Consider the following 251747-nt stretch of genomic DNA (forward strand, 5'->3'; position numbering starts at 1 on the left):
ATGTCTATTTTAATCTCACCTGTCTTTTACTCTATGTAAACAATGGAGCTATCACTGCACTCTCCCAGCAGAGTTTTTGCAAATTAATGGCATCAAAGAAGAATGGAGAGTTCTGCGCTCACTCATGTTTTCCTTTCTCTGCTTTTTTTTTTCTCAAAAGCAGCAGGAGAATAGTCGCATCATCACCTTTTTGTGAAGGTGATGGTGTGATGATTGTTGCTGATTGTGCGTGTGTGTGTGTGCGTTTGTGTGTGTGTGTGTGTGTGTGTGTGTGTGCACGCACCTGTGGTATGTTATTCCCTACATTGATTACAGGCCACATGTCTGTCATCACATGTCTGCACTGTCCCCCTGATGATTCGGATTAAATAAAGAATTGCATTGTGCAGTAGGCATGTGTTTCCTCTGACACTGTATATTTTTAAAAAGATTAAAACTTAAGGACAGTTGTGGCAATGTAGTGGTTAAGGTTTGCTTACGAAAACAATGTTGTTAGGGGTTAGGCAGATATCCTGATTTTGATTAAAATAAGTACTTTTTTAGTAAAACATCATGGTTTGGGCTAACATCCATACTTTGTTATGGTTAGGGAACCTCCGTAGTCATGGTTACAATAACATCTACAGGGTTATGGTTAGGAAACTATCAGTCAAACAGTCCTGGTTAAGAGAAACCAGCGGTTACTGTTGAAGACAAACAGCCATCTCCAATGTTTGTCCAGACATTTGTCAACCCACCCACCCCGACCTCCTCCCTCTGCAGCTATTGTTGTTCTATAATACGTCACTTGATTTACGCCTTTGGCCTGGAGTCATAATTCCCACTAGAGGGCTTTGTCACCTGAACGTAAACACATGTCATTTTGAGGCACTTGGTGAAACCACTGATTCTATTGTTTTTCTAGGGAGGACAGAAATGGGGGGAAAAAAAACATTTGTAATATGCTGTGAGTCCAGTTTAAAAGGTTCAGACTACAAAATCAAGTCTGGAAAATTTCCCCATTGGTTTTAATTATCTACATGAATAAAGCCAGAAATGGCTGTGTTGACATTTGTGCCACCAACGTCACAGAAAAGAGTAATGCTGTAATGGTTGTCACTTGAAGGTCCAGTGTGTAGGATTTATTCTATTGACAGATATTGAATATAATCAGTGTTGGGCAATAACGCGTCAGTAATGTGACATTTTCGTGATGGTCACACTGGGCAGGCACATCACAAAGCAGCAAGCTAATTAGGAAGATGGAAATGCTTACCATAGCAGCTGGAAATATTCTCATTACTTTAATTGACGTCTGGTGGAAAGATGACAAGGACAATGTTCCTGCAGGTAGAGGCCTACCCTCATGCAGGCCTACCCCCAAATTCCACCAGATGCGTGTTGGTTGCGTCTCCGCTCTGGCATGGCAGCGGATAGCCGATACATTTCAGTGCAATTTTGTTGTGCACAGAAACAAAATTAAACATCCGGTTAATTTTCAAAATAAAATACACTATGTTCACGGCGGATCATATTTCCCTGCACTACACCTCGAAAACGTCATAATGGGCGGAGGCAGGCCTGAAGTCAACAGGTCAGAGGTTTTCAGGCGTCATTTCACCCTGTTGACACAATGGATGAGGAGATGTTAATCATGGAGGTGCACCAAGATGTCTTCCTACTACTTTGGTTTTGTGGTTCTGTTTATAGAAACTACATCTTGTTATTTCGCGTGATTATGCGTGAATTTGCAAGATCTCGTGGGTCCTTGTGACTCCCACTGTCCAGCTGAGCTGCACCGCTCCGCACAGCAAACGTAGCCGGTGGGTGTTGACAGACGGCAGAGCACGCAGCGGATAGCCAGCGCAACTGTTCCGCAATGGATACGCATCCAGTCCGGAAACTACACACGACCAAAGGTGAGCCCTCCTCAGCCGCAGACATTGTAGCCCTACGCTAGCTAAACAACCAAAGCTGGATTTTACTCTGCAGACTACAAAAATGTAATGAAGCTTTTGGCTTGATGTGTTGTGGATGAAATGTTGCTCCACGAGTGACTTTCCATCTTTCAGACTCTTGGGAAAATACCGGTCACAGGCAACTGAAGACACCAGGTAAATGAAAATCATTTGCAAGTGATCCAGCCTTAGCTACACAAGTGATTACCCTGACATTCACACAGAGACACACATCAGAATTTTGGGGAGACACAGTGTAATGCAGAAGTAATATAACGAGTAGTGCAACACTGAATATAATACACATACCTATTTTTAATATGTGTATAATAGCCTGAAAATAAGAATCACATTCTAGTTACCTTTGAAAGAGCCATTTATATCCACGTACAGAGTGGGTCTTTCATGGAGTCCACCATGTTGTTTCTACACTATCAAACACTGGCTCTAGGTAGGGCAATTTGCATTTTCACGTTGCCCACCTTATTTCTCCTACATGCTTGTCTCATGGAAGGAGTTTCAGTTGGTTGCAATCTGCAACCTCACCACTAGATGCCACTAAATCCTACACACCAGTCCATTAGAGTTCTGACAAAATTGCAGCTGCTGCAAAAGTGCAGTGTTGAGAAACTAAGACTGAGATACATTTTACTTAGTTGTCTTGTGGCAGAAACTTAACTCCATACATTTGCAGAAGGTATGCACCCATCTGACTTCTTCATCCACCCACTCAATACTTCATCATCTGATACTGACTACTGATCTTAGACCACTGCTCCTTTTATCAACATGTTTTTATCAGTTTACCTCGCTGCGTGTTATCACTTTTATGTGAGGTAACATGAAGCCAGGCATTAATGTGGCACTTAAAACTGTCAATAGCTCTCAGTAACTGACTGTGATTAACTGATAGCAGAGACACTTAATATCCAATGTAGTCAATGACAGTGACAGAGACATTGTAGAAGAAGCTTTGACTGGTCAACACTGAATAAAGTATTGGGATAGGATCACATCAAGGCTGCCGGTGTTTTGCTTACATTAACAAATGCTAGTTTAAAATTCAGTTCACACAAATTAAAATGAAACTCTTTCACAGCCATAGTTCACAAATTGACTTTTGATCTGACTATGTTCCCAAAAATGAATTAGTTAATGTTTATTTCTTCCTTTTTAAAAGAAATAAAATCTTGTGGTCATTATTCACTTTCAGATATTTCCCAAGACTGGTCAGATGCTTCAACTCAAAATGTCATTTCAGATTTATTACCATTATTAATGACTTTTGGACTTGTTTTTTTTTCAGACCCGGCAGGCACAGCTTGCATAAAATTGTGAGATGTTTTCCATTAAAATCTGTACTGATTTGTTTATTCAAAAATACTTTAAATATACATATGAACTTGCTTCAGCAGTACCAGTAGCTGCATTGTCTGAATAGCCAGTTGCCCTAACCATGACAGTGTTGTGTTGAAGTCCTATCCCCTGTCAAATAGTGTTTCCCTCTTGTTAAAATCCATAGCGCCTCATGTGGTTAGGTAAAGGAAAGGTTTGGTTTCAGTGCAACACAGTGCACCTTTAACCTTGCATACCGTGGATAAGAGTTTGGTTACCTTTTGCTTATCTTATTAAGCGGATGCAACATTGCTTCATCTAAAATAGACAAACTGTTTGAATCTAGCTCAGTTTCTAAATATTTCCGATGTCCCATTAAGTTAGGAATGACAGATCATGCTTTTAAATGTTCAACCTTGTGCTGGCATTGAAGTGGATTGAATCATTATTTTTAGCACAACATTCACTGTGGCCCCTCTACAGACCACTCTTTTTCTTAATTTGAGAACTAGAATGTGACTCATCTCATCATAATCTTTTAAGGCGCTCCAAATTACATTACAAACAAGGTCAGAGCACATTCAGAAATAATAAGATTTCGATAATCATTTTTAATCCCCCCCGCTGTTACACCACAAGACAAATTGCATTGTTTATTTATTTTCCATCAGTGCTGTTGCATATAAACAGTTTTGGTTTCCACTCTCAGCGCAGGGATTAAAGCTTGGCCCCCTCCCTGCCACCCAGAGCCTGTGTTGTTGAGTTGATCTTGAATCTGTCTGCCTGTGAGACTGCAACGTCAGACAGTGAAGACAATCTCACCCCTACCCTACTATGCACTTGGGTCAGGTTCATTTAGGTGTGACCACGGGATTGGTCCCTTTGGGAGCAATTAGTTTTCACTAAAGGATCCGGGATAGTGGGAGCAGCGAGATGTCAAACAATGGCTTCACCCCTCGTCAGCTAAATGCCTGTTACCCTCGGCTCCTGAGAGGGTGAACTGCCAGTGTGTTGTGTTTCTGCGTGACTACTCCCCAGCTGCATACACTGCGGCTCAGAGTGATTTCAGACTTCGTTCAGCATAACCTGCTTCACTGTGTAAAGCCATGATGGGAGGAGTTGTGCATGTGTGTGTGTCTAAGTACACATGTGACTGAGCTGCTTAAGTAAAACTGCCAAAAAACATTGTTTTGTGTTAAAATCCATTCACCCATAAACCACAGGGTGCCTGTTTGTTGATAATCGAGCTCTCAAACATGCATCAGACTTGTTTTCCTTTTTCTTTCTATCAAAACTTTGACTTACGGAGGCACATCAGGTCTGAGCTCGCAAACTAACTACAGGCTCTTAAAAAACTAATGCAAAGTAGATGAAACTTTTTTGAAAACAATGCCTGCTATGCTCTTCTTCAAAGTCTCATTCATCTGTGCCAGTCACCCTTCAGCACTGCCAATTTATTCATCACGCAGGAACAAAGTGCTCCAGATTTGTTTCTGGGATTCAAAAGGCGATGATTTCACCGGGATGCTCTCTCTATAAGATAATAATGTAAATCCCTGCTAATAGTTGCAGTTATCACCATTAACATGTTGTGAGAGTAACATTGGCTTTGACAACGATGAAAGTTTTGGCATGCTATGATATTCTTTTTTTATCTGAAGCACAAAGACACCTAGTGACAGGAAAAGACCAGAAAAGAGCAGTTGTTATGGTTACAAGTTATAAATAGAGCAGCTAGGAGTGTAGGTGACAAGGGAACTGAGAGTTTCAGGATGAAAGACGCAGATGAAATCCACCCCACAATCCCTTGCTGCAGATCTGCTAACTTACAGGGGAAACATCAATGCAGTCAGTCTCGGAAACATCCGCTGACAAAAAGAAACTTGTGCTGCATCAATTAAAATATGCATATAAGCGCACCTGAAAATCAAATTACCTTTTTTTATTTACTGTTGCTGCATTGCCGACTGAAATCTTTGGCAAGAAATGCGTTAATGACTATTGTGACACTGCCATGTTAAAGTTTGGTCTTGAAATAGAGTCACAGTGAGATATGGATGGTTTCTCTTGTCTGCTGAGGCTTGTGTCCCCAGCCTCCCCTGTGATTTTTGGCATTTGTGTCATGCACATTGTTCTCTGCCCCAGTGCCCAGCACCGAGGGCCTCCTGATATAGTCCGTAATTAGAAGCAGCTCAAGGATTTAATGAAGAGGCGCTCACTTGATGGCAGCAGCGCTTGAGACATTGCCAGTGGCTCTGACTTCAAAGCCGGAGATATGGCTCCTCGGCAAAGGCCGGGGAAAAGCTGCAACGAGATAACAAGTCATGGCTTTCTTTTGATTTGTGGCATGCCAGGGCACTTAACTATATAGGTTTGCAGCCAGCAAGGGCATGCAAATGGTTGATCAGTGTGGCATTGCGCTACTGGGCAATGCGTATCATCGGCAATAGAGCCCAGTAATGATGCGAGTGGGAGGCGAGATAAGATAGGCTGCATGAATTTCCTCCTCCTGCTGATTCCCAGTCAGTAACTACCAGGATCACTCCCAATCATCCAGTGCGCTGCCTTCCAGAAACAAACTCTGGAGGAGCTTTGTGATCAACCTAAAAGGCTCAAAGGGAGAACATGTGTTTCAAAGTCATTTTCAACTCTCTTTGACTGCTGCAACACTGAAAACTGTTGTTTCTTTGGGAAACGTTACGCGACATTTGTAATGTATGAATGAATATTAATAACAGTTGTCTGGCTATACCCTATCACTGTTTGCTGATAAGGTAGGTAAGTATTGGCTAAGTGCAATGTTAATCACACAGTACATGGTGTTGTGTGCTGGTCTGTGAGGATTAATGAAGATAATGTCCTCAGTTGCATTGCTGAAGGGTTTCCACCCCCGCATTCATTTCATATTAACTACAGTATATTCCTCCAACTTTATCCTGCTGATAAGATACTTTCTTTTTCACTTTGAGATGCCCTCAGATTGCATTTAGCTATTTCATAATTCCCTTTTTTAAACTGTTATATAAGATCTTTCCATAGGGTATATATACAATGACTTTAAAGCATTTTGAGAAAGGATTTAAGAGATCAGGGTTTTTTTTACATTATAAATCCCCAGATCTGATTGCAAATGTGCGTCCTAAATCTCAAATGAGGAACAAAAAAAGCAAATGACAGAAGATTTCTTCTCTATTTCATGGTGTTCAAATAGTATAAGTAACACCGTCATTATCTCTCCCACTAGTCCCTCAGATTCCCCCTGTCACCAGAGAAAGACCTCTTGGGGTTTTTAAAAACTTTGAAGGCAAAAGTCTGTCTGAATAAGATACTACATCTTCAAACATGGAATTATGCTCTATCCAACATGATTAAGTTCAAAGAATCAAAAGTTGAGGTAGACTTCGTTAGTTTACTTTCTTTTTCTTCTGTTGGCTGAAGCCAGGTCTTAAGGAATTGTTTTTATATTCTAGACCCCTTTGAGGATCTTGCACAACACCTTAAGTTCTCAGCCGTTTTAATCTTTGATTACATTAAACAACTAATACTTTACACCACTGAAGGTAGATCCATGATGCAAGAGACATTTTCATGAACAGATGTTTTCCTGTGTGTAGTCTACTTTTCCCATCGCAGCAATCATTGTGGATTAGAACATTACATTAATAAATAAATCAAGACGATTTGCAAGCTATATCATCTCATGCCTGATAAGTAGCTTAGCTTTCACCCTCCAATGGAAATACTGACATTTCCTCTGCAGCAATAAACGCAGCGTCAGGTTTCACTCTTTTCAATCTTCTTTTAACATGTTTTGAAATGACAAACATTGCCTATTTTCAAATGCACAAAGTAACATGTCTAACACATACTGCTTAAGCCCATTTACTGTCCAGAACAACATGTTACCCTTAACGTGAGAGGCCCATTTGTGTTTTCTGGCATCCTGTGTTTGGCTTTTTAAAATAGACTCTATCATTTAGTCCATTAGGAGGACAGGAAGTGGCACCTGTGTGACTTGTTTGAAGCAGAGATTGAAACTCATTTTATATTCTTTAGTTTACTGTTTCATGATGTTTGAGTTAAGCTTTTTCTTGATGTGTGTCGGACATCCCAGCTTCAGAGCCAGAGTACCAGTCTGAACGACACATAGACTGTAAAGAATGATGGACATAGCTAATGTGATGTCAGTCATTGTGCAGTCCCATTTTGAAGCTTTGGGTCTGGCATTATAGCTGTTGCTGCCTTGGTGTTCTGGAACTAGAAATGACCATATTTGGACAAGTGGGTAGATACCCTTAGTCATACCTAACTTTAAGCATTAATGAAATGCCAATTGGAGAGTTGAAAAATCACCCCCCTACAGTTGTCACAAATTGGGAAATTAGCTACAGAGATCAAAACCATTTTTGTACCAGGCTGTAAACACATTTATTTTTGCTTTTGCATTTGCTTAATTTATCAGCCCCAGAGGATGAAGCTTGGTTCGACATGACTGATAAAGGTAGACTCCAGTGCATAATTATATACCAGGGTTTTGATTTGCTCAGTTTTTTGTTGTGCTTATTTGTTTAATGACATCAACAGAAAAAGTATTGCAATTTGTTAAGTTAAAAAAGTGCTAGCAATATACAATATACTAAGTTTTAAATGATTTGTAGAACTGCACCTGATTATTTCATCATCAGTTAATGTGCAAAATATTTGTTAATTAATAGTTGATCAATAAAATGTCAGAACAGCTCCTCTGTATTACAAGAAATGATTTTTTTTTTTTTTTTGAATAATTTATTTATTGAAATTTTTCAAGAAATGATATTTTATGAGATGATGTGGTCTGGCAACTCAATGGCCAGAACAAATGTTGGCATTGTACGTTTCTGCAAACCATGAATACATTAGATTTGCATGTTATTGTGTAGCAGATACAGTGAAACATTTCAGCAACACTGTGGTTAATGTGTGGTTAGGTTTAAGCACAAAAACCACTTGGTTATGGATAGGGAAAGATCATGTTTGGAAAAAAATAAAGCAGAAGAGAAGAAGAAGATATACCTTGTTAAAAAAAAAGAAAGAAAGAAAGAAAGAAAAAGAAATTCAATTTTTTTTTTCACTCTGTAGTCATATACACACAGGCCTGAAATACACACACATGCACAAACAGGACCTATACATGCATGAAATGGAGAGATGTCAGAGTGAGGGGGCTACCAACAGACAGGCAGACAGGTGCCCTGAGCAGTTGGAGATTTGGTTCCTTGCTCAAGGGTACCTCTGCAGGGCCCAGGAGGCAACCTGGCCCCTCTCAAGCTACCAGTCAATACTTCATATTTGGTCTGGACGGAGACTTGAGCTGGCAAGCCTCTGGCTCCCAACCCAAGTCCCTATAGACTGAGCTACTGCCGCCCCAGCACTGGTTCGGTAAAACAAACTTTTTTGTAGCACTATACAAGCTGGATAAACATCAACGGGTCGCTACAAAACACTCACATCTGACACTGTCTGAGAAGCCACTGGAGACACAGCAATGACTTTCCAAATTGCAACTGTTTTTTCTTGTTTGTTAGTCTCGAACAGTGATCTGCAGCATGGTGGGCATCTCACCAAGGTGTCACACCATCCACAAACTCCTCAACTTCCTAAGTCAGCTCATGTACTAGAGATAAAAAAATGTTAATGTGATACGTATGAAAGGTGCAAATACAATATATTCATGGTTTTCAGAAAAGTGCAAAGTCAACATTTTCTTCTGGCAACTGGGCTGTGGTTGCGCACCCTTAAATGTTTGACATTTGAATAAAGCGTTCTGCATTCAGCATCTGCTGGTCTACTGAATTACATTTTAACTTGATCACATTCTGCCAGAGTGTCCCTATTTACATAAATCAAGTGGCAAAAGATTCCTATTCACTTGTGGAGTCCACCCAACAGAAAACAGTCCTAAAGTTTAAACCAGAGCTAGGTGAACTTCTCTCATTTATTTTACATGTTGGTGGGGAGTAACTAGATTTGGCTGCAGGTTGCACAGCTAAAAATATCTTCCCATGGACATATGATCATGATTAAAAAAAAAGTTTGCATGAATTATCTTGCTAAATTATATTAATATTTTAATCTCATAATATCCCTGGCAGGAGAGGCAATTATTTTGTGGTGATGGAGTGTCACAGCTAAATGAATAACCAGTTGTCACAGCACACGGCTGAGGACAGGGGGCATCGCTGTGTGAATATAAAGCCCAATATATCCGCAATTAACTTCTACCCTCCATTCCCCTCCAAAGCGTAAATAACATTTATGTTCCACGGTTTCTATCAGTTGAGCCTGTTCTGCAGGGTTAGATGTATTATCAACTCATTACACTGGCACACACACAGGCTCCTTTATTCTCATTAATCTGCCCGTCTCCTCCAACTCTTGCTATCGAAACCTAATGAGTATTTATGACCTAGGACTATGCAGTGTGATATGAGAAACTACACATACAGTACATTTGATATTTGGGGCACGATGTTTAAAATAGCACAGAAATAAAATTATCTGAGTCAGTATATTCCAAATGCAGAAACAATGCCAAACTTCAATGGTTACTTCTCATTACGTTGTAGCTCACCGCACATCGGGTGTCCAAAATTATGATGTATCGGCCCATCACGATTCATTCGCGGCTTTTACCCACATAGCCATCTTTCACCTTCTTTGTTAGTCTGCAAATCGCATCCCACCAAATGAACAAGGCAGCAAGGAGAGTTTCTGTCTTAGGTTTTTCAGTTTTGACACTGCTTTCACATCATGGAGTTAATCGATCTAAATGAGTATAATTTTCTCTGCAGTGTATCGGTGTTCACACTCTCACAGCTGTGCAACCTTTCAGTCAAACTACTAGGATGTTATATCAGCAAAGACTGGCAACACTGCATCTTTTAATGTCATACTTTCTCCCTTTTTTTGGTCAATGAAAACATAACCAACCTTCAGACTGCTTACAAATATTTGTGCGTACAGTATTTAGAGCAAGGAGAAGAGCAGATTAAAGCACTGGGTGGCCTCCAGATTCTTCCTTTTAAATTCACAGGAAGAGAAAGAGGAAGGAGGAGAGACACAGAAAGACTCTTTGTGAGCACATGTGTTTGCTCATGTGCTGCTCAAGGACTCCTGGAGCTGTTCGCCCATGTAGTTCGTTCAGACAGAACACCTGGCCTTTCCAGCCTGATGAAACCAACACAGGAGGAGCTGCAGTTGATCTGCTGCAGTCTTTTCAACATTTTTTAAGGTCAAATAATACTAGAACATAATTCTGTTTTGCCACTCAATCCAAACATAGCTCTGTATTTTGTACAGCATGCATAATGTGGCTGGATTGAGTTTAAATTATGAGAGTAGCCAGATTAAAATGTGCCTGGTGTCAGCAAATGAGAGCAAGGCACCAATGCCCAACATGAAAAAAACAAATACTGTACAGTAGGCTGCCATTCAATTCAATTCAATTTTATTTGTAAAGCTCAATACCATAAATCACAATTTGCCTCAGAGGGCTTTACAGCAAATGCCATCCCTCTGTCCTTAAACCCTCACAGTGGATAATGCGTTCTGAAACAATACACAGGAGTGCTTTCTGATTTGATGCTTTAAATCAACCCCATTGTCAGAATAAATATGGTATTGTGTGTTTCTGCAAAATCTGGATAAGTTACATTTGTATGTTATCATGTGGCAATACACTGAAACTCCATGTTTCTTTATGTTTCAACAACATAACATGCAGTTAGGTTTAGGCACAAAAACCACTTGGTAATGGTTGGGATAAAAAAACATTTCTGGCTTAAAACACCTGTGCTGTGTCTCAAATCACATACTTCCATTAGTACACTTCCATGTAGTATAACATGTGCACTATGTACTTATTGGCGTAGTGCGTGAATTATGGCAGAGTAGTGTTGTCTCAAACCAAACACTGCCGTTGTGCACTTATCGGAATTGATGACAGCAACTGTTAGCTAGTTAGCAAACTAGCATTAGCGTTCGCGTTATCGTTTGTGGTACCAAATCATTACAGACTCCTAAATTAACCCAATAAACATACTGCTGGCTTATACCCGACAACAGTATAGCGGTGCTCAGTGCAAAAAACACATGTATTTGTACAATGCAGTGACGTTCACAGTCGCACAGTCCTCGGCCGCCATTTCCAGTTTGAAAAGTGGTCCCCCTCCCCTTCAGCTACGTAGCCAAGATGGCGACCATTGAGGGCGAGAAGTGTCCATAGTTCCACACTCAACTTCTTGACCATTTTGAGTGCACCATCCAGGTACTCATAGCGCACTGCATTTTTCCCACACTTCTCAGTGTGAACACACTTATGCACTCAGAATATTAAGTGTAAGTACAGAAGTACGCGATTTGAGACACAGCACTGGTATGGAGGCAAACGGAGGCAGCTGGAAAAGCAGCAATTTCTCTGCAAAAAACAATTGCTTTTTGTGGCACTATCCAGGCAGGAAACACAGTGACAGTAAGCTGTGGCTCAGGCTGTGGATTAGGAGGTAGAGCTGGTCACCCACTAATTGGAAGATTGGATCCCAGGCACCTCCAGTTGGCATGTCGAAGTATCCTTGGGCAAGTTGCTGAACCCAAAATTGCTCCTGATGGCTGTTCCATTATTGTGTGAGAACATGTGAATGGTTACTGAGTAGCGGCGTCCACCATTGTGTGAATGTGTGTGTTAATGGGTGAATGTGACATGTAGTGTAAAAGCTCTTTAAGTTGTCAGAAGACTAGAAAGGCATTGTACAGGTGCAGTCCTTTTACCATTTATCATTTAAAAAAACAAAAGCTTTTCGCTGTGCTACTGCAGCAGGACACACAGCAATGTCTCAGTAACATTTCAAACAGCTTATTCATGGCTCTATCCCGGCAGGAAAAGCTGTCTTGGTAAAAAAAAAAAAAATGCTTTTAGTGGCTAAAAAGCAGCAATACGTTGCTAAAAACATCCTCGTTTGGTGGCTGAAAAAATTGCTTGAAACACACAAATGGCTTGATAAAAACCAACCACTTTTGTGGTCTGTTGGTCTCGGACAATGGTCTGCAGTTTGGCAGGCATCTCATCTTGGTGTCACGCCACGCACCATCCACTACACCCTCTGATGACAAAGCCAGCTACTATACTTTATTACTTAAAGCAGCTGTGCAGAACTTTACATTTTCGTTGATTATAGCGCCCCCTGTGGTCGAAGCGGTACAGCCTGGTCTCGTAAAATTCCGACTGCAGCGGCCATTCGGCTTCATTTGTAAAATCTCAGCAACCAGCAATTACCTCATGCATTTGTTTTGGAGAGCGAGAGGATTAATGTTACTAACGTCAGGTCAGTCCATTTGGGCTCGAGCCCTATCACTGTCCCGTTTAGCCTTCTTCTGTTCTTCTGTTCTTTTTCTTTTAGATGGTGCTCCTTCTTTATCCGCCATGACATTGAAAGTACAACCAAGTCCTTATAGATACATCTGGTAAAACTGTTATGTGTTCAGCAATGCCCGTTGCGTACCGCTTATTTGAAGAACACTCTCTGTAAACATGGCTCCTTCTTCTTCTGTGGTTGAATGGCTGTGGGCTGCTGTGGGCGTGCAGACTTAATTCCGCCTCCGGGTGCCGTATTCTGGTTTGCTGACTTCCACTGTGTCCGACCCGACCGAGGCTACGCTAAATAGCCATATAGAGAAAGGCTTTTTTGTCGCTGTTGGGTTCAAATAAATATGTGGATCGTCAAGGGGGGGTGATACGAACTAGGGACAGTTTTATAAATGGTAGAAAGTTACACACAGCTGCTTTAAAAAAAGGTAATATAATACGTATTAAATGTACAAACGTAATGTATCCTTTGTTTGCAGAAATGTACAGTGCCAACATTGCCTTCTGGCAGCTGGGCTTGCTTAAAAGTTACCAATGATGACTGTAGGAAGAAAACAGGATGCAAACAGTATGGTCACAAGAGGCACTTGTTTTAGGTCATTGTTGGCATTTGAACAAATAATAAGTGCTGTACCTCTTGTGATAACAGCCTCGTAAAAACCACCTGCCAAATTAACTCTGGTGTGGTTTGTCTGGAGTAACACACTAATATGAATCAACTACAGGGAGCAAGCAGCCCCATTGAAGGTGTTGTGGGTATTGGAAGAACAATGGGACACAGATGGTGTGAGGCAGGTAGGTAGGTAGTGCTTTTTTTAGTATACACTCAAGTGTTTAATTATGTACTGAGAGCTAACAGGTTATTCTATTCAAGTTGATTTAAATTAAGACTTGTGCATTCTGATACATGTGCACTGTGTAAGGAGATGAGTTGAGTTGAGATTTTCTGTGAGCTGCCTCTGCACCACACCCATTTCTGCCAGCCGTGTCTGCTTTTGTTAAAGGCATACATGGAAAATGTTAAAAAAAAAAAAGAAAAGAAAACTCCTTCATTACAATATTATAATAGCTTTTTAAATGCAATTTTCATTTGTAAGCTTTTTCATTGTGTCTTTTTTGTTTGCAATTTTACCTTGCATTTTCCAAGCACCACTCCACCATGTGTGTGTCATTTAGTTTTTGGTGAATTTTATTTTTCTCTTAAAATTTGATATTGACTCGATTAACACCCGTATAAGAGTTCAAATTTTCATTCTGGGTTAAATGACGTGCCACTTATTCAGCGTGCCGTGATGTTATTAGATGATAAAAGCTGCATTAAACAAACCTCGACCCCTTTCCTCCGCCTATCTCTCTCAGCCTAATGAAACATCTCTTACAGAAAACTCTGACAGCTGCGGACAATGAAAGGGTCCTCACAATGTAGTTAGTCCACAACAGACTCAGGGTCACAGTTTTTCTATAGCTCCCCTCTCTAAGTCCTTGTATGATGATTTTGATTGACTGTGCATCTAGAAGGAGCATTTGTGTCATTTTGAGATGAAAACAGACGCTTTCCATTCTCTGCACCCCTGCACTGTTAAACCTGAAGGACATCTGAGGGTAATAATGACTGATGTGCCAAATACCTAGGACACTAGCAGAGCTGACCTCCACTGGAAAGAAGTTGCATAATAATTGAAATTATTTAGCAGCTAAAGTGAGAGGCTTTAGAGCAATCCAGTTTTAAAATATGACGAGGATAAATCCTGATGAAATATCTGTGCTGTCCCTAATCCTTTTCAATCATAAACAGCTGTCCTGGGTTATGGATGTGACTGTTGCTTAACCTGCCGGGAGAGCAGCGCCTTTGATCTGGATTTGGCTCTGCCCACACTAACCGGATCCCTTTTTGCCCACCATCTGTCATACTTTCATTACTCTTGTTTTTTAAAGTGCATTTGGAAGCTAAACAGCATCAAAAAGAGGTTTTATTCCTTTATGAGCCTTAATTTGTTTTTTAAGCTTTGTTTTAAGCACACTTCACTGAGCACATACGCGTCCTGGATTTTCACTCACCCCCCGCTGGCATCTGGGCGCTGCTGAGTGCAACTGCAGTCATCACCTTCTTTAAGTCAGATACGGAATGGTTTAATGTATGCCAATTTTTGCAATCCGCAGGGATACATTTTTTTCTGTTTGAGCTAATTATGCTGGCATGAGATGATGTTTACATGTGTGAAGGTCAAGGCTGGAGTTTACCCTGAAGACCCTGTGGTGGGAATTTTACATGCAGAGGATATAAAGAATATGAGCATTATCTCACTGTATTTATTCCCTCTCTCAGGGAGCAACAAATGTCTCATAATGCATTCTGCCTTCAGTTTCCCACTATTCTACATTCAGCTCACATAATTCTGCTATTAAACTAAAGGCTTCTCACTCGAACTATGCAATTTTCCCAAAGGACTACCTTTTGTGTTCCCATATTGTCTCTTGTGCCATTTTGACAGGGCTCATAAATATAAGTTGCTGTATTCAGATATGGTGGGTTTCCACTTACAGATTTATTAACAGTGCATAACAACTGCTGTATAAAAGATCAGCAACAAGAACAATCATTTATAGAAATATGCAGCTTCATCATTTTTAAATTCTTGAATAAAATATTGAAGCTGTTTACATCAGTCATATTTCTTACACCCTTCTATACACTGTGGTAAACCCTGTCTCAGTGTTTGTATCACAAGTATGGCAGGAACCTGATGTTGAACTGTATGTTCTTTAGTTTAAATCCACTAACCTGCTGTGATTACTATTACTATATCATTTGCAAGTCATTTTAAAAGTCTATGGCCATTTTATGAACTGAAAAAAACTATTATTCCTCCCTAAGCAGCATGAAGTGTTGAATTATCGGGTGCTTCATTGTAACTTCAGAGAAGAAGAAGAGAAGAGAAGCCTCCTCTAAGAAGGATACAAACCACTTCCTATCACACTGGTTAACTATTTTGACATCCTTGCTTAATAGGATGGGCTGCAGCTCCGGCAGCATTAGCATTCCAGTCAATAAAGTCTGTCTGGAAGAAGATACCAGCCAGGGAAAATAGGAGTGAAAAAACAGGTGGAAAATACTGCTACTAATTTGACTTGTTAGGCGTTTCTAATATTTTTCTCCTGAATAATATTTCAATGGAGTTCTTAGAAAGGTGTGAGATGAAAGTTTCGCTTTTCCTAAAAAAAATATATATCTTATTATTGTGAATTAATCACTGTGTTACTGAAACTCAATGTTGACTTGCACGGATTTAAAAAGAAAAGGCTGTTCTATTCATTTCATTATAGCGAGGCATTTTATACAGTCTGGAGGGATGCATTATGGCATAAACTGTTAAAGGCAACTATTAATGGCAAATTTTGGGATGCTGTAAAGAAGACGTATAAAAAAAATATCAAATCATGCCTTTTTGTAAATGTACCTGATCTTAGTTTTTTGTTAGACAGGGTGAAAATCTATCACCATTGTTGTTTGCTATGTTTGTCAGTGACCTAGAGGATTATCTACTACAGAATAGTTGTGAGCCCATTAATTTGATCACATTGTCATAGATAGTTATATCCAGTATATGGTACTGATGTACAAGGATGACAATTATCTGGGCTTAGATAAACGTTCTTTGCGGCGTCTGCAGCTAGTGCAAAATGCTGCTGCTCGCCTTTTGACCAGCACGAAAAAACGTGACCACATCACACCGGTTCTGGCCTCTTTGCATTGGCTTCCTGTCCGCTGCAGGATTGATTTTAAGATTTTGATGTTTGTTTTTAAGATATTGAATGGTCTGGCCCCCCAGTACTGATAACTGATAACTGATAAAATTGTGGAACAGCTTACCATTGTATATTCGATCTGCCCAGACTCTTGAGATATTTAAGTAGTTGCTGAAGACCCATCTCTTCTCGTTAGCATTTGACGCATGGAGAGCGGAACATTGCCGATGTATGGACTGTTTTTATTGAATTTTGTGCCTGTTGTGCACTTTATTTTGTTTTCTATTGTTACTCTTAATATTTCTATGTACTGTGTGCTCTAATACTGTATTTTTCTATTTCTATAGTTGTATTTTAATAATTTAGTGCTTTCTAGATTGTACAGCACTTTGGCAAACCTCGGTTGTTTTAAATGTGCTATATAAATAAATTTGACCTTGACCTTGACCTTGACAATTATTATAATTATTAGAAAGCAATAGATTATATGTGCAATTTCTGCGAGGAATTGAATTTAAAGGTTAATAGTGATAAAACTCAAGTTACATTGTTTGGTAACAGAAAAGCTGACATTACCATGCTGAAGTTTGTGTGCAATGGAGAAAATTTAAAGATCGCTCATTACTTTAAATATCTCAGGGTCATCAATTATAATGGTTCATTTAAGATCACCACTGAAGAGCTGCATAAGCAAGCGCTTCATGCAATGTTTGCCATTCTCTGTAAAAAAAAACAAACAAACAAACATTAAAATTTGATTTACCCATCGATATCATAATTGATCTTTTTGACATGCTGGTTGCACCAGTTATGTTGTATGCATGCAAGGGCATAGGTTTGATTTTCACACTGGTAGGGACATAAAAGTGCTCCATGGTGGCAACCTGTACGTTGATGATTTTTTAATGCAATTTCACGTCATGTGAAACTGACCACTGCTTTATAATGCATATGTACACTAAATACAATAATGTCTTGGTTAATGTGTTCTCTAATGTTATCAGTTACATGAATATACACTGATAACTTCACCACATCTGTCTGTATGTGCTTCCCAGGGTAAACTATAATAATAACAATAACAGTATACTCTGAAGGGGCGTAAATTCAGTACCAGCCTGCGGTCTGCAGTTGGGTTGGTAATAGTGATCCGAATTGATATTGATATCGGGTAAAAACATATATTATGCATGAATCAATATTTTTACTTACCCCTAGTCACAATGCTGAATCTCACTATCAACATATATCCTTCACAATTCAATCTCATCTGTGAGGCTCCTGTCTCTCCTCTATCTCCTCCTGTCTCTCTTCTCTTTCCTTCTGTCTCTCTTCCTGCCTCTCCTCCTCCATCTCCTCCATCTCCTCCAGTCTCTGTACTACTTGTCATCTGACAAAAAATATATTGATGCAAGACATGTGAACAGTGGGACAATTTGAGATGCAGCAGTCAGATTTTGATTGTTGTAGCCTGAGGAAAACATACTGTATGTTTACAATTGTGTAATTCATTAAACATCTGAATGTATATAGGCTAAAGAACAGCCATAATGTCAACACAAGTTAGTCAGCTTCATCATGTTAAACATAAATAAAATAAATCAACAAAAATGTAAATGCTCCAAAATCATTATAATACAACTGTGTGCAAAATGTTGCACTTACACCCAATATCTATTACATGAATATGACTCAGTGTTCTTACTGGGTGTTTTTACTGGGAGCAGTGGAGCTCTATTCTCCTAAGTCTCTCCTTCACACACCATGGATGCTGAAGACTGTCACTGAAGGAGCTATTATTTATAGTGTTTACACTTTATTTATTCAGACTGTTTCTATCATGTCATCTTACTACAAACATTAATTTGAACTGTGCCATCACTACATGACATCTATGATTGCTGATGGAGCATGTGAAGTGGAATTTCATGTTCTCTGGCATATAATATTGATCTAATAGTTGCCAAACTTAGCTCAGCTAGTATTAGCTCGTTAGCATCTCATTATCTAGCAAAGAGTTGACAAGGAACGCTATTCAGTTAGCCTAACATCAACAGGTGTTTTTTTGTTTTGTTTTTTTAGCTTATTTACTGAACCAACCGACTCACCGTTCACACTCGGCGCTCCGGTGTGGAGCGCTAACGGTGACACGCGTGTATGTGTCGTTCCCTCAAGAACTGCCGTGAACTGTACGGTGACGCGCACCCACAAAGTCAGTGGAGAGAGCGGCGCTGGGGAGGACCAATCACAAGTTACCAAAATAACGGTAGAGCCAATCGATGAGCAATACGAGGTTAGAGGTGGGATGTATGGTAGACACCAACGATTGTTAACCCTTTGTGTACCATATTGAGCGGATGCCAACAGCCAGTGTTTATATTGGTAGGGAATGTACAGAAGGGGCTGAATATTGGTAGGGACGTGTTCCTAACGTCCCTACCCAATCCTACGCCTATGTATGCATGTGAAGTGTGGGGGTTTAATAGAATAGATATATTGGAAAAACTACATCTAAAATTAATTGACAGAATTAATAGACTAGTCAGATACAGAAGAAAAATCTGATACAGCTCAGGATAAGGGCAAGGTTGTTCTCACTGCAAGTGAAATTAAAATGTTGGAAACAGACAGCAATAATGTTACTGGCTCAGTCAGCACAGATCTAGTTTATCATACTAATGGGCTTTTTGCATGAGTCCATTTTTTCACACAGTGCTAATTTATTGTCAGTATTGGGATTGAGGTGATTTTAGGTGAAGATGAATAAAGGTATGACCTGACAAACAGTCTTTTGTTATTTCAGCAGTGGATTGTACAGTCTAATGAGCGGCTGTTCCTCAGGTTAGACATGCTAAAATCTAACACCATTAGTCAACATTTCTTCAGTTAGAAGTGGTCTAATGCTGATGTGAAGTCTAATAGCTGCCACAGGAAGCAGGTCTTTAAAACAGAACGTAAGAGATTATATTAACGACAAGTGATTTAAGTACATTAAACCCCTTGAACAGGCTGTACCACCGCACAGGGACCTGAGCGGAGAATGATCAGTTGAATTTGGCTACATGAGACATTGGTAGCAGGCACCTCTCAGGTGTGAAACCTGCCTCTCAGTGCAATTAATTTTCCAGTACATAATATATTGTACATTGTGCAGCTTATGAGTTAGTTTCAATTAAAGCCACATTGAGCAATATTTTTTATTAATATTGAACAAAGTGACTCTTGCTAATGCGAGGCTGCTGACTGCTGATCCAACTGAGGAGTACAAATCCAGTATGCACCTCTATGCAGCTTTCTTGCCACTTTCAGCTCTTGGTCCAATAAACTACAAATGCTGACTCACAGGAAATAGTGGGAAGCTGCTCTCACCCACAACTTCACCCAAGCAAATTGTTAGCTACCTGCCCAGCATTAAGTGGCCAAGTGAACCAAACCAGTGTTCAAATGGCAATGAAAATTCAACTTTTCAGATGGGCTGCTCGCACAGTATTTCTCTTTTTCTGATGGATCCTTAAGTTGGGCAGTGTTTGCTAACAAGTCAGCCATAAGAACCTGAATGGCTCATATTAGACTTCTTGTTGACTCGCAGCTTAATGCATCTCTAACTAGTTCCATCTGTGCAAAAAGAGCAGACTTGTCCTCTACTCTGAACAGGGTTATTTCATGCAGCTCTGAAGGTCTCCGCTGCCTCCTATAGCAGTGTTTATCTTGTTCAGCTCTCTGGAGATCAGCCTCTAGTGGGTCTCCTGACTACAGCCGGCCTCTCAGAGGCATATTAACAAGATGGAAACAAGCAGAGCCGACTCTAGTAGACCATTCATCTCTCTCTCTGGCATCTTGGCAGATGGAAAGGAATTGGCACATCATACTTGTGCCACCAGCATTGCACCCATGGGGATGCAAACGTAGTGACTGTCAAACTTTGAAGGATAGAAGTCTTACAGTAAAGTAAAGATGACAACACACTGTTTTTGCCAAAAATGCAAGACTACAAGTATTGATAAACACATTTCAGTAAACTTTATGTAGGAGTGACTGTTGGTATGTTGATTTTTTGTCTGTGTGCATGTGTTTCAGTTGCCAATCCCCAAGGTCACCTCATGGATGGTCATTTGGTCTTTTGTGTGTTGGGAAAATTATGTCCCATAGGTTTATAAAAACATATAAACCCACTTTATCATCTAATGCAAGGAAATCAATCAGAAGATTTCCTTAAGGGTTTTGTCATGCAGTCTGGACATACCACACATGAGTGAATAGTTGGTGCAGGTGCATGAAGATGAAAGTACACTGACCTTGGAGTGGTGTACACATGGCCGCAATAGATCAATTCCAACTGCCAAAGCAAGATTGATTTGCACTGTTGCACATGTAGCCACACATAATGTTTCCCAACCTGCACACACTGTGCAACAATTTAGAAAGAGCAGTGTTAAAGGAATATTTCACCCACAAAATCATCTTTTATAAACCAGTTACTCAGCTAGTGTGTCCAAAAACTGTAAATGGATGTTTTGCTGTTGTTAAAAAATGTGGCCCCCTTTGACTCTGATTCATCCATTTTCTAACTCTCAAACAACTCATGCAGTGCAATATTTGTCTAATTTATCCAGTGGTATCAGAGCCATGCACTTCTGCTAAAACCTCACTACTTAAGACACTTCAGCACGCACTGACCAGAATGCCCGGGCAAGCTTGTGTTTGACCTCTGCTAGTGTATTCCATTGAGCAGAGTTTAATCGCCCACACTTGCCTAGGTGCACTTCTCATCCATGCAAGAGACTGTTAATGCCAAAAATGTTTTTAATAGTAAGATTTATGTTTACTGCATGAATTGTGTAAGAGTTTGTAAACTATTTTTTTGATATACTTGGCCCCCTTTTAATTCAATTTATCAAGACTTTTCTCCATCTCTTGCTTCTTTGTTTACTGTGAAGGCATGTGACAAAAATGTTTTCACGTCAACTCAACATAAGACAGGGTGAGTACGTGATATTCAAGTGACCATTTTGGTAGGTGAAGTATGTCTTTAAGTTCCACAAATATTGTAGAAAAATTAATAAATAAAAATAAGGCTGAAATCAAAGCAAATGTGACTCATCAATAAATAAGCCAATCCGATACATTTCAATCAAATATACTGAACCGGTGGCTGTTTAACACCTCCTGAATCCAGTCACGCACACACTTACACACATCACATTAGCCACAACTGGACTGGACTGGACTGTGGAATGGCTAATTTTATTTTAATCCAATTTCTATTTGTGGACATATTTTAACTTATTTCATTTTATGTCTATTTTAATACCACTGTGTTGTTGTTGATAAGGGGTACTGTGGTTGTTGTATTTTGTCTTTTATGAGCTGCTGGACAGCTGAATTTCCCTTCGGGGATGAATAAAGTTCTTTCTGTTCTACTCTATTCATTATTATCTTATCTTATTATATAATGACGAAAACTCTGTCTGTGTGTGTGTGTGTGTGTGTGTGTGTGTGTGTGTGTCTGTTCCACGTTTTTCTCCTCACTGACTTGGTCAATCCCTGTGAAATTTGGCACAGTGGTAGAGGGTCATGGGAGGATGTGAATGAAGCAATATTACATCAATTGGCCAAAGGGGGGCGCTATAGCAACTGATTGAAATTTCCCCGTATGTCGTAGAGACATTAAACTCTGCACAGAGATGCCTCTCCTCATGAGGAACAAATTTGCCTCAAGAACCCATAACTTCCGGTTATATAGATTTTCCGCCATTTTGAATTTTTTGAAAAACACTTAAAATCGATCTCTTCCTAGGAAGTTTGACCGATCTGCATGAAACTTGGTGAACATAATCTAGGGACCAATATCACTTACTAAAACTGAGCTTCTATAAGGCAATGAATATTGCGGAGGGCGTGGCTCATCACATAAAGATGTATAACATCTCAAGGGTTTCACCAATCACCACGCAACTTTGTAGGCATATGACCACACATAATCTGAGAGGACCCCTCCGTTACTGACCCAATCAAACAAAATGGGGGCGCTAGAGAGCTAATTTCTTATCTAGGCCTAACCGCCATATTGATTTTTACTAAACTTGGTAGATATGTAGAACAGGACGCCTCAAGGTGACTGGAGAAATTTAACTCTAATTGGCAACTGGGTGGCGCTATAACAACAGAAAAATGCTTAAAAAGGCTAAAATATGACCGATCGCTGTAGCTCCCCCTGTGGCCAAATGTTGTTGGTTTTTTTCTAATTTTTGGTATGACTAAGTCATGGTATGGTATGCTGTACATATTCACGGAAGCTGTCAGTGTGTCATTCTGTCAGTGTGTCATTCTGTCTGTCCCACATTTTTCTACTCACTGACGTGGAACTGATGTGAAACTGCATATAGGCATTGAGGATTGGCATAGGTAGAAGGTGACAAAGCTACCAATGGGTATGGACTAGTCAGTTTAACAGAGCAGAATTCTGATCAGTAGGCCTACTGTGGGTTCACACGAAATCAAAGAAGTCCAAGCACTTCCCCCTGTGGGACACCACATGTAACAACACAGGGAAACCATACCACTGAGATCAAAGGTCCACAGAATGAAATACAGAACACGAAAATTAGCAAGACAGATCAGGAAGCATGAAATATGCACCATACTAAATTTACCACAAAACTACATCCCCTTCACTGTGAGAAAAAGTGGGATTTTTCCTTTACTGTTCTCATATGTATAAGTTTGTCGAAACAACTTTTCTTTCTTTCTGGAGTGGAAGGTGTTACAGTAATTAGCCTACTACTCATCTGCTTCAGGAGCAACTAATCAGCGCAGCTCTACCTCAAATAGACCCCCTACTGAGGGAGCTTTAGCTGTAATTTTCATTCTTCTGTTAACTCAGCTCCTTTGTGTGGTTGTTCAGATAGTAATCAGTGTTTCCATGAAGGTAGATGTCTTTGCATTATATAGAACAATATCCAATCAGCACTGCTCTCGTTCCTTACTGTGTGGAGCAGATTGTTCTGGTAGCAGTGAGCTCTGAAAATGTAAGCATTGTATTGACGGGTTTATCAGAATAATTTGTCTTAATAATTAGCCTTGACCTACAACCCACTGTGCTACATGTTATGAGCCCAACTTCAGAAATTCCCTGGCTTTGTCATTAGTAGATTACGGTCTGACAAATGTAATTAATATATCTTTTTGTCTCAAATTAGTAGAAAAGTTCCAAGGTCACATCAGCACACAGGACCAGGCATGTAGTGCAAGAGGACTATGGATATCATTCATTCATTCACATCTTGTAGAAGACATACTGATAGTAATTTGGAGTGGTCAGAACAGCAGAAGTGTTTGATGTGCCTGCGTGTGTGATGATTAGAGACCACTTTGTAACATCATAAAGCTGCAGACTAAGAAAGGAGGGGTAAGGAAGGAAGAAAGTGCTTCAGATGATGAAGATGTATAAGACAGCTCAGAGGTGATTAGCATTTCCTCTGATCCGTGACTGCTGTCATCATAAACACAGAGTTTAAAGTGTGTCCTGTTTCTCACCTTAGACCAAATTTTATGTCATCTCAAATATCCTTTTTCTTCTGTCCACAGAGTTTATCTCCTATAAACTGAAATCAACCATCTGATATTTTTTCATTTGATAAAATTATAGTTTAATTTAATTAACCAAAGCAGTTTTCACCATAATTTCACAGCAGAGGGATGTATTTGTGCCCACAAGCTATTTTAGATTTCGAGTTTTTGTGTATCTGTTTATTTTTCACCACTCCCCTTATTCACATTCATATTCTTGCTTGCATTCACACCTGAGTTCTCCGGTACAAGTACAGCTTTACACTTTTATCCAGCAGCTTGGGAAATGTGCCTTCTGCGTTGCGTTTTATATTTCCAATAGGCTGATGGTCATGCACTAACTAAAACTGAGAGATTGGGAGTATGACTAAATTTATCAATGAATATGAAACTTGCTCAAGGCACACTGGTTATACAAAAAAAGATACTAAGTCTTAGGAAAGACGCGTAGCTTTGTTATTAACCATTCCCACCCATGCTCTGATCTAGACACTCTTGTACTATTGGCATAATAATAATGATGTCAGTATCATGAAAGCAATAATATTTAAGAGGAATGAAATATATTTGAATAATTACATTTTTGTTTACATGATGATTTGATGCCTTGAGTTCATGCTTTACCCAAATCTGTCACAGACACATGTCTGAGACACACTCACACACTCAAGGTATTACAGTAAGAACCCACTCAGCAGAATCCATTTGCCTGCAGGCAGTTTTCTGTGTTTTAATTAAACCCTCTTCTGGTCATCTGAAGAGAGTAAATAATCTGAGTCAATAGTGCTTCTTGCCACACTCCACTATCTGCCTAATTGACCGAAGCATTTTTGCAGGAGAGGGACTGGGTTCATTTCTACAGGAATCTTAAAGTCACCTGCTCTATCTTTGACAGTCTCAGCCCCTGCCTGCTTGGATGTCGGTATCTCAGTCATTCACAATGGTTATAATTGATTCCAGCAGAGTGTAGGCATTGAAATGGATCAAAAGTATCAAAATGTTTACAGGCCCTTGTCAAGTGACTCCTGAATGAGAATTCACGCCTTTTTTCCATCCATATGCAAATAGTCATATGTTCTTTTTAGATAAATACACTGCTTTAGAGGTTTTCTGGGCACGTCCAATTGGTAGGAGGCCCAAGGGTAGACCCAGACCGTGCTGGAGGGATTATACATCTCGGGATCCCACAGGGGGAGCTGGAAAGTGCTGCTGGGGAGAGGGACGTCTGAAGTACCTTGCTCAGCCTGCTGCCCCCACAACCAGATAAGCGGATGAAAATCGCTGGATGGATGGATGGATGGATGGATGGATGGATGGACGCTGCTTTTGTCTCAGTTTTTACACGAGAGGTGAAAACTGCTGCTCCATCAACTACTGTGTTGCTGTGTAGTCTCCTTTCAGTGAGCAACAGAGACGCATTACCAACATTTTGTATTCAAAAGACAGGCAACTTTCCAGGCAAAAGTCATCACTGCTTCTCTCATTTCTGTAAAACCACAACCAGAAAATGTATCGTAGTGTACCTCCAGCTACCCTACTTTCTTCCTGGCCTACACGTGTATTTATTTTGGCCCCTCTTTCTCATGAAAGTCCTAGTGTCTTTGAGGATGCTCCTCCTTCCATTGCAAACGTCCAACACCCATAAGGAGAACACTGAAGAGTTCAAAGCCGAGCAGTACAACTGTATCAGCAAAACTTACAGCTGGCACTAAAGATAAAATTTAGGATGCAGGGGAATTGGCACTCAGTCTACAGTGACAGTGGTGGCTTGACGCCTGGTGTCCCAGAGTCTTTCTTTGTACTACCAGCAGAAACACTTCCTCTCTGCCAGGGGGCCACTGAGGGGAAACAACAAAGTTATGAGTGTGTAACGTTAGGATATTTTCCTGAGGCGTGTCAGGACAGAGTGTGAACCAAGCCACTGATTAGTCTGTGAACTAATTTGACTTTCCTGTAAGTTTACTGTATTTTGCAAGAAAAACAAGGATGACTATAATTGGATTGTACTTTGGCCTTTCAAAGGTGTCCAATATATGCACAAGAATATAATGAGCGCTGAGGAAAAACTGCCTCTTGTTCAAATTAGGCAAAACTTTCTGAGAGCAATGGCCTCATTTAACTGAGACCACACTGGCAGAAAGGGTGATGGAAAGGTTAGGAGTCTTATTAACAATATCTAGAAATCTAAATAAGTCTTCACTGTTCATTTCTCAGCAAAACATTAAGTCCAAATAACGAGTGCACACTTTAAAGGGTTTAAACAAGGACAAATGACATTTGCAAACACTTCATACTCTTATTATTATTGAGCATTTAACTATCTTTCAGTCCATAAGCTCCAGCAGTTCATGGTAATTCCCCCATCCACCTCTATTGATGTAAAAAATAACCTCCACCTCCCTGGATTAGTAGATTATAATGTTTATGAAACTATTAAAAACTTTATTTTTGCAGAAAAACAAGCAGATGTCAAATGTCTTGTTACCATAGCTCCCTGTCATCTCAGTGAACACTACTCATGTTTCATTGTAAGTGTGTCAACCCTCTTGACAGTCTGTCATCTACGTCTGGATGCTGTCTTTTATGACACATTGTTTAAAGTTACCTGCATCGTGTATCTGCAGTCACTCATAATAATTAATTATTTCTCAAGTTCTCTCCCTGCATTGTGACAAAGGAGAGTTGCATCTCCCCCTACTGTTTTTACTGTAAAAGCACCACAGCAAAATCAAATCAAGAGGGACAGTATACTACACTGTCCTTTTGATATGTGACTCTGAAGGTCTCTCATCTTACTTTGTTTTCAGGATATTAGGGGTTTAATAGTGACAGGATCTTCTGTGCAGTATCTGGCTTTCTCTTACCAACTGGGTGGAACAGATATATGACAGTATATTTATCTGCAGTTTTAAAGGCAAGTAAAAGCCAAATGTTTGTCAGAGTAGTCACTGCTGTCTGGAAAAAAAGAATAGTTATGTTGTCTCATGTTACAGCTGAATTAGAGGCTGCCTGTGTTTAGTGGGTTTCTTAACACCAGTGCACTTGATGGTATAAAGATTGCTCCTTTCTTAGTCCATTTCTAACCTGTAAATGATGAATTTAGTAGAGTACACTTGGTATAAACCAAGTCTTGCTTGGAAAAACTCACTGACGAAGCACCAGAAACAATTTATGAATGAATAATTAATTAATAGCGTCTGGTGTACAGTATATGCATGTGAAAGTAGCCTATAAACACACTGTGTGTTCCCTGCAGATTATAGTACACATTCTAATTGTGTTAGTGTGGACTTATTTATATTCATGACCATGGATAATTTCACTTCCTCAGCACATGACAAAAGAAAAAAATAAAAGAGAACTGAAACCACATCTCCTGTGTGACTCCACAAGGTCACATCACCTCTGAACTGTTTTATTCCTCTTTGGATTAGAGAAAAATAATAAATAATCAAATGGTTAACTGTAGATGTAGCTCAAATGATAAAGACATAAACAGGGATCTGAGAGGTGGTCTTCATAACTCTGTAGCTATATTATAGCCTTTTAGAAAATCATTTTAAAGGGTTGTTTTAGGTACATTTATAATAATAACATATCAAAGCAACAATATTTACATGTTAAGGCATTGTAGCTCTCAGTGGACTTAACTTTATACCTTAGCAAAGCATTACAGTTGTTGCAATATATGTAAAAACTAATATGGTAGCATATAAAACATGAATCATGTGTCAAAAACCTTAAACTGTGTACATTCTGTCACAAAAATATATTGCATTTTGTTTTTGTATTACTCTCTGCACTTGTTTGTGTACTGTTGCCCCCTATTAAATACCACCAGTTTGAAAATTGCTAACTACAGGAGTGCAGGCGATAATGTGACATTCAGGGGGTGAGGGATTGTACTGGTTTATTCATTAGTAGCACGTTGGTCTACACTGTTCAGACCCCCTCCATATTTTAGCGCTCCATTTTAAGATTTATTATTTATTACATGGTGTTTTGTTTTGGGGGTTTTCTTATTGACTGCAGCACTTTTTAACGACACTCGAAGTTGAAAAAAATAACATCAGAAGGACTTCTCAATGTAACTTTACTGTTGAAGCTGGAGTTTCCCGAAGACATGAATGCAGCACAATGCCACGTCACCTGATTGGCGAAAGACCGTACAAAAATCACGTGACTCTGTCAGCACGTGACAGTCTGGACCAGCGCATGAACATGGCTGCAGCGCCACAGTGAGTTGAGTTTTCTGATTTATGACAGCGCTATGACTGACTAGAGTGTGTGTTTATTTTATAGCTTCTGAAAATTAATAGAGTGGTGTTTGCATGTGCTGTTATAAAGCTGTTACGTCGCTGAGCTCGCGAGAGTGTCTAATAATAAAGCTGTTACCAGGCGGATGTGTTGCCAGTGTCAGCACTGTCTCTGTCAACCTGGCTGCTACCAGAACGTTTTTAAGTTCAGTTTGGGGGGTTGTAGTGAACTTTTTACACGACTGATGTCTGAGGAGGTATGCTACAAGACATTTTCGAAACAGGCAAAATAAAAAGCACTGTCAATTTCAAAGAAATAAACTTTTACCTTCAGTTTCTTAAACAAAAAACTGGAGCTAGCAAACTCTCAGCTGTGTTCAGTTAAAACTAACTGTACAGGTATTTAGCTAACTTCAAAATTCTTAATGTTAAAAACTGAAATAAGCATGCTTAGCTGCTTTGAAAAACCCATTATTTTCTACAGTAAATTCACATAGCTTTTTTTAAGACATGAAAGTATCCAGTATTTCCCCTTACATTCATCTTTGGATCCCAACCCCCAATTTGGGAATGTGAATATGTTACCAAAAACTGCACCAGCATCCTTGTGTGTATGTATTTATAGTTGGTGTATGACTGTCAGCAGTACCATTGTCTCATCGCTGTAGTTAATTCTTCCCATTAGTGCACCTACATGTCATAGAGATGTTTTGTGTTTAAAAAGTGCAGTATCTGGTTAGGTAAATAAACCAGAGGTTAAATGATTAATTGATAATGTTATTACAATAATTTGGACCTACAAAAACCTACAAAAATTGCTGTATTGTTGGTGAATGGTAATGCAGCAGTTTACATGCATACAGTATCTGCCGAACCTGTTGTAAATGTGCACTGAAAGCTTTGAATCGCAATAGTACGGAAAGCCAGCAGTTTAGTTATGTATTATATGAGCATAGAAAAACCATTGCTGAATCATGGTGCGATCAGGAAATTATTATCCAGAGATTTCAAAAGAACAAGATTCAGTTTCCAATGACATAATGCAATATTACCATTAGATAACACTGTATGAGAATCTGCTACGGTAATCAAAAAGTTGTCAGCAATCAGCAGATATAATGTGATGTCTGCCAGAGGTTGGAACACACATCACACACATGTTATGACATTATGTAATCCGTTAACATCACCACAAACTCATCCTTCGAAAATTAACATATTGTAATAAGTATCTCACTGACACAATCCTTAAAAAAGTCAATATAATACATTTCACAAGGCTTTTTTTATTTTTGTCCCTGAGCTATTCCCCTGCAGGGTATTTGGATTGCAGTGCAGTATGTGATTGTGTCTACCTCCTCCAATAAAAAACATAATTTAGCACCTCACTGCGGCTGATCCGTCCTCACAGATACACAGCTACACCTGTATACTCAGCCAGCAGTGAATGATACCGAAATCCTTGAGCCATAAAATACTAAGAGGTTATGGATTAACCTTTGGTACAGTCCTGGCTGAATCAGATATGTCAGGTTTGTTATCTTATCTCCAAAGCCATGGCCAGAGACCAGAGATTTATAACCAAGACCTATCAGTTACAAGGATTTCTATCTGTCTACATCTCTGTCTTAACTCTCTGTGAAGGCAGGCTGGGCAGCAGTTCACCCACCTCTTAAGCTGAAATATACTGACTAAATCCTGAGGATTACCTCCAGAGAGAACAAAAAACATATGGGTCCCCTTTCTTTGCTAAATGGATAAACGGTTTTCTTGAATTTGCTTACAGGATTTGCTATCAAAGCTTTGATTATCATATTTCAGAAAAAGGGGTCAAATTGTCAAATTATTCAAGTGGAAATAATATCAGCACTACAATATTGGAGAACAGTTGAACAATGGAAGGGACAGTGTGGAAAAAAATATGTTTTTTTAGGCTTGTTTGTGTATGACAGGGCAATTCTAATCTTGACCTAGAGTACTTCAGTTGAGAGTCAGTCGCCCCAACCAGTATGCCACCCTATCTTCTGTCTCCCTGTCCTTTCAGACCTGTATACTGGCTGGGTAACGACACCCTGAGGGTGTCTGCTGCCCTGTTTGCAGAGAACCGTCGACGACTGTGCAAAGGGCTGAAAGATAAAGACGGAGTGGTGGCGCAGTCAGTGGTGGTGCTGCAGGGAGGAGAGCAGAAGCAGAGGTACTGCACGGACACAGACCTCCTTTTCAGACAGGTTGGTGGTCTTAAGTTGACAGTGGAATTAGTGCAAGATTAAGGCTGACATGGGGGCAAGGTCTTGCTTTTATTTATCACATCTATCCATGAGCCCCAAGCCAGCAGTTAGTTTAAGTCCCTCTGGCATGTCCTGTGTCAGTCTCCTTTCAGTTGGCTGTGCCCAGTCCCTAAAGCTATTGAGGTGTAATAAAAAAGTTACCTGGCTTCTCCTAAAGTAAAGTCCAGTTCTCAGCTTCTCTGGTAATGCTAATCTTCTCGCTTTGTCAAAATATATAGGCCAGCCACTCTGCAGAGAAATCACTTGTGTTCATGATTTAATTTTTTCAAACTCTCCCATCTATGCATCAGACTATAATAGGTTTTGAACAAAAAACAAAGTACATTGAAAGTTTGTTTTGATGTTGAGCTCTGTGTTCACCTCCTTAAACTGGTCTAAGCAAGGTCACCTTTTTTTTCTATGTAATAATCTGACCAGACTTTTTATTCTGGCTGACTATTATAATCTCCCTCACTAATACTGTGGCTGATTCTTTCAATTCTGCAGGAGTCTTTCTTCCACTGGGCTTTTGGAGTAACCGAGCCTGACTGTTATGGAGCCATTGATGTGGACTCTGGGAAATCCATCCTTTTTGTTCCCAAACTGCCTGAAAGCTATGCTACTTGGATGGGAGAGTGAGTCACACTAATCTTCAAAGAGCTGTGTGCAGGGCCGACAATCGTCATAGCCGCGAGCTGTAACTTGAAGAAAGGGTTGACAAAGTCATGTGCTACACAGTTACATCTTTTACACGCAGTATGAACATGTTTTCATATGAGCGTTTTTATTTCTTAGAATTTATTGTAAATGCCACCAAGAACCATTTAAGATAAAAAAAAAACCAATGAAGATAACTATTAATCCTCTTGCAAAAGGCAAAAAATACAGCTTTAAAATGACACAAACTTTTTAGATGACAAAGACTTTTACACATGGACATAATGATCTTGAAGTAAGACATTTGACCGTGTTACGTGTTTGCTATAAACCATAAAAGTTCCTTTTCCACTCAGGAGTTACTTGATCAGCACTTTAAAGTGCTGGCTTCTTCATTAGTTTTGCTTCTCCCTTTTGATCTTTGTCCTGAATACTTAAGTTCTGCCGATGTCTCTCGGAAATGTAACATAACTCATCTGTTATGTTTTCAGAGATTGACTCCTTTACCCCCATGCTACAAACGTATTTACGTAAAATACAAGGACTACCGACTTGGGTCCCTGGGGACCCTAAGAATAAAATACTCAGAGAAACAACCAAAGCGTTAACTTATTTCTTCTCAAAACATTATTAGTTATGTAATATTGTCGTCTAACAAAAAAACCTAAAATATTAACATTAAGTTAGGAAAGTAACAGTTAGTTTGCATATTGTAATGGTAAATATACATCTTTCTTTACTACAAATTGCAGCTTTTATCCCAAGTACAATCCACATTAGTACTTAAAGGGTTAATTATCATCCTTTGATTTTGGTATCATGTAGTTTTCAGTCATTTTAAGTAAACATGATTTGTGTTATATTTGCATGGTAAAACTTTTATCTTTGCTTTAATGGGAGGACATTTTGGCACATCCAATCACAGTTTAACAGAAGAGTCCCAAGACTGGAGCCTTGGGGAACTCCACATGTCATTTTGTCATTTTCACTCAGATGTATAAATACCCACTGACACAAAGTGGTCCCTGTCCTGCAGATGGGACTACTTTTATTATTATTAGTATTATTATTAGTAAGCGTTTCACCTTTTAATCAGGGCCATTTTTTACCCCAACATGAAATATTGAAATAAACCCACAGTCATTCAAACTTCTTTGTTTTTTAATACAAAAGTAAAAAGAGACCTTGGTCTCAGTATGACCCCCTGTCAAAATTAAGGTTGGATACAGGTAATTCAAATTTTATATTTTTCAAACTACAGTCTTGTTATAGCACACAGCTTGGCTCATGCTATTTTCAGGGCATACTGGCGTGTGTCAGGAGGAGCAAACGCTTGCCTCCTTCCTGTCTATTTGGGTTCAAAGGCAACATCTTTTTCGAGTGGTTTTTCCAGCCGAGTGTTGGATGTCTAGAGCAGCAGGTGGAGTTTTACATGAAACGATAAACTGAATTTGATAGTCATAAAACATTTTGATATGAAGTTTTGCAATGTATTTCTGACTTTGTACATCATCTTACTGTAGTGAAGAGTATTTTGGGCCATCAAAAGAGCACATGAGGAAATCTGTGTGTGTCTGTGTCTCCTTTAAAATGACCTGTACTGACTGATGAGTGTCCCCACTCCCCCCGATTGTGTTTGTTACTTTAAATTAGGGCCCATGGCAAACATGAACAAAACATGAACTGCATATGCGGAATTGGGTGTTTTGACCAGGGCCATCCAGGACCCCAATATGTTGGTACATCAAAAAAGCACTAAAACAAAACAGGAAACAGGGAACAATGACATGAAGTCATCATGAGCAAATTGACTGACGAAGTCCTGAAAAATAGAAATGATTGAATAAAGCACCTGTGAGATGTGATGTCCCCTATGGAGTGTAAGGCTTTGTTTATCTGTTCCTGTCTTTACCAGTTGTGTCTTTTGCATCTGTTGACAGGATCTATTCAAAAGAGCACTTCAAGGGGAAGTATGCTGTTGATGAGGTGCATTACGCCTGTGATGTAAGTCTGCCTGTGTTGCTGCGTGACTCCACAGTGTGCATGTGTGACCTTTTTTCTGTGCAGTAACTGAACCTTGATGTTAAGTCACCTTCCATGAAGTTACAGTAAAGGACACGAGTGCCTCCACAGACAGTTTTTAAAGGTGAAAGTCATCATTCTTTTATGTGAACGTCCTGGCAGAGATATCAGTGGTGCCAGGTAGTAGCACCAATATTCATTTTGTATTAGGACCTTCTATAGTAAAAGGTGTCATTGCCTGATTAGGCAATGATTGTAGTACATAGCATGCAGTCTGTTACATCGTGGCTATTCACTGAGAAAATGTGGAGAGTAGTTGGGCTCACACAGAGCACATGGAGTATCACACTGATAATTTATTTGTTAGAACAGTCATCATTGTGCATACTCCTGACAGAGGTCAGCCACCAGCATTCCCTGAGGACCTTTATTTTGAATTCTGTTTTAAATGTGTAACCTGAAGCTCCATTCTGTTCATTATAATCTAGCTAACAGATACATTCCTGTTCACACTGTCCTTATTCGCTTATTTTGAAAGTTTGGGAAAATAGTCATGTATATAAATGTTGACAGCAGATCCCCAGTGGAGCTATATTTGAGGGTTGGCAGCTCCAGAGCTATTTCGGAGGTGTGCATGTTGACAAATCAAAACAATCAGACTATTCTATAACAGCTTTCGCTGGCCAACAGATCACTTAGAAGTTTGTGTTTGAAAGGATCACATACAGTTGTACATTCATTTCTATATTTACACTGTGACCGCTTGATGACTCATCCTGCTGATATTTCAAGTATTTTTACATCTCTGCGTTTGCCTGAGGTGTTAGATTTCCTAATTAGTCACAGGTTAGGATGCTAATTATCACTTCAATCAACAGACAATTCTGCCGTGAAGCAATAGCAGTTCAACACTGCAGTATATTATTAGAAAACATTGAATCAAATAACTGCCTCTGCATTTGTTTAACCAATACTGTCATCTCGTCAAAGACATCAGTTGCCGGTGTTCAGCATTCAGCTGGCGATGCTGCCTACAGAAGAAACTAAAAGAGAACAATATTTCTTTTCTTTTTCTATATCAGAACCAGGGCATGAATATTTGAGTAGTTGTCTATTTTTTCAAACATTGAGACATGGAGTGTGGTGTTGCACACACACTGTTATATCAGCATTCCCCTGCTTAACATGCAAACAGTTCTCCTTTAGATTCTTGAATGCAGCAGTTCATGGAGGAAAAAAAATGTGAATAATGTGTTTTTCATCCTTTTTAAGTATCAGGCTGGTGTTTAACTTCATGATTTATTGTTGACAGAGTTTTGTTATAACCTATATTTTTTGATTTTTTTTTTTTTTAAAGTATGTGCTGGTAGTCACATTTACATCCTCAACCCTATTTTGTTTTGCTGCAAGTAAGCTCTTTACTTTAGAAAACCCCAGGAGTGTTCACATTCGTTTTGTATTATACTCCAGAAAAATCCTCATCACCTTGCAATCTTTATAGTTCCTCTGTCTGGCTTCAGTTGACTGACAAACATGTTTTACTCAAGTGGTTCACAGCTCCTGCACACACGAGCAAATCTTATTCATGCATGAAATACATTGAAAGCTCAAATGTCTCGTAATGAGATATTTTCAAGAAAAAAAACAGTCAGGTTTTTGATTAAGTGGTTGAGGCAACCTCTTTTTTAAAGGTTGAAGTTATTTTTGCAGCTAATAGCCAGCTCACTGAATCACTGTTGAACTGAGACTGATATCCTCACAACGGCGTTTAAAACTTTTAAGCTGAATAATGATTATTCCAACATCTCAAAATTAAGCTGCAATTTAGATTTTTGGTGTTAGTGAGGGCTTTTCTGCAGTGAATGTTAGGAAGTCAATTTTAGTGGTGTTATTAATGATAACAATTCTCAAATATCACCAGTGTCTGTGAGCGCTGAGTCGGGGATCTGTTATCTGGCATTTAGGCCGTTGGCAGAGGAGTTATAAAGTCGCTTGAGGTTTGTCATGAGTACCAGAGAGACCACGTAGCCACGGTGGTGTCTGCCTGAGTGACCTTTATTCTGCAGACTGAGAGCAGAAAGAAACTGGTGCTTGTTGTTGCTGCTTCTCCACTGTGTGTCTCGGTCTTCTAATTAATCCCTGTCTGCTTCCTTGCAGGTTGCTGATGTGCTGTCCAACCTGAGACCAGCAGTGCTCCTTACACTGGTATGCTGTCAGATTTTATGTATTGTAGAGTGTAGTTAGAATGGTGCATCGCTCATTTCTACCCGATTACAGCAAGTGATATACAGTTTTATTTAATATCAGGTGACTGGTCACAGGACCAATTATTCAAGTACAGTATGGGAGTATTTTACTGAACCACCTTTAAGGATGGTGGTTTGTAAAAGGTCCAAATAGTTCTGCCTCACCCTTCCTCACCATGCCTGACGTTTGCTGCCACCTCATTCATCATATCAAAAATAAAAACAGTGTCCCTTTCATTGTCAACTCTTTTTACCAATTATACAGCATTCAATAGATTGTTCATCTGCCATTATAAAATAGATCATCTACCTGAATATAAACTGGTGTAATGTACCATAGTGACATTTGCATGCACTTGGTGTTGATTTCACTTGTTCTTGTGTTTGTTTTTCCTCCATGCAGCGAGGTCAGAACACAGACAGTGGAAGCATCTGCCGTGAAGCCTCCTTTGAAGGAATTAGTCGGTATGTTTTATTGGCACCACTTTGCATTTACACAATTCTACTTTGTTTGGGGAGGTTATTATCTTTTGGGTTTTTTTTTTTTTTTGTCTTTTTTAACCAAGGACACAACAGACTCTCATGCATACTGATTGTTTCTGATTAACCTAATTCTAAATAGAATTTAATTAAGCAAATAATCTTGCTTTTGCTTGTTAGTTATCAATTAATGGCAATGCTACTGTTGTTCTTAGCACTGGTCTGTGTTGTTTTTTACATGACTCCATTTTATCTATTCAACACTCTGACCCTAGCTGCTTTGAAAAAGAAGTCTTGTGTACTTATTTCAAAGCTAATACACTCATTTGCATCAAATTGCATTTGATTTGCAAGCATATAAAATTATCTATTGAGGTATTGCCATTCAGACTCCATCATTATGAAGACCCTTTATTAAGTGTATGCCCAACCAACAGGTGGTTGCTGGCCAGTCATCGGGGAATTATTTTCCTTGTGAACCTCCCTGCTGGCAGGGCTGGGTGGAAACTTTCAGTTTGGACTTTCCCCTTGGACATCCTGTAGTTGATGGTGGTTATGGAGAGAAGGTTGGTTGTCGGGGGTAACCTTGGTATTTTTCAACCTGGCCTCTATATTTCCATGTTGTGATGTCTAAGTGACTAATAGCAACAACCCACCAAACTTCACTTAAACAATAATTTTATCACCCTAAAAAATACTTGGTAACACTTTACTTGAAGGTATCTACGTACAGTAAGAGTGACATGATACTGTCATAAACCTGTCATTCGTTTTTTGTAATGACAAGTTGACATTGTTTGGGTTGTCTTGATTATGACAACTTGACATTAACCAGGATGACATTACCAGAAGATGTCTTTGTCATGACAACTTGACATTAACAAGAAATGCACCTCTTTTTGTGTTAATGACAAGTTGACATAATGATTATTATTGTTATGACAAAGATATCTTCTGGTAATATCATCCTGGTTAATGTCAAGTTGTCAAAATAAGGACATCCCAAACAAATTTAATGTCAACTTGTCATGACAAAGACATCTTCTGGTAATGTCACTTTAATTAATATCAAGTTGTCATAATCAAGACAACCCAAACAATGTCAGCTTGTCATTACAAAAACCGAATGACTTAATGACAGCAGTCATAAACGTTTATGACATGTACATAATGTTTGACAAGTTCTGGACAGTGTCATGTCACCCTTATGTTGATGCCTTTAAGTAAACTGTTACAAATACTTAATTAAAAATCAACAGAAACAAAATAAAACTCACAAAAGCCATTTTGGTTTGTTTTTCCTAGTATTACCATCTCTGGTTTGGTTGAAATTAGTCACCCAGTCAGGTGTGACAATATGCTGGCACTATTCATACTAAAATATTATTAATTTAAATGGAGTCTGGTGGGTATGGCGATTGCAATTATGGGGCTGTTTCTGGTTAAACAAAAAGCATCTTACTCTTTAATAAAAAGGTCTATCACTGTAGGGATCCTTTCCATAAAGTTGTCAGACACTTAGCCTGAGCCTGTCAGTGGCAAAAACAAGCACTTTTAGTTGCCCCAATTGGTTACATTCCAGCCCGTTTCATCATTGCCGGCTGCAGCCCCATCACTCAATATTGGACCAGTTTCAAAAATTATTGTTCCCATCAAACACTTAGACACAAGAACATGGGAAAATGCGGCCCAGGTTGAAAAAATACCAGTTACCCTTGGAAATTGGGAACTGATTGGATTTAGAAACACAGGCAAAAAGATCAAGTGATGATGTCAGAATTGTGAATGCAGGGATTTTGACACCAAAGGAAGGAGGAAGTGACTGAGAAAAACAGAACAGCAGGACATGGCAGACAGTCACTCACACAGGAATAAATGCAGAACATGGGGGTAGAGATATCTCACTGAACCAACGCTTCATTTATGTTTTTAATGTGACTATTTCTTGTTCTTTTTTTAGCTTCCAAGTGAACAACACCCTTTTACACCCAGTCATTGTGGAATGGTAAGTGATTAAACAAAGACTGAACTGTAGTCTCTCCCTTAATTGCCTAAAAGTTCTCCAGACAGATTTTGCCACTTTTAACTCACAAACCTTAAATATTACTGCTGCCCACTCAGGTAATTGTGTGTCTGCAATCAGAAACAGGAGCTTGTCTTTGGCTTGTTATTTTCCCTCGCAGAGTGAGAAGCCAGTCCGCACAGATGTAATGGACTTCGTGCTTGCCTTGTTGTCCTTGGCATTAGAGTTTGCACCCTCCAGATGAATTGACATTTTCTGAAATAAGGAGGAATGCTTTTCAGGCACACCTCCTGGGGAGAAAGACTTGATTGAACCCCTCTGCCCCCTTCTCTCTGCAGAGCTCACATGGCTCTCTTTATAATGGGCTGAGTTTTTTTTTAACTTTCATTAGCGTTACTATTGGTTACCACTGCCTTGTGTTAGTTGGTTCTGTTATTTTAAAAATTATTAATATGCTCCAGTATCATGCCACCCAAGGTGCAGCTATTGCTTTCCTAATGACTGAATGTGGAATGGTAAGATCACCAGGCAACAAAACTTCAATTCTAATATGGTCTCATTCTAATATGGCATTTTTAGCAGCCCTGCAACAGTAGATGATGGGAGTTTTCCTCTGGAATTTCAAGAAACGACAGGTTTCATTTATATACAGTGTTCCTGGGAGAGATAGAGGACCATCTGCTAGACATTTGTTCTCTACATCAGTTACTGTATTATCATAGTAGAAAGATGAACTTCAACAAAGTCTCTCTTTCTTCCTTTAGCTCAATGTGAGAGTATTGTGATTTCTGTATACTCTTTGTCTGTACATTTGAAATACTGGCAGTTTATTGATCGGAAAGAGAGAGCAGCTCTCTCACGTCTTGTTTCTGTCTTCCTGCAGCCGTCTGATTAAGACTGATATGGAGCTGGAGGTCCTCCGCTATACCAACAGGATTTCCAGTGAAGCCCATAAAATGGTAAGACCATTCTTGGATAGACGGAGCATCTGAAAGGGTGCTCAAATTGGTGTGTTTTAAATTTTCAAACAATAAAGAAAGGAACAGAGAGAAAAGAAATGTTCAGAGCATGAAATTAAACGCCCAAAGTATGGAATTATCACGCAGCTTATTGAGTTTAAAACTTGCCCCAAAGGATTCGAGATGTCAGGACCCTCTTAGGCTATAAACTGTTTAAATGTTATCGATTTTAACTCCATCCAGTAGCTCGGAGGCCAGCAGTTACCAGAGATAGCCTTTGACCAATAAGCTGTAACATTAAAGCAATGTTTTACTTCTGCACAGGATTTCACTTTAACACCACCAATAACCTCTTCAGGGGTTTAGCAGCAGTTTAATATCTCAATGTCTGTCCTCTGAAGCCACCGACCATGAGCACTCTACTGTTTTCCTTCTGTTGTTCCTCCATTGTTACGAGTGTGATCATGAGACATTTTCAGACACCCTTTCTGGCACATACTCAGGTATAACCTTCCCGTAGGTGTGAACAGAAAATGTTCTCCCAAATCAGCAAGTGCTTGAGGGCACTCTCGCTGACTTTTGAGCTCTTTATGCCAACTTTGCATAAATCCTGCAGAATGTGCTTGAGGGAATAATTCACATTTCATTTTGTTCATTGTGGTTTTTGTGTTGTGTTAAAAGTGGGGATGCCCAGAAGAATCACATAAACAAAGGAGGGGGAAAAAGAAATTTACAAGAGCTCCACAAAGTAACACAGTACCTCAGAAAAAATGTTTTCACCTACTTATAAACTAAAAGTAAACAGCATATAATTAATAAATCATTACATTGCAAATTGACGTGTCATGTCAGAGAGGAGCTTTGGGTGTGACATTCTCAGGGAGTCATGCATTTTGAGCCACACAATAATTAGGCTTTTGGTGCTTTGTGCATACTGTAGGGTGAACAATGAGATCAGTGACAGTTTTATCAAAACACATATAATCCCACTTTGTCTCTGTAGGTGATGAAGAATGTGAAACCTGGGCAGAAGGAATATGAAATGGAGAGGTAAGTGGTCCCTTTTGTCATTGGATTTTCTTTTTTGTCTACTCTTTTACATGTACAGTTACATTTACAGTAAACATGGAGATTAAAGCAGCCCTTTTTAAAAGAAATATTTTACTTTCAAACAGTCTGATATAAATAATTAAATAATCTTTAGCATATGGAGTCCAACTCTTCCCTCGACACTTTCATTTTAATTTTGACATTATGCTAACACAGTCACTTTATTCACTAAGTCAGTATCACTTGGTTAGGTAAACTCTTGATTTTGACATGTGAAATGACAGTGGGTGATGAACTATTTGTCTGGATTACACCCCACTGGGTCAGAGAGAGAACAAAAGGAAACATCAGACCTCAGTGCATGTTGACGCTCCAGTAACTATATTATTGTTACTATAAGTGCATTGGAGTGAGTACTATGGGGCTCTTGCTTGTTGGCACTTTACACTGGTAGACCAGGCCCTGTCAGGTGCAGTTAGCCCTTTCCTTTATACTCTGGAGTAAAAAACACATTGTGAAAAGTGTATGAAATATAGAATGAAATGCCAGGTAGATCAAATATTACAGGAGCTGGGTTATAATCAAATGGAAGATCAATTTAGATTCAGTTTTTGTCATGTTGGAAATCAACAAGAGTGACATTTTCTGACTCACCAGAAACACATCTAACCCATTATTGGCTGCTTGTAGCTTTTAAAGTCAAGCTGGGAGCAAAACACATAACGAGTGATTTGAATGGTAATTTAGTAGTATTTGTTTGTTTTAGTCTGTACTGTATCTCAGCTGTCATTTACGCTCATTTTCCTGCGCTGCGTTAGAAGCACCAGAAAACGCAAACTCGTCGTCTTACACAACTTAGTGATGCTGTCCAGATCCACAGACATGTTTGATGTGCTTGAACGTGCGATGATTAAAGAACGTGTGCTGAGTGAATGCTAAAAAGGCACGGAGTCAGGGAGAGGGCAGCTGAAGTCCTTCAGCTAATTGCTGTTTTCTGTGATCTCTGCTGTGCTGAAATGGTTTAGTTTCCTTTCTCTCACTGGGGTTTTACTCTGAAGGACTGCTTTTTTTTCCTTCTTTGCAGCCTGTTCCAGCATTACTGCTACACTAAGGGAGGGATGCGCCACACCTCGTACACCTGTATCTGCGGAACGTAAGGCTTTGTCAGTTCATTTTGAGCTGTTGAATTTGTTACTGAAGCTGAAATTATACATGTAAACAAAGTAGAGTTTAGGATGCAGAGGAAGTTGCATTATCCAGGCAGTAAACAATACATCAACGTTCTCCTTGTTGCAGGCTTACTGTTAGCTAGCAGCATCATTATGGATGAAGTATTTTTGGACACTGTGTAATCACGCTTTGGCCTTTTGTATTAAAGGCCATGTGTAATGAGGACTTCCTGGGGATTAGTGGTTAGTGGATGAAAGATATTTCCCTGTTTTAAATTGAGACCTGATCATCACAGTGATTCTTTAAAGGAACATGTTGGTAAAAGTAAATTGATGAATTGATGAAACACTCCTTTGATGCTGCAGTAAAATATGTTATCTAATTCAAATTAGTTTTCATGGTGGCTTTATTTATGTCACATTCAATGCAGTTAGCACCCTGTAGTGTTGTGGTTAATCATATTTATACTATTTATATGTCTTTTCATATCACGTATGGTGTTATTGTTTAACAACAGGGGCCATAATTCCTCCGTTCTCCACTATGGCCATGCTGGTGCTCCAAATGAAAAGACAATTATGGATGGAGACATGTGGTGAGTAGCTCTCAATCATTCTAAACATTAAGCTGATTTATGCAACTCCTGGAGCTGCCTGCTAACTGCTAAAGTGGGAGCTGTTGCGCACCTGTTGTAATGCTCTTTGTTAAAGTGCCACCAAGTGGCATTAGTACTTTACTGTTTCACCTGTGATCTGTAGTGTTTCACATTTGTAGCTCTGTGAAAAAACTCAAAAACACTTGCACACAAAGCCCAAAGCACTTTGGAGATAAATGTGACTGAATCAGTTCTGATGTTTTGGCCCTGTGCAGTCTGTTCGACATGGGCGGAGAGTACTACTGCTACTCCTCAGACATCACCTGCTCCTTCCCAGCCAACGGCAAGTTCACTCCAGACCAGAGGGCCATCTATGAGGCTGTGCTCAAATCCTCCCGAGCTGTCATGGCTGCCATCAAACCAGGTTATCATCTTTTAGTCTTGTAGTGACAATTGAGTAAGCGTCACTGTAACTACTTGTGTAAGTAAAATGTAAACCTGTTAAAATCATACCTACATTTAGAGAGGCTGTCCGATGGAAAAAATATCAACATGGATACTTGCATTTAAAGTCCAGGTCAAAGAAACTTCTTTTGTGTGCTTGTGTTAAAGGTGTGAAGTGGACCGACATGCACCGCTTGGCTGACCGCGTTCACCTGGAGGAGCTCGTGAAGATCGGCATCCTGACTGGCAGTGTGGAGGACATGATGAAGGTCCACATGGGCTCCGTCTTCATGCCCCACGGCCTGGGGCACCTCCTGGGTATCGATGTGCACGATGTGGGAGGATATCCTGAGGTGGGCAAAGAAGGCTTAATTCTGAGATTGCCCCCATCACAACCAACCATTGTTAGAGCTGTAACAGTCAAAGTCTCCAGGCAGAAGAAGATAACACATTCCTGTTCCTCCAATATTGATGTGTCATCAATAATGAAGAAACTCTGGGTGCAGAAGTGAGAGCGGAACAAAAAGAGGCCAAGCTGCAGGAACAGGTTCAGGATGAGGACAGGAGAGAGGGGGAAAGTAAAATGTTGTCTGAACACAGACGGTTCCAGGTTGTGGTGGGAGGATTTTGCACAGTTGTGCGCTTCTGACAACTAAATAGAGAAGACAGTTAACCTCAGAAGCTCCAGTGGAACTGCTGAGTGTTCAGCAGCAGAAAATGTCAGTATGTGAAGAACACCTTGAAGCAGGGCTCGCTGAATGTGAACACAGTGCTCAGGCAGTCTGTGCATACACAATAAACAATACTGTTGGCTAGTTTCAGTGAGATAGTCAGATCTACAGCAGATGACTTAATGAACTGGCATCATTCATCTTTAATCACAGTCTGAACTAGAATTGTCTGTCTTCCTGTCTGGGTAGAAAAGTTTTGAGCAGTGAACAGCTGAAACGCCATCAAATGAAAGTCTTTATTTGAAGCTGGCACAGAAACTTTGATATATGTTACAGTCCTACGAACTGACTGACAAAAAACATTTAGCACTTGAAAAATGTTTCCTGTAGCAGAGTCTGGGCTCAGGGAGCATTTAGTCCAGCCTGCAGATATCCTTCATTAGATTTCATGCAAAATATAAATACTGGCTCAATGCTGTTACCAAAAAATGTTAGTACAGAGTCTTTTTAACTGTGTAGCTGTAGTTTTCACAAGCTGTACTGTTATCCAGGGGGTGGAGCGTATTAACGAGCCTGGACTGAGAAGTCTTCGGATGGGCCGCCTGGTGCAGGAGAGGATGGTCCTCACCGTGGAGCCTGGCATATACTTCATCAACCACCTGCTGGACCACGCCCTGGGCGACCCTACCCAGAGCTGCTTCATCAACAACCAAGTTCTGGCTCGCTTTCGTGGCTCTGGAGGGGTCAGTCTGCTTGCAGAGTTTTATTTAGTTGTTTGTTGGGTTGTCTACAGGATAGTGTTGTAAATTTCTAACTTTGATACAGTACCTTGAAAAATATCAATATTTAGTACCATGGGGAAATGTTTAGGGTATAAAATTTTAATTTTTAATTATATTGATTATAACAAGGCTACATACAGACAGGGGTTTTTTTTCTTGGTCAATAATAGTAAACAGCACAATGACTGTAGTAAACCAACAATAACAGAGAGCTGACTAAGTCATGGTATGGTATGCTGTACATATTCACGGAATCTGTCAGTGTGTCATTCTGTCAGTCAGTCATTCTGTCTGTCCCATGTTTTTCTACTCACTGACATGGTCAGTCTATGTGAAACTGCACATAGGCATTGAGGATTGGCATAGGTAGAAGGTGACAAAGCTACCAATGGTTATGGACTAGTTTAATTAAAATTCATAACATCTGAGATCTGTTAAAGTGGTAGCTCTAATAAGCCTCTTGCAGTAGTGTTGTAAGGTTTATGATACAGACATATAACAAGGACAGTTTAACTTAAATGTCTGTATCTGATCTCAGCTCTTGGGTTGGGGAATTATCACAAATAATGTGCTGAGAAGAATCAGTATTTTGAAATGATAGAAGATAAAGTTGAATCTTCTTATAAGGGCTGTGATAAATTTACACTTAACTAAATGATATTCAAGGAAAATGTTGTGTTAAAAACTTCTATGTGAATACAGATTCTTCTTTTTACATGTGAATTCTTATGTGTGTTGACATTTGTGCATAACCTTTGAAAGTCTCCTCCTTTGATTCCACCATGTTTGACTGACTGCTGTGTCACTGCTGTGTGCAGGTTCGCATCGAAGATGACATTGCAGTGACAGCTAATGGCATGGAGCTGTTGACCTGCGTCCCTCGCACTGTGGAGGAGATCGAGGCCTTCATGGCCGACTCTGCAAAAGCCTTCAGCCCCATCCTCAGTGAGAAATTCTGAATGTCTCACAATAAGGAGCTGTATGCTGCGATGTCATTGACGATTACAGATAAACACCAAAGAATATTCTTTGGTGAAAGTCATTACTCTCATTCTCATATCTCACATATATAACAGATACACAATCAAGAATTTTATTACGCAGTAGAATTAACACACAAAAATAACCAAAAAAATCTCTTTTACAGCAGTCATAATGTTTTGCGAGTTATGATGTCAGCAGTTGCTTTGAAGGACAAACTACTTTAACACATTAAAAGTCTCCATTTGACTGTGCCTCCTGGACAAAGAAACATTTCACAAGAAACATTTGATTTTTAAATGAATACTTCTTATTCTTCTATGTTCCTTTTTATAAACATTGATTCACAAAAATGCTGTAAAATTATTATATAAATAAACATTTTTAATTTGCAGCTCTGTGTAGAAGAGTTTTGTTTATTTAGTAGGTTTATTGTGTAAGTGTTCTGTCAGTATTGTAGGATCAATCTTTCATACAAGTCAGTACATCAGACTATAAACTTCATGTGATCAGACAGTAACCAGAGGAGCCTGTCTGTCCCCTAAAAGACGTTAATTTCCTGACACTTCCCCTTAAAGGTGAAAGAGCATTAAATTAACACGTACAGTAGATTAATATAGGAAGTGAAACTTTTAAATGTTTGTTGTAAGGCTGCCATTGGCCTCAATATGGATGACTTACTGGACAAAGGTCTCCTACATGTAAAATACACACTTGCAGGTATTGACCACCAGAGAGCACTGTCATTCTTTAATGAGAAATGATAATTAACTGCATGTTACACAGACTTGCTGCAAACAGAAACATACCACAAATATTTTAAGGTTAAACTACTGCTCCAAAGCCATATCACATCTAAATAGACAGACAATACATGAGCTAACGTTCATGATTTCCAAATGATTGCCACTCAGAAATAAAAGACTTTTTCAGGTGGGAGGTTTTGCTGTTAAATATTTACTCAAGCAGATCACAGCCAATAATGCTGATGGCCCATCTGATCAACAGGGCGAACAAAGGCCTTCCCTCAAACTGACTTTGGTCTGATAAGATTAAGGGGACTATCTTTACTGCTTACCTCCGAATGCATCTTGACATAGTCCACAGTTTTGAAATAACAGCTTGGCCAACACCAACCATGTAAATTACAGCTGAAATAAAATGTTGTTCCGTGACGAAACAAGAGACAAAGATCAACCAAAAAAAAGACATCTCAATTCATCATTTTTCACGCAAGATGCACACAAAAGTGATGGTGAACAGAACAAAAATACAGGCACAATGCTGGACAACAGGCACCCAGAAACCACAAGTAAAAGTAAACCAAGCTAAAGGTTGCCATGCAGAAAGGACAGTGGAGACATCAGGTGGGACACAAAGAGAAACTGGCCCCTAGATAAAGTCATTTCACGATGAAGCTTTTCATTATAGTCCAGCTGTATTTAAAGGGCTCCTAAATGGTCCTCGTCTCAGTGACTGTTAACTTTTTCTGGCCAATCCCATGTCTGACACACTCTCCCTCTCTTAGTCACCTGCCAGACACCATTCTCAGATATTTCAGTGCTTGCTCAAATATGTTTCAAATTGTCATCTCACTAAATATGAAAGGAACAGAAAGAAAGGAAACGTTCAGAGCATGAAATTAAACGCCCAAAGTATGGAAGTATCAAGTAGCTTATTGAGTTTAAAACTTGCCCAAAGAATCCAAGATGTCAGGAACCTCTTAGGCTATAAACTGTTTAAATGCTATCGATTTTTTACTTCATCCAGTAGCTCGGAGGCCGGCAGTTACCACAGATAGCCTTTGACCAATAAGCTGTAACATTAAAACAATATTTTGTTGTCACAGTTTTTCAGTTATGACTGTCTGGAGGTGAGCACTCAAAATACAAGATCAGCAGATGCTCGAGGGCTCTTTTACTGACTTTTTCAAGCCTTTATAAACACTGTTCTCCACCTATTTCTTAATGTAAGGAGGAAGATATGGGAAACCTTTTTCACAATGGTATATGATGAAATTGTCTAGATGAATTGCACTACATGAGATGTGGCCCTCGAATGACCACAGAAATTCTTGTGCCCCAGGTTTCATTTAAATGTTATATACATTGTCAACATGATTGTGTATAGGATTGAAATGTAAATACTCTGGCGCCATCATGTGGTAGTACATAGAATGACACTATGGTAGACGGCAAAACATGCTTTGAAAGCAATCCACAGAAGGCACCGATTTTCATCGGATTTTTCCGTTTAATTTATCTGCAAATGAAAACTATAATTTGAAAGATATTATAATAACATAATTATTATTTACTTAATAACTGATGACTTGAGAGTTTAGAACTTTAATAAATCAGTAACAGTTTGGCCCAGTTGTAGAGGAAGTAGTGTAAGGAAGTTCTTCATATTCTTATTCTGTGTAGGTCATGAAGCATGTGAAAGCTGGACAAAAAGAATATGAAATGGAGAGGTAAATGGAGCATGTTGTCAGTTGAACCTCCTTTTTTCATGCCAAAGATGTGTATACACCCATGTTCTTGCATTTGTAAGAGAAACCAGGAAACGTGGATTCGTTATCTTTGCAAAGTGTTTGATGTACTTGACCGTGTGATGATTAAAGAATGAGTCCTGAATGAATTCTTAAAAGGGCATGGAGTCAGAGGGAGGGCAGTCAGTGACTGATCCTCAGCTAATTGGTGTTTTATGTGATCTCTGCTGAGCTTTTTATTTGCAGCCTGTTACAGCACTACTGCCACACACCTCATACCCCCATGTGTGTGGAACGTGGCTTTCAGCTGGCAGCATCATTATGGATGAAGGACTCTGAGATGGTGTTGCAAATCATGCTTTGGCCTTTTGTATTAAAGGCCATGTGTAATGAGTGCTGCCTGGGGATCAGTGGTCTGTTTTCATGTCCATGTTAAGAGCTTGAGCAGTTAGCACCTGGTCATCACAGAGCCTCTGTGTCTGGGTGTCTGGTCAAAAGGCAAAGTAAAAGGAAATTGGTGAAACACTGGAAACACTGATGAAATGCTGAAAACATGGAGTCCTTTTGATATCCTACAAAGCAACAATTAAAACAAATTTGACCACCCCTGTAATGGGTTTGCTCCAGCTATGATACAGCAATCCACAACTTCAAGCAAGTGTCAGCCAGGGGCATAAAGTTAGGGGGCCAATATCTCCTTCCCTACTTCCTACCTCCTAATTCTGGCACCCTTGCTCATAGTGTACCCATCTTGGAACTCGACCTTCATTGTGACCTCAACAACATACCTGGAAAGTTTTGTGAGCAGTGGGATGCCAATAGCATCTATCATACTTTCTACCCTCCTACTTCCAGCCCCTTTCTCGGACCACACCCATCTTTTTGTCCACTTTAATTTGTCCACAGACAGACACCTGCCACAGTACGATCTCTGCAGTTGTTCTCGCTGCAATAGGTGTCTCTAGGACTGCATTTTGCCCCGATGACTATTACTTTGTGGTCTAATAAATCATTCAAATATACTGTAGTTTCTATTTATCTCTCTTTTTTATTCTAGTATTGTGTCATTGTTCAACACCTGGGGCATTTACTGTTCTGTTATCTTCTATGATGGTGATGCTGGAGTGCCCAATGACGAGACAGTTTTGGATTGAGACGTGCTGAGTAACTTCAGCAGTTTGTAGATGCAAGCATGGACTTGTAGCTCGATCACACAGGACTAATTCATGTTGCATTAAATTATAAATGAGTTAACAGGGTTAACAGGTTTCTGGTGCTTTGTATTAATGACACTGTGTGTGTCCTTGTATAAAACAGTTGTTCTGGACTTTAATATTCATAAAGCTCTTTGATAAAGTGTCACCAAATGCCCTTATATTCATGAAACTTTTGAACTGTTCTGTTTTTTAGTGCATGTCTGTTGAAATCACTCAAAAACCCAACGAACACAGAAAGTTTCTTAAACTATTTTTGGTATGGTATGGAATGGATGAAAGGACAACCCGAAAACATAATGCCTCTGGCCACAGTATCAGAGGCATAAAAGCAGTTTGCCTAAATATGTTGGGAGAATTTTCTTTAAACTTTTTTTTTTCACTTTAGCTGTCACTTTAGCTATCTTTAAAACTGTTTCATTTATTATCACATTGTGAAATGTAATAAGATTTCATGGGCCATCCACTGCATTCGATCAATGGTGGTTGAAAACTGGGTCCCGAGGCAGACACATAACATAAAATAACTGTAAAAACCTGAGGACTTCTGAGAATAAAGTTCATTTAGGCAAAGGCACAGAAAGATCAATCCAATCAGCTGCAGCGTGCGTCCAGTCAATAACTGATTGATTGACACAGCCACAGATTTCCCCACTGAATATTATCCACCTTCCTTTTTCCACATGAGGAGCCCCTTCAGAAGAGGATGAAGGACAAAGGACGTCCAGACACTGGCCAACCAGGACACGTCCCCCAACAGGTCAGTCCATGAAAATAACAAAAATAGGGCCGAGTTTTGGAGCTCAGGACTTTTACTGGTGCCAACTGAAATGTGGCTGTAGCAGGCCTCCCCAGTATTGTTTTCCCTGTATGTAAATGATAAAGCTCTTCAAATGAAGACTTCTAACTTGGGAGTTAAAGTTGATGATCAGACTGTAGGCAGAGTATTATATGTGCATGACCAAGTTTGGCTTGTTGAAGAAAATGAAGAAAATCTGCAGAGTATGCTGAATACTGTTGTGGAATGGCGCTGGAAAAGGAGATTAGTGGTAAATCTAGACAAACCACAAATAGTACATTTCAGAAGAAAAACAGTGGTGAGAAGTTCAGTTGTTCTTAACTTTGGTTCAGTAGTGTTGTCATGTGCTGACCAGTATAAATATCTTGGCTTGACGCTGGGTGAGCACATGACATTTAAAGAGGCTGTCAGTGTTCTAGCTCAGTCAGTGGGTAGAGCACCAGGATCAGTACTGGACAAAGCTAAACAAAGTGGCAATATGGGATTTCATACTGATACACAACTCTAATATTCATGTGTGTGTCTAACTGTTTGTGATGGTTGGGGCTTCTGCGAACAAACAAGTTGTAACACTGTGCATCACAGAGCGATTCAATCCTTTTTAGACATCCATAAATTTACCTCAGTTTTGGCAGTAAGTGGAGATATGGGATAGGAACCTCCAAACATCAGACACAAATGTCAAATGCTTCGACTTTGGAATAGACTTGTGAAGATGTCTGATCAGAGACTCACTTAAAGGCTATTTAACAGGGACCCCTCCCATGGTTACCCCTGCTAATGAGTTAAATTTTATCTGAACAACTTGTCATTTATTTTCCATAACAGGTTACTTTGTGATATCCATGAGATTGGGAGTCAGATGTTATTTGTATATGATGAATGGTATACATGGTATAAACCAAAATTACAAACTTATCTCATGAAGAAAAGCTCCAATGCAAAGCTTTATGTGAAGTATAATTCAAACAAAAGTCAGAGATCCCTGTGTGCACAGTTAAGCACAGTTAAGCTCAGGAACATTACCCGAAAGACCAGTATGGCACTCCAGAGGACGAAGATATAAGGAATGTACATTACGGTAAAATTACCTCCATTTATGTTGATTTATATTGGTTGGATGACTACTACTACTGGTTTGGACTGATCACTGCAATGCTCTTGTAAACCCATGAAGGTTTGGCACATGTTTGTGTGTACGACACAAAATAAAGAAATCAATCAATATATTTATTGATTAATATTGTATGTAATTTATACTGTATCTTCAATAAACTACTAATCGACCTTGGAAAAAAAGAGTTTTTTTTCCAAGGTCAGGCTGTGGCTCAGAGGCAGAGTGGGTCGTCCACTAATCAGAAGATTGGTTGTTTGATCCCAGGCTCCTCCAGTCTACATGTTGAACTACACTTAGGCGAGATACTGAACCCCAAATTGCTCCCAATGGCTGTTTCATCAGTGTGTGTGAATGGTTACCACCGGTGCCTGAAAGGGTGAATGTGACAGTTACATTTTTCTAAGTGACTATTAAGAGTAAGTAATGGTTATCATTAAGTCTCACATAAATGCAGCATTAACTGATGATGATAAAGTAATCAGATTGTTGACCACAATTAAGATAATCTACCAATCTATATCTCTGCTGATGAGGATGGTGTTGTGGATGAAGGGGAACTCATTCCCCCACTCTCTTCTGACGATGAGATGAGGATGAGTTTGCGGAAGACTGTCTTCATCTACTAAATACAGACAACATGTTTGTAAAGCACAGAACAGACAGTTTTTGTTTAGATTGTCACAGATTTGTGTATTAAATTCAGTGGCAACTTTTCAAGCCTCACTTTTGTCGCCTTAGCTCTCGATGAGTGACACGTGCCTCGTTGTCCCCTCTAAGTGTGTACTGAGATGAGAGTGGAAGATCGCCCCCATCACAGACCACCAGTAGATAAATGTTGTAATGGTAAATGTCTCCAGACAGAAGAAGAAAACACATCTCAAACACACGTTCTCAGATATTGATGAGTCGTCAATAACGGAAAGATCCTTGGTGTATAAGTGAGAGCGGAACAAGAGGCAAAGCTACAGGGACGAGTTCAGGATGAAAATCCTCTTGCTAGTTGTTTTCTGGAGCTTTCACTGCATCTCGGTGAAATAATTTTTACCTACCTCACTACTTTAAAAGATTAATAATTATGACTCCTAGCGAAATAAAACACATATATTTGTAAGTTCTTATTCTGGTATGAGCCTATTCTTTGCAACTACTGATTCATGAAAAATGCTGTGTTTTGTTTGTGCAGTAAGAAATACCATCTTGTTACAAAAAAGGCACTGATATACAAATCAGTACATTGGACCACAAAGTCTGTGTGAGCCAGACAGTCACTAGTAGACCTCTGTCAGCAGATAGTTTCCTGTCCTGAAGATGTAGCAGTGCATATCATAACAAGAGGTGAAAGTCCTGCTGTAAATCTCTATGTTGTGATACCTCATTTGTCCTCTAGATGGATGACTTCAATCAGAGACATCATTTTCTCATCCTCTAGGTGATGTAAAACTGAATCTACTCAGAAATCACACGGGCAAAGTACACTGTAAAGTGTACAAATAATTAGTAATTTTGTTTATTTCAGAAAATCTTTGCTTGTGAAAATCAACTGCTGTAAAATAAGGCAAATACAGATGTTTTATTAGTTGCAATCATATGTTGAATACTGAATTATTCTCGTATTTTAGTTCCACTCTTTTTGATTGTTTTTGCGAAAATCAAGAATCATGCTGTCATGCTGGCTATCAGCACATATTTTTCTCAACCTTTAGAGATCAAATTAATTGCATACTTAAAAACATTAAACATTGACACATATACAGTACTTGTGTATCAGAGGTAAGTTTATAGTGCGTGAAGGGAAAGGATAACATATAATACAAAAATAGTTGAACACTTGAGAGGTACTTTGTGCAGGTTGTGTATGAAACTGGAAAAAAAGGGGGTGATGTGGCAGGAAAGGCTGGTTCATGAACAAGGATTTACTATTAGTGTAAACCTCATACATACTATATCAGATCAATAGCTGTAAAATACTGTCATGATTTATCTTTACAATCAAATATTAATAATATTGCATGGATAATTGAATGTATTTATGATTGGTGAGTTATCAGGGATTGCACAGTTGTGGAATGATAATCTCCCACAGACAAAAAAATCCATATATGCTGTTTGTTTCACCTCTCTAAAAGCATGTTGATTTTTTTTTTTTTTTTTTGGACCATCTGCTTCTACCATCCAGCAGGCTGTGGAATGCCTACATTCAGTTCAGAGGCTGTGATTGGTGGAGAGGCAGCAACGGTTTTAGCCCCACAGCCAAAAAGGGGCCACCGGTGGCCGATAAACCAGTAACCTCCCTGGGGAGCCACTCAAATAAATAAAGAGAGGGCCTTTTTCTCTTCAGTTGCTGGGAGGACTGTCTGAGAACCCTTAAAAAGACCTTTATCATTCACTCTGTCATACATACATATGTACATACATATTACACAGGCTGCATTTACACCTCGTGGCTGTGCAGGCAGGAAAAAAGGTGGTTTGCCACTGCTTAGGCAATCAGAAAAACCTCATATGTGCGACAAAGAATTAACAATGTGTGCTGCATAAAATACACACCATCAGCACCATGGAGGGTTTGAGGCACCATATCTGTTTCATAGGGATGAGTGTTAATTTGTCACTGTCTTCAGCTTGATGAGGTTACACATCTTTGGTCAACAAAGTGGGTGTTAAATAGTTGATTATAGGTGAGAGACTGCATCGACTTCATATGACATCACGCCATAAATCTGAGCATTGAAGTGTAAAGAACCATATTAGAACATATACTTTCTATATATAGTCCAACTTAACCTGTTTACATGTGCTGTCCTCTTCATATCATGTAATCCACAACAGCCATTACTGGTAAAAGACAGCTGCTTGCCTTGAAACAAAAACAGATGAATTCTTTATATCAGACTCGGTGGTTAAAATCCATAAAGTGTTTTGTTAAGTTCCTCAGTTTGCTACTGATCTCTGTCACCCCTCCAGGGCTCCGTTTATCCAGTGATTGGATTCCTGTCCTCTGCTTTTCTTAGGTATTCCTTTCTCCAAACAGCTGCCTCCAAATGAACCAACAGAAATGTTCCTTCTTCAGTTTCCATCCTTGGCAGTCCAAACAAGTGTCCATTTTAGCCAAGGTCAAGCTGGTTCACTCCCCTGGCTGGCCCAGGAACAGAGTGCCTGCAGTGGGTATTGAGTCTGGCCCAACATGGAGCTGAGGGACCCTGGCAGAGAGTGCTAGCTGCGGCCCCGGTGAACTGAATGTCTGTGGGTCACTCGTGAACACGAAGCACAGCACGTCATCTTGTAGTAATCGTACACGCATAGGCGAGCCTGGACCACCACGTTGCAGTTGAAGTATTTGTCCCTGCAGTTCTCATCTGAAACAAAAAGAGGGGTTGAGCTTATATGTCTTCCAGCAAATAATATGACCCGTATTTAAGAGCTGACTAAGAACACATGACAATAGACCCTGGGTAAAGTTTTGCACGAGAATGGGAGAGTTCCCAACATTTAAAGCTCCTCAGTGCTGCTTGAACTTTAATGTTTGGGGTTCAGTGCCTTACTTTGTTTCCATTTCAAGAATTCAGAGATGGCACAGTACCCATCCATTCCTCATGCCAAGAGTTCCCCAGCTGAGCGTTACAGTCATAATAATGATCCCTGTGCCCCTGAGGATGCCAGAATCATTCGGAGAAGTCAGTAATATTCCAGATAACATCACTGACCTATTGTAGGTATGCAGGGCTCTGGGTTGCAGTCCTCCTTCTCTGCTGGTCTCAGCTGCTCGTCACAGCCCTCGCTGGACAGCATGTCATCAGACAGGCAGCGCACCTCCCGCACGCGGAACCCTCCCTCACATGTTTTCGAGCACTGAAAGGACAGGGGTCAGTGACAGCAGTCAGTCCCAGGTTAATAAAACTCCACCTTAAAGTTGGTCTACTGCTGACACTTTACAAAAGTTGTGATCTGAACCTTTTTAAGGCCTGGAAATGTATGTTCTCAATTAGCTCCTTAAAGGAACACCTCACTCCAACGAGCATCTGTATATTTATGTGTTACGTTATGTTGACTTTGTAAAAAAGAACGTTGTTTTCCCTCCCACGCCTCCAGGGTGAACGAAGAATCCAACAACAGAGAGAATTCTTGAAGCACTATAGTCATAGGGGTCCAGGTTAAACAGCAGCAAAACTATATCAAAACATCTCTTTACAAACTGTCACACAAATCATGCAGTATAATCCAGGTCTTATTTATGCAGCTGTAGGCTAAGTAATTCCCAAACATACAACCCTTTCTGATGGGAACTTAATTAAAAGTGAAACTTATCTATGCTTTCTTTGTAAATGACCTTCTTCATGCTCTGTTATAGTCATATAATCTGCTTTTATTGTGTAAGTTAGATTGTAAAGGCAGGCGCTCTTATTTTGAAAGGGTTTGTTGCCGGTAGTAGGAGAGAAACCGAACAACTGTTGCACACAGCGTAAATGCATCTCCACACCGAGAGTAAAGTTTAGCACCCGGCTGATAAGGGCACAAGGTTTGTCTGCATTTTATTTCATATTGTGTTTAATATTGTGTTGCTTTATAATTCTATTATAATACTTCTCTCGCTACACACCGGTTAGTCCAATGTGACTATAGCTTGTTATGCTAAGGAAGAAATGTAATATTATGTTTTTCTTTTGTTTAATTCTAGCTCTTACGGTGCATTCATTGTATGTTTGGAGCTACAGCCAGACCATTAATCAGCCGGGGATGCAACACTCTTGACAAAAAAGTGATTTTGCCTCACTGAACACAGGAGCTGTTGGTCTAATGCTGCCTCAATCAGTAGTTTATTTTCTTTTATTGTGTGATTTTGGTGAATCCTAACTTACCCTTTAAAACACCAAAGTCACACAATAACAAATGAACTAACTGAGTGAGGCAGCATTAGACCAACAGCTCCTATGTTCAGCGAAGTAAAATTACTCAATGGACTCTGGCTTTGGAGAGAGCATAGATAAGTTTCACTTTCACTTCAGTTCCCTGTCAGAGAGGACTGTCGGTTAAGGATATATCGAGTATACAGTTGGATAATTGAGACTTTGCTTATACAGTACGAGTCGTGTGACAGTTTTTAAACATTTGTTTTGAAATAGTTTTGCTATTGTTTAATGCAGTCACCTACAACATTTTTAGATTCTGCATTTACTGTGGAGGCATGTGTGAAAAACACAGTGATGGGACTCAGTATAGACAATGTAGTATTTTCTGCCAAAAGTATTTTTAGTTATTTCACAAGACTTCGTGGTCTTCTCAGTGGTTTGAAGTGGGTGGGGCCCAGTTGGAAACAAGGTTAAGTTCATGTACTTCAGTGCACCAATCAGTGCACCAATCAGTGCAGAGTTTAGAAACATTTGAATTGAAATCTTTACAAGTTGACGGGTTGTGTGTTCACTATCAATCAAATCTGATCGCCACACAGTTGCAAAGAGGCCGATTAATACTGTTTTGTTCTGCACGTTTCCAATATAATGAATAATATTCTTTGTTCCAGAGAAATACTTTGTTTTCAGGGGGTTTAAATGCGGCCGTTCATACATTGTTAATATAAGTACAAAGCAAAGAAGGATTTTTACCCTTTTTCCTCAGGTATCATCACTACTCACCAGAGTGTGGTGAAGGTGAAAATAATACACAAGAGATTTCAAATGCAATACAAAATGATTTCTTCAAGGAGACCATGAAAATATGCATACTACTCTTTGTTATATCCTGTTCTGACAGATCACAGGCTGACCGTTTAAATGTGATTCACTGTGATTGACCCATTTCCTGTGTCTGCAACTTCAATTTATACTACAATATATTAAAATTTTAAGTGATTTCTTCCCAGCAGCTACTCAGATTATCAGCCTTGGCTATTAATCAGTAAGTAAGAGTAGAAGGCCTAAAGGCTTAGAGCATCTGAACAGCAAAAGAGTAGAGGGGGTTCATATCTTACTCACAGCACTCCAGTCGGTGTGGTACCACTTTGCTCCACAGGCTTTGAGGTTGCAGCTCTGCTGGCTGAGGGGCCGATCCAGAGAGGAGCACTCATACGGAGGCATGACGGTGAATCCTTCATCTGACTTTATCAGACAAACCACGGACCTCTGCTGGCTGCCTGGGCCACACTCTGCAGAGCACTGGGTCACATGCAGTGCAACAATAGCATAGATCATATGGATTCAATTACACACTGCAAACATGTCAATGTACAATCACTGTAAAATCTCAGATATTTAGCTGCGCCAGACAACTTCCTATTGAGCCCTGCGTGAGCTCCTGTCATTCTCTTACCTGGCTCCAGGGGCCTGTGAACCACTCGATGCGATTCTCACAGGGGCCGTTGTTGCAGACCTGAGAGTCTGCCGGCCGCTCGTTGCCACACCCCTCAAGAGGAAGGCTGCTGATGTGGTTGGTCAGGCAGAGAACTCCCCGAGTACGTACACCCATCCCACATTCAGCTGAGCACTGTGGAGTAAACACTTTGTTTCATCAACTTATGTCCATTTAAAAACATCACTGTGTGCTTTAATTTTGTGAAGCCTAAAATACTGGGCTCTGACCTGATATAAGTTTACATCCATGTCTGTCCAGACTCATGTGTAGCCATGACAGTTGACAATGCTTCAAATATGGAAATTTGCTGAAAAGAAGCTTCGTATTTTAAAATATGGATGCTTCACACACATTGTCAACGCAGCAGCACGGCAATCTATACTATCAGCACAGTTTCAAGATGGACACCCAAGGTTAGTGTCACCAATTTATTGTCCTTCTGTTCTTGAGTTGTTGAATAATGGCCAGAAAAGTGTTTTTACAGAACATTATGACATCACAGTGACGGTGACCTTTGACATTCTGGATATAAAATGTCATCACTTCATCATTTTATCCTTTTAGATGTTTGTGTGAATGTTTGTCAAAATTAGATAATGAATCCTTGAGTTATGACCTTGACCTTGACAATGACCTTGACTTTGATACCAAAATTTAGCCACTTCATCCTTGGGTCAAAATGGGTGTTTATTAATTTACAATACACATATTGTGAGCAGAAAATATATGACTAAAATTCAGTTTTGCCTGCTTTTCAACACTTCATATGTCCCCTAACTTTGCAGTTCATGGCCCTCAAATCTGAAGTGAATTAGGTTAAATAATATTTCATTTTCTCTCGTCACATCGATTGCCATAATGCTTTGCAGTTAAATGGCTCATCAGATCTGCAGTGCTATAAAACAAAAATATATGTTCATTTATGTTCTCTCCTGTTTACCATGGCCATTTAATCTTACCTGAACACAGGAAAAACCTCTCAGCATCACTTTATCATCTATATTTAGTCATTCTAATATTCTCTTCCTTATGAACTCTTATGTTACTCATTTCCTCAATGTTTCCTTCATGATCATTCTACAATAAGGGTAACAGATTCTCTGCTGTAGCTTTGACTCCTGAACTCCTACTAGCTAATCACTCTTGTCAGTGAAGGTTAATCTACTGCTGCTGTCTTTGTAGCCATCAGGATCTATATTAAAACATCAATATATCATCTGCATTTCAAAACAGCTGCTGGACGTATAAAAACAGATCTATACAATGACTACCACTGTTATTAGAAATGAAAGAAAGTTACTCTGTCTCCCACTGACTCCACCACCCACCTTGTTGCCCCACTCGGTGTAGAACCAGCTCTTGGCACAGGATCCCATGTCGCAGTTCTCTACATCGATGGGCCGCAGATTCATGTTGCACTCCTCATCAGGAACAAAGTCGCCCACGTTGCTGACACAGCGGACCTCTCGTGACCTCTGACCCAGCCCACACGGCACTGAACACTGTGGAGACACAGGTCACGTGGTAAACACTGTACTGTGGAGGTAAACACTGCTGGGAAGACTGGATTGCTCTTGAGCTGTATTGAGTGCACCAGTGTCTCCATAAGAACTGGAGTCAGTTTCCTAGGTGGGCTGCTCTCTTCTTATGAGCAGTGTTTTGGAGGATTACTGTATATCTTCTCAAAGAGGACATATAGTGTTTACTCCTACATACCATGTACTCAGTGCCTGAATGCTCACTTTGTTTACAGACTTCACTAACTTTAAAAGTGTAGATTTATATTTTGGGCGATAACACACTTTTGAGCTTTGAGGGTAAACAACAATAGTAAACTTGTGGGCCAGACAGCTGAACAATGAGCTGAAACTCACTATAAAGCTCCCTAAAGCCGAGGGGAGCTTCAGATTCAAGTGATAATCCTCTGTGGGTTCATCACAATGAGTGGTCACATTGTTACATTGTTTTCACCTTGTCACTGGATACATTGTTATCATAAAAATATAAATCACAGCTATTTTAAGCTGTGCAAACACCAACGTGTAACAATGACAAGCTGTGGATTTAAGGGGAATGTGCGTATAAATATGTCTTGACTAAGCACAGTGGTTTCCTTGAGTCCTCAAGTTGAAGGTCTTAAGGAAACCAGCTTAGACTCCAGTGGTTCCCATGCACGGCCAAGAAATAGTTTCACATATGACCCCTCCTTAAACCACATCTTGTCAATTTTACACCAGCACTGCACGCTAACGGTCTCCTGGCTCCTGCTTCATGTTTATCATCTTAATCAAAGTAAGCATTTCTCCCCAAACGCTGAACTTTTCTTAAAATACAAGTTGATATAAGTGTCAAAGAAAAAACTGGTAAAGTAATGATATCATGGATACAGTCTTAAACATGCACAGAACTTTCTGTCAAACCTCACCTATTTTTAAAAGCTGTGTATCATTAAACATGTTGTTGAACGCTAAATGTAGAGACACGACAGACAGGTGCAATTTAGGCTGCAAGTTTCATATTATTTATTGTCATAAGCACAACAACTACAGAGAAGCAGCTGCTGGCAATGAAAATAATAGATTTCAGGCTTCCTCCAAAAATGCTCAGTAAATATGTATGATAAAAATCACACAAGTAAAATAGTGATGTGAATAAACTGTGTATAAATAGGGATGCAGTAAATGTATTAAGAAGTATTAAATATAGTTATACATAGATGTAAAGAGGTGTAAAAAAAGAGTAAATAAAAGTATAAAATGTAATGCAGTCACATTGCGACTGACAGCTGCCACTCACAGCGGTCCACTCGGAGCGTATCTGCCACTCACTGCAGATCTTCAGCTGGCAGGTGCTGGCAATTTCAGGTCGTTCCAAGTGTCGACAGCGGCTGGTGTGCACATTGAGGGTGCGGTTGGCATAAATCTGGCGACACAGGACCTGCCGGTGTTGCATGCCCAGGCCACAGGTCTTACTGCATTCTGACCACTCTCCAATATCCCAGCTGCGCGGGTGAAAGTCACACAAGAGCTTGGAGTTAGGATGGTATCCTGGGCAGTGTGTCTTATATGCATTTATGTACAGTATGTATATTATATAAATGTTGCTGTTTATACAAAGATCTGAAGACATGTTTTGACCTCATATGAGAATGTGGCTGTGTAAGGTCCCCTCTGGAAATTTTGTATCTTTACATTTTGAAATGAGTAGTCTGAGTAATAATGGTTTAGAAAAGTTATATGTTCCATATATAAGTCAAAACTTCTAAGGAGATAAACACAAAACAGATGTTAACATACTCCGCACACTGGCTGTGTAAGAAATCAGGTACACTAAGTCAAAATTAGTCCTGCCAGCAAATCACACAGCTTTTCTAACTTTCAAAAATGTATAGGTATCATTACACAACATTGGCGTGTATGCTATTTAGTGAACTTGCTCTTTGAGTGGAGAGTCTTTTCAAATTAGCAGTGTTCAGCAGTGTGCACGAGTGTGACAACAGTAAAGCGAGGTCTCTCACAAGGCTGGGCAGGGCTGCAGGTTGCAGGCCTCTTCCTGCGGAGTCGGTCTGGTGCTGCTGTCACACAAAGCATCTGACACCTGGCCGTGGTTCAGCCGGGAGACGCAGTGAAAAACGGAGTGTCTGAATCCTAAAATGCACACAGCAATCTTTTATGTAAGCACTGCATCCTACATATGAAATAGAAGAAAATATACTGTAAAAAAAAAAAAAAAAAAAAGTTGCACATAAACTACGAAATGTTACCTGGAGTCATCCTCTGTGTTTTTTTTGTTTTTATAAATGTGTAAACACCTAAAAAGCTAAAAAAGAAATATTCTTACTGACCTTTACCACAGGAGGCGCTACACTCTGTAGTTCCAGCCAGTTTCCAGTTGTACTCTCTCTCGCGTCTGGGTGGCTGTACGACGGGAACCTGGTTGTCTGGGAGACGAGGAGGGTTCCAAACTCCACCTGCTGGATTGAAGTTTTCTTTGTGAGTGTTGCCGTGATGGTCGTATCCACCCTGTCCATTCACAGCGTTCTCTAAGATACAAACATTATAAATGTTTAAACTGCACAGATTTTAAAAAGTTAAGAGTAAAACTACATAGTTACCTGCATTTTAAGTGCCAACAGGTTGGTGAACACGGGTAAATAGTTGGCGCCAGAGTAGGATGAGTGCTAGCAAGCTAGCCCCCAACTTTAAGGCTACTTTAAAGTAAAATTCTAAATGGAACTGCAAGGGCTGCAAACCTCGCTGTGTGGTGTTTGCAGTGAAATTACCTGCACATCTTTCGGAGTAGGGTATTGTACAAGGTGAAGTTAGCATGCACGCTTGTGTTTATTTGCCGTGCTGTTCACAGTACAAGCAGCTATAGCCACCAGCTAACACAGTTGTGCTGCTAGGGAAAAATGTATGACCAGGTTTTGGCCTCGTTTCTGCATGTTAGTTACTTAATACCTGAATTAAAGGAGCAATCTGATAGATTTGGTGTGCTGACCCATATCATTCCCTGCTTTTTTTCCGTGCCTGAACAATAGACTCGAGTCATTGTGGTGAATGGATGGGTAGAGTGAAATAAGATATATGAGGGTTATTAAATGCTTGGTTGGTTGGGTGGGTGTTTGAATAGATGGGTATGTGTAGGGCTCATTTACCTTCTGGTCTGTGGTTTGGTTGCTGAGGGCCGACTGGTTTCTCAGAGGGTAAAATGTACTCGTAGTGGACACCAGGGTTTGGCTGCTGGAAGATCATCTGAGGCAAAGAAGAGACTCAGTAAGAATCAAAAAATAATGCTGTTCACCTTCAAATATTTTAAGAGTGTCCTTCGAAGATGATATCTGCTCTGAAAAGTGATCGTGCAATGACAAACCTTAGTTTCTTCAGTCAAACTTCAGCTTGTCAGTATGAATAAAAGGGAAGGAGGGTCACTACTGTCAGTATTTGGAGGACCAACTTAATTTTGTTACTTACATAAACATCCAAGATCTCATTGGTGGGCCCTTCAGCGAGAAGAGACTCCCCAGCTGTGCTTCTGATTTCGTTGGGCCGGCGGTAGGTGAACATGGTCCCCCCTCCTTCGTACTTCCCTGGTCGGTCAATAGCCCAGTTTCCATTAATGATGGATCGCCCCGATCGGCTTCGGAGAGCTGGAGACAGAGAGAACAACCACACCATCACCACTGACAACCCTGAGCTCAAACGAAAAGGAAAATACTGCCACAACCACTTCCACATAATTATTGTTTAATGTAAAACCATTTTAGGCATTATGAGAGCTGTAGTTTAAAAAAAAGAAAACTCTGACACTGACTTTCTCCACCCAAAAAAGTAATTATAGCTAACGGAATAAATGCCCTCACGTGCACATTCAAAGAAATGTCCGTTATAAACGTGACAATCTGTTTGTGCTGGCAAATCTTTCATGCAAATCCTGAAACAAAATCCTCCAAAATGTTTTCCACTGATTTCATGGATTAAGTACAAGAGGCCATTAGAAAAGCATTAGAGGTGTAACATTAGACAGGCTTGTAAAAGAGTGTTTGGACAACTAAAAGCACACTAGAGATGCACAGTGTAGAACAGAGGCCTATTGAGGGAAAATCAGGGACGTGGTGGGGATACAGTTGGTGGCTCCTGCTAGATTCCTGCCCCTGTCTCATATTCCTGTTTGCATTTTAAAACCCAAATATCCAATATTCGGAAAGATGCTGATGGCTGGAGTTTTGTGTCCTTCTCATCGATTAAAGAAATACTTCACCCTATGAATAACCATTTGTATTTCAGTTACTCACCTGAGAAGACTTTTTTTGGCATACCTCAGATAAAGAATCCAAAAATGGAGAAAATTCTTGATGAATTGATGTCATAGGCAACCTTCATTAACAACAGCAAAACTATATCAAAATATCTGTCTACAAACTCTTACACAACTCATGCAGTATAATCCAGGTCTCATTTATTTAGTCATATGATCAGTACCCTCCCAACGGACAGCGAACTGAACTAAAAGTGAAACGTATCTATGCTGTCTTTAAAGCCAGACACCATTACCAAAACCAGTAAATTTTACCTCGCTGAGCAATATGGAGTCTGGCTTTAAAGAGAGCACAGGTAAGTTTCACTTTCAGTTTAGTTCACTGTTGGAAAGGGTTGTCTGTTATGAAAGTCCTGAGACTTGAATTATACTGCATGAGTTGTGTGAAAATAAACAAATGTGTTTTGGATTCTTCGTTCACCCGAGGCATTCAAGAAAAACAGTTTTCTTCAGGAATTCAACATACCTAGGGGTTAGTAACTGATACACAAATGGTCATTTGGGGTTGAAGTATTCCTTTAAATTGTGAAAGTGAAAGGAACATAACTCAAGTGTCTTTGCGTGTAAATAAATGGTGAGCTCATATTAAATAAAGCACAGCACACTTGGCATCCAAGTAGATGGGATTTGAAAAGCAGCCACTGAATCCATCCTTGGAATGTTTCTTGTCCATTTTTTTACAGAGTGGTGAAATTCCTCACTTTAATTAAAAAGGATGGTGAGGCTTGAGGGGTAAGATCCTCTAATGAAAGCATATTTATGCACTTTCCTCAGGGGAAGTGGCCTCGGAGGGGGGATCGGGGCCGTTCCCCACTTCCTCCGAACCTCCTGCTGAGTTGGGGCATGGCTCTCATTAAACAATGTCTGACATTCCAACAGTCACTTCTGAAAATAACCCAGTAGTGTGCCCCTCTGTCGCACCTCCATAAAGGCGGCAATTATCTGCGTACTGTGTTTCACTCAGAGGCTCCTATGAAAGGCTGAACATAGACTGCATGCTGGAGAAATACTGAAAAAGTGACACCGCCCCCTGGTTGATCTGCCTTTCCTAATCAGACAAATCTAATTAATTTTACGAGCTGCTGCTGCTGCCTGCTGCTGCTTGCACAGCTGGAAGCAGCAGAATTGTAAAATGTCAACTTATCACATACATTTATCATTTCATCTTTTCTACCATGACCCACCATGAACTTTTTTTCCAATGGCGTCATCATTTTAATCAGTAACATAACACTACATGTGGTGGGTGGATGATCCCATTCCTTCTACATGTGTTTTGAGGTGGCATAAGGGCAAAGCTCTGCAACTGATGAAACTGTAAATCTGGATGAACAACTGGAACTCTCTACTTGCCGAGAGGCAGCTGTGACAGAACACAAGCAAAGCCTCATATTAAAAAACCTTTTTGAGCTGATCCAAGATTTACCAGCTCAGAGCAGAGAACAGACATGGGATAGCAGTCAATACCAATGCGTCAGTGATCAAAACTCGAACTGCTCCGACCATTTTGCATCAAAGACTAGAAAACATGTTGTCAGACAAACGAATACATGTCAAAACAGTATTATTATAGTATGATTTTAACACCCTGATGTGCTGCTAAGAAACAGCTCTGTTGGTTTTTCCCCCAAATGTAGTTCACTCAGCCAACTCATGTGGACTGGGTTATTAGAATGCGAATGCAAAATATGTACAGCATCGATATTTGGCGTCCAGGCTCTGACCTCATCACTCCCTAGAAGAAAACTTGGCGTCAGCACAGGAGGGAGTGGAGAGTGTCGATGATTGCTTCCCCCCTTGGGAAGGTAGATTCAGAGCTTACCAGGTGGAGGCTGGGCTTTTGAAATGCTGTATGACCAGCGGCAGTAGAATCAGCAAGTGGTGACAGAGCTTCCAGGTGAGTTATGTGGCAGAGTGAGCAGAGCACTGACATCTTAAGTGTATCAAGTGCAATGGATATATATTTTGCAGTATCAATGTGATCAGTATGTTTTTTCCTACCTAGATAGTTTCTGCTCTTCACCATTTCTGTGACGTTGATCTTGGTGGCTCCCTCTGGGATCTCCACTATCTTGTGGTAGCCGATCTTGGACAAACTGTGTTTAAACACTCCAGAGACGAGCCTGCAGGTTGTGTTGTCGCCTCCGCACACACCGCATTTGTCCATCACCTTTCCTGATCCGAGATAGTCATCGCAGCCTAGACTCTGAGACAGAGGAGGAAAAGCAGTTTAACGAAGATGTGAGGAGTGACAAACATTATCGAAGGAAATGGCTGAGGTATTACAGTAAAAGTGTGTTCAATAAAACTGCCGTTTACTGGGAACCATGCCCATTTTCAAAATGTATACATGCTATTCTTATGGTCTAGGTCCAAAAATATTAGAAGATACGAACAACTCTCCTAAATCCAAAAACAAGGATGATAAAACTCAAATTTTTGATGTCATAGGATACAAAGTCTGGAGATGCTCTATAGACAAATAATATGATGATAAATGTGGCATCTGCAAACAATCCTCATTTCATATTCCACCCCAATATGACCTGGGTTCAGACACCTTGCCCCTTGAGTGTATGACATGGAGAGATGCCAAGACAAGAAACTTCTCTGAGCTGGAAATGGAAATGCAGGTCCAGTTTAACCAACTGGTTCTATTTGGCAGCCTCAAAAGTGGCATCAAATGAAGTTAGAAAAATGCAGTATGGAAAAGAAAAACACTGCTGTGGTTGAAAGCCATGCAGTGGACATTCGAACTCCAGCTGAGCCGACCTATAGCTGACATGTATTAATAATATTACCCTATACGTTATATAGTATTGATATTGTTATAATTGAGGAGCATGTGGTCGTGTGTGTTAGGTCAGGTTCCATTTCGGGCTTAACAAGTGGCGAAGGAGACGCAGACGCACAACCTGTGTCCGAGCCAGACACCAGTAAAAATTTAATAACCCCCTAGGCTATTTGTATTTAAATATGCTCACTGTCACCAGGTTTATTTATTTATTTTGAATTATGTGTTAATGATAATTGATCTAAACATGCTGTGGTTTGTCAGTGTTAAAAAGAAGAGAAAAGTTTATATAAATATAATAAATATAATATATTATTAGTGAGAGCGCACGTCCATGTGTACATTTCTAAGTGGTTAGTATGTGGCTGCAAATACGTAGATGCCAGTCAGAATCTGGTCTAATAGCAATTCTCCAGCTCAGCCAGATTTAAAATGCTGCACAGCAAGTCTACACTAACTCAAACTTCTCTCTGCTGTCATTCACATTGATAAATGCCGAGCCTGGCATGGAAATGACCGTACGCCCAGTTGTCTGTCGTGTGTTCACTGCATAAATTAAAGTAGCTGAGACCACCCAGGGGAAGGTTCTGAGTATATGGGTACATTTTGTGTTTCAGAACTGAGAACACTACAACAGACTAAAGCTCATTTGGGTATAAAAAAAGAAAACAAATATTCTGTGGGTTCACAAAATCAGGCTCACATTCATTGTTTATGGAGCAGCCCCAGACTTTCTACCCTATGGCATCACAAGTCTGAGATTTACTTCCCTGGTCTCTGGCTTTGAGAGAAAGCAGCTCATGTTCATAAATATTCACTGAACTTTCCGAGGCCATGGGAATAACATATTTGAATTCTTAATTTAAGTGAATAATGGGTTGTGTACATATACATAAGCTATACTTAGTCAAATAGAAAGACCAAATTAGGCATAAAAGATTACATTTACAAAGCTGAGCCAAGTCGTACCTGTAAAATGAACTCAATAAACTCAAACAAATAATAGTGATTAGCAGGGATCTTGTTACTTCCCAGAGGGCATCTTTTTGGCATGACTGTCTTTGAACTGAGCCCAGAAATTTTTTTCTAAGTCTCTAGGGTGTGAGTTTTCTGTGTCACATTGATGGTAAAAAATACAGGAAACCTGGGCACAGTAAAAATAGAACAGTTAACATCAGCAGTCCATAAATTCACTTAAAGCAGCAGTAAAAGCAACCTCACTGTGCAAACAGGTGGTGGAGCAGCGAAAACTGGTCCCAGTGAGCTACCGTACACTTAAACACACAAGGCTGTGGTTACGGTGAGGCCCAAACAGACCACAGTCACCAATAAGGAAACCAACAGAATGGGCATCGCGGGGGGGCAGACATAATCATACAAAGACTTTCTGGGATTGGCCACTAGCCAATCTCTGGGCCTTTGAGTCATTTTGCAGCTCTCATATGGCGACCATATGTATTCCCTGATTGAAGCTGACATACTCCTCTTGCTCTGTCTTGTCATGCAAACATATTTGCCTCAGAGCTATGAATGTTGCTCCCAACATTCGTTACAAAAACAAGTTAAATATGGTAACTTCCTAAGCATGTAGACCGCTGTGAGTTTACATGCAGTCATGATGACTTAACTAAAGATGAATGACATCATCAAATGGACAGGATGTGTGAAATAAGTCATAACAATTGTGGTCATCTCCTTGAAGGTTTAGCTGTACTAGAGCAGCCACTCTAAGTCCACAGATGGAAGGACAGAGAGCAAGGAGAGGACAAGGAGGTACAGTAAAAGGATGAAAAGAGGCATAATGGGAGGAATAGCAGGAGAGATGGAGGTAAAAACGGTGGGCTGTGGCAGCTGAGGTGAACTCAAGAGGAGAGTCTGGCACTCGTCCACTCGTAGCAGCTCGCTGTGTTCTGGGCCAAAACACCACCTGAGCCAAAACAAACATGAAGTGCCTCCTTCCACACAGGAAATAAGTGATGAGAGAAAAGAACAGCAAACTAAGAGAGCGAGCTGGGGGGGGGGGAATGAAATAAAACTACCAAACGCTTCTGTGGTCAGTGTGGAATTAGGTTGCAGTGCAGCATGGGGCTGAATAAAGTCGGGATAAAAATCACTAAACACAACATGATAACATTCAAAGAAAAACTGCTGCATTTCATGATCTCACTTTACAGATCTGTGAATATAAAGCAACTCAGAATAATACAGGATAGTGATAAAGACGTACATAATACGTGGTAAAACACATTTTGGGACGTTTTGACAAGCTCCACTAAGTCTGCCGTGGAAAAACAAATAAAAATGCAGTCGAGGAGGACTGTTAGTGACATGACTACCAATGAATATCTCCTCCATGTCTCCATTTTCACCATAAATCCCTTCAAACTAAAACAACACAATTACAGCAGCTAGGCAGCCTTTGCCTGAAAAAGGGAAAAATGTTCCTCTCATAAAAAAAGACACTGACAAGGGGAGAGGTTATCTGCGGCCATTTCGATGAGAAAATGTCTGAATCAAAACATGTTATTATAAGAGTGGAGAATGAACAGTGAAATTCAGTGACCCCAAATCTGAATTGTCAATGTGATATCATATGACTGTGGATTTAAAAACACAAAGGGTTTACGTTCTTCTTACAAGGGAAGAGCCAAGAGGTTTTATGCCTAGAACATGGGAAGCATGAGAGAGACAATTTGATATCTAGTGATTTGGACAGTTGCACCATTAAAATCACTAAACTGTCAAGACAAACTCTGCGCACAACACTAACATCCTAATCTGTCCCTAAATAATCCCCCAAATTGTCACATCTGCCCTCCAGGCTGCCTCTGACAAATGTGACCTTGACTGTGAACCCATCAAAATGAGGTGTCGCTGGTTGTCAGGACAAATGAACGCAGCCACGGCTCGGCGAAAAGCCTCGCCAACTCTTCCCAGAAGAAATGAAACAGAGATCTTGTTGCAGTTGATGAACGAGGAGGCAGCTTTGGAATCCTGGTCTAGTTTCTTCGCTCAGAGACCACGTTAAAGCTTCTCTCACCTTCTCTCTGTGGGTGGCTTGTGCCATCTGCTGCTGAGAGAAACTGCCATGTTTTCAGTGGAATTATAACAGGATTTTTTAAAACGTCCCCAAAGCCCACCTTCATCTGGAAATGGTTACACGTGTCAGGATGGAAGAATCGACTCCCAGTCAAGTCGTGAACACTGAAAACAAAGTAATCTTAAAGTAAATCCTGATGGTATTGTCCCACAAGATGCAGCTGGGTTAAACTCATCACACTGAGTTTTTGTAACAAACTGACCTCACTTGCAGCCAAAGGCACATGTCGCTGGAGGTTTCTTCTTCTCCCAGAAAACACAAGGCACTTTAGAATTAGACACAGACGTCCTGAGAGGTGAGTTGCAGTCCTTTCTTACTGAACTACAGGTTCCCCCCCCACGGGCCTATAGATCAAAGATGACAGCACTTGAACTCATTTGCAGCTTTAAAGGGCCAGTGTGTAATATTTGGCATGGTTTATTGTCAATCTGAATCTGAATCTGAATATTCTACCCATTAATATGTTTACAAAAGTGTATAAAAATTCGTTTGGTTTCCGTAGCCTTATAATTATGCTTTTATATATATATATATAGCAAGGGCCTTGCTTTAGAGCGGTCGCCATCTTGCGCCGCCATGTATGTACAGCAGACCGAGTGGACAATCCAGCCAGCCAGAGAACGCGTTTCGCGTGTATAAATAAACCAACGAAGACAGTGGAAGGAAGGAAGGAGGAGGAGGAAACAGCAGAGAGTGTTAGTAGTTCCTCGATAGAGAGTAGTGAAAAGTTTTTTTAGTTATAAAGTTTGCGAATGGACCACACTTACCACGCAACAGGAGAGAATGAACCCGAACCGTCATCTGCGATGAAAAGAAGACGCAACTTCACTCCTTGTGATGCACTCTCTGCGGCGCTTTTCCTCCTGGTGATATCTCCCCAATGATGGTAGCAGTAGCACTGAATCCCATTCTGTGCATTCAGCCTCTCTTCTCGCCCGCTCAGCATCAAACACATGGAGTTCCTCATCTGTGTGCTCCGGCTCAAACAGGTATGGCTCTGGGTCTGTGTCCGCTACAAGAAACTCTTCAAAATCGCGTTCAGAGTCGTCCTTTGCAGCTACTATAGTCCGGAGATATTGCTAGGCTAAATAAACAGCTGAGCTCTGTTTACCGGCTATGCTGTCAGTCAGTGTGTGGGCTGGAGATTGAGCAGAGAGGGGAGGGGGGTCCCCACTTAGTATGGTAAACATGTATGTGTGTAAAGTTATGAAGCATGTCTGTTACGCTAGAAGAGTCAGAGTTTGGGACGGAGTCTTTTACCCCCTGGAGTGTTACCAGAGTTTCTGGAGTGCTCAAATAAACTGGCCTTTTTCCCGAATGCTCCTCTGGTCTCCTGCTCGTGAGGGATTCATTACAATATCGTAACATGGCTTAGATTTCTAAATAAACATTCACCTCGTCGCTAGATAGACCTACTCCTGAAAAACTCGTGCGCAAGGCTTTTTGTCCCTACGAGGCCACCGTCATTTACCCGACGGGAGGGGTGAGCGAGTGAGCCCTGCAATCTAGAATTTGACCACTGATGTCACTGTTTTCAACCCATTTTACACACTGGGCCTTTAATGTTTAAATACTGAAAATAAACTAGGGCAGAGACTCTAAAACCTGGACTCTCACAGTTGTCAGTATTATGGTTACTAAAGTGAAGTGTGAGCTGTGGGATAAATGTCAACACATAGAATGAGTGTGTTGGGTCCTTAAATTAATAAAAAAACAAGCGATTTCAACTAATTTATGGGGTCATGTGAATTTGGGGACCTTTAAAACAGAAGGACGGGGCTGTCACTTTATTTTGTTTAACCTCTTAAACCCAAGGCTCTCTTCCACTTCCTGTATTTAAAGGCTTAATGCATGGCTACTACATGTGTCAGGGAATTTTCAGGACAGGTTAAGCTAAAATAAAAATAGTATTTTAAACACAATATTGACATTTGAAAAGAGCAGCCCCTTCACACACTCAGTAGACACTGAGCAATATCAGTATTCATATGAAGTCTTGTTTCAGGCATCCTGATATATGTAGATGCAATGCTCACACTCCTTTTAGCTCCTGACGGACTCTGAAGCTGTTCAACACTCCACTTTAATCACCAGTTAGTTGCTAACTATGCCAGTCTACCTTTTCACTCTGGGCAGATTCGGTTTCATCAGAGCTTTTTAGCTGAAAAAAGCTGCCTGCTGCCGTAAACAAGGTTGATGAGATCCATCCATCTATTTTCATCCGCTTATCTTGGGCGTGTCGTGGGGCTGAGCAAAGCACCCCAGACATCCCTCTCTCCAGCAACGCTTTCCAGCTCCTCCTGGGGGACCCCAAGGCGTTCCTAGGTCAGATGAGATATGTTCTAGGTCTGCCCCGGGGCCTCCTACCAGTGGGACGTGCCCGAAACACCTCCAGTTGGAGGTGCCCAAGTGGCATCCTGATCAGATGCCCAAATCACCTCAACTGACCCCTTTCAACGTGAAGGAGCAGCGGCTCTACTCCGAGCTTCTCTCTGCATGTCCGAGCTCCTCACCCTATCTCTAAGGCTGAGCCTAGCCACCCCACGGAGGAAACCCATTTCGGCTGCTTGTATCTGGAACCTCATTCTTTCGGTCACTACCCAGAGCTCATGACCATAGGTGATAGCTGGGACGTAGATGGACCAGTAAATTGAAAGCTTCACCTTCTGGCTCAGCTCTCTGTTCACCACAATGGAGTGGCGTAGATGAAAGAGTAAAAGTAAACCAAAACATTGAGCTGAATGACACTACAACGCTCTGTAGAGCTGACGGGAACAGTAGAGTTGGGGATAACTCTGTGTGTTCTTCACTGTGAGCAACAACTTTCATGTTACTAGCAGTCATTTGACCAGTTGTTGATATGAAAATAATTATTAGTGCAGCTTTTAAGGGGGCAAACTGACGAGTACAATAAATGTGTTGGTGATATTTACAGTACAGACAATATATTAAAAAAAGCATTTTAAAAAACAACACTTTTTTTCAATGTTAATTTCTGTCTTCAGTTTCACACTGTAGCCCAGAAATAAGTGGTGATTTGCACAGGCCCCTTTTATCTGCCTGTTAATTTAAATGATTCCAAGTTTGCTGTTTCACTTGGGTGCATGCAGAGGCATCTCTTCCCTGAAATAAAGATTTAGAGGCAGCGAAAAACCATCTAAACCACTATCAGAGAGTTGGGTCAAATATGTACCAAGGCTCTAAATCTCCTCCTGACACCTCTGGCATAATGTTACAGTTGTATTGCAATAATAGTGCTTTTATCCATGTAGGAGGCCTGGTTTGTGGCTCCAAACTAGGAATGCAAATCTGAATAAAACACTAATGCTCAGAATATCATGCTTAAATTAACAGCAGTGGTAGACGCAACATGCAGGCTTTTGACTCCTGTCTACTGGAGTAAATTAAGTTTGAGATGTGGTGGAAAACAGGCGCTACTCGGTGCTGGAATGTGGTGCAGAGGAGTGTGTGAGTGTGCTTGTGTACCTTAGATGAATTCTGTTGCAGCGGGTCAAATATTTTGTAAGGTTTGTGACAGACAAGGTTATTTGTGTCTTTACTGAGTGAAGACAGATATCACAGTTGTCTGTCACAGTGGCCTAAACCATCAGTCAAGATATTTGACGCAGTTTATTTTGTGAGCAAGATGATACAGGTTATTTATACAGCCTTATTAAGATGCTTTTGTTTACTGAATTTCCATTAGTGCTCTTTGGTAACAGACTAATATTAAACAGCAGTGGTCTGGTGTCTTTCTAAACCTGGCTGCTGAAGAGACTGTCTGAGACATGAGTTACAGGATGAGATGCAAACACGTTTTTTATTATTACAAAGCACAGAAGAGAGTTTGGGAAGTGAAGGCACCAGTTTCTGTGTCTAACAGGTGAATGTTGTCAGCTAGTGTTTAGGTGGTTTAGACAGAATAATCTGCATCTGACACACACATCAAGCCCATAGCTAACAGACTAACACCAGCAGGTGCTCATGGCATGACATCCACTGCATCAGCAGAACCCAAATGTTGGCAGCTGTTTTGGGCCATACACACAGACTAAACCCACTAGAAAAGATGCTGTGCATTAAATTTTACACAAGGCTCAGCATGTACATCTCTGCCACCTTTGTCATCTGTCTCTGAAATGTATCCAGCTGTCTGTGTGATGCATTTTTATTAACTTTTAGGGTTCAAACTGGTCTGGTCACACACTAAATATGTAAAACTAGTATTTGAGACATTTGACTTTTACAACCTCAAAGTATGAAGACACTAAATTATTTAGTGGTGAAGTAATAACAGCCACAAGAAAGTAATTCACAGTAAATCACAGCGGTGAGGCAGTATGTGAACATAATATGTTGTTTATGGGGGCTTTGACAGACAGCTCAATACAAATACAAAGTTTATGTGACTTGCTGCCCCTTTCCCATGTCTACAGTCTAGGCTTCTCTCTGTCCTCCCACGGTAGGTTAGTACACTACTGTCAGTACCACAGCCACACTGAGACACAAATGTAAGGAGTCAGTATAAAGCACTGAGACATCACCTGGGTATTTCCCTTTGGTAAAAGACAATTCTCAGATCTGACAGACTTGCCCAGAACAACTCTGCAAAAAGTCAATGAAATGGAGGAGGTTATGAATAAAAAGATGTTTTCTTAGTCTGGAGATGGTGCAGTGGTTAAGCCCAATCCCCAGCCCCCCCCTTCTGAATCCACATAAATCCATGTTGGCTGAGGCTCATATCCCACCAGAACCTTCTAACCTGCGTCTTAGTAGTTTCCCTCTCAGCTTTCCTACTGACCGCAAAAAGAAAAACAGAAAACAGTACTGCGAGGCACAGACTGCTGCTGTCTCCTTCAAAACATGTTTTCTAGTGCTGTGAAAATCTACATGTTATTTTTTGCAATAAATTTGAAATATTTAATATGTTCAAAAACATTTTTGGCAATTAATGCAGCACCATTTTGTTTCCTTCCTGTGGTGGCTGATCTACATGACAACATGTGCTGCCAAACCAAACCATCCTGGCTAAAGATGGATAAAGACAAAGTTTTAGGCAGGAAGTCTCTCTTTAGAAAGTTGCTCAACTGATCTTCGCAGAAAAACAAAAGTATCTGCGTGGTTCGCAAAACCAAAGACGTAAGTTGTCTTTGACCTTTCACCTTATTCCCAGGTCGTCAAATACCAGATACCTTCAGTTGGTAGTCAGACTAAACCACCAACCCAAAGTATTGGTATATGACAACCACAGAATGAGACTCAATAATCAACTATCTTTCTCTAGAGTTATATACTACACATCTGATAAGAAAAAAAAGCTAATTGCGATTAATCACAGCTAATCATGTGATTAATAATTTTCTAATCAATCAACAGCCCTGATGTTTTCACTACCTTCAAATGCACTATATCGATTACACTTCTGTAAAGAAAATCAACAAATAAATTTCATGACAAGACTCAAGGCTTTTAATCTCATTCATGTCAACAGCGTACTTCCTGCCCGGCAAAGTTAGAGGGATATTAGCACAGCTCCTCATGGTAAACCACGGGGAATAAAGGCATGCTATGATCTGTACTCCTACTGTAAAAATGCATCCCAGGAAGGAGGCAGTGCAGTAACTTAAAACATATTTATGAGCGCGGGGTTAAAGGGGGCTGTTTGGTGAACATGTTGGGGATTTCTGCGTCTCTTCACACGTAGGAAGGTTGTAATTTTCTTTGGCCGACTGCCAATGAAGTTATCATGACTTGGTCAGCTGTAACACACAAGCTCGTCTGGAAATGCAATATAGCCCTAACTCGGCTTCCAGGTTGAGAATACGGTGGCAACATCATCCCAACGAACGACAAAGAATTTATAGTGGAAGTGACCTCAAGACACGATGCTGAGTCTGGGAATGACATTACTGAGATCGTGCAGACATCTCATTGACATGAAAATCAAATAAGATTATGATTAAAAGGGTTTTAAAACAAAGATTGGTATGAAATAAGATTATGACATGATAATACACCACCTCTCTTTCTTATGAAGTGCACATTGAGGTTGCCACGGCCACCAACATCTGCCTCTCACATGCTGGGATCCTGTGGATCTTTAACTGGTTTTAATGAGCGGGTGAAGGCATCACTGCTTTGACTTCAGTCAGCACTTCAAACACATCTGTATCTGTGGAAGCCAAACTGTCATCAAGTTCACATATGACATTCTCACTAATAGACTGACAGAACCACTGACCTGATTTACTGTTACATCCTGTCTGAACTATAAATATAATATTATGTCTCAAAATATTTGTCTCATTTTGAGGATAACACTGGATGTGATCTGGGGACATCGATCACTGGTATCAAATTTCTAAATGTAGAATTTATTTCATGTTTATTTGAATAGGTACAAGTTTGCACTACAGCATTTATGGCCTATAGGCTCACCTGCAATGCCTGTCCTTAGATGGGCCTTTAGTGCCAACAATAAAGGAATTAATGTATCATATGACCTAATCTAAACCCTCCCCCAAACAGTGACTGCCCAATCACAGTTTGGCAACTGTAACTAAGGTCTGTCAAGCTTTGGATTTCTCCACATGCTGAAGTGATAAGCCTGGGGCTGCAATGTGAGATACTAAGCATTTAAAGAGACTGGAGGGTGGCACTTTTTAGTCTTTCCAAAAATTACACAAGCAAACATGTAAGGAATAGGTTAATCTAGGTTTATCTGCACTATTTCCAAGGGCAACAAACACCAGTGGCGGAGCAGGCGGGGGGGTAGTGGCCTCTGGGGCCCCAGCCCTGAATGTTTTCTCAGCAGACCATAATCTTTGCTATTCCCTAAACAAATCTAACATAATTGAGTTGATGTTATTCTGTTGGCCTAGCATTCATTTCAGAGTATTAAAGACCACATTTACATGGCATTGGTAGGGACCCTTGATTTGCAAGTAAAGCTGCCCAGATAATTATGGGATTGAAATGTAACAGATACATCAGCTCATTCTTTGAACTTTTCTCCAGCATAGTATGACAAACGTAGGTTTCAAAATTAGTAATGCTATTCAAGCCAAATTCCTTCCCTACCTCTGTTGAGTCACTTAAAAATAGTAATACCTGACAAATTTTTGCCTCTTTTTAAGTGACAGCAGTGAAAATAAGACGCCCCACAGGTTTTGTTGTACTGTGATTTTAGAATGATGAGGACAGTTGGAGATTAAACATTATTTAGCCATTTTTTTATATCTCAAATAGCTTGAAAAATAGTGCATATAGCTGCTGTAAATGGGAAAGAAATCCCAGCTCTCGGTGGAGCATGCCCCCAGACCCCTCAATGTCTGAAAGTTTACAACGTCTGGCCCCACCCCTGAGGAGCACCTCATTAACAGCATGCGTTAATGTTAATGTTATGGGGAGACAGGTTACGTTAAAAAAAGCACACTCCTGACTACCACACACACTCTCTTGAGTATGTCCCCTCTGTGTGGAAGTTGCTGGAGGATTTAACCCTAACACCATTACCCCAGATAAAGAGATCTTATATATTTCCTATCATACTTATAATACTAACCTAGCTCTACCGCTATACAAGAGCACTGCTGTTTCTTAATGAACTGGTGACCATGAAGATTTTTGCAGCTTCTGGTGGGAGACTTTTACCACAATACCATGTATGTATCCATCAAATGCATCAAAGCCCGTTTACAAGACTTTCTTTTTAAAACAAATTAACTGGAAACAAGAGTAATCAAGCTCTGACTCTAGCTGGGTTATGCATGTACTACATGGAAGATGTGACTTCATCAACAGCTAAAAATTTGCAGATTTATTCAATTTGATCCCCTCCCTCAGATTTCACTTCTGGCTCTGCTATAATGGGAACGCTAACTAGAAGACTAACTGTGGCTTGTAACCACAAACAGAAACACAAGTTCTGGTGTTTTGGATAGTAATCACTCGGCTTTCCACTCTCCACAACAGGGCATCTCATGAAACCAATAGCAACATGTGTCAAACCAAAATGGGAACGCAGACAAGCTGGGATAATTTACTGTAACCTAGGAATAGACGAGCTGAGGACAAAACAAGTAGCGGCTGCGGTTCCAACAATTATATACAAATTGCATCAAAGCTGTTTGTGCATTTTTAAATCGATGAATAAGCAAGTTCAAGCAACACTAAGTTTATTTTAGTATTGGACTAAAAATCTCAATATCTCCATCAGGTTATCATATCTGCAGGATGTCCTACAAGCAAGCATGAGCATGTGTCGCCAAGTGGTTAAGAAAGATGTAGGCATGAGTGGCAAGACCTTTGACACTAACTGTAAAAAGAGGCCTTCATCCATACCACAAACTGCCCTCACAGGCTGGGGAGAAGGGGAGAGCGTCTTCGTTAAAGGGTCCCATGCTTGTAAAACACTCAGAAATAGCATTGAGCATAGTGAATCTACAGCCATAAAAATGCATAGGGTTTCTCCTGACATCACTCCACTGATATGGATGCACTGTTTTGGGAACAGAAGGACTGAAAGGTCACTGCTGGGCATTAACACTGCAAAGTAATGAGTTTGATACCCAGTGGAAACATCCACAAAAAGACAGAGATTAATCACATGATAAAAAGAGGACTTTGAACATTTCATGTAGTTGAAATAAGTGTCAGATGATGCCACTGATGAGCTACACTAACTGTGGTTCTGACAGGACTTTGTGAAATGTGCTTGTGATACAACCCCAGCGTTCTGTCAGGGGTCACCCCAGGCCATTCAGCTACCTCTGACATACTAAGTGGGTTACATCAAATAATACAACAGCTACAACAGCCTGTTAAGTTCAGAAAGTTACATCAGTTTTCTGTATTGCAGCCTTTTAAACCAGGAAAAGACACTTATGATATCACAATGTCCAAAATCGAATTATCTAGTCTCATATCACGATATTTTTAAAGTAACAGTACATTGCCAATCTCAAATTTCTGTTATTGGAATTTTAGAAAAAAAAGAGATCAGTGAGGTCTAAATTATTCCAAACATAAATAAGTCACTTATGCGACAGTCAGCCTTTCACTGACTTTCTGACAAATAAAATTAATACATTTCTTCATTCATAACATAAAAAGATAAAATATTTCAAAAAGCTTTTTGCCCATTTCTGTTTTTCAACATCTTCATCAAATGTGCAAGTGTGTCAAAGTGATGGGTTTCCACTTCAACATTGTTCCACATACCATTAAGATAAGAAAAGACTAAATATATTTTAAGGTAAATTGATACTGTGATGAGACTGGACATCACAAAATGTCCAGCACTGTGTGGACGCCTGATACTGAAACATTAACTTTGGTTTAATTCTATTAAACTTTCTTAACAACTTCTTTCAACTTGAGTTCTCCAGAAATGCAACCACTCTTTTTCACTCTGCTTTTTTATTGCTCACACAAAACATCTCACTCAACACACATTTTGTGCATTGACAGATTCCAACATATATATGAAACTGATAGCTATATAGTTTAGGGTCATATAAACCTGGCACAGACATCTTCATCAAGACCTTGGCACAGGTTTGCATTGAAGACCTCAGGCACCTCAGGCCAGCCTCATCAATCGTCAGCAAACACAGGTGAGCTAAAACTAGCTGAGCTGAGCCCCAAGCAGTGACAGGCTAATTCAGGCTCGCTGTCTATCCCTAATAGAGTTCCAAGTACATCTTTATAGTCCCAGGACAGGCCTGACTCACCGAGTCTTCCACTAGGAGGGAAATCTAATCCCACAAGTAGCCTGTGAATGTGCTGTGGAAAAATAAACTGCTCAGAGAGCAAGCAGAGCCACAGTGAAAACAGCCATACTGTAAATACTCAGTAGATGGACCACAGGATCATGGGGCCACACTGACAGTCCAAGTTATGGTGTGACACTATCCAGTGCTGCTTACAAGAACTAATAACTGGTTGTAAATGAGCGCCAGGCTTACTTACATCTACATCCATGCATTTAGACGTCTTAATCACATCTACTTTAATCACCAAGCCCAGTAATTGCACAAAATTTCTGTTGGTGACATTACAAGCATCAGCATATCGACCACTTCCAAAACCTCACCACAAAAAGTCCAGAGGAAACTTAGATTGAGCAATGCATCCTGCAATGCAACTCTTAAAGCCAGAGTTTAGCATCAGTGGGAATCCCCACTCTTTCCCAGGTTCCTCCAGGACCCAACAGAGGTGAAGTGGGTCCTACCTGTGACCGCGGCTTCCCCTGCACACGCATGTGGAGGCAGACGAGCAGCAGAAGAGCCAGTCCTGACAGCATTCTCTCATGTGGCCACAGAAATGTTCAACCAGTCACTCAGGCTTCTACACGAATCCAGGGGCTGCTCCCGTCAGCCTCTTCCTTTGCCTCTGTAACTCTGAGAATGCCAAAAAAAAACCTCTCACTACAGAGCTGATCTCTTCGAGCTCCCCTTGTAAACTGAGCTGGGGGAGGTGCAGCTGGGTGAGGTAGGGGGGGACTGGGGCTTTTTTAGAGGAGGGAGAGTGAGAGGTAGAAAATGAATAGGAGGGAGAGAGAGAGGCGGGAGGGAGAGGAGGAGAGTGTGGCAGCTACTGCTGACAGTAAATTGGAACCCAGAGAGGAAGCTTTGGGGAATATTTTCAATGTGACAGAAAAAGTAAGAGAGGAAGGAAATTCTTGCAGGGCTGAATTTAATGTGTAAGCAAAACCACTATGGTTAAAATTGTGTGGAAATAATTGGCAGGTGGGTATGCCATCTTCTAGGGATGCCAGCAAATAGGAATTACATAATTATTTGCTTAAGTAGGACATCGTCTTCATGCTCCTTCCTAATGCTAGAACAATACAAACCAGAAAAGGGGGAGAATAATAAGGTTCTGAGGTCTCATCAACATCCTGAAGTGGAAATAACCCTATATGAAAAACATATTTTGGTTGTCTGTGCTCACTCAAGATACAGAAACAACAAAACAATAACATCCCGTTGCCCTCTTTGAGCCCCCCCCCCCCCCAACAAATACTTAATTACAAGCCACGTTGCAACGCTGGAAGCAAAACTGCTGCAGCCAAAAAGACCCGACTCATCATATGGTTTTCCTATTGCGGCACCATTGTTTCCACGACATTAAACTCTAATTGAGCAGGACATACTGAGGTAAGGAATACACTCTTCATCCTTCTATCTGATAGTTGTTGGGTTTTTATTCATAGAATTATATAGGCAAACTGAGCACATGAGGGACATTGTGGCTGGACCTGTGTCTACACAAAGAGACTTCTGGAACAAGCATGAGATAATTGAAAACTTTCTTGTTTTGAAGTGGCGCACAGAGACTACAACAGGCTACTGCAAAGTCTATTGTATGCACTGAAATGGCTGTGCCTCAGATGGCCGAGCACCAGGGCACACATGGTGGGAATACCATGAGAAAAGAAAGAGGAAGACAGACAGATGGACTGACAAGATGATACAATAGAGAAAAAAGAAAGACGAAATAAAACTGATAAAATAGTTTACTGGTGATATTTTGAATCTCATTTTGTTCATACTCTTTATACCATATTAAATTACATTCACTGTCATTCATGTTTTAAAAGGGCATGAAAAAACACTCTTGGTCAGTCACTCTTGTGACTGTGACACATTGACATTAAATTTCTAAAGGTTTGAAAGGTAAAATACTTTGGCAAAATAATTTCTCTGCTTATCTTCACCCCCTCCTGCATAGCACATATCAGAGCAAGCCAGATACACTTTGGCCTAACTGAAGCAAGTGATTTATGAAACTGTAAACAGTGGAATACATGTGATATTAAGAAAGTTGTCAATAAGATTTAATGAGTGACTGACATACCACATTTTGAACATGAATCTCAATAGGGCTAAAGAATTTGACAAAAATATCTCAGTAAACACTTTCTATCCAATATAGCCATTGCAATTTAAATCGCAATAATTTTCTACAAAATAAACTTCAGGCATGTATTTGTGGCTTACATGGTGTGGGAGGTGCCAGGTGTGGAAGAGATTCCTCTTGAGATGCTGAAGGCTTTGGACATTTTTGGGCTGTCTTGACTGACACGCCTTTTTGAGTGTCACGTGAAGGTCGGGGACAGTGCCTGTGGGGTGGCAGACTGAGGTGGTGGTTCCCATTTTTAAAGAGGGGGACCGGAGGATGTGTTCCACTTACCATGGTTTCACACTGCTCAGCCTCCCTGGGAAAGTTTATTGCAGGGTGCTGGAAACGAGGCTCCGACTGATTGTTGAATCTTAGATTCAGGAGGAGTATTGCGGATTCTATCCTGGTCATGGAACAGTGGACCAGCTCTTTGCCTTTGTGGGGCTGCTGTGGGAGTCGCAGGAGTTCACCCATCTGGTCTATTTGTACTTTGTGGACTTGGAGAAGGCTTATGACTGCATCCCCTGAGTCCTGTAAGGGGTACAGCAGAAATATGGGGTACCAGGGTTGTTGCTATGAACTATCCAGTCCTTGTGTAACCAAAATGAGAGCTGTGTCCTCATACTTGCACAAAGTCAAGCATGTTTTCAGTTGGTGTTGGCCTCTGTCAGGGTTGCCCCTTGTCACTGATTCTGTTTGTGATATTAAGGGACAAGATTTCAAGGCGCAGCCAGGGGAAGGAAGGGAACTGTTTTGGGGACCTTAGAATTGCATCTCTGTTCTTTGCAGATGATGTGGTTATGCTGGCTTCATCATCCCTGACATCCAGCATGCTCTGGGGCAGTTTGCAGCCCAGTGTGAAGCTGTGAAGATGAGATTCAGCACATTCAAGTCTGTGTTTTGCTTTCTCCAGGTTTGGAGAGTTACTGCTCCAAGCAAAGGACTTAAAGTATCTCTGGGTCTTGTTCACAAGTGAGGGTAAAAGTGTGAAATGGATATGCACTTTGTTGCGCACTGGACAGTCGAGGTGAATAGGTGGCTGAGCCAGGAGGCAAAGCTCTTGATTTCCAGGTCCATCTACATTCTGACCCTCATATGGTCATGAGCTTTGGGTAGTGACCGAAAGAATAAGATCGCGATAACAAGCAGCACAAATGACCTTCCTCTGGAGGGTGGCTGGGCTCAGCCTTAGAGATAGGGTGAGGAGCTCAGACATCCAGAGGGAGCTTGGAGTTGAGCTGCTGCTCCTTTGCGTCGAAAGGGGCCAAATGAGTTGGTTTGGGCATCTGATCAGGATGCCTCTAGGGTGCCTCCCGTGAGAGATTTCCGGGCATGTCCAACTGGTAGGAGGCCCCAGAGCAGACTCAAAACATGCTAGAGGGATTATACAGTTCATCTGGCCTAAGAACACCTTGGGGTCCCCAAGGAGGAGCTGGTAAGTGTTGCTGAAAAGAGGGATGTCAGAAGTACTGTCCTCACCCGGCTGGCTCTGCAACATGACCCCGAATAAGTGGATGACAATGGATGGATGGATGGATGGATAAATGGTTTAAGAAAGATGTGGTTGTACCCAGCAAATCAGTCAAGTTGCAGTAAAAGTTCACATCATGTCTGTCCAGACTCAAATGTAACCATGATAGTAAACAATGCTTCAAATATGGATGTTACTGCAATGAAGCTATATTCTTAAATGTGGATGCTTCATGCACATCTTCAGCACAGTAGCACAGAAGATCTATACAACACAGTTTCAAGGCGGGCACCCATGATTAGTGTCACCAATCAAGTATCTGACCAAATGTCTCCGGGGCTACGATGTTGAGCAATGGCCAGAGAATATATTTGCAGAACATTATGATCTAACAGTGAAGTTGACTTTTGACCTTTTGGATATAAAAAGTCATCAGTTCATCATTTTCTAATATTAGATATTTGTGTGAAACTTTGTCATAATCAGCATATTCCTGATTTATGGTGAAAAATATGTTTTGTGATGTCACAGTGACCTTGACCTTTGAACACCAAATTCCAAATCACTCATTCATTCATCCTTCATCCTTGAGTTCAAGTGGAGGTTGGTGCCAAATGTAAGGAAATACCCTAAAGGCTACCTTGAGATATTATGTGCACAATAATGAGATGGACGCAGCGTCGTAGTGACCTTGACCTTTGTCCAACAAAACCTAATCAATTCATCCTTGAATCCGAGTGGACGTTTGTGCCAAATCTGGAGAAAATCCTGGAAGGTGTTCTTGAGATATCACGTTCACAAGAATGGGACGGACAAACAGAGGGACAATCTGAAAATATAAAGCTTCCAGCCATGGCTACCACCAGCATGGAGACATAAAAAAATATATTTAAATTGAATTTATTCTAGTGCAATAATTGTATTTATTATAATGCAATAAATACTCTTATCAATATGTGCAAAATTACACTGCATTTATTTATTTTACTTAGTAAAACAGAACCTGTGTTGTCGGCTGTCAATGTTTGTTTGCTGAAGTTTTTTAGTTTTTTAGTGTTTTCCTGTGTCTTTTCATTGCAGCAATCAGGAGCAGTGCCTCTGCTGAATGCTGCACAATGACAATAAATTCTCTTCTAAAAGACTGTAATGATGTCACAGTTATTCCAGAGCAGCCCTCTAGGAAGATGCAAATGTGCAATGTTTTAAACACCAGCTCACAGTAATCTACCGCCATTAAAATTAACAGCTACTGTGAAGCTTGGGACTGTAGATTTATGTGTGCACTGACATGTGTAACAAGTCAGCTGAACAGATTGGCAAATATTTGCTTGGTAATGATATTCATGTTGGCACTATGCTCAATAAATCACACCCTGCCACCTTTCCTAATATTCTGTAAAGCTGTTTCAAAGAGCAAGCAGAGGCACTGAGTGCAATGAAGCGTAGCAAGGAACAAAAATCTCCACACCTGCACACACACACACACACACATGGACGCACATACACACACACACAAACCCGTATCTGGCTAAGTTCATCCTGCCAGTAGCATGTCTTTCTCAACGCAAAACAGTAGTACACTGACATTGTGAGTGGCTCACTCAACCAGCCCCCCGCCCCCACACACACACACACAGACAGACAGACAGACAGACAGACACACATACATACACCATGCAGCAGTATGTACAGTATGCAGTAAGCTGTCAAAACAGCACAGCTGCAGACAGGCAGAAGGGGAAAAGCTCTTTTCAGCAGCCCATCTGATGAACAAACATACATCGTCTTCTGCTCCCCTTAACTGCCTCTGATCTGGGCAGGTCTCATTATGAAGGCATAGCGCCCAGAGGTCGGGCGGGGCCAGACTGACTCTCCACTACACCCCGGGGTCTTTGTTTCCCCTCAACAAGTGGGTCAGCCCTGAAGCAACCTTGGCTCCAGGCGCCTGATTCCTCCAGTCTCCAACCCACACACATCAGAGTCATGCTCTACAGCAGGTGGGCTCAATATTACTGTACACTGTCAGACACACGCACATACAATAGCTGCACTCAGCTCCTGTTCTTATTGTCTGTCACATTTCCAGGTTTTCTTGCTGTTTGCTTTTAGGAGGATGTTTAAATCCAAAGCTTATTAGAAGAACCATGACTGCAAACATTTTTGGCAGGTGTGGCCTCAGTGGGAAACCCTCTTCCTGGCAGCTGTAATGCCTCTGTCATGAATCTCGCTTACATTATTCTTCTTATGTGCTCACAATGGAGAATGACAAAGGAGAATGCGAGGCCCCCCAAGTTGTTCACAGCGACACAAACATACTTTCACATGTCAGCAGCCATATTCATCAACAAATGTCGCTTTTAAATTATGTTCCATCATCTCCAATCATTTCATCCACCTCTTCTAAACAGTTGACAGTAAAAGTTAGGCAAAGGCAGAAAGTATGAAGAGAAAACACATGATTTTTGTGCATCTGGGATACAAATTAGCCTGTAAAGCCAGGCATGTAGGTCCCATGATTGTTTCCTTTGAGCAATATTTGACTGAAGAAGGCAGGAGCACAGTGGAGGGAGGCGGGTTAATGAATAAAGCAGGTTGAGAGGGGATGTGGGCTGGGAGGGGCAAGGTGTGGCTGAGGGAAGCCGCTGTTACTTCTTTCACAAAAAAAAAAAAGCTAGTAGATGACAGTCTGAAGAGGAGATATGAAATTTTTACTAGAACTTTAAAGCAAAAATATATGAATAACAGAGATGAACCAACATCAATTTTAAAGTTGTTGTAATTTTATGAATTACAGAACAAAGCCACATAAGTGTGTTCAGTAAACTAATGACTAATGAATCGCTCCTCATCTTGGACAAAGTCTCACTCTATAGCTTTATAGAAAGTGACTGGACTTTCAGTGACTTCTTGAACATGTGGCTTACAGTGTGAAGATGCAAGCAGGGCTTTTTCCAAACCACCCCGTACACCCTCTCCCTACACACTTGTACTCTGTTTCCGCATTCATGTCCCAAACCAACCAGTGAGGAGTGGGTATGGGTTATAAAACTCCCCAACAGTGAGCCTGCACCAATGCCAACTTACTAACCATGTGCAAGTATTGTGTTCGTCATGGATGACACATCATACAAATAAAGTTCCACACGACTACCCTGAGGAATGTAAACTGTTCAAACTAAGACAGACATTGAATATTGTCATACAGATGTTAACATCTTGAATGCTACATTGTATTTAAGACCAAATACATACCTCTCTAGTCTCTATAAAACAGTAGTCGTGTTTATTTCATAGTAAAGTGTAACAGGAACTACTGCAAAAACTGAACACCTCGTAAACGTCAGAGCGAAAAACGAGAAGATGTTTACAAAGGTAAAAGACAAGAAATATCACCAGTGAATCTCAGGGATATATTTAATTCCCTTTTATGGTATTATTTATTTACATATTTATCTATTCATTTATTTATTTTAATGGCAAAAGGATACGCTACCAAAATTCCAGTAAACAGCAGCACAAATCAAATAAAAGTAATTCAAATACATATAAAGAACAGGGAGGGAAGTGTGTCCCAAAGCTTGCCGCTGTGTTTACACCCAGCACCTTGATGTAGGGTGCTTCATTCATTTGTGAAGGTGACTACAAACGGAATGACAATTAGATAATTTTCTCTCTGAAATTTTAAAAACAAAATGGTCTTTTGGGGCATAAAGCATTCTTTTTAGGTGGAATTCTGACAATCCAAGCACACACAATTTCAAAAATATGGTGTTGTCTTTGACATTGTCTTTCCTTTTTCTATGTTTTCAACATAATTGAATAAAGGCTTGAAAATTCTGTGACAACTTCCTTTGTTTCTCATTTTGTGAAAACTGATCAGACACAGACTATGGCTTGTATAGGCTTCAAGGCCCATTCCTGAATAATCTTGACCTCAATAAGAAACTTTTGTGAAGCACAAAAATGTGTCAGACTGAGTTCTACATTAACTCATTTGTCTCTGTGTTTAATGTCTTTACACACCTGCTGGAGGTCTCTTGTTAATAAAGCTGTTAGGTGCCATCAGATAAGAGTCTAATTTACGATGGGGTTTGACCCTGAGCAGCAGAGGACCTACAGCACAGACACACTTTCTTAGTAACAGGTTGACACATTCACTAGCACACACACAAACACATGCTGACATAGAAACACACATTTATAAATTGGAATTTATAATTAATTTAAGACTGTACACACAAACACAGATATTGTCTCACATAATATTCTCAAACACATCCACTGACACACCTACGTTTCTTATCTTATTCTCAAATGACCCTACGTCCCAGGCGCCCAGTGAGCACTGACCACACATTGAGCGCTCCAGATCTCTGACATTCCAAACAAACCGATGAGGCATACAATGTGCTAAACTGTCTCCCCAATTGACAGCCACCCAGATAGCAGCCAATCACTGTCAACAGCCGTCTGTCTGAGGAAGACCTGTGTGACCGCTGAACGCTAAAAATACAACCTTGTATCCGTAAAGTACACCCTCATAAATCTGTCTCCGAGAGCGGACACTGGGACTCGCTGCTCTGTGCCCTTGAACACGCTCTACTGCAGAGCTCGACCTGTTGAGTGTCAGCCATGTAACTCACTATACATCAGCCGTCCCTAAATCACCATCATCCATCCATCTTATCAGCTATCTGTACATCTATCTGTCCATCTGCTTTGTGTCTACACAGAACCACTCATACTGAACACATCAGCGTGACATCATGAATCATTGGAGGGGGAGAACACCAACGCATCACTGAACAACAATTTTGTGGATACAGCAGAACAAAATACCAAAAATAACAAATGTTGAGTAGATTAAAAACAGTCTTTCACACCACAGCCGCTTTGTAATCTTCCCATTTTTTTTGCTCCATTTCAGCAGTTAATTTCATCTGCAAATAATCTAGTGAAGGTATTTTTATTGGTCATCTAGACAAAGAACATTAGGAAAAGTGTATGGATCTGATTGTGCAAATACTTTCTTTCTTTCTGCTGACGCTAATATTTGAAGGCGCTGGCCCAGCTGTTGTTGTGCTGAGCTGCCAGAATACAACCAGGAAATGGAAGTTCAGCACACAGCTAAACACTGGCTGTTCTTCCTGCAGTTCCTTACAGTCCCATGTGGTACCATGAAAATATAACCCAGAAAATGTACCAAAACAACCTGAAAGTTATGGCTGTCCCTGATACAAATTCTTATATAAACTATTCCAATTTTGTATATTAGCCAACAGGACTAAAAGTGAATAAAGGCAGGACTGAGGAGAAAATGGCTTGGAGGAAATGATCAGACCAAATGAAGACGACAGGTTATAAACAGAGGAACCACCAGTGTGTTGGAAACACATCAAATGGAGATCCCATCATTTGCAGACACTTTGCTTTTTTACAGCTTAAAGGAGGCCCCACTCACAAGGTTAAACACTCCACTGTCTCCTGAGGAAAGACCTTATGAGCTGTAGCAGAGTCCAGCAGAGGTGTGGCGGTGCAGAACAAGTGTCTGACCCCTGAACCCAGGGCGCTTGAGCCTAGTGAAGCTGCACAGGTCACATAGAACCAGTGGGCCAGTGAGAGTCAGATAGGGGGGCAGCGGGTTCCATCAAGATCCAGGAAGTTTAGGCCAAACTAAGACATCAATGTGTCAGCTCTGTAAAATCCTAAACTCTCAAACACTATTTGTCTTAACCGTCCTCCAACTGGAACTCTCATATCCCAGCCCTCTTGTCAGCGACAAGTGCTCTAACAAGTGTCATTAAGCAGGATACTGTGTCTCTACTACTGGCTCCAGGGCTGCTGCTCTAAAGCTGAGCCTGACCTGTGACTCCCTGTGGAGAGGGACCTAGCAGAAACAGTATCTCCACTCAAGGGATTAATTAAGCACCTTGAATTCATATTTTTGTTAATTTATGTTTTGTTTTTTCAACATCCATCATAAAACGTCACTTTAAAATGCACCATGCTGAACTTTTACACTTGTACTCCAAGTTTACAGCTTGCAAATGTAAGAGTTTCATAGAGTTCTGTTGCGTACTATTTATGGACAAACTGTTGAAGTTTAATTGAAATCATCTAAGATTCTAAAGCCATGCTAGCAGGTCAGTGAGGCTGTACTTAGGCACAGCAGTGCTTTAAGTTAAATGTTAGCACTAGCATGCTAACATGCTCAGTGACAATTAGGGCTGACCAGAATGCATCAAAGTTTAATCGTCGCCATGGTTATCAACATCCATATCAGTATTCAAATGCTTTGTTTTTGTTTTGTTGTGTTTTCACCAGTACACTTGGTGAGGAAATTGGCTGTCTGATGAGAAAAAGGGACAGGTGAGACGAGGTGCAGATTGTTATCCACAGCTGGCTTGTAGTAAAGTGCTTGCTTTGCATATAGTGATGCAGCCTGACTCCCAGCGCTCTGAGTTATCTGTGAGTTACAGAAACATTGTGTGCATCCTCAGACTTTTCTTTCCTCTCTCTATTACTCTCTTTCTCACACACAGTCTGCCTAAAGCAGGGTCAGGCTCTGGTGGTCATCTTGCATAGTATAGAAGCTTTGAATATTCGCTGGTCATTATCACTAACGCTTCAGGTTCCTAAAACATTTTTTGGACAGCCCTTGCAACAATGCTTGCAGACTAATTTTTCGCAGGTATAGTGCCTACCGTGTTCACCACCTTAGTGAGCATGTTAGCAAGCTAATATTTACGACACAAAGTACAGCTGAGGCTGATGTAAATGTCATTAGTTTTGCAGGTACATGTTCATGAACCAATTGTAAGTTTGACCTGATGATGTTGCTTGATGAAAAGTCAATAAATCACCAACATAAATTCAATTCATCCTGAGGGAAACATGAATGTTTGTACCCAATTTTATGGCAATTCAGTAGCTGTCCAGACATTTCACTCAAAGCTGCAAATGTCATGAGGAGCCTCATGAGGAACTATAAAGTTAGGGGATCGCCCACATCATTAGGCTACATCGACTGGGAACCATGAATGTCTGTGCAGAACATTGAGACATTTCATTCTCAAAGTTGCTGGCTGACTGAATTACCTACACTGCCAGACACACTGCTAGCATGGCTAAAACAAGTTATATATTTTGAAATTAATACATTATGAGTTAAAATCCCTAGACTAATATAACAAGTACTAATTGTAAAGACAGCATCTTTCCTCAGCGAATGTATCTATCATAACTGCACATGTCCAATAACTGACGACAGGCTCTGCTGACATGAATCCATTACCATCTGCAGTGGGTAATGGTGGGGAACGCCCTGTGAGCGAGCAGCTGCGGCTTGTCGTGACAGAGATGGGATTGAGGTATCTCCACCAGTCTTCACCAGCCAGGCTGTATATCAGAGCACTCATCTCCCTTTTAACAAGTCTGTCCGTCCACCACAGCGGGGAATGCATAAAACAGATGCAGCTGTCATAGGAGAGACGTGAGGAGTGGCCTAGGATGTTGTTTGATGAGTTTGGCCTGGGCCGCGCTCTGGGTGCTGGGAAACATGCCAGTCAGAGAAAAAGACCATGGCTGAGACCTCGACACTGCACTGGGCTGAACGTGGCTTCGTTCTATCTGTCATCTTTATTAAGAACAATATGTCAGAATCCATCCTGAAACCTGTCAGTTCAATGTTGCACTGCTTATCAGTTATACTAATAAAACCTGGATTAAAACATTTGAGCGCATGCTATATTTGGCACATTTATCATCCACGTGTATCAACCAGATTTAAACTCAAGCTTTCATAACTGCTTTTTCCATTCTTTTACCATCACCTGACTGTGAAGAGCAGCAGGAAGTAGCGCAAAACCCACTGCTGGGTCTAGCATAATGCAAGCTGCATAGATTTTTACCCTCAGCTGGGCCCACCACTGCCAGCGAGAAGTGTGTGGTCAGTAATCGGCCTTTAAAAATACACACGCCCTTCTCAAATGCCCTTCCCTGGTATAAGGAGGGAGAAGTTGCAGCTTAATGGAATTCCCACCATAAAGGGATCTTTCTTTCACTGTTCATCTGAAATGAGTAACCATTTTTGGGAAGGGGCGGGGGGGTGGGGGGGGTGAATCAGCACCTCAGAGCTGGCTGTTTCAGCATTTGTGGATACACATTAAAAGGTGACCCAAAAAGAAATGAGCAAAGGATATCCATATATCAATGTAATATACTCAACATACTCTCTATAATCATGGTTTCTCTCAAATGATTTCGTGCTTTCCTTCTTCATATTTAACACGATATAATCCAGTAAAAAAAAATGCTTTATTGTAAATCACATAACATTTACAGTTAAGGGGAATTCATATTGTATTATATGTAGGTGTTGGCATAACATAATATTTATGTCCTTGTCAGGATGAGTTGTAATCACTTTGCTTTATTTTGGTTTAGGGGATTGACATATTACTTTAAGTCAATGAATTTTGTGTTTAATTTGAATACTTTTTGGATGGCCGGCGTGCAAAGTTACCAATATTATTCTGGACGCTGCTGCCACTGTTGTGTATCTTGCAGTTTATTTGAGAAAACAGTCATTAATATGCATGTCACAAATGCAGGCTTCACATGCTGTTATTTGTGCGTGTATATGATGTGTAGGACAGGCAAAGGCAATGACCTGTCCATCCAAACCTATTCATTCCATCAGTTGTGTGCTGAGCCAGCCAATCAAGAGTGCAGTGCTACTCAGCAGTTTTGAGGCAGCTTCTTGGAGCTGGAGCCATCTGAGGCAGGACAAATCATGAAGGAAAGCAAAGTCCCAGCAGCACACACAAAGAGAGCTGATTGTCCTCAACAGTGAGCAACTGTTTGGCTTGCCTTCATTCAGGATGTAGATTGTCTGTGGGTAATCACAGGCACTAAAATGGATGAAAAACATTGGAAGGCCATTGAAATCTGTGTGGGCATTCTGTGTACAGACATGGGAAAAACCTTGAATCAACCTTTTACTAAACTTTCCAGAATATTTCATGGACAAGAGCACTGAAACCTGTGTTATAGGTTGGTCAAATGTCACTGTGGTGCCAATACAGCGGACAATTTGGGCTGGGTGACAGTCCAGGCAGTGAGATAAAGATGAAATCACATCAGTCTATCAGACACAAGCTGCAGCGGTGCTGCAGTATAAAACTATAGGGTACAAACCTTAAAAGTCCTTGTTTTGCCTCATTAGTTAAACAGACATTAGTGTCTCTAACAGGCCAAATTGAGTCTGTCACTGTGTCAGATTCAGAAATCTGAGATGGACACCTGCAGCAGCACCAGGAGCCAAAGGTCAAATGGACGGAGCTGGGCTGTTATTCATGCAGCATGAAAGGTGTCAGGGAGAAGTATTAGGGACCACACAAACTGTGGGCTGTGTGGTAGGAGAGTGTTTTCTCTGTAATCAGCAGCAGTGCGTCACCACAACAAGCATAAAACCTCTGTGGTTTGGCTTGAATGGAAAGTTAAAATAACTAAATAATTGAGCCACAGTACCCTCTAAAACAAGAGCGCAGTCCAAATGTTTTGAATTAATTTTTCATTGTCATGATTAAGTATCTAAAAATCGGTTCATTGCCACAATCTGCAGCAGAGAACCGCAATGGGACTGATATGAAAGCCAAAACTAAAATTACCTCCAGACACTCCTGCAAAGTAAAATAACTCACAAACGAAACAGTGAGCTGCTATACTGTGAGTATAACATAACTTCAACCTCAGCTCATGGCATTGTTTGACATCTTTTTCACTAATTCATTCATCTCTGTCATTTTCCAAGTCAAAACAGTCACACAAGTGATGTGTCTACGTGCGAATCTGTGTATTTGTAGTGCAGCTCTTCAGCTTCACAGGTCTACCCTCTGACTGAGTCTACATGACAGAAAATAGGCTATAGGCCTGATTAAATACAAACTGCAGGCAAAGGCAATCATCTTTACTTGTGCACTGTAACAGTCCACTAACTTTCACTGTGTCAAAAACACACACAGGCCCATTGGACATGCATCAAATGTGGAGAGATGTCAGAATGATGGGGCTGCCACATCGCACAGCACTCCGATGAGTTTGTTGCCTTGCTCAGTAGTGCAAAGGGGGTGAACCGGTACCTCTCCAGCTATCAGTCCAGAATTTCATAGTAATTTTTTGTGAATAAATTTTGTCCAACCATGTGCATATTTATCAACCACCAACTGGGAAGTGCAATAATATGTTTTATATGTGTGCTTTTAATCAGTATGAAACAGTAGGTGTCTAAATAATGAACGCTTTGAATGTTTGATATGAATAAAAAATATGCAAGTAGTTTAACTGTTTGTACAGATACCAAAATTCCAACATAATGATTTTTTTTCTTCCAGGAAAATGCTTACAGTTGGACAGCTGTTACTTAACAGTGTCATTAATGTGATTTGAGCTTCCAGAAATATGTAATTCAGTATCACTGTGTTATGCAAGGACAGGCTCCGACCTGCTGGTTCCCTTCCGTTTGAATAATTAGAAAGACATGATTATATGGTTTGGCTCTGATCTGAATCAGAGGCACTTTTCAGTGCCTTGGGGACAGTGCACCAGTGTGTACAGTTGCTGTGTGTCAGATATCTACTGATCTATATTGTGTAGGAGTGTTTTAGTTTGGTTAGCTAGGACTTACATTGACAAGTGTTTATTTAGTTTATTGTACTTCGATTTAAAATCAAGTTTTAACCCTGTTACTGGAAGACAGCCAACAAAACTGGTTCAAGGCAAAAGAACAGATACAGTTTTCATATAGAGAGACTGGACTTTTAGAAACCAGATCTGCACAAGGGGGGGTATCGCTATAACAACCACATAAACAGAATCAAACTTCATGATATTTCCATGACAGCCTTCCCATGGGAACCAAAATACAATATCCATCTTGGTCTGTCGTTGTTGGTCGTCAGGTCAGAAAAGCATTAAACAGTCTGGTTTCCACTACAACTCGGCTTACCACAGAGAAACAACTGCAAACCACGGACTTATGTAATGAATGTGGGGAACATATTGGTAAATATAATCATGCAGCTCGACATTGCCAAATAATTCAGTAAATGTGCCGCATTAAACACACCTTTCAAAATACTGATGATATGACATTCCTGTAATTCCAACTCCACAGACTATTTAACAGTTAACTCATATATCAGACTGCAGTCCTCCATCCTGACCCACTGAACAAAGCCACTGGTTGGCTCCTTGGCAGAGCTGGAAGCCACCAGGGCCACATCAAATCAAAGCACTTATTCTACATGGACCCTGTCTGCTGCAGCAGCCACATAAACTACAGCCAGGTTAGCCACTCACAGCTAACTGCAGCTAACAGCTGTCAGAGTGTGATACAATATCTCTTAAAATGGATCTAAAATTTGGTCAGAACTGTTAATAGAAAATAGTCCGACAATTTACATCTGCCATGTCATCATTTAACAAACCTGTAGCATAATCTATGCAATGCTAGCAGCTCTGTGACATTTGCCCTTAGGTACAGCAGTTCTTTGACCAGAATGCTAACATCAAAATGCTAACATGCTGATAATTAGCAAGTATAATGTTCACCATGTTTACCAACTCAGTTTCATGTGTTAGCATGCTAACATTTGCTTATCGACACAAGCTAATACAAAGTACAGCTGAGGCTGATGGGAATGTTATTAGTATCTTAGATAGGCCTATTTGGCCATAAACCAAAGAATGGGACAACTTGGTATTTTGATCTGTTGGTGATGCAAGAGAAAAAGCTAAGGGATTTTTCAAAGTTTTAGAATTTATCCTCTGGGGACCTTGAATGTATCTAGTACATTTTACAGCATTCAATCCAATAGGTGGCCAGACATTTGCCTCTTAAACACAAAGATCAACCTCAACGTGGCGCTACAGGAAACCTCAGGGGATAACCAAAGTTGGTAGGATTCATCCTCTGAGGATCAAGAATGTCTGCATGGCAATACATTACAGTATTTTAATTCAGCTGGAGCCAAAGTGGTGAACTGACAGACAGTGCCACCAAATGAGAAAAATCTGATGTTACTGATATTTATTTGGAGTCTATTTAGAATTAATGACATTTAAATGGTTAGTTAAATGTTGTTCAGTTATTACAGTATTTTGACAAGTTATGGAGTATCATGTTAGGTCAAGCAGAGTGCACCAAACCAGCTGACCGTCAGCTGATCCAAACAGGCACCAATGATGACTGACACTTCAAACAATCTGCTCCAGCGGTCAACTCCTCTTTCTTCCCTGTGGTTCTGTCCTGCTTCATGTTGCTGCTGCTGATGAATAGCTGTGTAGGTTAATGTCTTTTTCTTTATCAATATAGATTGCAATGACATCTCTTACTTTGAGCATTACAGTGTATTCCATATGTCATGATATGTATCTGTTGGGTGGTCTTAGCCTGGAGGGAAGAGCAGAATTTGTAGCGCCGACTACAAAAGTTTATCAATTCCCACATTAATGTTTAATTTCAATGATGAGAGTGGTTCTGATTTAAATTAAATCATCCAGATGTTTTTACATTATCCCTTGGCTTGAGGCTGAGGGGAATCTCCTGTTCAAATGGCTGCAACAGCTGAGAAATCCCAGTGGGGAGATTGATGAGAAAAAATCACCCCGAAAAACTGCTGATGAGTTTGAATCCTCAAATAATCAGCCAGCAGTCTGAGGCAGGCAGATAAATGATTTACACTTGCAGATCAATACCTTTTGTGTATTTGCTTGATTTAGACTTATAAATCACAATTTCGTTTCTGTTAATAATAACGCAGCCACATGAGGATCACCATGTCATGTGTGTTGACAGTGGAAATGGCCAAAAAGAAAGATCAGAGGGCTTTCTATCTTGATTAAATCTTAATGTTGCAAAGATTGTTGCTGGATTACAGCGCATGGGAAATACATGGGGTTAACAGAGCGAGGTCAGCAGAACCAAGTGGAAATGAGCTCCTTCTCCAACATATTTCTTCTAGTTAAACCCTGATCAAAAGAACATTAAAGTAAATCCAGCACACTGAATACACAGCCAGCTATAAGCAGGCCCACACAGCAACTTATGTCACTCCAACTCTGTGCTCACAGGTATGTTTTCATGGTGTGTATTAAATACGAGGTCAGAAGTACAAATATGTCCTACACTGAGATCCCAGGTCTCCTGCTTTTGCCCAAGGGGGTAGAAAACTCCTGCTGACCTCCACTTCACTCCTCCATAGCCCATGTGAAGACCTCTCACTATGATGCCATGCTGCCCTCTGCTGGTCACAGCGATTACTACATCAGAACAACTGCCTGCAGTCTACTGAATGTTGGTCATACTATAGATTAACTGTCCAGTTCTTATAGAGCTTTTATAATCAAGCGATATGTCACCTAAATGTGTGTTGAGTTTACTCACAATGTTTGAGTTTGGATAAAGCCTTCAGATTGGGTTATTGTTAGGGTACGGTCATTGTTTCAGTTGGTCATCAGTTGATAGAGATACAACCGATCAGGCAAAACATTAAAACCACTTACAGGTGAAGTGATTAACTTTGATTATTTTGTTCCAATGCATTGTTCTGCCGGGAAAGCTTTGGTTCTGGCATTCATGTGGATACCACCTGACATGTTCCACCCACTCCAACACCGTTGCAGACCAAGTACTCCAAATCCCAATCTGAATGAGCATCTATGGCACGTGCCAATAACCCACCGCACAACCCACTGGACTATATGGATCTGCCGCCAAAGTACTGGTGTCAGACACCGCAAGACAATCCCAGAGATCCTGTGTCTATACCTCAACAGGTCATAGCCAAGCCCGATCCAAGGAGGCTAATGTTGGATTAGGGGTACATCATTCAAACATGAACCATATTACAAGATTGAAGCATGGACTATCCAAATTAAGTGTTGTTAAGTGTGTCAAAGTGCAAATTTGGGTGAAATAAATGATCCATTAGTGATTTTGACATTCAAGTTAAAGGAATACTTCACCCTGTGTCACATTCAACTGGTGAAGAACACTTTGTTTTTATCGCATGCCTCCAGTGAATGAAGATAATAAATCTATCTATAAACGGAGGAAATTCTTGATGAATTTAACAACAGCAAAACTATATCAAAACATCTGTTTACAAAGTCTCACACAATTCATGTAGAATAATCCAAGTCTTATTTATTGAGTCGTGTGCTCAGTGCTTTCCAAATAGACAACCTTTTCCAACATAGAACTAAATGGGAGGTGAAATGTATCAACGCTCTCTTCAAAGCCAGAGTCTTTTGACAACAATAGCAATTTTACGCTGGTCTACCACTGCCTCCATCAGTGAGTCAGTTTTTTGTTATTGTGTTACACTGGTGTTTTAATGGGATAATCCGGATTCACCAAAGTCGCACAATAACACCAAAAAAAAAAACATCAATTGAGGCAGCGGTAGACCAGCAGCTCCGATGTTCAGCAAGGTAAAATTACTGTTTTGATCAATGGACTCTGGGTTTGAAGAGAGCTTGGATAAGTTTCACTTTGAGTTTAGTTCTACGTCACAAAGGGCTGTTTGTTTGGGAAATACTGAGAATATGACTGGATAAATGAGACTTGGATTATACTGCACGAGTTATGTAAGTTTGTAAATGGATATTTTGTGATAGTTAAGCTGTTTTTAAACGCGGTTCCCTACTAGTTTCTTCACAAATTCAACGTAACACAAGGTGAGTAATTGATACACAAATGGTCATTTGGAGGAGGAAGTATTCCTTTAGGTCAATCTAATATAACAGTGCAGTAAACTTCCAGTATCTTAATACATCCTTTATGTTATCTTATTAATTACGTTTGCTGGAAGACATTAAAACTTGAAGCATGTCGGGATCAACCAAGCTTGAGAAAGCTCATGTTAGTATTTTCTACAAAACACCTGACTGTGTTATTTTTCAGCATGCATCTTCACAAACACAGAGAATCTGGTAAATGAAAGGTTACTGGTTGTTCTGTAGAACAATTTCCTTTCTGAAATTAAAACAAAGGATTTATAAAGTGGCCTACCGAACACTTTCCCACCACGCAGAGAGAAGTATCATTCTGTCCACATGGCGTCCCATCAATCACCCTCTCTGACAGTCTCACGTAGAACCTGAACCCTATGGCCCGGCAGTTGAGTTCACAATGCTGATCCCCATTAACTGAAAGGAGATTTAAGAGTCTTGACCAATCCAGACATTTTGATAACATTATTTGAATCAGAATCAGGATTATTTGGTATAAAAGACAATTAAAGACATATGATGAATGGCACATATACAAATCAATCTACATCTCTACATCTGATGTGTAAACAGAATACTTTCATCATGTGTCTCAATAAATACAAATTCACATTTTATCATTAAATTCAATACTTAGTAAAGTTATAGAAAGGTGGTGTTCAAAAAGTCAGAATGACTCAGAAAGTGTCTGTTAACCTATCAATTACTTTAAAGTACAAATCCATGATATCCCAGTGGATTAGGCATCCAATGCTAGTACGGAAGTTTTTCTAGATTGCTGTAATGTGTTTGAAACCAGCTCTTTGATTTCAAGATTCCCTGTTTCATCTGATGACACAAAAGCAGCGGTGAGCGACCACAGAGGATCCCTGTTCTTTACATTTCGTTCAGGTGCTTTATCAATCAGATATTCTATAAGCCCAACAGCAAGGGATTTCTTAAACAGATGGATACGAGTATGGTTAAGCACTGTTCAAGATGGGTGTCAAATAATCCAGACTCAACCTCATACATTTACCTGAGGTTATTTAATCTTTACATCTGCACTGCCCGTCAGTCAAGGCTGCAGCACAAAGACATGATCTCAAAATACACATGTGTTTGACAGGATATTAATCTGGAGCATGTTATTTCCATTAGTGTTCTCAGAGAAATTACATTTCAGGAGGTGTTTTGACTGTTGCTTGGATACGTCAGGTGACTAAGGTTAGAGAGTTTGTATGGGTGAACATTTGTCAGTGAGCCTACAGACAGGTGACATACTGCAGTGCTTACATCACAACACACCTTCGTTCATATAGGTCATAGGTCAGGCAGCTGAGGATGTAAGTGACAGTGGAAATGTGATTAATTGTGAAATGTGTGTTACCTTAAGAATGTGTAGCCTTTTAGGCTCAGGCTGGATTATCTCAGACATCTAAGCAGGACCAATCCTCAACTAAATCCCCCCTATATCTTACACACTGGACCTTTACGTTTTTGAGTCTCATTAGTTGTGACTGGCAGGGTCCATAGAAGAAAAAATACTACAGCAATTTCATGTAATTATGCACCTTTGTCTACACAATGGTCAAAATAATATTACATGCATACATATGTGCACATCCTGTACATACATGGACACAACCTACCTTCATTGAAAGGTTCCCACTCATATAATCTGCCCATGAAAGGTTGGTTGTTGTACGAAGAGCACTGAACAGCCCTGATGTGTCTGCTGGATGGAGGGCAGGCCTGAGGATGGACCAGACACACACATTACATAAACATACACATACACACACACACACATAGATTTATTTTCCACAAAGACTCCAAGAGTCCAACAGGTAAATCCTTTTGTTACTGCAAGCTCACATTCTCATTGTCACGCTCCATATCCACTGATTGACTGCTGCAGATGACCTTCTCTGTTTTAACAGTTTTACCCCTGTGCTTGTCTTTCTTGCCAAAAGTAGGCTAGTTCAATTCCAGTATTTATGAAGGCCCGCCGCTGTAACTCAACCTCACTGACATCCCTCCATATCTCCTTTGTCTAAACAAGCCCCTGGTCTGCTTTACTTTGCTTGAATATCTGTGTCATCGCACACCAGAGACAATATACAGAACCTGACACTGTCTGAATTTATTTTAATGCACAGGATGGATTCCCTACCCTCAGATCAGATAGGCAAAGCCCATCCACACACTTTACAGCTTAACTGATAAGGTATGTGAAGCCAATGAATTTACCAGTGTTTGTAGACCAGTGAAAAATATTTAGTGTAAGTATTAAACAGATTTAAATTATAACAAATGCTTTGAGTGGTATTGTTTGGGGACAAAAGTGGAGTTCTATGCAAAACAGGAATAACAGTGAAAATCCGCTGGAAGGTAACAAATCACCTCTGCTACCTCCCTGCTTGTCGCAGTGGGCGTGCGAACGCTTGCAAGCTGGCAAGTGACTTGCTCATTAGCAAATGTGTAAATAAGCACCCTGTGTATTCTCCCACAATATACATGATGTTGTGCCATGCAGCCCTTGATTTTTGTTTTGTTCTTGGGAAGAAGAGGGATCCCAGAAAGTACAATAATGATCTTCTTCTCCAATGTCCTGACCCGCCACTACTATTTTATTTTCATTTTCTTGACAAAATACTGCACAGCCAAAAGGTGAATTTCGCAGCAATTAACATAAAGTTGAAAAATTTTAACTTTCATCCAACCCGTTTCCTGCATCGCTGGTTAGCTCCGCATCACCTGGAAACCCCAAGCATTGCAAAGAGCTGCATCACGGCACCTGCAGTGGGTCTTTCCTGTAAACTTTATCTGGCCACTTCACTGTTGCACTAGAAATGTGGTCTGTCTGTACAAGTCTTGCAGTTCTATCTTCTCTCTCACATTTTTTTTTTAAATTTTGTGGAATTTTCTTCATCAAAAATTAAGGGAAAAAACGAAATAAATACAAAAGCAATCTGTATTCTTTTTTTCCACCTACTGATATACCAACAAAAAATGCAAAGGTATCAATAAGCTATTTATCTATGAAATGCCCATGCTGAGCCAACATGCTGAGAACAGGAAGAAGAAGGAGCAAATTTGCATACATTACTGCCGCAGATCCTGTAACGAGCATGCTCCCCTGTGCAGAAGGAACTAGGCAGGGGGTTGTAGGGTCTTTCCTGTTGGTGCTGGGGTCCAGACGTCTGGCTGCTTGATTGTGGCTCCTGCTGAACCTGAGGGTGGTTAGCTGAACCAGGCTGGTAGAGGGGGGCCCAGACTTGGTTATTTTTGGGCTGCTGTGCCCTGGGCTGCATGTAGGGTCTGCTGTAGCGATGAAGGTTGTTAGAGGGGTCCGCGTTGTTTGACCTGTGGCCGCCGTGGCCTCTGGTGGTGGGGTGGTGGGCATCAGCTGCAGGAGAGCGTCTCTGTCTGTGTGGGCGAGCCGTCCCAGAGCCCTGGCCTGTGTCTGTTTGCAATGGAGCAACATAAGGAGCCCTCCCGTAGCCATACCTCCCTGGGATGATGTTAGTGACCCTCCTGAAGACACAAACATGAAGAGATCAACAACTAAACCAATGTCTGTGTACACACGTCACTGCTTACTAGCCCAGAATTAAATCCAGTGACCTACCATCTGTGACACTATAGAAATTATTATCTACTCACCCATCTAAAACCAATCAGATATCTGGATCCACACCTTTATTTATCTAATCTTTTAGCTACATTTTTTTCCTTTGCTGAGGAAACTGTCATAGGTCTTCACCCAAACCATAACCTTTGAGAAGTGCCCAGATCCCAGTAGCAGAATTCTGGGATCCTTTGTTGTTATTTGGCTTCTTAGATTCCAACTCAAACAACCCCCCAGTACTCAGCTGTCAGTGCTATTTGTTTAAAGGCAAGCACAACAGGAAGGAGGTCACAAAGCTGCCAAGCACAAGCCGAGTCTTTGACTACATCCATAAAAGACTAGCTTTCCACTGAAGGGCAGTCAGATGGCCCACAGTGATGGCTCCAAAGAGTCACTTTTAGACCAGGCTGCTCAGCATGCAGCACAGCCGTACGGGCTCTCTAAGGACTTGCTGATCTTGACGAAGACAAGAAAAAAAGTTCTTCATTGACCATCGTGATAGTTCCAATCGACCTAGACAGTTTTTTCTACAGTACTTCTTTAGCACTTAAAATGTAACACTTAGGTTGAATAAATTATTATGAATTACAATAAAATATATATAGTAATAGATAATAATGATCCTTGCATCTATTTGCAGAGCACCTTGTGTCAGAGGGGGACAAGTTAAGTGTCTTGGAGGATTGAGCCACCATCTTTGTCATATATATTGTTATATGTCTCTGCAGCTTTGCTGTGAGGATGACCAGTCTTCCTAACGATTTACCCTCATTTATTGTTGATAATGTTGGAGAGGGCTGTCTAAAACACAGCTTCAAAATCTGCTATTGGTGTTAAACTAATTTGGGATCTGCATTAACATAATTTTCATGCTCATCAAACCACGTATTGACCCCTCGTGCCCTGTAGGGAAGCATCTGCATTTGTTTTGTTTCTTCATTTATTTTATCAGGTGTTTCCTTGTGTCATCCATTTGTATCTGAGCACTTTGTCAAAATAAATTTTAAAAATCACAGCATTGAAAAATTCCAGTTGTACGCACAGTGATTTCAACACCTCAATTTGTTTTGTAGCTCAAAATCAGTCTCAACCCCTGTGCATGATGATACGGTACCTCCGTCCACCAGGCCGCGTCTCCTTCTCCTCCCTCAGATCTCCGCGTCTGCTGTTGTTGGAGGACCTGCCTGCGTTGTGGTGCAGAGGAACTGTTGGCCGCAGGGCTGAAATGACATGGCCTGGTTGCTGGGGCTGAACACCACCTCTTCTGGAAGGATACTGGGATGGAGTGTAAACAGGCAGGCAAGGCCTGCTTTGCTCTTCTACCCCTTTTCCACAGGTCCGGGAGCAAGTTGACCAGGCCCCCCATGCGCCCCAGGAGCCATGAATTTCACCATGCTCTGCCCTGAACTCCTGTTGGGGCTCTGCCCTCTCAGTAACCTGTATAGAGATGAAACAACTCAGATTAGCAACACCAGAGAGTGCAAAAAACTGGATAGTGCCACAAAAAGTGAATGCCAAAGATTGATGGAAAGCCTCCATCAACGAGACTTTAATCTCCCCAGATCATGGCCTTGTATAAAGGCTCAAGCTGGTGACCTCATCTCATCAACATGACTATCCTGCCCCTCCGCCTCCCACCACTGTCCATGAAACAGACCTCTGTTCACGCTTATAAAGCCCTGATTTGGCTGATTAGTGGGTGTCTGTTAGTGGCCTATCCCCTATTGGCTACCTGCATTTCTCACTGTTGACTCTGTCCCTCTGTGCGACTTTGCCAGGGACGTATTAGCAGTGATCACTGCACTCTCTGTTTGAGGAGCCTGCCAGGAGAAGCCCTGTGCCAAGTTGGCTTTATCCGTGGAGCCGCGTGGAAATCCTGCTCTTTAAGGAGCACTTTGTCTCCATTCACAGCAACCTCTCTGGGCAAACGCATGGCTGTAGTAAAAGCTCAGCTGCCTTTGACTTTTGGCAAATGGAAAGAAAATACAGAAGCACTAGGGAGAGTTGGCAGGAAGTTCCTCTCCTGTCAATCAGCCTGTGCAGCTATTCAGAGAGACCTCACACACCCCCCACCTCCTTTACCCTGCTCTAGCCTTTGTAACTCAACGCCACTGTCATCTCCCAGGTCAGTCATAGGTCACACAGCTGGACTCCCGGTTGAAACACACGGAGCCGACTTGCACTGACCCCCTCTAATCTGAACGGATAGTTGATCTGTCAATCAGCACCGTCCACAAGGTGCACACACCACTTTCTTGCTTGCGGTTCCTGTGGCTCCAGAGTTCAAGAGGTGGTGTGCTGACAGCTGACATAAGCCCTCTCTGTTTCACTGCAATCAACAGAACTTTTCACTCATGCTCTCATTACAAGTTAACAGATTAGCACCCTGGTCAGGTTCCTCCTGGGAATACTCTCACTGTTTACATATACTGGGACAGAAGAAGCAGGAATGAAAGTCTATAACTAAGGGTGGCATTTGGCATGGCAGCAAGACACGATCATGCATGCCATCTCACACTAGAAGAGTGATCGGACTGATAGATAAAACAACAGAAAGGCAAATTCCTGGAAATATTTGAGGGAGGTCTGCCATCGCGTGAATGAGGGTGTCACAGATCACACATGCTGGATTTACAGAATTATTTTTTTCCAGTAGCAACACTTGCCACGCAACTGCTGCTCACCTTCCTGTGGTCTGTTGTGTGTTGGCAGTCCAGGAGGTCTGACCAAAGCAACAGCTGAAGGACAGAAGCTCTACAGAAAACAGATAGAATCGATTACTGGGGATAACTGGTAGTTTCACCTACGTGACATAGTTGGTTTGGAATCAAGAACATACATAATTTTGTGATGCTAATAAAACAACAGTGAATTAAGAGATCTATGGATAAAGAATGAGATCTAAAAATAGAAACACAGACACTCATCTGCATTTAAATACAAATGAATATAAAGAAATAAGTAATCCATGATTGAAACAATCTCTCTGACATTACCTGGCAACCCAGATGCAGGCTGTCTGCATAGCTCCTGGACTCTTAAAGTTGGACACTTAAGTGAAAATAGAGAAGTTTACATTAGCATACACCAGAGTGGTACTGACATTTACAACATAAATGCTGCCTGTGTGGCCGCAGCGCAGAGGCACCACAGGGTCAAAACCAAAAGAAACTCTGTCTAATCACTATCCATCTACTGAATATCATCTTCTTAGTCTGACTTTAATTCCCAGAATTCAGTGTGATAGTATCAAAATGTAAATGATATGACTGCACTGTGCCTGTGTGTCATTAATATCCAACGAATGTTAACTAGGGCCACTTTTTCCATCTGCCACTACATCAATGTGCCTGACAGTCCCCTCAAGACACTGACTCAGGGAAAAAATAAACGACTTGTACCCACTTGACCATGTGAGTTGACCTCTCTGACCCCTGACTCCTAATGAGGGAGCCCCCCTGCTGAAAAACTGCCACCCCATTAGACAGCAGGTCTGAGGTCCGGTTAGGGAAGGACTTTCACCCCTCACCCCAGACCATATAACTCAGCCCTGCTTTACACCTTGTCTAAATTAAGTTCACTGAACTGGACAGAAGTTATAAGCGTCCAAACCAGAAGAAAAACATGCAGAATACACAATATGCAATAACTATAGGAAATGAAAAAAAAAACTTCCCATGAGGTTCAAATACTTTATCAATGAATTAATAATCAATATTAACAGCCCACGTATGACCATGTTGACGTACCTGTCGGTTACTGATGGTGAAGTATTTACTACTTCACTGTACTTTCTGACCCTACACTGTAGCGCTTAAAGATTCATTTCCAAGCGCAGGTAATCCTCATGGTCGAGACATTAATCCAGGTGGAAATTCAGGGTTTCCCTCCAGAGACTTTGTGCTAAGCCATTTAAGTCAGTAAATCCATATCCAGAGTTGTGAATCAAATCCAGGCGCAGCAGAAACTCCGGACCTCGGTCATCATGGTGATTCCGGCGGTTCTGTTTTTACGCACAAAGACGCAGAATGACAGAAAGCTGGACACGGACGCGGCAGACAGAAAACAACCTCTGCTGCGCCCTCTGCCGCAACAACCACTCTGTCTTTGTGTGTGTGTGAGTGTGTCATGTAAGTATGTAGGTGTGTGTCTCCTCCTTTCCCCACTCCGTGAGTGGCGCGCTCGGCTGTTGGTGTGTGGCAGTCAGACAGAGCGTTATTTTTCCAGTCTGTCTGACAGTCACCTCTCACACTGAAATGTCCATAGGCTATTCGAGCCACACGCAGGTAAATTATCTCATTAATCAACTGAAGTGAAGCCAAAGCTTAAAACTAAACCTGGTGACTCTCTGTTGGTGCCTCTGTTTTCCAGATCACACAAGTGCATTCAGTGTGACCATGTTTACCAGCGTAGCTGCCCTGTAGCTCTTTAACACAAGACAGGCCAGAAATCTTATTTCTCTTATGTGTAGCATTGACTTTAACATTTGCATGGTGTTACTTTTGATTTACAAAGCTCTACAACATTGCTAAGAAGTAGAATAACAGCAGTCACACACATAAACTCTACAAAATTGTGATACAGTAGGATTAATGTATCCAAATCACAAAAATAAATATATTCCCATTTTATACAGAAGTAGGGTAATTTGTATAATAAATGACAGGCTGGCTGCAATCCTCACACTTTTCACTTGATTGCTCACATGGCTGATGGGGTAGGTTATTGATCGCTTAAGTCAATTGTCCAAAACGGGACCCTGAGGGCACTGAAGGAAACAATGCCTCGAAGCATTCTAGTGGAGTGATATCTAACTTTTAGTTTGCATTCAGCTCAGAAGAGCTGTATTGTTTTCGCAGAGGTAGAACATCTACCAATAAGATATATAGCGGTCTGTACAGTGGCACATTATCCACTGCCAGACACCATGAAAAGCTTTAATTCATTAAGAGGAAGCATGTCAGCTGGACTCAGCCATGACTTAGTGTCCAACTCAAATAGACTAAATTGGATAAACTGAAAGACATTAAAGCCATTAAAGAGTTTTGCACATGAATGCATCCACAGCCTACGGAAGACAAGTGTGGTGAAATTTTCTCCAGGGCAAAATCACTGACATTCACTTCCTGATTTTCATAAAGCAAAAATGCCTGGTATACTGCTCTTAGGTTGTGTCATTTGACAGAACAAAACAGTTAGGCATGGTTCAGTGGTTTACACCAAACAGTATGCATCTTATTACAGCCATCATCTGAGAACATGCTCATGACAATGACTTCATCATGTGGTCAAACATAATCTGTGAGATCTATCAGTGATTTAATATGTCTCACAGTGTAAGTCCATACGCTCATTCATGTTCCACTGCACCATAAGTACTGTATATACAGTATGTTTCTCTGTTGGTATCTGCAGGGGAGCTGTTCCTGTTGATGCCCCCACTTACCATCCTCACTGGTGCATAGAGGTTGATGCTGCTCAGGAATTTTGCCCTTAACCCCAATGTTTCCAAACTCTTCAAAGAAAAACAAGCCTCCAATTAAGGCATCGTTAATGAACTACTGTTCCGGATGACCCATTGAAGGCCTCTCCAGACGAGATTTTGAGAAGGGGGTCACTGTTGTCAGACACTGGACAAAATATGCATTGACTTGCCATGCTATACTGAAAAATAAAATCCATTTAAAACTGGTGACAGCAAAATATGTTGCTCATTAACATTATCAGATTTTTATATAGCTTTAAGTAAATATGTGATTTAAAACCTCCAAACAAATTAAAATTACAGTTTCAGATGGTTCTTTTTCGCAGTGCATGGCTAACAATAAACAATGCACTTGGTTCATTCCAGGAGAAACTAATAGTTGGTCCTGTGAGGTGGAACGAATTGGCAGACATGTCTCCAGACTAGACAAAAGTCTATCAGAGGGTCGAGCACGTCAACACTGCAGCCTCCAAGCCAGCGCTTAGGTTTATTGCTCCTCATTCACCCGGACACAAATTGTGAAGATAATATTGCATGGCCCTCCTCTTTTAAGTCCATATTAGGGCAACAATGCTGCTGTCACTCCACTCACTCTTTTTGCTTTCACTCTAACGTCCTCAGTGAGTACAAAATGATTACAACATTACTGTGATTAACAGGTACAACTATAAAACTTACAGCTGAGTGAAACATGTTCAGGCATATTCTCTGGGGGTTATCAAAAGGTATTCTGGGAAATGTAGGTACTAACTGAAACTGAGGTATGCAAAGCAGGCTGGGAGATGGTGGGTCCAAGAAATGTGGAATTACTCACACAGTATATTACTTTTCAATTCCTGAGCCCGTCTTGGCTGATCTCCTCTGTGCACTGGCAGAGCCGAGGCAGACAATGATCCTGTTGTGACAGAACTTTGATTTATCACAGCACTTTCATCTGTGGGCCAAGGAGTTTAGTTAGCAATTTAGATAATAGCCATTTTAATGAACACGATAACTCAGATTAACTGAGAACCTGCCTTGAAAGAAAAGACATAGTCAGCATTTAAGCTTCTGTAGAAATTTGTACTGATGTAATTGCCTTTTAAAACTGATATATTGAAATATTAATGAACCAACTGAGTAAGATATCTTTCCCCCAAACTACATAAGGAATTGTAGATTTAAACAGATCAGTTTGATGTTTAAATTACTGCATTTCAAAACATGTGGTGAGTGGAGGCTTATAACCAGAGGTTGCCAGTTCAGCTGTGCAACAGCCAAAAGACATTAATCCCTGCCTCCTGACTGTCAGTTACTATAAATGGTTAATATTATGTGACAAGATGCTTCCTGTGTCCCAGTTGTGTAGAATATATAAATATGTAAATATTAACAGCCCTTCCATTTTTGTTATGTCTTCAATTAAGTCGCAGTCTACACTGCTTTCTAAAATAAAGCCATTTTAGTATGAAAGCTTGTATATAAATACTGTATATGCCAGCATTTATACTAAAATGGCTTGATTTTAGAGGGTAGTGGGTAGTGAGACTTAAAGCATTAGATGACAAAAATGGAAGAGTAAATTATAGCTGGTTATGTCTAAGAAAACCTGTAGTTATAACTAGTAAAAAAACAGGAAGCCAAAAGGAAAGTTAGCATCCATTGGTGCACACCTTAGTACATTACCCTTAATAAAGTATCATATCACTATATATCAGCCACTAGATGCTGAACTTCTATATTACAACCCACAAACCAATGAGACCATGGATTTATTTCAATCAGAAGCATTTTTCCCAAAGCATGAGCATCAAATTATCATCAATGGATGGAGACAACCTGACATCACCATCATAATCCCTAAGTCTCACCTCTACCAGCACTAAATTTGTTAAATATATAGTGGTTCTTTATGCACTGACAGTCATCAAGACTTGGGTCTCATTTATAAACATTGTGTACACACAAAATGAGGCATGAAAGAGGTGTACGCCACGTCCCGTGCAAAAAAGCAACTTTGACCCATGCTTACAAACTTTTGGGGGACCAGAGATTGGCAACGCAGATGTTGAAGTGGAAGCCTGATTGTAGAAATTTTCAATGTTCTTGGTGCACGCCATTTTTTGGCTTTTGTCTGTATGTACATTTTTAGTATGGATCCTATGCACTGTTTTATAAATGAGACCCCTGGAGCACTGCCCTTGCTCACAAAAATATATATAAAACAATTGTATAGAACAACAAATACTACTTTTAATGTGAGCAACAGATTGTGGGTTATTACTCACCAAGACATATGGACTACATGTTCATGTGTTGAGTCTTCTTAACTGTGTGGGTCTCAGGAATCAGTGCACTGTCTGGATTTCTACACTGCTTTCCACTGATGAGACACTGTTCTTGCTCTCTGTCAGCATGCTGTCACTAGTCATGGAGTTCTGTCAGTCCTTTGGGACTACACTTCTCGCACAGCGCTGACAGCCATGGTCCCGTAAGATGACACAATGTGTCAGCACAAAACAGTGTTGTTTATCATAGTTGCTCAAAATAAACTCGCTGTAGCTTTTTGATAGCAAACATTTGCACCGAATATTTTCTTCATCTTCATCTGTATTTCATGTTTGTATAAGATCTCTATGGGATAGGTGCATCAGAAACACCTTTAGATATGTGTTTTTGTCTTCTGTTGGAAGATTTACTGTATCATGCTATTTAGCTTAAGGAAAAAATAAGACTTGTAAAAGTCTGAAAGTACTGGACTAAAGAAGCCTTTCACATGATCGTCTGACAGTCAGGTTTGGATTGAACTTTCTCAAGACAGTGTAACACCTGGATGATTCAAAAGAACGTTCACAGGAAGACAGACAAAGAACAATTCTTTAGGAGCCATTGAAAACCAGAAAACAACAAAGCAGCACTGAGAAGAGACTAACTCATGTAACACACAAACTGATGTTCTGATGTCTTCTTCAAGTCTAATACCTTTGAGCAAAGCACTGATGTCCAGTAGAGTGGATGACATTGGACAGCAGTGCCAGTCAGCTCCTTGGTGTGTGTGATGTTGATTGACACTCCATCCCCCTGCAGTTGGTCCCCCAGGTTGGTGCTGTGTTCTCCACTGACATACCTGATTAAATAAGGGTTAAAAAATTCTTTGTGGGATGGTTTGAGTGAGGGGAGCAAGGACAGGTGGTGAGAAACTGGTGAAGCCTCTTGCCTTCAGGGACATTCCAGTCTGAGTTCACACTACCCAGAGGACCTTTTATGGTTTCTGGACTTGCTAGCGAGCATGCAAACCCCCCCCCCACACACACACAAACACACACAGCATCTGCCTCATTGGATACCAACTGTCTATTAGGCACTGATAATGCAGTCCTCCAAAGTGACTGATAAGTTTAAGACCACATCCACACTAATATGTTTTCATTTTGACACAGCGTTCCAAAACAATAACGATCTCAGTACACACAAGCATCTTAACACAGTTTCAGAATTAATATTTATCCATATTAACACTCCTGAAAAAGGATATCACATGACGATTCACAAGAAGTAGACTGTCAACTCTGCCACTGGTTGCTTAAAATATAAGTATTAAAAATACTGCAGAGATGGCGAAAAGTAAGACCAGAGATTCCTTTACTTACACTGACACTGAGGTGGAACTGTTTATATACGAGTAACATGAGTATGGCGGTCAAGGCAGCGGAAACCAGACTGGGAGTTGTTAGAACACGTTGCCAATATGTTGCTAACCGGCCAGTACCTCTGTAATACGTCCCAATATTTGCTTTGCACATCGGCACATTTGCAAAGCAAATATGGGAACATATTACAGAGGTACCGGCCAGGAGCATTATCCATCATTTGAGGAAGCTATGGCAATGGGAGAGGAGTCCCCACACAAGAAGGATGAGATCACGTAAGGTATGTAGCTTAACTTTTTTGACTGGAGAAGCTGTGACTGATAAGACCAAATCAGACTGAAACAGGGCAAGCAGTGTTTTCAGATGTCTCCATTTTAGGGGTTCCAAAACGCTAGAGCAGTGTAGATGCTATTTGTAAATGGAGGAATAGTTATGCAGTTTAAACAAAAACGTATTAGGGCGGATGTAGCCTAAGAGATGAACCTGAGTATTAGCATATTTTAGAGATTGACTCATGAAAAAAAGGGGAAATTTGCAACTTACAAAACAACTGATCTGAACTGATGCGGTGCCTGATTAAAGAAAGACATGGCTTGTAATGTAAACCATGTACACAAACTGAGTGTTAATACAGAATCTTTTAATACTAAGTACAATACAGAAAATCAGTGGTAAACAAAGAAAATTCCTTGTTCTTATCTGTGCCCTTCTTTTTAGGTCAGGCAGGAGAAAGTGAGAGAGCGATGCATGAGACATTATTTAAGACACAGAAAAATCATTCTAGTCTCGACAAAAGAGACACCGGTCATTTTCAGCTGATGACAGTGATGGTGGTGAGGGGTCATTCAGAAAGCGTTTAAAGTGCAGAGGATGCTCCGTAGGGACCACAATGCACTGTGAGTCAATACGTCCCTTTAACTTTCTTCAAGTATGTTACAGCTCCAAGCATTGAAGAATCAGTGTTTTCAGTGAAAATCTACATTCAATCAAGATGCATTTGTCGATGTGGTTTCTTCAGACATCTTTAAAACAGTCTACATCCATCTTAAAGAGCCTCTAGGGAAATACACCCTTCAGTTTCCAAAGATTTTATTAACTGACAGCCAGTGATAAGTCACTAAGTGATGATGTGCTATAAATGGAGTTTGAGATGAAGCCCTGCAGGCGCCCAGGAAAGCTGTGTCCACATGTGTGTGTATGTTTGTAGTCTAAGACTGAACCTTTGGTCCTCTTCACTTGGTCTCAGACAGCTTCGCAAGGCTGGCTTGGCGAAAGGCCGCTCGGTCCCTCATCTCCAACACACAGTCCCTCACCATTTCTGCAAACATGGAGGGCCAGAGCTTGTGCAGAGCCTCACCCTTCAGATTGGTGTCTGATGCCCTTTGGACCAACTCCTGGAGGTAGTGCTCTACCATGGCAGCACGCTCCGATGACTCTACAGTGCCCTCCTGTGAGGAAAATCAGAGAATATTATCCATGTTGATTCAGTTGTTATGAGTACATTAATAAGGTGAAGTTCAATGGCAGGAAATAAACATTAGGAAAAGGTAAAACGTGGCAAAGGTACTGTGACTGACAAAAACAATGTGGCTCTAGATTTTTTTTAAAATGCGCTCATTACATTTTTAGGATAGTTGCTAAAGCAGGATACTTAACTTTAACAATGTCCAAAAACACCCATACTATTTTGTAAGCAAAATGAGACATACAGAAGGCATCCATAGAGCAGTGATATCCAAAATGCTTATTTTCAATTCAGCAGCCAAAACATGCTTTCAAAGTCAGCTGTAACTTTTAAAATTCCTGTCCTGAACTTATGTGTAAGACAGATGTGGAATAATTGATATCATCAAACTGCTTCACTCTTGCTAACTTGAGATGAAACTAATTTTAACAGAAAAAAAAAAGAAAACATTTCTGATTATACACCGATCAGCCAAAACATTAAAACCACTGACAGGTGCCGTGAACAACATTGATCATCTTGTTACAATGCAATGTTCTGTTGGGAGACCTTGGGTTCTGACATTGATGTGTTTGCCACCAGCCGCACTCCACCCACCTAAACACCAGTGCAGACCAGGTACCCTCCTCTTATGGCAGCGGCACTCCCCAGTAGCATTGGCCCCCCAGCAGGACAATGCACCATGCCACACCACAAAAACTGTTCAGGAGTGGCCCGAGGAACATGACAGAGACCTGCAACAGAGACGGAGGAGCTGGCTCCAATAATATCCTCTTCTTGGCGTGTGACTGCCTGAACAGCCGAGCCAGCCGAACACAGGTATGTGACGTGTCAGAGGAGAAACGAGCCGTTCATGGCCCACAAACCTCACCGCACTTTAGGGACTGTTCTTTACTTATGAAGGGGAGGAGGGTGGCTCGTTGATTCTTATTTCATTTATTTATTTTATTTTCATCCCCCCCCATGTTAATCACTCACTGATGCTGTTTTTGAGGTATGAATAAGTCAATAAGTAATTTATTCCATTGAAATATCATTGATGTATTATAGAAAAGTGATTTATCTTTTTAGAAATGACAAAAGGCACATCTGTCTCATTTTCGCTGTGGTATCGTGATACTACTCAGAACCATGATATTTTCATTGGTATCGTACCCCACCTCACAACCAACAGGACCCAAAAGATCTGAAGCCAACGTGTTGGTGCCAGACACTATAGGACACCACCCAAAGGTCCTGTGTTCATGCCTTGACAGGTCAGAGCCAAGTCTGGTCCAAGGAGGACCCACCATGGATCTGGGGTGCCTCTGGGGTACTAGCACGTCCCTCAAATGTTCGATGAGATTGGGATCTGGGGTATTTGGAGGCCAGGTCAACACGTTGAGCTCTTTGTCCCATTCCTTTGGTCATTCCTGAGCAGTTTTTGTGCTGTGACATGGTGCACTGTCCTGCTGGGGGGGGGTCACAAGTGCCATTACCATAAGGGGGTTCACTAGGGGTGGGTGGAGCGCTTCAGGTAGCATCTACATGAATGCCAGGACCCAAGGTTTCCCAATGGAATATTGCACTGTAACAAGATGATCAATATTATTTACTTCACCTGCCAGTGGTTTTAATGTTTTGGCTGATGGGTGTATGTTCATAAGCTTTTTACTCTCTCGCTCTCTTTCATATCTCTTCATGGCAATGATAGATTATGTCATTATCATACAACAATTTGGCCCATATATGTCGACAGTTTAGGAGCTCTGTATGCCACAGAAGAATTAGCTACATCAGGCTTTGGCTACACAGACACTACTTATTAGTGGCATTCATTCATTGCTGGTATTGGTTTTTATTATGCTATTAAATTAAAAGTTAAAATAATGCAGGGCTCAAGATACCACATGCATGTAAAATATAAGCTGTGCACATAATTTCAGCTCTAGAAGAACCAGTGCATGTAACTTGGTACAGAAAATATCAAGTTGTGCAGGGCTGCCAACTCTTACACCACACGTCCATATTCACACACAATGAAAAGCAAACTTATGACTTCATTATAATGTGGTGCGAAAAGAGAGCACTGACAGTGCAAGAACAGACAGGACAGCAGCAGCGACTGCAGTTAAGCCAGCTGCTGCTTGGACTTTGATTGTGACTATTCAAGCTTTTATACAGGTACTAGAAGTGGCCAAAATAGAAGAAGATACATTACAATAATACATTTACACAATTTATGTTGAATATGTGATGTCACCAAAGAAGTCCTCATATGATAAAAACTGTTTTCATAATTGGTTCGCTGAGGAGAGCGATGGATTTCTGCTCAAAATGGTCCTGACAACACCAGCACAACTTGTTTCAGTGCACAATACTGTACAATACTGTAAGTCAGCTCAAATGATATTGGTACACACTAAAAATGTCCTTATTCTTAAACTCTCATATATTAAATTAATGAATGTCTTTCTTTAGTGGTTTACTGAAATTTCCAATGTGACCCTGACTATGAACATGTAAATTTTGAAGTTATTTTACAGTACAAAGTTTGAGAAAAGGGACAGTCAGCTCAAAATTACAATAATGTATAACACACTGATGATTTTCTCACATTTTAACTATCATTTAAAAAAAAATGTTGCAGCGGTCAATTCTTGATTTCTTTTGATTGGATCTGAATGCAGCAGAAGTGCAAATATACAAATGCACCTATGGTGCAGTAGTGATAGAAATTTTAGGTGCAACATTCCAGTGCCTCTTAAATTTTGTGTATACGCACCAGTGCACACACACACAGACAAAGGTATTTTGAGCTCTGTAATGCCAGCCTAACCCACTGATTGAATAAAAGTTGTACTTTAATGTAGATTCAAATCTGTACCCACACTTTGGTGGAAGCAGGCTATAAAAATAAAAGAGAGGATCTGATCAGGAGGCAGAGAAGCAAGAGAAATGTCACCCCAAAACAAGGAGCAATACTGTACTGCAGTGCCTGATCTGCACAAACACAACCTCAAATGCTCCACTGCATACCATCCTGGTGGAAGAGAGGTTGAACTAAGAATGCATTTCTGCTCCTGGCCATTAGAGGCCATAATAGCTGAAATGCTGTGATATACTGCTTAAAATTCTTGATACTGTTTGTTGTTACAACAAACCTTAGCAATTACTGAGCGGGCTGTTATTCCAAATCCTCCTTCTTTCTTTATTGTATTGGAAATAAGGATTGAGTTATGTTTGGGACCTGGAGAACAGCATTGTTTTTAAACCACAGTACAATAGCACAGAACGTAAAATCAGATGTGGTGTTGGAAGAGTGAATTCAGCAAAACATCTGCAATGGCAGCTGCCCACATAATAACTTATGTCACATGCACACACTGACTTACCAATTATACAGGGTGGATGGCAAGTGTTGATTTCTGTCTGGTGGTGCACTAGATTTACGATGGCATATATTGATGCCTTTAACATGGAAATACTTTGAGTTTGGTAAAGCATTATTTTGATATGGTGGCTTCTAACTTCTTTGTGAACACTCAACTAGATTTACTGCAAAAATGAGGGTTAGGTATGTCTACAAGTCAACAAGGCCCTGTTGGCAAATGGTAAACAAATGGATTGATATGCTAGTTTTCACTAACTTTTCAGTTACGTACAAGAGTTGTTGCAGTCTCTCAAACCCTTAGGCAACTGTAAATAAAAAATGTAAGGAAAAAAAAAAGGGAAAAAAAAAGAGCTGACCTCAGGGCTCTCTGCACTGCAGTCTCTGCTTGGGTAGTTGAACAGAGCTCTGCTCAGGCTCTCTCCCAGGAGCTTCCCATTGTCTCGCAGCTCCTCTGGACTCAGTCCTGCTCGCCGGCCTCGGCCCTCCAACAGGAACTGCAGCTGACGCTTCCTTCAGGGTAAAGAGAAAAAAAGGTGAGAAACACACACACCTGGGGAGAAACAGTGGCAAAAACTGAGTGACACCGAGGTAAAAAACAGTAGAGGACTGTCGAGTGATGTAAACTACATCAAATGTTGCTGTCTATCAGTATGAAATCTCTGTGTTTCACTACTGCACAAACATGTTCCACAGACCAGTGCCAGGATGCTGAAGTAGTCTTTTCAGAGGATGCTGGAGGCAAAAATTCCATATATGATAAGTTTGTAAAGTGTGTGTGTATGCGTGTGTGTATGCCAAAACCCACAAGTGTGTGTCAGTCACACTTCACGCAGACTAACAAGGCAAAACAAGCTTAAGAAAGGTAGACCTATGTGTATGTGTTCATGTGAGTGTGTGCATGTTACTGTCAGAGAGAATCATGTGAGCATCAGGTAAGTAAGTGTTGTGTGCACGTCAAACAAATTTGTTAATGGAGTGTAATTGACTGTAAATATCTCTTAAGTGAAGAGCAGTTACGATCAGATTGTATCAAAGATCAACTCTTGTTCTCTTGTGCAAGGAACATCTAACGTGTGAAACCTTGTATGACTACTTGTAGAGTTCATTTTTTCCATTTTGGGTTTGAGCCAAAAGTTAACATACCTTAGTTGCTGACTCAGATTTACAAACACAGCCAATGAAATCTATTTAAAGGTCTTGTGCAATGTCCTTGTTTATTTGTCAGATACAAGGTTTTTATGGGTGGCACAGTGGTGTGGTGGTTAGCACTGTCGCCTCACAGCAAGAGGGTTGCCGGTTCGATCTCGGGTGTGGGAGCCCTTCTGTGCGAAGTTTGCATGTTCTCCCCGTGTCAGCATGGGTTCTCTCCATGTCCAAAGACATGCAGATTGGGGACTAGGTTAATTGATAACTCTAAATTGTCCGTAGATGTGAATGTGAGCGTGAATGGTTGTTTGTCTCTATGTGTCAGCCCTGCGATAGTCTGGCGACCTGTCCAGGGTGTACCCTGCCTGTCAGCTGGGATAGGCTCCAGCCCCCCCGTGACCCTCAAGAGGATAAGCGGTTAGAAGATGAATGAATGAAGGTTTTTATGCAACAAGAGCATTAGGCATTACAGTGGTTGCATTTGGCTCCACGCTAAAATGTTTTTTTTCTTCCCTTTGGTGAGACTCCTTTAGATGAAATGTGTTGAGTAGAGAAGGTGAACTCTCCTTGTTCTCAACAAGAGGACAAGGTCAAGGGTCAATTGAGGTTGAACTCAAACCCTAACAACCTATATATTTCTGATTTTACAAAAATGCTTCAGGTCTTTCTTTCACTTTACTTTTTTTTTGGTTTTTGGATTCTTTATTAATCAAAGGCATGTAAGAAAAACAAAGTTTTCTTCACAAATTCAATGTTACAATGTTGGTGGGTGAAGTATTGCTTTGACCTACACAACCCTATAACATCTAATCTAACTAAATTCTTTCAAATATTAGTTTAGTAGACTCGTCAAGACTGTGTCTTGCAGCATAATGAATATTAACGGAACTGCCTTGTGTGAATTTGGTGGATCAAAACTACCCCTTTAACACAAACTAGGTGATCAAGGCAGTGGTAGACCAGCAGCTCCTGTGTTCAGTGAGGTATATTGCTGTTTTTGTCAATAAGTCTGGTTTTAAAAAGAGCATAGATAAGTTTTACTCTCAGTTCAGTTCCCCATCACAAAGACTGTTTGTTTGGGAAGTACTGAGCATATAACAGGATCAATGAGGCATGCAAGAAAATCAAACTTTTCTTCACAAATTCAATAAAACACATAAGTAAGTGATATACAAATGGTCATTTGGAGGGTGAAGTGTTACTTTAAAGTGGTACTTGACAAGAATAACTGTGATACACATTTACATGAGCAAAAGCCTTAATTTCAACGACGTGACATAACATCCAAAGCATCCTGCAGTATTAGGATCCTTCTGGGAAAACCTGTGAATGTTTGGGCCTACCTCGACACATTCACCTATGCGGGAACCATGACACCTCAACAATGTTTCATGCAAACCTCACAACCCACTGAGCAACACAAGAGCTTTGTGGGAACATGAAACTTAAACTCTATTCATTGTGTTTTCTGCAGATGTTATAATGGTTATTTCATTTCCCTTTCCAGTATTTTCAATCCAGACAGCACACTTTATATGAGCCACAGTCTACAGCAGGAGGTTTGTGAAAGATGAGAGGACACATTTAACAGCATTTAGTGAAACAAATGGATTTATTGACTACAGGGGTAATCATTCCGCATGCAGTGATTAAGATTTCAGTGCTAATGCAAAAATAATCTTTGGCCTTGGGCTGCTGTGTATTACCTATCCAAAACAGAGTCAACTGTCCTAAAGTTTACTAGTTTATTTCCAGCATCATTCTGAAAGGGCAAAGGAGGACACTGAAGCAGCTCAAATTCATTATTAGGCTCTGACACTGCTACACTGCTCAAGATATAACATGTTAGGTTTTAATAAAGAAATACTTGACCCACAAAATGACCATTTGTATATCAGTTAGTCATGCTGTGTTACCTTGTATTTGTGAAGTATGAAATACAATACCTTGTATTTGTATTTTTCTCGCATGACTCCAAAGAAAAAGGCAAAAATATTTTAGATCACATTTTCAACAGCAAAACTATATCAAAACATACATTTACAAACTCTCACACAACTCATGTAGTATAATCAAAGTCCCATTTATCCAGCTGTATGCTCAGTACTTCCCAAACACGTGAAACTTTGCTAAAAAACCCCAACAACTTAGTATTAGAGTCTGGCTTTCACAGATAAGTTTCATTTCCAGTTCAAGTGTTTTGGCAGTACTGATCATATGATACTCTTTGAAAGAACAGTAACACTGTGATGCAGCTTTATTTTTGACCTTTTACAGTCTAGGCTACCCATGACCAACCAATGTAACCCTTTGGAAAAACTTTCTTGTGCGTGACAAATTCAGCAGATCTTTGCTTTGCAAGGATGTTTTTTATTAACCCAGAGTGACAGACCTCTAGAGCTTTTGGCTAGGGAGAGAGAAGAATGTTTGTGTGGAAGTGCCAAGTACCCACCCTTACCCTGAGACACAGTCTAATTCCCCTGGCTCCTTGGTGCCAGGCTCTGTCTCGCTGTCTAACACAAACATGCACACACACACACACACACAAATGTATACACTCAAAACGCTGCACACAAGCATGCACGCACATGTACAATAGCCTACACAGTTACCCACTGTAACTCACGCATATACACACGGAAGCATCCACACATTCTTATTTAAACGCACAACATGCAGTCCAAGACACAGCACACATCTGTCATTAAATTGGAGTTAATGTTATGCTGTGGTTAATTGTCCGAGATCAAGTTCTCACCTGGACTCCTCTAGCAGCAGGAGGAGCCGGCAACGTGGAGTTTCAGTGGCTGCTATATGACCCAGTGTCCCAAACACACGCTCTGCAGCGATCACATCATTCATAGTAACCTAAGGTAGACACACAAACCAGAATTTACACATACAGCATCTTGTCTGTCTTTAAACCCTGAAAAGATAAAAGTAAGAATTACCGCTTTGTCATGAGTTATACCATTTACAAGTTCAAAGTTACAGTCCCAGATGCTGGTTGAGATTTGGCATTAAAATCGACAGCTGACACAATAAAAACAAGGTGATAAACAAGAACCAGCAGGTATAAACTAATTTAAAGATCACTCATAAAGTAAGGTCTTCAAAGAGTTCTAATTCAGAGGCAAAATCCTCAGGTACTGTTGATCATTCCAGGAGACATGGGCCACGGCAACAGCAAAGTACAAATTTGACATTTTGAGAAATAGGCTTATTTTCTTTCTGGTGTGGAGTCATAGGAGAAGAGTTTGACATTTTGCACAGATTAAACAAACAAGATATAACATGTTAATTAGTGATCTTCAGAGATGCTGCACAGAGCCAGGCTAGCTGTTTCCTCCTGTTTCCAGTCCTTGCATAAAGCTAAGCTAACAGGCTGCTGAAAGTAGCCTTACACTTAACAGATAAAAATGAGAGTGGAATCAATCTTCCCATCTAACTGTCCATCAGAAAGCCAAGTGTTGTTCCCGAAAACTCAAACCATTCCTTTGACCTTCAAATTTGCTTATTTACAGTATTTTCTTTCTAAAATGGCATAATAAAGAAATTCTATTTTACTGTACATAAGAGAGAATACATCTAATGTCTTATTGGTTAATATATTTGTGTCTTACAAAGGCAGCAGGAGGAATGCATTAAAACCCTCACCTCCTGGCCGTTGATCCTTTGCAGGTTGAAGTGGTTGAGGCGGTAGATGACAAAGGAGCGCCACAGAGCCAGACTGACCACAGGGTTGCCCCCTGGGTGGATGGTCAGCTGGTCCAGACGCCTCACCTGAGTCAGAGCCGCCAGCTGGGGCAGACGGCTGATGTTGGTTTCCAAGAAGATCAGGTGCTGCAGAAAAAGTAGTAAGTTGGTTTCAGAGAGGGAGACCTATATAGTTACTGTTGTTCATGCCTTTAACTCACTTTGTTGTTCATTGCTCATTCGCCTTGGGGATTTTAAACATGGTTTCAAGAAACTGTAGGGGCTTTGGATGACAATGTCCATCTAAATATACTGTAGGTTACATGAGCAAAGTTTTACTTTCTTGTTGACAGTGTGACAGTTTCCCCTTGAAATCAGTGCTCTCTTTACCATAGCACTCACGCTTTCTAATTATGACAAATTAGGTTGGGAGTAGTTCTGCCCCAAAACTGTCTACTAAGAAGTAACTGATGGTTTTGCAGGAGGTTCAGAATGACCACAACTTAATATCCAGCACCTTTAGTTACCTGCCAAGATCAGATGATGTGAGATTAGCTTGGGAATCATTTGTACATTGGGTTAATGTTGTGTTCTAGTCCAATAAGATCCATTGCCTAATATAAGAAATGGCTCAGCAGATATATGCCAAAGTTAATGACAAACAAGGACTATTTGTTTGTGAGAGTGCAGGTTCCACCAGCCAACATCTCCAAAATCCTTACTCTTTGTCATGTCAAGTCATGGCGGTTTGGTGTTAGATGACATGCAGCATTTATTATAACCACATCTGAAGATAAAATGACAAATGTATTTTTGTTTCTTCCTGACAACATTATCCCATGGCTTATTATGGTATGTGGCTAGTATCCTCACCGACAGATTGGGGAACTTGACCCTTATTCGCGGCAGTGTTGGTACAATGGCGTCAAAGTTGATGTAACGGAAGGTTATTACAGTGACAGCACCAGCGGTCTGAACTCCCCAGCCCCTCTCCAGGGCCTCCAGGGCCCCAGGTCCAAATAAACGCAGGGTGTCTCCATCCAGCTCTGCCAGGTGACTGTCAGAGAGGGACAAGCTCTGAACACTGCCGCTCCCTGCCTCCACAAGCCTGCAAGATATATACACACAAAAAACACACTTTGTAAACCCGTCTTGATTTGCTGAATGCACAGAATTTGTTGCCTTGTGAAACTTGTAAAAAATATCCTTGGGCCAAAAGTGCTTTGCTCACATTTGTTTAAAAAAGCAAGCACTATGCTAAAAGAAGGAAAAAGCAACAGCACTACAGAACACCCAGCGGTCTAGTCAATGTCCTATTTGTCTTCCCTAATTGCTCTCTTTTCTCCTATACGACAGTTGAAGTGCCCTTCCCTGATAAGAGAGTCGTGAGAGTAGAGAATCTGGGCGAGTCTCAAGGAGACATAATCTCCCTGCCCAAGCCCATGCGCTCAGCCCTCTGGGTCTGCTGACACTCAGGGGACTTTTCAGCATAGCAGGGCATCAGATGGCTACTGGCTGCATGCTACTCAACACTGATTATTTTGAGTTCAGCCCGCCAACAAACTAATCACCCCTATTCATATTTCACACCCTCCCAATCTCGCTGCAACAGAAAGCCATAGTAGTTAAAAGACTAATCCTTTGATTACAGATCTCTAATCCAAGGATCTTGTTGAAAACGATTTTTAGAAAGTTTGTGTTTGAGAAGTGTGAGAGAAACGATAGAGAGAAACTCAGGGACAGAAAAGGAGAAGGACAGCAGACATACTGTAGACAGAGCAGTACATACATAAGGAAAGAAAATAAAGCTGTACTGTAACTCAAGCTTCTTTGAAAAGGCCACCTTTGTTGCAGGCACAGTAAGACTGATCCCCCAGAGGTGACTCCTCTCTGCACCAGTTTCCTCTCATAACTGAGCAGCAAAAAGAGGATCAAAGATTTGAAGAATCAGACAAACAACCCAACTGGATTATTTAAAGCACTCTTCAAAATGAGAGACATGATAAAGTAGATTGGGAGACAAGAGAAAAGAGAACAGAGCAGTGATAGAGAGAGAGATCTACTTTTCAATATAAACAAAAGCTATCTCTGCACATACTGATGTTCACAGTATGAGATGATGAATATTCTCTCATAATTTTCTTTTTTTTTGTCCTATCTAAATAAATTCGTATTTACAAAGCTTTAAGGGAAGGAAATGAAAATGGAATCAAAATCAAAATCTATGATTACCAGATGTTTCACCATGTGAAAACATGGATGCTTCACACACATCTTCCCTCTGAAGCATTTACAAGAATGAGACAGATGCAAGGTCACATTCTTCTGTTCGTCATGGACGAAGGGAAGGATGGACAGACAACCTGAAAACATACTGCCTCTGGCCACGGCTTTCACGGAGGCATAACAACTTTATGTATCTGTCAGGTACTTCATTTGTGTAAAAACGTCAATACACAACACATTACCAATAAGACAACAAATATAAATTAACAACAAACAGTGCTTCTTAAAATAGTTGAGACGTTCACCTTAAAAATGCTTAAAAATGTGCATAAATAAGTAATAATTAGGGTCAAGCACCCAAGCATCAATGAGTCTGAAAATAAAACATATTACGTTAAAGCTTTTGGTTACAGTATACAAAACTCGACCCAAGCATATTTAAATCATTTTATATATCACTGTTAATCAAGACCGCAATTTGGGATTATTTCCTTAGCTATTAATCTGTAGATGATTAATTTGCGAGTCTTTGGTCTAGAACAAGAACAAAGTTATTCCAATTACTGTCACAGAAGACAAAAAAGCAGAAAATCTTCCCAACTGAGAAACAGAAGTTGTATGAAGTTCTAAAAAGTGAAGACAGTGAGAATGGTTGACATATGGTCACCAACCAGTATCATAGTGTATTCCACCTTGTGTCAACTGCTGGAGGAAGAACGTGAATCAACACTGACATCAGGTTCTCATGGGTGATACTTTGGCCTTGAGTCACTTTAACTGATTCATTCTTGTGTAAAAGTCAGGTGAATGGTCAGGTGCCTCAGGAGATGGCAAAGTGCAGGATCAGTTTCGACCATGGCTGTTAGGCCTTTGGGAAACTCTCTGTGCATGTGTGGTCTGCCTTTAAGTGTCTACATGAGTAAACAGTGTGACGTCTCTCAAAGTCTTCTCTGAGGCTGCTGAGTCAGTTTAATCAGTTTAGCTCGTTTTAAGCAGCCTTTGGGAGAGCTACAGCCTGACAAAAACAGCACAGAATATACTTGCCAGTAAACACAACATCCGGATTAATCGTGTCATACAGCCTGAACCAATAAAACAGTGGCTGACAGGGAATATCCCACTCAATCATCATATTTGTGTCCAGGGACATTACTCTTACATGATACCTAACTAACGTGATCCTTCATGCACCCTGTATGAAAGCCATTGTTAATCAAATGTCAAGGGATGGTCATGAGAGAATATGGGGGGATGCCACGGATATATCAAGAGAAGTGGATATGGCGTGGCAAAGACATCCTTGCTGTCAGTATTTCGGAGTGGCCAACAGCCAAACTCCAACTAAAAGAATCCCCTGATGGCTTACAAAGTTTTTCCCCCTGAGGACCAACATTTCAAAACACATGTCTATAAACAGGTTGACAGGAGGACACCCTGAACAACACGAAAGGTCAATATTACTCTGGTTCCTTGTTACACTACTAACATCTAGATTTGTCATGGGCATTGACAGAAGTGACGAGGCCTCCAAATAGTGGATTCTTGCAATAAGGGCAGACACAAAAGCAAGTTTAAGAATATAAATGCTTGTTTCCAGAAAATGAAATCTGCAGTTAACAAAGGTTGAAGAGAAACTTCAGTATTTTTTAACATGGACCCTATTTTTTCATTGTTTTTGAGTCCCAGTGACTAAAAGTGTGTTGCAGCTGACAGCCATGAAACAGGCTGCAATGTAACCACTCCAGGCAAATGTATACCATCAATGTACGTCCACTAAAAGCAGTTGTTTTTGTCACTGACAGGCTCAGATTGTTATTGTAAGTGCCTGACAAAGAAATAAAACTTTTTTTCTTTACGTTTGGCTTGATCCAATTTGTTACTGTGTCTAATCAAGTCTCGTTCTAAAGTCTTACGAGTTGAGTTGTTGCAGGAAGACAGAACAAACAGACTGGATAAAGCGAAAGGTAATATTAAACGTATTTATCTGTAGGGTCCTTTACATAATGTTGTCAGACACTTACAATAACAATCTGAGTATGTCAGTAGCAAAAACAAGCCCCAAGTGGTTACAATGCAGCACATTTCATGGCTGCTGGCTGCAGCACTCTCTCTTAATACTGGACCAATGTAAAAAATGATTGTTCCCATGAGTCATTTAGACACATAATCATGGGAAAATAGGGTTCAGGTTGAAAAATACCAAAGTTTTCCTTTGAAGTTGCAAAGTCCAAGTGACTTGGCCAGCAATAGACAGGGTGGCGACGGACACTGAAAGGCAATTTAATCATAAGGATACGCCAAGCCTCTGAGATGTAAGATTGCCAAAGGCAGTAAATCAGGAGGACATGGAGAGTGGTGCAGGAGATGGAGCGTAACATGTAGATAAGTCAAGTAAAGAATGAGAGTAACTTCTGCGTGCCTGGAAGTGTGCCACCAACACACTCTGCACTGTGTCATGTATTGTTCCCCCATAATCACAGCTGAAAGGCTGCCAGGTGGCCCTAAATCCCCTTGTGACATGAACCCAGCAACTAACGCTGAGAGATGAAGCGAACAAGGAGGGGAAGACCGAATGAAGAGTCTGTCACAATTACATGGATCCTGCTCTGGCCTATTAGACTTTGAATCTAATTCAATTAGGGCTATCTCACTTAATCCTACAAGAGTTTTTAAAAGGACATCTGTCATCTCTCAACAACTTAATCCTCCCAAAGACATGGCTTGTAACATACACATGTCTCCAATTGCGTGCTCAGAGAGTTATGTTTCACACACATCACTACCACAAAGCATTTCTGTGTGGTGGTGACGGGTATGAAACATTACTCTCTGAGCAGCCATTTTAAAAGCGCATTTCATCATATCAACATTAAAAAGTGAAAACAAATTGTTCAAGAGGCAGTTACTGGAGCAGTGCAGATGTTAGGCTTGTTAGACTTATTGCTGAGTCCTGCAGACTCTTACTGTAAAGTGTGTTTGCATGGTGTGCAGTGGCTTTGGATTTAAGGTTTCAATTGGGGAGTCTGCCAAACTTCTTTCTCACCATTGTGAAGATAATTCATGTATGTGTCCGTGAAACCACCTGTTCAGAGTCTCACCACAACTCTTAATTAAATGAATGCATGAAAAGTACAAATGCCTTTCCACCACCCCACATGGTGACCAACACCACTATTGGATTTCTGTGTAATAATAACTCTTCCACTGCCATGCACCCCTCATCCCATCTCTCAGGGGGAAAGAGACCAAATAAATCTTAAATCGTTCCCATCAGAATAAACGTGGGCCTGATTCATGTTGGCATAAGCTATTGTCCCATAACTTATTGTAGAAACACACTGACACAATCATGTTAAATGTGCTGTCAACACTCACTTCAACCTCATTCTAATTTGTCACCAAACTGGGATGCTAATGCAAACCAGAGATGACATCATACTGTCATCTTTTTTCCTACTGTCATCACATTCAACTACATTTTGAAGCAGTGTAGTCATATATATATATATATTCAACTATTTTTAACCTTTTGTGACACACAAAACATTTTGTTTACCATAGTGAATGCTAACAAAAATGGACACTGGACATTTGACAATGTAATTGTGAGCACTGAAAATGCAGCAATAGTGAAGGCTACAATTATTTAAAAATCCTGAATGAGTAACAGCAACACACAGCAACAGATCTAATCATAAGAAAGAGGTCGCCGTGTGTTAAATGCAACTGGTAATTTATATCAGAATTCTTACAATTTTTTCAGAACTTGAGAATAATCTTTTACATTGTTTTGACCTTACTAAACGTAATCAATTAATGTTGTGTTTCACTCTAAATGAGATGATATTTCTCAGCAGTGGGCTGGGAATTTAAGAAATAGAGAAAAGTCCCCAGTTTGTTACTCAGGAAAAAAACACACACATGCACCGAGAGATTGCCCTACTCCCCAGGCTGTCACTGAGCAGATCCAGATGTGTGGATGTGCCAGGTCCAACCCCTGACCTAAATGGGAAACCAAGACTCTGTTGAGAATATGGAGAAGCAGGATTATAGATGACATGCAACAAACTATACACTGTCTCTTCGCGGTGCCAAAGAATAAAGCCCTCCTGCTGACGGAATTCTGGAAATTCACACCCCCATGGACCTGATCCGTGATGTCATGCACTAGTGAGGCAAGAGTGTTGAATCACAGGCCTCAGAAAACAGAGACAGGTTCATCCATCATCTGCCCCCTTCCCTCGACATTGGGGAGGATGATGTAATTTTCGTCAGCATCTAGTACTATCTGAGGTAATCTGAGCTACACTGTGTAGGCATTATAACCCTTCAGTAAACCCACACACTGTTTAATGAAACAACCTTTAAATTTCCCACCTACTGTACCTATTCCCAGGTATTTCAAGATTTTACTCTTTTAGTCACAGATTTTGCTTCTCTTTCAAGTTACTAGTGGTACCAGGGTCTGTAAAGGCCTTTGATTTTTTGTGATTAAATCCAAGCCAAAGTCCCATCTTAAAGGAATGTAGTGGATTTGAGCGCGTGAGTCCTGTTCGTCACCATAACCTCTTAAGCCACATGACTGAAGTTATAATAGACGCTGTAAAGGAAAGCCATTGCCATTGAGGGATTGCGCTTCGGGGCCATTTTCATATCCTGGTGCAGGAAGGAAAAGCCGTCTTTGAAACATGTAATAATAGTCCCTTACACAGACCCCACTTTCATCTCAGCCCTCTCCCTCATAACTTGTCCAGACCTGGATCACACTCTGTGCAGGAGAGTATATCAGAGCCCTATGCTCACATTAAACTTAGCACAGACTATTGAGTTAGAGCGCTTCCAGCAACATGTTATAAACAGTAAAACAAGAAAACTGTCCTCAGACATCTAAAACATGCATTTACTGATTTTACTAGAGAGCTCACAGAGCTTATGAGCAGCCAAGACCCACACCCCTGGAATAAGCAAGTCACTTTGTTGCTCAAGAATATTTCAAGACAGGTCTGATCCACGAGCTGTTGCAGGTATCAAATCTGTAACCGGAATTATGTCTCTACATGTTCTATTTAGACTATTCTGCCAACCCACTAGAAAAGAAAAAAGGACAGTGCAACTGCTAGAAACACACATAGAAAGTATCAATGACAAGGAGGTCAGTTGGGCAGGAGCAGCCAACCACCTGTCTAGATGGGCGTTCTTTCAAACAGGTACATTGTGAGCATACATATGACAAATATTTATTAACTAAAGATTACAATATTAAAAAAGAAGACTTTTGAGATAGTTTAAATTCTACCTGGTGCATTGAGAAACTCCAATCTAACAGATAGATATGGATGACTCTTGGGAGGATGAAAAGACTGGACCTCATGCAAAAGATGGTATTAGATAGGCTCAACTGAAACTAATAAGTATGATAGTGCGCCAGGTAGCATTCCTCATGTCGATGACAGCACTTGGTATATCATACAGTGCACTGCAACTATATGTTTTTGCAGATTTCGGAGTTTAAGTTAATGGCTAAATACAGCTCAGTGACCTTCTCTCATTAATGACAAAGTTAGCTTTGTTATTGGTCTGTATGAGCCTGTCTGTACACCACATTCAATGTTACTTTATTGAACACTGCATGAAGCAAAATTCCATTCTAGTGATATAACAGAGGTGTTACAATGGCAGATTTCTAAAAACACCCAAGAAATAAAACAAGAGCTTTCTGGATGGTCAGATATCACATGGTTAGATGCATTTATTGCATTTTGAGTGAAGTGAGCCTTTACTCAATTTCAGAATACACCAGTCAATCTATCAATCATCATGGACTTCAACAGAACCCACACAATCTGCAAACAGTTTGTATCTCACAAAGATACTGGTCAATACAAGCAACTTTACTAATCTAGCAACAAATCTTTGTTGACATTTAAGAGCCCAGGCAGGTGCTTATTTTGGATTTTTCGTAGACATACATGTCAGATTTGGTTTCCAAACATATGGACTTTTGTCTTACTTTGGATCTCGTGGGCTGTTTGGACGGCTGTTGGTGCGGAGTCTGCTCTCTGTTCCCCCTGATGGTCGCTCTGGTCCTGAACCTGGACTTACCCGTCTGATAAAACAAAACAAGACAAACAAACTCAGCAACTGAGCAAACAATTCTTTTCAGAACCCTCTCAGATGAAGGAAAAGCAGTAAAGCCATGCACAGACTAGAATTTTTTTCTCTTTTAAATTAGCTGAGTCACACACATAAGAAGAAATTTTATAGACTCTGCTCTCTTATTACAGGATTAAAACTAACAGCATCATACACAGTACAAATTATTATGATTAGTTACTAATCTCACCCTCACGCATGCTTCTGGCTCTCACAAAACCTTACATTGAAAGACACATTTCCCTTCCTTAAACTCAGCTGTCAATCAAATTAAATGGCTACACCATCTTGATGTCTACTAACTGTTGTCATCTTAAATGTTATCTCCCTACTTGTACCTTGTTGATATGTCTCTCATTCAGAGAGCAATTGTCTGGATCTTTGCAAACATGATATTGGTTTAAAATGATCAGGGTGTCCCAGATGAGTCTGCCAACAGCTTTGAAGTGTTACAATTTTATCTGAAAATTGCTCATCTTCAACAGATATTCCATGTTCAACATCAGTACTAAGGCCCTAGATCAGATTACCCATCCAATTGTCAGGAGAGGAGACTCAGTGTACTGCATGGCAAATCAAACCTCCTGAAATCTGAACCCAACATCAATCTATTCCTCATGTTTTCAAGATCCCATCTGAGCAACATTTTGTAAAGTTTAACTAAGTCTAAATTATTAGACTATCAGAGTGTTAGCCATGTTGACTTACTGTATACATGTAGCATGGGCAGTAGAAACAGATTGGAAGATTTTAGATCATGTTACAAATATTTACTGATTTCTTCACAATTCTCTTTTACGCAAAAACGCATATAAGTCACACAAAACACTTGTATCTTGCTAGCCACTGGGAATTGTCACTTTTAGTTCTATAAATGTGACTTATGGGAATACTGTGCAGGATTTTCCTAAAAAAACAATGTATAGACCCAAAAATAATTCCTCTCAGTCATCACTTATGACCCACTAGAAGTGTTTCTGGCCACAGCACACAGGCAAGGTCAAATCAAATCAAATCAAATCAACTGTATTTATATGGCACTTTTCATACAACAGTAACACAAAGTGCCTCACAGAGGTTAAAAACAACAAAGATCCAAACAGAAAACAAAAAGAAAAGAGAAAACCCAACCCTCCCACCCAACAAAAAGCTATTTAGCTCACAAAATTGAGTTAGTAGCTAGGTAAGAATGATCTAAAACAGAGACATAAAATGCATCAAAACTAAAACCTATAGGCTAACTAAAATAACAAAAGGTAAAGGTTAAATGAGATAAGAACATAAAAAGAGGAAGGGTAAGAATATAAAAAATAAATAAAAAACAGATAATAGATGGATAAATCGGTTATAAGAGGAATTTAAAATAGATAAATAAAGAGATCAGTTAAAAGACTGATTAAAAAGATGAGTCTTGAGCCTCTTTTTAAAAACATCAACAGTCTCTGCAGCTCTGAGGTTCACCGGCAGGCTGTTCCACAATCGGGGGCCATAATAATTAAATGCCGCCTCCCCGTGTGTTTTAGTCCTATCTTGTGGTATGGTTAAAAGGCCGGTGCCGGAGGACCTCAGGGTCCACGAGGGTTGATATGGTAAAAGCAGGTCAGATAAATAAGAAGGCCCAAGACCGTTAAGACATTTAAAAACTAATAAAAGAACCTTAAAATCGATCCTGAAGCGCACGGGGAGCCAATGCAGCAATTTTAAAACTGGTGTAATGTGCCCCCGCCCTCTGGTCCTCGTCAGCACTCGTGCAGCTGAATTCTGTAATAATTGTAGATTTGAGATACTCTTTTTGGGAAGACCAGAGAGCAGGGCATTACAATAATCTAACCTACAGGAGATAAAAGCATGCACCAGCACCTCCGAGCTGGCCTGAGAGAGAAACGGGCGGACTCTGGCTATATTCTTAAGGTGGTAGAAACCTGCCTTTGTTATGTTTTTAATATGTGGAATAAAACAGAGCTCAGAGTCAAAAATCACACCCAGAGTTTTTACAGATTGTGTTGGTTTAAAATCCTGTAGTTTTGGTAAAAGTTTCTCTGTCTGGCCTTCAGGACCAATGACTAAAACCTCTGTTTTGTCCTGGTTGAGCTGCAGGAAATTCGCTGCCATCCATGACTTTATATCTAAAATGCAGTTAAAAAGGGCATCAATTGGCCCTGTGTCATCAGGAGACACGGCGATGTACAGTTGCGTATCATCAGCATAACTATGAAAGCTGATGCCGTGCCTCCTGATGACGTCCCCCAGAGGAAGCATGTAGAGATTAAAAAGAGTTGGGCCTAAAATTGACCCCTGGGGGACCCCACACTTTAACTCATGGGTTCCTGAGGAACATGTATCCATACTTACAAAGAAGTGTTGATCAGTAAGGTAAGAGACGAACCAGTTAAAAACAGTACCAGAGAGGCCGACCAGGTGCCTCAGTCTATTTAATAAAATGTGATGGTCTACTGTATTGAAGGCAGCGGTTAGATCCAGTAGTATCAAGACTGTGAGTTTATGGTTATCTAAATTGCACCTGATGTTGTTTAAAATCTTTAAAAGGGCTGTCTCGGTACTGTGGTTCATCCTAAAACCAGACTGATACTTCTCTAAAGTGTTATTTGTATTTAAAAAATCATTTACTTGGTTAAAAACCAGCTTTTCTAAAATTTTGCTTAAAAATGGTAAGTTGGATACAGGTCGATAATTATTAAGAATGTTGGGGTCTAAATTGTTCTTCTTCAGAAGGGGCCTCACCACCGCCGTTTTAAAGGAGGCCGGGAAGACACCTGTCTGAAGAGAGCAATTCACCATGTACAGTAGCTGTTCCTCAAAGAATCCATAAAATGTTTTAAAAAATGGTGTGGGAATTGGGTCTAAAAAGCAGGTTGTGGGCTTTACTTGGGAGAAAACTCGACCAAGTGTCCTCGCATCAACCAGGGCAAAACTCTCCAGTGTTTCCTCAGGTAAAAGCAATGATCCAGGTGTGTCGACAGTTAAAATCTGTTGCGATAAGAGACTGGATCTGATGTCAGGTCAGGACTTTATAAAAAGGAACCAGGTTCCAGACCAAAAGCAGTACACATCCAAGAGGCACTTACATAAATCATGGATACAGCAGCGAAAAAACACAAATCTTTTCTTTCACAAAGTGAATCCAGGTTGACTTTGATTTTTACTAGTGATACTGTTTACAGACAGTAGTCAACATAGTAAACCTCTAAGTGACAATCTGTTGATGCATTGTGTACCTGGGTTCATCTGGAGAGGGTTCCTGTGCGAGGCCGTTGGTCTGGGCGGGGCTGTGGGCAGGGCTGTTCTCTGGACTGACTTCTTCTTTAGCACCATTTGTTGGTGGCAGCACCAAGCAGGCCCTGACGCCTTCCCACTGCTGAGCTGCATTACGGATTGCCAGACGCCGCTTCTCCTTGATGAACGCAAACACACATACACACACACACACACACACACACACACACACACACACACACACACACACAGAGGACAATAGAGGTTTTAAGTGACAGTTCCCTTGAGAATAACACCGAGGGCATATACTAAGCTAATGGAACCACTTGATCACAGGCAAACTCAGCCCTCCTACCTTGCTTGTCTCTGAGGTATGTTGTTGAAGAGAGTATAAAAACTGCTTACTGGCACATATCACACCTCACTAAGGTGATATCTGAAATTGTATATGCATGTGTGGGTCCAATTTATTTCCTCTTGTTACCGCAGCATTTTGATTTAACTGCAGTTACAGCAGTAAAAGTGACATCCTCACCCTGCAACAGAGAAGATTACCTGCTCCTTTTCTGTCTTCCAATTGTTCTTTTCTGGCCAAGCTGTAGTTTCGATATGCTCAGGTATGGAATGTGCCACTCCCTAATGCAGGGATGACTCAGCATCAATCATAGTGAATCCTTCACCCTTATGAACTCTTGGCTGCAGCATTGAATTTAACATTTTCTCAACACCAGGGCTGAGCAGGAGTTAGGTTACCGAGAGACAATGTGTTCTACACAGAGACCATCTTTCAGCAGAAGACACCACTGCAGCGCAGACTGGGCAGGAGGAGCACCATCAATATGAACTCTTACACACACATTATGACATATTTACTGCAAAACAGATGCCTCAGAACAGAACATCTTAGACCAATTAGAGAAATATAGTATAATTTACAGATACAGTATCACTGTGCACGACAGTGCACCCCTCCCTATACACTAACAATACTCCCAAAAGGTACTGTTTTGTGGATTACTCATATGGACATGTTTAAAAAGTTGAAAGTCCATGTCAGCATCCAAAAGGTGTATTTACTGACACAAATATCCACAACAATCACAAGACACATACAGTACATTAGAGGGCACATAAGAAGAAAGAAACAAGTTAACAAATCCCAAGTATGATCTAAATATTTTAGAGCATTCTCATTAAATATGTTTCGATGGGTAAAAAGTACCATTAAGGGCCAAAGAGATCGTAATTGTCCAAAAATTATAATGGTCTGATGGTGGCTAATACTGTGAAATGCGTTGGACTCACAATATATACAGTCAAACGTTCAGCTGATGCATAAAAAACTGTAAAACACATCTACAATTCAGTATGTGGTAGCTTTAGAATGCTATAGTATGTAGCTCCATCCAGTACTTTGAACCAACTGCTTTCCTTTCTTCTACCAACAATAACTAATCATACAACACCCAATGGATCAAAAGGGCACCAGTGGTTTCAGATGACACTTAATCTACTCTCTGAGATGTAGGGCACCGTGTGTGTTTGCTACATATTCAAACTCTACATCCAGGCAGACAAAGACAACAGGAGTGAATCAAATCAGAGCAGTACCTTATGAATGGTCTGCTTGTGACTCTCCTTCTTCTTCTCCTCCTCTTTTCGAGCCTGCACACCAGCCATGCGCCGATCCTCGTCCTGAAAAAGATAGCTTGTGCAATCAGAGTGTCGCTCCATTCATGAGTTCTGAATTATTCAGGAGAGAGGGGAACCACAAAAGACGCCGCCAGGAAGGCTGTCCTCTACAGCAGAACTGGACCACTGTGGAGGATGGGAGGGATTCTCACACCAGCCGGCTGCATCACGGGATTATCTGTCTGATTTTCAGTCTCGGATCAACTGAGCCCAGCTGTTGGGGAAAGCCAAAACTCCCAGAATGCAATGCTGCCAACACAATCTGAGTGTGCCAGCTGAGAGCTGGGGGGTATTCAGCTGTTTGTGACGAGCGAGCAGAGACGATGCTTCAGTCTGATCAATAGTGTGAGCAACACTGATGTCAGCTGGTGGAGACAGATTAAGATGCTCGGCCTGTATGGCACTACTTTAAACTAATTTTGTGGGAAGAACAGCGACTAAGGGAAAAATGACCAAAATGCTGCAAATGCTATTCTGTGAAACTGATCGATATCGTATTGATTGCAAAGGGTGCTATTTTTCAGCAATAACAATGTCTTTGTTTGGACCGTCTCCCCATAGTCCATTAGGTTGATTATTTAGCTGTTAAGGTTTCAGTAAGTCAATGACAATATTTCAAGTTTAAAACTAAATAAAACATTTCAATAATATTTATGTCCTTAATATTATAGATTATCCCACAAACATAACAGCTGTCTTTGATAAAGTAGCTCTATTTGCGATATTAAATGTATTTGTAGGCAAATATTATAATTAGAGTGGGATTACATGTTTTATTAGTCAATAATATATAACGACTGTAAGCTAACTGATAATGTCTTTAGTCATGGGCAGATCCAGTGTAGTGTACGTGGTTTGTTTAAACTTCCTTTTTTCAGCTTTCGAAATAATCCAGACAGTTCTGGCACATTTATCCCCTCAGGAAACAGAGAAACAGCATTTATTAATGAGCCCAAAGCTAAAACCTAGTACTGTATCTCCTCATTTGAAATACTTCCTTTCATTCCATTCATAAATAATGGCCAATCTGCCAGCAGTCAGGCATAGATTTTATCTCAGATAATCTGATCTGACTTCTACTGCTGACAGCATAGTGCACTGGGGGCAAGTTTTTCCAAATCGGTTAGAGGGGAAAATCTAGATCTTCTGTGGCTACGATGAAGTTTGCCCGCAGCGATATCATGACACAGTTTGAAAAGATGGAAAATCCAGTCCGAGACTGACATTGTTGATGTCAAATCAAAATTTTGCATTTCCCAAAAGTAAAAATTTCTGTAAATAAAGCACCATCACTGTTTTCAGGAGTGACAGCTACAGTGCAGACAGTAGTCTGGTGGAGGGGTTTAATGGGCCCTAGAGTTCATAAAACTTGCTAAACCTGTTAAGGACCACATGAACCTTAAAATTCAAGTAAAAACATGAAAATTGTTGAAATAGGAGTTACGAGTTTTTTTAATGTATCAGCAGTATGTTCTGAGGGCAAGGTGTGTGGTACGTACAGATTCCTTTTAAAGTGCAAGCTCAGACCTGGGTGCTCCCTGCTTGACAGCCTCTAAAAGCATGCTGATATTTCACTGTGGCACTTTGCTTGCATGCTATATAAATACAATTACTTAATGTTTATGCTCGAGAATAATCATTGTTTTGTTAAACTGAATATATATTATGTGTATTGTAGACTCAGCTTACAGTCATAGTTTAGTCACTGATGCATTTTTTCCACCAATACACAACCAAGACCATAATCAATGCTGTGCAAATGTCAGAAAACAAAGACTAATAAGTATAGCATCAAGATGTACAGGAGCTTGAAGATGCCCCGTTGACAGAGAATAGGAAACTGCCTATGACAGTTCATTGTTTATTTGTAAGTGTAAATTCATAATGAGCAGGAATTTGCAATAGCTGCGACCACTTACGCACATGCATCTGCATGTTCATAGAGTAACACACACAAACACAACCTCGCAAACACTCATCACTAGTACAGTGATGCATCACTATGACAACTGAGTCATGACTTATTAAAGGGGACATGGCAAAATGGTGTGTGTGTTTGTGTGTCTGTCTATCTTTGTGTGTATGTATGTGTGTGTGTGTGTGTGTGTGTGTGTGTGTTTTCATAAAGTTTGGTCATGTTGAATCAGTTTGGAAGTTACGTGCTTTTTGTTATCTAGGACATTTGAAGGTTGTTGTGTGTTGTCATGTCACTACAGACTACATCACAGAAGGTTGCCAGTGATCGGCACATGTGGGCCTTGCCGTTCTGTGCGTTATCATGTTCAGTGTGTTACCATTAATATAACAACATACAGCCTATCCGGTTCTGCTTTTGCATCCCAAGGCTGCCTGAAAGCAGCAGGGGTAAGGAGCTGTTGTTTTTGCCTCATCCCAGTGATTGGGACATCTGGCCCGGGTGATGTTAGTAGGCTATATGTAGGATGTGCTCCCATTCACATCCCCTGCTGCACAGCAATGCCGGCACACAGTCCCATTCCTATGAATAACTCTCTCTCCAGTGCTGTCGTAGCTGACAGGCACACCGGGAACCAGCAGGCGGTACTTCCAGCTCCGGTGTTTTGATTTGCACTTGTCATTGTAACTGACTCGCACGGCAATCCATTTGTTTTGCTAACCTCAACAACTGTTTATTGTGTTTTGTATCATAGGCCCACAAATATTTATCCATATCTCATAATTATTAGACTTTGATCCTCTGCCTGATGGTCCCTGTGTCCAAGGCTATTCCTTTATTTTAAAAGGTCGAGGCTATTTAGTCGTTCTTTATCATTTTTTTCATATTAATACAAAGTGGTAACCATTGTATGTGAATGCATGAATGGGTTGGACCTGCACAGCACTGGATTTGTAATAAACTGTAATAAAATGGAGCTACTGTGCTTTGATTACCTGCAGTGAACATGACCTTCATCCATTCAAAATGCCTATTCATTCCTTTGAGGTCATTTTGGTGAAAGTAATGCAAAAGTAGTGTAATACAGAGAGCCTAATATTGCAAAGTTACTTATTACTTTCAAAATACAGGTAACTAGTAATACGTAATATATTACATTTTGAGAGTAACTTGCCCAACACTGTTAGCTACGCGGAGAATGACTGTCTGACCCAACATTACACTCAACAAAGGCTTTTCAAAATACAAAGTGCAGCACAACTGTGAATTGTGAGGGTTATATAGCTTGAAGTTTGTCAACCCTCTACATCCTCTTTGCTGTTTAACATTTTTGTTAATGACTATATAACATTATAAAACTATTACACGTCAGAAATAACGTGTAGAAATAAAGAATCTAAAGTTCAGCCTTACTGTGATGCGCTTCATGTCCAGCTGTCTCAGATGAAGCACACAGCGCAGGACGGCCTGCTTGTACCATGTCTCCACGGCTACAGGATTCCCATCCAGGGTGAGCTCAGAAAGGGAGCGTGACTCTCCAAGGCAGGCTAGCTGATCAAAACTAAACACAAAGAAAAAGTATTTTGGAGGGGAGTGAACACAAATGTTTTAATACAAAAATAAGGTGCACTGAATGCTTTACAATGATACAGAGGCATGATGACCCAACTAAGTTTTGGGAAGCCTGAGTCATCCACCACTTCAGTCAAACATGACAGCTTCCCCCATTTATGTTTTGATTCTTGAACCTTTCATCTAGGCTTGTATTGACAGAATGGAGCCAAGCTAAAACAAGACATGAAAAACTAGTAATTTAGCAAGCACACTGGCAGCCTGACATTACTCAGGGGGCAATAAAGAGAGAAATATCCGCTACACTGTTGATATCACCCTGTGGCAAACAACCACAGTCATGCTAAGTACAGCAGTAGGGATTCTATCATTGCTAATTTGTGATAATAACCTTGATGAATCATTTGCCTGGAACAACTTAGGAACCTACTACACTGCAGTGTTCCTGATCTTAGCCTGAGGTTTCTTTGGTAGCCAAACAAGGTCACACAATAAACCTCTGATGAACTATTAAACAAAGTTCTGTTGGTGCTCTGACTAATGCAAAGCAAAGATTTCACAATTCACATTTCATTTGAGGTAGTCAGGAAACTGCAATCTTATACACACAGTAACAGTAACCTAGGGCATTTTTAATTGTTATTAATGCCTATCAATCTACAGTACATTGTGTCATTATATATAATAGCTTATAATAAAGACAACTATATTCTAACAACAATAAAGAAGTTGTTTTTGACAGTGATATAAGAGACCCCTTGAGAGATCCCAATGGTGCTTGACAGTGCCTCATGCATTTTGCATAATGGCAAATTATCACAGTGACCAATGCCCTCTTGGGTATTGTTACTATGATAAACTACTCAATAATAGTTGCAGTAGTAACAGCCTACATGCACCTGTGCCTGGATGCTATCAAAGGTCCAATAAGAAGTCGATTTCAAAAGTCTGTTTGCTGCGTGTGCAGACTGGGGTGTGGTTGGAAATTGTGTAGTTTCCAAATCCATCCAGCACACCAATCCCTGCACCCATTTCTCTACTGACTGCTCATTATTAGTTCTGCCTTAACCTGGATTTATAAGGTATCTAACAGGTAAAGGCAGGTAAAGTCAAAAATGTGAGATTATGGTAAGTGAAATAATAATTTCAAAGAATCATGAGAGATTTTTTTGCTCCAACATCCTCTACTGGACAAACCGACTGCACCAAGTAGACAAGTGTGTTCTGTGCCTCTACCTAGCAACAGAGCACAACTGCTCTCCTATCAGCATTGAACAGTTTCAAAACGTACACACACCAGGTTTTCTACAATATCATAGTGAGCATCCATCAAGAGTAGTCTGACTGACATGCTGTTACCAAAATATCATAATAGTGATAATAAGAATATGAAGGAAAAAATATGAAAAAAGTGCACATATTATGGAGATTAGTTGAGTGATCACGCTGTACTTAGAATATAGTGTTACTCTATGGAGGACTTTAATTTTAAAAATACAAACTGAATATTTGTTGCCTATTTCTTTGTCATGATTCTCTCCACAACACTGTGCAAGATACAAAATCATAGAGACACTAGAACAGCAGGGCTGGCCTGAGACGTCAGGTCAGATCTATCACAGCACAAGGTGACTGTGGTCAAGCAGGGTAATGAACACTATCCCAATATCCCACCCTGAATCCCACATGCAGGCCCTTCCTTAAAGCAACTCTAGTCAGTAGGAGGGCTATGCTGCTTTAACAAGTTAACTCTGTGTCAGCTTTACAGCTGAGCGCAGAGAGAAGCAAAGGAAGAAAAACAGACCACAGATATTGGAGAAAGTGTGTAAAGCAGGCTGACGTTTGCACTAAGCAACAAAAGGCACCTCTCATTCATCCTACACACTCTCACCTAGCAATGCTGCTCTTGAATTCACTCAACCTTCAAATGTGTCATTAATTTTCCATGGAAATGAGCTACCTTCTCTTAGCCTGCTTCTCTGCTGTCTGAATAACTTTAAAGTATTGGCACACCCTTTTCTTAGATAACAGTATGCTAATTACTAACAATAAAGAACACATCTAGGTTATTGTTTTCTAGGTTACAGAAACTGCCTACCACAGCAAACCTGTGTGTGTTATTGTGTATGTGTGTGTCTGTGTGTGTGTCTGTGTGTATTCTGCCCGCAGTGTTGGCCAGGCCCTGCCAAGAGCCAAGGGAGTGGATGTGGAACTGTCCGGCCACCATCTCCGTCCCTGCCCTGCGGGGAGGAGGGAGTTAAGCGGTACGAGCTCTTACCTGGTGATGAGGTTGCAGCTGAGAAAGAGGCGCTGCAAGCAGGGCAGGCGGTCCACCTCGGTCTAGAAAGAGAAAGAGGGACAGGGAAGAGAGAGAGATGGAGGGATGTGAAGAGGAGAAGGTGCTCGGGTAGAGGGCACTGCATCGTCACTGCCGTCAGAGCTCTGTATCCCTCTCCATTCCCTCAGTCACCTTGCAGCTCTCAGCTCCAGCGTACAGCATCCCCATCCACCCTGCGCATGCACACACACACACACACGGCACGCTGCCTTGTCTGCACATGGAGAGGAGGGGCGGGAGAGACAGAGAGAGAGAGAGAGAGAGCATGAGGAGGAAAGGGGGAGGGGAGAGAGAGTGGAGTGTGTGCTGCGCTAATGCAGAGATCCCCTGCTGCAGGAGGCGAAACTCGAAATGCCACTAGAACACATATACAACCAGTCGCACACGCTCTGAGCTGTTACTGTACACGCAAGAACAATAGCCTGGGTAAATGTAATGGAAACTGACTGGGATGGGGGTTGTTTCTCCATCAGGCAGGCTGAGCTTCTAAAATCAATGCAGAATTTAATGAGGGGGTGGGGTGAGGTGCAGCAGCTGGCCAGATGGCAAGCTGAAGAGATACATTGGGACAGAGGCAATGTCACTACCACAACTCAAGCTAATCAGATGGTGTGTGTCTTTGTGTGTGTGTCTGTGTAGATGGCCAGTGCTGCACATGCTGGAAGCAAAGAGGACACTCCCAGCAGCAGTCTGAATGAGCTGCGTCAGCGTCCGCCCATATTGCAGCCACCGCCTCGCAGCCTCCTCCAGAACTGTTGCCAGCCTCCATTCAAACGAGAGCAGCCTAGCATTCTGGCTGTGCTAGCTCCTCTGCAGTGAACAGCACCACACAGCAGCACAGAGTCTCATCATTTAGAGAATTCCTTCCACCCCCGTCCACAGAGCCACATAAATATAGTACAGTTACTCATCCTTGTTTTATCCATTTCAACAGCCTTAGTGCTCACTACAGTACAGTAAGCACCAGGAACAATGCTAGAAAGACTTTCTGCAAGTGTTTTGTGTGTAGCTATTGTGTTACATTGTTGATACATAATGTACGGAATTAATATAATGAAATATCTACACCTATGAATCTTCAGTGAAGTTTGTACAAAGTATATGAAGTAGTTCCATCTTATTATATCTGAGCCATGGAATTCCTGAAACAAGCTAGCATTCAATGGAAATGAGCATACATATAGGGTTCCCACATATCTTAACAATAAATTTTCAACACTTTTCCATAATTTTTCCACAATTTTTACCCAATTTCCTTGCTTTATATGAGTACACTGCTCAAAAAAAGTAAAGAAACACTTAAAGCATCAGTGTGTAAAAATGGTGAGTAACAGTGACATCATCGGTCAAATTCTAGATTGCAGGGCTCACTCGCGCTCACTTGCTCGCCCCTCCCATCAGGTAAGTGACAGTGGCCTCGTAGGATAAAAAGCCTTGCGCAGACAGCAGAGATCCATCCACGAGTTTTTTTAGTTTTTCAGGAGTAGGCCTATCTAGCGACGAGGTGAATATTTATTTAGGAATCTAAACCATGTTACGATGTTGTAGCGACCCTGCAGTAAATGTTCTGTTATAATGTCAATGTTCTGTGAGTTAATGGCATGTTTGGGATTGAATGAGTATAGGTAGGGGGGCGGGGTGCGAGTGTGACGGGGATGAGAGCTGTGTGAGTGCGCGTGCTGGTGTATGTAGGAGCGAGCTGGAGGAGAGAGCAGCAGAGAGAGAGCAGGAGTGCACAGTTGGAGTTACAGCTAAGTTCTTCTTTGGTGGTTATTTTGGTGTAGTTATGGCCAACAGTAACCTGTACTGTTCAGTAATAAACAGTGGTTTGCCGAATAACTGCGTCATCCTTTCCACATGTCCTGGCGGACGCTACAATATGTTATAGCTTACCAGTGACATATAGGTTATCTGTGAGATATAACGTTATGTTAGGAGTGTTTTATTTCTAATTTTTTCGGTAACACGAGCAAACATTAGCACAGTAATGCTAAAATAACACATTTTATGTGATAGTCACGGCACAGTGCAGCAAATATAGGTTGGTACGATTATAACATATGCGTTTCCAGAGTGTTCTTCCACAGGAGTTCAAATAAAATAAGCAACGCCGATATTCACTCGCGTTTTGTCCCATCCTCGCTTATCTGATCTTTTTCTTTTATTTGGTGGCGTGGTTTCCCTCTTACGGGACAAAACATGTGTGTGCTCCTCCATTTAAAGTTCGACAGAATCATAAAAGTACAAAGCAGGTTCACACAGAAGCGCCCCAGATTGATCTTCACCTTCTCTGTCTCCAGTGACGGCAAGTTCTAGGTAAACGCGAAGCACATATATCCCTTTCGGCCACTGTATTCAAATATGGTGACGCAAGAGGGCAGCCTCCAGCAGACCGCGCCCTGCCTGTGTATATATAGAGAAATCATTCTAAGCCTATGAGAAAGCTTCCATTTGTATGTGAACTGCATTACACTTTAGCAAATATATATTTATGAAAGCAATAGTGGATATTTGCTAATAAACAACCACGTAAATTACACATTGTAACTTTGAATTACACATCAGATCTTGATGAAAGAATTATTCAAGTTGAAAAATGAATTTGTTGAAAACAAAATGATGTAACAGCGGTCAATGGAAACCAAAATCATCAACCTACTGAGGGATGGATTCAAAATCACATCAAAAATCAAAGTAAAAAATTTAAATCACAGGCTGATCCTACTTGAGTGAATTTTATCACGGCAACTCATAACGTGACTCAGTAGCGTGTATGGCCCCTGCATGTCTGTATGTACTCCTGTCCACGTCTGGGCATGCTCCGGATGAGTCTACAGATGATGTCCTAGAGGATCTCCTCCCAGACATAGATCAGGGCATCAGTGAGCTCCTGGACAGTCTGTGGCAGTACTTGGCAGCGTTAGACGCACCAATACATAATGTACTATAGGTGCTCAATTGGATTTAGGTCAGGGGACTGAAAGAGCTAGTCAACTGCATCAATGCCTTTGTCATCCAGGAACTGCCTACACACTCTGGTAACATGAGGCTGGGCATTGCCCTGCACCAGGAGGAACTCAGGGCCCACTGCACCAGTGTAAGATCTGACAATCGCTCTGAGGATTTCATCCTGGTACCTAACAGCAGTCAGGGTACTACTGATGGCTATGACATAGAGGTCTGTGTGGCCCCCCAAAGACAGATGTGCCATCCTGAAGGAGCTGGACTACCTGTGCAGCCTGATTGGGCTGCAGGTACCGCCTAATGCTACCAGTAGTGACAAGAACACTAGCAGAACACAAAACTAGAGAAGAATCAGTCAGTCAGGATAAGGAGAGAACAACTGTCTGTGGCCACCACATGAAAAAAAGATTCCTTTTTTGGGGGTTGTCTTGCTTTTGTCTCTCCATTGCACCTGTTGTCACTTTCATTTGCACCAAAGCAGATGAAATTAATTCACAATCACTTGTGCCTAAATGGACAGATTGATATCCCAGACGTTTAACTGACTTGGTGTTATACTGTGATAATTAAGTGTTCCTCTAATTTTCTGAGCAGTCTAGTTTAAAATGGGTAGGCTTATACAGCCATACATTACTAAACACATACTTCCCAGCCATTTGCAGATAAGCAAACTGGTAGTGCTCGCGAACTTTACTTGCATGTTAGACATGGCCACCAACTAGCTGGCAGCTGCCTATGGCAATAGACAAGACTGGCACATATGAGTATGTCGTTAGGGCCTTTTTGGGGGTAGCAAAGTGAAGATCCTATAGATGTTAATGCAATTTGTCGTGTGTTTGGATTGTAATTTTGACACATTTGTGTGCATTTATTTCTCGCTAAACAAATATTTGTTTTATATACATGCCTATAATTATTTTGCAACCTTGTCTAAACCTGGGCGTTCGCAATACTGTAGTAAATTAAGGTTAACCACTGTCATGTCCCCTCAGACTTTCCCCTCCAAGTAGATTAATGACTCACCACTGACCAGACATTCCTTATCTATACATCTATACATCTATACATGTATAGATGTATAGATGTCTAGAACAAGATACCTGGTGATTTAATAAAACATGTATATCTAATTGAATCAGACAACAGTCTGATGCAGCTATACTACTGTATATTACTGTGTATCACGTGATACTGGTGATGTTTCAATGGTCACGCAGAGCAGCGCTAGATTTTCACTCAGTAATCAAGGAACTGTTGCATAATGTTAAACATGTTTTGGGTTTTTCTGATAATATTTTTAATAATAACCAAAACAATATATATATTCAAAACTTTTCCAAAATGTCTTTTTAATTTCAGACCATTTGCAGGCCTGGAAAAAGGTTTTCTAATTTAATATCTTCTCTAGGAATTTCAGGAGCATGGTAACTCTGCATATTATAAAGAGTTTGGCCCATATAAAATGCCACAACAAAACTTACACAAACAACCACCAGCAAAGGAAACATATACTGCGCACGCCTCAGTTTATTTAGACCAGTGACAAACTTTCCCAGTGAGATTTTACTATTCAAATAGCACTCACTTATAGCTCATGTATTAAAGGGACATTTCACTAAACTATATGTGCCAATCATATCACCACACAGGAAAAGCATCCATCTACTGCTAGCTTACCTAGATTCACTGAGCTAGCATACGTTACAGTTCAGCAAAGGGGGATGCTATTAATGTTTACATCTCTCTCGTGCTCTCACGAGCACGAGTCTGTTGTCCATGAGTACATGCGCACTGCCTTCTGCATGGTAATATGGTTGGTGGGTGTAGTTCAGTGAACAAAATAGTTCCTACATGAAACTGCTCACAATATGGTCTCTGGATTATCTTGAGTAACAGGGTCATGATTTCTAGAAAGGGACATTGCTGTTGAGTAGCTTTAAATTTTTTTAGGTCTTTGAGCACCACAAGTCCAGTGCCATCTAGTTCCATTATATTAGGAAGAAAACAGACACCTCCACAGCCGCTATCTCCAGCACTCAGCAACTCATACCAAAACAAACTAGATTTATAAATAACACCGCAGGTAAAAGCAATATGTATTTTTGATTTGGGGGTGGACTGTCCCTTTAACTTCAACGTAGTAGATAAATATTTACTATCTTTGCAATGAGTGCTGCTAGAGAGGCATGTAGGCAAGTAGTGTCTTTAAACAAAAGGACACACAGCACACCGACACCACAGACTTATCTTTGAGTGTTTGGGATCTGTTTTGTTTAAAAATGTTTTACAATGTACATTAATTGTCCTTGGCTCCGTCCTTACTCTCTACATTATTAGACACCAAACAGAGGATAACAAAAGTACAAATTTTTAATAACTGATAAAGCTGAAAGAGTTACTTTGCAATATGATTGTGTTTCAAGGAACTAGTTGTTTTCCCAACATTAAATAGCCATTAAGTAACACAATACCTGTCCAGCATAAAAAAGTGGCAAGACAAGGTATGTGAGTGACTGAACATCTAACAAGCCAAAGCAACCCAGACACTTTTCTCCTAACCCATTTTAAAATTTAAAGACAAGTGAACATTTACCAGGTGGGATGATCATGTTGTTCTGTGTTACTATGTAATTTGTCAACTTAATGCAAACATGATAGCCACTTGATAATCCAAGCTTATTCCTCCCTAGTAATAAAGAAAAATCAAGGGGCGTCGGTGGCTTAGTGGGTAAAGCAGGCGCCCCATGTACAAGGCTGTTGCCGCAGCGGTCTGGGTTCAAATCCAGCCTGTGGCTTTGCTGCATGTCATCCTCCCCCCCCCTCACACTTACCTGTCCTGTCCATTAAAGGCGAAATGCCCATAAAAAAAATCTTAAAAAAAAAAATCACATTGGCAGTCATTTCTAATGTGTGAAGAGACAAATTATGATTTCTGGCAGCATATTGAATTATTATATTATTTGCACTGGGACTTAGAATGCGTAGGGATTCCTGTTGTACTAGATTGTGTAAGATTGCTTCACTGTGAACCCCAGTAGTGCAGCACCGTGTTATCTTTCCCTCTTTTGAAAAACTGCAAGTCATTCTATCCAGTGCTAGCTTAATCTGACCCTCCACCACACTCCCAGAGTTTCTGTCTGTGCCAGTCCCTGTATGGATGCTGGTGAAGCAGCAGCCACTGCACGCTGTCTGAGACTAAAAATAGCATCCCTGTCTCAGACAGAATGATGTCATAACTGAGCTGACGTGCTGCATTACAATCGCCAACCAATGTGGTCTCTTTTTCCAAAAACCTGATTGATCAGAACCAATCGGCTGACAGGATCTGAAGTGAGGTTGGGTACAGCTATGTTGCTGTGTGTGTTTGCCTGCAGGTATGTATTTATGTGGCCGTGCCTTCACCTCTTTATCCCAGCTCCACCCTCCTCTCACTGACAGTTTGCGTGTCTTCACTTTTCACACTCGTACTGAGCTCTGGCAGAGGCATTACTCCACAAACACAAAACTACCTCTCATCGCCGATGTCTGTGTTGCATGCAAAAACACACCACAAAAGAGCACGAAAGCTGCTCAAATAAACACACAGGTTCATGTGTATGCCAAGAGGGTTTCAAAGATTGCAAAGCTGTTGGGTTTTGGGGCTCCCCTTAAATAGCACAGACTTGAGGTGTGAGCTTAGCCGGCACACATCTGGCTTCAGGTACTGTGCGCTAAAATTGCAGATACACAGTCTGGTGTTAAGTGCTCAATGCTGTGTTGTTTTTGCACAGGTTTGTTTAATTAATCATTATTTTATGATTTTTTTATGAATTCAGTAAATATTCATTTGGATTGTTTTGTTAGTTGCTAAAAAATTTTAAACTCCATATTTTGAGGATTCAGGCATAAAAAATCTTCATTATTTCTGTATCTAATCGGCCCTGTCTTTGATAATTTAGTTTTAGTTTTAACATTAATATTTTCCACAGTGCTCTGGGGCAGCATGTTGATTTATTAGATCCCCTCAACTGCAAATTTCAAAAGTATATAAAAAGTAGAACAGATCTATGTAATACTGGGAGAGGGGACCTTTTGTATTCAGGAGATGATGTGATGAGGAGTGATGACTTTATGACCCCATCACATGCACACAAACACACACACTGATTAGAGCTGATTAAATCTACAGCAGAGCTACCAAACAGTACTGGACATTTTTTACATTTTCAATGGAAGTGATGCTTGACTTACTACTGGCCACACAAGAAGACAAGCCTATGGATAAAAAAAACCTGCTAATCCACAAAGCCAGTCTGCCTCTGGGTGATGCCTTTTCGCTTTGTCTGTTCTATCAATGCTTGTGCTGACTACCCAGCTCTGCTGCCAAAAATGTAAAATGCATCACTTACTGGCTGCCACAAGATTTCTCAATGGAAAGACCCACCTGAGAGCAAGTATAAACAGCAAAGTGTGTAAAAATCTGTCATTCATATGAAGATGCATTGGAAATCCATGGTTACAACTATGGAAAAATGTGGATGACAATATTTAGACAGAGTGCAAAACAATTGCACCACAATTTACTGCAACAAGACATTAAATGAAGCAATGTGGATTCTGTCCTGGTTGTGGAACAGTGGACCAGCACTTTACCCTTGCAGGGCAGCTGAAGGGGTTGTGAAAATTTGACCATCCAGTCTACATCTGTTTAGTGGACTTGGTAGAAAGCTTATGACCACGTACCACGGGGAGTCTCGTGGGGGGGAACTGTGGGAATTCAAGGCACTGGGATCACTGCTACAAGCCATCCAGTCTTCATATGACCAAAGTGAGACCTGTGTCCTTATACTTGCACACAGTCAAACATGTTGTAAGTGGGCACTGGCCTCCGCCAGGGTTGCTCAGCGTCCCCAGTTCTGTTTGTGGTATTCATGAGCCGGATCTCAAGGTGCAGCTTGGGGAAGGAAGAGGTCCAGCGTGGGGACCTTAGAATTGCATCTATGCTCTTTGCAGATGATGTGGTTCTGTTGGCTTCATGAATCCATGACCTCCAGCATGCACCAGAGCAGTTTGCAGCCAAGTGTGAGGCAGTTGGGATGAGAGTCAACATCTCTACGTCTGAGGCCATGGTTCATGGTTCACTGCCAGAAAAAGGTGGACTACCCCCATTGAGTTGGGAGAGAGTTACTGTCCCAAATGAAGACGTTCAAATATCACAGGGTCTTGTTCACAAGTGAGGGTAGAATGGAGAGTGGGATAGCTAGGCAGTTAGGCATGGCACCTGCAGTGATGCGGGCGCTGCGCTAGGCTATCATGGTGAAGAGGAAACTGAGCCAAAAGGCAAAGATTTACTGGTCCATCTCTGTCCCAAACCTCACCTATGTTCATGAGCTTTGAGTAGTAACCGAAAGAATGAGATTACAGATATGAGCTACTGAAATGGGCCTTAAAGATAGGGTAAGGAGCTCACACTTCTGGATGGATGCCTTCTGGGCGCCTCCCGTTAGAGGTGTTCTGGGCATGTCCAACTGGTAGGAGGCCACGGGGCAGACCCAGAACACGCTGGGGGGATTATATATTTTATCTGGCCTGGGAATGCCTCGGGGTCCCCCAAGAGCAGCTGGAAAGCGTTGCTGGGGAGAGGGACAACTGGAGTACTTTGCTCAGACTGCTGCCCCCAAAACCTGACCCTGGATTAGCAGATGAAAATGGATGGATGGATGGATGGATGGATGGATGGATGGGTGGATGGATGGATGGATGGATGGACATTAAATGAAATAGGTTACCAAACATACATGTGTTTAGATGCATTACAGCATTACCTAAATACAAATTGGATGCTGTGTAAAGATATAAAAATATTCACTTAAAGATAAAGTGTGCATATGGATTATATAATGCTTCTATAATGTGTGTTGGATGACTGAGCCTAACATATGAGCAAGTCTTCAATTTACTTATTTTAAGTCTCTCAAAGCATTTTTCTCTTCTAGTCCACAATTCCACTTTTCATCTGCCTTGAATGAAAGGGAAAACCTGGACACCTGGAGGATGGTTATTTACTTTGTGCTTGATACAAGCACTTGGCAGCAAACACCGCTAATGACAGAGACTGGAGAATCTGCTGAGGGCTAGCATTTTTCCTCTCCTGCGCATCAAATAAAACACTACACCCGATAATTAGGACTGGAAGTGGTTCTTGATCAGAACTTGCAGGCAGAGGACCGGGTGAGTGATGGGAAGAGGTTTCATACAACACAATGTTGGATTCCATTCCTATTTTCTACCCCAAAAAGCAGGAAAGGGCTTAGGGGATTTGCATACAAATGAAGGGGCCTGTTTTGGCATGCACTGTTCTGTTTATCAGATTAAAACTATAGAAACCAAGGGGAGTGAATTTCCGTGTTAAGAATATCCAGTTTCTCTTTCACTGCGCCAGAAAGTCGGAGGGAGGTTGTGGGTAATGAGCTGCGTCTCCCTGGGTAACACCATTGAGATACATTTCACCACAGACTTTCTTACAAAGATTCTATTGATGTGATTTCTGTATTTGTTATTTTGTGACAGTAAAAACTGTTACATGCGATCCCATAACAGAGGAAACAGTAACCATCCAAGGGACACGGTCCAACAGAATGACATGAAGATGAAAGATGGAGCACGCTACCGGTACTTTCATCCTTTGAAGACCATTTTCCAAAGAACAGTTGTCAGCATACATGTACATTTGTATTTGCATCAAAATACAGAAGAAATACAGCAATTACATTATTAGTAGCTGCAGGAACTTCACCAATCAGGGTTTTATATAGATTGTCCATAGGTCTTAAAAACCGTACAGCAGCTGCACTGTCAGGAATTACTACAACACTGAGCAAATACATGTGTATGATGCATTAATATAAGGTGTACGGATCAGATACAACACAGCTTCCTTCGTGCACACTGTCAAAGAACTACTTAAATCTTCCTGCAGCCGCCAAAACAAAAGTTCTCAAGTCTACATCTACTGTAACCTGCAACTATATAGAAGCCCCACAAAAGGCAGTAGAAACTAGTCATGGTTGAAAGTAAAAGTGTGTGAACAGTTGGTGCCTTTTCCTTTATGCAAAGGAGCAGAGTAGTGTGCATGCAGTGAATAAATTGCCTTAAGCTGCCACTAATTGGGAAAGAGGCCCCTCACCACAACAGAGATGCAGTTGTGTCTTAGGTTGAGTTCAGTCAAACAGTCCAGACCCTGCAGGTTTTCCACTCTGGATATGCTGTTTCCCGCCAGGTTCAACACTTGCAGCTCGCTGAGGTGAGACATGTTTTCTATCCTGCAGATCTGAATGAAGGCAAAGTGAGACAAATGTCATGCACAACATAAAACCCTGTGAAATGGCAATTTAGATAATGATATTCTACTTTTAATGCTAGCAGAACATAACACACTGAAATTGTATACATTCACTGCTCAGTCTGACATCATATCATGTAATTAAATATCATCATATGGTTTATGTACATTTTGAATTCTTTATCCTGCACACAGCTAAATTTTTGGGTCCATGTCATTGGTTCGACAGCCCATTGGTTCGACATCCCATTAGTCCGACTGTCCGCGGTGCTGAACGGCTCACAGCGGGCGTATGGTGCGCCGCGACCGGCTTGAGGCGGAGCAGGCTCACGGCTTATGTGTTTGCCACTTTCTTTTTCATTTTAACCCACACCATGATCTTTTCCTGACCCTAACCAAGTGGTTTTTGTGCCTAAACCTAACCAGACCTTAACCACAGGGCATCATGATGATTTCGGAATGGACTTCGGAACAATGAGTTTAATATGGTCGGAACAATGGGATGTCGAACCAATGGGCTGTCGAACCAATGGGCAGTTCCCAAATTTTTCTGGGGTACAAGAAAGCCAAAATGCAGTGTGCTCCATTTTCTTTGCAATGCCTGAGGCTGCACCTTCTGCTAAATGACACTTTAACAGAAATGACATTTCCACTCTCTTCATTACCTCACAGTGACCCACTTCACAGCGACAATCTGTATCACTTCTGAACATCCTGAATGACTGATATGCAGTTAGTCACATCAAGTTGTGACTTCTTTGACCTCCCAAAAAATAATAAACAAGTAGTTGAGAGTCAGTCAATGGTGAAATGATGCCCCTCCTCTCTCTGGGAGAGAATACTTAGGGGCCCACGTCACAATGACACTTGAAATACTTCAGAAAAATTCCTGGTGAGAGTGATGGGTTTGCTCCCTGTAGTGCATACTGTACATGTGAGGGTAAAGTTAAAAGGACATCAGGGTTTCAAGGATTCTTTCAAAGATTTGAAAGATTACAGTTTTAGCTAAGAAAATAATAATGTGTTAAAATTTGAAATATAGATAAACATTTGAGCTTATGTCTGAAAATATAATTTTTATAGCTCACTGGTCCAGAAAAGTAGGCTATGCAAAAGTTTTTTTGGGCTTTGGACTAGTTAGGACAGCACTCCCAGATGGTCTGAGAGAGCTCACAGGTTCATACGCATAGAAACCCATAAGAAGATTTTAAAATCAGTATACAAACCTACAGGGAACCACTGTACATCGGGAGTATTATGCACTTCCCTTCTGGTCCTAGTCAGCAGAGTTTTAGATTAATTGCTGTTGCAGTTGTAGTTGATTTATTTCTAGCTTTAGGGAGTTCAGATGGGAACTCATTCGACAAAATGCATAGGAGTTTCTGTATTAGGAACAGAGAGAAATGTGCAATCCTGGCAATGTTTGTTAAATGATTAAATGCTGTTCTGATTAAAAACCGTGGAGGTTAGGCTGCTACTTTTTTATGTTTCAGATACATGAAAAAAGGTGTATTCTACTTGACTCCCTCCAATTTTTCAAAGTGTAGTGGGTGTGCAAAAGGTGTCAGCACAGTTCAAAGAAAATGTCAACAAACCGAGTGCAACAAGTCAACCCCAAACAACACCATTAAGCAGTCTCATCTGGTGATGGATACAGCAGAGTGAGGTCATCACACTGCACTCAAAGGCCTTTACAACAGTTGTATTGTGGTGTCACAGCTGACATGAATACTTTCAGTCAACACACAGTCAGTGCACACTAATGGGACAATGGTACCCAAAAGGTTAGAGTGGCAGGCTTGTGACAGGGATCTAGTTCAAATATCAAGAAGATGCATGACTGTAAAGCAGTCAGTGGATAGCAAACAGCTGCACGCTCAGTGAACCCTCCCTGAATAAATTAAGGTGAGAAAATAACACACATTGCCCAAACTGGAAAACAAAAACAGTCACAAAGTAAACATTGTCTCAGGCCCAGACTTGGGCATCCCTGACCCGAGCAAGACAGGCATCGATACATCAGACCTCTGTCAACACATAGACACAGTATCTCTGCACAGTGAATGAGATTTTAGATAGACTTCTTTGCATATATTTAACCCTCTGAGACCCGCATACACCCATTGCTGTCATTTGGGGGTGGGAGGAACAGGGAATCTTTAGGGGGAGATGGCAGTTCAACACTATATGCCACACAGGAGTGGTATACATAATCTTAAAACTGGAAACCTGAGGATTTGTTTGAGTAGAAGCTCAATACTGTGTGTCAAGTTTTTCTGGTCATAAATATGTAATTAACATTGAATTTGGTTAGACATCTATTCAAACTGGGAACATTTAGGCATTTTTGACCACTCAAGAATTGCTAAAACTAGTCAAAAACCCTTCCAAAATCCAGCATTGAGCCACCAACACCTTGAGGAACACCACAGAAAAATCCATACTGTGATTTAGTGTCAAAAACTTTTGACATTTGGGGATTCCTGTATGAATGGCATTTTTCGATGATTCTAGAAACTGCTGAGGAACACCCTTGTTCTCAACATACTTATGAAAGCCATGCATCCTCCGAATGCCCGAGGTCTGTAGTTTATCGTACCCAATTGATGCAATTCAAAGACTGTTTAGGAACCCAGTATGCAGAAATAAATAAATACAACAGGCGAAAATAGACCATTAATGTGAAAAAAAAAAACCAGCATGGTTTTTACTCCAGACTGCATGGGACTAACACAAAGTGGGCATACCTGTAAAGGGCAAACGTGTACCCATAGAATCCCTTTTATTTCAGATATCTTGAGGTGAGAGGTCAAGGGAAACCTGTGCAACAGTCATGACGTTTTTCCCTCATCAAAATTGTGCCTATATCTCCTGATAGCCTAGCATGACATGGTACCGTTGGATTCCTTCTTCTGGTCTTCCATGATACCATATCATTATTCTAACTTTAAAACACAGCTAGTCCTAAAGACAGGGATGTCCAACAGGATTTCCAACAGCTTGGTAGGTCTCATAGGATTTTGAGGATTTTGTGTTGCACACCATGAATGAGGTACTTTTCAGTAGTGTAGGTCAGACATCCATAATATTGAGATGGTTTTAACACGGTTAATACTTGACCTGTGATACTCAAGTACGATCTTCTTTTACTTAACCCTTGAGATACAGAAAGACATGGATCTCAATTTGTAGAAGTTTTCTGTAGTGTCTATGATATTTGTTAAACATTAGTAAAAAAAAAAACAAAAAAACTTAAAAATGTGAATAACATTGCTTTGCAGACAGGACAGAGGCCTGTTCTTGCCTGGCAGATGAGAGCAGTGAGACATGCCAAGAAGGGGTAGCAGGGGTGGTAACATCCGCTCTTGGCATGTTCCTTGTAAACAATACAGTAATCACATCTTCATTTCATATAATTTCATATAATGGCCAGTATTGTCAAAGAAGAGGACACAAACACAGACAATGCTGTGTTAAAGTTGCCATTGATGACAGCAAAGCCTTGAGCATCCTTGTGATGAGTCTCTGTTCCATCTTCACCCCAAACCCAAAGTGCAATGCTTATCACACATGACAGATTCAGTCAAACTAAATCAAAATCATAATAATGATTTAAAGGAGGAATACAATTTCTACCGTGCACATGAGCTTAACAAACTAACTCTCTAACTGTGATACTTTTTCTTGATTTTACAGACCCTGTAGGGCATTCTCCACTGTCCTCTGTGAGTATTCGAGCCAAACTGCTCTACTGGAAAACATCAATGCCTAACTAAAGATTGGTTATCCAACACTGTCAGGTCACATTGTAACCCCAACACTTGGTCACTGAGGCCAAGTGTGGGTTGGCTGCACATTCCTAAAGAGAATATCTCCTTTTGAACACTTCCAGCAAACTGGAAATGAAATGACATCCTGTCACAGAAATAAAGGGTGAAAAGAGGTGGGAAGTGAAGTGAGCCTCCCTGCTAGATGATGGGAGGAAGAAAGGATGACAGTGATGTACTGCTTGTGGTTAAAGTATGCACAGAAAAAGGAAAGAGGACAAGCAGCTGCGGTTCTGAGACCTATAGTGACTAAAAAACAACCAGAATAGAATAAGCCCAACTTCAACATTATTTTAACTCATGAATCCATTAACTCACTCACTGACTCACTTCATCATCTCGTATTATAATTGTGCAGCGATTCACATTACATTTGGGTGGTCAGGTCTCTGGTGAGCCTGGAAAACATTGAATAAAAGGTGAATGAACAACTACTTAAATGCATAAAACAGGAGGTTGTGAAGTCAGCGAGTGAAAAGCGACCTATCCTCCTCAGAATAATAGATTTATCATCTGCTCCTTAATAGGCGCCTGCCAACAAATGGCCGCCTCTGGATACAATATTCTTTCATTACCAACAAGGGCAGCAAAAAAAAAATCGTTTTAGTAATTCACTCATTCAATGTCCTATTATCAGAACTGTTTAAATTAACTGTAAAGATGCAGTTAGGAAACATAACACTAGACAGAGCTTGAAGCAACAAAGCATCCATCATTAGGAAAAACAACACAACACTGTAGCAGTCACTGAATAGTATTTTGGACGCCTGCGTATGCAAAGAGCAGCCAACATCAGAGAGGGAGGGAGTCTTACCAGGTCTCTGGAGTAGCTCTCTGAGGAGGGGCGTAGGCGGCATGCTGGCAAAACACTAATTTGACCAAGGGAAGCCTTTCTGTTCTATCTTCCTTTTCCTGAAGCTGCTAAAATCCTCATCTGACATCTGTGTTACTTACATCATTTCATTTCCCAGGCTGTCAATACAAATGAGCCAGGCTCTATTGTAGAGGCTGAATGAAAGGCCACCAATAACAGTTTAGACTCAAATTAATAGAAGCACAGCATAATCTCCTTCAGCTCATAACCATTCCCAATGCTGAAAACACAGAGACAGTTGTGCCTGTTGAATAAATTGTGCTGGGGTAACTGAGGAAATGGATGTGGGAGTAGACCCTTGACAAGAGCCTGTGGGTTCAATGGTTTTCAGTCCTTTGTTCTCTAACAGTGCTGGGAACTAAAACAATTGCTGAAGATAAATCCCTAAAAACTGAGGTAGGTAAACGGTTGACCATGACGCCCATCAGATTTCTCACTTGAAAAAGACATTATCAAATGGAGAAGGAATGCTAGACATGACCTATTTGTTCCTAATACAGTTTAGCAAGCTGTGCCATTTTAAAAGACCTTAGAGAGAAACAAGTGCACAGTTTGACTATAATGTCAGCCTTGAATTTAATTGGCCAGTGGACTAAGACGAATACATGTATTCTCATGCCTGGCCTCCTGCTGTCATGACTGTTTGACTCTACCATTTAGAGCAGCATCTAACATAGCAAATCACTACTTAGCAACAGTGTGGAAGAGGTGAAAGAGACAATCCACTTCTGAACTTAGCAGCTGAAAATCATGACCTCCTGTAACAGTATCTGCAGCTAAATGACCAAGACTAAACACACTCATGCTGCAGGTGGGAGGATAGTGAAAACCAGTACCTGATTGTCATGCAAATCCAGGGTATTCAGTCTGGACACTCTTTCCAGGCAGCATATTTTACGGATTCTAAGAAATGGAAAATATATCATAAAATGTACATCAAATGCAATTTGTCACAATGTATGAAAACAACCAGACACATTTTTGCACATTCTTAATTGTGCCAGCTGCAGCCAACTATATGTGTATAGGAAAATCAAAGGAAAATGTGAAAGAGTGGGTGCTCAGTCTATTGAACAGGTACCAAGCAGTAGAGAGCCAATTAGCCAACAAGCATGTTTAAAGGTTACATTCCCAGAGGAAGTCTTATATACAGTATGTTGTGTACAGCAACTTAATGTTCAGGACTGTCCATATGGATTTAGATCAAATAACACATGAGGATGAAAGGCTTTGGTCCCTTAAAAAATGTCAATGGTAACCTAAATCAGTGGTATTCCTCACTCTTCACCACATATGGCCCTGCATGGAGATCTATAAAGATAAATGTCAAATTTTACAGAGAGTGAAACAAATGTCAGAGTTCATCTCTAAGATCTTGATGTCATTCACGGTGATTTATGACTTTAATTTTCCTCCTGCCGACCTTGCTGCTCCTGCTGAATTACCAACACCAAAATGAATGGTTTTCGAATTAAACTGGGCATCTGCTGGAAACCACTCATTTCTTATCATGTAGCAGCTTGTATATAAAATGTATAATTCCTTAAATGCAAAAAGCAGGATGCCTTGAATAACCTACAAGCAACATTTACACATTTCACATTAAACCAGAGATCTAAAGGTGTTAGATTAAAGAACAATATGCCATTTGATGTCTTAACAACATCTCCTACTCTCCAACTTTCTTTAAATATGAACTGCACAATACTCTCTGTGTAACAGAGGCAATTTAGGCCAATCTGACATGTTCTTTGCTTGTGAGGATGATAACTAACCTGTTCTTCCCCAGCATAAGGATCCTAAGGGAGCATAGAGATTCAATGCCAGTCATTTCATCGATGTGATTATCATACAGGTTGAGAAAAACAAGCTGTTGCATATGTGACAGATGCTGGATCGTTGTGATTAGATTGTGCTGAAGGTTCAGAAGTTGTAGTTCATCCATTACGCCCAGCTGGGGGCATTCCTCCAGACAGCGCCTGGTAAATTAGAGAACATTTTGCACAATTTAGACTTTATATGGATGACTACAGATCAGGACGTAACTTTCAGGATATAACGGCTGTATTTCACCTTCAATCAATGCAATTCAGTGATGCAAATTATTGATTTAATATTTCACTATGCATAATGACTTATTTTTGCTCTGTCATCCATCAAACACTTATCAGCAAACACTTATCTTTGAGACAAGGGACAGGCATTTTAAGGGACTTTGCTGCTCCCTAGTGGAGATCTGGAGCACTTGTCATTTCAGGTGAAAGTCTTGTTTTTTCAACTGCAGATACCGTGACCAGACTGAGTTAAGAAAACCAACAAAACTTAATGGTATAGGTGATGACAAAAGAAAATGAATAACACTGCAAGTAAAGCTACAAAGACCTGCCATGGCATATGGCATCATTTGTCCAGTTTACAGTGACAGCTAAACCAACATGTTCTGTACAACACAGAACAGTTTGAAATAAAACTTTGAAAAATAAATGGCCAGAGGTACCTGTCCAAGTCGATTCGTTGTAAACTGGATGCAAAACTGTCACCAGGCAATCGAGTGTAGGGAAAACCAGGGGTTGTGTGGTATTTATATCCTCCAGAACCACCTGGCATTGACATTAAATACTGAGTTCAGGACACACAAAATATCGTACATCATAGTGCAATGCATAAAACTCAGTGCTATATACTTGTAGGGAACAAAGTCTAAATCTTACAATAACCAGTAAAACCGTTTTTTAACTGCATATTATTTGCCAAGTGGCATCTACATATTTACCTGTTGGCTTGGCAAAGTTTAAGGCATTACAGTAGTAAGTGTTCCCTGCACTGTGGGTTGGTCCCCTTGATTTGTCTCTTGTGTCCTGTGTAGCACGTGAAACTATATCCAAACCACTTTGAGCACCACATGCTGGTGGTACCAGATTATGTACAGGGGAATCTCTAGAGATACTGGCAAATGATGACACTAGAGGTGTCAGGACAAGTCCTCTGCAAGCGTGCAACCTGTTCTCTACAGTGGGTATGGTACAGGGAAACAAAGAGTGCAAACAGACCATATGATTATTTACATATCTTAGCCATTCATAAACACAATACATTGCTGAATCACGCAAAAAGAATCTTGGGGCGACTGGTAGGGGGGAGTGAGTATGCAAATGAATGGACTGAGTCAAGCTTACCTGGGTTAGGATGATTCATTGCTTGGACGGTATACATGTTTTTTTCTTTTACAATATCTTGAAAGTCAGTCTGTAAAAAGGTGAACATTGTAAATTATGAAGCAAGCATTGGACTAGCCTTACCAACATGCTGTATTTCTCTTTCAGTCTGTCTGTCATGACTCACCATTCTCTGGGCTCTCTCCTGTACCAGGGGTTTGACAGTTGTAAGGTGCAACTTGCAGCTGTTGACCTGCAAAAATATTTTACTAACACATCAACTGAGTTGCCTTAAACAAGACATATACTCTTTATTCAAACATGTAGCTAATTATGACACCTAATCACTTTCTCTAACGTTACTGAGCCTGAGACTTAAACTTTTGATGGTTAGCCTATAACTATACTGTGAAGCATGGTAAAGGGCTATTAAAAGTAGTACTTACCATGGGGGTGAGAAACGCCCATCCATCGTTGACACTGTTGCGTTTTTGAGATCGTATCGTTTTTCCCTCAGTTCGCTCCGTCTCCATTTAGCCAATGTTTGTGACAACATTTAGCTAAAGCTAAAAGTGAACAGTTCAGACCAACCTTGGAAGAATAAAAAAACTAATTAAGTAGCGGTGCTACTTTCATGAATAACCTTAAGAAATGAGCGAAGTCATTTGCTGCACTAATATATTTGTAAAGCCTGGGTTTGTTGGTTCAAAACCGAACGAACTTCCTCAGAGACAAGCACTGTTGCCATGGCAACGACGGCGTTGCTTAGTTACGCTCACTTCCCGTGTCAGTAAAAAGCACTCCGTGGGGAAACTAGTCCTGAAATTGTTTCTTTAACGAAGGAAGTTTGGCTTAGTTTTGTTCGGACTTTAATTGTCATTTATTATTCCCAATCATTGTGACTTTGTCTTGCAGAAGATACGTATGTCACAAACTAGTTAAGAGGCCTGTATTTCCGGTTATGTAGTGTGTAGGCCAGGTGTGGTGGGTGAAGTACTGACCATGGTACTGACAGCAACACTTGAGTGAAATTACCAGAAAATGACTTTGGTAAAAGTTAAAGTCACCTATTAGAATATTACTTAAGTAAAAGCCTTAAAGTATCAGATATTTACTGTACTTAAGTGTCAAAAGTAACTTTATAATATTAACTGTACTTAGGTATTGAAAGTAAAAGTAGAAGTAAATGCTGTCAGTGAAAAAGCAAGCAGTCAGCATTTGGAGAATCATGAAGTTAATTTCTTCGGAAATGTAGTGTACATTACACCTGAAGAAAAACAAGGTCTTTTTTCAAAACTTAAAGGATTTAAAGAGCAAATTCCAGTTGTCCTTCCCTCCATTCCTTCATTCATCCATCCGTCCCCCTTCATCCTTCCTCATTTCCTTCCCTATTTTGTAGTATGTTACTACGATGCTTAGGGGAAATGTACTGGCCTATACATTTTTTTTAGGAATTGTGGTGGAGCAGAAGTGAAAGTTGAAATATAAAAACTCAAGTACAGATACAACCAAAAAATACTTTAATACTGTAACGAACTACTACTTTACCACATTACACCACTAATATAGGCTATTTCTGAAAAATTGTCTTTAATCAAATTTCCACAAAAAGCCTAGCGTCCCCTAATAGGAGCACTGGTTGATTTCTGGTTCTCAAAGCTGCCAGATGTAGTCCTTCCCTATGGACTCTATTTGACAGAGAAATTGCATAATATACAGTACGGAGAGTGGGCAGAACAGGGGTCCGTAGGGGCCCACAGCTCAGATTAACACCAGGCCCCCCTCTTGGGTTACACTGGCCATGTTTATGTTTTACATCAAACAAGATAATTCTCAGTCAAACAGGTCAAGGGTATGTATCAGCCAATCACACATGACCTCCGAGAGTACACCTACGTCGGAGTAAATGCAGCAGAAAAACAAATGGTCTGATGTACACAGTGGCCTAAGTAAACACTAGTAGCCTCTGCAAGGGTCAGTCATATTTACCTGTGAGATGTAGGGGCAATGTGCTTTTTCCAGCAACCCAGATGAACTACAGTAATCACATCACATTTAGAATATAATTAGATAGGCCTACAATATATAAGAAAAATGTTGGTGTTTTATGCAACTATTGAGAGAACCATAACAAAGATAAACTATCTGAATATGATAAGACCACTATAATCTACTAGCAGGTAAAACCACAAAACATTGATGTAAGCTGTAAGACAAAACAAAGTACTATATTTGTTAAGATGCAAATTACACATAATAGAATTGCACGTACCTATTTTCAGTCCTAATTCTAAACATGATTAAAGCAAAACACCTCAAAATGCGAGCAATTACCTGCACCTGAGACTTATTCATTGCTCCTTTTTTGTACTCTGGATAAAATTGATGTAATGCTGAGGAAAGAGATTGCTATGATAATGACCACAACAACACTGACAACAGACCTTCCTCACAGTGTTGTCATTACGGGAAAAGGCACAGGTGCAACAAATAACACTAATAATGGCTGTGTTCCAGTTAGGTGTGTCACTTAGCCATGGCAGTGAGTCACTTACATTTCTCAGATATCTTGGAATTATTCTATTCTAATTTCTTATAGACATTAACCTGTCATGTCATGGGTGGATAACATTTTGGAACCTGTCTTTATCCATAGTTTTGATGCTCTTTCTTTCCTCTACTTACAGTATAATTCAGGTGACTGCCAATTGAATCAGTCGCACCACAGAGCACCAAATGTGATAAAAAAGATTGCTTTGTGTATTTCCAGCCTTTTTACTCTGGCAGTAATGAGCGGTTGCTCACAGAACGCAAGTCCAGATTCATCAAAGGGACATCCCACACACTGCCTGTCACAGTCTATTCATGAAGCACAGGCTGACACATATTATGGGAGGTGGCCATCAGCAGTTTGTATGACAGGCTATACTGAAGAAGTACAATGTAAATACTAGCTATTTATAAATGGAGCTACATGCACAGCTTTGCAACATACGTAGATCTATCATACGTGACTCCCAGGAGAAACAGACACAGAGCAATAACAGGTGTTATTCTGTATCTGTCACCTTTTATCTCGTGTGTCTTTGCCCTATTTCTTATTTTGTCTCAGTTATAATTTCAGCGCCCTCTGCCAGTTGGATCAAAAAGGTTGTTTTTTTTACTTCACCAAGGTGTTTGAGTGTGACATTTAAAACATTACAATACTTTTTCCCTTAAAGTTAGACTCAGTGGTATTGAGGATCTTTCAGCAGAGAGATAGACACATGCAGGAGGAAAAATAAAAAATAAATCATTGTCACTTGCTCTTAATACTCAACATGGGGACTCCAGAAAACTGTAAACATTCAGTCTGAGTCTGATATATACAGCACAAAATAGTGATATATATATTGATCTGCTGTTAGAAAAACATAGACATTGGCTTTTTTTATAGGAGGAAATGGAATAAATGCAGCATAACTGTAACAGTGATGCTGATTTGTTGGCAGCAGCACAGCATGACTCCTGCCTTCACCATCAGGGGACTTGGAGATGAGGAAACAGGAACATTATTTGTAAACATATTCTCACATGAAATATATATATATATATATATATATTTATATATATATGACAGCAGAATTACGGTAAAAGGTGACCTGTTCTTTTCTAACATTTGACAGTGTGTGTGTGTGTGTGTGTGGGAGAGATCTCGTTTTTCCTGTCAGTCAGACAATTCATCAAGCAATTTTATTTCAGTTTATCCATAGCAACTGAAATGATTTATGCCATTTACAGTCAGAGAGAAAAATGAATTACTTGACAGCTCTGAGTTAATGATTTCAAGCTTCAGTTCATTACTAATTTAATACCCTGCGTATTGATGAAAGCGACTGTAGGAGAAACAAGGATGGTTGTAACAATGACATTCACTATATTCACACAGCTTCAGATAATAGTTTTATTGTAGCGCTCACGTGATGTGGTCCCCAGTAGAGTTTAATAAGCAGCTCAATGACCAAAATGATGTGTGATGAGCTTACAGAAGGCATAATATCAGCAGCACAAGAAAAAAAATTGAAGAGACTGCTAGATGTTGCTTTACTTTAAAAAATGAATTTAAAGCAAGATCTCTCTTTAGTTAAAACTGATGACATCTGTGGTGATTATAAACCCAATTAGCCCTCTGTTTGCTGTGAATGCAGCAATAGTTGGGGGTTGTGACGTTTTCTCGCAGCTTTACAACCATCCCCCATCTTTTGCAGTATTCCTCAAACATGGAAGTAAGAAACAGACGGGAAGGGGGAAACAGATTGGTTGTCATGGCCTCTTCCATCTGCCATGTCACACCGTATCAATATTATCAAGCTTTGCAGAGGCAAAGAGAGAAGGGATTCTGTGAGTGTTAAATATTTTTTTATTAAAATTTTACCCTGTGGGTTGATGTCAGCAGATCCCTTTGTTACTGTACCTCCTACTTACAACAGTTACTGCAGCTATGCAAGTGGTATGGCAGGTTTTAACAATGGAATTTAATCGTACATCTAGTAGGTCATGAACTCAAAGGGAACTGGATGTGCTGTCCATCTAATGATGATGATGATGGGTGGATCTGTTGTATTTAAACCTCTCTTGATAATTAAGATGTCACATGTTACTTTAAGCTAATTAAAGTGAGAAGCAAGACTAATAGTCTACAGACATGCTAGTGGCTCTGTGACAGAAATGCTTGGAGCTAAATCCTAACATCAACATGCTGACATGCTCAAAAAGACAATGCTAACATTTGCTAATTTGCACTAAATACAAACAAGTCTTTCCTGCAAATTCAAAGATTATGTGAGGTAAAGTCAGACCCAAGTTCTTTGAAGATTGTCAGACTTCTGGGTCATAGGATATAGACACACTTAGTCAGAGTCAATTAGACATGACTAATCTAAGAGGCTTCACTTCCTCTGAGTGGTTCCGAGAATTGTATCATTAGAATCACATCACAGTCTCAAAAATTATGAGGAGTCAAGTCGATTTGAATAAACTAACACAATATTTCAATGGGATTTAAAAGCCCAAGCCTTACTGGCATCATAAGTAAAAAAAAACACCTGAAAAGCATATAAGGGACTTGAGAAAGGGGGGAAAGGAAGAAAAAAAAGGGGAAATTATCTGAAGAAAAGAGGCAGGAGTGGCAATTCAAAGAGAGTCTCCTTGGAGGGTTGGTGATGCAATGAGAGCCAGAAGTGGGAAAATGGTAATCATGAGAAATGAAGAATATATTAGGGTGTGAATTAAAAGGAACTGCCTGGAGAGAGCTTTTAGAATGGCACTGTAAAACATCATACACTAAGTTTCCTGCTTATTAGCACACCTGGATGAATTAATTAGTTCCAGTGCAACAGCCCTGTAGTTCCTCCTGTCTTCATCAGGTTTGTCTTGTCTAGTGTTTGTCAAATATGTGTCAGAGAGGTTTTGATTGAACTCTACAGCCATTTTGGAAGCTGAATTATATTGTATTATACTGGAAGGGGCCTTATTTTGTTGTTCACAGCTGTGACATAAGGGTGGACAAAATAATAGACACATCTTCCAATAGCTTATGCATTTCTTATATATTTTTGTGGATTGTTTTGTGCAAATCGTGCAATGATGGTTTAAAAAAAAAGGCCTGAAGGAGGCCATCTACGTCAAACTGACATCCATGCCTGAAAAGAGGAAGTGATCTGCAAAACAGGTGCACAGTGCTGTCCTGACATCACTTCCTGGATAGTCTGCCTCACAGTTTTGCAGTTTTCATAGCAAGTCATCTTTAGTTTGTTGGTGCAATAATTTTCTAGAAAATGGGAGTGAATGTTATGACACAAGGAAGAATACAGAGGCAGGGCGGGACTCAAAATTTATGAAACACTTTTGGCAGACTCTTGTGCTCCATCTGAGAAAATAAGTCCTCCATAACAAACTAAATGCCTCAGATTATTTGTTGCCAATTTCTCCCTCATCACCCCCCTCCTCCCTTTTTCTCTCACCCATTGTCTCCCTCCCTCTCCCCCCATGTTGCATTGTACACAAACTGGAGCATTGTATGGCATGTGGTGCAGAGAATGAGTCAGACTGCCCACCAGCTGTGAGCCTGGCTTGCCAGTGGGGAGGAGTAAAGATATTTCATGCGGGGCAGGCAACAGCCGACAACACTGGTGTGGGTGATTTACAGGGCTATTAGGATGGGAGCCAACAAGCTACAAAAATGGATCAGCGCTATGGCAAAGACAAATATTCAGATGACTGTTTTAATATTGCTCTCACTGAACACCTACATGTTTGCTTGTGCTACACATCAACATCAGCGGAATCAGTGATGCTGGAAATGAATTGTAAGACAAAGGAAATAATCATAGTTTACTTTCGTTTTTATTTTAATGAGGTGTCAATGGTCCCATGAGCCAAGAGCAGAGCCACAGCTGCCACTGATGACACTAAACTCCTTGGTATTGTCCCTAGGAATTTAAATAGAGTGTTTTAGGCTACAAAAATTACACTTAGTGAGTTTTTAATGAATTATTTTGATATTTTTTTGGAGTAAATATTCCTAAATTTCAGTTTTTAAAATAAAACAAATTAAAATAAAGTGTGGAAAAGGGTTTGAAACAGCATTTTGTGTTGAGAGAACTTGGCAGAAAATATGATTAAATAGTTTAATATACTCACATTACTGTTTGATGCTCAAATGTGCAAAGCAAATTCCATTCATAAAATATGGAATAAATATATTTTCATTGAGCTTTTGTCATTTTGGGGGGGAGGGGCATCACTTGGGGAGTTTGGACTCATGACTTAAGACTTTAAAAGATTCTGCCTCTTGAGTTCCTGGCTATAGTCATGACTTGTGTGTCAGATCCTCTCTGATTAATGTAAAGTTTTTATGGTTGCAATTTCTGATTTGACATCTACTATTCATGTATTGTTCCTCCTTCCTTCAGGTGCATAGGCCTTCACCCCCTTCCCATGCGTGCAGCAAGACGCTGAGAGCCTATTATCCAATTAGCAGCGTTAAAGAAAGGGTCGTCCTTGACACTGCAATTTCCCAATTAGAGAGGAACACGTGAATTTGCTCCCCTACTTAGAGCCATGTAAACGGGGCGTTCGTGTCTTCACAGAAAAAAGGCAACAGTCTGTGTGTAAAAATCTGTGTATGAAAAAAAGCGAAGCATGCACGCCTTGGTGAACGCCTTCATGCGCTGCCTCTCCTTCCTCTTGCCTCCCTCTTGGCTTTGTGTCAGCTTTTGCTTGTGGGCTGGGAATGAGTGCGAGGAGACGCTGCCGCGGCCCAATCCCAGAGCTCGTTTCAAAAGCAGAAAGCCTCTTACATATGAGGAAGTAGCAGCACTAGCAGCAGCAGCAGCAGTAGAAGCCCAAGGAGGCTCCAGCCCGTCGGTCTCACCAGGTCCAGGCTGCGTCTCGCTGGCTGCTACAAGCCCCTCTGCTCTTCAGGGCCCTCCATCGGGTCGGATCTGGATCGGGGGTCTCTGGCGAGCCGTGGAGCGCGTCTTTGGAGCCCCTTGGGTCCTTCTCCGCCATCACTGGTGCCCGAAGAAGCGTCGAGCAGCTTTACGCACCCCGTATCCTGTCTGTGCCTTCGAGTCGAGCAAGATTAAAAGCTTCCAGGGAGGCGCTGCTGCTCCTGCTGCTGCTGCTACACGAGCCGTGGACGGGAAGGGAGCGGGTGGAAGCACCTTGACTTGTTCGAGGAACATGAGCGGGTCCGTGGGGAGCCCCAACCCGAGCCCAGCGGAGTGCGTCTTAGAAGCGTCAGCGGAGCACGGCATCGATGAGGTAATCACCGTGGATCAGCACACGCAGGAGATGGGCACGGTGACGATAACAGTGGCCATTCAAGCGGCGGAGGAGGACGACGAGCCCGAGGAAGTGTCATCCAATAATATTGACTTCCTCGGAGGCAGCTGTAGTGAAGACGAACTCGGAAGACATGACAAATCAAGGTTCGAGTTATTTTCTACTTTAAGGCAATTGTCTCTTGGGCTGACAACAAGGTCGGTAAACTATGAATAGAAGTCAATTAGGCATTTGGTAAACTTGACAGAATTTTCTTTTTAAACATTTGTAAATGTTTTGTTAAATAAATGTTAGTAAAGTGTAGTCATGTCGGGCAGATTGGGTTCAGTGAGGCTGCAGGGTGAATGAACCGTTTCCCTCTTGATCTCAAGGTTATTGGAACCCCATTAGTCTATTTCTGTGTCTGGCTTTTTTAGACTGTATTGGCCCGTGTAACTTCAGTGGGTGAGCTGCCAGCACATGAGCAGCGTGGGTACAGTTGGCTCGTTTTGTTTCACTGAAAGAATGCCAGTGGTGTAGAAAGATGCTGTACAAATAGAACCGACAGGTGTATGACAGTGCCAACAAAAGACGGCACCACAATGTGCCAGCAGGACAATAGATGCTCACAATTTGGAGTGTAAATCCTCACAGACAATACACGAGTGGATATTATTGTCTCCCGGGTGGGATGGCGGGGAAAGTGTTTAACCACCTGTAGGCAGCAACAGTACTGCAAGACCAGACACCTGAGAGATAAAGGATGGCACCTTAGCTTTAATCTAATTCCCCTGCGTCATGGCCTGCTATTTTTATCCCCTGGCCTATAAGTTCCCTACTCGGACTGCGTGCGCAAAGAGTGAGTCAGTGATAGAAAGGCCAATGGGGGAAAATAAATCGCTTTGTCCATACCAAGCTTTTCAGGTTGCCTGCAGGTCACACCTTAAAACCTCTCTGGCATAAAGAGCTTCTGTCACACTTGCACTGTGCAGGCCGGTGCCTTGTGGCACGCTTTTTCCACACAGGATGTATTTTAAGCACACTAAACATCTGATAGGAAGCATGTTAGGAACTGAAAGGAAAGTGTAGGTTGTCAGCTGTCTGTACATGTGGCTTTTCTAATATTACTGCAACATCTCTCCAGTGACTTTCAGTGCTTTACTCACTGTAATAGTGACCTGAAAGTAAACTTCATCACAATCAATTATAAAGACAATCTGTGTCTCCAGTGCTGCTGCTGTATTTAGTTTCATTCACATTTTTAAATGATCGTGCTGACAGTGACATATTCTCCTCTAAGAGCTCACTTCGTGATCGTCTTTATCTGAGGTCCTGGGGAAGCAGTGGGCTCGTGCCAGCTGTGCGGTCAGCCGGCTGGAAAGCTGTTGACTGAGGGTGTGCGCGCAGGAGGAAAAGGAGGGGAGGAGGCTGGAGGAGGTGATGAGTCATCCACAAAATTTCATTCAGACCCTCACTCTAATCTGCAACACTACCTGACTGTGCTGCTTCACAGCGTCAGCCACGTGTCTGACTGAGATCAAATAGTGGCCTAAAAGCTTCAGCTATGCAGTGTTGGTACCAGTTTTTGTAAATTGTATGAAGTTGATCTGGTGAGCCACCATGTTCTGTGTGGGAGGGAGAGCCTGTGACTCTGCGCCCTTCAGATGGAGAGGTCTTGGCAGAGTCAGTATTGGTGGGGCACTGGTGTCGAGGTTTGGCACTGAGGCATGGTGACTATGGCACAGAAGACACAGCTTGACAACTGCTGCAAGGAAAATTGCAGAGAGAAATGGCAGGACAAGGATGCGTTCCTGCCAACAACTCGTAAGCCACTGGCTTATTGTATTAATGAAAGTGAAATGTGTAACAGTTGTAAAGATATCAACAGTTTGGGATACGAAGGAATTTGTTGTTCGGGTGATGTAAGAGTCTCTGCTGACCATGATGCATGTTGTCTTCCCACACACAGTGGTGCCGGGACCAGCGGAGGGGAGTTGGAGGAGGAGAGCTGGCAGCCCCCAGATTCAGAGCTCATCCAAAAGTTGGTTGCTCAGATCGAGTACTACCTGTCCGATGTGAACCTGGAGCATGATGCCTTCCTGCTCAAACATGTCAGGCGCAACAAACTGGGATTTGTCAGCGTCAAGTTGCTCACTTCGTTCAAAAAGGTAACCATGACTGCAAATTACCTGGGTATACTCTGGAAGTAATTGTAATTCCCTGTTCTGATGCAGCTGGAAATTACACAGAAAGCCTTTGCTATTATGGGCTAAATTATAGTGTACACACCATATACTACAGTAGTAGCAGTAATAGCCCAGCAGTGGCTCATTATGTGCTTTTAATGTTAGAAATTGTATATTCCTGAGCTGATTGTCACATTGTCAGTGAATAATGTGAAGATAAATCAAAGCTGAGAAGAAGGCTAAAATGGGAAGCTGTGGTTTGCCGCTTTTATTCCCAATGACGTATGGGCTCATGAGAATTGGATAGCAGTGACTGGCTGTTTCTAGTGTCAACATGACTAGTAGTTGGAAGTGCATTGATATTCTCACATTGATTCACAGCAGCTGGTGTTACTTTAGGCCCATGCATACAGATTTGTTGGGTTTAAAAAAAAAATCTGTTTATGCCACAAGTGATGAGTCCCCACGCACATGCTCATTTTTTATATAAACAAGGATTCACACATGAGCTTGATGACACTAAGGTGATGCATTTTATACCTGTGCAAATTAAACAGTGATGAATTGAGTAATGCAGTGGAGCCAGGATGCTTAGTACAGCTATTGATTCAGGAAGTATGACTGAAAAGAAGCCAGTGCAAACTGTTGATTGATCCTGCCAACAGGCTTAAGTTGCTGTTTAGCCAATTTCTTTAACTGGAGCTTTATAACTCTCAAAGAGAAGCTGTTGTAGGGATCAATATTGAATGGCTACGAGATGCCCCCCTTAAACCACTTAACATCTCAACCATGTAACACAAGTATTGTCTCTTTTGCAGGTGAAACACTTGACCCGTGACTGGAGAACGACTGCTTATGCTCTGAGACACTCAAAGCTACTTGAGCTGAACGATGAGGGGCGTAAGGTGCGGCGTAAATCCGCAGTGCCAGTCTTTGCCAGCGAGTCGTTGCCTAGCCGCATGCTGCTGTTAAGTGATTTACAGAGGTGGCCGGAGCTGGCAGCTCTCACCAAGGATAATGGAGGCAGTGAGGGAGGAGCCACTCAGCAGGAGCAGCTGATGAAGCTGTTGCTGAAGGAGTTCGGAGCATACGGCGCCATCGCCTCTGTCAGAGTCCTGAAGCTTGGGAAGGACCTGCCGGCTGACCTGAAGAGGCTGAGCGGCCGCTACACTCAACTAGGCACTGAGGAGTGCGCCATCGTGGAGTTTGAGGAGGTGGAGGCTGCTGTTAAAGCGAATGAAGCTGTGGGGAGCGAGGATGGAGGAGCCGGTTCGCTGGGGTTGAAAGTAGTCCTGATTGGCACCAAGCCACCCAAGAAGAAGGTGCCCAAGGAACGACCACGTGAGGAAGGAGGGATGCGTAAAAGTCGTTCGCTCAACAGCAGGGTACGAGAGCTTCAGTATCACGGGGATGACTCGGCCTGCAGCTCCTCTGAGACTGAGAGCACCCCCACATCCCCTAGGCTGGCCAGAAAGTCCCTGTCCTGCAACAAGCTCAGCCCCACCACTGCAGGCATCAACTTCCAGAACAATCACCTCAGTCCTGGTATGTCCCCACGCAACAGTCCCTGGTCTAGCCCCCGTGCCAGCCCCTGTCCTCAGCGCAAATCTCCTCATTCCCACAAATCTCCCTTGGCAAGCGAGGGCAGACTGAGCCCTGAGCCTGGGCGCCGCTGGGCAGACTACTCCTCAGACAGTAGCCTCACCCCTTCAGGGAGCCCGTGGGTACAGCGGCGCAAGCAGGTGGCGTCTCAGGAGAGCAGTCCGGTGGGCAGCCCGATGCTGGGTAGAAAGATCCAGAACGCCGATGGTCTGCCGCCTGGTGTAATGAGGCTGCCAAGGGGTCCCGATGGAACCCGTGGCTTTCACTGTGTCTCTGTTAGCGAGAGGGGAAAGACTGCTGCCACTCAGACTTGATATGTGCAGCATCCTTACTCATTCCCCAGAAGTCAAAGTATATATTGGAAAAATATGAGCTGTTCTTGGCCATGTCGCTCAGCCCCCACCCTACATTTGAGACTGTGTAGATATATTTTTGTTGAGTGCATCAGTTTTCAGTCTTTGTTATATTTTTATACGACGTTTTGAGTTACCATGGTAACATTAGTGATTTACTAATGGAAATTTGAGTGAATGTAAATTGATATTGCTTTGAAAAGGACCATGTCATCTCCATTGCTGTCTAAACATGTTCTACATGGGGTGGAGAGGGAATTCCATTTTTTTTTTTTTTTTTTTTTAATTGAAAAGTGTCCTGTCTTGTGTGTAAAAGCTCACAACATTGTCTGTGGATGGTGTGTAAATGTGTAAGTGGTGTAAGTGGCATAGGCACATGGACTTGATAGAGATATCACCATATGCCTTTTCTGTATTTGTCTACTGTGAGTTCCTTTTTTTTTTTTTTTTTTTTTTTTTTACTACATGCTATTTAAACTGAGGCCATAATTGCTCCGCTGCCATAACGGTTGGACAGTTAAATCTGGACATGATATTTTTTAGTTTTTTATTTCACCTTTTTTAATTTCAGTAATTTCAGTAAGCTTTGGCACTTAGTTGGGAAGGGTCTTTGTCTAGCCCACATTTGTTTGGCAAATAGCTGCTTTATTTAATTTTTTAGCTTTATTTTTTATGTTTCTTCTTGGCATCTGTTTCCATCAGTTTAAAAAGCTCACAGTGAGGTTTGAGGGATGTTCGGGTCAGACAGAAAAAAAAATGCTCTCATGTTCTTGCCTTTACATCTGAGCTGGGGTATTTGTACAGTGCGATTCCTATATTGTACAAATAAATCACTGAAATTGCAATTGACCTGACTTTCTCTTTTATTTGTGGCACATTTCGAGGTGATCATGCTGGTCTGAAACAACCATGATCCAGTCTTAGTATTTGTTTCAATATGTAAGCGAGATTTAAGCAATATATTATTGCCGAGCCAAAACTGTAGAGGCGACTCCACTCTTGGAAGGCAGAATTGGCAAACTAGTGTTTTTGAAATGGATTGCACAGATGGAGGAATGATAAGAGAGATGATGGATTATAAGCTATATCAACCCTGCACCAGGAACATAAAATTAAAACGGTAGAGCAGACCAGTTGCACATGTAAAGCAATCAAATTGCCTGTGTCTTTGTATTTGCGATGCCAAGACATTGTATTCACTAACCTTTGACTTTTCATGATTTACAATGTTTAAAGTGGATGCATTTAGGCTTTACTGACACAGAGCAATAGGAAGACAGTGTCAGAACGTCTACAGATGATCCAAATTGAATATAAATATATAACACACAACCCAACTGGTTTTATAAGTTTTCGCTTCCTCCAGTTATGCTGTGTAGCAGAGGCACCTTTTTGATCGCAATTACAGCTGGATGGATCTGTAAGGCTTGCGCAATTGGACGTTCCCATTCATCCATTGTCTCTGCTCTGTCACGTTGCACGGAGACCTTGAGTGAACAGCAGTTTTCAAGTCTCGCCACAGATTCTTGATTGAATTGAGGTTTTGGGTTCAGAATTGGACAGCATCTTTGTTATTTTGAATACAGTAACTTCCTGTCTAGCTTCGGCTTTATGTTTGGAGTAGTTGGCTTGCAGGAAAATAAGTCATATCCCCTCAGAATGCAGCAGATTTTCCTCTATGATTTGTCTGTATTATGCCTGCACTCGTGTTAACCTTTTCTTTCGTAAGCCTTCCAGGGCCTGCTGCAGAGGAGCATCCCCACAGCATGATGCTGCCACGAGGCTTCATGCTGGGCACAGTGTTTCTGCTTGTGTGCTGTGTTTGACTTACATAATACTTAGGATTTAGTATGATGGACAAAAAGCTCAATTTTTGGAAGACTGTCTTACTTTTTGTGTCAGTCTCCCACAAGCTGTCTTGCAAGTGCTCGGCTGTATTTGAGCCAGTTACAGCACTTACAATCCTCTGGCTCTGTTACTGACGCTCTTCTCACACAGACATTTAGTGTTGTTAGGACAGGCTTTTAGGGATACTTCAGTCTGCAAATTTTCTAGTATCCTTCCACAGGCTGGTATTGTGTTATTGTTCCTTTGTGCTTTTACCATGAAAATGACTAACCAGCTGTTTAACTTTTGAGACACAGGTGTATTGATCTCAAAATCACTTGTCGCACAGGTGCTAGAGGTGGGACCAAGTTATTGATTTTAAAGTGTTAAGTAAGTCTCAAGTCTTTGCACTCAAATCCCAAGACAAGATGGACAAGTCCCAGGTCAAGTCCCAAGTTTTGAGTCCCAAACAAGTCATAATACACTTCTCACCAAATGTTCTGCCATTTAAACAACAGAGTAATAACTTAAGCAAAGTATTAGCTTACTATGGTATTTAGCCTAGACTTTTGTCTTTTGTGCAACTTCAAATGTCAGATAAAGTTGGAAGCTGTCTGTAATTTTCGACTTTCACATTTTGCATACTACTGTTTGTTTGCTGTTTACACTAAATAGTTTCTTGTACACAAATTTTCTTTGGATTGTTTTTTTCAAACAGGCATTCAGTAGTAGTAACTGGATGTGGTCAGATTGGTTCAACCAGAGTGGATCTGTGGTATGAAGTGTTAACTCACTGGAAATAGTTGATTCAGGAAATGAAGCAAAAGCAATTGATTTGTGACACATATTTTGCGTAACATACTTTTTAATCTTTGGTCTTGGGGGAAGCTGTCAAGTATTTTTTAGGTCAAAAGGCTGAAGTCAAATTTTTTTATTTTGTGAAGTCAAGTCTTAAGTCATCACATTTGTGACTCGAGTCTGACAAGTCCAAATGGTGTGACATGAGTCCACACCTCTGTAATGTGCCTTTAAAAAACTGGCTGCACCACTGATGATTTCCATGTTGTAGCACAGGGTGTGAGCACTTACACAATCAATTGTTCTGTGTTTTATATTTGTTCTTCATTTGGATAATATTGTAGAGTGCTGTTTTCATGTTGTCATTAAACGCTACTCTTTGCTGATTTAATTACTCCACTCTAATGCGATGCTGTGTTACAAAACAAAAATGAACAAGTCCGAGGGTGGTGAATACATTTTATAGTTGGATGCTTGCAGAGCCATTAGATGTTTTGAATTCATGCGGTTGCAACATTCTGTTTATCCACTTTTTTTTTTTTTGTTAGAGATACAATCTCCTGTAGGAGTGAACATAATGGCAGGACACAATCTGCTCGGCGGTGCTTGATACAGAGGGTCAGAGCCGATGCTCCAACATTCAAAGCTGCGATGGGACTAAGTGGGATTGTGTAAGAGAGGGATGAATAAACTTTTGTTCTCTGCTTTTGATTAGAAATTCAAAATCAGGAAGTCGTGATATTGTCTGCCTTCGACGGACAATATTTTTGGCTTATCTCCCAGTGACTGCTCATTCTGACAGTGTGAAAAATAACTGTTTGGGATAAGTACCACAAAATTAAACTATTATTCTCATAAGACGGAGTTCTATGTAATTGCCACTAAGAATAAGGATGGTTTCTTACTTGCAGCAAATGGGAATATTATAAAGAGGGATAATTGCAAAACCAAATACCACTCTGGCCATTATTTGTAATTAGGCAGTGGCCTTTGATGTATGACTAAAAAGATATTTAATGCAGTAATTTATCTATTCATTCCAGCCTTGATTTTCCCCAGACATAATTAGTGAGATGGGATGATCAGATTATATCTTTTAAAGAGTAGAACCTTCCAGCTTTGTGTTTGAGCTCATTATTGTACAAATTAATGTATGTGGAGTCATTGTGCATTCAGCTTTGTGTTATACTTAAGTGTACTGCCATCATTATGTTATTTAATTATGAATCATCTACAGTTTAAAATACATGTAACATATAATAGTTTGCTCACACTCACATGCATACACAGTTGGATGTACAAACACATCCATTCAGTATGTTATACCCAATGACTGGTAGTAGAATACAGATAACCATGCAGTATGATTCAAAGTGAGGTCATGCTGAGGCCATCACTCGCAATAATCACAGGGAACATGTTGTGGAAGCCTTTTGTCAGTATTTAAATTGCAGGTTTTCAAAAGGTGACAAAAAAAATAATCATTTTGTAGAATCTCTCCTCAGCTCAGAGTGTATGACACACACTTGCATCAGTCCGTGGGATGGAGCTGGAGTGGCTGTGAGTGGGCACTGACAACTTTGAGGAACTAGAATTAGGGTGGAGTAAATTTACAAGAGTCTCAGCACAGCAGCCAATCAGAAAAGTCGACACAAAAAGCAAGACTTACTAAAAAGGAAATGATTTTTTTTCTCCCTGTCATTACTTTACTATTTTTTTTCTTATCCTCACATTATGTAACATGAGCGCAGCCATATCTTCATAAATTGTTGAATGAAATAGAGCTGTTGTAAAAACTTGGCATAACTGATACACTAAAATTATTGTATACCTGTCACTCTCTGGTCATTTTTAACCAGTCTGTGGTAATTTTAATATCTACCTCAAAAGCCATTAGACAGTGTTGGTTTGGGAAGGTAGTGTTGCTCAGCTGCTGAACCCCTAACCCCCTCCTTCTGTCACGCGCCTGTGGGGGCCACAGGTTCCTGGCAGCACTCTGTGTTTAATGTGAGAAAAAGCAGACATCTGTGAAAATAACCCCAGCTAATAATAGAGCTCTTAATTCCAATCAGACACATTCGCGTAGGAGGCCTGAGCTCATGGCCCCTTGAAACAAAGCATCTGTCCCTATGTTGAAATGACACTGACCTTATATTAAGGTAATGATAGAGCATCAGAAAAGAAAAAACAGGCAGGATGATTTTGGAACTGAGGAAACACTGCTTGCTTATTGCAATCTAAAATTTTAGAATTCAAATATTTTAGCTTCGAGTATGAGGTTGTGCCAATATAGAGATGGTTGTCAAAATTATGTTAAATCTCTTTAATTATTGGCTTGGTCCCCTTTTCTGATGCTTTCAAAATCCACTTCTCTTTTTGTAAAACCTGGAGAAGTGTGGCGCCATTAAACGCTACCATAAGCCGTGTGAAACGTTCAGCCATGGTTCTCATATATCCACTGACAACCTGTCCGTACTGCCAGTACAATTAAATAACCACATATAATATTTCACAATTTTATTTACATAACTTAAAAAATGTCATTTACAGTGTTTGAAACAGATTAAAACTACCTGACACTGAAAACAGAAAACGTATTTACATGAAGTGAGAGGTGTGCACATTGGTGCCACACAGTATCAGGCTTAGAGTTTACAGTGTTAGTACACAGTTTTTCTTTTACCATGTGAAGAATGAAAATGAGTGAGGGAAAAAACCAGTTGTATACACAGGATATCTCCAATATCTCCAACACGGGAAACCACAAGTAACTGCAGTTTGCTTGTGCAACACATTTGAAGTGTTTCAATATTAATCATGTACAAACATACACTATGAGAGATTATTATCTCTGCGTCTCCCAAAACTTAGACTACATGTTGTGAGTAAGTGATGATATATATTATGGAAGAAGTTTTCGCCCCTGCACTTCTCTCTGGTTCTCTACCAGTTCCAGTTGCTGTTTGAAGATACAGTAGCTCTTACAAATTTACTTTACAACATGTGAAGTTTATCAGTGAACTTTAACTTCCCAACATTTAAGCTTTTCAAAAGCCATCGTATCATTCATCTATCCCTTAAGGCAATGTTTTTACAGTAGTGGCCTGACTCAATGTGGGGAAAAATAAAGCACATGTAAAATAACTGTTGAACTCATCCACAAGACCAACTGTCTGTTGTCAATAGAAAATACCTGAACAATTTCCCTTCTGCATATTCATGCTTTCTTTCAGGACATAAATATTACCTCTCAGCATGTCTGCTGTGACTGGTATCCCCATGAAAAGCTCTGTAGCCATGGTTACCATTTGACCCCCCACTGACGCATTTACCTTGCAATAAGGAGGGAGCAACACATGCCTCCAAGGTGGCAGGATATCTGTGAAAGAACTGCTCCATGGGAAACCAAATCTATCTATGTATCAGTGTGACGGAGTCTGACCATCATTTAAGTCAAACCAACCAGATAGACGTAATGACTGGCTTCTCATCCTGCTGCACAGATTCATCTACAGAATCTCGACGGGAGATGGATACAGAACGATTGGGATTGATCTGATGGTTTGTGTGGGTAGAGACATCGTTGGTGTAATGAGGAAAACACTTCCTGCCTGTTAGCAGATGGGATGAAGACGTGTTGCACAGCGAGCTCGGGCAAGCAAACGTGCCAAGAACACAGCATCTCAGATCTTCAATCTTTGAGAGTGAAGCGGTGTGAAGGGGAAGAGAGCACAAACCATCCAGCCATGTCTCCAAAACTTCAGATATAGAGAGAACCGTCAGCTGGTCCCACATAACCAACCCCTATCAGAAGAACATCTATCAATGTCCAAATGCCCAGGCCTCCAAAGCTGAACAGTTTGCCCAGACCCTCTCTCCATTGGCCCAGATAAAACCGATCAGCCCCAAAGCCGCCAAGAGTAATGCTGCAGACGGACATGAGAGAAAAACACACAACAAAGTTAGAGATGCTATTAGAGCACACATCCTGATTCACATTGATTTTTGTACAATGTTTCAAGCATCGAAGCAAGTCATAACTCTGGACATACTAGAAGCAGGTTTTACCTGAGTGCTAATGCTGTCGACCATTTGTATCCTCCAGTCCAGTTACAAAATAAACGTTTCTGAAAACGTCTTTTACCTGCAGAAGAAAAAAATAAATATTAAGTGGAAACAGACAGTGGTCCTGAAGTTCAAAAGTTTTCACAAATTGAGAAGACCACAATAATATTTCAGGAGTTCTGAGAGTTCAACATGACAAAAGTGAGTAATTGATAAACACATGATCATTTTTTGGGTAGCGTATTCCTTTAAGACTCGTCATTAAAGCTGCAGTAGGTAGAAAGCCTGAAAACGGTTGATTTTTGAGTCTCATCTAAGTTAGGTTTCGTTCGTCTCCGCCCTGAGCCCCTCCTACCAGATGACTATTTTATCCTACTTGGTTCTATTTCTCCTTCTCTGGGAGCCTCGGCTCTCCCTCACCGCGCAGCAGCCCGCCCCATCCCTCCCTCGCGGCCCCGCACATATACCCCCGAGGCTTGGCTCTCCCTCTCCGCGCAGCAGCCCTCCCCATCCCTCCCTCGCGGACCCGCACATACTCCCGAGCCTCGACTCTCCCTCACCGTACAGCAGCCCGCCCCGCACATACCCCCTCGGCTCGGCTCTCCTCCGCGGAGAGCCCTCGGCTCCGCTCCCCCAGCCAACCCTTGCGCCCTCCGGCCGGGCCCAGCCCCACATCACCCTTCCCCTCCCTCCGGGGCTCCGGGGAATCGAGTTCTGTCTTCCTTTTTTTGGGTTGTTTAGCCGTGTAGGCAGTTGCTGTGGTGGAATAGCTATTTTACCTGGTGCACTGTTCGCCATTGCCACTTGCTCTCCCCTTCTGCTGGCGGCACGGGAACGCGCATATGCAGTAGAACAGCCAATAGGAACGCAGCGGTCTGAGCTGACCTTTGATTGGTTGATGCACATCGGCATGATACTGATTCTTTAGAGGCTGAACACAGAGCCATGGTGAGGTGCAGAAACCTATTGTTTGTCTCAGACCACTTGATTTACATTATGCTTAGAGGATATTATACAATTTTTATTCAGTTATACCAAAACAATGTTGCCTACTGGAGCTTTAAGTTGCTAAGAGCACCTTTAAAAAAAATGCTGAAAACTTAATCAACACAATGGGTGGGACAGGTCTTCTTTTTCATTAATTAACTTGCAACATCCACCAAAATGGGCTGACAAGTAACAGGTCAGCTGGTGGCAAACAATTATAAAAATACTTTTTTGGGGATGTATAAATACCGCTGCCAAAGTAGTTAATTGTCATAGACAAAATATAGTACACACTATGTATTTGCTCGATTTACAGCTGGTGATGATTTGTATGGTAGACCTTAGGACAGCAATAAGAAATAGGACTGAAAACTGTATGATCATAATTATTCAACAATATTATTTTTAGATCGCATTAATCATCAACTAACAGACAGCCAAACCCTGCATAGGAAACTGAATGGTATCCATGCATGGCTAACAATTCACATTTTTGCTCTCAGCAGAAGGGTCACTTTGTACATTTTAACTGAGAATATCTGTAAATATCTAATTTCCCAAAACAGCTATGTCTACAGTGCCTGACTGAGACACAGCTGCCCCACTGAAGGCAAATACATCAAGCAGGCTTTACAGCAGAGCCTTTATCATACCTAAACAATGCACATGTTCTAACACGTCACAGGTGGCGTTGTAGCGCTTGCGTGGGCAGGACACTGTCATACAGTTGGTGGAGTTTGAGCAGCGATACTCGGCGGGGTCCAGCTGCCAGCAGAACTGACAGGTGATGGAGAGGGAGAAGTTGGTTTGCTGCTGTCCCGACTCTCCCTACAAACAAAAGGAAAAAAAAACACGTCATCAATACACAGATATTCACATGTTAAAGCACCGCAGCTGTTTCTTTACATCACTAATATTCTCACCACATGCAACCATGTATCTTGGGGACTTCTGTCAAGCAATGTTTAGATCACTCTCAGTTTCATGGCAACAACAAGCACAACATGACTTGATGAGCCATGTTTCATTTCCCTTTTCATCAGTCAGCTAAACAAGGTCTAGACTTCTGAGTGAAAATCTTCCACTCTTACACTTTGCTGCATGGATCTATCACAAGATTAACTGCTACTCACTATACAGTGAACTCCTTTTTTGGGTTTACAAGTGAAAGATGCTGGTTTCTTGTAGGTGCAGTTGTGATGGTAATTGCAGTGCATGCAATCTGCTGGCAGGCGACTACACTCCCCCCCACTAGGACACTTGGAAGTATAGCTCTCTTCATCTGCGGGAGACACTGCAAAAAAAGAAAACATTAGGTAACAGATGTTTTTCTCCATTTCTAACTAGAATAATCAATGTAATGTAACACAGCTTTGATGCAAATTAATTTATGACTTTATGTCTGGGAGCATTAATGGGTGTGGCAATACACTTGTCAAGTTTTGAAATGACTAACGCTCTGCACTCAACAGAAAGGCCAACTTGAGCAAGGCCATACACTCCTGTTTTTTCTACCTCAAGGCTGCCTGCTAACCAGCAAAGAATAAGATGTAGTTCTATTAAAAACACGTCAAAGCCTAGCCCTAGACAACAAAAGAGCATTATTCTCTTTGAATTGACGTAGGAGGGTAAGAGAGAAAATACGATTTTATATTGAAAACCTAAAATATAAACAGAGAAAATACATCTGAAAATTGACCAGCCCTGCCTAGATTAGCTGCTATTTCTCTGCTCTTGTTTATATGTAATAACATAGACAAATTAAGTTTTAGGAAGATAGCTACTGTATCACATTACAGAGGTTACATTACCAGAATACTGACATAGATCTGCACTGATTTGCTGTTTATAATCTTGGGTTGTGTGTGAGGAATCCCTTTCTATTACGTCGCACACCCCTTTTGTTGGAAAATGCTCTCAGGGTCTGTATGTATGATTTCAAATAATCAAATCATTGAAATGTCAACATGGTATGTCTAATTAGTGCTTTATTTCTTTGTAGGTATAAAGACACAATCTGAGAGTAGGTCCCTTGATGTGTTCAAGAGAAACTCTAGCTCCAGGTTACAGTCAGTATGAGTAATGTTGCTCTATAAACTATAAGAGTTTACCTGAGGCTGCTGCAGGGACCACTGGGCTGGTGATGACAGGCCCATGCTGGGCATCTCTGGTGTAGTGAGGGTCCTGGCCAACATGAGGAGAGCTCAGGTAGCCTGACAAAAAAACGCCAATGAAGAGGATATAGTTCATCACACTGCTATAACCGTGGTTAAAACCGTTAAAACCTAATAACGTTAACTTACATACAATACGTAACTTATTGTGCTGACTATGGTTAAGTGATTACCACTAAAGTTTAGCGTGTTCCAGGACAGACACGCCAGTAACGTACGGTTGAATATAACTCAGACACCTGGTACATGTGTAAGTCGTTAAATAGGATTCTATTGTAATTAAACATCAAACGTTAAGCTAAGCTAATCACCGAGACGTTGACTGGCTCGTGACACTTCTTGCAAATTAGCAGAGGCAGCAAATTGTTAGCTGTCATGTATTGTAAATTAAACAGTATATAATTAACCACACATGTCTGCTAACGTTATATGAGACAAACAACTGTTAAATCAGCGCTACTATCACAGCATCCTGTGTTTTCATTGCTAACTAGCTAGGTGCACTGGTGTTAGCTCGCTAGCTAGCCAGTTGCTAACTTAGTGGATGGAAGCTAACGTTAGTATGCTAACGACAAAACGTTTACACGCGAGTCAGGCTGGTTTTAACCTGTACATGTCCACGTAACATACCGTTAACACACTGTAAGACCAGGTCCAGCAACAAAACGGAAACTATTCCGAAGGTTTTGAAGCACCGTCCTCGGTCCGGTCTCCAAATCTGACAGATAGTGGCCATTATTGCAGACAGTAGAGTGAACCTATGCTGCATTCAAGTGATGTAGGGAAAAAACAGAACGTCAGCGATCCTCTGCTAGTCTGAGGCAAGGGGACTGCTCGCTTTTTTCTTTGGTTGTATGGTCAAAGCCCCGAAGATGGAAGAAATACTCAGCTGACACTAACTGGTCATAATGCGTTTAATACACTGATCCATTCACATACGTCTTAGATTAGATCTGCACTTCGCAAATAACAATAAACCACGTTGTTGTCACTTCGAAATGCCATTTTACCAGGATAGTATTGAGTTTTTGTGCCATCTTTCTGATGACTATGAACGCAGCACAAAGAGTAGCACAACTTCCTGTTTCTCATCTTTTTACGCTCACTGTACTTCTCCTGTAATGATGTCACATTTCATTTGGCGTTTGAAGGATATTAATTCTGTAGGGTGACACTAAATGTCTTCTCATGCGCACAAAAGCACTAATATGGAAACAGGAAGTAGGAGAGAAATAAATTTTACTGTCTGACACTGTCATATGTTCCTGATCTGTTCCTACATGCTGAAAAAAGGATGTGGCTCTGTATTGCTCAATAGATAATAAAAAAAACACCTGCTTAGTTTCAAGACATTTCTTTGGAATGAGTAAACCTATTCCTGGAAGGCTGCATGTCTCTACAAAATAATCCTATTGCTGTTTATCATGATGTAATTCGTGTAAAAACACAAGATAAGATAAGATAAGACAATCTATTCTGATGTGAAAACAGAACAACAAAACACTCACATTCAGTAGATTTTTTTTATTTCTGGGATTTCCCCACAGAGACAGACCTTTGTGACAAATCAGTGCCAAGTTCACAAAACCGTTATTATGACAATGATCACATTGTTTCCCTTAATTACCAAGTGACTTCCCATACCGACAGGTTTTAATTACGTCCACAAACTTGTCCATTTCCATCCTTCATACATGATCAGTGGGCATTTCTGAGTTGTTTTGTAGCCATTCATCACATTTGCTTACAGAAAATCATCTCATCATGTCCTCTGTTTGATTTCGGCTCTATGTACTACACCTTCACTGTACCATCTTTACATGTCCCATCACTTGTCCCCTCACTGCTCATCTAGCTGTAGCTGAGCAATTCCAGCGCAAAAGTCTGGATTGTTCTTTATTTTGATCAGAACTCCTCCTCTGCGTTTGGACAGCGGCACTGTTTGAGCAGGGTCAAGCGAGCCAGCACCTCGGCCACCGACAGCTCTCCGTGGACTTTGTTGTCTCTCGTGCGCACATTGACGCCGTTAGTCATCTTCTCCTTCTCTCCAACCACTGCCAAGACACAAGAAGACACAACAGCTTGATATGGGCCAAGTCACACCACACACAGCTACCCTAACACATTCCCTGTTTTGTGCCGCTCACTTCAACAACTGTGGGTGGTTAGCCAGCTTGGAGGTCCATTTGCTTTGTAGTCAGCCAATTAAGAAGGTTTATTTTGAGTCATTATTATTCTCAAAATGAATTCACTGACAACCCCACAGTTAAAAAAAAAAGAACAAAACATTCGATTGATCATTTTTGAAAACATCTTGTTTTGATTTCCGAATGCTTATTAACAAAATCTACTGTTGTAACTGCAGATGGATTTTAAAGTCTGCAGTGCTTCTGCTGAAACAATAATGTAACATTGATAAAACTAAAAGCATAAATTATGAAAAAATGCATTATAAAATGGATAATATGGACTAAAAACATGCAAATTAATGAATACACTCATTTCATTAAACATGCTTTAGATGCCTTATCCTCACAGAGGCTGTTGTACTAATCCTCAAGTTTTGCTATGATGTGGTCCTTTACATTTACCTGAATAAATAAATAAATTAAATTAAATTTAAAAAAAAAAACACCAATTAAATGTGATTGAAGGCAACCCTGAAAGCAACAAAAACTGGGGTGAAAATGTAATCAGTGGTCAGTCAGTGCTCTGAAATGACATAAGATGGTAGATTTTCTCACCAAGAATGAAGTTATACTGGGCCAACTGAGCATTACGGATTTTCTTATTTAGAAGACAGCTTGAATCCAGGTCAGCATCTGCCATGAAACCAGCTTCTGTAAACTGTTTGCACACCTGACAGGTGGAGACAAAAAAACAGTTTTTGTTTCAGTGTTTTCACAAATCTGAATGCCACAGATAATTATTGTCTGCACTCATATGATTGCACTTAAATGTGGTCAAGATAGGGAAGTGGAAGACATACCCTCTTGGCGTAATCCTCACAAGAGGGGTTGACAGGCACTAACATCACCTGACGTGGAGAGAGCCACAGAGGCCTATCGGAGGGAAAGACAGAAAGTAATGAAACAGTCGTCACAATGATATACAGGTGTGATAACTTTACCAGTGTCATTTCTCCCTGACGAAAAGGAACCAATAGGTGAAATCTTTATGGAATGGGGATGTTGAAATGATGCCAGAAAGTAGAGAGGACATTATGGTTAAAATGTTATGAACAATACAGTGGATAGTTTGGCCCTCCAATGAGATAGCATGTCACACACAATCACCCTAAAGATTTGTATTAGAATACAAAATATTTAAAGTAATTACATCTGAACACATGAGACAGATCAAAGCAGTGGGCCATATCAGCATTGAGAATCATGGTTTATTTTATTTTTTATTTTTTTTTTTTTAATTGTAGCTATTCAAAGCAAAACAGCAACTAGGAAGCAGCTCACCATTTCCCTGCATAGTTCTCGGTGAGAATGGCAATCATCCTCTCCACTGAGCCCAGGATGGCACGATGGATGATGACAGGTCGTGCTTTGTCATCCCCATCCTTCCTGTAAGACATTGCATCAGAGAGAATATCAAAAGGTTTCTGTGAAATGTGTCACTATGACTGTAAACAAGACTTAATCTTTCATATCTATTATTGCAATATTTGTCTCTATGATTATCCTTATTCATCTATCTATCTTTACAAATTGAAGTTTCTGGAGAGGTAATAAATCAACCTGCCACCTGCTCAACAAGCTTAAATTTGCATGCATCTCTTAACCTCTTAAACAAACAGCTCCTTGAAACACAGCGCACAAGCTGAGACATTTTATTCAGGACAGGATTAACATACAACCCTTGGTGCAGTAAAGCACACAGACTCAGCAGTGTGTCAATGTTTTGATTAGGTGACTCACCCCACAAAGGTCAGGTTGAAGCGGATAGGCAGCTGGAAGTCCAGCTGAATGGTTGCGCACTGGTGGTAACGTCCAATTGCATCTTTGATCTTAATGTCAATCTGCGACAGCAAAGAAAACAACACAGGTTTACAAACCTCAGGGAAGTATTAAAATATTGTTGTGTTTGGCAGCAAATAAAGAAATGTTCTGACCTTAGGTCCATAAAAAGCACCATCTCCAGGGTTGAGTTTCCATGGCTCCCCAAACTCATTCAGGCTGCTCTCCAGTTGCTGTCAAACATGAGGCATATGTTAACATACACTTAAATCTAAACAATGGAAAGCATTCACTGTGAAGCAGGCCAGGTCATTCAGCAGTGCACAACTGAGGACAGAGCATCATTGCCTAATACACTTCTACATTTACATCATAAATGGTACCCAATTTACAACTGTACAAAATGAATGACAGAGATCAAGTCAAACAAATGAGCAATATCTTTTGACACAACTCCTACATAAATTCAAGGAAGTTCACAGTGACTCAGGTCTGACATTACAACTGGTGCTTCATCTTTATGCTCACATTCAGTTGCAATAACAACTTGATCAGTTTCCAGATTTTTTATGCTCTAGTAATTTCATAAAAAAATTGCATTGAAATGAAATGTTGTTTCCTAACTATCAGGCTGCAAAAATCACACGAACATGAATCTAAAACAGACATCCCAGTCTATAATTTCTTACGCAAGATTTTAAACACAAACGTGATGGTGACTGCATTTTAGTCTGTGCCACCAAAGCAGGGTCTAACACCATAAATTGTGATTGTCAAACACTTAATTTCCTGCATTCTGGTGAACTTGTATGCATAACATTTGAGCCTTTTTTGCATCAGTTTATGGAAGAAATGTCACAGTACTTCCTGCTTCAACCATACATAGTTGATTATTCTTCTTTCTGTTTTATGATTGATACCTATAGCCACCACCAAATGCATTTGTTCTAACTACTGAGGGGAATGTGTCCCCTGCAGCATCCACTACTGTAAAATGGAGTGGGCAAAACTTAACCAACACCTCTCAATATAACAGGCTTCAAAACCACTTCAGTGCAATCCATGTTTGGTAAAACTTGGATTACATTCAGTAGCAGGAGGAGGCATTATTGATGAAACTATTTACCCTAAGCTAAACTGTCTTAATTAACAGGTTACATGTATTTTTTTTTAAACATTTTAATTTATCATAGATGTGAAATTGAAGTGCAATTAAAGCCTAACACACTCTGTGCTTTCGGCTTTGGAAAAAACCTGATGTTCAGACTTTGTCCCGTGTGCAGAGAGAGCTTATTTAAAATATATAATTATATTTTTTCATACAGAAGTGACTTTGAGGCTTCCTCTTATTTGATGTGACATTTATTTGGACAGCATAACGGCATGTTGGAAATTCTTTAAAATATAAAAAGGATGCTATTATCCTACATTTAAGGGTTGATGTGCAATTACATTTATGGTTTTGCATTGGCATACTAACCTAAAAACAAACTAACCCTGGCCTGTTTGCCAGCCCCTGCCTAGAAGACAAAGTCAGATCATCATCTGCAGAGTATTTACCAGAATTCGTCTGGTACCTGGAGTTCATTTTCCACCATAAATCATCACTACAATGCATGATGCAGTATACCTTCTCAGCCTGAGTCCACACAGCGATGTCACCCAGGTATTTCTCTGGACGAGTGGAGAGGTGGAGCTGGAAGGAGAATCCAAACACATCATAAACACAGCGGAGGAAGTCCAGGCAGCCCTTCATCTCTGCCTCGATCTGTAGAAAAACAACAAAAAAATAGAAAAGATGATTCAGAATTGAAGGAAATGACGCACAGTAAGTTGGAACTTGTTTTTCTAAACACATGTTCAAAAACTTTATAATTGTCCCACTTGTGTAACAACCCTCGAAAATGCTGACAACTATTGATGTGGTCACCTGATCCATCGTGCAGAAAATGTGAGCGTCATCCTGCTGGAAACGCCGCACTCTGGTCAGCCCAGTTAGTGTTCCTGACAGCTCATTTCTGTGAAGGACCCCGAAGTCTGCCAGCCTCAGAGGAAGCTCCCTCCACGAGCGAGGCCTGTGGCTGTACATCAGACTATAGGACAACCAGAGAACAGGAAATCAAATGACACGCAACACCCTTCAAATACTGTATATGCTGTTTGATTTACAACATTTAGGAGACACTTCAAATGTTTACTCTCTCAGAGATCTAAATTTACCAGTGCCCTGGGCAGTTCATGGGCTTGAGGGCAAAGATGTCATCTTCCACAGGGAAGGAGAACATATTTTCGCTGTAGTGTTGCCAGTGGCCAGATGTCTCCCACAGTTTGCTGTTATAGATGTTGGGGGAGGCTACTTCCTGAAACCCTCTTCTCCAGTACTCATCCTTGAAAAACAAGAAAACCACATAAACAAGGCAAACACGCCAGCTGGACTGCACAGGTACTTTGTTGAGCTGAGCTGAGTCATGACTTCTGGCATGAATCTCGCGCTACTGCAATGGAAATCTGATCCTGTGGGTTTTGTTTATCCGTTTGTTTTCCTTAAGCAAAAACATTTTTATGTCCAGTTGAGCTGTTTTGCAGCCAACAGTGGAGGACTGTTGTTACTGGAAGGATTTTGACTGTGAATATGTGGAGCTGAGTATGAAGCTTAAAAACATCATGCATGCTCAGCTTCACCTGAATAGATACTGTACAATTTAGCAGAAAAAGAGAAAAAAAAACTTGAATGTCACGTGCTTAGTGGTGACTGACTGCTTCTTATCCACTGCAATCATAAGAAGCCACCCTCGAGCATATGAAATTTTCTTCAACCTGCATAGCAGGCTTTTTTTTTTTAAACTTTTTACACAGTGATAACAGACTGAAGTGATGTGATAATGATCTTGCACTGTTTCTGTGCGATATATGTGAGGTCTCCTTGGCTTGGTCCGCTGTGTTGGTGTGTGCTGTGAAAGTCTTCAAGATGTCGACACATCTCCGCAGGGACGTCACAGAGAGTCACACTAAAGTTTGCTCAACTGGCGACAAGACTGCGGTCTGCTCTTAACAGGGAACTTCTGCCCACTCTAACTATCACTTATACTGATTACCAAATGTGAAAATTTGGTGGCTTCCCAAACACTACCTTGTCTTAAAAGAAATTTTTTTGACTTCCATTCCACGAGGCCAGTCGCATGTATGACATATTACCCAGACTCATACTTCACTTTATGATGTTCAGTTTGTCACATATTTGATGCTTGATTGAAAAACCTTTGAAAAGCTCAGGCCACGATGCAGACTTTAAGCAGCAGCAATCAGGACTAGCCTGAGCTATTCTGAGGCTCTGAGCAGAATTTGAACTGACTGAGCTGAACTAAAATATTCAGGTAACCACTACGCTCACAGCTTATCTTGGAGCTCCATGGTGATTGCATGTTTTGCAGAAGTTAAGGGTTAGTGGTCTGCATGTCAATGAGCTGGCAGTCACTACAAGTTCACTGGAAATGTTTTACATAGCTTGAGCCTCAGCACCTCTGGAGTACTTCTTTTTTTTTAAAAAAAAAGACGATCAACATTTTCGATGCTCATTCTGTTTGTGGATTTTGTTCCAACTCAAACTGGTGCTCAGTGATCTTGACTCAAACTCCTGAATGGAAATCCCCTAAATAAGCATTTCTAACCCAATTATGAAAGAGACATGTTTTCTGGAATCACTAAAAAAAGAGCTTCACAATAAATATTTTGTATCAATTTGAAAACAATACAGTGAACTGTAGGATGAAAGACAAACATTTAAACACAATAAAACAGCCCCAAATAACCAATGGTGATCAAAGTCTTCACCTCAAAATCTTTATATTTCTTGAGCTGTACTTACTCATTTTGATGTTGATAGCAATGATATAATACATGCAAATGAATATCAATATACTAATTTTAACTTACAGTGAAGCTTTAAATAAAAAAGCAGACTCTTAAAGAAGTAGGGGATCATTATCTGAAGGCTTGTGCAGTTTAGAATGAACCTCAGCAAATATACAGTAAATAAAAGAAGCACTCGTACCCTGATGAACTCAGAGAGTGTGTTGTAGATGTAGGCTCCACGTGGCATGAAGAAACAGCTGCCAGGGCTGAGATCATGGAAGAAGAACAGCTCCTGATCCTATAAAGCGCACAAAAAAATATAGCTATGTTTTCATGATTTCACATATTCCTATTATCTGCAGCTACACAAGCAAGAAGCACTTCCATAGACAGTGGGGAGTTTTACAACCATCACACAGCAGACCACCTGCGAACGACTGACCGCCTAAAAGAGGTCAACAGAATCAGAGTGGAGACACAGGGAGAGATGGTGGGCCCTGGTAGCTGGCAAAACAGGAAAAACTGTTTCCTTATCTTATTAATTTACAGCACTGTCAGCAGGTCCTGTGATATCTGTAACTACCCTGTGATGGTGACAGTTTTCTTTTTAGGAGCAATGATACAAGTTGTCTCCTTGTGCATGAGTTTATAACACAGCCCCCACCTCACCTCTTTGTCTTTCCATCCTTATGAGCTACAGTAGATAATCACTGAAGAACCAATCACATCTTCATAACAGAGCAGCATGAATCCAACAGAATAAATACTATAATTATGGAACTGCTTTGTCATTTTCACTTTGATTTAATGAAATGAGACTTTGTAATGACGTGTCTCATTTCTGGAGACACCCTTGATCACAGACGTTTTGAACGCGCAAGTAAATTGAAGTGTGGGATTAGAAGTTTGACACATGTCTCAGAAATGTGACTTCAACAAGCAGGGCTTTTGTGAAAAGCTGTCTTGAACTGCAGACTGACTGATGTTTACAGTGCAGCAATAAAGAGAAACCATCTTCTGACAGATTGATTGGTACACTGGTTAAGCCTGAGATGAAACAAAGTGTTAAAACTAACCAGACCAGGCTAGTTTGGAGGGAGAGATTTCCATGGTAACTTAGGCCTTACTTATCTAAACCTCCTTTATGAAACTGAATTACTGAAATAAGCCTGGTGTTAATAGAAATCTTGCTTTAGGAACACCCCTTTGGAGATATTTTTATATTTACACACCAGTGCTTTTATTTCCTCTCTACACATGTCAAAAGTGTCAAGTTCTAACATGTTTGGACAATTTTATTAAAGCGATATGTCAGAGACGCAGACGAATCCCTGCTGGTGCAACTGATGGGATTTTTGTTTTTGGGTAATACAATTGGACTTGATCTAGAGGTTTTCAAAATGTTGTGCTTTCACGATGCACTGTGCAAATGAGAGTCATTTTGGGATCATGCCACAGAGCACCATCTTTAAAACAACATGTCACTGTTGTCACCTCCCTCCAACTGGCCTCGGCAGCGATATCTTGACTCTCGCGTTTATTATGGATCAGTGTTGTTATCAGTGCTGATTGAGGTGCTGCCGTCTGCGTCTCCCATGCTGGGAAACCAGCTGGGGTGCTCAGATGACTCAGTTGCCCCATATGTGCCCATATGAAGAATCACAGCACCCTCTGCTGGTATAAAGCAGCAACTTGATTTAGTGCCAAACAACTTTCACGTCCAAAACTGCGACAAAATTTGATCTGTGGGTGATGTTGTTAAATTATAAAATCCAGCTGACAAAGGTGGTCTATTCAAATCTAACACATTTATAAAGATACTTACAGGCAGATTCAACACAGGGCATTTGTGCCTTCAAAGACTTTGCCAACTTGGTTACATGAGGGGAATGACTTCAACTTTCCTAACCTCTGTGTAATGTTACATTTTGTTTCTATATTGTTGGATGTATGTTTACAGCTCATTTTTGCCTGGAAATTGTGATCCAAGTTCGTTTCAGGGTTTCACCACATCCATAAAACCACAAACCTAAACTCTCATGAGGAAAAACTCCTACAAAAACATCAAAGGAGATGTGTCAGCTGTCACATTATACTGTACAATTACCAATCAAAATTCACTTTGTACTGGGTTTTAGTCTCTGGTTTTAGGCCTCAGCCGGCTGGGTGGGCCTACACACGACCTGCCTACAGTGACTCACTTTGCCAATCTTGCGATGATCTCTGTTCTTGGCCTCCTCCTGAAAGCGTTCCCACTCCTTCAGCATCTTTGAGTCTGGGAAGGAAATCCCATAGATCCTCTGTAGAGTCTCCATGTCGGAGCGGCCCTCCCAGTAGGTTGAAGAGTTCTGATGACAGAGGTAGAAAAAACAGAGGAGCTACAAACTGGGAAGTGTAGTGAGAGGTAAAAATTGTTAAAATACTAAAATTCCTTGTTTAAGTAGTTAGAAAAATTAAGGTAACAGATGACAACATTTGGGGAAAACATTATCTGAGAACATAAATTGGTATGGGACTTAAGGACTTTGGAAAAATAAAAAAAAATTAGTAACATTTGATCCTTTGTGTATTTTTACATACCTTGTAGATCTTCATGGCCTTGATCTTGCCTGTGTGCCTGACATGGGGACCTCTGCACAAGTCAATCAAAGGCCCACATCTAACCAGGATTCAGAAATTACACAAATTAGTTTCACAAAGACCCCAAAATAACTCACACATCCTCCTAAAATAAAGATCTCCAATAATATTTCCTCTTCCTTCTCTGAAGCAACGTACCTGTAGACTGTAGTAGTGGGGGTTTTCACTTTCTCATTCAGAATGCGACACTTGAACTTGTTGTACTGTAAGATGCAAACCCCTTGGGTTAGTTAGAAATTATCCTGAGCAGAGGGAGTAATCTTCACATACGTTCACAACTTTTTTGCTTTAATTTAAAGACTTCACTGTGTTTCTTTTGCCAAATATCAAATACATACATGCAAATAATAATAATAATAATAATAATAATAATAATAGGCAAGACTATATTAACCAGGCTATGCAAGTTTATGGCTAGAGAGCTTTGTTTGTGAAATAGCAATAATAGTTTTAAACTTTTCAAAGACTGGAAAACAAATACACAACAATTAAATCATAATTCACACAAGCAAAGAATCTCTGGCTTGATTCTCACCTTGAACATCTTCAACAGTGTCTCCTTGCTGATCTCAAGCCTCTCAAAGGGCTGTTTTTCTTTTACCACAGCTTTACACAAAGCCTCCAAGTCACCAAACTCATTGCTGGACACTCCCCTGAAAACAGGAATCATGTTCAGTTTCAGTTTTTAATAGACTATGATGTTTGAAAATCATATGATATATCAGAAAAAAAAAAATCACATGTAAGAGCAGAGACAAAACTGATAGTAAAAATACTTGCTCACTTCTGTCCATCCAGGAACATGTCATAGTAGAAACCATTCTCGATGGGTGGTCCATAACACAAACAACCTCCATAAAAATTCTCCATTGCCTCCCCGAGGATGTGAGCACTGGAGTGCCAATACACCTTGGACACGAGATCATGATGTAAATATTACTTCTTGACAAACAAACCCAAGACAGTTTAGTCAAATTAAACCAAGAACTGTGTTTGAACACTGTTGCTTGGACCTTTTTAATACATCAGACACCAAGCTAGGTTTATAACTAGTATAATTAGTATTAGTGAAGATGATAAAAAGGAAAAAAGTGGCTTATTACTATTATTTTTTTTATTAAATCACTTTAAAAGTTCTCTGTACTCACAGCCTGAGCATCCTCATTGTCAAAGCGCAAGATCTCAAGAGAGCAGTCCTGCTCGAGGGGTCTGTCCAGGTCCCAAAGCTCCCCATTCACCCGAGAAATCACAGTGTTGTCAGCCAGGCCCTGGCTGAAAGATCAAGTGTCAGAAATTTGCCTCAGACATGCTGTGTCCAAACTTAACAGAATAATTTCTATAATCATAATGAAGAGAAAGTTTGAGAACAATATTGGAAAAAAGGCATGTGTCTGTAGACAATCTGGCGTTTTGTGGGAAAATAATAAATCATATTGATCATATTGGCGGCCATGTATTGCTGATACAGTGGTTGGCTGAACATTAGTTGATCTGGCCAGCTGTTTACGTACAAACCTGATATCACAAGCCAACTGGTATGGTGTGGTGACCCAAGCTTTGGCCTCCACCTTACGTCCGTCTGGCAGCTCCACAGTAATGGCCTTGTTCTGTGCAGCTTTCTTTGCCAGCAGGGCATCACTCTCCCTCTTCAGCTCCTCATAGAGGCTGAGGCGCTCTGCAACAAATCCAGGCAATGGCTTGTGCTATAGTGGGGAAATATATTGAAAAAACAAAGTCAATAAATTGCCTACATTTAAAAGGAAATCAAGCATGACCATAGTTTGCATTTGGGAACGATAGGGACCATAGCAAAAACATTTGTTCTGTGCTTTTATTTTCTATTTTTTTTTAATAATCACCTCTTTCACACCTCCGCTTCCTTGTCCCTTATCCTGCTTCTTCTCCTTCTTGTTCCTGTCAGCTGGTTTGGTATCCGGGGTTGCCACCTGTATGCAAACACAAAGGGGTGTGTGCGTGCATGTGTGTGTTACACTTACAACAAGCTTTTATCACAATTTCTGTCTGAGTCACATTATCAGGATGTTACAAAGCCAGTGAACATGTCCAGTATACAAGCTGTGAACACACTGTGACACTGAGTGGAGCAGCTATTTCTGGATATGGTGTGGTGTGGTTTGTCATTTGGTTTCACTGGACAGAGGCCCGTTACTCATTGCCTCACTACTACTCACTACCATCATCAAATTACATATTTAAACTGGGTAATATCTTCTGTCACGGTCTTTATTGCTACCTTTTTATCGGCTTGGTTGTTTGTCTGCTGCTTATTGCTGGTGTTTTTCTCCGGAGCTCTGACACACTTCACTCCTTGTGGTTTCTTGCCCTGCGCCTCCTCCAGCGCCAGCTCCGCCTGCAGACCCCGCCGGAGGTGCAGTAGCCGGTATTGTAGCTTCTCATTCTCGGCCCGCAGGCTCTCCAGTTCCGGGGAGACCCCTGTAACACCGCCGGCGTCTAGACCACGGCTTAATCCATCCCGGAGAGTGCAGACTTCCTTAGTGAGGAGCCGAATTTGCTCCTCCTGGCTGGCCAAGCGTGCGGCCAAGCACTCCGCCATCTTTAAATGACCCCTCGATGACAGCTAACTTCCGGTGAAGGCCTTTGAAAATAAAACCACATGAAACAATGTAGTATAATAGGCCTTTTTTATTTTTCAAAAAATTAATAAAGAATATCCTACAAATCGAAATTAGAGTAGATACGCATAAATATGTATATTGCTTATGTTATGAGTGTCAAAATAAGACTAAAGCGAATGTCAAGTAACATTTTAGTAGACGAGTGAACATATTTCTAACGTTGTCTGACAGGATATTATTTAGTTAAAGTTATGAATTATTACGCTATTATGTATCCTAACTACTAGAGAAGTTACTTTAACTATAAAGTAATTACATTGCCGTTACAATACATATATTTCCTGTTATGGAGTACCGACGCTAGGGGGCAGTAACATATTTTCTCATACATTTTAAGTTAGTGTCAGCTGATCACTGCAGTACAGCATTCGGCCACGGGCTGAAATGTCAGCAATGTAAACACAGACGTGGATATCTCTAGCCTGCAGGTAAGTGTCAGCCTTTGAATGAAAGCGGAAATATGTCACTTACAGATTTCAGTTTACTTTTTTGCCAACGGTTGACTAACACAACATCTACAGGGACGTTAGTCGTGTCCATAACTTGCTAACTGCCAACACAGCTAGTGCTACATTAGCTAGCTAGAACTTAGAGCTTACTCCCAGCTGATGTGCACCAAATGTAGTTCAGTCTACCGCTGTTAACAGTTTCCGTACTTATTTGGAGGACAGATACATGCCAGAATACGGTTTAAGACATTTAAGGAGCCTGTCTGAAATTCGGCATATGAGAAGTGACCATAAACTTTAAACTTAAGTAAACATTTGTAAATGTTGAACTTGTTCGCTTGTACTGTTGCAAACAACAGAATGAGGCGCCCATCGAAACTTTGCTGCACTAAACTCAGTAAATGATTGACAAACAGTGCTGAAATGATTAACATATTATTAAGGGTTATGAAGTGGAATAATGTAATGTTAGATAGACTGTCCCTTAAGTAGGAGGGCCATGTTTGTACTGTTATAAAGCCTTCCCTCATGTGCAAGAAGTGGAAGACCACCAGGTCAGAGGAGAGCATGATGTTATTCTGCAGCTTCTGGCCTTCCCGTAGAAGGATGAATAACAGGCCATTTACTTGGTGTAAATAACATATCGATCTTACATTCCAGCCTGGTCCTGCTTTGGAAATTTGATGTTGCAGTCGTCAGCATGGCTTCAACCTCCAGCTTTGCTCCTCCAAAACTGTCTGAATACATCCTTACAGAGCGGCTGGGCAGTGGCACCTATGCTACAGTCTACAAAGCCTACAGTAAGGTGAGTTTGTGGAGGAGTCAAGGGATAACACCACAAATGTCTAACAAATGCTAAGACATTAATGTTTCTGTTTGAACTCTAGGTTGTCCAGCAGTGCGGTCCCCTATATTTCACTACACTTTGCTTACCATACTTAAAATAAACTATGATGTATCAATAAATGTGAAAGATGTCAGCTGTTGTTGAATATGCTTTCTACATTCTCAAATTAGTCTTTGGATTTGACAGTCCACATTGAGTATATTTACAGTCACCATTAAACGAGATTGGCATTATAAGTTCAATCTATTTTTGTAGTAAAAAGTGGAAGTTGAAGTTTAATTCCTGACTGTGGAATTGCAGGGGGACAGTCGAGAGGTGGTGGCAGTGAAGGTGGTTGCGAAGAAGACTCTAAACAAGGCATCTACAGAAAACCTGCTCACGGAGATCGAAATCCTCAAGACGATGCGTCACCCACATATAGTCCAGCTAAAAGACTTCCAGGTGATCTCATTTATAGATATTAGATTTGTTGTAGCTTCTACAAGGGATGTGTCGTGAAAAAAATATAGTCCATAAGAGTTAATGAAACTATTCTCTGTATAATTAAACAATGCTATATGTTGATTTAGTGGGCCATGACATTATTAGAAGGCATAGCATGAAAACATTACCCTCCTGGTAGAGATGGCTACAAAATTTGTGTCCAAAAAGTATCCTATGTATATTTGTGAATCCATCAAAATCTTTTTTAATATGTATACATTTAAAACTTCCCCTGATTGTCTGAATTCTTTGCTTTCATCAGTGGGATGCTGAGAATATTTATCTGATCCTGGAGTGGTGTTCAGGAGGAGATCTCTCCCGCTTTATTCGCAGCCGCAGGATTTTACCGGAGGGGGTGGCTCGGCGCTTCCTGCAACAGATAGGTGAGTAATACATTTTCAAGAAATCACTGCAAAAGCATTGGTTCAATATCCACAGCTTCTTTGCGTACCAGTTGTCAGCAGAAATAACATATGTCCCTATTTGATACAAGTTTGTGCTCAGTGCAAGCTTCAGGACTGCGTAACGTGGGCTGAGTGTAACTGTGCATTTGTGTGTGTGTCTGCACAAACAGCCTGTGCCCTGCAGTTTCTTCATGAGCGAAACATTTCACACCTGGACTTGAAACCTCAGAATATTCTGCTCAGCGGCTCTATCCTAAAACTAGCAGGTGATCTTATGCCCACTCACACAGTCAGTCAAGTAAACACATTTTGATTTGTAGGTGATTCATCAGACACCAGAAGAATTAAATCACTGTCATGCTTTTTTGCTGTTATGTCTGCAGAGCAATTAAGTTAACTTTGTTAATGCACAGGCCGTATGTTCTTATTATACTTAAACCTTTGACTTCAAACAGTGCTCGTTTGTGTATTTTTTAGAGGGATTGTATCTACTGGAACCTGTTGCAGTGAAAATGTTTTTTACACTCTGATTGGCTCTCAGATTTTGGTTTCGCCCAGTACATGTCACCATGGGATGAGCAGAGTATCTTGAGGGGTTCTCCTCTTTACATGGCTCCTGAGATGGTGTGCCGACGCCAGTATGACTCCAGGGTGGACCTTTGGTCAGTAGGAGTCATTCTCTATGGTGAGTACTTTGTGTTCACCTGTCCAATTTACACTCTGCTTCACATAACCTGTTCATTGTAATGCTGCTTCATTATATGTCCAAGTAACCAAAACACATGCCCATGCACAGAATCTGGTGTAACTGTGTCTTGTGCTGGGTAGAGTCCCCCTTAATAATAATTTCCAATATCTCAACATCACTCTTTTTTTCAATAAAACTAATCAGTCAGCAGGCCCTACGGGTTTGAAAGAGCGTGCTGAGGAGGTTACAAACAAAATTGTGCCATAAATCATAAAATAGCAGCCTGGTTTGCCCTCTTTTTGGTGTCGCACAGTAATTTTACAGTAACAGTGCAATAACATACAACAATAGTTGCATTGTGTGTGGTGACAATGTACAGTACACAATGGGAGGAGTTCTTGTCTGTCCTGTAACTCAAATAGAGTAGCATGTAATTCACAGACTGTTGGCTTAGACTTTCTCACTGCAGTCCAACACTATTCATGTCAACTTACAAGTTTAATGCAAGAGATATTTAAGATAACTAAACTAAGATGTAGGTAGTAGATGGCTGTGCATCAATTTTCATTTTCATTAAAATAATTAAATATCTTTTTGGAATAGTCTGCTTAACATTGTTTGTGTGTATACAGAGGCACTGTTTGGGCGAGCACCATTTGCATCAAGGTCATATGCTGAATTGGAGGAGAAGATCCGGAGTAACCAACCTATTGAGGTAAGTTTTTTTTTCAGCAGTAAACGAGTTCCTCATTAAGGTATTGCTGGACTGAGATAGTCAGCATCCTGCTTAGATATACAAATGACTTGCTGCTCTCACTGGTGCTCTAGAGCAGTGCCATATTTTGGCAAATGTCAAACACTGTATTATGTATAGAATAACATAGATCTGTAAATTAGAAGTGCATAGTACACAGGTATGCTGCTGTATGTCCTGTAATTCTGATTTGCAGTGCCTGATTTGCACAGTGTTTTACCACAAGCGTTCTGGACATTTGTCCTATTAAATATTTTTTGTGTTTACTATGTTGTTTCTATTGTTTCTATTCAATTCTTTTGTATGTTATGTCTGCTTTGATGCAGCAGTTCCCTTTATTCAAGACAAATTTCTCCCAAGGGAGACAAATAAAGTAACCTTGACTTTGATATTTTTAGATGAGTTGCCCTTTTAGGAAAATGGCTAGATGTCAGTTGCATCACAAGTCAGTGTATGAAGTACTTTATTTCATGAAGTGATTGTTTCAGTAACAGTAACACTGTTGGGGTGTGACTGTTTAAAAACAAAAAACAAACATTAAATCTTAAAAACTACATTAAATCATCTCAATATTCATAAACCATCAATCACCTGGAAATGGAAGAAAGAATTAAAAAAACATATATTTTTTTTTTAACGTCTGAAGTCATCTCTGTTACCATATTGTCCCCTTATAAAATTTTAATGCTCACACTGAATACAGACCATAACTTTACATAAAACCCATTTACAGACTTTTTTCTCTCACTTTATCTGTGAATTGTCACCAGTAAACCACTAGATGGTGTACTTTGACACTGTACCTTTATCTAAGAAGACTGACAGTGGAGATGCTCAGCTGAAACATGAACTTATTTCTCATCTCCAGTTACCTTTCTTAAATTTAAAGGAACAATCTGGGATACAAATGTAGACATTTTAATCGGCATGTAGTATATTTAATTATGACCTGTTCAGTAACACAAAATGTTAATGTCTTCTCTAGAAGTTGAATTAGTGATATGTGTGTAAAAACACCTGTAATTAATATGGCCCAAAGTACTACTTAGATTAGTTTTGTCTTGAGTTTTGTGATACACTGAAATGAAACATAACTGAATGCTGGCAATTAAACATCATAGTTGTGTTTCTGTCCTGATTTGCCCGCTACATACACAAACCAAATGTTAACTACCATTGTGACAGTGAAGGACAACTGTACTTTTGATGATGGAGGGCTTTCAGAACACCTGAATTCTTGTGCCAAACATTAGGCTTGAGCTAAATGGATTGCATTAGCATATGGCCCATTACCCAGGGATTCACAGAGTTTTAAGGTCATCTTTTGATAAAAAAAAAAAAAAAAGAAGAAGAGATGTGAGACGAGAAGGTCTCTGGCAACAGTCTGCTGTCCTTTTCCCTTGGATTGTCCTGTGGATTGAGTGCAACATAATAAGGTCATGCTTTGTGCATCAGCTCCCTCCTGGGGCCAGGGTATCCAAGGACTGCAGAGACCTTCTGTTGCGGCTGCTAGAGCGAAATCCAGATGCTCGGATCACCTTTGCAGAGTTCTTCACCCACCCCTTTGTGGATATGGAGCACATGCCGAGTGCGGAGAGCCTAGTGAAAGCGGTGAGAGAAGAAGAAATAATGGAAGTATATGCTGGCATGTGTGGGTCTACTCTAGATGGCCATGAATAATGTGTGTGTAATTGGTTGAGCCCATATACACATGTGTTAGTAGGTTTATGCTCATGCCTGCTCCACATGTGCCTTCACGCATGACTCTGCATGCATGCATAAGCAATGGAGAGAGCAATGTCAGTTTGCGTTCGGTGATGCCAGTTCCTATTTCCTCTTTTCAGAAGGAGCTGGTCCAGCAGGCCGTTCGGAAGGACCAGGAGGGGGAGAGGTCTGCTGCCCTCTCTCTGTACTGCAGTGCCCTTGAGCACTTTGTCCCCTCCATTCACTGTAAGAGCAACAGCTACTCTCATATCCTGTCTGTGGCTTAAGCCCTTCAACAATGCGCCGTCTTTGTTCCACCACAGTAAACTGGCAAAATAAATGTACTAACTGTAAAATGAAAACATCTCTTCTCTCCGCCATCCCCAGACGAGACAGACCGACAGCGCAAAGATGCCCTCAGGCGGAAGGTAGGCCTGAAAACACTCCCCGCATTCACATTTGGATTACTTTCTTATTTTCAATTGGTCTTTTTTTCACACTCCAGTGGCTTTCATTTGGAATGAATTCTTCTCCATGAATACCATATGGTGTGGATGGAGAGCATATGGCGTGGTTGACATGATTAAGTTGAGTCAATGTAAGAGGACTTCCCACAGGTCAGCCAGTATGTATCGCGAGCCGAGGAGCTGAAAGCCCTGGTGGCCTCAGACAACAGACTGAGCTTTGAGGAGGCCCGGACCGCAAGGGATGTCCTCCGAGGTAATGAACTCATCTCAGTGCAGAGGCAGGGCCACTGTGTGTCGGCAGTAGCCTTGTCTTATCAGGAGCTGTATGACAGGACAACCTGAGTAATGCAATGTGTGTTTTTGCTCTTGGTTTTAATAGTTCATCTTCAGAAATGCTATTTTAGTCATGGAAAAATGCATTAAACTGCTGTATAGCAAAGATGTTTGATCCTTTCTTCTACCTCTTTATTGAAACCTGTGAGGAAATTTTAATTTTCTTTTTCCCCTGCCCCAGAGGTCAGGGTCAGCTACAGAATCTCATTTATGCGTCTCATGATTAAATATTTTCACCCTTTGTACACAATACTAGAGTCTTTAGAAACTGCAGAGACAAAGTATAACATACCTTCTGGTAGAATGTGTTGATGGTTTGTTGAGACTGATATACAGTCGGACTCAAACAAGTGTTTTTTGTTTTCTTTGTACTCCAGAAATGTCTCGAGACCAACCACGGCTGCTGGCTGCTCTGGAGATGGCCTCCACTGCTATTGCTAAGGTTAGAAGGGAGTACCGCTGGATGATGCCACTGCTATACAAATACACACAATAGCAGGGTGAAGCAGAAGTAATACAACAGAAAAAACATACCAGCAGGGTACAAACCAATCCCCTTTCATAGATCGCTTTCCAAACCACGTCTCGTAAGATCAGTGGCGAACCAAAAACATCTTTATTGCGGTTTTGCTCGTCTGACATTTTGTTAGCTGTGCAGACTTTTTATATTTGTGTCTCTGCTGTTTACAGCTTAAATTTTTTGAAGTGAACAATAATGAATAAACTAATTTTGCAACGCTAACAGATTGAAAGAGTTGAACTTTGCAAGTACCAAGTGTTTCTGTTATCAGATGTAAAGCAATGTTTTGCCTCATTTTCAATTTGCCATTATAGGAGGAGAGTGGATCGGACGATCAGGAAGCCCTGGATGTGTACCAACAGTGCTTAGGAGAGCTACTGTTGGCGCTAGCAGGTAGATAGATTAATTTATTTCCCCATGAGATGGTTTTATGTACTTATTCTGTCCTTAACTGCTAATGGCTAAGAGTATACTCCACTGGAGCCCACGGTTTAAGTTCCTAGTGTAATCTCACATCAGATACTGTGTCTGTATTCAGAGACATCACCTCAGACCTCAGGCAGCTGTGTGTGTTTGCACACATTTGTTATCAGAGAAAGAGAAAATAGAGACTCTGAGAAAAGGGTGTTTTTGAAAGGCCACATTCAGTAATCTTGAGGGTGGACACAATGAGCAGACCAGAGAGAAATTCATTTAGAGTTGAGTTACAGTCAGAAACTGAGACAGGTAAAGAAATGGCAGAACAAGAAAAAAAAGATACTCAAGAAAAGCCTGGAAATGAAAGATTAAAAACAACTTTGGGAAAGTAAAGCTTTAGAGATACCTAACTGAAAACAGAGAGAGTGAGGCAGACTCTGAAGAGGACAGAGAGACTTTCACAGAGATAGATATAAAACAGACTCAGAGAAAGTCTCAGATAGATGGAAAATAACTTGGAGTGATTTCGAAAGAGTAGAAGATGAACTGACAGAGTGGAAGACAGAGACAAAGTGAAGGAGCAGACTTGGGAGAGAGACGGGGACACTTAATAAGTGACAGACAGGCACGACAGAAGAGACTCTCTCTGTGGTCTGGCGTCCATTAGGCCGGGCTCATGAGCTCATCTGGAAGAGCAGCCTAATGGAAGAGGTGGAATAGAGTGATCCAGATGTGGCTTAGAGCCGGGATGAGACCCTGTGCCAGCACCCTGTGTGTGGTATGAGCCCTGCCATCTGCTTTCCATTCAGACAGCACACTTCATTTCTTTGTGTTATTACACACTGGAAACAAATAAAAACTATTATCTCTCTAATGAGCAAGAGCTATTGCAGGTCCTTTGAGTAAGAGTTAAAGACTGACACTTTTGACTTGATAGGTTGTAGATGCTACAACCTCGTCCTGTCAGTGGATCGGTAATATATGGTATACTGGTCTAACTAATCCCATGCCATCCTAACCAGCTTCTGTCGGCAGCGTTATGGAGCCTCGTGTGGCACAGCAGATACCAGCAGGGGGATTGCGGGGAGAAAACATTGGTTCTTTGTTTGGCTAAGAGCTCTTTGTTGCACAGCTTCCCAACATGCCTTGCCACCAGAGGGTTCTCCTCCCCTCTCTCTTCCCTCTCTCTTCCCTCTCTGTCGCCCTCCCCTCCAGGATGACTGACTGTGAAAACACTGGCCTACATTAGAATCCACCCTTGAGCCCCCGGTCTACACACGCTAGCAAAATCCAATCTAGTAGTTGATCTCTTCTTGAACAAACAAGGTGATTAGGTAGTGGGCTTTCTCCTCCTTTCCTCTCCTCATTATTCTTTTTTTTTTTTTTTTTTCCTCTTGGTGACCCAGCCGAGCCCCAGGGCCGCAGGCGAGAGCTGCTCCATAATGAGGTGAGTTGGCGAGGAACGGCTTTTGGTTGAGTGCACACAGTAGGAATGACTATCTTTCACCTCCACCAAGCCCTCGGCTGATCACCTAGCACAGTAGACGCTCCATCACATGACCCATGAGCCTTTTTCCAGCAGTCACATGTGCACGCTTTTGTGATAAAGGCCAGATAATGTAATCCATCATCTATATTACTGCTACGTACACATAGATCACTGTCCACTTTGTAATTGGATACTTAAAGTGGCTATAATCATGTCTTTTTTATTATTGACCACGTGACCACTATCAGAAGAGATTCACAGGTAGCGACAAACACAGAATCATCTCCCAACTCTGCAGTTGCCCTCAGCTCTATGAAGTTTTATATTGTCTTTCGGCCCACAGCTTTACTGTTTTTGTTGCTGCTGTGATTAGTTTTTTTCAGTGAAATAGCTCTACAGACCAACTGTACCCAGCAGCAAGCAGCAGAGGGACAATGTTAGCGATAGCCGGTGAACACAGTAGAGCATTTTGCAGCTAAATAGCCTCAGGAGTTGGTGGAAACAAAACAATAATGGCTAAAAGGTGATTGACCAACTGAATACATTCATCACATGGCCAGAGACACGACTGCAAGTGAATGCTATTGTTGCCCTGTATCTGCTGCATAAATAAGCAACTGTTTGCGAACAAGTTGGCCATATTCAGTTAAAAGGTGATATTATGTCAGTGTTGCGTTTATAGCTTGTTTCTGCTGCCCCAAAGTGGCCAGAAAATTAGTTATTGCAGCTTTAAACTACAGATTAAAGGGGACATGCAATGCTTATTTTCAGGTCATACTTGTGTTTTGGGTTTCTACTAGAATATTTTTTACATGCTTTAAGGTCAATTAAAAACATTTTCCTTCTCATACTGTCTGCCTTAATATATCTGTTTTTACCCTCTGTATGAAATGCTCCCTTTTAGCACCTGTCTCTTTCCCCCCTCCTGAAAAAGCCCAGTCTGCTCTGATTGGTCAGCGTTTCCAGGGTCTTCTGCATCTGCACTCTTGGTGTCTCTGCACTGTTATTGTACCCAGGCAAATGCCTGTAACAGAATATCGTAGTACTCTCAAAAATCACAGTTAAAAGCTTTTAAACCAAAATCTTCCTAGGCGGACATATTTTAGCAGGAAAGTGATGCAAAATCAGAGAGAAATTAACAACATCAGCAATCAATCAGCTTGTCTTGTAATTAGAGAAAAAAAACAACCTTGGAGCAGAGTATTCAGAACAGTCTGAAACCTGGTTTAGGTAGCAAAACAGCTTTTTATAAATGATGGCAACAATGGCAACAATAATTAAAAAAACAAACAAACAGTCCTGCCATCCACTTTCTCTTGTCTTGTTGCACTAAGAAAATCTCTCATGTAGACCAGGTCCATGCTGTTGGACACCCACCCGGACATACTTGAATAAACCTCACATTTTGATGGTCCATTAAATTTGCTGGCTGTAAATTTTGGGAATCAAGACCCTGAGTAGTAGCATTGATGTTGCACTTTGACACACACATGCGAAGGCCTTGTGCATGTCTGCCATTAATGCTCAAAAAGCCTTGTGTTTTTGTTTATTGTTTAGCCAGTAACTGAGCCAGCAACAGACAACAGTATTTCAACAAACCCCGGAGGGGGGGTTTGAGTGGGCCTCATAGACCTCCCTATTTGAAGTTTTATGGGTGCTTGTCTTAAGTAAATTCAGATGCGGCTGTAATAATCTAACACAGCATTAGGAAGGCGGGGACGGGGGATTCGATAGAAAGCATGTGTGTATGTGAGAACCCAAAAGAGCCAACACATGCTGCCATGACTGGTCTCCATGTGCGTTCATATCTACTGTAGAGCACACTTTAGCCTTTTAAAGCTGTAATTCAATATCCCAGATTCTCATACGTGAGCCACAGCTTTCATCTATACAGTGTATGTTGATACAGTGTCATTACGGCTAAACGTACGTGAGGTCCTGTTGTTCAGTGTAATGTACCTTAAAACTCTGCAAGTTATCAATAAGTCCCATGAACTGCCCTCCCCTATGTAGATTTTCTTCACATTTATTGTACTTGGTGATTAAAGGGATTGTGATTAAAGTGCTGTGGCTACATAAGGTTGGGGTCAGGCCTGAATACCAAAAACCTGTGGTCGGAATGATTATTTACCGCAACAGATTGGTGTTTTAAAGGGACGTTATGGAAGCCATCAGTGTAGGTCGTCTGTGATTATGACCTTCAGATGTTACTGCAGTAATACCCAAGAGAGCTTGCTTATACTGTGAAATAGTGGTGATATAACTAGGTATGAGGAGCAGCCAAGAACCTTCATGATCACCAGAGGACTGATAACCACAGTAAAGAGCACCCTCAAGCATATGATGACAGCAGTTCCTACTAGCACATGCGTACCATATGAAATGTTTAAAAAAAAAAAAAAAACAGCAAGAAGCACATAAGCAGAGCTGATCACTTAAATCTGATTTTGACAAGGCGTTTATGTCCCCATGTATCTTAAAGTTACTGTGTGTTGACACTGCAGTGTGGGATGTGTCACTGCTGATGGGAATGTCATTATTTCAGTAGGTTTTTGGTCATGAACCAAAATATTGGACAAATAACATCTTGACTTGATGGCGCTAGGTGAAGTGTTAACTGATCACCAAATTTCATTGCAACTTTTCCAGTAGATACATTTTACAATAATATCCCAACCATACAACATAATATTAAAATGGAAGTAGTGCGAAAGGAGAAGGAGAAGTGTTTCATTGGTTGGGAGCCATGAATGTCTGTATGTTATGACAATCCATCCAATAGCTGTTAGGATATTTCAGTCTGGACCAAAGTGGTAGACTGACCAACTGACATTGCCATACTTAGGGTCATACGTGGCTAAAAAACATCAGTAGAACAGCATCATTATCACCAGTACATACGAAAGCACAAGTGAACAGTGTAAATTACATTACATTTATTGGAATTTTCTGTCTCTCACCACCAGATTAAAAGTCTCATGTCCAGAGCTGAATACCTCAAAAAGCATATCAAGGTAAGCATACATTCCTTTCACACACAACCTCAGAAATATGAGTACATTTGCTAGCGCGAACACAGAATATGTTTGATTTCAAAAAGAGATTAGGGGTAAGATCAGGATTTCTTTTTGGATACTGCTATTACTAAAAATTGATGTTGTTCGGTGAAGAAAACCTTTTAGTCCACATACCTGTATTTAATGTCCATGTTGTGCTGTCGCTTTCTTATTAGTTTTGGCTGATTATAGGTATGTGTTTACTTTCCAGATGCAGGAGACTCAGAGGGACGTGTCTCTGGAACGAGAACCTCTTGCGGACTCCGTCAGAAGCTGTGAGTTTCTCTGCTGTTTTGCATAAACTTCTCTGCTGCTGTAGTGAGTGTGTTTTTGAGAACCTCGCAGCCTTGCTGATAAGGTTTGTTACAGGAAGGTAATGGGGGTCATGTGAGGAATGGCCGCCTGAAGTTGCAATGAAATGTCCTTTCATTAAAGGTTTTTCCACTAGTTAAATATGAGCCATTCTCTGTCTGCGCTGGCCACCCCGCGGGACTGTCTGGCTCTTTGATTTCATGTCAGCGCAGCCCTGGGCTGCTCTGCCCTCTTGTAAAGCCTACCTTGTGAAAGTGAGACTTGGTAAAAGCAAAGAGTTAACCTCCTAACACACAAACACCAGACACAACAGCACTCATGGACACTTCATTCTTTTCACATACATGTACATTAGCTTTATATATATCTTAACAATCAGTGTACATTCATGTGTATTCATTTGGTGTTCTGTACTTTCCCGTCTATACGTCATATAAACAAACTACTAAACTTTATTAAAAGCAATGTATTATTGATATAAGTTACATTTTAATATACTTGAACTTCCCTAGCTGTAACCTATACACACAGCCTAATTCCCAGTATTTTCTGGGCTCAGTTCCTGGATGGATAGTGAATACCTAAAGCCCAGACAATATCCTGTTCTCAGCAAGAAATTCCTGGGGAATTATGAATTTAAAAAAAAATGGGGATGGGGGAAGGGCGCCGATTCCCCAAAGTGCTGCTCAAGTTTCACATAGAACGTGGCTCCGTACTCTGCTGCTGTTATTTTAATAAAACCACACCACAGTCAGCCGTACTAGCTGGCGCTGATCTAACAGCAGCTGTACTAGAGAGGGTCATAGCAACGCCCAAGTCTGTCTGTCTGTGACCTTAGACAACAACCAAGAACAAACTGCAATTTTTTGCTGACAACCATCACACTGTAACCCTCAGACAATTTTAGAAGTTAAGCTGCTTTGGTGGCCCAGTTACAATGTCCACAGTGAAGGCTGAAGCACTAAACTCTAACTGACTTAAATTTACTTCACCTGCTTGATCAGCGTAAGTGCCTGAAAAGTCAAGGACTCAAATTCTAATCACAGGTATTTCCATGGCTTGTAAACTTTGATGTTCATACTCGGCAAAAAGATTGGGATCGGTTGGAATTGTATTATGGGAAATGTAGGAAATTGGTGAGTAAAGTAGAAGTCAACAGGATAGGTGGAGAGAAACAGGGCATAGAGAAATGTAAAACCATTAGGATTAGTTTTCCTTTGAATATAAAATTGTACAAAACAGATTTGGAAAATATTTTTCTTGGAGGTAGCCTTTGCTCGAGAGAAAAAAATTTGTACATCGGCTCAACCCTACCCTCCACTCAAAAATGTCTCTGTTTTATGTTTATGTCCCCTAAAATGTCTGACCTTGACTTTATTGACTTGTATTTTTGCTTCGTGTGTCACTAGGGAGGTGTTTTAACGTTTCTCTGTGCACTTCCCTAAAATTTGAGATTCAAATGTATGCCAGGCAAGCTAGATGATAGGAGTGGGGGAACAAACGTCAATACAACACCAGCAAAGAAACCTGAAACATCCAGTGCAGATCAAGTTTGTCAGTACAGAGAGCAGAGTTAGCATTAGCACAGGGAAAGTTTTGACAGCAAATGTGGTAGAGTGTAGTTTTTAAATGTAAAACAGACAAATGTGAACACACTGTAACACTGTATCAGATATTATTGTATGTTTTACAACCCCTAATGCTGCGTCAGCCACTTCCAATTCCAAGCTAACAAGCTAACAAACAACATAAATAACAAATAAAAGATGCTAATTACATGTATCACTCTGATACATCTGCTAGTCACTGATTTTGGTGCACAACGGATTCCTCAGTTCATACACATTTTCCACCAAATTAATGCATGTACGTGCATTTTTTAAACACAGGACTACTCGCTAAAAATAGGCTATAGACTTCTTTCCCATTGCCAGTAGACTAGAGCTGTGTACATGGCTCTGCAGCAGACAAGCATGCCTCTCTGTGTATTTTTTCTTACTGGTGTGTCATGTTCGATGTCATGGACAGGCTGAAAAACTGGTTAGTAAACAGCAGAAAGCAGCATGGAGGCCAGTGAAAGATATTACCATGGTTACATCTTTTTTATATCTTACTTATTCAGGCTCTCTTTCAAACTCTGTGCCGACTAATTTGGAACAATGTTTGAGTGCTGCTTGGGCGGAAATGGACGGTATGCGCTAAATTTAGCGCATTCACCTGGGTGTTATATTTATATTGTGGCCAACAAATACCCATGATTACTGCAGAGCCATTTGATGGGGGTGTGAATGCCAATAATAACCTCTCCCATTACATAGAAAAGTCAGTTATTAGTGGGCATGAGTGGGTTTTTTGCAGTGGGAAAGGGGCTTGGTACTGGGTCCAACTGTTTCCTGTAATGCTAATGCTAGCCATCTTGCTGCCCCCTGCGCTTTCACTGGTCTTACTACAGCAAGCAGTGATGGTGGGACGGGTGGGAAGCCAGTTTTTGTTTTTTTTTTACTTTTTATGTGCCAAAACCATGTTAAACAAAATATGAATCACAGCAGAGTATTTTTACATTCTTTGAAACATGTCTGAAGTAGAACTTTAAAATTGGCAACGTGTTATAATCTTGAAGTGAAGCCTCACGCACATCAATCATTTCTGTTTTCACAGCTTGCTGTTTGCAGTGAGCTTGACGGCCACCGTGAGAACTGGCTGCTACGCCCCACAGAGCATCAGACACAGAGCCTTCACCTGACCAGGTTTTTTTTTTTTTTTTCCGAGGCCAAATCAAACCCGCATCACACCTCACCCTAACTAACTCAGAACGCTGTCCGGGTGGGATATTACAGTTGCCAGCCAAACGTGGTCACTGTTTTGGTTGTTGCTGGAAAGTTGATGATTTGGCAGGCTGAGAAGTTGTGTTTATACTTTTTGAGGGAAAAAAAAGTTTGGCTGAAATACTGAAAGTAGCTCTTGAATTTTGGATTTGCACACTGGTGAATGTGAAAGTTAGTTCCCTGCTCTTTACACGATGTTGTTCCTCAGCCTCAAATCCCTCCTCCTGATACACCATTGATATGTAAATGCTGGACAGCTTGTGTGACAATACCACACTGTCATGGTAAGCGAGTTAAACAGAGAATGTTGCATTTATTGTTGTGCCAATCATTCAACAGTGTTTGCAGCACACCTAAAAACTGTGAAAACCTGAAAATACAATCAGATAGGAACTATGACGTCAAGAAGTATCACATCAGTTTTGACCTGTAGTATTAAGTATATTGAGGCTCTGCAAACATGCACATACTCCCTCACCCTCCCTTCACCACTGCCTTTACTGTGGGTCAACCACAGGCTCACCATGCTCTCTCCGCTGATGGAGCGCTCTCCACCACTATGAGGGGAAAACTGGAGAGGTGCGGCCTCTGCCATATTTACACTAGACTTGCATTTTCTTAGGTTTGGCACTGGCAGGGTATTTGAGGGATACAGTGAGTTGTAGCGCTCAAGCAAAGCCTTCATAACTAGGCCTCTGTGAAACGGTAAAAAGCTTAACAGCCGGTGGCAGTCGCTGTTGTAGGTCTCCACACACTGTTTTCATTTCAGACGGGTAAAGTGCTTGAATATCCAAAAGGGAGCTTTACTTTGTGAATCCAATTTTTAAGGCAACTGGAGAAAAATACCTGTAACAGGAGTCAAAGGAGAAAACTATGAATATGTCTGCCGGCGAGATCTCCACACTGCTGTCTTGTTTTCTTTTTTATTTGAATGTTTATACAGCTGTGATTTTATATTTTATGTATTTATTGAATGAGAGATTCAAAGGAAAATAAAATGGCAAACTCTGAAGCCTCTCTAGTCTGTAACTTCTTCAGTCGTTTTGTCAACAGAACGAGGCAAATGCTCGTCTCTCAGAAGCTATGGAAAGATTTATGTGCCACCGTGGGAGCAACGTTGCTGGTGCCTTGCCTTCGTCATCATCTTGAAGGCCACTCTGCTGAAACAGCTGGCTTATGTCCACAAGAGGAGGAAGGCAGGCAAAATAAGGACATTTGATAATTATATGATTCCTATGGAAGTCTGGAAAACTATGGAAACTCAATTTGAAAATTTCCAGATCATAAAAACCATGGGAATTTCACTGAGACTCCGTTACTAGTATAAGATTTTTTTTTTCTTTTATTGCCCATGACTTTAAGTAGAAATCAAGTTTCTCAAAAAAAACCTGAAAAGCAAGAACATGAACCTGTTTGGATAGATGGAAGAACACTGGATTAGCGCTACCAATATTAGGAATAGCAGAACATATTAAGTCAGATAATTGAATTTAAAGGTGCACTCCATCAATTTTAGACAGAGTGATCCGTTTACCAGTCATGGTTAGCCCTACTCAACCTGTGAAAACAGTTTAAAGGTTTCCTGATGAGGTCATAGTGATGTCATCAGGGTTATCTGGGCTTGGAGACTACAAATATATCAAACAAAAAGCACGTGTTGCACACTGGAGGTGTAGAGTTTGATAAATGTAGATGTTTACTAGGCAGAGTTGCATTATGGGAAATGTAGGAGCCAATGTTTTGGGAGCTTGAACCACACGTGGAACTAAAATTCAGGATATTTCAGCCTCTGCTACTTTGATTTTGACTATTCTGTTAAAAAAAAAAAAAAAAAAAAGTCTTTTGAGTCCTCAACGTTCATGGCCTCATCCTGGACAGTGATGAGACTGCATACAGACCGGAGGTTGAACAGCAGGCTCTCTGGTGCAGTTAAAACAACCTGAAGCTGAACACACTTAAAACTGTGGAGACGACAGTGTACCTCAGGATGAGCGCTGCTGAACGGCACTGTGTGTACTGTGGAATCCTTAAGGTTGCTTAGATCCACCATCTCCCAGGACCTTAAGTGAACATCCAACATCAACGCCATCAGAAAAAAGGCCCAGCAGAAGATGTGCTTCCTGCACCAGCTCACGATATTTAACCCACCTCAAGAGCTGCTGATAGAATTCTCCACGGCAGTAAGAGAGTCTGTTTTCTGCTCGTCCATCGCTGTCTGGTTTGGATAAGCCACCAAACTATAACAGACTGTCAGGACTACAGAAAAAAAAATCATCGGTGCCAACCTGCCCTCCATCCATGACTTAAGCATGTCCACAGTCAGAAAACAGGCAAGTGGCATCACCGCAGACTTTGGGTACAACCTGTTCAAACTTATTCACTCTGGTAGGCAATACAGAGCACTATATAGTAAAACAACCAGAAACAAGAATAGTTTCTTTCCACAGACATCACTGTGACAGCAACACCAGGCCTTAGTGTCAAAACTAACCCTGTGGAACACCCTATAACCTGATAACATCCAGCACCCACCCTACCATTAAATTATATATTTCTGTAGTTTATATACACACTGTTAACATGTAAATATCTGTCAAACATAATTCAAGCCCACTGTACTTAGTCGACAAATGTTTATAGCAGACACCTTGCTTAGCTTTGTTATCCTTATTTTTTAGCTGTACGTCAGTTCTGTGTACGCACATTGAGAGCAACATATGACTGAAATCAAATTCCTTGTACTTGCAAACATATTTATCCAACAAAGCTGATTTGATTTAGATTCTGACCCCCTTTAAATAATGATTTAAAAAAACAAATAAATAAATACATAAAATCTGGTAAAATTATTAACAAATTTGGGGGAAAATGCATCTAGTTCTTAAAGGAACAGTCAGGAAGATTTAGGGAGATAAGTGGCATCTAGTGGTGAGGACTGCAGATTGCAACCAGGTGAAACTTCCACAGGTTAGAACTCCTTTGGTGTTCATTGTTCAGGTGTTTTTTTTTTGTTTGTTTGTTCGTTTTTACCTGGAGCTGAATTATCCACAGGTGCTCTCTTCCTCTTTAAAAAAATACCCTGGTTATTTAAACTGGTAAAAACACTAAAAAAAATAATTTCACATTTCAAATCAGTGTTTCTCCTTCAGTGTTAGTTAGCCCAGCATCTGTTGATGTGCGCTTTTTTCTCTGTTAACTTCGGGAGGTTTTCACTGGGAGCTGTGTTTGCAGATGTCTCTTCCTCTCCAAAACAAAGGGATCCAGTAATTTAAACTGGTGAAAACAACTTTCATATTAAAACATCAGTGTTTTTCCAGTGCTCTTGTTGCAGAGGAGCTGCTTACTATGGTGGCTGATGTTTAAAGGAGGAATAGTCCTATCTAGAATCAGTGTTTGGTTTGTCCGTTTGTCCGGTACACCATGGCAGTCTCTGTCGATGAGGACTTGCTTCCTGTGTAGATATAAACAGCTCAATCTAAAGTAATGAAAACAATGATTCATATGTTCAGTAGATTATTCACTAAAGAAAACATATCTAAATTATATTCCATTTCTGCCAGTATATCCCCTAAATCCTACACACCGGACCTTTAAATCAATGAAAGACAGAGTGTGGCTCTTGCCTGAGGTTTAACAAGTGGTTCTCAGATCTGCCCAGGGCTCACAGTAATGTTTGTTTTCTGCACTACCAGCTGGTTAATCACATTCACCTGGCACGCCAGGTGTAAATCACTCCCACACTATACGGTGAGAGCAGCATGGCCCCGAGTCTTGGAGCAACGGGACAGAGAACTACAGGGTGCTGCATTTGTGGCTGCGCTATGGAGGGGGCTCTAATTGGCTGACGGTTCCCATGGTGTTGGCTCAGTTTCATTGCTTTAATCATGACATGAGCATGTTGCTGCCAGGAAAACTTTGGATGCAATTTTGACCCTTGTGCTTGCTTTGTTGCTTGTTTCTGGGAGTTCTGCCAGTGTATATTGCCCCCCAAAATTGCATAGAATCCTTACACTAATGCAACCCAGAGAGGGAGACTCTGAAATGGAAACATTAACCCACCACCCTCATCCTCCAAAACACTCCCCAGTCCCCTCTCCCTAACCACATCCTACAGCATTGTGGCTTTAATTGGCCTCCATTTTGCTGCAGCTCCAACAACACGACTTATTGGCCTTTCCCCTTCCAGTCTCTCTCTCTCTCTCCCCATCTCTCTCTCTCTGGCTCAGTTGACACTGCTAATGGGACAGCAGTCGAGTCATATTGGCATCAACATCACCCATAAAGAGGGGTCTCTATGTCCTAGACCTGAAGGAACTGGGTGCCCTTGACTCCAGCACCCCTCCGCACTGAAAACAGAGAGCAGGTCAGCCATTCAATGTGACTCGATGGCTATCATGAATGGAACATTGTACCTATGAGAGACAAGAGCCTCCTAAATCCCGGGGTCACTCCCACTTTGGAGCAGGGAAGAGAGAGTGGGAGTCGGGGGGGGTTTGTTTCAGAGAAATGTTGAATAAAGATAATTTAGAAAATGGGCTCCAGCACAGTGCTGCCTCTGTATCCCCCTGTTCCCTCCACACACTCAACTCCCCAAGGCTGCTCTGCTCATGTTTGTTTTGATTTTGCTCCCAGAATCGGGGTGGTGGTGTTGGAGGGGGGTTTGTAGGGGGCGGGTTGGTTATGTTGGAGGACTTAAAGATGCATGGCAATGGTTAAGACAGATTGGACCAAAGGCAATCTAAGTAAACTAGAGGGAGTCATGCTATACTGTAGCTGTAGGCCACTTTGTTGCTCTGTCTCGCTGTTTTTATGACACAATAGACAGTTGGAAGTGCCCGAGGATTCCTGTGGTTAACGGGAAAAAATCAGGCAAAGCTGTGGAGAAGTTCTCCCCAGGCTTGTGGATGTTGAAATTTGCCACCTGTAGCTCAAGTAACAACCTTGTAATTGCTCATCACATGTGCGTCTATCATGTCACGCAATCCTGGGGACATCCTGGCAAATATGGCTCATAGAGACATGTCTTTTTTTTATCAAAGGATAGTTGCAGCAGTTGACCTGACAAGTATCTGTTTATTAAAATAACTAAGCAGAGTGACATAAATGTTTTTTTCTTCTGCAAGAAAGAGAAAGGAGCTTGACAAAAACGTGAAAGGCATGTTTAACAGAATCTGTTCCCTCTTGTCCTAAATAAACTTTTTCTCTCAGTTTGTTAATGTTCGTCCTCTTGCCAAAGCACTTTTGTACTTTTTGGACGTGACTAAAGCTACATTTGCAAAGCAGGTGTACACCTCACACCTAAATGCGAAATGGCTCTTTTACAATTTGTTAATGACTTGTAAATACCAAAGTAAGTGTGGAACAAGCCCCAAATGGCTGCTTGCTTTGAAACAGTTGGTTCATGAGCGTTTTTGATCATTAGCAAAGATGTAAATATCCTGAAATGTCCTTCTGATACTACGATCACTTGACATGTTTCATTTACTGTGCCTCTGCCTTCTTCTAAAAACATGGTGGTTTTATTACAGCTTGAGCCTGAATTGTGAGAGGAGTCCTGATTTATCTTTTTGCTCCAATGTGGATGGATTGCACAATGACTAGACACTTAAAATTCCTCCCCAGGTTTCAGTTACACTGACCTAATCCTTTAAATATTGCACAGTGAAACATGGCCACATGCAGTGCTTACTTTGGAGTGACCTGTCTGACTTGAGAATGACATTTTTAAACAATAACCTCAGCTTTTTTGGCTTTCAAATACTGTACGTTGACCCTTAAAAAGGCAAGGTATAAATATTTTATTAGTGAATGTAATATACCCAGAGGAACCAGTCTTTAGGAAGTAACTGATCTTTTTACTTTCTTTTCCAATCTCTCTGTGGACAAATCACATCATTACACAACTTTAGCTCATAAACATTTTATTATAAAACTCACCCTCCCGCACGGAAGACGCCGCTCTGAAGTATTTACTGCTATGTTCCCACAAGATGAGATGAAAAACTGCAAACTCTAAATCAAGTCAGGTTTTGTGTGCACAAAAATCTGAGCTACGTTCATGTGTTGATAATCTGTGTTAAGTGACCTCGGGCAGACACTGGCTTATTTTACTGCATATAATTGTAAAAATATATACAATTCATCGTATTCTAGCTTCATAACTTAACATTTAGCGACATTTTTCAAGACTTCATTACAAAACACAAGGATTAGTTTTGACACAGTTTCAAGTGGCAAAGACACAAACTGGCAGCTTTGTTACAAGTGATCAATACTAACAACAACACTGAGTTTTCCTTCCCTTCTTGCAAAACAGCTTCATGTGGCATTGTGGATGAAAGACGTAAGACTGAAAGATTGCTGTTTCGAATAGATGGACTTGGTCTGGACCTTGGGACAGGTTACATTTAAAGATGTTAGATGTCCCATACTATTTCAATAACTGAATTTGCGGATTGACCAACATTGAGCGCCGATCTGATACCATGGTGTTAAAAAATAAACAAAGGCTGTACAGCTACTACTAACCATGTGTGGATGTGAAGGGATTGCCCATTTTGCTAATAGCCAAGGGCGTAGCACCAAAGTAGTCTCTGAGCGTCCCCCTTCCTTTCTTTCTTTTCTTTTTTTAGAACCCCAGTTTCCCTTTCTTGGGCAAAGACGTGGCAGTGTATGTTGTTTTCAGGCAGCATAAGCAGTCACTCACTTGGTTCAAGCTACAGTTAAAGACAAACTCTAGTGCAGGGGCAACTACAACATTTTGCACCTTTTATCGCAGTCCATTTATTCAGCCAGTTTTAATTTGGTAATGCTATTATGTAGTCAGAAATTTTTAAAAAATGCAAACAAAACCAGACTCTTCATTCCAGGCTTTTTGTGGGGCCTCCTTCCCACTGGGGCCCTGGGTAATCAGCCCCACTTCCCTCCACTATTCTCAGATGCTCTGAAACAGTAGTTACCAGTGGCTGCACGGTGCGCCTTGCTGCGTAGGCTACAGTTTTAGAGCAGCAAAGAAGAGCTGATTTCATTGGAAAACTATAAAATTACTTTTAAGTTTATCAATAACTTACATGGTATCGGATCGGTGCATAGATTTACATACACATATTCCCAATCTAGCATTTTAGGCAGTATCAAAGGCATTTCCGACCCTGATATCGGTATCAGAACAGCTCTTCTAACATTGGCCCTGTTGGCTGCTCAGTAGCCGGACAAAGCAACTACAAAAATAAATGTGATGAATTGTTCTGGAACACTTAAAAACACACAAAATAAAAGCCTTCAAAATACAGGAAATTGTTGAATTGAATTCCATCTTTTTGTTTTAATTGTTTTATCTGGATTTGTGCATTCCTTTAGAAAGCACTTAGTGACCATCCTGCACGTTAAAAGCACTCTACATGAAGCCTAGTACACCTCTTGGTTAGTTAGCAACACTGTGACACAAAATATTTGACATACATTCAATCCACGTTTGACCGTTCAAGCCAGACTACTGCTCATGGGTGAGTATGTTGTTGCTGATGCTCACACACTGTTGTGACACTGCGATGTTCACTCATCATGGTGTTGCTGCTGCAGTGTTACCACACTGGAGATTCATTGAAGGAGACTATGACCTCATGTTGAGTCCGACAAGCCTTAATATCCATAAAATGTGCTTTGCAACAACTTTTATTCAAACCAGTTTGTTTAAAAACGTGTTCACTCACATATATCACAGCTAAGACGTGTCAGACCAGCTAAACCTCTCATCATGAGCAGTGTTGAGGATAAACTCCAGGTATATGTTGACCTGTTCACACCAGCGACACACGGCCTTTCCTGGCTTGTTGCTACAGTGTGAAAGCAGTAATAAAGACAGGGGTCTTTTAAAGGCGTGAAAGGGGGCAGGCAGTAGAGAGGAGGAAGAGGGGGTAGGGGTGTCTCAGGAAAAGTTCAATAAAACAATCTCACATGGGGGAGGGGCTCCAGACAGAGTGCTGGAGAGGCGCTTCAGTTAATTTCAGTACTTGATCCCACACCCTCGCCTGTCCTTTGACTATTCCCACAAATATTTGAAGTGTGGTTGCTGCAACAATGCAGAGGCCCCTGAAATGGAGAGCAGAGCAAACAGAGACTGGATGGGTCCAATGTTTGTCTAAGGTCTTAATAAAGCCACACTCCAAGTACCATTGAAACCAAACAAACAGGAGCTGTTTAAAGGCACTCAACTTGGCAATGCCCCGCAACAAAGTCTGGTGTGGTTCACCTCCTCTCATCATCACCTTAAAGTGTTGATGCCATTTTTGCCGACAGGTTTCAACTTAGCAAAAAAAAAAAAAAAGGTGAGCAGTTCACTCAGAGCACTGTAAGGCCATCTGTGTGAAGATCTGAACACAAATTTAAAAAAGCAGGATTCCTGAGTGAGATGTGCTTGAAGAAGAATTACTATGCAAATTGTATGGTTGTGGAAAGCAAACACTAATCACTACTGTGCTCACTGTTGCACTCCAACTAAAATGGAATAGCAGGGAGGCCTGGGGGTGAAAAAATAGCTTCCCTTATCCAGCAGACCTGGGTTGGAGTCCTGTGCCAGCAAGCCGGCCCAGTTCCATACTGTAGTGTGTTTGATCAAGGCGCTGATACCAACTCCAGCTGGACTCTGAGCTCCCTGGTGGAGTCTAATGAACAGAGATTTTTCCACACCGTCATTTATAAATCCAACAAATGCTTCAAGTACCCATTGTCTCAATACAATATCCGTGCTAGAGGAAGAAACAGGAGCATCATGCAGCTGGATAACCTCTGGGGAGCAGAGGAATGATCAGTATACACCTCCTCTCTGTCATTTTTAGGGTCATAGTCTTCATCCTCATAGATGTCATCCACATCAGGCTGGTCTGAAATAACAATGTGGTCTCCTATGGAGCAAAGTTTGCTCATGTTCTCCTTCACCACTTCACAGAAAGGCCTCTCCACCCCATCACAAACACAGCGGTTGAGCAGCATGCCATTTGGGATGAACAGCATCTGCTGGATGGTGGCTTTACACTTGGAGGAGCACTTCCTGCCATTGAACAGCTGCCCGCAGTATGACAAGTAGGCCGTGAGGGAGGTGTGGCAGTTGCTGTCTTCCTCGCAGCGCTGCCGGGCCTCCATGCACCCTATCCCCCCCGCATCGCTCGGGTGTCTGCGGGGGAGACACGGCTCTATGGCTCGCTTGGCGCTGAGGCACTCCAGGTCCTGTGCGCAGTCGCAGGTCTCCAGGTCCGGCCCGCTGCGGGTGTGATTGAGCCTTATCAGCGCGTTGATGCAGTGGCTGGGACACTGTCTCCTCGTCCCCCTGATGTTACCTTCACAAGCTGCTAAGTACTGACTGTATGCAAGGTCGCACTCGGGCTCCTCGTGGCACCGAAGGAGCGCCTGCCAGCAGATTAGCTGGGCATCTAAGGCCACCAGCACCCATGGGAGAAGTGCCAGGGCGCTGCACCAACATTTCATGCTTGGATGGAGTTCTAGTTCGGTGACGTGCACTTTCTCCACCAGCACATTAGGATCAGGACAATGTAAACGCTGAATCTCACAGACTGGAGTTCATAAGTATTCCATACATGCAACACATGAGTTAGTTACCAACGCAGTCGAAGAAAATACACTTGGTCCTTTATAAATGATCCACGGAAACTTGCACGCAAGTTAAGTTTGCCTCCTCTTGGTGAGTTTTGTAGCAGTGGAGGTCAGGATCTGACTCAGGGAAATCTCCACGCGTGGCTGCAAAAAAGAAACAGCGCAGTAACAGTCATTCCGGGAAGCATGTCCGTTCAAAAGTGGGAAATCATACTCCAAAGTGTAGCCCGTGTCTGCTCCGTGCCACCGGTGCACATCTGAGATGGACACTGAAACGCGCCGCAAGGCTATCCAAAGTTAACGCGCACTCTAACCACAGTTATTGTCCACAACTCAGTTTGTACACTTGAATTCATCTTTCTTGCCATTGTTGGTTTCGACTTCTCTTCCCAGCTCCACCACTTTTAACATCCATCCGCACATTCCGATGTTGTTGTTTTTTTTAGTTGGAAGAGGTTTCTGTCTGTCGCATTTTGTCCCGCTATGCGCGTCTTTGTCCCTCTCCTTGCTGTTACGCTTCACGGTCCGCCGAGCATTTCCCCACAACACCCCTCCTTCTGTCGAAAAAAAGAAAGAAAAGTTTTCCTTCCCCCCTCTCTCTCCCTTTCTCTCTCATTTACAATCCTGGCCACCGATTGGTCTTCATTGAGGAGTCAGCCGTGGGACCCATTTCCAGGCCTACAGCAACACAGCTCTGCGCACAAATCCTCTCACTACATGACGAGATAGGCTGGATAAAAATGTTTATGATTTTCCTTGCATGAAACCAAAGATCTGTGTGGTCCCCTCTCCCCTTGTAGCAAAACACAAGTTTAAGGGGGGAGGCAGGGGGGGCTTGCAAAACGCATTCCTTTGCAAGAAGCTCACATCTGCAACTTCACTGCTCCAATTTTCAGCGCGGAAAAACAAATCTGTTCCTTTTTAGCCACAAACAGAGCAGGAGGAAACCTCTGTGATAACTGGCTCGCCGTTGAGAGTTTTCACTCAAAGCTTCTCGCTAATTGTGGCTCTTTCCCCCACTCCCCGTCCTGCCTCTCATTCTGCAGAGTTTTAAAGCCCCGATTGATAGAGGAGAATGGGAGAGAATAGTATTTTCTGGACCGTTTCACCCCAATTGTGTCAGATTGGCCATGCAGTGGCCCAGTGTCTTTCCAGGCTGAAGATTGTCCACGCACTGCGGCCTATCAATAGAGAGGGGTTTCAGCATCAATATATTTTACAGCTATCCCTTTTCACACCACACTTGAGAACTACCAACAGCCCAGGCTTTGCTGCCATTCACATGGTAACTAACTTGATTTTTAGGGTTCAAGCCACGAAAGGGCAGAATCTTAGTGAGTTTGTTTCGGTTTGGTGTTATTAGAATAATAACAATAATAATTATTATTATAATTATAATTATAATTACAATGATTATAATTATAATGGTCATTTGTGTCTAAAGCCGCAGCTGAAGTTGCCATTAACTAGAATCCGTTAAAGACATTTAATTTGTCCCAATAACTGGAAATGATGAGGAAGTGTTTCCCAAGAAATATGACTCCAATCGGCCACATGGTGGCGCTTTAATTAACGCCCCAAAACGCGATTTTGGAAAGGCCACGGCCCCCACAACGCAAATCCATTGACTTGAAGTTTAGGACAGGTATCTAATTCAATGGGCTCCACAAGAAAAAAAAACAAAACCTCGAAAATCTGTAATTTTTGCTAATTTGCAGAATGTAAAAAACACTTTTATTGTTGTTATTATTATTATTATTATTATTATTATTATTATTACTCTATTAACACGAAATTTGCCTCATGGCTTTATGGGACCGAAGCACTAATTTCCATTATAAATAAGAAAAACTGGTAATAAAAAAAAAAAAAACATGGTTGCAATTACTCAAAAAGTATTGGCAAAGGGCGGGGTTTACACAAAATAACTTATTCATTTTAAATGTTAAAGCTCTTGTGGTGGGTTTATTTGTATTAATATTTCCAGCTATATTCACTGATATTGAGTTTAGAAATTCAATAGCTTAGGGGTCAGTTTGAGAGATAATATATTTAAAATATTATTTTGTTCATTTTATTAGTTTTGAATTTAATTGTATGTATTTTTTTTAAATGAAAAATTCCTTGAATTTGATTGTTTAATTTTTTTTTATTATTTTAACATATTCTTTTAAATACGTAATCCCGTCATTTTATGTATGCTGCATGGGTGTGTTGGCGCCCTCTGGTGGACATCAGCAGGAACTACAGGCAGCGCTTCAGACACAAATACACAAAATGTCTACAGTTTTTTCCTCCAATTTTATTATTTAAATCGAAATGTACTGTTCTGATATACTCACCCAGCCCCGTTTGAATTCAAGTAAGATATTTGTTTTTAAATACTAAATCCATTTGTTGACATTAATTTTTATTTTATGTCATTATTTTAGTATATTCATTTTAACTCTCTTTAACCGAATTAGTTTTACCTGTCAGCTTCTGGTTTCCGTTGTATTGGCGTCCTCTAGTGGACAACAGGAGGAACTACGAGCAGAGCTGCAGACTCAATGCTGAAGCCCTTGTACTGTATGTATTTATAATTTCTGCCAGCCGTATTTACTGATATTGAGTTAAAATATTAAACTGTGGGTAAAACTGCAGTTCAGTGTCTAAAATATGCATATAAATAGAATTAGACAGTATACATGTGTATTAAAATATATATGTATTGTATGGACCAAAGGTGACAAAAAGACCAGGATAGATAATGCAGTGCAATACAAGACTTCTACAACAGCACTGCTAAAATATATATACCTCTGCAAAGTTTATTTCTATGTTTGCTTTTGTTGACAGGACCTCAGTGCTAAAACATATAATTTAATACACAGGTGCACCTAATAAAGTGGCCACTGAGTGAAAACACAAACATACCCAAATACTTCCCTTCATGTAGGCTTTCAGTACACACTCATATATATGGACTATTTGACTCTATCACTGCGCTGTTGCTTCAGAATGAGGATGTAAAATTGTATCATTTATTTTTTAATACTAATTCATCTTAACATCCCATTACTGACATGTCATTCATAATCAGTTTGTATCTGCAGCCTCCATCTTGGATGCTTGTGTAGTTGTGACATGGGCGGATTATGAGACAATGGACATATGGGCAGAGAAATGCAAAGGGCCCCAACACCTCTCCTACTTTGGAGCAAGAAACACAGACTTTGTGGTGGTCTTGTGTCTCCTTGTGGTTATTTTTGTGTCTTTTTGACGTCGTTTCGGTCTTATGAGGTATTTTTCTGTCTTATTAAGGTAATCGTGTGTCTCTTTGAAGTCATTTTGTGTCTTTTTGGTTATTTTTGTGTCCGTTTGTAGTCTTTTTGTGCCTCCTTGTGGTCGCTTTGTATCTCTTTGTAGTTATTTTGTGTGTCTTTGAAACTCCTTTGCATCTCTCTGTGGTCATTTTATATCTCTCTCTGTTGGTTGCATGTGGATTTGAGTGGCATTTTGCAGGTGAAGGCCACAGGGCCCCCAGGCACTTTGAACCTGGGCCTGTGCCCAGTAGGCCTGTTCAGTAATCCATCCATGAGATGTGAATGTATTATTGTCTCCACCTGGTGTTCTGGCTGCTGCAAATGTAAGACTACTGATGACTCGGCATCAGCCCTGTGCAAAAATCACACAAAACAGACAGAAAGGTCATTATCCTAAAAATTAATTTATTGCAGTTAAAACTCAGAAGAAAAAAAATCACCAAAATACTTTAAGAGACAGAATGATAGAGATACTGTCAAACAAAGAAACGGCTAAAGAACAAGAAGAAACTGCGTGTCATGGCAGCCATTTCCTGAAAACTCAGTCCCACGGGATAACAACACAAAATAATTACACTTGTATATTATTAATACTGAGTTATGAATTCTTATTTCAAGTCATACACACTCAAACAAAGCAAACAGTTTTCTTTATGGCTTCTGTTCCACCTATTAATACTGTCTCATGATCAAACATGACAGATTTTAGTAGCTTTATTATAAAAGAACTTATTGCAACTTTTCCTCTGCTTTAAGTTATTGAAATGTTTCAAATATACTGCTCGTCTATCACATGACAACAACCACTGGACTGAAATGTGACACATACAGCAAGAAAATTCCACTTGTCTTAGAGAAAACAGTCAGTAACTTTTTGCCCATGTTTCCTGTAAAATAAAATGTGTACTCTTAGGATGCAAAAGGTTTATAATCATAAAAAGAAAAGTGGGGACAGATATGAGATCGAAGCTGACGTCACCCTCAGAGTCACTGCTACATAAAATCAAACACTGGCAAAATGTAGCGTATATGGATGTAATACAACAATAACATTCCCTCTGGATTCACCCACGCCTTCACTTATTGGCTATAAAACAACACAGACAGAATACTGAGTTACGCAGCAAAGCCCACAGTGACTGTGTGCTGTCTACGACCAGCACTCTCAGCCACAAGACAAGTTTTATTTTTACAAAGACACCACGTGACGTAACACATCGGCTAAACAACATGAATCCACCAGCACAGAACGGCACCACTGAGACGCAGGGCTCGATGAAATGGAGGACAGGTCAAAGGTCATGTGACGACACGAGACCCAGTGAGTCGATGAAAACAGAGCGAAGAATGACCCGCAGATACATTTACATCTTACACGACATGAATATGTGGATTTATATTCACACTACAGTTACACAGTTTGACATGTTTGTGCCATTTCCTTTCTGTTGTGTTTTCAACAAAGGCTTTGGCATACGACTTCTAAAGCATTTACATTTCTCTCATCTGAGCAGCTTTCGTTTTTTAACCTCTGGATGCAGCACAAACAGAGATTTATTTGCACCCTATGTGGTTGATGCTAGGTTCAGTTTGGGAGCACGGATATTGTACACACTTTAACTGTAAATTCTTACAACATACAAAACGCAGCAAATCTAAGACATAATTTCTGCCTGCTCACACTGTATTTGTTGCTTTTAATAAAACTAAAAGTAAGCAATCTCCTGCAGAAAAAAACAACAACAAGAAGGCCCGTCTTCGTAAAAAGTAGCTTACAGATGTTGGAGCTCCAGAGAAGACAACCTTGTACGGACGTCCAAGGCACACTGAAGTACGATAAAAGCCAAAAAAAAAAAATCTTTCTAATGATATGTCTAGGTAAAGATTAAGCTAAGATTAACACAGCTCACTGGGAGCTTTCATCAGGGCACCAAAGGGCCAACATTAGTAAGCTACTTAAGACAAAAATCTGCCTCATTCAGTGTTCTAAATGAATATTGCCCATTTAAAATTCCCCAAATTCAACATAACACACATATGGCCTCCTCACATGAGCCAATGTTCACCTTGTGCATGTGTGTTTTCATTTCCACCAAGCAGCTGATCTCAGCGATCCTCCTCTCGTCAGAGGTGTATGTGAGATCATCTGCTGTGTGTTTGGAAGCAATGAAAACCTGCACACGCACACTCCTGAACCCTCTGCTGCCGAATCCTATTGTGCTATCACTGGTCACGTGAGGTACGGAGTGTGAGGAGGGTTATAGGGATGAGGGGAGTAAAGGATTTAACAGCTGAATATTTCTCAGAGGAGAAGTTGCTCTAAAGGCAGAAATAATCTTATGGGTTAAATCTCAACAGGGAGAGCCAAATAAGTCTTTCAAGAGTGCAAGGTAGCTCATTTTAATAAAAATATGGATGACATTCATGACTTTTTGGATATCTAAAGAACTACCTAAACTAGCTGCACCTCTATGACACTATGGCTGGGATTCTTTTTCAGCAGTTAGTAAGACAAGCCCCAGATTTCATAACATCGGCTACTTTCTTTTCTAACTTTGCACGGCTAGAAAAACTGTTATTATGTGGCTCTGCCAGCTGACATTCCACTAAAGCAATATGAATATGTCTACCTCCAGAGCAGCTCTGCCTTTGAAAAATATTTGCACAAGTAAAACTCAAATCTCCTGGGACTTGGAGTTGGCCAGATCACATGAGACTGCAATTCTCCGTCTGCTTTTTGAGGTCTTCCAGTGTGGCCTGGGCTTTGTCTTTCAGCTGGTCGATGTCCACGTTTTGGATGTTGGACAGCTGGCCCAGCACTGACTGCTTGTGCGTTTCCTCCTGGTTGTCCTCAGCGATCATCTTGGCCAGCTCCGTGGGCAACACCACATCATCCCCCGCCTGCTGGATCTGGGTCTCATCTACCTCGTTCTGAGGTAGATATCCAACGGGACAGAAGAAAAGAGGAACAACACAGTTGGAACAAATGGTTTGACATGGTCAGGTACTCAGTCCCAAAATGCATTGTCTTAATGTTCCTTACAAAAGCAGAGCTGGATTAGTTTACCTTTGGTAGTCTGTACTTTTCCCGGAAATGACTTCTAACTGTGGCTCTCTCAGCTTTCTTCTGGGCAAAACTGGCTTCTCGTTCTTGTCTGCAAGAAAGGAGGAAAAATTGTTTACAGGCATAATTTTGTCAGCGACACTAAATATACAAATTTAGAATTCAGTTTCCAACCAAAGCTGGAAAATGCCTTTTTTATTCAACTGTGCACACTTTCACCTGTGGGAAGGTTTGGAATAGTAACACTAACTCCACCCCCCACACATTTAATATCACCATAATGTTACAAACAAACCATGCATAGTATCTGAAAATGAAGAAATCCAAAGTCATGGTGCTGTTGCATCTCTGCTTTCTGTAAGGCTCCTGCTGGATTTGGACCTTGGAGGACTTCAGTTTAGCGTTTCCATGCAGGAGCGAATCTTCCTGCAGGCAACATAGGTGGTCACTTGGGGTGCCTCTTAGAGGGGGACTGGGTGCCTAAAATGTCTGCCCACTAAAACCTTTTCACTGCAGCCAGTCTGTTGTTGGGGTACTGCCTCTAGTTCATCAGTGAATGATCAGTACAGTCAGTACTTGCTCTTAGAGTAGGAGAAAATGAAAAGGCAAAAGCGTAGTTGCCTTAGTTGTTTGTGTTGATTTCTCATTTGTTCTTGTTCTTTTTTGTTGTACATACAACAATCACAGAAGACAATAATATTCTTTTATTTCTGTTTTGTGGGACTGGTGTAGGTGGAGGTGGGGGCTCCAGGGGAAGCTTGCCCAGGGTGCCGAATGTGCTTGGTCCGGCACTGTCTCCTCACTACTTTAGCTGTGCAGCGTTTAAGGCAAATTTAGGTTTAAGGCAAGCCATCTACTAAATGAATGCTGACACTCCAACCATCTCCATAATCGCCTTAAGTCTGACCCTGCATACAAGGGAGATACTGAGGGGGTTCTAAATTTCCACACATCTGTCTTGGAGAAACAAAATGTTGGGGGATGCCCCATATTTATCTGCTAACCTGTTGTCATTTGCCTTTTTAAAGCTCACTCTTCTTCACAATCCAGCCTACAGCCTGTGATGCCTCCAGCAGAGGGCAGACAACAGGCTGCTGGCGGTTCTCTCTCCACTCAATGTCATGGGAATATTTATGGCTTCAGTTTAGTTCATAATTGTCCCTCATAAATTTCTAAATTTGCTGAAAGGCCTCTGACATCATGAGTCAACAACATGACATAATGCTTCACAAACTTGCTCATGTGGCCTGAAGCCAAACATAGCATGAATACAGTGACAGAAGACCACATTTCATTAGAGTCAGTGGAATACAGTAGGTGCTTACAACAAAGTAAACACTATAGATGGTATTTGTCAGTGCTACAGTGGTAGAGGTTGCATCCTATGCCCAGAAGGATCACATCAGCAGTTGATCTAAAGGCGGGGGGACACTGGAGGACCAAGGGCATGGTTTGCAAAGTGTTTGTACCCAATGTGTCAGGGGAAGGACGTTTTCTCTGGAGACGCGGCATTCATGGTGCCGTCCATGTGAGCCCGAGTTCACTTTGTATAAACATGATTGGGCCAAACACAGAATGGCACATGGGCCCATGTAGCGCTCACTTGCAGCCAATGAGCAGAGCTTGGTGTCTTTCCCTCTCAAGGGCATCAGATGACCAGGGATGTCAGTGTGGCCCGGGTGCTGAGGGTGATAAAATGTCTACATGTGACATGCCAGTGTGAGCAACTCACCCCCCTCCCCAACTTTATTCTGCTTCAATCCGAGCAGTATGGGCCTCTCTGTGATCTATGCTCATGTTTAGCACCTCTGACTAATAACTCACTTCCACTGAAGGTCACATTATGACGGCAGAGCGTTAAACATCTCGTCATGCCTCCTGTAGAACTCAGTGGGCTGAGCTGAGTGTTAATACCGCTAGACTTAAGACTTCACTTCCCACTCATGCTTAAAAATGCCTGCACATTACACCATGAGGCACTTTGGATACAAGTGTTCATGAAATGTGTTATTATATATCATTACAATGCCTGTGACTGCTAACAGCTGAAATATATAATCACAATCTACCATTTTTCTGTAAAGCTGTGGTCTGAATTCTTTATTCCACATTATTAATTTATGGTAACATATTCTGTGGCCAGGACAGTGAACATCTGATATGTGATGTGGAGTTCTGCTCTAAAGGAAGCAGCGCACAAATCAATAGCGAGTTGCTGTCTGCTGGGTGAACTCTGTTTGGCAAATGACCTTGTTGTTACCTTCCTTCGCCCCTCACTGCGCTCAGGAAATAAACACCATGACCAATATGTAAATTGGGAAACATTAACAAAGAACTCATTTTTGCAGGTGAGACACAGAGCAAAGACTTAAATGATGAAAAGCAAGCATGGATAAGGAATTAAAAAGGGGGCACAGCTGGAATCACAGCTTTCAAAAATTAACTAAAAAGCCAAATTTGAGATAAAATAGAGGTCATGCCATTCCACATTTCATTTTCCCACATTTACAGGCTCCAGTGCATTTGTATAATGTAAAGAAATAACCATTTTGAGTAGTAACTTATATATGAATAATTAAAGTCAAAATTAGTTCATACTGTAGGTTGTTTGCCCTCTGATCATATCCAAACAGAGGTTTTACTTTACCCACTTTATTTACCACACAGCCTGATTCATTATTGAGCCGCACGCACAGCATTAGGAGCATGTCTCGCCCCAAGCACGGATCCCTGTAGACACTTCCGTGGAAGAATGATTCCAGGAATCCTAAATTAAAAACGGCGCTACACAATTTGCCGAAGAGACAGAGAGCTCCCTGGGCGAGAGGAGCAGCTGTGTGTGGAGCGCTCATGTTATTCCATTGATGCGTAAAAAAGCGCGCGGCGCACTGGGAGCGCTCTGCTATTTACACACAAATACGCGCTGTTTAAATATGCCATGCCTTCTCGACACATACTGTGGGTTTTTCATCACAACTTCACAATCACAAGCTTCAATCATTGCCTTACTTTTCTTCCTCTAACTGTTGCTGATATTGCTCAAATTCCTCTTGAGTCATCCCCTGCGCGGCGGCGTCTGATTTCTCAGCTTCGGGTTTCTCCTCCGTCAGTCCGCCTGTCAGGTTCTTCAGCTGTCCCCCCACCATGTGTTTCACCATGAAAGCCATGGCTGCGCGTCCGAGAGTCCTCTATTTGATCTGCTAAGAAGTTGGAGGCTTTGATGCGCTCTTGGATGGAGCGCTGAAGGTGAATGTATATCCGTCAAGTGACGCTTAATAAACCAAAGCACATGTAGCTTTCAAAGGTTCGGTGAGAGCAATTAAACCGGGGGAGAAAAAAATACTCCAACGGCGCGTCGGAAGCAGTTTCAGCACCACTGGCCCTGGACAGCTCCGCGCCGTGAAGGATGGAGAGGAGCTGCTCAGCTATGAGTCAACAAGTTTGGCGCTGAACTCTACCAATCCTGTGACTCCGTCCGCAGCCACCACTCCCTCCACCCAATCCCAGGCACCGCCGGACTGGGTGTGCGCTTGCATGGCGCGCGCCGGCATCGTGGGCTGCTCCCGTGAGACAAACAACACGTGACGAGCCTCAGTGTCTCCTGGCTGTTTTGGTGCCTCTGTCTCTCTCAGGGTCATCTGCGCGCTGGAGCCTAACAGTTTGTCAACACACAAAGAGCTTCCTAATTGCAAATTAGTCAAATGACTGTCTGTGAACCCACGGCACGAGTTCGGTTTATCAGCCTAATCACTTAGAAATGCTGTCTTCCCTTGTAGGGTTTCTATGGTGTGGGCTATACAAACGAGCTCATTTCTACTGAAATGATGGAGCGTGTGTTCTGCATCCCTCAGTCTGAGCACACCCTCCATCCATGCGCGTTTAATGCCCTTGCAAATATTCCTTAGCCCCAGCATTAAGGAACTGGAGCTGACATCCTAAAATTAGAAATTTTGTCTCCAGTTGCATCACCATAATACTCCTGTAGTGACTCATGTATCTGTAGTCACCACAAGTGAGTTTAAAATATTAGTGTCTTATGCTTGTTAGGCCTCCTATAGGGTTTTCACTGCTACTTCCTCTCATGTTTCTGTGTTTGTGTGTCTTTGATGGGGTAGGCGGGTGAATAGTTCAACTTCCATCACCAGAAAAGATGATTTATAAAAACTCTGGGCGGTTCTGGATGACACTGTGTGACGCAGTGTTCAGCTGGAAAGCCTCACTTCTAAAAATATGACCTACATGTGTGTATGTGAGGAGCATTTTAAATCTCTTTCTCTCTGTGTGAGATTCTTGACATCCAAAGTGTGAAAAGGAACTTTGATTACAAGTCAACAACTTGAGCGTCCTGATCCTCGCAGCAGTCTGACACAGAGTCTGGCCTACTTTCCCCAGTCCCTGTGGATCAGGGGAGACAGAGAGCGTCTCAGTGTCTTTTTGTCACAGGCTTAGAGAGGCCCTGTTAGCCTATACCTGCCTCGCTTTTAAATCTCTCTCCAACTTCAAAGCTACCACCGGTAAATAGATTGAAACGTAATGCAGTGAATAAGATCAAAACTGTAATCTCTGTGAAATTTAATAAAAAGAAAGAATTTGCCTAACCAGCATGTTTCAACAGCAAATTATATCTTTTCGCTTTTGATTTCCACAGCCATGGAATCTTTTCCCAGCCCAGGTCTCACTCACTTTTTTTTGTATGGATTATCACTGAGCCCTGACTACAGGTGCTCCAGTAGGTACACAGCAGGAGGCTTTAATCCAAGATGATGTAAATTACACACACACAGGCTTAATGGTGAAAGTCATACATTTCAGGAAAGAGAACTACAGCCTTCACATGTTGACATGTTCTGGTAGCCGAGCCTCACAATCATGTTGGCCTTAAAAATGAAAGTCCTTTTCTGCAGGAGCTTCTATTAGAGGTGCTGTGTTTATTGGCAAGAGTATGGAGGTATCCATACAAAAGCACCAAACCTATGTCATATAAATTCACCCCCATCCTGTGATATAGTGTCATCTCTGTCATCAGCTGAGGCACTCAAATCTCCCCATCTTTAAATTCTTCACTTTATCAGCGTGGTCTCTTTAGAGTTGTCTGAGGGTCTTTTTTTTTTTATCACAGTGCCATTTATTGAATAACAAATTCCTGGGATTCATGGAGCTTGGCACTTGATAGCTGGTCATGGTTGACTGGCGTGTTGTCAGCTGATGATGGTATGAACAGACGTGCGACTTTGTTCCTTGGCATGTGGGGGAGCCTTGTTTGATCTGTGATGGCAATGTGCTGGTTGGCTGCATGTTGCTCACAGACTGATGCTGGACAGTGGTAGCAGTGCCGGATCTAGCACGTTCAGTGCACTATGCAGCCTTTCCAAATACGTGGATAACACGCAAATTATTGGCTCATACTTAAGATATGTAAGAATTATGGTTCATTACTTTTCGTAGGAAAATGTACAAGCAGTGCTTGAGAACAACCTGACTAGGTGGACTAGAGGTCGCACCCCTACTACAGTTTGACCATTTAGCATTAGATCTTTAGCTCATTGTCCCTTATGTTCCATTGTTTGCATGTCAAAAAAGAGCTCTTCAGAGTTTGGTTTTGAGTTGGTCTGGCTCTTGTGAGACAGTTCCAGGGACATGATTCATGTGTGGAAATGTGTCTGATATCAGAGGAGTTGCTAATTAGTGGCCACTTGTGAGCCCAGTGGAACTAGACGATCACTGATGATGTGGCTGGACGACTGAGTCAAATAAAAACTGCCTATCATGCCAGTTGGGCCAGCCAATGTAGGTTAGCCTGAAGCAGATGTAAATACTTTGCTTGGGTGAGAGACAGATTCAAAAGCAGTTTAAAGGTACATTAGGTCAAGGTTAGAGACTGCCTTTCAGAGGGGCTCAGGAGATCTATAATGGCACAGCCTGATACTAATGCAAGATGTAATGATGGGTCAAAACATTAAACATCATTTAACTTGAACACTGGGCTTCCATAATAAAGCTCATCCAACTTTTGGCACAGTTCAACATGTGTATTGTTACCTGCAAAGATTCTGTTACATTTCAAAGCTGCATTTTCTACTCATGCTATGTACATACAAGTCAGATGAATTTAAATGAATTCTTCACATAAAATTAACTCCTAATGAAAGCTATAGCAGACTGTTACACAGTTTGGTGCCATTATATCGCACCTTCACCCGATATTAACCCAAAATGCCAACATAGGTAGGGATTCGTAAAAATCTGCTTAGAGGTGTAGAGTGTAAGATTTAGGGAGATTTAGTGTCCATTTGTCATTGCAGACCACATTGTTCAGGAGGTTTTTTCCAGGAGCCTAAATATCCACAGAGGTCTCTTCCTCTCCAAAACAAATCGACTAGGTGAATAAAACTGAAGAAAGTAGTTTCACGCTACAAATGTTTCTCCTGTGCTGTTTGGAACATTGCTATTCCACCACCGGCTAATGTGTGCTCACCTTATTTCTGATCTAGACTCTCAGGAGGTTTTTACTGACAATGAATTATCTGCAAATGTCTCCTTTTCATCAAATCTATCACAAATAGTAATTCAAAGTGGTAAAAACACAGAATAAAGCAACTTCACGTTAAAGCTCTCCTTGTGGAGGGGCTGCAAATTACGGTGGCCAATGTAAAAACAGGAATTTTATTTGTGGCTACTGTAGAAACATGGCAGTGCAACACAGCGATCTCCATATGGACCTGGTAAATGGACCTGCATTTGTATAGCGCCTTTCTAGTCATCTAATGACCACTCAAAGCCCAATCCAGCCCCATTTCCTGCGTTTGACTTGTGCTTCAAGTTGTTGTGTGGTTTGCCAGAGCTCTTCATTTGTTATTGTATGACACTTGTTATGTTACATTTAATTTCTGCCAGTTTATCAGATGCTGAAATAAGAATGACCTAACACTCTGTTGTGGTTTCTAAAGAAAATGTCACCATCAGCTGTTTGTTAAATAAAACGTGGCATTTAAATGATACCTTTACAGTTAAATGCAGAAAAAACCTACATTAGTCACAGTACCTGATTCAGAGATACGCTCGTGTTAATGCTCCCTGACTCCTGCTTGTGCTCAGTTAATTTTACCGCCTACTGTAATGTGACAATTAACAGTTAGGGTCTGTGTTATGCATGTATGAAGCATAAGTGCATGCAAAGTCTTCACACAGATGTTTACTGCATGGCTGCACGCAAACCTGACATGTTAGTTGCCCTTACTGCATAAACATCTCTGTTTAGCCTTCAGAAGTGTTTTTCTGTCAAAATATCATTGGTGAAAAAAATAAGTCATGAATAATGTATAAAAACAATGCAGATGTAGAACGCTGATAAAAAAAAAACTAGAGATTGTTCACGAAAGATGGAAAACATGTGACCTTTGAATAAAAACAAGAAGACTGTTTGAATCACAAGGAAAGAAAGGTTACAGAAGCATGACATACTGTGGTTGTTGTGAGGCAGGAGGGATCACAGTGTGAGTCAACATAACCGAAAGCATCGTGCTGGCCCCCGCCCAGTCACACTTCCAGTCTGGTTACACTTGATCTTCTAGGATTAGGAGCCTGTGTGGGATTGGGAGAGATGGGTTTATGTACACCATCACACACACTCGCTGATCCTCAGCAGCCGAGTATTACACCTTTGTTTCTTTAGTCGGGGGATTAGACTCATCAAACAAATGTGCCCTTCAGCAACAAGAGAGTTTAAAGTCACACAGGCATAGATGACGCCATTAGCAAGACACCGGGATGTCTGTCTTAAGGAACACAGTGTGTGAGTGGCGCCCCCCTCGTGAGATGACAAAATATCACGCTAATCCCATTAGAAGTGAAAAGTGCTCTGTGTGCTCGACGATAAAAAATAGTTTTTGTTATCAAGAAAACGTCTGAGGCCATTTGGATAGTCTGATGATTTGCCAAGATTTATTTCTCCCTCCGTCAGCTCCTGACCACAGATCGAACAGACAGGTGGGGTCACAGCAGCAAGGCACCATATGGTGGCAAGCGAGTCACCCCAGCAGCGGCAGTTTGATGCCCCGCAGGCTGTCTAGGAGGTGTTGAACTACACCGCATGTCAGCATGGTAACTGTCCCCCTTAGCTAACATCAACTACTTCCTCATGAGCTGAATATCATGGGTGTTCAACAGAAAAAAGACCATTTAAACTTTTGAACCTGACACCTAAAGCTGTGTTAAACTGGGTCTAAATCTGGTTTGTGTAAATGTTGTTGGACAAGATGTGCTTTTTCATAGTACCTGGGCATACTGGCCCTTTAATGCCGTATTAATAACCAAGTCTCACTCCAAAATTGTCGAAATCCGCGGCTTGGTCGGTGACTTCCAGTGTCAGACATTGATGAAAAAAGCTGTCCTTTTATGTCAGTATGATACGCGGCCTGTCACCGTTATTGTTTAACGGCACTTGGCTGCATCAAGGGCAAATGCAGTGGGACAACAATGAAAGTTAGGGCAATAGGGCAGCCAGGAGGAGTGGTGGGTGGGTCCAACAACTACTGACATTCACCCAGGAGGCCAGCATTCGCCTCCCGTAAGCAACCAAACCACCTGCTTTTGCTGCCAAAATCCAACCATGTGGGTGCTGGCAAAACATAACCACATACGTTTGTTGTTGGAGGAAAAAAAAGTCAATTCGCAGTGTTGTACCAGTGTAGTGCGTTTATTTTGAAATAGTCTGTATTTAAATGGTAAATTTCCTGAGAAAACAGAGGTGTATTTTGAAAAGACATAATGCATGTAACAGCCTGAAGTTGACACAGCGTCTCAGAATGTCAACAACAGACACACCCAGGGTACCTTGCACATCACATGTAGATGTGGAAAGTCCATGATCAAACTATGATGCATGATGAGGTCTGAGTGAGAAAGTGTTGATATTAAGGCTAGTTGCAAACTTGGCTTGTGTAAATTTTGCCTTTGAGATTTCTTACTGTCACCCCAGATCTAAAAGCTTTTGCTTTCTTTTACACTCAGCTGCTTATATTAAAGGTATAATAAAGGAACACACACAAAATGATCATTTGTATACCAATCACTCACCCTGTGTTACATTGCATCAAGAAGAAAACATTGTTTTGCTTGCATGCCTCCACAGTGAACGAAGAATCCAAAAACTGAAAGAAATTCTCAATGAATTGGAATAAAAGGGCCAGCAAAACTATATTAAACATTGATTTACAAACTGTCACACAACTCGTGCAGTATAATCCAAGTCTCATTTGTCCAGCCATATGCTCAGCACTTCCCTAACACATGCATTTGTACAAAAACCTTACTATTCAAAGCACTTCCTCATAAACAGTCTTACGCATTGACGTTCAAGGTATGTGTAAGTGTCTTCAGTAGTAGGGTTTACGCAGCCCCGTTACCTCAGTTCATCAACAATTTTCTCCATTTTTGGTTTCAACGTTCACAAATTCAGCGTAACACAGGGTAAGTAACTGATATACAAATGATCATTTTGTGGGTGAAGTATTCCTTTAATACTGTATTTCTATTGGAGCATGAACTCAGCAGATACAATCTAATGTACTCTCTTTCCCAGCTTGTTACAATAACCTTTGATGAGGAAATTCTATAATCCATCCAATGTATAGACATTTTTATTATTGCTCAAAACTCGTCAATAAACAAGATACCAATATGAAAAGTATTCTGAGTAACTGACGTTTGATCTTTTATTGTATTTTGAATTCAACAAAGCATTGTTTTTTCTATTTCAGTATTGAAGTGTTTATACTTTCACAGAGGGGCAGTGGTGTCTAAATGAGTCTTTTAATACAGACACAAAAAAAATTACATTTACAGGGAAAAATGGCAACTGAAAACAGGAACCCAGACTGGGATTTAAATTACACATTGGCATGTTTGAAAGTGTGAAAAGAAACTGCTAAGAGACACGCTGTGTGAAAGAATTCACAGCAGCAAGTGCGCAGATCAAAAGTGAGAAAGATGAAACACAAATGTTCAGAGAATTGGCTGAAATAGGTTGTGAAATTGGGTGTGAACTGAAAAAAAGGCCCAAAATGGTCAGAAACATTGCCGAACAGCTGCCTCCGAAATTGCAATCCAGACGGGTCTGGGACTGTGATGCAGGAACCACAAAGACAAATCATAACGGAAATAAATGGAACTGTTGAGAGACATTGTTTGCCGTGAACTTTGCCACAACACTGAAGGCTGCAGTATGTCCTCTGCACACTCTTTACACAGTGTTTTATGAAAGCAGAAACACACAAAATGAATGATCACCTTTTCTGTGATGCAGATAACAAAATGATACAGTAGTGTTTCTCATAAACCGTTTAGAGAGGACAACACCAGCTGCTGAGGAAGCCTCATCAAGAGAAGTTGGAGAATTAACAACAGGATATCAAACATGATTGTAACACACTGACAGTGAAAAGTTAAAGGATCTGTCAATGACATTAAAAACATTAATATAGCAGCAAACAACCATTGTGGAGTAATGGCGTCCTGAGAGGAGAGTGAAGTCATGCTGCCTCTCTGTGGGGTGTAATACGAGATTCTCTGTTTGTTGCTGTGGTAGACGGTCCAACTGTGCATATGAGTCCTTGTAAGTTTGTATCCCACCAGCTTCCTAATGCCGCCTCTCCACACTGCACTCATACAGCAGTTACAGACGGTTACAGCTGATAATGGCAATGGCATTGTCACAAAAGTGTAACATCCACTCTCTGGTCATCCCCCACACACCTGTCAGCACTGTTGCCATTGTTAGCACTGTTCCTCCTGTTAGCACTGTTAGCTGCTAGCCACCGGCTGATCCACCTCCATGTTGAGAATCGTGCGCAGACAATCCCAGCTTAGACTCTAGATCATAGATATGTTCTGAATGTTGTGTAGAGCTCCTTTGAAGTAACTCAGGACAGAACTTCCTTTCACCAGACTTCAGAGACAGAAACTAGATCAGGAACCTACACCAAGGATACTAAACTTGCTTTGTCTGGGAGGTACTTTTGCAAAATGACAGGAGGTCAACAAACAATACTTATATTTTTTGTTAGACATATGTATGAATATCAATCAGTATAAATTAACTGCCTGTTATTAACTCACCAAGAGACAAATCCAGTTGCACCACCCCTGCACAGGTCAGGTGTATGCAGGGGTGTTTCCAGAATTTGAAGACATCTGGGACTTAGCCTGGACCTTTTCTGGCAGATCATCCTCTGAAATTATTATTAATTTTTTTTATAAACAAGCTCTTTTTTGAGTCTCCTTTTATGCATAAAACACCTCTGTGTGAATCAATTACTTTCCATTATTAATTAGAAAAAGGTCAGCGGGTCACCTGGCACCCAATCACAGACCAGATTTGGCCCGCAGGCTGTAAATTACGTGTGATGGACCTACACAAATGTCAAGGTTGCCAGGGAGTTACAGCCTTAGATGTGGAGCTGCTTAATGGTTTGGGTCTTAGTTCCATTTAATGGAGTTCTTAATGTCTCATGCTGTGATATTTTAGATTACAGTGTGCCTCCAATACTTTTAGGACGGCACTTTACTGTTTCAACATGACAGTACCCTAATGGACAAGGTGAGGTTAATAAGGAAATGGTTTTCACAGTTGGGTGTGGAACAACTTGGCCAGCCTGCAGAGCCCTGACCTCAAGCCCATCTAACACAACAAACAAACAACAATGAGACTGTGAACCCTGTGAACCTTATCGCCCAACATCCATCACCCAACATGGTTCAGTCACACAGTCCTCAAACTTCTTATCTTGTGTGCCACCCCCTCAGCCATTGATTTGTTTTCTTACTTACCTGCAATCCCATATGTACACTTCCTGCAAACTGCAGTGCTGTTATAATACTCTCATTTACACGCACATAGGCACACATCTGTGTAATATTTCTGTTCTCAGCTGGCTCTTGAACAAGTCTTGTTTAATCCACACAGTGCGTTAACTGTTCTTTATTTTTCTCTAAAACTGCTGGGAACCTGTTAAAACCACTTTAAAGAAACAAGCCTACATCAAATGCAGCAGCTCCTATCTTCATGTATGCACGGACTAGTATTAATATTAGCATGCTCCACTTATGTGCATTCAAATGCATGAACTTGTATTAGTGTAAGTAGCTCTGGTGGGTTAAAACCTTATAAGCATTGCAGCTTTATTGCCCTGCTGTACCCGCTGGGCTACAAAGTGGGCTAAGTCGCTGCACAGTGAGACAGCTTGTGATATCATCTGTGTGCAGGATGTCAAATGATAAAAAGGAGGGGAGGGGATTTTTATCCACATTTAGTTAAGTTGTTAAAATGACCCTTAGCTGCAGCTGTTATCCAGCTGAAGAATTATGAGCAACCAATAGAAGAAGTGTAAATGAAATGCTATGACAATAATGAGAGAGATATTAATGTGTTATATAAGGAAAATTGTCACGAGACATTTTTATTTTCAGGAGAGAGAAATGAAAAGGTCCATGGGTGAGATCTGAGTCCATATTATGAGCGTATTGCTGCTCAGCTCGCTCAGGCGCTGTAATGTCTCTGCTTATGTAGCTTTTCTTTCCCCTTATACTTCCTTTACACCTCTCCCTCACTGCTCTCACACATTTGCTTTACTCTCTGCCTCTCCCCTCTTCTAACCCTTCCTTCTTATCCTCCCTCCCTCCCTCAAATCCCTAGCATCCTCCCTCCCTCCCTCCCCTCCATCCTTCCATCCCTCCCCTGTCTTCACTGCCTGATTTAGACCTCTTGCCTGAGAGGAACATCAGAGCACAATGGGTTAGTGCTGGCTGAGCTTAAATGGAATGAGAAAACTGGAAAATTCTCTTTCATGAATAGATGCAAACAATCGGCAGTGTGAGGGTGAGTGAAGGAGAGAAGGATGAGATAATGCAGGCTGGGAAGTAAGAGGAGTGAGACAAGGATGGAGAAAAATGCCTGCTGAGATGGCTGGAGATGGGGTGAAGGTCAGCGGAGAGAGGGGGCAGCAGGGAGTGACAAAGAATGATGAAGGTTTTTAATTCCAAAAGCCATTTCACAACAAATTGTTTCGTGACATTTGCGGCTTAATAATAAACTGTAGTTAATCACATTCTTGTGTGTGTGGAGTTTTTAGGAGAAAGGTCCTCAATTTGCAAATACTTTTTAATAACACTCTGAGACACTGAGATTTTAGTGTCTGTGAGGACACAGTCTCTGAATAATTTATCTACACTCACACTTGTTTCAGTTAAAAAATAGTCCACCCACTTCAATTTAAAGCCAACTTAATGATACTGAAAAAAATATTATAATAATATAAATGTTGGATGGTAGCAGTTTAGCTAGATAGTAAATGTTCTTCAACATGTGACACATGTCGAGGCAATTCGCAATTTGCGTCCACTAAAAGTGCTTGTTTTGCCATTGATAGGCTCAGATTATTATTCTAAGTGTCTTACAACATTATGGAAAGGATTGCTACAGAGACAGATCTTTTGGTTAAAGATAAAGATCCTTTTTTGTTGAACCAGAAACAGCCCCAACATCACTATCGGCAAACCCAACAGACTCCATTTAAATAAACAGTAATTTTATCAATGTAAAACACACCACATTTAAAGTCAACAGAAACATAATAGAACTTACAAAAAAAAAGTTTTGGTTTGCCTTGATTAAAACAATTAAACCCTTAGATCAACATGTGAGATGTGAAAATACACTGGCTCTATACATGTTACAATTACTATTACTTAATTATTTTTATTTAAATGGAGTCTGATGGTTTTGGCGATAGCAATTTTAGGGCTGTTTCTGGTTAAACAAAAAGAATCTTACTTTTTAAGAAAAACATCTATCTTTGTAGGGATCCTTTTTCGTGACGTTGCCAGACACTAAACAAACTGAGCCTGTCTGGGGCAAAAACAAGCATTTTTAGTGGACATACATTGACTCTGCATCATTGCTTATTGATTACACTGCAGCCTGTTTTGTTGCTGTACCATAGTTACCTTTTAATATTAAGGCTTGTAAAAAGTAAAAATGAGACTGTAACTTTCAAAAAAGAAATAATATAACTGTCCTCTTTACTTATTTTAACCTCACAACACACAATAAAACAATAGCTAACTAGCGAATGTTAGCTACTGTTGGCAAACTTACAACAAAACAATCGCTAACTACCTAACGTTAGCAACTGTTGGCAACTCTCAATACCAAGTACGCCAAGTTCGGACTCGCGCACTTGGGAGTTCGGACTTGGCAAGTTCAACTCGGGAGTACAAACTCAAGGACGGCTGGTCTGTGAGAAATGCATTCTGGGATATCTGGCTGTCAAAAGTCCACACAAGTCACCTCCCGATGCATCCCCGATGGAACAGGCAGAGCAAGTTTACATTTGGGCATTTGGACTGTAATTGGCTGGATGCAGACTTTGAATTGGAACAGTACTGTGACAGGGCCGCGACTGATGACGTTTAGTACAGGCAAGAACGCAGATTGAGAAACACCTTTACAAACAAAACAATAGCTAACTAGCTAATGTTAGCTTAGCTAAACTTACAATCAAAACAATAGCGAACTAGCTAATGCCAGTTACCGCTAGCAAACTTACAATCACAACAATCGCTAACTAGCTAATGTTAGCAACTATTGGCAAACTTACAAACAAAACAATAGCTAACCAGCTAATGTTAGATTCTATTAGCTAAACTTACAATCAAATCAGTAAGCTAGCTAATGTTAGTTACTGTTAGCAAACTTACAATCACAACAATAGCTAATTAGCTACTGTTAGCTACTGTTAGCAAGCTTTAGATAGATATTGCCAATCTGCAACTCAATAACATTGCAACTCATCAAGTACCACTGGTTTGTCAGACCTACACATCATAATGTGACGCATTTGGTACACCCCTGCGTTAGTTTTGGATGTTTAGGGACAGCATGAATTTATACTCATTACGAGCATTGTGCTTTACAAAATACACATGTAGGCCTACAGTTTATGCTCTTTACATTCATACCGTCTTTTTCAAAACAAAATTTATAAGGAGGGTAAAACACTTTGCTTCTAGGTTTATTTTCTAGATTTAGGCAACAGAAGTATGTGGTTAGGTTTAGAAACCAACTTCATGGTTTGTCTTTAAATTCACAAGGGAAATGAATGGCAGGCTCCCGGGTGAAGGTTGGAAGTTTGTTTGACCCATCCCCCTGCCCTATACAGACTTTGTCGCTCTTTATATCATGGCAGCGTTACATACTCACACTGCCCAGTGCGTATCATACTGCAGAGAAGAGTGCCTCTGTGCATCCACGTCTGACGCCGACTTCCACTGAGAAAGCGGTGGTATTTGACAAGTTGCCCGCTGCCTCTAAAACTGTTCACCTGGTGTGTATCATACCGCCGTGAAGGGTGTGTCTGTGAGTCAGTGTCTGACGCCCACGTCACTGACAAAGCGGCAGTATTTGATAAGTTGGGAGTGCTAACTGATATTACTGAGTCAGTTTCTGTCAAGTCAGTCACCTAATAGTGATTTATTTACAGTGAGACTTTGTAACTTTTAAAAGGACAAAGGATTCAATAGTTCTCTTACAAATGATTGAAAGTTGAATTAATAAGCAATAAAACATAGCCCTGATCAATTCAATACACTCAGGGGTTTGCATACTGCTGCTTCAGCCTTATTCAGCCTAGTAAGACCATTAGCTTATGGTGGCTATAAAGCAATACATTAGGTAGGTATGTCTGTGCAACTGGCATGACTGAGTCCATTTTTTGACTTTATGACTCTTCTCTACTTGTGCAGCGGTTATACTACATTTTAGCATTGACCTGCAGCCAATATGGCCAACAAAAGTTACATGGGCTTGCTTTCTGCAGTTTGGGCACAGATAATATGACCTCTTAAGATGTCTGTCTTGAGGTGGCAAAGGTTGTGAATTAAAATCAAACGTGATATGACTCCACTCTGTAGAAGTGTATCATTAATTTTAAACAGAATTATTTTTTTATCTAATTTTCATTTATTTTGTCCACACCTATTAGGCTAAATGCAATTCTCAATGGACTCATTACTCACTGCACACTTTATAGGCTACTTCATATTTCCCATGATGCAGGATGCTCTATCTTCTCCAGCATATCTTGTCATCTTGTCGTGACCCTGAGGTCTGCCTGAAGCCTCATCCTCCATCTGTTTCTTGTGTGGTAGAGTTATAGTTTCACTGTTTCTCTCTCTCTCTCTCTCTCTCTCTCTCTCTCACACACACACACACACACACACAGAAACAGGCACAGATGCACATAAACAAGTCTCAAAAACATCTTCTGGCAATTAAATACATCAGCAACGGCAGCTACGATGGGGGTATTGGTGTTTAGAGGATACTCATGTCTTTATCTGCTGCTTTAACATACACACACGCACAGACACACACACACACACACACACACACACACACACAGATTTCCCCATCTCCCCACATGCGCAACCATGTCAGCAACATGCATCCCTTTCTCCTTGTTACATAACTCCCCTCCCCCATCAGCACAATGAGAAGTTACGACAGAAGTTATGACCCCAAGTCGTAACACGCTCCTCACTCCTGTTTCTCCTGCAAACACACATGCACATATACTGGCACACACACACGCAGGCTTTGCTGTCACTGGAACGATGACGTTCTCCAGCACAGAGTCACATGCAGTTGAGTCACAGCAGAGCTCAGCTAGTATTTACATTCAAATAAACACAGTCTTGGTGTGTTTACACTATGAGCACCAACTCCCACAGTTTGACCTCAGAAAACCTGCACTCTGGCCTGTCTTTAAACTGGCTAACCTCCCCCCAAAAATGGGAATTCTAGGATTCAAAGCAAACAAAAGAGAGTAGAGGGCAGAATAGAGGGCAGAGAAGAGTGCGTCTGCCTCAGGAATGAGAACGATTTTCTGGATTTCTGAGAGCCTTATGGCAAAGACGTGCTGCCTGCAGCCACTGCAGTCCTAACTGTCTGCCACACTGACCCAACTTCCACCAAAATGTCCTCACTGACCATGTGTGTGTGTGTTTGTTTGCCTTTGCGTGCAGCCTCTCTGTCTGTCCATTCACTGGAAGGTTTTGAGCACTGATGTTTACACGGTCTCAGCGGACACAACCAATCTGAGAACAGCTGAACCGTCGCAAACACAAGGCCTTGTGGAGTTGGGAGAGATCAGAATGGGGGCATCCTTATGCGCTCATATGTGCTATAAATAGGTGTCCGACATTTGTTTCCAATCATGCAAATGGCGCTTTATGAGCTTATTAACAGCAGCATGCAAATTGTGTGTTTAACTCTAACTCATTATGGTCGGAAGCATGTGCATTTTACTACGTCATGGGGGGAACAAAAGCAGATTAAACATTTATCTCTGCCCACTCAAACTACCAGATTTAACACATGATCAGAAACTACCTTGTGTTTTTTATATGCTAAACGTTTGTCAAATCTTATCTCTCCCGTCAGCAGACACTAAAATGTCTGCATCCTGACATACGCTGTAATCAAGAGCATCCTCTCCCCTACTCTCAATAACACACACAGCCGACTTCCTCTCGGAAATGCAGCTCTCGACAAACTCCTCTAAGCTCGCCTTGCCGGATGACCTCATCTGATCTCGGCCCTCACACATCACTGCCTCTGAATCCCAGTTATCCTTAGAGGCCTCATATCTGTAAACACCAAATATTAACACACACACACACACACACAGTGGTTTTAGTGAGAGGCTGTGTTGTTCCCCATGTGAGGAGAGAGTATGAGTCAGTGTGTGTCTGTGTGCACGTGCAGTGGGGTGGGTGGAGGTGGGGCTGATCGTCCTCATCCTGTCACTTCCTCTGTTCCTCTGTCTGCTCAGGTTCCAGGACAACTGTACAGATAAACAACAGACTACAGACACAGAACAGGTTATAGACCAACTGACTAATGTATCGGCTTCTTCACCTCACACCAATAGTCACAAAAAGATTTTGCTTGCAGTGGACGGACCTATACCGTCCTGACGACATTAGAAGAGGAAACTGATCTTACAAAGGGAGCAGGAAGGATGTGTATTTTTAAATTATGATGAACAATCAGGTGGAGATCAGGAGATATCAGGTGTTGTGGTCATTTATTAAAGGGATGGTTCATCAGAATTACAACAAAAACAGTTGCCTCTATTGATATGTAGCCAGTAGTTCTGATTTTATTTGCACTGAGATTTGACTCTAAGATTTCTGTGGCCCCACTGTAACAATGTCCATGAATAGAATCTCATTTCTTGTGCTCAAAGCAATAAAAAAAATCACTCATGTTTCCAGAAACACTGTCAGAGTTTACTCTGAATAATCCACAGACCTCAAAGTTTTTCGAGGGACTGTCCTTCAGTAGAAAGAAGATTTGTGCAAAGCTGGAGACAGCATGACGAAAAGTGAAATGATAAGGGCTTTAAGGTAACATCTGCACTGGCCCTGTCTTGTCGAGGACAAGATGTGTCAGGATCAAACGGCATCATCTGGAGCAGAAGTGCCAAAAACTGCAGTTCTTTGAACGTCCACTTGAGGCTGTAAGAGTGAGTAAGTCAAACCCCATAGACCCCCCTGTAAATCTATATAAAAGACGTGGAAGTAGCCAGAGTTTGGCATTTTAGCCATCGTCATCTTGTATTTTTGGATCCAAAAGTGACCATATTTGGATTAGACATTGTAACTGTGGAGGGGCAAGGGGTCGATCTGACTGCTACGCCTCTGTCCTGATTGACAGGTTGCAGTGTTAGCGACTTGTCAATCACAAGTTAGCCTTGGCCTAAAGCACACCCTGCTTTATTGTCTATTGAACTAAATAGGACCATAAATTACAGAATGAACATCACGCTGTATTGAAGAATTGAAACTAGTGATTCATGCCGGGCAAATGTTTACTGAGGTTATATATCAGGTGAAAAGTAGGGTCATTGTTTCATTGACTTCTATACAATCTGACTTGTTTTAACAACCAATGGAGTCGCCTCCTGATGGCCATTAGAAATAGTGACAGTTTAAGTCCCATTGCATTGGCTTCATTTTTTGGACCCATCGGCTATGTCTGCTGCTTTTATACAGTCTGTGGGGTTAATAAAGCCTTTACAAGATGTTGCTTTTGAATTTCTACATAAAGTTTCAGCACTGTGAGCAAGTAAAATCAATTCACCTCCATTGTGTTGGATTGAAGAAATCTCAGTGAAGATATCTCAAAACCTGGACAAAAAAACAAAACTATCGGAACATAGGAACCACTAGAACTAGTTAAGAAAGGATATATTGCCTTTAAAATGTTGGCTACAGAAGAATAACATGTGATAACACTGAACTATCCTCTGACACTGGAGCCAGGTTTCTCAAAAGCCATTCGCCCAGTGCAGCACAAGGAGTAGTTATATAAGATCCTGTATTGGTAAACGTCTCTGCCCAACCTCACGCACCCCCTACCCAACCCAAACAACACGAGGCCAGCTCTGATGAAACCCACTGAAAACGGCTCATATGCTCTACTGAATCGAGCCCTCACCCCAAAGGCAAACTCATCATCTTCATCCCTGCTGGAGCGCTAACGTCCCTTCCTCTCCTCCCTCTTCCCCTGCGTCAGACCTTTGCTCACCAAATTCAATTAACTCTGGCTCAATCAGAGCGTCTCTGCACACATCACGGCTGAAGGTGAAGGTAAGGTGAGCTCCCGAACTAGGCCGTTGACGTCTGAGAAGTCAGGGCCGAATGGTGGAGCCATCAAACTTCCGGAGGCTGGACAGGATGTGGGATTTATGTGACAGGCTGCCTGAATACGTTAGCATTCCTGAGCGTCGTGGACTTCGGCAAGGCGATGGTCTCCTTGCCATCTGACATGGACGGCTGCATGTAGATGTTTCCCTCCCAGCCAGGAGAGAGTGTTCGTCATTGCCTGTCCCCGCTAACAATGCGACCTGTCACAGTCCAACACTGCACACCTGGCTGACACTTCCAAAAAGTTATAAACAAGAGAAATCAGGGAATTTGATAGGGTGGCATCTGTGGCATGCTCCTAGGGAACCAGACTGATTCAGGGCAGCATAGGAAGGATCCATAAAGCTATTGTTAAATATGATACACCACAAATGTCAATCTCAAAACAGAGTCTGTCTTAAGGGTGTGAGTGTGGTGTGTGGAATTATTTTTTAAGCCTTACTTAAATATAATTAATAACATTTTCTGATGTATCTGCACCTGATTTATGTCATATTTTGATTTTAATATATAAATATATGTTTCTGTGTGCTCAAGGAAAGCAGACACAGAAGCCTGTGTGCAACAGAGCTGCTCTATGTAATGTGATTGACAGCAGCGCTTTCACAGCCCATCTTGTCACGTGTTATCTGAGATGATGGACGTTGTCTCTCTTTCATCTTGCCATTTTTTCTCTTATTTCTTTCAAGGGTCTGACGATGAACATTCGACCCAACTCCTGTCATCATCCTTCAGGATACACAATAGTGATTCAGCCTGTAGCCAGTGAATATAAGCTTTTGAATATGTAGCACATGCGCCAGGAGAAATGTCCTGTGGGACCCCAAAGAAAAACTGATGTATTTTAAGACAAGCATTATGTAATAAAAGCTACAACTGGTTTGTAATGAATAGAAAAAAAAGTTGGTCGCAAAACATTGGTGGCAAGACTCCCCTGAGTTGTCCAGTGGTGCTGTTAACTGGCCAACAACACGTGAACTGGTTGAACTGAGTGGCTCTCAGTGGGTGTGGATGACTATTGCTCAATATGTGCAGCATGCAACATTCATTAGTAAGATTGGTCAAGCTTGAGGTAAATATTACTCTACATTTGTGTGGACTTAGCTCATGCTCTCAGTCAGACTAACTCACTATGAATGCAGATAAAGTGCATCACCTGAAATTCCTTTAAGGGCCACTCAGGAGCCCTTTGTGTGCCGCAGACATCTTACATCCTCCCCAAAGTTTTCACGGTGGCCACAACTAATGCTCCCATCTCTTCTAGCAAGTGCAGAGTTAAAATGAACATTCTTGGGAGCCACGTGAGTCATGCACGACGTCGCTGCCCACGTCTGTGTGTGGGGGCTGATGAGTAATCCAGCTTGGACTGAGGCAGGAGGCGAGCCTTTGAAGCCAAGTCTCAGCAGCGTGGGGAAATATTGAAGCACGGAGCAGGCTAAACACACTGCTAATGCAAATCTAATGCCAGAGAAGGCAGAAATGAGTGAGTTAGTCACCTTGGTCAAAATTCGAGTGTATGACGTAGATCCGATCCCATTAAAAGTTTTAATGTCTCAATGAAATAGCACAATAATAGTATAGTAGCTTGTTAATACAACCAGATGGGCAGGAGTGAACTCCTGACTGTTGACTGTCACCGTTGTGGCAGGAATAATCTGCAGCAGAGCAGCTGCAACAACACGAAAGCAGTGATGTAAAACTGGCCTCAGGCTGCATGAACAACAAAGGTTACATGTAATTCTTACGTAAAGTGTATCAGTGGACTGAGGTCACTACTATCAGCTGAACCAGGGGTCAGATGGCAGCCAATCCAATCCACTCAACCAACCAGCCAATCACACAGACGGAGCTGACATCCCACAGGAGGAGCAAGCACCCATCATTTATCACAATTTCATATTTGACAGTGATGAGTGATAGAGTACTGTGGTGCTGGAAAAAAATAGCTGATTAACTGATAAGTGAATTGACAGTGATTAGTGAATTTAAGATGTACCTGCAATTATTTGGTTATTTTACAAGCAAAAAATAATAAAAAATAAAAGACAAAAATAAAATAAGATACAGAAAAAAAGCCTCCACTGTAAAATGTGCTGATTGTCTTTGTTTTCTGTGTTATCAAACTGAAATTTTGAGGGTTTGGACTGTTGGTCAAACAAAAGAAGCAATTTGAATATATCAGTTTTCAAAAACCATCATGAGCATTTTTCACTACTCTCTGACATTTCTTAAGACATAAGATTAATCAAATAATTGGCAGATAAGTCCACAATAAAAATATTCATTAGTTGCAGGCCTAAAATAAAAGCAAGGAAAAGAAAAACAAGTTGATTTACAAAGTACCTTTCAAAAAGGTAGTTCAAAGTGCTTTACATAAGCAAGATATGCAAAAGATATAAAGAAACACAAGCACTATTAAAAGACAATATAAAAAGACACAAGTACTGCAAATAGGATTTTAAAAAGAGTAAACAAAATAGAGGATAAAAAAAAGATAAATTAGAAAGACAAAAATTAAGCAGTAGAATAAAAATGAAAGGTTATGTTAAACTAACTCAAACAGAAAAGTCCTAAGCCCTGATTTAAAAGAACTGAGAGTTGAAGCAGAGTTTCAGTTTTCTGGGGATTTATTTCATATACAGTATGTGGTGCATAAGACAACCCAGTCTTACTCCAAAGTTGTCAAAATCAGGTGCTTGGGCAGTGACTTATGGCATTAGACACTGCTGAAAAAAGTCGCCTTTTCACGTTGGCATGATACGCGGTCAGTCACCATTATTGTTTAACAGTGGTGGTGTCAGGTGGAAATGTGGCGGGACAACAACGAAAGTTACAACAGCGGAAGCCTGAGTGGGGCAGGTGGGAGGAGTGGTGGATGGGTCAAACAACCGCCAACTTCCACCCGGGAGGCTGGTGTTCGCTTTCCATAAAACTGTAAAGCCAAACCCTGTTTGTTTTTTCCTAAACCTAACCACGTGTGTTTATTGGCTTAATGTAAACATGTGTGTTTGTTGTTGAAGAAAAAATAATGTCAGGTCATGTTGTACCAATGTAGTGCATTTACTTTGAAAGAAACTGTAAGCAAACTGTACATTTCCTGTGAAAACAGAAGTGTATCTTGAAAACAGATAATGCATGTAATAGGCAGAGCTTGACACAGCGTCCTAGAATGTCAAGAACCAACACACCAAGGGTACCTTGCATGTCTTATGTCAACATGGAAAGTCCGTTACCAGGTTGGTGTGAAAATGTGTTGCATGAAAAGTTAATACTGCTTATTCCTGTTTAGTTTTGGCTCTGAGGAGTAGTCAGGCCTGTCTCAGATGATCTGAGAAGTCTGGACGCTTCGTAACAAGGCAGCAGTTCAGAAATGTATTTTGGCCCTACAACATTCAATGCTTAATATGGGACCATAATTACCTGGTGATATTGTTGCATAAATCTCTGTCATCTGCATAATTATGGTAGCATGTTTTGTTGTTTTCCATGATCTGCACTAGTGGGAGCATTTATATATTGAACCAAAGAGGACTGAGAATAGAGCCTGGGGGAACTCCAGATGTGTAATTACTAATCAGCAAAAATCAGTCTCTGTCCTTCAAATAGGATTCAAACCAGTTTAGCACCAGGCCAGAGACTCTGTCTGTCCAGTTGTGGTCAAATTTGTCAGTTAAGAATGAGGAAAATTCATTGAATGACTTGGTGGACAAAAGTTTACGGTCTACTGACACAGGAGAGTTGTCAGCCTCAACAACAGCAAACAAGGCAGGTACATTATTATTGTTTCTCACAGAGAAGAACTGCCTTGCATCTCTCTTTATAGCTGTCATAATGCACCTGTGTTCAGCTTTTTGACTTTTTAAAATTGATTTTCACCAGCATGGCATCTCTCCGTGGTGTTTTTTCCTGACTTTAGTAAAGCCAAATATGGCATCAATAACATTCGTAATTTTGGAACTAAAATGATCTGCAGGATCGTTGTGCGAGAGCTAAGCTGGGGCATGTGTAATAAAAAGCCTGAATGAATAATTCACTGGTGCTTTCTGTGATATACTGTTACATATACATACACATATAACGTGTGTGTGCAGACAAAGGGCATACAAAAACATCAGTCACCTCAGTCTTAGAAACCGTGGACCCTTAGAGACCCGTGGAGATCAGTAAATTCAAAGAGTGCACCTTATTGTGCGTGGGCTCTGTCACATGCTGACTCAGTCCATTTATGCACACACAGTTCTTTAGTGCTGTCCTGGGGGTCGTCAACATGAATGTTAAAATCACCAACAATAACTACACAGTCAAGGTCAATGCAGAGAATAGACCGCAGCTCCGTAAAGTCATCAAAAAAGTTTGCACTATATTTAGGTGGCCTGTAGATGTTTAAGGAAACAGCTCGACATGAAACATTCAACTGAAAAACAACATATTCAGAAGAAGCAAATTTCCCATAAGACATCTGCTCGCACAGGATAAAATTATTAAACAAAATGGCAACTCCACCTCCTTCCTTATGCTCTCTAGCCTCGCTCATAAAACTGTTGGTAGGGGTTGGCTCAATACTGCTGCACTGTTATCTGCCAGGTTTCAGTAAAAACAGGAAGTCAATATTTTGCCAAACAATCATTAATTAAAAATGATTTGCCAGCCAAAGACCTGACATTTAATAAAGTTACATCTAGTGTGTTAAAAGTATCTTTTGCCAGGTTTTTTGTGACAGTACTGAAGACAGATTGTGGCTGACAAGAAACTGATGTCAATCCTGATAAATTTGCAGAGTTAGTTGAGTGCATCTTGTTCATTCTACAACTTATCAAAACAAAAGTAGGAACATAAAGTCCAGAAAAACAGCCTGGGTGTTGGATGGCGGCCACTGTGCGAGGCAGTAGGTCCATGCCAAATAGGAGAAAGAGATGCACTGGGGTAATGGAGGTGGGGTTCTGAACTGATGCCAAGCAGAATTTCTTGATGTTGATTTGGATGTATTGGGATGTTGCATTGCAGCTTTAGGTCATCCATTAACATCACATCCAGTTCCTTAATTTCTGATCTTAGTTTGTTAGATATCCCTAGTAGGAAGGCAAGAGGAGACTGATGAGGCCAACTTTTGGTGACCTTGCTGGAACTCACATCAGTCTCAGGGGTGAATTTAATGCCAGCATTACCCAGCGTTTTATTAGTGAATCCCAAATGGGATGAGTCTTGAGAGTGAAGGGAAGAGGAATTATACTACTGATCCGTGGGCTGGTTATCAACAAGCTGACATTGAGGCTGTGATGTTTTGTCTTCTTGGTGCAGAGGCTGCTGCACGACAGCGTGCATCATCTGTGTGCCGCCTGGGTATTGCGGACTGAACCAAAAATGGTCCACCAGTACTCCAGATTTGCTTGAGTGTGGGCCATCTGCCCTGAAAACATGCCTATGTCCCCAGAACAGACTGAAGTTAGAAATGTAGCTGATTCCTTTCAGATCACAGATTTTGCAGAGCCACATGTTCAGTCTAAGCAGTCTGCTGATCCTGTTGATCCCTTTGCTGACTCTTTGCCACTGGAAAAAAAACTTCAAGTTTGTCCAAACAATTAAACAATTCAATGAAATCTCTTTGGTTTCAAAACATCTCGTCCAAGGACTGCAGTTGAAAATGAGTCAGCTGTCTGATACCGGTACATTTACAGAAATATTAGGTAATGTGCATCGTCCTAATAAATAAATTAGATTAAATGAAAAGAAAATTCTGCTTTAATACTTCTGACTACTCTCTGCAAACACATTAGGCCCCAAAATGTAGAATAATTTGATTTTGTCTAGCCCAACCAGAGTTACAGGTTATCTTTTTTCTTATTGTTATCTTTTGGGCATTTTTGAAAGATTAGCATGAAATGGGGAGAGAGAAGAGAGGATAACATCCAGCAAAGGGCTAGAGTTGGAACCAAACCAACAGCCACTGTGGCAAGGACATAGCCTTTGTACTGTACATGGGGCGCCCACTCTACCAGGTAAGCTAGCAGATGCCCCACAGGTTGTCTTTTTTGATGTTTTTTTCCCCTTTGCTCCACATAAGACTTTTCATAATACTCCTATGTCCACATTGGTATTCTTGGTAATCTCTGGTCCTGTGTCATTGAGTTTTTTTAGTGGTTCAAACCTGTTTTACGGTTGTAATGTCAGGGTTGACTGTGGTCTGTGCTTATGCCCACATTTGGCTGTTCACCAGACGTCTGGAGTTAGTTGAGCTGATTCCATACATTTTGTCCGCTGTGTGAGAGTACAGTCTAGGCTCAGCTCTCGGATTCACAGCACATTATTTCATTGGTTTTGTTTAAGTGAGTCCTGGGATCAATTTAAATGGACAACGGTCTCATTCAGAGACCATTGTCCATTTAAAGGGAAATTTCGGTTTATTTCAACCCGTCTCCTATCGTCCTAAATTTGGTTCAAGTGACTAGTGACATAGAAATAATAGTTAGCATGTTAGCCGTTAGCCTAGATACAGCTGTAGCGTCAGACCTGTTAAAACGTAAGTGAATGGGCATCCCTTCAAGTGCAAAGTTAGTCCACTAAACAAGCTTTTTTTCCACAAAAACCGCCTCATATCATTAGGATAAGTGTCAGAGAACATATAGAAAAGGACTTGTAAACGTGTTGTCTTACCTTACCGGTGTGGTGCCATGTTTGTTTACAATTTAGCTCTGCTTTCCAAAGCGCAGCCGAAATATATCTCGCCAGCTCTAGATAAAGCCCAGCTGGATACTAACGTTACTCCAAGTGTAGAGGTGTCTCGTCCTCGGTCACATCCAGACCTTGAAAATAAGGCTGCAACCGCTCCCATTCCTCGCAACAGAGGCATTCCTCTTCTGTGGGCACTGGGGCACAGCATTCACAGGTACACCACCAATCTCCAGAGTTACGCAGCCTTGTGGCATCCATTCCTCCTCTCTCGTCCTCTAACGTTACCTGTTGCGCCTCTCTCTCTCTCCTCCTCCGTTCAGACTACTGTCCAGTTCTGCCTTCCAGCTGTTGCTGCTTGTTCAGGCACGCTATGAGATTGCTGCTTGTTCTCGCGATATTTCGGCAGCACTTTGGAAAGCAGAGCTAAATTGTAAACAAACATGGCACCACACCGGTAAGGTAAGATAACATGTTTACATGTCGTTTTCTATATGTTCTCTGACATTAATCCTAACGATATGAGGCAGTCTTTGTGGAAAAAAAGCTTGTTTAGTGGACTAACTTTGCACTTGAAGGGATGCCCATTCACTTATGTTTTAACAGGTCTGACGCTACGGCTGTATCTAGGCTAACGGCTAACATGCTAACTATTATCTGTATGTCACTAGTCACTTGAACCAAATTTAGGACGATAGGAGATGGGTTGAAATAAACCGAAATTTCCCTTTAAATTGAGCTACATTCTGATGAGCTAACTCACCTGGAAAGGACATTGGCAGTGTCGTACATTTCAGAAGACTTCTCTCGTGTGAATATACTTGTTTTGAGTGCTGCAATCTTGCAAGTTATTCTTGGGGTCATTTTAACATTGTAGGCAGCAGAGGGCAGTTCAAAGTAGATAACTGCAATGCAGAGTTGTCCTAAGTTATTGTCCCAATGATTTAGTTGTTATAGGAAACATCCTTAATGGTTCAGTGTGTAAGATTTGGGAGGATATATTGGCAGAAATACAATATAATGCAATAAGTATATTTTCTTTGCTGTATAATCACTTGAAAATAAGAATTGTTGTGTTTACGTTACCTTAAGATGAGACATTTATATCTACATAGGAAGCAGGTCTTTGTCTATGGAGATCGCCATGTTGCATCCTCATGTTTCTACAGAAGCCCTGAACAGACAAACCAAACACTGGCTGTAGATATGGCCACGCATGTTTTCACATGGGCCACCGTACTAAGAAGCTCCTCCGTGATGAGCAGCTTTGGAGAAACACAGGTTTTTCAACGTGAAACTGCTATATTAAGTGCTTTTTCTGGGCATAAATCTCTGAGTTAAGTTGTTTTGAAGGGGAAGACACCTCCCTGGTTATAACCTCCTTGAGTGTCTGGATCAAACCCTGTTCTTTTTCCCTAAACCTAACCACGTGTTTGTTGGCTTAACATAAACATGTACGTTTGTTGTTGAAGGTCATGTGATCAAGTTATCAGAGGAAAAAAAGGTGAGCACAGATTAGCAGGTGCTAGGCTAACAACCTTTCTCTGACATGCCAAGCAGTATCATAGAAACACTGATATGTAACATGATACTGCTTTAATTGGTGTTTTTACCGGTTTAAATCACCTGGTCCGTTTGTTTTGGAGAGACAGAGACCTGCTGATAATTTAGCTCCCGGTAAAAACCTCTTGAACAAAGTTCAAGTCCAAACATCATAGAGGAAACAATGATTTGTGATGTGGCACTGCTTTATTCAGTGTTTTTACAGATTTTAATCACCTGGTCCATTTGTTCTGGAGAGGAGGAGACATCTGTGGATAATCCTGCCCCTGTCAAGACCCTACTGAACAATGAACACTTACAGAATTCTAATTGGGAGAAGTTTCAGCTGGTTGCAATCTACAGTCCTTACCGCTACATGCCACTAAATCTCCCTAAATCTTACACACTGCTCCTTTAAATGTGTTGCAATTTGAGACAAATAGAAAAAGCAGTCAAAATACCAGCTAAGCAGAGAAGAAAACAAGAGGAGTATCTGCTCTGTAACAAAGCAGAAAGGGCATATTGGTAACATAGTCAGGATTTGATTCTCAAAATGCTGTTAAAATAATTAGAGTTGGTGATCATAATCATTATATTTCACAGAGTAATAAGAAAAGCCACTATCATGCAATTATAAAACATCTACAACACAGAGGCAGAGGTGGTAGCATGCTGTGATGATCAACAACATGATTTTAAATAGCTGCTTTTTAATGATCACATTATCACAGTTTCCACACAAAGCGCCCTCTAATAACGCAGCAACCATATAAAAGACCCACAGATCAGCACAGGTTTGCATTAGCCATTAGAAGGCACTGAAGCAAAGTGAAACAAAAGGGAGACGGTCAAGCACCGCCCTGAGTGTAGTTCATGTTAGAACTATAACACAGCAGCAGCAGAGTCGTCCATATTAACACAAGCTTTCATACACCCCTCAACAGAAAGCAACTGTATTTTGCCTTCTGTTTGGTTATTATGGAGAACACATGTGCCGACTAACAGCTTGCTTTGCTGCGGCTATGTGATTATACATGTCTGTTCACATGTGAGTTGCCACGATGCATCAACTTAATTAATGCGAATGTGCTCGGAGCAGCCTGGAGTCATTCCTGCCCACGGTAGAGAGGCTGTTACATCACTTACACACAGGAACACACACGTAGCTATTTGGAGACATTTTCCTGCCTGTACATGTGGAATAATGTTCTCCTTGTCATATCAAAGACAAATCCCTGTTCATTTGTTATACTTGGTGAGCCATTCCTGCTTCTTTTTTCCTTTTATTTTCTTCTTCAGAGCAGCTTCAGTGGGGTCGCCTGTGCTGTGGAGCTGCAGCTGCTGACTTCTGGCTGCATTCATTAGCTCCTGTGTTTCTAGGAGGGTCTGGCTAACAACCCTGCTCAGGCTTTCAGCCTTCATCTGTGTCTCTTTTCCCCCTGCCCTCTGTGCCAGGCCGCAGGAGTAAAACTCAGACGTTGTGTGGTCTCCACCCCCATGGGTGCACAGGGGCACTGTGTGGGCAAAGGGAGGAGGGCTCTGGATGCACACAGAGCCAGGGGCCCCTTGTTAAAATGTTGCTCTGCACAAATTAGTCCTCAGAAACAAATGAAAATCAATCTTGGTGTCAAAGTTAACAAGTTCAAATTTCTCTTTGAAGGCTTATGTTTTTCCTTTAAATATACAAACCTTTGAAATGATCCAGCCCGGAAAATGTTAATAAATGTGGCTGAAGGAGTGAGTTGATGTGCACTCTGATCCCAAGGCAGTCCCCCCCCCCCGAAAAAATCCAAGAATATAGCTGTGAACGTACAGTTGTGACAAGCCTTCGACTGCATGGTTTTATTTGCAGTCTCCGAGGCATTTCGTGAACCTTAACATTACTCATGGTTGGCTGCAGTTCCTCATGTGTCACAACAGTTTATAGTCTGTCCTCTGTGGATGCTTGCTAAGTCGCCAAAACAAAATCCGGGTCATTTGTGAGGGTGGAAACCTCCGAACTTCACATTAA

At 41.0% G+C, this 251747-nt stretch overlaps 9 protein-coding genes across 13 annotated transcripts; 3 read left to right on the plus strand and 6 right to left on the minus strand.

The window, feature by feature from the left end:
• Positions 1-28189: 28189 nt before the first annotated feature.
• pepd (peptidase D) lies at positions 28190-44985 on the plus strand. Its single transcript, XM_033638241.2, has 15 exons — positions 28190-28226; positions 30289-30472; positions 31019-31146; positions 33109-33172; positions 35348-35395; positions 35840-35901; positions 37877-37921; positions 38823-38898; positions 39902-39948; positions 41033-41101; positions 41636-41713; positions 41989-42137; positions 42326-42510; positions 43380-43571; positions 44429-44985. Exons 1-15 carry the CDS (start codon positions 28204-28206, stop codon positions 44567-44569), a joined length of 1491 nt encoding a protein of 496 aa, XP_033494132.2. The 5' UTR covers positions 28190-28203; the 3' UTR covers positions 44570-44985.
• Positions 44986-51690: 6705 nt separating this feature from the next.
• thsd4 (thrombospondin type 1 domain containing 4) lies at positions 51691-104139 on the minus strand. 4 transcript variants are annotated; one of them, XM_078161479.1, is made up of 18 exons: positions 103805-104139; positions 103052-103106; positions 102740-102809; positions 101170-101492; positions 99529-99961; positions 98074-98176; positions 96723-96859; positions 64376-64580; positions 61531-61706; positions 61215-61311; positions 60402-60527; positions 60075-60204; positions 59354-59558; positions 57886-58059; positions 56516-56689; positions 56182-56361; positions 53917-54061; positions 51691-53568 (listed from the first exon to the last, which is right to left on the minus strand). In XM_078161479.1, the coding sequence occupies exons 2-18, from the start codon at positions 103078-103080 to the stop codon at positions 53426-53428; spliced, it is 2850 nt and encodes a 949-aa protein (XP_078017605.1). In that variant the 5' UTR covers positions 103081-103106; positions 103805-104139; the 3' UTR covers positions 51691-53425. The 4 variants fall into 4 exon arrangements, with proteins under 4 accessions (XP_078017605.1, XP_078017602.1, XP_033467644.1 ...); XM_078161476.1 differs by having other exon boundaries at positions 60402-60530; XM_033611753.2 differs by having other exon boundaries at positions 60402-60599.
• A 5649-nt stretch (positions 104140-109788) lies between these two features.
• Positions 109789-156858, minus strand: lrrc49 (leucine rich repeat containing 49). Of its 2 annotated transcripts, XM_033613817.2 has the most exons (18): positions 156567-156858; positions 156308-156373; positions 156142-156211; positions 155739-155972; positions 155463-155565; positions 154741-154944; positions 153802-153868; positions 148109-148252; positions 137920-137981; positions 135483-135630; positions 132074-132157; positions 130465-130640; positions 127086-127181; positions 119723-119957; positions 118811-118996; positions 117912-118021; positions 114364-114517; positions 109789-110617 (listed from the first exon to the last, which is right to left on the minus strand). In XM_033613817.2, the coding sequence occupies exons 1-18, from the start codon at positions 156651-156653 to the stop codon at positions 110402-110404; spliced, it is 2442 nt and encodes an 813-aa protein (XP_033469708.2). In that variant the 5' UTR covers positions 156654-156858; the 3' UTR covers positions 109789-110401. The 2 variants fall into 2 exon arrangements, with proteins under 2 accessions (XP_033469708.2, XP_033471281.2); XM_033615390.2 differs by lacking the exon at positions 155739-155972.
• Positions 156859-163206: 6348 nt separating this feature from the next.
• Positions 163207-168912, plus strand: larp6a (La ribonucleoprotein 6, translational regulator a). The gene is made up of 3 exons (XM_033618355.2): positions 163207-164093; positions 165896-166094; positions 166931-168912. Exons 1-3 carry the CDS (start codon positions 163303-163305, stop codon positions 168026-168028), a joined length of 2088 nt encoding a protein of 695 aa, XP_033474246.1. The 5' UTR covers positions 163207-163302; the 3' UTR covers positions 168029-168912.
• Positions 168913-173194: 4282 nt separating this feature from the next.
• On the minus strand, positions 173195-178704 carry tm2d3 (TM2 domain containing 3). The gene is made up of 6 exons (XM_033635912.2): positions 178549-178704; positions 177856-177957; positions 176878-177038; positions 176398-176572; positions 174761-174836; positions 173195-174618 (listed from the first exon to the last, which is right to left on the minus strand). The coding sequence occupies exons 1-6, from the start codon at positions 178685-178687 to the stop codon at positions 174453-174455; spliced, it is 819 nt and encodes a 272-aa protein (XP_033491803.2). The 5' UTR covers positions 178688-178704; the 3' UTR covers positions 173195-174452.
• Positions 178705-179427: 723 nt separating this feature from the next.
• Positions 179428-190973, minus strand: tars3 (threonyl-tRNA synthetase 3). Its single transcript, XM_033632520.2, has 19 exons — positions 190633-190973; positions 190238-190324; positions 189894-190081; positions 189527-189650; positions 189163-189287; positions 188914-189031; positions 188517-188581; positions 188319-188397; positions 187940-188086; positions 185938-186036; positions 184107-184273; positions 183817-183979; positions 183517-183654; positions 182042-182119; positions 181848-181948; positions 181389-181493; positions 180908-180980; positions 180663-180777; positions 179428-179972 (listed from the first exon to the last, which is right to left on the minus strand). Exons 1-19 carry the CDS (start codon positions 190951-190953, stop codon positions 179824-179826), a joined length of 2442 nt encoding a protein of 813 aa, XP_033488411.2. The 5' UTR covers positions 190954-190973; the 3' UTR covers positions 179428-179823.
• Positions 190974-191379: 406 nt separating this feature from the next.
• ulk3 (unc-51 like kinase 3) lies at positions 191380-206795 on the plus strand. Its single transcript, XM_033631932.2, has 17 exons — positions 191380-191463; positions 192145-192289; positions 192632-192772; positions 193077-193197; positions 193389-193484; positions 193760-193903; positions 194539-194621; positions 196116-196271; positions 196505-196610; positions 196752-196792; positions 196982-197084; positions 197542-197606; positions 197999-198077; positions 199508-199548; positions 202557-202604; positions 202858-202921; positions 205617-206795. Exons 2-17 carry the CDS (start codon positions 192185-192187, stop codon positions 205631-205633), a joined length of 1410 nt encoding a protein of 469 aa, XP_033487823.2. The 5' UTR covers positions 191380-191463; positions 192145-192184; the 3' UTR covers positions 205634-206795.
• A 4892-nt stretch (positions 206796-211687) lies between these two features.
• Positions 211688-216184, minus strand: LOC117264232 (growth arrest-specific protein 1). Its single transcript, XM_033638123.2, has one exon. It carries the CDS (start codon positions 215264-215266, stop codon positions 214514-214516), a length of 753 nt encoding a protein of 250 aa, XP_033494014.1. The 5' UTR covers positions 215267-216184; the 3' UTR covers positions 211688-214513.
• A 2897-nt stretch (positions 216185-219081) lies between these two features.
• Positions 219082-225145, minus strand: cplx3b (complexin 3b). Its single transcript, XM_033638356.2, has 3 exons — positions 224771-225145; positions 221765-221852; positions 219082-221628 (listed from the first exon to the last, which is right to left on the minus strand). Exons 1-3 carry the CDS (start codon positions 224926-224928, stop codon positions 221404-221406), a joined length of 471 nt encoding a protein of 156 aa, XP_033494247.1. The 5' UTR covers positions 224929-225145; the 3' UTR covers positions 219082-221403.
• Between the last annotated feature and the right edge of the window lie 26602 nt (positions 225146-251747).

Source organism: Epinephelus lanceolatus, chromosome 2, assembly GCF_041903045.1.
Source record: "Epinephelus lanceolatus isolate andai-2023 chromosome 2, ASM4190304v1, whole genome shotgun sequence".
NCBI lineage: Eukaryota > Metazoa > Chordata > Actinopteri > Perciformes > Serranidae > Epinephelus > Epinephelus lanceolatus.

What these genes read in the sequence shown, in the direction of transcription:
- pepd (XM_033638241.2), top strand. Translation starts at nt 28,204, where the DNA reads ATGAACATGGCTGCAGCGCCACA. An exon ending in AAGGAATATGAAATGGAGAG is followed by an intron (nt 39,949 to 41,032) that starts GTAAGTGGTCCC and finishes CCTTCTTTGCAG; the next exon opens with CCTGTTCCAGCATTACTGCT. An exon ending in ATTATGGATGGAGACATGTG is followed by an intron (nt 41,714 to 41,988) that starts GTGAGTAGCTCT and finishes GGCCCTGTGCAG; the next exon opens with TCTGTTCGACATGGGCGGAG.
- thsd4 (XM_033611753.2), bottom strand. Translation starts at nt 103,080, where the DNA reads ATGCAGACAGCCTGCATCTGGGTTGCCAG. An exon ending in GCCTGCATCTGGGTTGCCAG is followed by an intron (nt 102,810 to 103,051) that starts GTAATGTCAGAG and finishes TGTTTTCTGTAG; the next exon opens with AGCTTCTGTCCTTCAGCTGT. An exon ending in ATGAGATCTTGGATGTTTAT is followed by an intron (nt 61,312 to 61,530) that starts GTAAGTAACAAA and finishes TCTTTGCCTCAG; the next exon opens with ATGATCTTCCAGCAGCCAAA.
- lrrc49 (XM_033613817.2), bottom strand. Translation starts at nt 156,653, where the DNA reads ATGGAGACGGAGCGAACTGAGGGAAAAACGATACGATCTCAAAAACGC. An exon ending in AATGAATCATCCTAACCCAG is followed by an intron (nt 155,973 to 156,141) that starts GTAAGCTTGACT and finishes TACCCACTGTAG; the next exon opens with AGAACAGGTTGCACGCTTGC. An exon ending in CCCTCTCCAGATGAACCCAG is followed by an intron (nt 127,182 to 130,464) that starts GTACACAATGCA and finishes TTGTTTTATCAG; the next exon opens with ACGGGTAAGTCCAGGTTCAG.
- larp6a (XM_033618355.2), top strand. Translation starts at nt 163,303, where the DNA reads ATGCACGCCTTGGTGAACGCCTTCATGCGCTGCCTCTCCTTCCTCTTG. An exon ending in GGAAGACATGACAAATCAAG is followed by an intron (nt 164,094 to 165,895) that starts GTTCGAGTTATT and finishes TCCCACACACAG; the next exon opens with TGGTGCCGGGACCAGCGGAG. An exon ending in TGCTCACTTCGTTCAAAAAG is followed by an intron (nt 166,095 to 166,930) that starts GTAACCATGACT and finishes TCTCTTTTGCAG; the next exon opens with GTGAAACACTTGACCCGTGA.
- tm2d3 (XM_033635912.2), bottom strand. Translation starts at nt 178,687, where the DNA reads ATGCAGCATAGGTTCACTCTACTGTCTGCAATAATGGCCACTATCTGT. An exon ending in AGAACATGTGCATTGTTTAG is followed by an intron (nt 174,837 to 176,397) that starts GTATGATAAAGG and finishes TTTCTTCTGCAG; the next exon opens with GTAAAAGACGTTTTCAGAAA. An exon ending in TCGACAGCATTAGCACTCAG is followed by an intron (nt 174,619 to 174,760) that starts GTAAAACCTGCT and finishes GTCCGTCTGCAG; the next exon opens with CATTACTCTTGGCGGCTTTG.
- tars3 (XM_033632520.2), bottom strand. Translation starts at nt 190,953, where the DNA reads ATGGCGGAGTGCTTGGCCGCACGCTTGGCCAGCCAGGAGGAGCAAATT. An exon ending in AGGCCATGAAGATCTACAAG is followed by an intron (nt 188,087 to 188,318) that starts GTATGTAAAAAT and finishes CTCTGTCATCAG; the next exon opens with AACTCTTCAACCTACTGGGA. An exon ending in TGTGGACTCAGGCTGAGAAG is followed by an intron (nt 182,120 to 183,516) that starts GTATACTGCATC and finishes CATGTTTGACAG; the next exon opens with CAACTGGAGAGCAGCCTGAA.
- ulk3 (XM_033631932.2), top strand. Translation starts at nt 192,185, where the DNA reads ATGGCTTCAACCTCCAGCTTTGCTCCTCCAAAACTGTCTGAATACATC. An exon ending in TCCAGCTAAAAGACTTCCAG is followed by an intron (nt 192,773 to 193,076) that starts GTGATCTCATTT and finishes TGCTTTCATCAG; the next exon opens with TGGGATGCTGAGAATATTTA. An exon ending in AAGATGCCCTCAGGCGGAAG is followed by an intron (nt 196,793 to 196,981) that starts GTAGGCCTGAAA and finishes GACTTCCCACAG; the next exon opens with GTCAGCCAGTATGTATCGCG.
- LOC117264232 (XM_033638123.2), bottom strand. Translation starts at nt 215,266, where the DNA reads ATGAAATGTTGGTGCAGCGCCCTGGCACTTCTCCCATGGGTGCTGGTG.
- cplx3b (XM_033638356.2), bottom strand. Translation starts at nt 224,928, where the DNA reads ATGGCTTTCATGGTGAAACACATGGTGGGGGGACAGCTGAAGAACCTG. An exon ending in CAACAGTTAGAGGAAGAAAA is followed by an intron (nt 221,853 to 224,770) that starts GTAAGGCAATGA and finishes CCTTTCTTGCAG; the next exon opens with ACAAGAACGAGAAGCCAGTT. An exon ending in AAAAGTACAGACTACCAAAG is followed by an intron (nt 221,629 to 221,764) that starts GTAAACTAATCC and finishes TATCTACCTCAG; the next exon opens with AACGAGGTAGATGAGACCCA.